The 288,358-nt window shown below is 41.6% G+C and overlaps 1 long non-coding RNA gene across 1 annotated transcript; it reads left to right on the plus strand.

Moving 5' to 3' along the window:
* The first annotated feature begins 367 nt into the window (after positions 1–367).
* LOC143844732 (uncharacterized) lies at positions 368–109,890 on the plus strand. Its single transcript, XR_013234124.1, has 3 exons — positions 368–592; positions 86,744–86,846; positions 109,729–109,890. It is a non-coding gene; the product is annotated as an uncharacterized LOC143844732 (long non-coding RNA).
* Positions 109,891–288,358: the final 178,468 nt, after the last annotated feature.

The following is a 288,358-nucleotide window of genomic DNA, read 5'->3' on the forward strand; positions in this document are numbered from 1 at the left end:
GGGGGGAATGTTCCTGCTGGTGCTGCAGAAGTCCTCTTTCAGCCTGGGATGTGAGCTGGGTGGGGGTGGGCATTCTGTCCTTGTTTGGCAAACAATGGGCAGCTGGAAGGCTGAGGGAATGAATAGGCAAGCTGCAGGCTGCATGCGGGTCAGTGCTCGGGGTCTCTGTCCTAAAGCCCTCCTTCTCAGCTTGCCACAATAAAGTAGCGCTGAGGTTTAAAGCTTTGCTGGGTCACCGGCCATCTTCTATTATTCAGCACTTCACAACCACAAAAAAAGAAAACACAACCCCACCCCCCTCCTCCCCTGCTTATTAATCAGCACTGACCAAAGGGCCCCTTTGGAAACAAGAGAAGCAGAAAGAGAGAGAGAGAGAGATACACAGAGAGAAATCCCCCCTCCTAAAGCCAGATCACCCAATGGCACTCTGGACCAAAGTTTTCTGCCCCCTCCCTCTCTTCTTCCCTCCCTTTATCATTACAAAGGTTCCAAAGCAGGCCACAGGGAGCCAGGACTTTCCTCTCCTAGGTTCAGGCCTGCTCAGTCTTTCTCTCTCTTCCTGCCTCTGAAGATGATGGAGACTTGGTTGCAAGTAAGGATGACTTGAGCCCAACTGGCCTAGGCCCAGCTGGAGGCTCTGACTGGGCCAGGGCGGGAAAGCTGGACTCCCAGTCTGCCCTTAGGCTTGGGGGGCTCAGTGGGGCTTGCTGGGGTGGGGTGCACCTTCTGACGGATGAGGTATCAGGCCTGGAGCTAACTGGGGATTTCTTTGCCAGGGGCTTGAGTGGTAGTCAAAAGTGTTGGGTATTGCTTGGGATCCAGGAGTCCGTCTCACAACAGGGCCTGGCATTGTGTGTTTGTTGCTACCTGGAAAGTACTCTATGACTTTTCCTTTGTGGGCATTAAAGGGTGAAGAAATATCTTTGGAATGCACAAAGAACAAAAATCGGGGCATTTTGATGGATGCTTTATAGTACAATTGAGTGGCTGCTCACATGTTTGAGGTTCTTGCTTTCAGATCAAGTGTTAGGATTTATTGATTCTCATAAAAGCTTGGGTTTGGGACCTATAGGGGTGTGTTATGCCTTGATATTGTCTTTTTTGCAAGGTTATATTAACTTGTGAGTGTTCTGTGTTTGTAATATCCACAAAATAAACATTAACTTCGTGACACTGGTTTCCTTCCCTTAACACAGCTACTTAGAAGTAATCCCCTTTGCTTTGCATAAAATTTACTTCCCAGTGAGCAGCTGAGACAGCAGTGTGAGGGCATTCTTGCTTGGGGAAAAGCTCCATACCACAGAGGGTCTTTTTCCTGCTCCCCAGCTACAGACCTACACACACTTACCAGTGGGATTTACATCTGCACATTTACTGCACATTTTGTTCAGTAGGATTCAAGCAAATTGTTGTTGTTGTTGTTAAAAGAGAAACACTTTTCTTCTGTTCCCCTGCCAGATCTATATTATCCAGGTTGTGTAGCTGTAGTTAAAGAGCATAAGAACATATACACCTAGGTGAAAGATGAGATTGGCACCATTTTGTCAGTTACAAGTAGAAAGAAACTAAGAACTGAGTAGAAGGAATCCCTTGTGTATCTGCTGTGGAGCCCCTGCCCCCACACCAAGGGAGTCTTGGAGTATCTTAACTTGTTAAGGCATAAGCATTTGTGATCTGCAAATTACTTCATAAGATGCATTAATAGCTCAATACTATGGAGGTTTACTTAAAAGTGAGTTACATAAGGTCTAAAATGGGCTATATAAGTGTGCTTTGGATGTGATAAAGTAGGTGTTAATCTAACAATGTTTGTGCTACAAAAAATCTCTTAGTCCCCCCTCTTTTTTTTTTTTTTTTGGTGCAGCAAAACCATCCTTCTGGAAGGGGGTGGGTGGGTGGAAGACGTTTTGTGAAAAAATAAAGTCAACTGAAAGGAAGAGAAGACTTTAGTATCTTTTAACAAATGATTGTGCATCTTGTTGATGTTGCCTAATGAGTACAGGAAAATATTGAGGAAAAGTGCCTGATAGATTCTCTGAGTATAATGCATTGTAACGTGGACGGTAAAACGTTTTGGATTGTGGGGAATCCCCTGCTAAAAGCTTAGCCGAGGGAGATGTGGCTGATCTTCCATGCCACCACAGAAGAATTTTGTAGCTGGCCTAGGATGTTAAGTGTGTGCCCCATTTATAAGACATCTTTTTATTCCCAGTGCTCACAGTATTTTTATTCCTCCCCCCCCATGTATTTTTTTTGGTGCTTTCAGGATAGTGTTCCTTAGATTTTGCAAAACCTGACATTTCAGAAAAGGCGTAATCAAGTGTGATCTAAATTATTTAGAGCAGGGGATTAAAGGCCCTCTATCTGAGTGCTGACAAGCTTTCAAATGTAGCCTGGGAAAAAAAAACAGTTCTGTTTTCTTTCCTCTTGGTATACACTTTGAAAATAATTTGGAAATGTACTGCGAATTGTTTTCAGAATTAATGCACAGAGAAGATGAATAATTCTTTTGCAAGTCATTCTCCAAAGGAATTAATGAAATGATTCCAAATACAGCCAGACCTATAGCATTGTGGCACCTGCAATGTTATTCTTTTAGAAGATTTGTTGCTTTCACAGGTACTTGTTAAAAATAGTCCTGCTCTTTGAAACGCCATTTTGGCTCGGGTACATTAATTCAGTGTGCATTAATTCAGCACATCGTCATATTTTCAGTGTTAATCTTCTGTACTTGGAGGCTTTGATCCTGCTTCCCTGGTCTACCCAAACTCCCACTGACTTCCTTATCATGTGTACCACAAGGCGACGGCTATGGTTAATCACAACATTTAACCTTCTCATTGAATGTTGATAAATGCCAGACTCTGTCTTAGCACATAGCTTTGGCTTGGTTATCTGAATATGTGTTTGTTTAACTGGGATAATCTTTAAAAAAAAATTAAATCACAAGTTACATGATTGGTGAATTCTACTTTAATAGCATACATGATTGCCCATTCTTTCTCCAATGTTGTAGTACAAGAACAGATTGCAATATATTTAAATGGGGTGTATCCTGGTGTGAATTTAATGCACGGCAGTGGAATGATATTCTTCAACATACTGTTTAAAGGTAATATTATCTTAGATAATGGGCAACTTTTCTGAGATTTGCTGACAGAAAAGGAAAATGTCAAGGTTAGGTTTTGCAGCGTGTTATATTTGAATAATGTGGCTCTGTTCTCCTAATTTAGTAAGATTGTTCTCTTATATTAATATGCTATTTTATAAGGTCAGATTCTGCAACATTTCCCTGTGATATGCAATACTGTATTTAATCAGTAGGCTCATCAGACCCACGGTGCACACATCCCTTTGAGGGTGGAAGGAGTGGCTCTATCTGTCCCATAAGGGTGAGTGGGAGTTCTTGTAGTACAAAGGGAGGCAAAGTCCTCATCTATTACAGTATCCTTATGCAATTCTCTAATAACATAATTGATCAGTTTCTTATTCAAGGATGATGCCATTAATTCGGCAGTACTGAAATAAAGACCTACGCAAAGTCGTGACTAGGTGACAGGTGCCGAGACTTCCAGGGTTTTCTCTTCTACATGGAAGAGGTGGAATACCTCTTCTAGGACAAAATACTTCTCCTAGGACACCATTTTTGGAAAGCATTTTGCTGTGCACTTTTCTACAAATCCATCCAGCTTCTTAAACACTGAAAGGATGGATTTTACAACTGCAAGCTCATTCTCCAGTTATCACAAGGGCCTTGGCCAAGACAGTTTGGTTAGGTATGGAAGCTTGCTGGGAATTGGTAATGGGGAGGACACAGTGGTTACAGACAGAATCAGTTCCTAAAGGATGTAAGAAACAGGGGGAGACAATACAGCAGCAGCAGCAGCAGCAGCTGCCAATGTCCCCTTCACCTTGGCCTGCCGTGGGTGGAGTCTGTAGCCAGGGTGGAGTAGTAGCTTGAAATGTCAGGCTAGGGTATGGGAAACCCACGTTCATGCGCCAACCCTGCCGTGAAGCTCATTGGGTGACCTTGGGGGCAATCACTTTCTCTCAACCTAACCAAAACTCCAGTTAAAACCCCGTGCTGGGAGAAAGGGAAAAATAAAAATGCATTGTTAGAGAGGAAGCAGTATTTGAGCCTTTACCAACATGGACCATGTTCATTCCACTATAACTCTAGGGGGAGATGTAATGTATGCATCGTACTGCTCAGAGGTCATGGAATGCGTATCTTTTCCGGCCTTGAATCATGTTTCTTTCTACCTGGAAGTTAGCCATGCAGGCTGAAGGCCTCTCTATTGCTAGAAGGTCTACCATTAGCTTTTCACAATTCTGTTGTTGCAGGTTTATTTCCCCAACTCTGCTGACATCACTATATGGTCCTTTTGTTATTGTGAGCATCAGAAAAGGTTAGGTAAAGGGATAAGGGACAGGAGAACAGCAGGAAGCATTGCTGCACAGTTTATTGAGAGTCAGTGTGGCGTGGTGGTAAGAACAGGGTTTCCCAATCATAGTACTGAAGTACCACACTGAAGGCTCCTCAATGGTACCATGACATGGAGTTTTTCAAAATGGCGGCTGTCCGTTTAATCTTTGGTGGCTCCTCTCACTTATGAGGGTGTGGAAAGGAGGTGTGGTCAGCTGACATCACTTCTTGAAGTCTGAACAATATTTCAGCAGTCAGAAAGCTAAGAAAGGCTGGGTTAGAGTATGAGACTGCCATTCGGGATACTAAGGTTGAGATTCCCATTCTGTCATGACAACTTGCGGGGTGACTCTGGGCCAGTCTCAGCCTACTTCACAGGGTTGTTGTGATGATAATACCAGGGAGAGGAGCATGATGTCATCATGTCAGCTGTTTTGGGTTCCTGCTGGGGCAAAACTAGAGCTTCACAAACAAAATAAATAAGCAAACAACTATCTCTGCTTCTAGCCTCTGAAAATAAGAGGCAGAGTCTCTACTTTGAAATGTGGCCACCTAATTTATTATCATTGCCTGAAAAGTGTCTTTTCCAAAGTTCAGATTTTCAAAGGCCAACCTGAAATCCCAGAAATATGAAGGAGGATATGACTGATTCAGTGCTGAAAGGAGGACCATCTATCTACATCCTGGAACCTTTAACTATAACTGGAAATGTTTCCAGGCTGGAATCTCCTAAGTACGGTTTGGAGCCATGCCCTGAGAATCCCTCCTGGATCGAATGAATGATGCCTGGACCATTACTCCTTGTGCTAATCCATGAAAGCAGAGCCAGCTGCAGGCTTGGGGATGGGGTCTGGGCCCGTCCTCTGTCTGCAACCAGGTCTCCTGCTAATGCTTTCCTCCTCTGCTGGTGTGTTCTCCAGATGTCTTCTCCAGAGCCCTTCCACCTCCTTTTCTCACAGCAGCCTTTCTTGTGTTGCACTAGACAGTGTGTGCAGCAGGGAATATGGGCAGTGGGCCCTGCCAGAAACTCTGGGCCTTGGCAGTTGGCTCTCCTCGGAGTATAGAAACCCCTGACTCTGAACTCTCCTGCTTTTGTGAACCAGAAAACACAAACCTGGCAAACAATGCCACCATCTTTTCAGAGGTTCTCAAATAAAACCTTTGTTAGAAACTGGGTTGTTTTGATAGTTTCATATAATATCTTTTGCCCATGTCTTTCATCCGAATCTCAGAGCAGTGTTAAACTTCCCAGCAAGCCTATGGAAGAATTTAGCCTGAGCAACAGCTCTTCACCAAAGGCCATTCAATAAACTTCACCCACTTGCATAGAGATCTGGACTGTATATTATAGACACCCTGCAAGTGTGAATCTGTTTTATTCCAATTCCACTCAATGGTTTTCTTAAAGAGCAATGGGAATTGCAGAGATTCATATCCCCTCTCATAAAACTCTGGAGGGGGAGAGGGGGAGGATTTTCCAAATAGTTTGTGTCTGCAATGTAGAGATGTACTTGGTCTTGTCTCCTGAGTCCTTACCAGCAGGGAGTCATCTTTGAAAGAGGCCTGGAGTGCTAGCAAGGCAAAAGTCCTTCCTGGTTGGTTTTGTAGTACCCCACTTTTGATCAAGTGGGGAAGCTACCTCAGCAAAATGACCACATGTGTTTGGCCTACCTGGTAGCCTGGACATTTGTTGGGGCTCAGACTCTTATGGTCTGGATTGGTCATATAAGGGAAGACCTCAGAGGATCTCATACTTGGTGGGGGGAGATTTGGGGGTAGTCCAAAACACAGTATTTTCAGATTTTCTTCTATCTTGACTTTGCCCCAAATGAGTTTGGAAGGTATATAATAGGAATGGCTGATCATCTCTCTACTTAGGAGGGAAATTGTGAGAAGAACCTTTGAACAAATGAAAAAATGCATTCATTGTTTGCCAAGTATTAAAGCCTAGATGACTAAGACTCATACACATTTCCACATTGCTTTTCCAGTCCCCATTCAGCTGCCATCTTTGTTATATGTAAAAAAAACCCTGACTAACGTGTTGTTCAACTATTGAAGCGGAGGGGAAAGTCACGACTTCTCTCTTTTCTAGCTTTCTTCATTTTCCCTAGCTTAGCTACACATTGACTCCTGGAAATGATCAGGACTGGATTACAAATAGAGACCCGTGTAAAGAATCACATTTTTTCTGTGCTCAGCCCCTCCCCCTGTTCTATACTCAGCCCCATTCTCCCATGCACCTGACAGAGAAAAAAATATTAAGGCCCCGAAGAAGTGCTTATTTTGGCTGTCTTGATCCTGCTTGTGTGTGGGCTCACATCTGGAGAGGGAAAACTGTATGGACGATCTCTTCAGTCTTCCAGAGTTTCCTATTTTGTCTCCTCATCAGACTCCCACAACTGTATCTTTTTGCATCTAGAGGACCACAGATTCATTACACATTCTCACATAGTTCCTGGGGACAGTAGTATGGACAAGTAAACGCTGAATGTAAACCAGCAGAATGAATTACACCAACTGCAGAGGAATAAAAGAGCACGCATGTTCCAAGTGTACTGGACTTTAACCTGATTTAGATCCTGAGGCTTACAGAATCCAAGCAGGACATAGTCAGTGGAGGGTGCACCTGCACTGGTTCTGTAGACAGCTCCTGGCTGAATGCTGCCAGTGTGCAGATGCCAAAGTGCTCAAAATATGAATGGTTTGGATGGTGAATAAATCACCCATGCAAGCGTATGAGGGCTTGCCTGGACGGAAAATAGGCTCCTCTGTAACCAAGTTACGTTCAATTCCTGAATGCCTGTTTTGTGGCCATCCAATTGTCCCTGGTGCTTAAATTTCTCAGTGCATCCATGCCAAGAGGTAGTAACAGAAATAGAAAGCCAGCAATTTCTTAACAGCTGCTGTGTTGACGCTGTTTTTTTTTTTAATTTGGCATGACATTGGGAAACACATGTGAAAACATCCAGCATAAACTGCTGTAAGCAAACTACTGCAAACTAAAGCTCAACGGCCAGCTCCTGTTTGATTCTTTTTCGTTTCTATCTTTGGGTGGAAGTTGAAGAACTGGAATGCCAAGGCCCATTTATCTGAAAGTGACGGGACCTTTGGAGAAACAGAGTGTGTTCCAGACACATTTTGCTTCAGAGCCCAGAGCAGCTACAAGCCGTTCAGAGGCCCCCTGCTGAGGCTTTAGAGAGAGGCCCCCAGGGCCAGCTCAGACAAAAAGCCAAGCCAACAGCAGGGGACCAAGGTCAGGGGAAGAATGCCTCCAGCAATAGTCTAATGTGAAAACCACACACACAAAAAATGTTTAGGGAGAATTGTGCAATTGTGCCCCGATGTGTTAATTTCCCCCTCAACATTCCATGTTAATTCTTACTAATGTGAGTTCTAGATATATGTCATGGGCATCTATATCTATATCTATATCTGGGATCTTAAGAAACGTTAATCTTGGTTCCAGCTGCCTTTGGCTTGGGAAATGTGAAAGTGATCTCTGCCTTTTCAAAAAGGGATCTGTTCTGCAATGCTTGCTCTAATGTCCATGAAAATATACCTAAACTAGGAAGTATGCCTATATTGGAATACCTTTTCCTCCCAAGAGCAGCATCTTTTCTATATTTATTTCTGACTTGCTTTATTTTTGGTCAACTTAGCATTGCTTTATTAGTTAGGCTGGGGTGAATGTTTGGGTACACACACACACAACACACACATGTTCATTTTCATCCCCTGGGAAACAAACAGTTCTTCACACCCAACTCAACAGGGCACTTCTCCAGAGCTGCTGAGAGACACCGTGGCACTTTGGACAAAGATGCCAGCTGGGTATCCCTCCCACTACCCAAATCCAACCCAAACTTCCTAGCAAAGCAAGTTACATGACCAACTCAAATGATGAGAGTTCCACTGGCAAAAGATTCTCTTGTAGAAGGGAACAGCTCCTTGGACCAGATGAAGGGACCACCCTTTCCTGCCACTGTTTAAGATAGGAGATGGAGATGGAGAGAACAGAACCTGGCCAATACCACCACAGACAAAGTCAATTCACATCTGAATATCATTATTTACGCACTGCAGCATCAAACTGTGAACTGCACCTATGGAACGACTATCACAGGACAGAGCTGCCTGACACATCTCAAGTGTAATCCTTTTCCATCATACATGAAAGCTCACACCTTGAATAAAACTTTGTTGGTTTCAAAAGTGCCGTTGGACTCAAACAAGAGGGATTCTAGAATGAAAGGTGGTGTGGGGGGGGGGGAAGGTGACAGGCTGATCTGATCAGCAAGGGAACAGGAACCATAAAAAGGACAGAGAAGACAAGTGGAGCTGGATGGCCCGTGTTGCATTGCCTTAGAAGTATATTGATCTGGGATTGTTGTTGGGTGTCAAATGTCTCCGAGAAATGAGCCTTTTGGGGATTTGCTGGGTATTCAAAATTAGAATATGATTAGTACCATTTATAAAATAGGAATTATAGCAGCAAGTTATTTTTCTTTAATGAGTTGTTTCAGACTTGTCAAGTAAAGTTCAAAGCGTTATCTTCTACAGTGAGAAAATTAAGGACAATTGAAAATTATATAAACTATATAAGTTACGTTAAATTTCTTGCGCCTTACTGAAACCAGGGCTGTGAGTACAATGACAATCACCCCTTCCACAAGATTGGGGCTGCGTTCATTCATTTATTTAGGACTAGTAAATAAGCCCGCTGCAGGCTTAATGCAGCGGGTGGTAGTGGGGCTGGTGAGGTGCGCTGGGGCAGCTCGGGCTGGGCGGCGCGGTCCTGCAGCGCGGCCTACCTTTCGTGGGCGAGGTCCTCAGTGGCCGGGGGGGTCGGCGGTGAGGTGCTCGGCGGTGTCACTGGGTGTCACGGTGCAAGTGTGGCCGGAGGGTGGGAGGCCGGGCGGGCCGAACAAGGGCGGGACAGGGACTGGCTCTGCAGCCGCGGGCGCGGCAGCGGGCAGGCACTGCTGTGGTGGGTGGCGTTGCGGGGCACTCTCGGCCGTGTTGGCAAGTTTCAGGCATTCCGGAGGCAGAGGTGGCGGCAGGGCTGTGGCAGCTGGCCGTCGCGGGGCGCAACGTGAGGCAGCAGGCGTCCGGGCGGCATGGCAGTAGGCAAGCTGGAAGGAGGGCGGATCGGAAGGCACCTCACGCCTCCCGATTAGTCAGTCCGGCGGCAAGGGACCTATGGGCACCCTTCCTCATCACGGACAGGGCCCACCCTCGGGGCATTTACCAAATTATTTAATCCGCTCCACTAGGAGCGGGTTAAAGATATTATATCTTGCCAGTTTCAACAAAATTCTCGTCTGTTTCCAAAATAAAAACACGATTAGAAATATAATCAAGATGGGAATATCAATAATAATGTAAGATGCTTATTGTCAAAAGTAAAACTGAAGACTCAAAATGATAGCAGATATAATAGCATTGATAGCTGCTGCCCCATGAATGAGAGCAAAAACAACCTCCTGAACCTCAGCTAAGCTATTACTGATGACCGAAGACTTGTCAGTCAGACTCTGAAAAAGTAGATACCTGGCTGACAGAAGTAGGGAAGGAATGCCACACATTATTTGTGGTTTCATTCAAAATCTGAACCCAAAACAGATTTCAGTCTTTTGTTGCTGAACTTGCAATTTTCCCACCGCAAAGAACCAGCCATATTCCAGACAAGCCATTAAACTGCACTGAGCCTCAACCTCCTGGTCTGTCCCATTTTATGTATTTATTTCTTCCTAATCATAACACGTTACAACAGATTCACTTATCAGCATAGCCTACCCTATGAGGTTGTTGTTGTAAGGATAAAACAGAGGAGGGGAGTATCATGAGAAAATCACTTTTGAGTCCTGACCTGTGAAAAAAACTGGGATAGAATTTTTTTTTTTTAATAAGTATAAATAAGCACCAAAACTCTTCCAACCTGCCCTTGAGGCAAAGGCTCGGGTACAAGAGTTTGTTCAGCAAGTCCTGCTTGAGCAGCAAGGGCTGCCTGGCATTCCTCAAAGAAGACTTTCCGAGGTCAATGTGGTTAAAGAATGTCTTTGAAAAATGCTGGCTCTTGATGCTCACCTGGACACTATCCAGGCCCGAGGTGTTCATGCAGCAAAGCATACCATATCTATTCGTCCCAGTTTTTTTCAGGATTCTACCTCCAAAGTTTCCCCCCTTCTACACTTGTCTGTTGACTTACCAAAGTCTGTTAACACTCCTTGGCAGTTATGATGTGCAGATCTGTCCATTTGCCTTCTTCGTAATGAATCTGCCCCTGTACCTTAGGTAAGATTGACACAATAGTGCATCGCCTTCTGGAGTGCTCTTTGTACACTAATCCTAGGAAACATTAGATTTTGCTGTGTTTGCAAGCTCATCCCTGTGACTTAGTTACCTTTTCTAACTTTCTGACAGGGATCAAACAAAAACTCTAGCAGTTGTCATTTTTCTTCTTCTTTTGTCTCTTGAGGGATCAGCGATTAACAGCAACTACCCACTGCTCAAGATCGATGGATCATAGAGCTTTTATTCGAGGAGAGGAAACGAAAAGGAAAGATAAATACACATGTTCCTGTCCAAATTTATAAATCACAACATTTAACTTTCCCTGTTTACCATCAATAACAGCAGCAAGAAGGCCTCTTAAATGAGAAGGCATCACGGGGGAACATTTCCCTCAGGGAAGATGGCTGTCTTCACTAAATACCTGGCAGGGGTGTGTGCGTGTGCGGAAAGAAGTGTTGTTATTTTAAAAACTTAGGGGAAGGTGAGACCTGGCTAGAGTTGCTTTGCAGGAAGCTGCTAGAGTTGTCAACTGCCAGCTGGGGCCTGGAGAAGCCCTGACATTACAGCTGATCTCCAGACTACAGAAATAGGTTTCCCTGGAGAAAAAATGGCTGCTTTGGAAGGTGAACTGTATGGAATTGTGCCCCTCTGGGGTCTCCCCCCCCCCCCCCCGCAGGCCTTACCCTTCCTTGGCTCTGTCGTCTGATCTTCAGAAATTCCCCAGCCCAGAGTTGGCAGTCCCAGAAGCCACTGAAAGCAGTAATGTTTTCTGTTTTTCCTGTGATGAAATCTGCATAGGCCTCTCAGCTGGTGAATCCATACCATCTTCTTCCTGGTGCTTGTATATGCGATAGGGATAGAGAGGCCTGAGTCACCTACAAAGCCATGTAGAGAAACAATCACTGGATCATTGCAAGGTTTTAAAAATGCTTCATCTTGGTATTTTTTTAAAAGCCCTGGTCCATGAACTACCCATCCTGTGTTAACAAGGCCAAAGCCATCTCAGTGGCGGCCTGTGTCCTATGGACATCCATGCCTTGGAGCCTTCTGAAGGTGCGCAGGACATACAGGGCTGCTCTTTTTGGGGTGGCTTTTAGGTGACTGCAATCCAAGAAACAGTTGATATGCTTCAGCATCCATGCATTCTAGGCTGCTTGGTAGTAGATAGATTTCATTGGGGATAGATTTTGAATTGTTTTGTAGTTTAAAAGTTAATTTATTATATCTTCTGTATTGTTCTTATTGGGTGTATTTTATGTGCTGTTAGCCACCCTGAGTCCTGTTTTGAGGGAGAGGGAGTAGGATATCAATTTTGATTAACAATAACAATAACAACACCCATTATAAGGAGTGATTTGAATCAGGGCTGTGTGACAGAGGATGAGAAAGAAGGACATTATGATTTCACTTTCTAGGCATTTGGGCAATCAAAACTTGACCCCACCACTGTTGTTAGTATTCTTCAAAAAAGAGGCAATTTTTCTCCTTTCTCCTTTGGCTGGCTAATAGCCCAGAGCTTCTGTGTTGTTACTGTGACAGCAGATAGGAGGGAAAGAGTTAAAACTCCCCCCTTCCTGGGCCCCAGTCTGAACTGGGCTCCTGAATGGCTTCTATTAGCATTTTAAAAAATACTGGGAGGAGCTGATCACAGATCTCCCAGCATCTCATCTGTTTTCATTCAGAAGCGAGTAATTCTCCCCAACCTTGAGAGAGAGGCTTCCCCCAAATGCCCTCGCCACACAATTCTTCCCAGGGTTCACGCCAGTAAAGTTGCCAGAGGCATTTACAAAAGGCAAATTTCACATGTGCAACCTCAGCCTGGGCTCTTCTGTCCTGGCCACAAAGCTCCACACGTGGCACTAGAGTTCCAAAATGCTCCCTTTAAAATAGGGTTCTGATGAAAACCATTTTAATGCAGTGGTTCTTAAGCTGGGGAGGGGGGGGGGTTGCAGGCTACTTGGAGAGTCTCATCAGATGTGTCTCCTTGCCAGAAAAAAATGCACATAAATACATACATGCAAAATTTCCAGTACAATTCAATTTTCTTCAATGACTCCTTCTTGAAACATGTGCAAATAAAAATAAGGAAACTTTTCACTCTGCTCCAAGTAAATGTCAGCGGGAAGAGTGCTGCTGTTTGGCTTGAATAAGAATTTGAAATTGTGGCATGGCCTTTGACATGGTGATGTGCATGTCATCTTTGGCATCCAATTAATTTTGACTTTCCATTTTGATGGGAACAAGGGCTGAAAGCCCTGACTCACAAGAGTGTGTAGTAGCAAATGGAATCAGAGCTCCCATAGCTCACTTTACCAGATGAGGGGAGACTTGTGTCAAGGAACACCAGAATTTGCCCAGACTTGAGTTGAATTCATCTTGCATCATTTCTTTTGTCTTTGAGTCAATGGGGTCATCTTTAGTACAGCCTGCATTATTGACACTGCTGACGCCGGTCAAGAAAGGCTCACAAAACTACATTTTGATGGTAAGGTCTTCTGGACAGAAGTAACCTTCAAAAGAGTTCTGCCAGGCTTCCCGGTGTGTGCAGATTTCTGCTTGCAGAGAAAATGGCAAGGCTTTGTCACTCTCAACAGACATTTCCTCCATCACTCTCAACAGACATTTCCTCTAGCACGTGAAAGTTCTACTTCCTGCGGCTTTTGTGGGAAGCTTTTGTTTGAAAAGCTATAAGGAGCTAAAAGTAGTGTTAAAAGGTATGAGAGCTATTTAACCCCTCATTTCTGTTCCTGACTCACAAGAGTATGTAGTAGCAAATGGTGGGGAGCTGAAAGCAGTGAACCATTTAAACCAAGCTCCCAGCTGCTCAGCTGTTTCTTACAACTGGATCAGTACAACCTACTACAAATAGCACCAAAATTTATAGTAGTTCAAATTCAGTTCATGAACTGATTTGCAAACCCCAAAAGGCCCAAAGTTGTTAAGAACTTTGGTTTGTCTGATGATTTATGCTCAGTTTTGCTTAATTCCTTTCAATGGGAAATTATTCTAGACATCATAACATGGCAACAATGATGACTATATCTGACCACGCACATTAGTATCCCATGCCACCCTACAAAGTAACATGAAGAAACCAAAAGGGGGGGGATAATTTGTGGTACCCAGTTCACAGACTCCTGAAGCATATCTAGGTCCATGGGCTACCCCTGCTTTAATGTCCTTTGACCTGTCCATCTATACAGTCCAGACTGGGTAAAGTGTGTTGCTAGACTAGATAGATCCTTAGGTGGTCCAGCTTAGCTGCTGTGCTGTTCTTACAATAGTAAAAAGCTCTGCTAAATAAGCAAGGGTGTTTAGCCTTGCTGACTTTATAATAATGATCATCATAAACTGAAACAGATTTAATTGAATTATGATGGGTTAGATAAATCACTTTTTGGGATAAAACACATTTTAAAATGTTTTTAAAAATGAGCATTTTTATTACTACAGAAAAATACAATCAAAGTATAGACTATACCAATAAATAAACATTAAATAATTAAGAATGTAACAAGGAGAGCTCTGCTGTTCAGACCAGTGGTCCATCTAGTCCAGGATTTGATCTCACAGAGTGGCCAACTCTGAAGGGCACAGGAGCCAACACAGGAGCCAACGTCCTTTCCTGACGTTGCCTCCTAGCACTGGGTTCCAGAGTTTTCCTTTTGTCATCACGGCTACTAGCAATCATGGCTACTATCCTTTAAGAATCTGTCTAATCTTCTTTTAAAGCCACCACTATATTCATTGACACAATTCCATGATTTTACTAAATCACTTAGTATAGAACTTTTTCCTGTCTTCCATCCTGAATTTATTGCCATAAGCTTCTTTGCCTGTTTCTAGGATTATGCGAGAGGGAAAAATATCTCCCTTTATCAACTTTCTCCACATCATGAATAATTCTATAAACATATATAATATGCCCCCTTACTGAATTATCTCACACTCTTTAGCTTTTCTTCAGCTTAATTATTATTAGGGATGTGCATGAACTGGCTGATGAACTAAACTTCATCCTGAATTCTGGCTGGTTTGTGGTTCATGAGGTGATGATCACAAACAGAAGAACCACCATGAACTTCCCCAAATTTTGATGCAGTTGGTAGTGGCTCATAGAGATTCATGAGGAACAGAAAGTAGAGGCTCAGCTGTTTGGTTTCAGTGGCTCAGGGCCATTTAAACTTGCTGCTCCCCATGAACAGGCACAAGGAGAAGAAAGCAGGGGTTTAAACTTTAAATGGTTCACAAACTGATACAAACCAACCTCCCAATTTGTACAGGTTCATGGTTTAGTTTGTGGTTCAGCCATGAAACATGAATCAAAATTTAAACATGTGGCTTATGCCAATCCCTAATTACCATGCTTGTAGTCTTCTTTACATATTCAGGTTCTGCGCTATCATTTTTGAGACACAGTGATCAACACTATATGGAGTATTGCAAATGTGGACGAACCATTCTCTATAATGGCATACAGCAATGGCTGTTTTAATCATGTCCCTTTCTTAAAAATCCTCAGCTTGGAATTTGCCTTTTTTCATTGCTATCTTGTACTGAGTTGACATTTTCATTGAGCTGTCCTCTAAAACCCCAAGATCTCTTTCAGTCTTGGTCTCAGCCAGTTCAGAACCCATCAACATATATCTGAAGCTAGTCCCAGTATATGTCACTTTACACTTATCAACATGGAACTTTATATTCCACATTCTTGAATACTTGCCATAGTCATGTAGCTGTTCACAATCCACCTTGGTTCCACTATCCTGAATAATTTGATATCATCCACAAAATTGATATTTACACAGTTTTCCCCAGTTTCAAGTCATTTATGAACAAATTAAATAGCACTGGTCTCAATATGGATCTTTCTGGGAACCTGCTTTGGTTGCTAGCCTCCTGTAGATCTCTCAGAATTACAACTAGATTACAGAGGTCAGTTTACTTGAGGAAATGGCTGTGTTGAAGGGTAAAGTCTATGCCAGTGGTTCTTAACCTGGGGGTCGGAACTCCTTTGGGGGTCAAACAACCCTTTCACAGGGATCACGGCAGGACAAGCAGCTTGGCTGGGGGAGCGCCATCCACACAGCAGCCTTGTGGGGCAGATTGAGATAGAGCGTTCATTTGTTTGCAGCAGCGGAAAAGAGTGAGATCGGCATGGTGGGACAAGAGGCAGAACTGAACTGAGAAACCCCGGGGAAAAAAAACATTTATATACAATCATGAACAATGGCTCTTCATGCCATTGGTCAGTTTCAGTTTAATTTCTGTGAAAGAACATTTGCATAATTTTATAGTTGGGGGTCACCACAACATGAGGAACTGTATTAAAGGGTCACGGCATTAGGAAGGTTGAGAACCACTTATGCTATCACAGTCATGTTTAGTTCCATCCCCCAAAGCTTGAGGAATTTTCCATACTGGAGTTGGTAACCATAAACCCCATGATTACGATCAAACATATTATTTAATAGTATAGAAAGCAATTCAGTTATTCTGCTCTATAAATTATCCAGATTTAAAAAAAATTCAGTGGTGCCTAAAATTTATAATGAAATGTGCATATGTGGAAAACTAGTGGTACATTTGCTCCATCCGTACTTTGCAGTGAACCTCCCTGGTTGGCTTTGGATAACTAACTAGCTCTCAGCTTCATCTACGTTGCAAGGTTGTTGTGTGGGTAAATGCACCTCAGTTCCCTGGAGGGTTTGCCTAAAATGTAACATATTAATATTTAAAATTATCCTATAACAGATGCTAAACTGTACCTGATGAAACCCCTGCAAACATGTCCTCTATCTAGTAAATCTAGCAGGATTTCTGAAACCATGCTTTAATAAGTAATGAACCTCTTGAAAATCTTTCCTGGAGGCATTTTTAGGTTAAATCCCCCTTGGGAATCTAAACAGCTGAAGACATCTAGTAGTGGTAAAATGGCTAAACTGCTTTATTCTGTTGCTTTCTCAAACTCTGGTTCAGGCCTGTAACTACAAGCAGGCCTTAAAGTGATCTTTTGTAAAAGTATGTGCCCCAGAATGTTGTTGCACCATAAGCTGGCAGGCCAGGAGTGGTGGCCTAGAAATGGAATTAATAAATACATTGGTTATTGTCCTTGGGACTCTCACACCTGCAGCCCTGGAGCTCAGTAGCTAGCTCAGTGTTGAATGGTTAAAGATAAAATGTTCTCTTCCCAGCCTTCTCCAATTAACACTACGAGAACCTAACCTGGTGCTGGTGCAGCTCACAATGATGTCAGCTTTTGCAGCTATAGCTCTGATTGGTGGCTTCCCCTAACTTGCTACCTTGACACCAAGGATGCCATTGGCCTATGAATTGATTGGCTTTGTGTATGAAGGCCCACTTTGGATTATTCCACAGTATCCATCTTTGCTTACATCAATTGTCTCACCCCTTTGTCAACCCCTACCTTGTATCATGGGACTTCAGTTCCCATGGATCCCTCTGGACTTGACCAACTCTGGAACTTTGGAACGCTGCTTATGCTCTTTGAAGCTGGACTCTGAAACTCAACCTTGTGACATCTTGCTTGTGAGTATAAGTGTTTAGATAGAGATATTAAATAATGTTATTATTTTCTTCACTGCTAGTATTAATTTTGTGTATTTGTGCACTTTAAATTAATATTAGTTTTTATAACCTTTTGTTTCTTGGAAGTGCTATAAGGGAGAATCCCTCAGCGCCTTCTCAGTCAAGGCATTTGGGTTGGGTTTGAGGCACTTTGCTTAATTCCCTGACGGCCTTGAGGTCCCTCTAGGTCCCTGAGACTAGGAATCAGAGGTGGTGGCAGCCCTACCATGCAGGGAGGGTGGTCTGTCCTCACTCCCTGCTGTGTAATTGTGCCTTTCCAGAAGTGGTTACCCAGAGGGGTGTCTGAAGATTTGGCTTTCCTTGGGGGTAACCATAACACATCCATATGATGATAGTTACATTTTAGGGGATCTGGATTAACAGACTTTAAGTTCCCTCTCTGAAAAGAAACAGATGGCTTTGTACAGGCTGAGGAGCAGGTGAAGTTGTACTATTATTTTCTGCTCTCCCCTGAATATGTCTTGTTTAACGTTTGCTCATTATTCAAATGAGACAGGGCATTTGTACTTACCTTATGAATGAGATGGGACAGTTCTAGGGCAGCAGTGAACCAGTGCTATAAGCCACAGAAGTTATTCTGTCAAACGGACAGCTAGGTTAGCTAGCCCGGACCCTGAACACGCCAAGACACAATCAATCTTCAGATAAATGGTTTTGGTTCCTATCACTGGATCTGTTACCATCTAGCAACATTTAAATGCTGTGAGAAACACACATCCTGAGGATAATTTAACCCAGCCTTATGCACACTAAGGACTGCTGCTCTGATGCAAGGGACCATAGAACAGTCATTCCTAATTCCAGTTACTCCCTGTGGTGGTTGATCCTCCTTGCAAGTGAATGCAGTGGCTCAGTGCAAACTACCCCAAACCGCCTGGCTTGTGGGAATTAGAATATAGGTAGAAATACTAGAAGAGCAGATGCTCCTTGGTTTCCAGTTTGATCTGGGAAGTCCATCAGTCTCTGCCTGTTGGATGGGACAGGTTCTGCAGCAAAAACAGAAAGACTGGTACTCAGTGGTGGGCAGAGTCAGTCATGATGGATGGTGCATACTGTTAGTATGATAATGCATCAATGACACAATGCCTATGCATTGAATGTGGTCTCTGAGTGACCACTGGTTCATCTTGTTGGTCTTTTAGGGTGCTACTGGGTTCGAATCTATTTTGGCTTGTTCCTGTGCATTGACTCAACATGGGTGTCAGTGGGGTAAATTCACTGTTGGTTGAGCATCATAGTAGTGAACTAGAAGTGTGGGGAGAACTACCAAGTGGAAAAGGAGGTGCAGTGGGTGGGATTTGCAGCACCCATACTGATCCCATGGTTCTTTCTATCTGCTGGGTATATGAAGCCATCTAGAATCTTGCAAGGATCAGTTGCCTTCAGTCTTTGATAAAAAAAAATACCCAAACATCTCAAACATCCATTTAACCTGGTTCTCACTTATATAAAATGTGATGATAGCCACATCTGATTTTAACATGTAGTTTAAGAGCTTAGAACATTATTCAAATGTCTCTTCTGTATTTGGCTTGCGTTCTTTAAGTAAGGTAATTGCATATCCTTAAATTGCTCCTATTATGCAGCCTACCTGGAGATAACTTTCATGTAGGATGAAAGCCATACATACTGTCATTTATGAAAATGTAATGTTTTCCAAGTAAAATAATATGCATGGATGGTTCTAATTTCCTGGGAGATCTTTTGGTCACTTTCTATGAGAACCTGGAAAAAAAATCATGCTAAATCATTTCAGAGCTTCCATTGTAGATGGCATTTGGAGCTTTCCAAGTCAATATACATTTCGACATCATGTTTGACCAGTGGTAGACCTGTGCTTGCATTATTCCAGACAGATGAAGCATATAGGTACAAAGCTACTCTTTGATTCTTAGTAGAGAAAGCTGTTCAACTTATTAAGAGACATTTCTTTTACATTAAAACTGAGTTTGGGAGCAAAATTCTTTCATATGTAAAAACAGGGCTTTGTTTTGAAATGACAGAGTAAGCATCTAAAAGAGAAATTATCTAGTAACCTTACAGTAAGAAGTATTTGTGCATAAAGACACATGTCTCCAGAGAGGATGAAAGGAAAAGATGTCTTAAAAATTATGGTGATTTAATTTTATTTTGCCCAAGAATGACATTCTCCCGAGTATTTGTGAAAATGAAGATGAATATGCAGGGATCCATTTGGCTGATTTTGCGCCAGATGGCCAGTTGCAGAAGCTGAACTGATTGATTCATTTTTGCCATCTTGCATGCTGGCATTCACCAGAGTTCACATCCTTCAAGCAAAAGCATTTGGGTGGTTCTTCACTTTTCAAGGCTGACCTCTGCTTTCCTAATTAGCCCCTTTCTCTCAATCCTCCAGGAAATAACTCATTTCCTAAACAAACTGTCCCCACCTTGTCATAACAGAGATTTAATAAGAGAGATAGTGAGCAATCCTAAGCAGATCTACTCTGGTCTGTGAGACTTACTCTCAGGAAAGTGTTCTTGGAATGGCATTAGTGCTACTGACATTCACCAAGGGATAGAATATAAGAGACACAATCCAAGGAGTTCTACTCAGAAATAAGTTATTTCTTTATCCAAGTGGAGCTTAGTCCCAGGACAGTCAGGACTGCAGATATATTGCACGTGGCTGCTGAAACTTTTGTTGAGTAAGTTTAGCTAAGTGTCAATTATATCTTTGAACATACCTACCAAGTTCTTAACAATTGTTAAACGAACAATTTAAAATCTTTCAGGCAACAGATGGACAACCCAGCAGGCAATGCTTTTGCACTACCTTCTTTCATTGTGCGGAAGGCCACTGATATATGTGAAGAATAAGGTGACCAGATTTTAATATTGGTAAAGCGGAACACCATTGACCGGGGGGGGGGGTCTTGATTTAAAATTTGGTCTATATGGAGCAACAAAAAGTTTCATAGAATGCAAATTGTACATAAGTACAATTTGCCAGCTACCCCCAGATGTCCCTCCAAAAGTGGGACAATCTGGTCACCTTAGTGAAGAATCTGTAGTGGCAGTTCATGTTCTACCTTAAGGCACAGGAAAAGGTTTAGGGACCTTAGCAAAGACTATAGAAAACTGAGGCTGAAAAACAATACTCATGGTACTATAGAAAATATCCATACACATTTGAAAATCATAGTAAGAATGCTTTTAAGTTATGTTTTTGAATTTGGATCACATGCATGCTCTGTGGATGTGAATACTATTTACATAAATAGTAGCCATGCCTTGTTTTGCTGAAATTCAACAATCTTATAGACACTTGCAGCTTAAAGTATCCTTGGGAAGTTTGTTGGGTTCCGTTGCTCAAGAGAAAATTTCTGGAAAATCCTGGATGTCTTTGTAGATTTGCTATATGAGCAGATGTGGCTTGTAGCCAAGTCCTGACTCTTCATGAAACAAAGGGCAATGTGCACATTGCATGCCTACCTTTTTATCATTACATATTCAGTGGCATAGATAGTGCTTTACCTAGTACAGTTCAAAACATCTGTCTTTGTCCCTTGGCAAAAGGGGGGGAGGAGAGAAAGTCTGTTACAGAATAGGGATGGGCACAAACTGGAAAAGTGTAAAGGGCATGAAGAAGATAGATGAGTGGAAGGGAAAGTCTCCTTGCTGCTTAGCTGTTTTTGTGGCTTTTGCAGGGAACAGAAACCAGGGAATTACAAAGACTTGGTCCGTTTAAACTCTCCCCCCCCCCCAACCCACTTTCTGCTCCATCCATTAACCTCCATGAGCTGCACGAACTGCTCTGAAAGTTTATGATAGTGAACGTTTGTTTGTGAACCACGAACAGGCAAAGTCATCATGAATTTTGTCACTTTTTACAAGTAGAGAAGGTAAGATATGGCTGGCAATCATAAACTCTAAACATTAAAAGTACCAGCATTTGGATTGTGTTCACAGAGTTCTGAAGTGTTGCCTCTAGATCTTTGGGCTGGAGGAGAAGTTCCCATAAAGTTGCCACAAATAGAACTTGTTTGCTATTATGACATTATCCATTATAGACAGTTGAATCTTTGGGGAGGCAACCTGGTTGGCCAGGTGAGCTGAGTCTTTAGACAGCCTTCCTGTCAGTTGCTGCAGCATTGCTGTGGGCACAAGGATCTCCTCCCACAGAATATGACTTTCATGCCATTTCCCTTCCTCATGTAGGAATATTACATGGGGACTGGAGTTCTCCCAGAATTGCAGTGGTAGCATTGGAAGGCAGATTCTATAGCATCACATTCCTACTGAGTTCTCTCCCCTTCCCAATCTCTGGGCACTGTCACCAAATATCTAGGACTTTCTCAACCTACATTTGCAAGGGGAGCAAATGTGAAGCTGGAGTTAACAACCCATAGCAGTCTGAAATGGCCCTCAAATCCTGTTTCCAAGAACAGCTTTCCCAATATCTATAATACTTAGCTTCAGAAAACATAGTTTCAGGTCATTTCATACTTACAAGCATGTTGGGTAGCATTTAATTGCTGAAAAGAAAGGTACTGTATCACAAATTTGTATGGGAATACTACAGTTTACCCTAGATTGAACCCTAATAATAATGTCTGCAGTTGTTGATGAAAGTACATTTCTATAGGTTGATTATATTATTGTGGGGTTCTACTCTGATGTCCATTCTGACCCATAAGGGGGTAATTGTTGGCCAGGAATGATGGGTTCAATAAAAACAGGGAAGAAGGAGGTCCTCAAGAAGAAGCAGGGCAGAGTACTGGGCATCATGAGGATAATACAGCCATGTCAGGAGGAGCCCCTTGAGGTAGGTGGTGAAGGTAACATCTCAGGTGATTTCAAGGAAGAACCACTGAGACACTCCATACCTAGAGAAATCATGATTCAGATGTTGGACTTGTCTATGGAAATGATAGGGCATTTAAAATCAGGACTTTCACTGGCTACCCGACCCTAATGCAAAGGAAAATGGCTGTGGCCCCTGGGGCCACGGGCTGGTCTCCTCCAATAGGGGAGCAAATGTGAATGTTGGGGAGGGGCCAAGAAAGGGCAGGGTGAAAGAGGCAGAAGTAGGGCTGGCTCTTAAATGGGCAAGAGAGATTAAAGGGGGTGGAGAGGGAAAAGCCCAAGTTATAGAGGGTGTTGACAAGTAGCCAAGACATTGAACTGTGGTAACTTGATACTGGCAAAACTATATCTGTTCCCCAAAGAAAGTAGTGAGTGACTTCCTGGCTGTTGTGGCCTTATTGCCTGATGAAGAGAAGGTTGAACACATCTTTGGCTTGGGCCCCTTACAAGAATATGTTCCAGTGCTTTAAAGATGAGCAATGGCCAGATGTTGTTTATTAGTTGAGCTAAGGACAAAGGGTTAGGGGTATATGACAAGCTCAATAATACCAGGCTTCAAGGAACTCTAGAAGGATGTCACTGGAAGTGGCTTCATCACGTACGCCCAGCACCTTCCATTCACTCTGTTCTACTATGGTGGCTTCACCTTTTATAGTCTGGAAAGAAGGGCCGGCACTAAGAAGACCACTCAGATGCCCCCATAACATGCCACAACCAACTCTCCATTTTGATTTTTTCACCCATGGCCTCCCACCAGCACTGCCTTGAGTAGGCCAGCATGTCCCAGCTCCCTCCCTCCCTGGCATTGTGCCCTAACGGAGGCTGTGCTTTGTTTGCCACAAGGCTGAGCTGCATATGATGCTGAGGGAAAGGGGGGAGGGGAGAAAAGGAGATGGAAGGGCCCTGTCAGTGTGTCCATTATGGGCCAATTTCATTCTAAGGGCTGCTGCCACTTTCTCTCTCTCCCCCCTTCCCTTCCTGCCTGTGGGAACACACTGACTTTTAAGGCAGGAAAGGAACATCCTCCAAGGAATACTGAGGAGGACTAATGTGTAGGGAGAGAGAAGGTGTTTTAAGGCAGGTGTAAGTATGCAGGCTGCACTCCTACCAGGTGCAGAAACCATGAGAAAACTCACTCAGGAGGGATGACAGGAGCAATAGAAGCAGCTGGTTCCCTAATTTGTGGCTGAATCCATTAAAGCAGGAAGGAAAAGGTCATGGACCCCCCTCCCTTGGTTTGGAATCCCTGAATTAGAGGATGGTCTTGCTGTTCTGGCTCTCCCCTTCACAGCTTGCTTTTCAGAGCACAGGCTAGCAGGCTCCCTCTCTGCAAAAGTTGACCTGCCCACACACAGATCTCTTATAGAAACAGTCCTGGGGGGACTTGCTTATGTGTATGTTTACCTTTTTTGTTCCACTCCTAGAAACTGTTGACAAAGTTGTCCCTCTTCAACCTCTCCTGCCCTTGTGGTTGAACCTGGCCCTGTGGTTTACCATGGAGCTGCATGACCTGAAGAGACTCTGGAGATGTCTTGAGCAACACTGGCTAAAAATCCTTCATGAATCAGAGACTATTTGCTCTGGACCATTTCAGTTTGGTATCAGGCTATAGAACAGAGGTGGACCTGACTGTTTTAGTTGATGTTCTCTGCCTGAATGTAGGCAAATGTTGCTCTTGGTAGATTTCTCTACTGCCTTGAATACAGTGGACAATCTCATTTTATTGAAACTGGAGGCTGAATCATATATGGAACTGGGTCTAATTGCTTTGGACTGGGTTTAATTGCTCTTTATCCACCATTCTATTCAACCTCTATGCAAATCCTTTGTAATTTTGGAACTCGATTTTTGTTAGCTTGGCATCTGTGTTCTTTGTTTTAAATCTTTATCGTTAACATACAATCATCAGGGTCTTTTTACCATGTCCAGCCTATCACAAATCTACCCAAACATAAAGACAGACCATTATACAAAGAATACCGAAAAATGATCTAAGGAAATGTTTTATTGTTGTGGCTTGATCCCAAAGCAATGGGGAACTGTATTTTTTTTACATTAATTTTGGGACTTGGAGGGGATGGAAGTTTGAATGCCCAAAATGACCACTGTGAAGGGATTGGTGGCTTGCGTTGATTGACAACCTGTGGAGTTGCGGGGGGGAAACTTTGGGATGTCCACGTTTCCTGCTTCTTCACTTCCTTCTCAGGAGGAAAAAGCCGTGACAAGACGGCGGGATAATGCAGGAGGGGTCTCCCGTCAGGAAGCGTGCAAACACGCGGTTTAATATTGCTCATCTGCAAGCAGGAGGCGGCACAAGTCTTACGCCTTCATGCAGAATTGATCCAAGACTAGACTACTGTAATGCACTCTAAGTTCTCCCCTCAAAGTCACAGCTGCAAGGGACAGGGGAATAATAATATCAACATTTTAAGTTCATATTTAATCAGTCAATCTTTATTTGTTTCCATCATAGATCAGCCAAGATTGACAGAGAAAGAGACATCAGTACATCAACAGGCAATAAAATTTCAGAGCCCTATAATAAGCTGATCAAGTTTATGGTCTTATAAGGTACTGGACTGGCAATTAAGGTCCACTTGGCAGGCATACAGACATAGGCTATCATTCAGAGTGCTCAAAGTTGGCATGCTCAATCATTGTTCTGACTGGATCACAATTTGTTTGCAGATTTCTACTAGGATCCTTGGGGGGGGTGAAGTCTGAATATTTGTGAATATTTGAAAAAAGGCTTGTGTTATCTGCTTTCCCAAACTGCTTTCCCCAGCATAGTTCTTCTTTGCTCTGGGTTAAAAGTAAAATCTATAAAGGTCTTTCAGCTCTGCTAGGCTCAGGGAAGAGACTCCTTGTCTTTGTGTTCACTGTCACTGGTTCTGGATTGGAGATACTTTGCATATGCATATTGGCTATCCCAACTTGTATTGGGCTCTGCTACCAACATTTTGGCAAGACTCCCTCGCCCATTTCTTCAGCCATGGCATGCAACTAAAAAGCAAAACAACACAGCCAACAAAAGAGAACTTTCACAAAACCAAGGTACACATTACCTATTCCAAGCTTGTACAGCTCCAAAATGTATCAAATAAATTCTCCTGAGGCTGTTTTGGTTTGGGAAGATGGCAGGGGGAAGGTAAGAACCCCTGTGGAGTCCCAAGCAGAGCTGAAACGACCCTGAGAGGACTTTTAAAATGCCATTCCCTACAGTTTTGGTGTGGCTTTACTTTAAACCAGTCAGATCTGGGCAGCTGACCTGTGGAGACCTCATAGGGTTTGCAGTGCAAAAGACGTCCAGAGGTGCTCTGCCAATGCCTGCGCCAGCTGATGCACAGGGGATATACCTGCCATTGCAGAGGTTTCACATGCTGCTTTCCCAGAGGCAGCTGGAGCCTCTAAGTGGTAGACAGGTAGACATTTTGGCAGGTGGTAGTAGAAGCTGTATCTCCAGTTGCGACTCAGGGCAAAGACATCAGCATAATTGGGCAAATGAGAACAAGATGCAATTTAATAAAGATAAGTGTAAAGTTCTGGGTCAGAAAAATGAAAAGCATGCCTACTGGATGGGGGATATGCTTCTAGGTAACACTGTGTGTGAACGAGACCTTGGGGTACTTGTGGATTGTAAACTAAACATGAGCAGGCAGTGTGATGCAGCGGTAAAAAAGGCAAATGCCATTTTGGGCTGTATCAACAGGGGCATCACATCAAAATCACAAGATGTCATAGTCCCATTGTATACGGCACTGGTCAGACCACACCTGGAGTACTGTGTGCAGTTCTGGAGGCCTCATTTCAAGAAGGACGTGGATAAAATTGAAAGGGTACAGAGGAGAGCGACGACGACGATCTGGGGCCAAGGGACCAAGCCCTATGAAGATAGGTTGAGGGACTTGGGAATGTTCAGCCTGGAGAAAAGGAGGTGGAGAGGGGACATGATAGGTATCTTTAAGTATTTGAAAGGTTGTCACTTGGAGGAGGGCAGGATGCTGTTTCTGTTGGCCGCAGAGAAAAGGACGCGCAGAGGAAAGGACGTGCAGTAATGGGTTTAAACTACAAGTTTTATAGGCTAGATATCAGAAAAAAATTTTCACAGTCAGAGTAGTTCAGCAGTGGAATAGGCTGCCTAAGGAGGTGGTGAGCTCCCCCTCACTGGCAGTCTTCAAGCAAAGGTTGGATACACACTTTTCTTGGATGCTTTAGGATGCTTTGGGCTGATCCTGCGTTGAGCAGGGGGTTGGACTAGATGGCCTGTGTGGCCCCTTCCAACTCTATGATTCTATGATTCTATAAAGAGCAACCTCTGCATATAGTAATGAAGGGGAAAGCTGCAGGGCTATTTTCTCCTCCATTACCTAAGATACCTATGTCCCTCAGAAATTAGCATGATTTACTTCTCATGCATACTCTCTCCGCAACCCGGTCTTTTGTAGCCAGTCTGTTTTTCTACTGTCATATATGAAAGATGGCCTTGCTTGTGGATCCCACCCCACCCCCTGCTGGCATGATAATTGCCATAGAATTCCTATTGTTGGTGGATCTCTGTCTGAAAAAAATGCATGGTTTTGTTTCCTTGCATTAACCCTTCACCTCCCTCAGACACTCTGCCTCCTCTCCTCAGCTGCAGCCGTGTCTCCCTGTATCTATGCAGGCTGAATGCGCAAGCTGGGAAGAGAAAGGCATGATGAATGTTTTGAATTCACCATGGCAAGTCCTCACTGATATACTGGCCTAGTGCTCAACCCCATTTGGGCTAGAAAAGCAGCCTCAGGGGGCTGGTATTTCTCAAGTGATGGAAGTTTTCAGGTTTAAGCAGCATTCAGTGAGGATGGCAGGATCCAAGTAAGATTGCAGCTTCATGTTTGGAAATACTTTGGGATTTGGGGGATGGGTCCTGAGGAGGGTGGGGGGCTTGGGGACAGGAGGGATTTCAGTGGGGGTTTAATACCATAGTCTTCCTTCCAATGCAGCCATTTCCTCCAGGTGTAATAATCTCTATTGTCTGGAGAGCAGGTGCAATCCGAGATCCCCAGCCACCATCCGGATGTTGTCAACCTTAGGTCCAAGGGAGCATCATTCAGTTCCTTAGTGCAGGGGTAGTCAACCTGTGGTCCTCCAGATGTCCATGGACTACATTTCCCATGAGCCCCTGCCAGCGTTTGCTGACATTAACCTGATCTGATCGCATCATTCCTATGAACAGAACAGGGTTTACAGTTGTCCTTAATAGCACCCCAAGCCTTTTGTTCTATAAAGAGCTTTTCTCTTCTGGTGTGTTGCTTCCCTGGCACTCTAGGAGAAAAAGCTAACTAATATGGTGTCTAGTATGCTTATATATGAATAAGGCAAAAAATAACTTCAAAAGTAAATCTTAGTTTATGATAAAGAAGCAATTTAAAAGGCCAATGAGAATTAAAACATTTTAGAATAGAACTGACTTCCTGTGTTTCTTCTTAGTTTGATGTAGAAAAATTAATTTTTAATATAACCTGCCTTTGTTTTTCTGTATGGTTTCTAGAATTTCTGCATGGAATTCCAACCTCATCAGAAGAACATATAGATGATATGACCAGATATGTGAATGATGCATACCACTGTCATTAATAACTGGGGTTTTCTCCGAATTCTATAATACCACTGCAGCCTACTGATAAGGTCCTTTAGGAGAAGAAAGCTGGGAGGGAGCATTAATAATTATAATTTAGTATGATTGAGAACAGGTTACACAATCACGTGATCCTTTAAAATGAGCTGAAGAAGAGAAGTAGTAGTGGAGAAATGATTTATTCTAGGGTAGGATTTAATCCTGGCCTGTCCTTGGTTTCCAATTCACAGCTAATGCTTGTCTTCACCATGGAAAATCTTGGGGGGAGGGGGGAGGGGGGAGATTCCTGTTATGAACGTGCAGCATAAAATTAATGTCTTTGTGTAATTTTTATTTTCTCTCAACCAAAGTTTAATTACAAATGTATTTATGGTTCTACGTGCAGTTTTGTTTCATTTAGTGTGGCGATTGAGTAGATAAAGTACATAATTTACTTAGATGGTTCTCGTATTTTTTTTTATAAACCCGACTTTTCTTCAAAGGCTAGGAAGATGCTGCTATCGCTCCACTTCCGTTCCTTCCAATTACACCACTTGTACCATATTGAGCAATCTGCAATGATGGTTATATTTAAAGGGGGAGACGATAAAACATTACAAAACATCATTGACGAGAATATAGCTATGTTCCGCATGCAAACTCTACTGAGCAGGGTGAATTTGCACAACTCAGCAGACTGTAGTATTCAGTGCAACTGTAAGCAGAGTAACATGCTGTTGTATCAGCTGAAGCCAGTGGATTTAGAAGGGTATAATTCCTTTTATGATTGCACTGCAAAATACAGTCTCGGATCCTACCCATTCATCTGTGATTACACATTTCATTAAAAAATCTTATTTTAGATGAGGTACCCAGCCATACCAGTTTGAGAGTCTGAAAATTCATTGTATACAATCTTTTAATACATATTTACTATGACTTCTATAGCACCACTGTTACATTTGTAGTGCAGTCTTAAAACCATATTTACTGCATGTAAAATTATGCAGTCTATTTTTTCCTCATCCTCTCTCTCTTACCACTACAATTACAAGTTGGTGGGATGTCACTGGGCAGCTGAATACAAGAATGATGGATATCAAGCGCCATGAATATAGAGCCGAGAGAGAGCCATGGGCTTCCTGTAATGGCTCGGCTACAGCCTGCCATTGGCAATTGGTGTTGACTCCATGTCCTGCTAAGTTTCCTCCCAGCTTGTGTATATTATTGCTTCTATCTTTTCAGAGAAGATTGCATTTAAAAATGGGATGTAAAAGAATTGTATCTTTAAAATATTTCACGGCATCTCTCTGGGGTCTCTGAGGGAAGAAAGAAGTCGCTGGCTGGGTCTGAGGGTTGTGCTTCCTCTCCTCATGGGCCTTTCAGCCTTTGATTCCTCATCACAACTGTTACAGTATACGTTACATTTTTTCCCCTCCCATTTAACACGGTTTCCTATAAAAGGCCTTAAAAGCTGCCTGCCATCTGATTAAAGCTTCTGCTATACACATTTTGATGGGACAGGGTCAGTGTCCCGCCAGTATCTCTCCTTCTGACTTAATTTGACTAGACTGTATAGTTAGGGACATTTACATGAATAAGAGAGAGAGCATTGTGGTCATTAAGCCTACAAAGGATTTCATTTGTGTAATCTGAAAGGGCAACAATGACAAGAGTGTGAAACTGTTTTTATGCAGAAAGGCTACTGAGAGGTTAGCCTTCTAATTGGCTACAGCAAGGGGCCTGTCCCTTCCCCCAGCCCAGCTGCTGCAAAGATCGCCTAATGAAGGCTCCATTAAGCATCTGGCTGGCTTGGTCACCAAGCCTTTCAGGTAGCAAGGATGCCTGGAAATGGTGAAGCAGTTAGGGTTGCCAACCTCCAGGTATTGCCTGGTGCTTGCCTGGTGCTCTCCCAGAATTACAAGGGCTCTCCAAGAAACAGAGATTTGTTCCTCTGGAGAAGATGATTGCTTTAGAGGGTGGACTCTATGGCATTACACTCTACAATGTCTATCCCCTCCCCAACACCCCTCCCCCAAATTGCAAGATTTCCCCTACTCATCTAGCATCAACCCTATGTGGCATCCTTAGTCCTTGAAATTGTTGGATTATTATCTCTGTTAGTAGACTGCTTATCTTGCATGTAAATGAGCTAGATGCATAATCTGGAAGTAGGTGAAGGCACAAGAGCTTCCTATAAATAGGGAGGAGGTACCCAAAGTATGCATTAAAAATCCTGGATTGGAAGGGGAATTATAGCTCTGCTCATTCTTAAATTGCAGTTTGGACAGAAGGTTGCTTCCCAAGTAGAAGGGCAGGATCATATTCACGTGTCTGGTGGATTCTGGCAACCCAGTAGCATTCAAATGATCTAGCGTTTGCAAGTGAATCAGCATAGAGTAGCTGGACTACCCTTCAGTATTCAGAGGATACGCATAACATGTTAGAAAGGCCCCTTGCTGATGAAAAACTTTATTTTAAGTCCACCTTTTCCTCAGTGGGAACCCAAAGCAGTTGATTCTCTTCCATTTCATTATCACAACAACCCTGTGAGGTAGGTGAGGCTGATGTGTGTGACTAGCCCAAGATCACCCAGAAAGCTTCCATAGTAGAGTAGGGATTTGAACCTGGCTCTCCCAGATTCTTCTGCTGTCCTCTAACTACTGTGCTCTAGGTGAGAACATTTCCCTTCCATAGATGCTCCCTTCTACAGTTTCTTATTTGCCAGCACTGTTAAGTATTTATTCTTCTGACCATAGTCTTCAGAATCCAGCCACTCTACTTGCCCTTTCAGAGACTGAGAATTGCAGAGGATGAACAGAATGTAGAACTAACAGAATCAAATGGCAAAGCATCTCTTGGACTGCATCACATTGGGCTACATGTGAGGCTTCCTGCTTGGGTGTTCCTCCTGACCCCTGACTTTTGGATCTGGAAAAGTGGCATACTATATCAGACAGAAGGATACACTGAGCCCTTTCCAACCAACATCCTAATTTTTGAAATGCAGGGAAACTTTAGACAGTCCAGGAAAAGCATCATACTTGATTTTGCTGAGTGCCCCCCCCCCCCAGTGACTTGCTCAGAGACACAAAATCTGCAGGAAGTATGAACGGAAATTCGGTCTCTCCAATTCAGTGACCATGATTACTGTGGTGATCCTTATAAGAAGTTGTTCCACAAATTAACAGGGAAGCAGATCGCACTTTTGGTTTATTCTGAAATCATGTGCAATGTACAATAAAAGGATCTGAGGTGGCTTTCAACATTAACCTTATTAAGACTACCACTTTCTAAGACTGCCTGGCTGATGTTTATGCCAAATCATTGCTTCTTTTCAAAATAAAGATGAGTTGGATTTGATACCAGAAGTCATGGCAGCAAACGGAGTACTTCAGAATAAAGATTTGTATAATAATAATAATAATAATAATAATAATAATAATAGTAGTAGTAGTAGTAGTAGTAGTAGTAGTAGTAGTAGTAGTAGTAGTAGTAGTAGTATTTTTTATAACTCATCCTTTCCTGGTCAGTCCGGTTGGGTAACATTAATCAACTCAAAAATAAATTGCTCATAGTAGTTCAACAGTGGAACCGGCTGCCTAAGGCGGTGGTGATATCCCCCTCACCAGTGGTCTTTAAGCAGCGAATGGACAGTTACTAAACATGGATGCTTTAGGCTGATCCTGCATTGAGCAGGGGATTGGACTAGATGGCCTACATGGGCCCTTCCAACTATAATACCATAAAATCAATTCATATTTGGGTCAGTGTTCATCGTTCATGGTCTGAAATGAAGTACATGATGCCACAACTTTGCTGAAGCTAAGTGGCTCTAGTTCTGATAAATCCTAAATGGGAGATTTCCTGGAATCCAGAGGACCCATTCAGCACATGCTGGATAACACACTTTCAATGGAAATCCACCTTGAGTTCTATCATGGGAGAAAAGCAAATATAGTCGAATAGACTTAACCCGCCAGTTCTGTTCTACTGATGCCATTTCCTCTGCCACCTTTGGTCACAAGTGTTCCCTCTATCCATGTGCTTCCAGTATCCTTGCAGTATTCAGCATTGGCCTGCAGGTTTGTGGGTGCTGGCTGGAAGTTATTGGCATCATTTGGACCAATTGTAGTAGTGCTGGTGGATACTGAAGGGTTAAACATTGTAGTAAGGTCAGCACACGGTCTTTACTAGTCATGGGCTTGTAGATTTCTTGTGTGTTCAAAGATGTTAATGTGAGTACAGTGGATTTTTGGGCTATACTCTTTACCAGTGTTCAATAGCTAGACTTTTTGCCTGATATTCTTCATTCTTGTTAGATTAGACTTCAGAAACCACAGTTATTGAAACTGTGCTCACAAAATTTTGAGAGAAACCCACATTTGAAAAATTATTGCCATTTTGTTGTGTGATAGAAATTCTTAAAATATGATTGGAATGGATTTAGTTGGGTGATGACTTTTATGCTTTTAATATTTGTTTAAGTGCTAAAACTGTTAGAATCAACAGGAAAATATTCATGGGGGTACTTTCAGTTATTTAAAACTCATAGTTCTCAGATAAAACCTTGCATTTCTGAACTCTAAGAAGATATTCCCTCTCAGAATTTCTGACCTTCCCGTTTCCAGTAATGGAATGTTACATTTGTAAATGCAACTAAATAAATGTTGCAGGCTGATAGATGAGAGCGAAAGAAAGTGAAGCCTATATTTGTTCATACTTGAAGTTGCTATTCTTTTTTTAGGCTGTGGTCTTAAAATGTTCAGGAGCGAGTATAATTTCTGAATAATCCTAGAGAAGACTGTGACCTAGTTTAACTAGGAACAAGACATAATCATAGAGAGAAGGAGAAGAAAACAAGGATCTTGGACAGGGTTTCATCTTCCCAGTGTTTGCAAGATGATGGTTGGGAAAAGCTTTCTGAGTATCGCGATGTGTGTTGTATGCAGAAATCTCCCCTCCCTGCTCTGGCTGTCCAGGCTGTGGAGCAAGGGCAAAATGATATGTGGAAATGGGGACGGGAGAATGGCAGGTGAATCATTCCTTGCTGGTTTCAGAGCCCTTGCATAAAAGGGCTACAAAAAGAGACTGGAAAACAGCTGGAAAAAATAAGCCTTAGGCTTCATTAAGGAAGTGACAAGATACAAAACAGGGAGAAAAGAGGGGCAGATTTCAAAATATTAAAATATATTAATATAATAATTGTAAATGTAGCCTTGGTTGGAGGATTAGTCCAAATCTCCCTGGAAAACATTCTGCAGGCTTAAAAGGGGGGGGGGGGGTAGGAGTCAATTTCTTCTACATTTGTAAATAAGAGTAAGTTGTTAAGACCTTTATTTCTTTTATACTGCTGAAATATTCTTTCTCATAAAAAAGCATCATTCCTATAGAAATTATATTTAAAATATTTTAATTGCTGCATCTGATTTCTATGTTTGTGTTGCTATTGTTATTGTTTAGGGACCACTGAATTCAGACAGACTATTAATATCTGGGTCAAAAAAGATGGTTTTTTCTGTATCCCTGTACAAAATCACAATGAACACAATGAAGAAATAAATGTTGTGATTTATATCTGATTGTTTTGTCTGTGCAAATTTGTAATATATTAAAGTTGTAATATATTAAAAAGCATGACTTTGCTTCTGAATCCCTCATATTGGCTATATTAAACTATTGTGTTTATTCAATATTAAGATTAAAGAATTTTCTGTGTTGCAAATTCCTCCCTTCCCCCTAGACACTAAGGTACTGCCTAAAATATTAATGGAGACTACACATTTTCTTGAGTGACCAATACTATGCTAAAAAATTTGGCATTCTCCCCTTAGTAGGGATTCCTCCCTCCCACACTTTTATTGCTATAAAAATAAGTTGCTAATTGAAAATAAGCAGCAAAATAATTTAAAATATACTTCTGTTAATGCGGATTGTTTAAAAATGACAGTCTTTTTAATTGGAACATTGCATTTGTTGTCAACCCATGGTTAATATCCTGGTTAAAAAGCAAAAAAACAGTAGCAACTGTTCATTGTAGCTGAGATGAAACTTGCCTGTGTAAGATATTTGACTTACAAGAAGATTTCCAGGCAAAGTTCAGGTCTTTAGAAGATGTTTAGTTGTACTGTTTCAATCTATACTTTGTATTTGAAAACTTCCATTGAATACAGAGAAGATTTTGGGCTGACTATAGGCTGCTCATTTGTTGCATATAGATTTTCCTGATTTGCTTCCTTATTGAGATCTAAGATGCTCGTCTACATACATAGTGCCTTGTGGCAGTTGATGCAATTCTTGCCTCTGTGTTTTCAAAGTCAGCGTATATGAGTGACAGTCATTTTTTCGCTATGATTTGGCTGTTAGAATGTAGTACAATAGTTTAAAATTCCAGTTTAAAATTCATGGGCCATTTGCAAAACAGTTCTCTATAGCCTGTGAAACCTGCCATGATGTTTTCATCCTAAAATTACACTTTATAAAAAGGCTGAAATACTATGAACATTAACATGGGAGCATTATCTGCTGCACTTGTCTTACTGTAGAATAAATGCACAACACTGGTTGCACATGTAGCCAGGATCTATTTTTAAAAGGAGAGGAATGTTCTTTCAGAGCGTTCCTTCCTTCCTTCCTTCCTTCCTTCCCTCCCTTCCTTCCTTCCTTCCTTCCTTCCTTCCTTCCTTCCTTCCTTCCTTCCTTCCTTCCTTCCTTCCTTAAGTTTGGGCTAGATAAAAACAATCATTTAGTATCATTTACTACATTATTACGTTGCTGGGTTTCCATTCAAAATTTCAAAGGACAATGGATGTCTGACAGATATATCAGTAATCAAGAACCTCAGAGATGACCAGTCCTTGAACTCAAGTCTTTCAAACATGTGTCTGATAATCAACTAATGCTTCCCATCTGCCCAGGGTATTGTATTAGAAACATTCTTAAGTCATATACTTATTATATAATATGATGTGAACTAAACATTACTACTTAGAAGCAACACCCTGTGTAAATTATTGATGCTAAATCGAGGGAACCAGTTGGTTCCATTTTGGCTAAGAAAGGCTTTAGTCCAGCATTTATATCCTATATGTAGTACTATTTTTGGGCACTACATACCATGCTGAACCATGTCAAATTGCCTGCACACCTATTGGAAAATGTAACAATCCACATAGGTAATATCTGTAAGCTACCATAGTAATACCATACGTCATGCAGTTAACCTAAATTATAAAACTAGGACTTAGCAGAAAGACTGGGGTATGATAATCTAGAACAGAATCTGATGATTTCACGAAGTGATGTGCTGCTACTTTACCCGTATAGATACAGCTTTCTGTGAGTGCTCTTTAAATGTAGATAGAAGGAGCTACCATTTGTACTAGGATAAGTTCAATGAATATTCAGATTGTATTGAAAAGCCAGTGGATTTTAGCCACTAAATTCAGTAAAACCACAAGATCTACGTAAGTGCATTTGTGATGCTGATGGGTCTGAAGGCTGAAGAGTGATGCATTTGCCTAAGCATATCTTCTCAAAGCCTGCTGGTGAATATATTGTACTGACTGTTGGGATTCTTTGGAAAACAACATTCTATACTCGAAATATTTTTGGGGTTTACTCTTGTTTCCATTTCCTCCTCCTTCTTGGGGTTTAGTTGTGTGTTTCAATTTCTTCTTTATTATGGGCATTGGGGATGGATCCTGTATTCTGATAACAGTGACCTTTCCTTCCTTCACAAAAAAGCTTCCTCTGATGCATGAAGCTCAGGGGCATCTCTTGCAGTGAGGGGAGGTTTCTTGTTCCACAGAAAAATGCCAGCACTAGTGGAATGGATCCATGACACCCACCTCCACTCCACTGATTAGAAAAGTTCAATATATCTAAATACTAAGACATTTATCCCACTGGAAATCTCTTGGAACAACAAGCATACAGGTGGTGATCAAAATATGTTTGAAATGTGTTCATGAAGCTGAAATAGGTGACTTATTCTAATCTGGAATCACAATTTAGAAACACTCTGGGTTAAGGTTGGGCATAGCTCCTTCCCCAGACAATATATCTGAATTTCTCATGCTGTGCAAGGAAGTATTATAAACATTTCACCCAACCAAAGCCAAAAAATCAGAAATCCTCAAGTGACTATAAAAAATTGAAAATAACTTCATATTACAAGGAGAAGGAAGGAAGAATAAAATGTTCAAATTTTACACTAAAATATGTCATTTTCTTCTCTTTTGGTTATCCGATAACCAATTGGAACAGACATATTAAAATATTAATTTTGTTTCTGAAGGATCATAAGATTAAGGACTACACCAACTATGGAGTCAATTATAAAAACAGTAATAATAATAAATTGTTTTTCTAAATGTACATCCACTGATATCTGTTGCGATAATGGGACACATACTACTTTTGCATTTCTCACAAAAGGAAAAAGGCTGAATAATTAAAATGCAATGTAGATAGATTAGTGGGAAATATCAACATTTTTACTCCAGAAATTTCACATTTTTTATTTTATTATTCTTCCATGGCAACTTTTTAAAATTCTGCTCACTAATTTTAAGATAATTTTCACTTCAGAAAAAAAAATGTATTTGAGATATATTAATCATTAAGCAGTCAAACATAAAGCCTATTTAATTTTGTTCAAATATATTTTTAAAATCTATTCCAAAATTGCAAATATTTTTTCATCTAAAACTATTTCATACTTTTTCAAAAATTGGAGTGTAATGTTATGCATATGGAGAAATTTTAGATATCACTAGCATTAGTCTGTCCTTGGTTTTTTTGCTGAGAGGATTTGCATTTGATCAAAAGTGCTATCACTGTAAAGCTTGTTCTAGACCAACTTGGCCAAAGCAGTTGAGAAGCCAAACTACTATTGTCCATTTTCCATACAACAATTTCTTTAAAAAGCATTTACAGTTTATTAGGAAGTGGCATCAGTGTCTTTTCTTGAAGCACTGCGAAAAATCCAATTATTTCAGAACTTTGCTCATGGGAAGATTTTCAATAGAAATCAGGGGTGTTTCTCAGGAAAACTGAAGGTAAACAACTTGCTAAGCAAGAATCAAATGAAAAAAACAAACCCTCTCTTAAAATAAAGGAAAGGTGAATTCACCTTAAGTCTCTCTTAATGGTCACCAGGAAATGGATGTAGCAGTCAGGCTAGCGTTATCAGGCAAACCTTTTGTGTTCTCCTAGGGCTGGGGGTTATCTGAGCACAGCTTAATGCTGCTGTGGGGTACCAGGAAGGCCTGACTTCAGGCGAAACGCAGCATAACAACCAAACAGCATATTTTAAATGGCCCAGGTACTCCAGACTGCACGATATGCCGGGAAGGGTTTTGTTTTTTCATTGTCAGGAATCCATTACAAGGAGCCAGAGCAGGAAAAACAAACAAGCCAAACCAAAGCTAGTCACAGATTTCACTGCTGTAAGAGGGGCCCAAGATACAATTGGTGTTGCTTGTTTGCCCCGGAGGTAGGCATAAAACATTGTCTTCGCTATGAGCATCATTGCTGATGTGACGGTTGCCTGACAAGATGCTACAAAAGCAAGGAGGCAAAAATTTCTATTCCTTGATGTCATTTTCCTTGGCCTGGTTAGAAAATAGGTCACTTGACATGATGCGGATTTGTTTATTATAGCAGCACCTGCCAGCATGACTATAGTTAAAGGTCTGTCTCCGCTCTCACTATTAACCCCTATCTTCAGAGGTTTATAGACTGTAGCGTGTCCACAGGAATAAGATCTTCTCTAAATGGCGGCACAAAAGGCGTTTCCCAAGGAACCCATTTTCTGAAAGCAACCATCTTTCAACAGAAATCAGTCTGGCCATTTTGACAAGGAAGCGAGGGTGTAAACATCATTCCCAGTTTGGTTTGAATATGGATGATAAACTTTTCATTGTGTCAAAAGACTGTCAGGCTGTGTTTGTATCTGTTAATTAAAAAGACATCCTAACAGGCTATTTTTTTAAATGTAAGTTTTAATAAGGATCTGAATAGACAGAATGTATGAAAATTGGTTATTGTGAGTGTGCATTCTAATTATGCTAATCTGCCTTAACACACTGCCTTTATATTAGAAGCTGTTTTGAGTCAGTAAGCTCTGCCTATGAGTCAGTGAGGTCTGTATATTTAAAAATAATGGACTCTTTCGTAAGGTACATAAATATGGAGGTCCACAATGCATTCTACTAACAAAAGGAATATATATTTTCTAAATTCACAGCTGTTTGGGTCAATTTTTAGTATAGTGAATTGGGTTTTTTAAAAAAATCCAGCCATCATGGTCTATGACTTCCTATATGAAACCTGGCAGCATGAAACATGCCTGTGTTCTTCTCCATGTGATGATCTCACTGAAATCAGTGCGACATACCAGGGATGCCAGTGCAATTCGAACATGATCTTTGATTTGCAAATGGTTGTACATTTTAAAAAATTCTGCGCTTCTGTTAATCAAATCCAAGGAACAATGGTGACCTCTGACAGAAAAAAACAAGGTTTGCAAACCGTAGTCCACAGAAAGAATTTATAGCCTGCAGAGGGATGATCGGGCCTGTATTGATTGGAAATGTGCACAATTACTACTTATTTACTTATTTTGTTTTGCAAAATGTATATTCTAGCCTTCAGCCCTCAGAAGGGCCACCAAGGTGGCTTAAATGCTGGGATCCTAACAAATCAGAAATGGCATTAATGTGTGTGGTCATAGCTCCATGAAACTGTGTCTTCCTTGTCAAGGTAGCTTGGGAAATAAACCTCACAAATATGTTCAGCAACACTCAGAGACTTTTATACATTTGTGTGTGGCTTGCTGATTTCTCCTATATTAAAAAAAAGTTCTAACCAAAGTAATTTCAGCGATATAATTGAAAATATGGTCACAGAAACTGATAAGAGACAGAAAGCAAGCAAGAATGTAAGAATTCTTTGCCTGAACAATTTTAATTTCTGCCCATACAACAAGAGTTTGGGGCAGTAATAAATCAGATTTTTTTACATCATATGTGTGGTGGGAACAATGCTTTCCAGGAATAATACAACAGGAAAATTGCAACCTTCTCCCAACTGTTTAGAAAAAGAGAGATGTAAATTATGTTAATGATGTGCAAGCACAAAATGCAAATTACTTATGGCCCTTTGGCTTGTGCTGCAATTCTTATAGCACAGAACAAACTGTATACTCTGTATACCAACAAATGTTGGTATACAACAAAAGTTGACTCAAAATTGTGACTGTAACGGAATGTGAAATCAGTGTGATGCAGTTACCTCATTTTGAAGTTCGTCCCATTTATGCCTGTTTATTATAGGCATCTTGGAACACATAGCGATCATACAGAAGCCATAACATATTGGTAAGCCTGGCACATGGTGGGAGTGAGCTAGGGATGGAATTTTAAAACGTTTGGACAGAGGTGCCTTGCTCTTCCAGAGTCCTAGTGTCAGCATTAGGAAAGGTTGTCATGAAATTCAATCCAGCAAGAAATAGATTGAACTGAAGTGACTGACGACCTTGGAGATGGCTTGTGCACAGTAAGTTGAGTTTCTACTTTGGCCCCATCTTCTGCCACAGAATGCTTCCTGCTGGTCTCATTATTTTCACCCTGCCGGTGGCACAAGTGGGCAGCCCTCTGCCCACAAAAGTCAGTGTTGTGCCGTTCCCAAATGGGGTTGGTCCGCAGTCAAACACAATGAAACACAGTCAATAGAGGCAAATTAAAACCATATAATTTTGCAATCTTAGTTTAGCTCTAATTGCCGCAATAAAACAGCAGAAAGAATAATTGTGGAGCATATGTTTGTGAGTGACATTATCTAGGTGAGTTCCCCTTTACAGCAGAGCGCTGTCCTATTTGTCTCTCTCTTCCCATGTATTGGAATGACAAACCTGCAAGCCCAGAGTTAATTCTGATTGCAGCAGCTGCTTACACATGGAGTCTCCATAGCAACCGTGGAGGTTGCCATGCAACCATATTCTTTTAGGGACAGTGAAAATGCCCAAAGGCTTACTAAAAATATGTGTGTGTGTGTGTGTGTGTGTGGGGGGGGGATCTCAATTTTTTTTTTCTTACTACTTTTAATGGTTATAAAGAACCGGGCTGCCTGTTTGAAAGCGGAGGTCAAACAAATAAAACCCCAACTCCGACCTTTCCGAAATTGCCTGCTCTTTCTGGAGATCTCGTGCTTTATTCACAAAGATGACTTCTGATCGATTGTAAAATGGGTAGCTTACGCTAGGTGGTCCTTGCAGACCGAACGATGCAGTGCTGGACTATTGGTATTCTTGTAGGGTTAAAGGTCATGTGAGAATCATCAATGCCATATTGATTCGTGGAGCTGGAAAATGCCCATGCTCACACCCTTGCGTCGCTTTAGGCTGCATCCCTGAGTGGCGCAGCCTCGGCGTGCGCCTGCCATTCGATCAGCATATGTGACATCACTTCAGCTCAGCTCAGCTCAGCTGTTTTTGCCATTTTCTATAAATAGCCTGATAAAACCCATCGTCTGATCACAGGCACGCAAAACAGGCTTTAAAAAACACACACACACACACACAACCCTACTAACATAGTGCTGCAAATCTGTGCTTGGGGAATGCATGGAAGACAATGTCAGAGATACTTCTATTATCACCCATCTACTTACTATCCATCTATATGCAGTGCAAATCGTGAGCCGTACCATATTTGGCACGCTGCATTGCCGGTGAATTTAGCTTCAGTCTTAATGGGTTTGTTGGAGTCATCATCCTTTCAAGCTAGGGCACAACTCTGCCCCAGGGCTATTTGCGAATGATACCGAATGTTGGTTAAAATCAGACCATAGCAATGACAAGTATTATTTTCTTTTTTCCCACCTGTTTTTGCATAACTAACAGGAGAAGCCACAGGATGAAATACATTCCACGGGATTCACAGAATAACAAAATCTGTTTCGGAAGACGTTGGGAAACTAGGCTTGGTCGGAAGAATTTGATAAATGCAAATGAGTGCATTCTGGGTATTATTGATAGGCAGAAGATAGTTGTCTGTAGGAAGGAAAACCTTTCATTAGGGGGAATATGGAACTGATACGATGTCAAAAATGCAGAGGCTGCAAGGCTTGGAGACACATGCGCATAGCTTACTGCTTGCTTTTCTCATGATACGCAGAGAAGGCAGATGAAAGAAGGACATGATCGATGAGAGCAGCCAGCCATTTTTCCTGCTTTCATTCTTAGAATGCAACACTGCCTTTTGGGTTTATTTTGGGTCACGCTGAGCAGGTAATGAATTTCCAAAGCCATTAGTTTCAATTTTGGGTTTTTCAGCAATTTTTTGGTTTTCTTTTTTAAAAGAACTCTCTCTTTTGTTATGTAAAAACAAATTCTCAAACATAGGAGCCAGGAGATAAATGAAAGGTAATGGTTACCTTTTTAATGGCTGCAGGACTAGGGTCTTACTGACCAGGTGAACATTCACACAACAATATGCATTGCTTTTTGCAGCATTCTGCAATCTGATTTCTTTTGGGCATGGTGCTGCTGCTGATCTTATTATAGTGCTACATGCCCTAGTCTATTAAAATGCCTCCCTAAGCAGTGGTACTCAGAACCCACCTATTCAATGGGGTGTGCTTACTCCCAGAAAAATGTTCTTAGGATTTCACTTTAAAATTATCCTTTTGACAGACATAACACAATAGAAGTGGACTTTATTGCATGACACAGACCATGTTTAGCCTTTTCATGATGTGAATAATAAACTGGACTAGATGATCAGGAAATCTTATCGCTAGTGAAAGAAGAGTGTATTTCAGGATCAGGTTCAAATTCAATGGCATGGTTTGGTAGATGATGTTCCATTGCAGGTGGTTCAGTTGAGCTTCTACAGGATACAACATTCTATTTGTTGCCCTGGATGAGCTCCCGAGACTTCATTAGTGAAGGCAGGTTGCAATTGGTTAAAACTTGAACTAGATTTATGTCTCTATGTTCTGAACAAATCTTATATTCCAAAGAGGGTGAAGGTTTATATGTATCTGGGCAATCATGTCAAACATACACCAGTGTTCAATAACCTCCCTGATGCTGCAGTTTGCAGCAGTGACTGGACTTCACGTGGTGGATGGGCTCCAGTGTTTTTTGTCTGATGAGGTCATGCATTGGTTATTCATGCCTTCCTAAATTGTACTGCTGCAGTGTATTTTATGGGATCTGTTTGATGACTGTTTGGAAGTTCCTTTTGTTGGCAGAGTTTATATATGCACAAGAGGGTATGGCACTAGGCTGCTGAAAAGAATAAAACAGCTTTATTTAGAAGCAAAACAGCTTTGTACAGAAAAGGAGAGGAGAGTCATAGCAATCTAAATAGCTAATTGTTCTGATTTTTTTTAAAACAGAGAGGAAGAGTGTTTAAAGGGTCAGGAAGTCTCCAGGTGAATCAGGATTCAAAGGAGATTATTTGAAAAATATCAGGAAGTTCTTATTCAAACTATGCTAAGTACACATCTCCTCTGATGCCCCCTGTAGAATAGCTTTCATATCCCTTTGAATAATGCACACTATAACATATTCTGACACTTTTATATATCAAATTCCTTTTACTTTGCTACAAGAAGATTACTAAAAGTGATCCCCCCCTTCTGTGGCTCTTCCATAGTTTTGCTACTCCCTTCTACTGGAATTGTGACAGGTACAATGGCAGTTTTCTTTTTGGATGGGAGTGAAATCTCACTCTTTCTTACTATGTCTTCAGCAACTTGATCAAGCTCATTAGTTTTGATACTGTTTGCTTCTTTCACTTGTTCTAGCACTGCTGTGTTTGGAACTATTTAGTTCACATTTATACCCAATATGAATGGTCTTCATTCTAGATTGTTTCATAATTTTGCTTGGAACGATGTAGGCCATTATAGTTGAAAGGAAATCTATACATATATTAAATAAATAAAGCCAAGCTTCAGCCTCTGTACGGAGTTCTTCCTCTGTTCAGTCTTTTCCAACACTTAACACAGCTTTGGCCATGCATTAACACCCTACCCCAATTCTGTGACCCATCATTGCCGACTAAGGGAAATCCATTCACAGAGGTTTTATAGTCTAGCAGATGCAAAAAAATGGGGCAGATGCAGATTAAATTGTTGCGATATGATTTAAACTGAATATATTTAAAACATTTCTAATGTTGTACCTTTCTTTTGTCTTAGCAAGCTTGGATGGAATTGATTAAAATTTTAAAAAATGATCAATAACCTTATATTCTCTGTGCTGAATTGTTAGAGTTTCCTATTAGAAATGTGAAGAGGAAGTTTCTACCATTTTTCACAAATAGAAATAAGACCTAGGAAGGTCACTACCACAAACATCTTCTAAACTTTTAAAGTAACTTGATGATATCATTAGGCCTTGATTTGATCACTTGATCCTTATCTGATTTACACAGTTCAGATTTCCAGTGCTAACCAATTAGAAATAAGTTTAACTAGACTTGGAATTGACTCATATGTGACCCCCAATCCCAATGAGGAGTGATGAATTTAAGAAACTAAGATATATGATTTGGCAAAAGACATTAACTGATATAGACACTGGCACTTTTAGGGTACCCTGTTTTGTTTTTATATGGGCGGTATAGAAATCTAAATAAATAAATAAATATGTTGTATTTTTTCTTTATTTTTATTATGGGAAGGGACCTCAAGGGAGGCAAGGCAACATGGTATAGCCCAGGGGTGGCTAAACTGTAGCTCTCCAGATGTCCATGGACTACAATTACCATTATCCACTGGCAGGGGCTCATGGGAATTGTAGTCCATGGATATCTGGAGAGCCCAATCTTGTCAGCTCTTGGAACCTAAGCAGGAACAGTACTTGGAAGAGACCACCATGGAAGCTCTGCAAAGGAAGGCAGTAGCCAGTCATATCTGCTTCTTGCCTGTCTTGGAAACCCCTTGCTGGCTTTGCCATAAATTGGTTGTGACTCAGTGGCACTTATGTATGCTTGTAGGGAATCTCAAAAACTGTCCCAACAGCAATCCAATGCAATAACCCTGACACTTAATGTCCAGTGTAAATGTTGACAGTTTAACTGAAATCCTATGCATGTGAAGCATGTGCTTTGTAATTCGACTATGGCCACCCACCATAACATAAACTTTGGGGCTGATAAAGAATAGGCTTTCCTTAACTCCTCAACCATGGCACAAGGTGAGATTATAGATTATTTCCAAAGAACAACTGCATTAGATATCTTGAGAGAATGAAGGACCAGAAGAAATTGGCATATTTTTTTTTCAGGAAGTGTCAAGCATCACTTCTCAGGTCTGCATCACTGGCCAGTCCAAACTGATCCACTGTGGTGTTTTCAGCAGCTTAGGCTCAGCTAGCAATGGCATGGGAGGAAATAAGGAATGTACCTTGCTTCAGGGACAGGGGAGAAAAAAATATGATGTCAGCTGTCCCTGAATAGCCTGATTGACAAATAACTGTGCAGAAAACTTGATGGCATCCTTCTCCCTAACAGGAGAGCATCTGATATAATGCTGAGTATAATGTAATATTGAATATGCATATTCAGTATGAGTCATAGCCTTAATGTTCAAAGGTTTTTTAAAGGTTAAGAGTTTCTCCTTTCCTGTCCATGAATGGAACTATTTAAAATGGATATGCAGCTATGTGATTTTTTTTGCCAATATGCCTTATAGCATAGAGTAGAAAATACTTACAGTAGAATATAGCATAAAATATTTTTTGTGAATTCTGCCATCACAGTGAACAATTGCAAATCTCACGAGTAATGCCCGAGAGAGCTGGATCAGGCATAGATTGCTCCTCACCAAAGACTGGATGCGCTGAATAAGCAGACCCACCTGCTAGCTAGCTGATAACACTCCGGGGTCATTTCATTGAAGAAACTGTCAGCCAGTAAGTATTTATATAATGCCACTGATGAATTCATGACCTGTGCGGCTGTTACTAATAAAGGTGTAAAAGGAGAACGGGAATGTAGATAAATGTACATTCCTTTGTATCATAACAAAACTTTGACATGTAAATCAGCTGAATGAGGGAGAATAGGCAAGGAATGCATCTCCCTGTACAGTAAAACAAGGGCGATTGTTCAGCTGCACACTTGGCTCTTGGCCAGAGCAGTCGTGTGCCATGCTTGTTTGCCTACTAGTGCTGCTTAGATTGGCAAATGCCCATGCAGCTTGAAGGCGGAGGACTGGATGCCTGCCAGGAAGTGTGTGGGCCTGATGCCACTGCTGGACTCCATAGCCTGGTAGGAAGGAAGAATACAAAGGCATTCAATAATCCGAATGTCCCTCTGCTTCAAGAGAGTGGTGCCAAGCAGCATTTAATGAGAGATTGCTTTGTTGCAAAGTCCTCAACATCAAGTGGGCTGGTGAGCTCATTAACCTGACTGCAGCAAATAAAAAAGGCACACTCAGAAGACTCCCATGATAGCATACTCAATTGTGTAAGAGCCCTTTTGCTTCCTTTATGGTGATCCATTAGCAAGCAGCAGTGTAAACACCACAAAGCAAGCCAGTTTTCTGATTGTTCAACTAAAGTCTCCTTGCCCCTTGGGGTTTAGGGCCTTTCCAGATGATAGGTTTAGTGTGCAATAAGTGTGCAGTTGTTACTTAGGAGGCATTGGGGATGCTAAGCTCTCTTTTGCCTCAGCTAGTGAGTTTGCTGCAAGGCAAGCTGTATTTTCCCAGCACTCAAAATGCAAAAATCTTGGACTAAAAAAATGTGTTAAATTCTTTAGCTGGAATATGGATTGCAGTCCAGAGTACTGTCCTATGTCTCACTCTTCTGGTCAGTGAAGTCTAACATGTGGCTCTTCCACTGGAGCAAGAACCAGTGATATTAGAGGGGTGGTTCTCAACCTGGGGGTTGGGACTCCTTTGGGAGTCGAACAACACTTTCACAGGGGTCGCGGCAGAGCAAGCAGCTTGGCCGGGGGGGTGGGGGAGTGCCATCTACACAACAGCCTTGCGGGGTAGATTGAGATAGAGCATTCATCTGTCTGGAGTGTCGGAAAAGAGCGAGATTGGCATGGTGGGACAAGAGGCAGAACTGAACTGAGAAACTGGTTTAACTTCTGTGAAAGAACTCTTGCATAATTTTATGGTTGGGAGTCACCATAACATGAGGAACTGTATTAAAGGTTTGCAGCATTAGGAAGGTTAAAAACCACTGTATTAGAGGAAGGATCTTAGACTGGAGGAGGGTTTTGGTCAGCAGACTGGAAGGATACAGGTCACAATGTGAATGTGATTTCACAGGTGTCATGATAAGCATCTATTGGTCAGCCCCTGTAATGGGGCCTAAGAAGTATGAGGTGACACAGATCTCTTCTTCCAATAAGACCAAGGCATTCTCTCCTGTCTGCATTTCGGGAAATGTTAAGCTTGGGTTTTTAAAAATCCTTTTAATTTGATTTTTGGAGGGTCTATTTCCTGTCTTCAGTGGGGAGCACCTATTCATACCACCAGATTACTGTCAGCTCAGGGTGGTTAGCAACATTTTAAAGTGATGCATAGTAACAATAAACCAATTAAACAACAGATCCTTCATAAAACCACCTCCTACTATTTTTTTTTAAAGGAAAGCATCAGAAAGAACAATTCTGCTGCTGCAGGAACGATGCATTCAATGTGTTTTGTGAAGATGGTACAATATGATGCCATCTATCATGCCACTTGTACTCAGCTGGGGTTAGCCTTTGTGTAAAAAAAACCATTTATTACTTATTTATTCCTTTTTTATTCTAGCCATCTTACAAAGAGCTTAGGGTGACAGACAATGATCCTCCTTCCTCCACAAATAAAGACATTTGTACCATCAAGAAATTTCCCATAGATGCAGGTGTTGTGGTACTTATTTACCACTCTGACATTATTATCTATGAATCAACAGAGAGATTTCAGAGCTCATTTTTATAGCATATCTGCAGAAAACAACTGCAGGGATTAAGGTTGGGGGAGGGAAGCAATAATACATAGTGAAATGCAAATAAGTGCAAATGCATGTATCCCAAAGGAACTGGAAATACAATTAGATTCCTCAATATATGTGTGTGTGTTCATATCATGATAGTTGCCCATTTCTCCCATTCATCGTTTACTCGGTATATGTGAGTTTTGTACTGATATAGCAGACAGTCTCTGCTGCAGTTACATAACATGATTTTTTTGTATTTTTCAATGAATGCATGGCTTGCCCTCAGGAAACTGTATTAGAGAACTGTGCTTCCAGAACAAGTGCCTGTTATATCTCCATTTCAAACATATTAGTCTGTTGATCTGATAACCAACAAGGAAAATTGAAACAAATCTCCACTTACGTTTACAATTTAAAACATTTACTGTGGGCACAATTCTATCGACTTCTGTAGAGCTCAAGTGGTGAAGAATTTGACTTATTAGATTATGTCCAAGGGTAAAATTAATACAAACATCATATTTTGGGGCTATCTGCACAGAGGAACATATGTAGCTTTGCATGTACATATTAAGAAGACATTTCTTTAAAACAATAAAATGCTTATTTCTGCTGCAATTCCAATATGAGTCCAGGTGTTTGATGACTTCTCTGTTCTTTACTGAGGTTATCCATGTCTGTTACAGAGGTCCTGTTTTGAAACAACAACAGGAGTGAAGAGAACTAAATGCTTGCACACAGCATTCACTTAAGCATGTGATTGTCAAGTGTCTTTCTGACTTAAATTTCTTCCTGGGGTCTACTGAAAAGTCAGTGGGCTTGCCTGGAGAAACCGGTAGACCTGTGTGTCATTAAGTTCTTTTAAGGCTGTTTTTAGATGAGGAGAGAGATCTGATCCATCTCTCATCTTATCTTGCTTCTAGTATTAGAAAGTTATAGGGAGAAGGGACATGAACTTACCTCTAGCTATTTGGCTTCCTCCCTCCCAGCCCATTCAGCCTTACAAAGAAACAAAGGTTCTGCTTCTTCCTCTGATGGATCCAGGCATGTGGTGGGTATCTATGAGTGGCAACAGAATGCTATATAAAAATGCTTCTGCTTCTGCCTTCCAGGATTATTTTTTTGCCATGTTGCTATCAGTTATAGGCTCATGCCCAAGGGCGGCCAACCTTCTTGCAGGGGTTAGAATTATCCTAGGATTACACCTCATCCCAGACTACAGAAATCAATTCCCCTGGAGAAAATGGCAGCTTTGGGGTGTGGACTAAGGCATTATAAACCTGCTGAGCTTTTTGGCCTTCCCCAATTCTACCCATTTCAGGCACTGCCTCCAAATCTTCCGGAATTTCTCATGCTGAAGTTCGCAACTGTATGGGCCATTCATGGAATGACTCTGGCAAGGTTTATCTTTTCCTGTGGTTGATCCCTCACCCACCCAATGAGTAGGCAATGTGCCAGGGGAAACTGTATACACAGAAACACCAATCAGGAATGCTGGCAGGCATCATGGACATGGGTTAAATGTTCAGGTTTATTGGTCTGCTTTCATGCTTGTATAGGATTATCTGAGTTATTGATTCTCTTCATTGGCCTACTCCTGGTCACCCCAGAGAAATAGATGAAAGCATGGGGAAACAGGCACAGAAAACAGAATACAGCTCCAGACAATAGTGCTTCCCCAAATAAGATTTCACTGTGGCTTTATTTCCATACTGAAAGTTGGAAGTATTTGGATTGATTAGCCTTCTGGAGTAAACAAAGAAGGCTTACATGCTCCATTTTGATAGTTATTATCTGAGGACAAGGGTATCCAACATTGCTTTAGCAAGTGCCAAGAGATTTTGAGGGCAGTGTAAGGAGAGGATGGAGTTTGGGAAGATGTAACATCACTTCTTGGTGATGATCTAGTAATTTCCTTGATCTCTGATCTCACAGAGGCATGGTGAAAATCCAAGAATGAATGCACTTTTCTGGCCATTTTCTCCTCCTAGTCCTCAATTTCTTGGGGACTGGCAACTGAGGTTGAAGGCAAGGATTTACCAGCAACAGATCAGAAAACAGCAAGACTAAGTCTTACCAGAACAGGGACAACTTGATATAAATCTGGAAAGTGCAGGATATAAATATCATAGATAAATATTCATAAGTTGGGTTTAAATAATTTAGTTTGAAAGAAAATAATTCTTAAAACATTATTTAAAAAAAAACAAGGGAAAATCTGCTGTACCCAGGAAGATAACAGAAACTAGCCACACACAGAGAGACACACTGTATGAAGGCAGGGAGAGGGCACCACACACATACATACACAAACACACATATAGATGGGCACTAGATGGGATGGCCAGCTGGCTCAGGAGCAGGAGCCTAGAGGAAAGCTGAGAGGGCATGGATAGGAGGCTGCAGCCTGTGGCCGGGCCTCAGAAGTGACTTGTTTCTCCCCCCAAACAGTGGTCCTCCCCATGCCATAAGAGATAGCTGGCGCCCCCTTCAAAGCACAGTAGGAAGGCAGCAGAGCACTGCAAGGGCATGAGGAGGTGGCTGCAGGATTTCCGGTGGGGGCTCACCTCCAACCCAGTACCAGCTTACTGGGAGCTGGGAGTCATCAGCAGGTTTTCCCATGGGGGCTCCCCCTCCTCCCTCCAGCTTCCTGGGAGCCAGGGGAGCAGGTGAGAGGCACGGTCATCTCTTGGCACACCTGACTCTGAGTGAAGGCAGCCTCTGTGTCACTTGGTTCCTCTGGCACACAGGAAGCAACATGGAGGGTCAGGCATCCTGGAGAAGAGGCTACAGATGTTCATCTATCTCCTTTCTCTCAGGCATCCCAGAACCAGAGAACTTGCTTTAATCCTCTGAATATGATGAAGTTCTAAGTGAATCTTTGTAGATGGAATTTGGAGGAAAGTTCCCAGCAGTACTGAGGGGAAAATACTGTGTTAGAATCATAGAATCATAGAGTTGGAAGGGGCCATACAGGCAGGATCAGCTTAAAGCATCCAGGATAAATATCTATCCAGTCACTCCTTGAAGACTGCCAGTGATGGGAACTCACCGCCTTCTTCGGAAGCTGTTTCCACTGCTCAGCTACTCTGACTATGAAAATCTTTTCCTGATATCTAGCCAGTAGGATTCTACATGTAATTTAAACCCATTACTGCAGGTTCTATCCTTTGCCAACTGGAACTGCTCCCTGCTCTCCTTTAAGCAACAACCTTTCTTTCCAACAACTTTAAAGACGGCAATCATATCCCCTCAGCCTCCTCTTCTCCGGGTTGAACATTCCTAACTAAACATTAACAACGAATGTTTGTTATCATGAGACAGCAGGTCTGGGAGTGGTGGCATATAAGTATAAATAAATAAATAAATAAATAAATAAATAAATAAATAATCATCAGTTTAGTTTATGCCCAATGTTATTTGTTTCTTCTGATTTTTAGAAGGAGATGAATTTGTTCAAAGGGAATGAGCCCATGACATTAAATATTTGACTTTCTGACTGGAAAGAGACACAAGGACAAGACAAATAGCACCACTTGTCACACAAATGGCCCACTGTCTGAGTCACATATGCACAACCACTAAATGGACTGGAAATAGCCATTCTACACGAGACACAACTTTCTTGGCCTTGAAGGGTATAATAATATCAGCATGCTTTATTCTCTGACAAACTATGATCTAGAGTTAAGCAGCATGAGCAGTGCTAAGAACTGTGTTAGAATTGCCTAAGAATTGCTAAGCATCTCTGAGGCTACAGTCTGAGACTAGGAATTCTTTTGTCATTAAGGACCAGATTAGTCTGTATTTCTCATTAATTTTGACTCCTCTTTGGAAATAATCTTTGTATGGCAAGCAATTATCCAACTAAGTTAAAAATGCAAAGAAATATAATAACTAGTAGTGATGAGAAGATTCTTCCTGCTCTGTCTTTTCAAAAGTTCAATTTCTGTCTATTTCTGGGGCCTTCCTCCAACAATTTCCTGACAGATTTCAAGGAACCCTATGGGCTTGACTGGTTACCTGTATTGCTATAATGTACTCTTTTTTCCCCCTGCCTTGAATATGGTGATGTGGTAAGGCTTCCCTCATTCCCTACAAATGGGAACCCACAAGGACTTGTGAGAAGCATCTCACTTCCCTTCCCCTATTATTTCCTTTTCCTGAAAGCCCCATAGCCTGTCCCCTTCCTGCTTCCTTCTCTTCTTCTAGATTTACCAATTTGGAGGTCTCCTGGAATCAAAACAGATCTACCATCTCCAGAGGTTAATTCCGCCATTAAGATTGCCAACTCGAGGTTGGGAAATTTCCAGAGATTTGGGGATGAAGCTTTTGAAGGTGGAGGTCTAGAGAGGGAAACAGCCTTCACAGGGTAGAGGTCTAGAGAGGGAAACAGGGCCTTCACTCTGGAAAACAGCCATTTTTCTCCAGGGGAATTGATTACTATCATCTGAAGGACAGTTGCAATTCCGGGTAATTTCCAGCTCCCACCTGGAGGTTGGGAACCCTTATTCATTGCTGGAAACGGGTGTTTTGGAGGCCCCAAGAGCCAGCTTGGTGTAGTGGTCAGGAGTCCGGACTTCTAATCTGGTGAGCTGGGTTTCAATCTGCGTTCCCCAACATGCAACCAGCTGGGTGACCTTGGGTTCGCCATGGTGCTGATAAAACTGTTCTGACCAAGCAGAGATATCAGGGCTCTCTCAGCCTCACCCACCTCACAGGGTGTCTGTTGTGGGGAGAGGAAAGGGAAGGCAATTGTAAGCCGCTTTGAGACTCCTTTGGGTAGAGAAAAGTGGCACATAAGAACCAACTCTTCTTATTCTGAGGTCCCTTACCTCCTTCTCTAGGAATTTCCTTGCCTGGAGCTGGCAACCTTATCTTCTTCCAAGCATACTAATTCTGTCTCTCAGCAGCCTCTGCCTAGGAAAACTATGGTCAGCAGCTGGGTCAGGACCTTCAAGGATCTGTGTGGCACCATGTCACTTTCCCCCGTATCTTCTTCCCTACACTATTTAAAGAAAAGGAGTTGGTTTTTATACTCTGCTTTTCACTGCCCAAAGGAGTCTCAAAGGGACTTTCAATCGCCTTCCCTTCCTCTCCCCACAATAGATACCCTGTGAGGTAGGTGAGGCTGAGAGAGCTCAAAACAGCGGTATCTGGGCTGTAAGAAGCCCAGGGTCACCCAGATAACTGCATGTGACTGGCTCGCCAGATTAAGAGCCACTGCTCTTAACCACTACGTCATGGTGTCTCCTCTTCTCCTCCTGGCTGCCCTGCCCTGCCTTTACTCAGAGAAACCCAGGCTGGAATACGATGGTTGCCTAGACATAGACACTGAGGGAATCTGTTTGGTCAAGCTAAGTGTTCCTTTTTATCATTTTTGACTTTATCAAACTCTCTAATGCATTTTATTTTTAGATTTCACATTTTTATACATATCTGGAGCCTTTTTTCAGGTTTGTAGAAAGATATGTCTTGCCCATTCACAGTTCTAGTCACCAGAGTTAAGTATTCAAAGATTTGGCTGACTTTGCTATTTGAATATCAGATGGTTATTCCTCTACTCAGTATGGTTTCAGGCCAAAGTCTACTTTGGTTTTTCCTCCATGGTTGCACAAGTGTTATTTATTTATTTTGCAACATTGATATGGCTGTCCTCATATGTTCCTTTCTTTTTAGCACTTATGTACTAGTTTAAAGTGATATCTTTTTAAAAATTCAGATCCATACAAGGCATCACTAAAGTTATATTTGTAAGTGTGGGTGGAGTGGAATGTATGCATATACACTTAATTTCAGTTTTGTTATTTAAAATGAACCATTGGAGGCATTTTACCTTCATTTTTCATTTTGAGAGATAATACATGTGCACATGTACAAGACAATCAGCATTAAAAATAGGAAAAATCTGCCTGCATAGAAAACACATATAAGATAGCATGCATGGTTAATTTATATTATTCACAGTACTGGTTTATGGTAATTTCCAGTATAACCAATTTCTATCTGTTAATAAAAACCTAGGAAGCAAAGCACCGAAAGACAGGTAGTCTCTACTTCACAGAATGAGTTTGTAATAAAATAGATTCAAGGGGTTCCACGTGTTCTGTAGCAAAATGCTGCGCGAGAGCAACTATGAACTTTTGCAAAACCAGAAATAGTTGTTTGGCTTGCAGAAGCAAGCAAACTTCTTGCTGTCTTTCTACGCTGGACATAAACTACAAAACATTTTCAATAGTCTTCCTTTTTTTCTAAATCTGCTTGGGGAGAAGCAGGAAAGAAAATAGAAAAAATTGGGATACAAAAAGCAGTGCAGCAGAGCCTATCTTAGCATAGCTGTTAAGTTGAAACCACATTAGATGACAAGTCTTACAGTATGCATTTCTGCCTGTGTCATTACAACAAAGCTGGTGTGAGGTTCTTTTATTGTGATATAAAATCAGTTTCAAAGTGAGGTCAATAGAATTTAAGGACTCTTCAGACACAAAGAATCTTCCCTTTAAGGATGTCATAAGGCTTTATTACATTAAAGCATTAAAAATAATTTTCACTGCCAATACAATAATAAAAAACACAACCCAATTCTCATGAATTCAATATAGTCTTGGAACTGGTTTTAGGTATGTGTGTTTTACTCTGTATTTCATACTAAAAAGGGGAAGTGATTTTGGAATAGTTCTAGAGGAGTGAAACAACAGCTGGGTCCAGACAAAGTACTCAGGGGTGTGGGGGGGGGGGGTTACAAGTAAAGGAAATAACAGTCCTGATGCCAGAGGTGGGCTATGTTGAGGCAAAAGATATAAAAAGGAGAGGAGAAGGAAAAAAGGAAAGAAAGATGGGGAGGGGAAGGATTTATTGTAAAAGCTTTGGTTCCAGGAAGATCAAAAAAGGTTATTGCTTTTACAAAAAATAAAGCAGAGCAGTTATTCTTAACCAGAACAATTCATACGCACACGCAGGGTGACCTTGGGCTCGCTATGGCACTGATAAAGCTGTTCTGACCGAGCAGTGATATCAGGGCTCTCTCAGCCTCACTCACCTTAAAGGATGTCTGTTGTGGGGAGAGGAAAGGGAAGGTGACTGTAAGCCGCTTTGAGACTCCTTTGGGTAGAAAAAAGCGGCATATAAGAACCAACTCTTCTTCTTCTTCCAGGGCAATCTACTTAGTTTTTAAATTTGACATATTTATTTAGATTATTTATATTTCACTTTTTTCACCGGGACTCAAGGCAGATTACACAAAATGGATCAATACAGTCAACACAGCAGGACGTTCAGTAGCCAATACTTGGGGTTTTAGAAACTTGGATAAGCCCAAAAGAATGGAAGCCTAGCAGAAATAATAAGGGATCCCCAGCAGTCCTCATCATTTTTCCAAGTATACTTGCGAGCCCATTTGTGCAATACAACCCCGTTCTCTGCACAGAGAAAACCTCTCATTCAGTTTTGCATGATGTATGGCAAGCCAGAAGAGTGGGAGCTTTTCTGACCTGCTTGAGCAAGCCATTCCAAAACACAGGAGCCACCATGGACAAAGCACAAGTTCAGTAGCTGGGAGGAATTCAGGATGTGGGGGATCCAATGAGGGGTCAAATGAGATTTCAGGCACTCAGGGGAGAGGACCTGGTTCTCCCTTGTCTTCATCTGTCATAAAGAGATCTGTACAAATTGGTCTGGTGTGCTGCTTTTATGTCTAATGTTTTAACTTGTGGTTTTGGGGTCATTCAATGATAATTTTGCATGTCTGCCAGGCAATAGTTGATTAAAAGTTAAGAACCACCAAACCAGATAATTTATCCAGTCCTTCTTCAGGAGGATAAAGCTGTTCATAACCCAGTCACAGCCTCTTTAAGCCTATGATAGTTAAAGTGTCCAATTATAGGTTTCTTAGGATCACTTTGACTCAGTATTGTAGTGTCCCCCACAGGTAGGGTTGCAAGGTCCTCCCTGGCTACCAGCAGGGAATGTAGGGTTGCCAGATCCAGCTCGGAAATTCCTGGAGATTTTGGGACGGATGCTGAGGAGGAGACTTTAGTGGGGTGCAGAGCCAGACAGACTCCAAAGCATCCATTTTCTCCAGGAGAACTGATCTCTGTAGTCTGGAGATGAGCTTCATTCTGGGGGGTTCCAGAGCCCTACTCAGGAGGCTAGCCTCTCTAACTATAAGGTTGTCTGTGCATTTCAAGGTCCGTCTTCATTTGGAGGATGGTACAAATGTATTACATTTAATTAAACATGGTTTGTTTATGTTGTGCAAAGTTTTCTTTCACATTAATTACATACTGTTATTTCTTTCCCAGTCATTATGCCTAGTGCAAAATCCCTTATAATAAAAGGCAAATCTCTTCCCCAAGAGATTTGTGAAATTGTGGAGACAAAAAGAAGACAGGGGACTAGCAAAATGAAGAGAGAGAATGTTAAATATGTTGCAGTGAAAGATATTTTCAAGGAGGAAAAATGGCTAGAAAGTATGAAGCAAATAAATGATGTTCTCTGCTGTGATAGGTAGGAGAACAGGCAGGTAAGGGACTAGTCCAGGGTGTAGAAGTTGCATGACTAATTTTCTTGGTGGATACAACTCTGTGTCTAAATCATGTTTAACATAAAATAGACTCTCTAATCTATCACTGTTGTGCTCAGAGCAATAGAAATCGCAATTGTAGCCCATTAATTCTCCTGCAATGACTGCAGGAAAAGCAACAACCTTTAAGATGCATTAGTGGTATTGATTGATCCGTCTGTATGCATTACTTGGGTATAGTGTCCTCCCCCCAAAATACAACTTTTTATCTGTGCTATTTCATTGTTTGTGCCTCTCCAGTTAAGGTTAATAAATGGTTTCAATAGCTTACTGTTGAATAGCTTTTTTAATGTCTTAAAAAAAAAAAAACTGTTGGGGTTGACATTTCTTTTACTTGGTGTTAGCCAAAAGGTGAACATTTAGGAAATTTTCAGGGAAATTATGCTTGTTCTTAAAGTTATACAATGCTAGAAAAAAATGCTTTCAACTGTGCAAAATAGCTGCCAGGCACTAGCTTAAAAACCTTGATTATGTCTGAATTCTGAAGCATGCTTGAAGCATATTCTGACGTCAGTTCTGCACATTGAAAAAATAGTATTACACCAGCAAAATGGTGTAACGCTAAAAAATTAACATGCCTCCAGCCATTCTTCATCTTCTGGGTCTCTTGCTTTCGTCTACTGCCTTCTTGTGCTCCTTGCACTCTGCATGCCTGCTTGCAACAGTGGAAGAGAGCAACACGCTTTACATGCGTCTCTCCTCCGCCTGTCAATCAAGTCAGGCAGCCAATCCCCTTTCTCCATTGAAACACCTATGCATCTAATCATAGATGCATAGTGCTTTTTATAATGCCACCCCTTATGGCATAATGAGCTTTGAATCCTTTAATAATTAATCTTATTCCTGATTTTGAGGGGGGGGGACTTTACAGAGGCATGCTTTGTGTTTTAACGGGGGGGGGGGTTGCGTTGCCTGCACAATTTAACGCCTATTTGTTGCTCCAGGCATTTTGCTTTAAAAAAATGTCCTCGAGATGAAGGGAGAGGGAGGCAGGTGTGAGGGAGGTGGAGAGAGCGCTTCTTTGCTTCCGTACATTTCCTTAGCATGTGGCTTATTTGTTGCTCTCCTCTAGCTTACACTTTTTAGGCTGGGGAATCCACTTTATGCAATTCCCTAGCAAGCACTTTAAAATGGAGGTTTGCTGCCTGGATGCTGGATGTTGGTGACATTGTGCAGAATTCCAAAAATATGGCATCTGCATAAGGTATTTCACTATATTTATCGAGTGTGGAATGGCCCTGAATTTTGGCATTTTCAGAATGTTTAACAATCTATCAGATTCTAGTGGATGCAAATCAGCCTAGAACTGCAAAATATCATTGGAGATGTATAGCTACTCATGACATCTGATCCATTTATACTGTAAATAATTGAGTGCTTGTTTATAGTTTTAGTTGTTTTAGGCAGCAACTTCTTACATATAATCATAAGCAAACCATATATTTTCCAAAAGGACGTCACTTGCTACCTGATCAGCCCTCCCTGGGGGTGTGTTACAAATAGATACAGAGCACTCTGCCAACGAGGGCCAATCAGCTCAAATTGTACTCTGCCAATGAGGGCCAATCAGCTCAAATTGCATGCAGATGATTCACTCTTGACCTGATGCCTCCCCCCCCCCGGAAATATCCCCCCATTAGGAAATGGAATCACCCATCCTGGTAGTTTAGTCGCAATCAGGAGAGAGCCTTCAGCCAGAAAGGGCTAATAAATAGTCAGCTCTCCACTTCCAACTTTCTGCCCGTTTCAGAAGTTTGCTGGGAAGTAGCATCAGAGCATGCCCTTTTTGCCATGGGAACTGTTCTGTATGGTCTGCACAATTCCAGGTGATCTCCAGGCCCCACCTGGAGGTTAGTGACCCCTGGGGTGGGAATATTCCAGGAGGCTTGGAGCTGGGACTTCAAGATGGCACAATGACTCACAGTCTCCCCTCCACAGCAGCCCTTTCCCCCCTGCAGAACTGATTTTTATACTCTGCAGATGAGCACTTTGAGATGACATGCATGTTTGTGTGTGTGAAATTCCCCTGGCAAGACCTAAACCAGGCCACAGATTAACAACTGCTGGCTGTGCTTTTCCCAGATGGGAAGGAGGCGCACACTCAGATGCAACAGTTTTCTCCATGGGGACTGCTGCCTGGAGACCAGTTGTAATTCCTGAAGATCTCCAGGCCTCCCCATGAGGTTCAAAAACAAAAAAACCCACGAAGCAGAAGCCAAGAAACAAATTGTTAATTAGATTTCTGATAAAGTCTATTTATTCATAATGCACTTTATTGCACAGCCAATTTATTGATTCTTTCTCTCAGCTCCCCTGGAGGTTGGCAACCCAGCTGTCTTCAAATGGAGGATAAGAAGAAGAAGAGTTGGTTCTTATATGCCGCTTTCCCCTACCCGAAGGAGGCTCAAAGCGGCTTACAGTCGCCTTCCCATTCCTCTCCCCACAACAGACGCCCTGTGAGGTGGGTGAGGCTGAGAGAGTGCTGATATCACTGCTCAGTCAGAACAGTTTTATCAGTGCCCTGACGAGCCCAAGGTCACCCAGCTGGTTGCATGTGGGGGAGTGCAGAATCAAACCCGGCATGCCAGATTAGAAGTCCACACTCCTAACCACTACACCAAACTGGAGGTATCAAATCCAGTTCTTGAGATTAGAGTCTGCCACTCTTTAACCACTACAGCACCACTGAATCTTAAGATCAGGTGGGAAAGGAGGAGGTTGTCAAAACTATGATTTATGCTTTTGCCATGTGGCCAGCATCCAGGAAGTCCACAATCCAGGCATGCCTCCTCATGCTCGGTGCTTTCCTGGGTGCACCAGGCTTTGCCTCTAGTGTTTGAATATTCCAGGGATAAATTGGAGGGAAGAAAAAGAGCCCCTTTCAAAACAGGCTCTTGGCTCATCATTTTAATGCATGCCAAAAATGATCCTGTAAACCCAGGATGGTTACTTTTGTCATTTGGGGTGGGGGGGGGGAGGTTACACTATTTTCCAGAATGTGGCCCAGTTGTTGAAAGTTACCAACTCCATATATAAGTAGGTACTGTAAATAGCTCATAACTATAAATGACATCTGATTATGTATACTAAGGATACACATCTAGAATTTTTCTTTTGAGCAACTTGAAAATGTATCAGGAAGGGTCCCAGGAGCCTGATTATCTCAGGGATCATGTTTGGGCCATCCCTGATGCAAATACCATAGCAGTACTCATTTCTCATATACAGAATTTCCTGTGACTATACTAAAGCATGTGTATTACGTAAACGTATGAAAAAAAAGAAGTAAACAATGGTGGGTACTCAGTGCAACATGACCTAGAGCTGAATTACATGAGCAATAACTTTGTCACTACCCTCTCCTGTCATAGTCACTTACATCACCCAGTACTATGCCCCTTGGTCACTGGAGCCTCAGGAACACTATCAGACAAAGAAGTGTGCTGCGATGATAGGGGGAATGTCCCCCTCTTGCCTAAACTGAAGGGTTTCTGTAAGCAAACAGCCAGTTTAGCAATGAAGTCTATCACATCTATATTATATAGAGAAGAATAGTTAATTTTTTTCTGATAACTTTGTCCCCATAACTTCTGAAACAAAATCAAGGTTTCCTAAATATGCTGAAAAAATCGATATACATAAAGGTCAAGAAGGCAGAACTTTCCCTTTCCCATTCTTTTGTTATGGCCTGGGTCCTGCTTATCTGTGGGACCCCATATCTTTGCTCTGTGGGTATGAATCTGTCCCCGGGACATCTACCTCGCCTTGGCCTCAATCTGGAATGAGCTCCCAGAAGAGCTAAGGACCCTGCCAGAGTTGTCAGCTTTCCACAGGGCCTGTAAGATGGACCTCTTCCGCCAGGTCAGTGATTGAGGCCAGCATGGAGTCCCAGAGTTACCATTGGTGGATCCGTAATGTATGTGTTAGGTCACAGCCCTCGTTCCTAGGGGAAGAGCTTTGACCAACATGCTGAATGGTGGTGGTGGTGGTAGTGTGTGTGTGTGTGTGTGTGTGTAGTTTTGGAATTCCTATAAACTGCCATCTTGTTAATTGTTAATTGTATTAAGGGGTGTTTTTTGGGATTTAACTATGTTTTTATCATCTTATTGTAAACCGCTGTGAGTCATCCAAGAGCGCCAGTATAGACATTTAAAAAAAAAAAAAAAATTAATTAATTAAATAAGTTAAGTTACCAAAGCACTAGGTTTCTAGCATTTTGAAGTGTTCAAATTATTTTTCATTTTCAAAAAATTCATCAATTGTGTTAATTTGTTAATATATTCATTCATTTTTGTTTATATTTTTTCTATGGGTTTGAAAGGAAATTCATTCCAATTTGTTACACATGCAATTAGAATGTAACTTTTATGATAACAAATTTGGATGACATTTTGGAGAGTATACCACTGACTGAAAGAAACATGCCAGCCAAATTTCAAACAGATAGAAGAAAATGTTTCAGGTTTATAGGCAATAAAGGCAAACACATTTCTAACTATAGTATCCAATTTGGATAAAACACCGAGGGACTGAATTTGTCACACAAGGGATCCTGGCTGCCAAATTCCAGGCAGTTAGGAAACATGAATCCAGTTTTATAAGCAATTTAAGCCAAAACACATGCTAGAAACAAAATGTTTTGCTGATTGATTTAACGCTTCCTATATGTCAGCTTCATATCTCTTGATCTCTGCTGACTTTCTCCCTTCTTCCATGACCACCCATACCAGAAATAAAAGATGTTTTTCCTCAGTAATTCATTGAATGGTTCCTGCATATTTTTATTATTGATTTATACATATTGCTTCCTGTTTATTTTGATGGCAACGCTTCCTGTTTATTGAAGAAACTTCTTGGGGTACAAATGTCTCCCCATATTTTCTAGTAACTGGGTAAGAAGTATTTCTACTGGTAGTTAACCAATTGTTTTAGACTAGCTTCAAAGCCTGTTCCTAAGAACGGGCCTTGAAAGGGTCCCCTCCCCTGGTCCCCAGCCAGGCAGCTTAAGGTGGCTTTGGGCTGTGGATTGCAGGTGCAGGCCCGGTACAGAGCTCCTTAGCAGGCAGTCAGCAGGCAGGGAGGCCCTCGTTAGCAGGCCCAGCCTAGCAGGCCAAGAGGCCCTCGTTAGCAGGCCCTGCTTAGTAGGCCAAGAGGCCCTTGGTAGCAGACCCAGTCTAGCAGGCCAAGAGGCCCTGCTTAGAAGGCCTTCCACCATGACCAGGGCCCTCTCCCCTTACCTGCTGCTGACTCCAGGCACTGAGCCACGTCTGAGAGCAAAGAGGCTAGAGTCCAGGGATGGAGGCCGGGAGCTGCAGGGGCAGGGCCAATCTGGTCCTATTCCAACTTGGACAGCTGGACACATTCCACCCCCAGGCTGTTTCACAAATATATAGAGGAACCATGGATAAGGATTAACATGCCTTCTAGGTTCACTGAAACTCTTTCTTCCATCTCTCTAAAATTTGATGAGGATACCTGTAGTGAGGGAGATGACTCTTGAGAATATAATCATAAATATATGTGAAACAAAGACCTACAATCATAATCTAGACCCTCCCAAGTCACCTGCAGGTTCTTTTTGCAGCCCCAAACTGGCAGCAGTTGGCTAGGTGTGGCAAGGAGGATTGGCCATGGGGAGATGGGAGGACAGCGGGTGGAAAATGGTATGACAAGCAGGCCCATCCCTTCCCATGTTGGCCTATGATTGTGATAGGACTTGGGGCCATGGGGAGGAGAAAGGGGGGAAAGGAGGGGCCTGCAGGGGCAAAGCATGCTATACTGCCTGACCAGCTCCCCTGGCTGAGTGGGACCGTTTGTAATTTGATTTTTGTAATTTGATTTTAATTGTCTGTAAAGTAAAGGCCCTTATTTTCTATCTGTTTCATATTTAGTAGGCAAGATCTCCTGGTGAAGTAAGTGACTAGAAAAAAACAGAAATAAAGGGGAAAAGTTAGAATTGGAAACTAATAGAATTTTTTTTTTGTTCATTTTGATTCCTATACATTTCTGTATGAAAAATAAAACAAATTGGACTTCTCTTCTGGTTCATTGTTTCTTTTGTATTTCACTTATTTTGGCATGAAAGCACATCCCTACTAAAATTGTAAATATATTTTCTTCTCATATTATTCCATGTCATGTATCCGAATGGCCACCTCTGCCTGTGAGACCATCCCTCCCTGCCGCCTGACAGCATGTGCCTCAACGCTGCCTCCCACCAACACTGAAGCCCGCCTGTGCAGGATGCCAAGGCTCTCCCGCCCTGCCGCCTGCTGCTCGATGGAGCCCTGACTTCCACACCCTCACCCTGTGGGGCCGTGCTCACCCCTTCTGCTACCCCCCATGCCTCTTGCCTGCCTGGCCCCTCCCACCTGCCTACTCCCCACCCACCTCACCCCCACTGGCAATGCACTAGCGACCACTGGTCCTTGCTGCCCAGCAGTGGGGACGAGGCCATCCCACCTTCTCCTCCGCTCCCACATGGCCTGTGTCTGGCAACGCCACCTGCAAGCCAGACCCTGCCAGGCATGGCACGCCCCCACCTCCAAACGGTCTGAACAATGCCTTTCACTTGCCGGCGGGGGGGCTGCTGCCCATCCACATGCCTGCCCTCTGCCGACAGGCCCCTGGCCCCAGCTGCTCTGTCTACCCCTGGGCCTGAACAGAGAATGCTGCTCCCACATTCAGACTGCATTGTCACAAGAAACATAATCTACTGTGATATTATCTTCTAAACTATGCAGAGAACAACTATGCCACACTTAACAAAGGTAATTTCTCTCCCACACTCTACTAACCTTCTGATCAATACAGTCTTGCCACCAATCTCTGCACTCCCATGCCCTCATTTGCCACCAAGCTACCACACACAACACCCCTTCACCCCCATGCCCTTGCAGAATGGACCCCATTCCCCGTCCTCTTCCCACCCCCAAGCTCTAGCACCTGTTGTAGTCACGACTACAATGGGTTTTACCCCTAGTTAATCTCAATATAAGAAAGTCAGGAGGACTTATTCTACATGGCAAGTTTTCTCTGCTTCATGCATTTCCCACACAATGTCATCCTCCATTCTTGCACAAATCATGAACAGCCATTGAAGACTTTACTTTTTTATGGAAAAATACCTTTCTAGCTGAATGACAAGAAACATCCACTTCTTGCTCTTCCTTTACATATTTACAGTGAATGCCCTGTTGCTGATACCAACAAAACTGGGTCTTGGAATGCCAAAGGTATACAGTCCCTGGGATATAAAGACTTAGCTAGAAAAAATAATGTTACAATAGCAAGCCAAGTATGCGCCCCCCAGTAAAGGACAATTCCCCACAGGAGGCTTGAGTGGTCACTCTCCCTGTTCAAACAGGCAAGGCCAGATTTTCCTGCTCCTCCACCTCAGTCAGTACTCCATAAGCTTACTGATGAAAAATGCCCTGAGTGGCCTGGCAGCTTCCTGCCAGTCAGTGTGAATTGAACAACTGCACCAGGGACAAGACCACCAAGGCAAAACCCCTCACGTGGAATCAACCAAGGCCAAGCTGATCAGTGGTATCTCTGCAGCTAGAAAAATCAGGTGCAGTAGATCTTCCAGGCCGTATTCCAGCAAGCTGTGGCAGCAAAAGACCTGCATGTTCACCTGCAATAATTAGCACATTTCAGTTAATAAGGTAATGGCTTAATGGCCTAAATGAAATCATGATCAAACTATTCTGGTCTGGATTATAGTACTTGACTTCATTCAATTTCAAATATTGCCAACAGATGTTTCACAGTTTGCAGTGTCATTGCAGATCCACAAGCTGACAATAATTTGCCAAGTGCCAAATGCGTATGACGGGTCCTAAACTACTTCCACTATAGGGATGTATATAAAAAATGATTTGATTCATCTTAACTTTAAATTATTGTGTTTTTTTCTACACTATCATTGTTAACAACTGTTTGGTTACTTTCTTCATCTCTGTTTGTTTAAATGGGGAAACATTTCTTCGTATATCCTTTGTCCCCAACCAACTGGAATGAAGGTCTCATGGATTGTACCCCGCCTGCGTTGTCTCTATTGCGAAATTTCTAGCAGACTTGAGGAAGAGTTTGGTAAAGGTAAAGGTAAAGGTATCCCCTGTGCAAGCACCGGGTCATGTCTGACCCTTGGGGTGACGCCCACTAGCGTTTTCATGGCAGACTCAATACGGGGTGGTTTGCTAGTGCCTTCCCCAGTCATTACCGTTTACCCCCCAGCAAGCTGTGTACTCATTTTACTGACCTCGGAAGAATGGAAGGCTGAGTCAACCTTGAGCCTGCTGCTGGGATCAAACTCCCAGCCTCATGGGCCGAGCTTCAGACTGCATGTCTGCTGCCTTACCACTCTGCACCACAAGAGGCTCTAAGAGTTTGTTAGCAGAGTTTAAATACGCAGAGAGGGTAAAGCACCAAGTGCTTACACAAGTAAAAGAGTTTGTTAGCAGAGTTTAAATACGTAGAGAGGGTAAAGCACCAAGTGCTTACACAAGTAAAATAGTTTTATTAAGAAGAGAAACAAACTTTGTATAGAAAGAGGAAAGACCTAATTGTCCAACTGTCCTGTTATCTTTATTCAGTCTGATTGGAGGCAAGCAGGGCGTAATGTGATCAAAGGAGCAGGAAGTCTCTAACTATAATTAGTGGTGTGTGGAGTATACTCCTTTAAAAGACTTGGAGAGGAATCTGTATCAGAACAGGTGCAGTTTATTAAACAATGTACCTATGAGTAATAGTGAAATGATATGTGTTCCCAGTCTAACTAATTAAACAATGTACCTAATGAGTGTGATCTGCAATGATTTGATCTACTGTTTTATAAATATAGTGGATATCTAGAGGCTTTTGGGTCATTTATATGATAGTTACCTTCATGGACCTTTGATTTTAATAGACCCAAGTCTATTAATGCAAGGTATGTATATTGCTTAAAATGCAAGGTATGTATATCTGACATATGTTCTTTAATAATTCCATTTTTTGTGTAAGATTTTTAAATATAAAATGTATATATTTGTTTCCATATTAGGTAGTGTGTTAAAGATTCTGTTAGCGTCCTTGAAAAAACCAATTAAGTAATAAGGTAGAAAACTATTTTAGTTATATATATATATGGATGCTAACAAAATCTTTCAAAATCTTTCATAGCTACCTATCCCTTAGGATCCAGCATGGGCCTCAAGGCTGGAAAAAACAGGAAAAAAACCCAGCAAACTGAGAACTCTCCCAATGGTTTCTATCTTTTAAATTCCAACACCCAATCATACTTTCTGAACCAATGCCTGCCCAGTTGTTTTCTCATCAATGAATCAAACACATGCCCTACAGAGCTGGTCTCATATACCTTCCCCAGTTTGCAAGGAAAGTCCCCAAAGCTATATAGGGCACTTGTCCATATTTGGTCAAATTCCCTTCCTTGTGGCTGCTTACCCATTGACCTAAACCACAAAAGTCCCTGAGAGTTCAGTTCGTTGCTCTCACACATCTGGCATACCACCAAGTTTCGGTTCAACTTCTCTGGTTCTGCAAATAGACCTTCCATACCTGTATATACATGAGTAAATAAATATAAATATGTGAATAAATGAAGATTATAAACCTCTAACTGAATATATATTTCTATAATCTTCATAAAAGTTTCCTAGGAACTTCTCTTGACCAGAGAGGGCAGAGAGAGGGCAGAGAGGGCAGAACTTCTCTTGACCAGAGAGGACCACTGTGGGCAGACAGTGGGCAGACAAGACAAGTTGACACTGTCTAGTTAATTGATGGTGGGCGGACACAACAAGTTGACACTGTCCAGCTAACTGATGGTCCATTCCCCCCTCAATTTCCTTCCAAGCATCTTGTACCAATTATAGGGACACCACAATGTCCCTGCCATTGTCTTCCCATAATCTAAGCTGTCCACACCAATCTCCAGGGAACCATCCATCCTCCACCAAGAGGTCAGAATGACATTTCCCTGTGAAAAACTTTTAAAGCCAATCAAGTGATAGATACGGACTTTTGGTCCACTGAGAACCCGGGGCTCTTGTTAGAACTGACAAAAGCTAACTCTGGCCCCAAAGGAGATCCAGGCATTTCAGTCAGAACCAACAACAAGCCTTAGCAAATAATGCCCATTACACATGCTTACCTAAACACCTCAAGCCTAATCTACATCTTGATTTAGAAGGTCTTAGAGGGGTCAGAAAGTATCACCTGATTTGGCCTTTTCATGCAAAGAGGTCTCCTTGAAGATATGAGGATTTTTCATTGCAGTTATTTCTTGGGCCATACCTAAATGGTGGCACAAGGTTTATCTGATATCATTCAGGCTACTCACTCAAAATTCACTGTGGAATCAGGTTCTGATAGTACACCACTAGAAATCTGTCAAGATGAATTGAGTAACGCCAAAGTAAATTTTGGGTTGAATGGAAAATGGTGCTCATTGTAAGCAATGCAGTTGAGTTCTTACAGTATTGGTTTGGTCATGAAATTTGGCCTTTGGTTCAGTACTTTCTACTATATCCATAAGGATATCATGGCCTATTTTTATAATGATCTGGTATGTGTGTGCGTTTATATAAGGGAGAAGGTTTTTAAATTACCTATGTCTTTAGATATCTTAACAGCACAAATGTATATATCAAGAACAACCATAATAGTGCCATGCAATTTGCCATTATATATAATTTTGCATGTCATTTGACTCTGAACAGCAGAGTTCAAGGTTTGAGAGAGGCAATAATAATGGGTGATGATTATTTATCATGCTAAGAACTCACTGCAATGTATTTCTGAGCTGAGCAATTTCTACACTTTGCAACATTTTGGTGGCTAGTTGGGCTGCTGAATCACTGAAGTTTCTTAAGCTAATAGCCATAACATCTACCCAAAATAAACAAGGTACATTTTCTCAAAATCTTAGCAAGAGATAATTGTAATGATAAAATATAGTATTTGTACATAGATTTTATTTATTTACTTTTACACATACCGTGTCCTTCCTTAGAGCAGCTTACCCCAAATTTAAGATTGTTGTTGTTAGGTGCGAAGTTGTGTCCAATCTATCGCGACCCCATGGACAATGATCCTCCAGGCCTTCCTGTCCTCTACCATTCCCTGGAGTTCATTTAAGTTGGCACCAACTGCTTGAGTGACTCCATCCAGCCACCTCATTCTCTGTCGTCCCCTTCTTTTGCCCTCAACTGCTCCCAGCATTAGGCTTTTCTCCAGGGAGTCCTTCCTTCTCATGAGGTGACCAAACTATTTGAGTTTCATCTTCAGGATCTGGCCTTCTAAGGAGCAGTCAGGGCTGATCTCCTCTAGGACTGACCGGTTTGTTCGCCTTGCAGTCCAAGGGACTCACAAGAGTCTTCTCCAGCACCAGAGTTCCCAAGCCTCAATTCTTTGACTCTCGGCCTTCCTTATGGTCCAACTTTCGCAGCCATACATTGCAACTGGGAATACCATTGCCTTGACTAAACGCACTTTTGTCGGCAGGGTGATGCCTCTGCTTTTTAGGATGCTGTCTAGATTTGCCATAGCTTTCCTTCCCCAGGAGCAAGCGTCTTTTAATTTCTTTGCTGCAGTCCCCATCTTCAGTGATCTTGGAGCCCAGGAAAATAAAATCTATCACTACCTCCATTTCTTCCCCACCTATTTGCCAGGAATAGAGAGGGCTGGATGCCATGATCTTTGTTTTCTTGATGTTGAGTTTCAAGTTTTGCACTCTCCTCCTTCTGCATCAACAGGCTCTTTAGTTCCTCTTAACTTTCTGCCATTAGAGTGGTATCATCTGCATATCTGAGGTTGTTGATATTTCTCCCTGCAATCTTGATCCCAATTTGTGACTCCTCTAATCCCGCCTTTCTCATGGTGTGCTCCACATACAAGTTAAATAGGCAAGGCCTTGCCAAACTCCTTTCTCAATTTTGAACCAATCAGTAATTCCATGTTCAGTTCTCACTGTTGCTTCTTGACCTGCATATAAGTTTCTCAAGAGACAAATAAGATGCTCTGGTATTCCCATCTCTTTAAGAACTTGCCACAATTTGTTGTGCTCCACACAGTCAAAAGCTTTAGCATAGTCAATGAAGCAGAAGTAGATGTTCTTCTGGAACTCCCTAGCTTTTTCCATGATCCATTTAATTTAAGATATACAACTGTAATTAAATTAGGTTTAAAAATGGTAACATTCATAGTTAAAATCAATCCCATTTATTCAGCCTACAGGCTACCTCCTCTTTGTGAAGAATTTAGAAGGTTGTAGAACGGGGCAGGGGATATAAGAGAATTTGCTTAGAAGTGGACTTTCAAGCAGGGAGGCCAGCTTCTCAGTATTCTTTCTGGGCCTCAGTCATAGGCCTGGCAGAACAGCTCCATTTCGCAGGCCCTGTGAAACTGATTAAGGTCCCGTTGGGCCCTGATTTCTTCAAGCAGAGCGTTCTGCCAGATCAGGGCCACTATAGCCAATATGATATTCCTGTTCCATTAAATCATTTAAATTATTTTTTGACTTCTATTCCACTGGTAGTAATTTCATTCTATTGTTCAGTGTTAGTGACATTTACTTTAGGGGAAAGAGCTTGAAACTTGAGAGCATTCAACAGTTTAATGATTCTCACTAAACGGAAGTTCTCTTCACCAATGCAAGATTTGCACTCAAATCACCTCATTTCCTGAACAGTGTTCTATATGCATATAAGTTGCTAGGACTAGGGATGCCAGTGCCCAGGAGGGAATCCCTTGGAATTACAAGTCAGCTCCAGACTAAAGAGAGAGTTCCCTTGGAAAAAATGGCTGCTTTGGAAGGTGGACTCCATAGTATTATACAACACTGAAGTCCCTCCTCACCCCAAATCTCACTGACTCCCAGCTTTATCCCCAAAGTCTCCAGGTATTTCCAAACCCAGTACTGGTGACCCTAGTTAGGACGTCCTACTGAAATACTATTGTTCAGGATATTATTGTTTAAATTCTTATGAATATAAATGTATGCAAAAATATATAAATAATTTCAATGTAATAGCACCATGAAATTCAATAGTTACAATAAATTGCTTGTAAATACAAGTTTTTTGAAAAAGGCAAATTATTTTCATACTATGTACCAAATCAATTTACATTCTTCCCACATCAAAGGATATTTCATAAAGTATTCCCAGTAATGTATGGATGTGCAAGATCGGGTATTGGCATTTCTAATTCATGATTAAAACTGCCTTTCTTTTAAAAAATGAAACTGAATTCAGGAATATCTCTCAAGCTCTTTACATGGACCACTGTTTGTATTTAATACTTGTGAAAATAAAGCACACCCATGTGTCTAGAAAAAAAATCATAATTGCAGTGTACATAAAGCCTGTCAAAGCTCTAATTTTCAATATTCTAATGAATATCAAAAGAGTCCAGCACTCCTGACTTTGACAAATTGCAGATGAGATTTTATTCATTAAGAGGACTGCTAATGTTTATTTAAATGCAATTTACTGTTGCATTATTGATTAGCTCCCACAAAATTATCTTACAAGGAGCACGTGTAGCAAAAAGATTTCAGGTTGAGAAAGGATTTATCTAGGGAAGGCCCGTAGGCTTGATTTAGGCCCCAGGACATGAGAATTTTAATTTATCTGGAAAGAAAGGCCTGGTGGAAGGTTTGCTTTGTTTGCATTTAGACAGCAGATGAAAGGGGTTTTGATGTTGAGCTGGGAGAAAATGGCTGCCATTCTTGTTATTCATACAGAGAACTGAGCAGAAGGGGGGGAAATCTATTACAGGGGGCAAGATAAAAAAAATTTTCCCCCTCCTCAAATCATTTTCTGAATCAGGCTGTGTGCTGTTAGCCTATTATCTTCCAAAGGGAAACTAATAAAGAGTATAAAGAGCATGTTGCTCTTTATCTAAAATCTCAATATTAGAGAAAAAATCTTGTTGCATTTATTATTGAGTCTTTATATAGGTGAAATATATTTGGGCACAACCATCATGAAGTTAATCTTTCCATAACATATAAATTAATATACTGTTTTGCCTCAGCATGGCAAAGGCGACCAGTACCCTTAAAAAGACTTATGTATATGTATAGCTTTGTACATTTAGGGATGCACATTGATTATACAACCTGATACCATTTTGTGGTTGCCAACTCCAGCTTGGAAACTTCTGGGAGATTTGGGGGTGGAGCTTGAGGAGCAAAGGGGGAGAGCTCATAAGGGATGCAATATCAGCATTGATGTCCAAAGCCCTCAAATTTTGAAACTGAGGGGCTTTCCGCACCGGGATCCTTGTAGCAAATTGTTTGCTGAACGAAAAATCGCCATTTAAAATAGTGCAATTCGTCATTATGCATACCTGACTTTGTAGTGGAATCCAGTTGCGTTTCTATTGTTTCCCACAAGCTTCCGGTCTCAGCAAAAATCGCTAGAAAGGAAGCGCTATTGCCGAGCTCGTCCCGCCCCTGGCCGTCAAGCAGCCAATGGGCAGCCGTTAGCATGCTCCCAAACAGCCCCTTTCCCTTTAAGAAAGGTTTTTTTAAAAATAAAAACACACCCATTGCAACGAATATGTGTTGATTCGTTGCAACGGAGAGACCCATCAGCTGGCAGGTGTGTTTGAGCTGTCGTTTTATCGTTGCCACGCTCCCCCCAAGTGAAAAAAAATCCCCCCCCCTCACGGGTCCGATTTTCGGCCGAAAACAGTGTAAAAAATAAAGGGAAAATACATCAGCAAACGGGCTTCTCTGTTGTTTGTGCTTAGTGACTAAACAGCTCTGGGGAGGGACTGAAGCCAGGGAAGCCTCTAAACAGGCTTGCTGGTGGGTTGAACTCCGCTCGCTCGGAGAAAAAAAAATGGCGATCGCTTCGCCGGAAGATCAGAGGAGAGAGCCAGGGGGAGGGACTTTGTAGAAACCACAACAATGGTAACGCACAGAACTTTCCCGCTAGTGTTGCAGATTGGTTGCAGGAGTGTAGCGCTTTCCGGAGGGTGAATCCACTTTTGGGGATTTCCCTGAAAGCGCTACAAGGAAGCGCTTTTTGCGGATCGGTTTCAGGTGTGTGGCAGATTGTCAACGACGTTGTGCATAATGGCAAATCAGTAGCGTTTTCAATTGGCAACCATTGTGCGATTTTGAAGGCGTGCGAAAAGCCCCTGAATATTCTGACCTACTGCAAACTGAAAAAGAACTAATTTAAATCAAGAAATAGTATGGAAAATCGGAGCATTCAATTCCAAGCCAATTCCAAAACTTGGAGACTGACCACACAGAAAATCAGGAGTAAGGTGTAGAATAGACCTCAGTCGAAATTACTGATGGGTATAAAACATTTTATTGGAAGCTGTTTTCCAGCACGTATTTCCATTTTTCATCCTTCTTGTATGAAACTAGTTGAGATAGATTAAAATATGACACAATGCAGTTGAGAATTTATGATCAATAAGTAATCAGCTAAGTCAGAACAAAGTCAACATGATGTAGGAATCACACCAGTATCTAGTACATGCAGGTCTGAATCTCCACTTGGCTGTAAAAGCTTGTGGGGTGACCATGGGCCAGTGACACAAAGATTGCCAACAAAGGATTAGAAAATTTATGGAGACTTTGGGAGAAGCCTACGGAGGGCAGAGTATGGAGAACGGAGGGATCTTATCAAGGATTTCATACTATACAATCTATCTTCGAAAGCTGCTGTTTTCTCCGGAAGAATTGATTCCTGTGACCTGGATATCAGTTGTAATTCCCGTCCCTACCTAGAAGTGGATAGCTCTGTGAAAAACTTTCAGTGTAACCTGCTTCACATGTTTGTGATAAGGGTAATACAGGTGTGGCAAGAACAACGGAATCTGTTTTGGGTGCCCACTGGCATATATGTGTGGTACATAAATAAGTATTTTAAAACTCTCATTGCTGTATTCTGGGAATGAGTGTATACAGTGGATGGATCCAGAGGAGTGTTTTCATGGTAGTAACAGGTTTGCTAATTCTTATTTAGGAAATTCCTGGAGATTTTTTTGAGGGAAGTACAGAGTTTCATGAGGGGGAACTCCGTGGGGATAGAGTCTACCCTCTGATGCTGCAGTTTTTTTGCAGGGAAGCCAATTTCTGTAGTTTGGAGACCTGTGGTAATTCTGGGAGAACTCCAGGCTACATCTGGAGGTTGGTAAATATTTCTGTCCACAGACCTTCCCCTTGTCATGGACACTTGGAGTTATGAGGAAGAAGACATACCTCATGGAATCTGTAGTTAGGATTTATGGGCCTGGAATTCTCCTGGAACTATAACTGATCTCCAGACTACAGAGAGTAGTTCCCCTGGAGAAAATGACATCTAGGAAGGGCATCACATTCCATTGCATCACATTCCCATGGAGCATCCTGTCATCCCCAAGCCTTATCCCAAATCCCCACAATTTTCCTGACCTGTAGCTGGCAACCCAGAAGTTACACATATACTTCTACTGTTTAGGAATTCTGGATCTCAACTAGCAAGATTCTGAAACAAAACTTGTGTGTATTAGGAACATGAGCTGAGCTAGCATCAGTTGCTGGTAGTATTAGCTGGTTGAGAGCTCCAATGAGACTGTCAATCTGTTGGTCTTTCAGGAGATGTGGTGGAGAAGGGAAAGCAAGCAAACAGTCACTTTTAAGTGTATGTGCTGTATGTACTCTTTTTACAAAAGAGTAAAAAGTCCTTCCCTTGTCTGATTTTACTTGTTCTTACTATATTTCATTTAGTAAACAGAGCATAGAACAAACCCAAAGTCTGAAACTACGATTACATTTTTACTGACTACAGACTCAGATGGTTAGCAGTATTGGTCTGAAACAGCAGAACAAAGTTTAAGTCCAGTGGTACTTTTAAGACCAACAAACTTATTCAAGATATACGTTTCCGACTACCTGCATGCATCTTCAGATATTTTATATCTGAATATTTTATGGAGATATTTCCCTGGATATTTCCCTGATATTTTAAGGAGAATGTTCAGCCTGGAGAAAAAGAGGTTGAGAGGGGACATGATAGCCCTCTTTAAGTATTTGAAAGGTTGTCACTTGGAGGAAGGCAGGATGCTGTTTCTGTTGGCCGCAGAGGAAAGGACGCGCAGAGGAAAGGACGTGCAGTAATGGGTTTAAACTACAAGTACGATATAGGCTAGATATCAGGAAAAAAAATTCACAGTCAGAGTAGTTCAGCAGTGGAATAGGCTGCCTAAGGAGGTAGTGAGTTCCCCCTCACTGGCAGTCTTCAAACAAAGGTTGGATACACACTTTTCTTGGATGGTTTAGGATGCTTTGGGTTGATCCTGCGTTGAGCAGGGGGTTAGACTAGATGGCCTGTATGGCTCCTTCCAGCTCTATGATTCTATGTTTCTATGATTCTATGATTCTATTGACTGTGTTGTTGTTGTTAGGTGCTAAGTCGTGTCTGACCTATCGCAACCCCATGGACAATGATCCCCCAGTCCTTCCTTTCCTCTACCATTCTTCGGAGTCCATTTAAGTTAACACCTACTGCTTCAGTGACTGCCACCTCATTCTCTGTCATCCCCTTCTTTTGCCCTCAATCGCTCCCAGCATTAGGCTCTTCTCCAGGGAGTCTTTCTTTCCCATGAGATGGCCAAAGTATTTGAGTTTCATCTTCAGGATCTGGCCTTCTAAAGAGGTCAGGGTTGATCTCCTCTAGGACTGACTGGTTTGTTCACCTTGCAGTCCAAGGGACTCACAAGAGTCTTCTCCAGCACCAGAGTTCCAAAGCCTCAATCCTTTGATGCTCGGCCTTCTTTATGGTCCAACTTTTGCAGCCATACATTGCAACTGGGAAGACCATAGCCTTGACTAGACGCACTTTTGTTGGCAAGGTGATGTCTCTGCTTTTTAGGATGTTGTCTAGATTTGCCATAGCTTTCCTCCCTAGGAGCAAGCGTCTTTTAATTTCTTTGCTGCAGTCCCCATCTTCAGTGATCTTGGAGCCCAGGAAAATAAAATCAGTCACTACCTCAATTTCTTCCTCATCTATCTGCCAGGAATTGAGAGGGCTGGATGCCATGATCTTCGTTTTCTTGATGTTGAGTTTCAAGCCAACTTTTGCACTCTCCTACTTCACCCGCATCAAAAGGCTCTTTAGTTCCTCTTAACTTTCTGCCATTAGAGTGGTATCATCTGCATATCTGAGATTGTTGATATTTCTCCCTGCAATCTTGATCCCAATTTGTGACTCATCTAACCCCGCCTTTCTCATGATGTGCTCCGCATACAAGTTAAATAGGCAAGGTGACAGTATACAGCTTTGCTGAACTCCTTTCTCAATTTTGAACCAATCAATGATTCCATGCCTGGTTCTCACTGTTGCTTCTTGACCTGCATATAGGTTTCTCAAGAGACAAATAAGAAACTCTGGTATTCCCATCTCTTTAAGAACTTGCCATAATTTGTTGTGCTCCACACAGTTAAAAGCTTTAGCATAGTCAATGAAGCAGAAGTAGATGTTCTTCTGGAACTTCCTAGCTTTCTCCATGATCCAGCGTATTTGATCTCTAGTTCTCTGCCTCATCGAAATCCTGCCTGTACTTCTGGAAGTTCACAGTCCACATATTGCTGGATCCTAGCTTGTAGGATTTTGAGCATAACTTTGCTAGCATGAGAAATGAATGCAATGGTGCGGTAGTTTGAACATTCTTTGGCATTGCCCTTCTTTGGGATTGGCCTTTTCCAATCCTGTGGTCATTGTTGAGTTTTCTATTGACTGTATGAATGCCTTTGAGGGAAAACATCTGATCGTTCAAACACTGAAGCCTAGTGCTGTTTAAAGGGGGGGGGCTCCATGTATCAGGCTTTAAGAAACTAGTCTTTTTTAAAAGTGCCAAATTCTCTGCAAGAAGTATGAGTATTCTTTGTAAAAGGACCATGGTTGGGTCCAGCATCAGAGCTGGACATCCTCCCAATGTTCTGTTTGCATGATAGCATGTAATGCCATCTTCACTAACCCAGTGGGACATTATTTTGCTATAGTAATAAGAAGATTAAATGCCATATATCAGATTTTCTTCAAAATATGTCCCTTTAAAAATTCAAGTGTCTTACAGAATGTAGAGCCCGTGTTTGAGATTACATGTTTTTGAATTAAAGGTAAAAACAGTTATTGGAGTTTGTGCTTTTTCATTAGCAGTTTTCCTTAGTGGAAGATAGATGCATTATTTCCATTTTTATGAAAAGGCATTCTATAAATCATTCGCATGCCCATTTCTTTGGCTCGAAATGGCCTCCCATGAAAATGCCGCCTTTAATGTCAAATCAAGGAGTAGCAAAGCTTAGCTGGAGCCTCTGTTCCAAATTCTGGTGTAAGTCCAGTGAGTTCAATGGAATTATACAGAGGATAAATCAGGCCCTTCATGTCTAGCAGGTATACTATAAATTTAATTTCATGGCAAACTGAAGTCTATTACAGAAAATCACAGAGAACAGCCATCTCAGCAAGGCCATCTTTCTTTTTTATGGAGTCTTTTTGTGTGTGTTTCTAGCTTTTGCAAGCTTTGTCTGCACCTGCCAATAAAAAGATGCTTTTTGTTTGAGTACAATGCCAACAAATTAACCAGCGAACACATTTCCAGTAGATGGTCACAGCAGTAACTCAGGGAACAATCTGATGGGTCTGTTTTACCTTTAGGGTAGTGAGCAGCTTTATGCTTGCTGGCAAATTCTGCTAAGTCAACCAGCTCTGCCGTGAATTTCCAGCTCTCTCATTTAAAGATGCTGGGGGAAAAAATACACACAAAAGTATGGAGCATAACTCAGAATTTGCTTACCTTGCCCTAATTTCAAGGCATTAAGTTCTGATGTTCTGAATACCCTATGGAGAAACGTGGAGATTCCTGCCAAGTAACTTAATAGCTGACATTTTGCCAGTATGACCTCTGAGTGCCCCAAGGATTGACACAGTGTCCCTTACTGTCTTTGCAGAACTAATTGCTTATTGAAATGAAATTAGAGCTGAAAATCAGCACCCTGTCATGATTAGAATCTGTTGGAACTGGATCTCACTGTAATGCTGTGAAATTCAGCCTTTTCTTAAAACTGCTAAATTCCTGTTTAATCTATCACATGCACAAATCCCCATACAGGTTTTATATCATTTGCCCTTAAAATAGCTTCTGCAAAGAGCTAGCATGAAAATAGCAGTGCTTGTTCAATAGGCATGTTTATCCTTTTGTTTATATAAGGCTGACCACCTTGCAAATGCACTGTATGGGACTCAATGGCATATTATACTATGTTGCATCACCATGCTGGAAATAATGTGCTTTTGGCTATGCTTATGTTATAAATATTCACACTGAAGTAATGTAGGGGGCTCATATAGGTCTTCATTGGTTCATATTGAATGACTATGCCATTTTGGTAATGTATGCTGACTTTCTTTGTTATGATCATTGTTTGTAAATCAGTGATGCACCTGAAGTGTTAGGTAGAGTAGAGGGCCAGTTTTTGTGGTACATTGTCAATCACATCTTTGGTTTACAGGGGGATTTAAATTATCAGCTAATGGGGAATCCATCAAGGGTGGATGCATTACATGGAAGAACAGTTATTGAACTCAGACTATCTGTGCTGCATTCCCCACATTACTGGGGAATCTACAGCCATATACGTTTCGTTTGCAGCACAACAGCCCTTGTGTGATGGATGGATGGATGGATGGATGGATGGATGGATGGATGGATGGATGGATGGATGGATAGATGGATAGATGGATCGATTATAGGATTGGGCACCCATGACTAATTCAAGAAGCATAAAACTGGCTGAAATGTACATGCTGTTACAAATACATGAGCAGAGATATCCTCATGGGGTCATGTATTGCACACTATGGATTTTTCCAATGGGTCACACAGTATTGTGCTGACATCACCTGTGTGGAGGTGAAGAGAGAGAGCAAGAGAGAATTCACAAAGTTGTTTTGTTCCAGTAGAAAGAGGGGATTTTTAGTTAATTACCTTCCAGTGCAGATCTCTGACTTAGTCTGTTTTACCCTCTTCCTGAACCTATCTTGTTTCCTAGGGGTAGTGTTTTGAAGAGCTCAGTAGACCACAGAGGGAAGGACAGGCAGTTTCCATCCTGCTAGCAGAATTGCCTTGTTTCAGTAGAAAACAATCTCTGGATCCATAGTTTTTTACAGACATATAATGCCAGGGGGTTTGGGTGTCAGGTCACTGCTGGTTCCTGCATGGAATCAAAGGGAATGTTAATCTATTCTGTAGCAATGAAGCACTCCATGAGTTGGAACAGAACGATGAAAATGTATTCTGTGCTGGACACAGAATCTCACATTAATTTCACATTATAGGTGAAATTATAATACTTAGGTCAGCATACCTCAAGAACTGGACTCCCATATGCACCTACCTGACCACTATAGTAATCATCATAGTCTCTGCTTCAGGAGACCCCTTTACCAGAGATTAAATGGGTGGCATTCTCAGTTGTGCTACTGAACTTAAATCCAGCTAAAATGGAGGTCCTCTGGCTAGGTTGGCATGCTGAAGTTGAGGAAGTGCAACTCCTGCCACTTGATGGGTCCAACTGACATCTTTGACCACAGTCAAGAACCTGGGAGTGATCCTGGATGCCTCCTTTTCCATAGAGACCAGGTCACAAATGCTGCCCACTTGGTGTTTCACCATCTCCCCCAAACACGACAGCTGGCAACTTGCCTATTGGAACCCAACCTAGCCACTATGATCCATGCAATGACCACCTCCAGGCTATATGTAGTGTAACTATGCAGGACTGACCCTGATCCTGCTCTGGAAACTCCAACTCGTCCAAATGCAGCAGCTGAAGTTCTTACTGGGACCCAGTGGAAAGTACATATTGTACTGGTGCTCTCCTAGTTGCATTGGCTCCAGATTGGAGACCGTATCAAGTTCAAGGTACTTCTGACTCTCATCTTCAAAGCTCTATGCTGTCTGAGACTCTTGTGCCTACAGGGCCACCTCTTCTGCTATGTCCCCCAGAGAGCATTAAGGTTGAGCGATCAGTATTTGTTCACAGTTCACAGTCCCCACCCTGAAAAAAGTAAAACTGGTCGTAACCAGACCTGGGGAAATACTCTACCTAATGAGATCAGGGCCCTGAGGAATTTAAAACAGTTCTGCAGGGCTGATAAGCTGAGCGGTTCCTCCACACCTATGGCTGAGGCCAGGAAAATAACACTGAAAATACTGGCCTCTCTTCCTGAGAATCCACTCAACCTTCTAAACTCCACAAATCCGGGTAGCTCCTTTGTAAGAGTATACTGAAAGTGGGGTATTTGTTTAATTTATAATTTATTATAAATGCTTTTATAATTTATTATAAATGTATTAATGGATTGTTTTAAACTTGTTGTTAGCTGCCCTGAGCCAGACATGGGCAGAGTCTGCACTTACTTTCTTTATTCCATTGTCAATTCTGTTGAATTCAGATCTCTTTGAACTCGGGTCTTCCTCTCCCCCACCCCTCCCCATTGAAACAGGAAAGTCTACTGCAAGTGGTTAGGGAGGCTCAGAAGGTGGGGGGGGCAAGCCTCTTTCTTTTCTTGAAGGGGGGAGGGGAGCCAGACAGGGAACCTCTTTCTTTTCTTGGAGGGGTAGAGGAGAGGATCGAAAAAGGCAGAGGAGGGAGGAAAAATCCAGGACCAACAGAAGTTGAGAGAAATTAGGGGCTTCTCCTTTAAGGCAAGCGTGTCACATGACCAGATGTAGCCTATCAGAGGTTCTCTACCAAGGAGCTTTCTTTCCCAAATGGATATTGAGGATTAACAGCACTCTGAGATATCGCACAATAAAGGTAGGGTCACTCCGGATCAATCCTTCTTGCCGCAGAAGGAAAATTTAAATCGCCCCAAATCCAAACGGAAATCGCATTCTGTGTACAGGGCAGGGACTGAATCGATCTGGGATTGGAATAAAAGCTCCGTGCAGTTTACACCATGGAAAGGCAGCATTAATAATAATAATAATAATAATAATAATAATAATAATAATAATAATAATAATAATAATAATAATAATAATAATAATAATAATAATTTTAAAACATCCATAGGGAAGTGACTTTGTCTTCCTCTATCACTGGGCCAGATTTTACAGCCGAAAGTAGCCATTTAAAATTGCTGTGAGTGCCCCATCCTATTTTTGTACTTTAAAAAGTGTAGAGGATGAGAATAATATTGTTCCATGGACTCAGCAATTTGGGTAAAGTCTCTTTTTAAATGGTGTTTGTGGCCCATGGTGAAGACTTATGGCTGCCTTCAAATCTAGTTTGGCTCTCTGTCTTCTGACGGCAGGTGAATAGTTTTCTGTTTTGTTTAACATTCCCTCATTGACCTTCAGTGACCCTCCTTCCAGTTTATGTGTTTTTGTCTAGATTACTGTTTTTGTGTTTTACTGAATTACCTTTATTGTTTGATCTATATGCATTTTAAAATTTATTTTGTTCACTTCCTTGATGGCCTTGATCGGTGGAGAAGGCAGGGTATAAATTTTGTAATTAAATATAAACAAACAGACTTTATTGGCACAAATATATACTGGGAGTATCACCTGGTCCTGATGTAGCTGAAAGTCAGCATTTGCTTTTGAGCAGTTCTATAGTGTGGCACTTCAGTAACTTTTGTGCTTCAAACTTAGTTTAATCAGCCAAAGGCTGTTGCTAAACTGAGTATTTTTTTGTGTGTGCAGAGATTAATGTCTCCTAACCTATTCTATAGCCCAGCTATTATGACATAAACAGTCATATACCCTCAGATCTGTGCTGATGAATGTTGCTGTGGAACAGAGGAGAAGCAATTACTTCAGTGGCTTGTAATTAGAGAGGCACTTAATTCCCTAATAAATAACATATTTGTGGGTAGGGTTGCTCACTACACCAAACTTATGACAGAACTTATGAATAAGAGAAAAAGTTCCTTCTTCTATCCAAACATTTATTTGATCAACAAAGGTACATCAAAAGTTATCTTTATATGGTGGTGACGCACTACCTGTCAATTGATCGTGGCTGCATTATTTCTATGAGTGAATTTGATTCCTTTAAACCTTTCATTATATTTTAAATTATACATTAGATTTTAAATCCTCTTACAGCCTCTTTTTTCTAGTCAGCTAGCCATTCCAGGCTAGGACCCCCAAATGACCCCATTTGTTCCCTGGGATTTGATGAGACTTTCAGACTTTAAAACATTCCCTTTGGATTTGCTGATGTCTTCTAGGACTAAACTATGCTTACAGGGAAGGTTCTGATCTGGTGAGATGCTGTTTCCTTTATGGCGGACTTTGGGAGAAGTGAGGCCCACAAAATAAAAGCATTCTTTGTAGCGGTGGTTCTCAAAAACTATATTGATGGCTTTTTTGTGCCTTCATCATTCTATTATTTTTATTTTTTATAATTGTTTCACCTTGTATACACATAACATACAATACACCATTTAAAATGAACATATTAACCTATAAACCACTATAGTTACTGTTCTTAAGAATCCAAATCATTGACAAATTAGGTATTGTGAAGAAACAACTACAGCCCAGGATGGCTATGCACAAACTGTGAACTTCTGCCTAGGCTGACTTTCTAGTTAATGTCTTTTGTTTCTGTGCTTGTTGTTCCTCAAAGCACAAACTCCAAGGGAGGGCATATGCCATGCCATTTTTGCAAAGGAGAGAGTACTTTCAGTTTCTATCTATCTATCTATCTATCTATCTATCTATCTATCTATCTATCTATCTATCTATCTATCTATCTATCTATCTATCTATCTATCTATCTATCTATCTATCTATCTATCTATCTATCTATCTATCATCTACCAGCCTTCCCAAAGGCTCGGGGTGGTTCACAATAAAACAGAACAATACAGATAACAATACAGATGCCTTTTTGCATTTCATAGCCTAGGGTAGCCTGGTCTCATCAGATCAAAGGAGATGTAGGGCTGGCCCTCATTACTACTTGGAATAGATGGGGCCATAGATAGGTAGATGGATAAATGCTCATTTTGGTCCCAACTAAATGAATTCCACCAATTAACCTGGTATTGAGTTTAGACTGACTGGCCTATAATTTCTCATCTGGAATCTTTTCCTTAAAAAAAAAAAAAAAACAGATGGCTACATTAGCTACCTGCCAGTCCTCAGGAATGGAGGCAGAGTTTAGTGATAAATTGTATCTATTTGTTAGAAGATCTACAAGTTCACCTCTGAGGTCTTTTAGAACGGTTGGATATATGCCATCTGGCCCTGGTGATCTGTCAGCTTTTAATTGGTCCATCTGTTATAGGATCTCCCATCTCATCACCTCAGTCTGACTCAGTCTTTGACACCCCTCATGAAATGGGCAGTTCTGGAGTGGGCAAGCACCCCCCACCTTCCACAAGGAACAGTGAGGTAAAAAATGTATTCAGCTTCTCTGCCATTTCTCTATTGATCTTTAGTAATCCATTTTCATCATTAAATATAGTGCAGTTAGCTGCTCAGGGAAGGTGCAAGTCATTGGGAAGTATAGTTGGGGACCCAGGACTTTCCACTTGGTGTTTTAAGATACTCTGGGACTGACAAAGGAATAAATGTTGACTGTTTCAGCTCCTGGGCCCTGGATGAGAGGTAATGACAGAGGTGAAGTCAGAGAAGGCCGAGGGTGTCTCACTCCTACACTTGGCACCTTAGGCACAGCAGCATCCTTTTGTTTCATTATGGAACCAGAGCAGAGAGATCCTTCTCTGTCTTCCAGAGATTAAATAAGTGGCTGGTATAGAGAGGGACTTTTGTGGGATGGTATCTCATTTGCGTGAATCCCATTTCTAGCCATGTTCACTGTTCTTGGAGCCAGGTAATGACTGTCTTTTATCCACACTCTTAAAAATATCATTTTAAGATTTTAAGTTTTGTTTTACATCTGGATTTGCGTTTGCCTAGAGTATTTTTACAAGGTGCTCAGAGAAAAATAGCTCAATACAGTAACAAATCAGAAGCACAAAGCTAACTGAAGGCTCACTGGAGAAAAAGTCCTTAGTCTGCTCTAGAAAAAGAAACAAAAGGAATGATCCTTAGTGGGACTGTTCAAAAGTAAATTACATTTTATTCAATGGTTCTTGGGATTGGAGCCACGATTCCTTCAGTACCTCAAAGATTAAGGCCACAATCCTATGTACTCTTATACACTAAAGTCATACTGAAATTAATATGACTTAACTCTTAAAAAATCTACATAAGGTTGGGCTGTAAAACATTCATTCTGCCATAAGCCTTTGTAGGCAGCTTTCTGCCAGAAAGCATTTCATTTCTGATGTTCAGAACTGCCTTGCTTATAATTTCAGCTGTGCTGCTAACTAGGTCATCGTATCTTTTCGTATTGCCTTTTGGCTTTGTCTGATGGTCATTGTAATTTTTGCCAGATCCCTAGGGGCTCCTGAGGTCCCCGTACAATGGAAGAGTTCACCATCTCTAGTATCAGTTCACTGAGCCTGTATTAATTATGTTTGAAATGGTATTTCATGGAAGGAACTCTAAGGCACAAAACAAAGCAGAATAATCAACACCAACCATGAAAAGGTGTTAAAATATTTACCATTTTAATGTAATATCTTAATCCTGTAGAACTGAAAGATTTTTTTTAATGTTAATGGCAATTGTTTAGTCTGGAGTTGTTTTGAACACAGGGAAACAGCAAGTCAAAGAATCTGTCAAATTTAGATATAAAAGGAAGAAATTAACCAAGGGATTTCACACTGGGTTTGAAAGGAGGGTGGATCTCAGCCTTGTTGACAAAGGGTGGGGGAAAGCATGTAAGGATTATTTTTAAAAAAATACAGATAAATACAGTCCCTGAGTAAGACACCACTCTTCAAAAATGTTCATAGTGCAAAGTCCCTGAAACTGAACGTGTTAATCCTACATTTACACCCCATGTTCAGCTCGGGAGACACAACACAACAGGACATCCATTAGGAGCATTTGCCATGTTCAAGGGTTCTTGCATTGTGTTGTAAGGGGGAAAACTATTGCTGTGTTTTCACTAGCTAATCCCTTCTAAGTGTTTATTCCAATTGCAATATATTTCCATTTCTGGAACCAGGTGAGGGGATCGCTGCCAGAATTAGCCAGTTTTACTTAGCTTGTATAATACTTATACCCCATACTCTCAGTAAAAAATGTTAATCTGGGAACGGGGTCAACTTTTAACTTATTTATTTTTAAATAATTATTTTATGCCTTTCCCATACTTAAAGGCACCTTACAGATCCAATTTTTCTTGGGAGGGGGGAAGAAAATACAATAAAACATAACTACTCCCCCAGAAAATGCTGGCAGCCTGAACACCATTAAAAGTTCTAGTAAACAGTAGCCTTTACCATGACTCTACAGATCACCTTTGTTCTCCCCTCAGAGAGCCCATTCCATAGGGAAGAACCTATGATGGAAGAGGCATCAGCCAGGAGTGGGTACCCCAGCCTTTCTCAACATTTTTACCATTGAGAAACCCTTGCGGTGTACATGACCACCTGGGGCACCTCCTCTTCCCACCCCCACTGGGCCTGTCATTGGCCATTTTGGGAAGGGGCAATATCTTTCAGGGCCATCAAGAAACCTCAGAGCTTTACAAAACCCTGCTTGAGAAAGCCTGGGGTATGCCAAGCACATAGGGGTGAGAGGGACAAGTATCCCTGTCCCGGTCCTATATAAAGCAGGGTTTTATTGGTATCAAGACGTGGACCCATGAAACTCTCAGGGGAGGGAAATTCTGCCCCTTCACACTGGCCCCTACCTTCTTTGTCTTTGTAGAATTCTGCCTCTCCTTTTCCTCTTTTCCCTTTTTCCAGGCTTTTCTTTCTTCCATTTTCCATGCTTCCTCTTACTGCAAGCTTTTCTCCACTTACAACCTCTTTTCTCTTGCAGTGGTTGATCCGTTCGCATTTTTGGCTCTTTCTCTTTGCAGTCTTTTCTCCATACTGTCCGCCTCAAGTTCCTCCTCTTATCTTTCTTTTCCAGTACCCCCAATTTATATACTGTCAGTCTTCCAACTATTTCCCGAACCCAGGGAAGAGCACCTAGTGTCAACCAGGGCCAGGGCCTTTTCAGTCCTGGCCCCGACCTGGTGGAATGGGCTCCCAGGTGAGCTGCGGGTCCTGCGGGAACTTTTGGCAGAGCTCTTTTATCAGGTCTATGGTAGAGGCTGGGGACGGCAAGGAAGATCGATGCCACCCCCCCAGGTGTGGATAGTAAATTGAATCATCTTGACCTTCTTCCTTGCCCCTCCAGTAGTGAGGATGGGTGGGTGGGGTGGTTCTGCCATGTTCTGTGATTTTATGTCTTTTAATGGGGGTTTTAATGGGTTTTATTGGATACTGTAACCTGCCATGAGCCGGCTTCGGAAGTGGTGGGAAATAAATCTAATGATGATGATGATGATGATGATGATGATGATGATGATGATGATGATGATGGTGCTAATAATAATGATAATGATAATAATAATAATATTTTGTCTACTAGGTTTGCCAACCACCATGTACAAGCTGGAGATCTCCAGGAATTATGTCTGATCTCAAGATAGCACAGATCAATTACCCTAGAGAAAATGACAGCTTTGGATGGTGGTCTCTATGGCATTATATCCCCCTGAGCTCCTCTGAGGCTGTACTTCCCAAATCTCCAGAATTTCCCAGTTGGTATCCCTATACTCCACTAACTACTTGTGCCTGTCCCAGCCACTGCTGCATGAATTGTCTAGGCCCAAGCCCTACTACTTTGGTTGTTAGAAATTCCCACAGTGATCTAAGCTGATGTTCTCAATTTTGAAAACATCCTCAACTTTTAAACTATTTTTTTTATTTTTATAAAAATCTAGATGTTCCTCTAGATCTATTGAAATATGTCTGAGCATAGTCTTGTTATATGGATTTTTAAAATCTGCATGTTGTGGTCATGTTCCAAATTAGATAATGAGCTATTTGACTTGGGTCCAGAAGGTAATCAGCAGTCGGTGAAATATCTTTTAAAAATGACAAGTGACCCATAGAACTCACATCTTAAGTAATTTTACTGCCATGGTTGTGAATTAATGGATGTTTCCTGAATGAATTTAAAAGCCAGTCCCACATAGCGTATATTTCAATAGTTCAATATAGCTGCAATTAGTGCATGAAAGACTGTGGTCATCCACATGCATGCATGATTGAGTATTGTTTCAAAGGACTTGAACCTGGAGGACTAAGGCAAACTTATCAAATGCTAATTTTTAAGGTATGTTTCTCATTTTAACCTGATATTGCACAGTCCTGCCATAGGTTGGATCTCACCAGTCATTTGCATTAATGGAAGAGGGAGATTTTCAAGTTTTCCTCTCCTACCTCCGGCTTCAAAGTAGTTCCTCATGCTGTTCCAGGAGGATCTCCCTCTCCTCCAGGAGCAGCACTTCAGGAAGACCTACAGTGTCTTACACTGGGGAAAGTCTGAGAAGCTTCATTCTGCTAATGAAAGTCCTTCAGTTGACAGTATGGGTGACAGCTCTGGGTTGGGAAATACCTGGAGTCTTTGGAGTGGAGTCAGTAGTGGGCAGGATTTGGGGTGAGGAGGGACATCAGTGTTGTATAATGCTATGGTGTTGACCTTCAAAAACAGCTGTTTTTTCCAGGGGAACTGATCTCTTTAGTCTGGAGATGTCCTGTAATTCCAGGAGAGCCCCAGATCCCACCTGGGGTCTGGCATCCCTAGTTGGCAGAAATAATTGGTAGGCTCCAATCCACAGTTGCTACTTCTCATTGTGTTTGTGTTAAGGTGCTATATTTTATGCATTGTTTCAGGAGGGGAACTGTGTTGGTTTGCAGTAGAAAAATCCAATAGCACCTTCGAGATTTCCTACTTGTACATACCAAAGGGACATTTGATTCTTGAAAGCTTATACCCCCCCCCAAAAAAAAATCTTGTTGGTCTGTCAAGTGCTACGGGAGTCGATATGCATTGAGCTCCTATAATATGCATATTTCCTTTAGAGGTTGCTTTGCAGCAGACAAGATGATGCATGTCTCCTGTCACCGTTAAGCAACCTGCCATCTGACTGATGGCAGGGGCCTAGGGGTAGAGAATAACAAGAAGGATGCATGGTTTGTCCATGCTTATTTGAGGCCTCAAGCAGCCTGAGCAGGTGCAAATAAGATCTGCACAGGCGCACACATTATTGATTTGCACCTGCATGGCAAAGCCTCTAAGCAAGCACGGTGTTTTTACAGTGCAATGAGAACCTCCACCATCACCTTGGCCTTTGCATAAGTTTGTGACTTTAGTGGTACATAGGGGCGATGCAGATCAAATGCATCTGCATGAGTCACACAACAAAGCTTTCAATCAGAGTCCCATCTTCACTCTGGAGGGCGGCCACCCTAATTAAATGATATTCTAGATTAATCCGCAACAGCCTTGGATGGCTGCTGAAAACTATCAAGGTGCCAGTCAAATGCAGAGGACCCTTTGGAGAGATATGGAAGAGTTTTTGCACTTCACACATCTGATTTATAAGCCAAACAAATTGTCGACTTACCTTTGGGAGTTCAAAGTGGTTGGCAACAGAGTTGGACTAATTCAGGAGAACATTCAATAGTCAGTGACCCTTTTGCTGTTAAGGAGTCAAACTTCACACTATTTCTGCTACAAATGTCTATTGTTCAGACCATACCTTAAAATGTTTGCTATAGTATAAAATCTGTGTGGGGAACAGATCAGGAAAGTTTGTCCTTTTTAATTACTGATTGAGTGTTCTTCTATCAGCGTGATTGGTTTAAAATCCACTGTGAATTAGAAGGAAGTTTTGAGATAAATAAAGGTGTAGCATAGTGATAAGGGAAAGGATGGCTTTACTATTAAATGCCATAATCTTCAAATGAGGCAATCTTGGATATCTGATCAAGATTAGGAGACTTAGGAGTCCCTGGAAACTTCAGTGAATGCTAATTCATTAATGCCTAGGAAGGCAAACGTGGTTTAGATGGTGGTGTTTACAAGGCCAATAGGGATTGTTTGTGGTTCTTGTCCGATTGCTGAGTTACAGGCACTTCAACAGGTCATATGGCCAGTAGCTGTCAGCAGGGATGCTAAAGCGTCAACTAATTTTGCTTGCATCCTACTTGCAGGCTGTAATCAGGAAACCTATTATTCATTGAGTTGTTTGGATATGTCCAAATGAATGCAGACATAACAGTTTGCATGATTAGAAGCTGCTTCTCACAGCTGCCATCCCCTCCCTGTCTGCTGCTCCTGCCTCCAATTGTTAAAGGCATACAGTTAGAAGAAGAAGAAGAAAAATCTGGATGAGATTTTTTGAGTGGAGAATGACTACTTGTGTCTCTCTGTGTCTTTGCTATCTGCCCATAAACTTGCTGATGTTGTGATTATTTCTTCTGATCCGTTCAGGATATATGTGGCTGTTCTAGCGCAAAAAGCAAGACATGGATCCTTCCATAAAAGACATACCTGCTTGCAGAAGATAAACAGTGAATGATGGCCTGTTTGACAAGTAGGTGATGCCAGGAAATATGTTTATGTTTTCTTGTTATCAAGAGGAATTAATTCATGGACACACTGCTACAAAATACAGCATCAATTTGTTACTTATTACCAAGGCATGACTTGGTCCTATAGCTCAAGTAGTATTATAGGTTCTAGCTATGGATGGGCATGAACTGGGAAAATGCAATTTATTCCAGTTCATGGTTCCTGGCATGCTCAGTTCTTGGGCCACAAAGTGTCACAGACATTTATGCAGTAAATGAAATGGTTTGGATCATGAGGCTTGTGATGCAGTAGAATGCTCCCTGCCCCAGCATGCTAGAGGCACCAAACCCACAGAGGATCTTTGGCTAACCATCCTTTACCTGCCCTCCAAGTTTGGTGAGGAATGGATTTATGGAATCAATGTTATCCCCTCCCCCGGAAGGCATCACCAAAGAAAATACTTTCTAGGGAGATTATAGGTTCAGGTTCCGCAGGTTCAGGATCACAAGTAAAAACATGGCAAGAATCAATTTGGCTCAGGGAGGGCCATTTTTACAGCAGTTTTTCATCATTACTGTGAGCTAGTGATGTCAGAAACAAATATTGGGAAGGAGAGTTCACTACTGAGCATGCCTGAAGAAGAAGCTTGGTTCATACTAAGGGCAATATGAACTGTTTTAACATGAGATGATGGAACCATAACAAAAAGCAGGACTACAAAAAGGACTAATGAAATCCCCCGCAACCACAACTTCCCCCAGATCAATGGCACACACTTCTAATGCTCTTAAAATGCACCTCCATCCTTAGTCATTGCAGAACCTCTTTTGGCATCTGGCTAAGATCCAGCACATCACTGTTTAATGAAAGCACTTCCACCAAATTTACAATGCCCACAGCTTCCAACCTGTAAAATGGTCACTGTGCAAACTTTCTTCAACTTTCTTATGGCAATTTGTAAAGGGAGAAGAGAATTTCTCCTATGGCAATTTGTGAAGCGGAAAGAAACACCTGGTACCAGATGCGACAAAAGTCCGAAGAGCCCCGTACTAAACCTAGAAAACATGAAAGAAAAACTTCTGGCCAAGTTACTTTCTGTCATTAGAACGTATGGCAATCATTGGGATTTGCAGAGAAGTGGACTCAGAATTGCAGACTTAGATATAAAAGTCAAAGTCTAGTTTCTTTCCTGAGATTGTCTTCTGTTGAGATTGTCATTAGCTGGCTTTCCTTTCCTAACAAGCAATAGCCCTAGGCATATACACCTTGAACTGCATATCACCTGTTAATCATGCTGACTGCAGTGTGGTAACTCAGCTTATTAGGTGAGTTCAGCACTGAAAAAGACTCTCTGGTGTACTTGATGGACTATAACTATTGCAGTACAGCACTTATCTTAACCATGTAACCACAGTGAGCATTTACTTTCAGTTTACTGATTGTAATTCAAGAGGCAGACAGGATTAAATATTGTGGGGCAATATAAAGAATTTGGGTGGGTTCTGCTCTTGGAATTATATGGCCCATCACAGATATTTTTGCTAGTTTTTAAGGTTTATAAAATGGATTTGACCCACCTCCCTATAGGGGTGTTTTCTTGGATGACACAGAAATGGAATTTTGCAACAACTTAAAGGCTAACATTTGCTGTGGGGCATGCTTTTGTGGGATTGACCTATTTGGTAAAACATATGAAAGGAACTACCAATATAACAAGGTACAATTGCCTGAAGTGGGTTGTGTCACACAAAGTCTTTTGACCCAATATGTTTGTTAGCTTTTTATGTGCTACAAGACACTTTGCTATTTGTGCTAGGTTAGTGTGACTAAGCAAAGAATATCTTTCAGTCAAATATATATAGAAAAAGCACAGATCGAGGAGACCCTGATAATGATTTTGCTTTCTTTGGAGGCTTACTCAGTAACTATGTTATACTTCACAAACAATGGTTTCAGTTTCAGGAACAGAAGCTCACATGCTGAATACAGGGGAAATAAACAAGATTTATGAGAGCCAGCTTGGAGTAGTGGTTAACACCGGTGGCTTCTAATCTGGAGAACCAGGTTTGACTCCACGCTTCTCAACATGTAGCCAGTTGGGTGACCTTCAGCTAGTCACAGTCCTGTTAGAGCTGTTCTCACAGAGTAGTTCTGTCAGAGCTCTCTCAGACGCACCTACCTCATAGGATGTCTGTTGTGGGGAGAAGAAGGGAAGGCGATTGTAAGCCACTTTGAGACTCCTTTGGTTAGTGAGAAGCAGGATATAAAAATCAATGCTTCTGTTAAAAAAAATCTGCCCAATCCACCTGTACCTGAAAGCTTAATAACACTGAGGTTTACAAGACTGTATTCCCCATACCCCCTTGTAAACTAGTCCTCAAGGAAACCAAGCTGATAATGTTTAGATGACCCTGCCCCCATAAACATACATGCCATGATATATTATATTGCAGAAGTATAAGTTGACCAGATTGTCCCACTTTTGGCAAATTGTACTTATGTTGAAATTAAATATATATATATATATATATATATATATATATATATATATATATATATATATATATATATATATATATATATATATATATATATATATATATATAACAATACTATTTTTGCATTCTATGCATTCTGTAGAGCTTTCCCATCAACTTTAATGTCAACGGCATCTAAAGGGAAGTGTATTCTAGCAGTCTGAAATTTGGCAGTGTGGGGAATGCTTCAGCCCTGCTGAGCTTTGTTCAGTTTGGTTGGGAAACTATGAAGGGACAGACCTGAGAAAGGGTGTGTGTTGATTCCATTGAAAACAATGGGAAATAATAGTGAAATAGAATTATGAAAATAAAAACCATAATATCAAAACAAGAGCCAAACAACACCACACCGAAACAATCCCAAACAAAAGAAGTGAAACAAATTCCCACGCCAAAGTCTGCTTCTCAGATGAGCGTGCTTCATTTTAAATCTGTTTTTCTCTGCCACAAATATCAGCTAGGATAGGGTTTTCCACTTCCTACTATTGAATTACAAGTGAGGGCAGTAATTTGGAAAATACATTCATGATTATGAGCCCATTCCTTTTGTTACAGTCCCCATTGTGCAAGTACTCTTGAGTGAGTAACGATAGGAAACTAGTTTCTGCAAAAAGGCATTTAATTTTGTGATGAGTTTTTTTTTAATATGTCTACTGAGACAACAAAAAGAAAATGAAGGCAAATAACCAAGGAAAGAAATAAAGAAGGGAGGAAGGGTCTTATATTGGAAAAGTTTTGAAACAAATACTTTAGAAAGTGAAATGAGATTATAGCAACCCTCCATATAAAGTAATTAAAATATGTCCGGTGGTTCAGACAGTAAGAAATAGTTCACAAAACCATAACTGGCATGGCAGGATAGAATAGCTGGAAGGGTGGTTGTTGCAAACCGTTTTCTATGATGATTGAATAAAAGTAGATCATGAAGTGTCATTCTATCCTTAAGGAGCTTGAGGATGCCATTAATGAGTAAATACGGGGCAGGGTAAAAGCCGGTATGACCTGGAACAAGCCAGAATGGGCATTAAACAAACAAGGTAAAGGTAAAGATATCCCCTGTGCAAGCACCGGGTCATGTCTGACCCTTGGGGTGACGCCCTCCAGCGTTTTCATGGCAGACTTAATACAGGGTGGTTTGCCAGTGCCTTCCCCAGTCATTACCGTTTACCCCCCAGCAAGCTGGGCACTCATTTTACTGACCTTGGAAGGATGGAAGGCTGAGTCAACCTTGAGCCTGCTGCTCCCAGCCTCATGGGCAGAGCTTTCAGACTGCATGTCTGCTGCGCCACAAGACCAACCTACTCTGTTACAATTTGCACTATATTTGCCATATGTGGGTTCACCTGAAAACATTGCTGTTCACCTGAAAACAATAATATCACATAAGCAGGCCAAAATGTACTATAACCCTCAACAGTGAAGTGGGAACCATCTTTCCTGTATAGGTATGATGAAATATGGAGAAGAGCATATATTGATTCTAGATAACTCAGTGCAATATAAATAATGCAGTTCATATATAAGTTATATACATAACTCAGAGTATTGGACTAGATTTTGAAGATCCAGGTTCAAATTCTTACTCTACCACAGAAGCTTGCTGGGTGACCGGTGTCCTGTCACACTTTTATAAACCCTGCCTCACAGTGTTGTTTTGAGGATAAAATGGAAAATTGTAAGTCACTATGGATCTAAGGAGAAAGGTGGGGTATAAATGATATAAATAAATAAGCAGGTAAAAAACATTCTGGGTGGTACAACTCGAGAAATGTCCGCGAAGCTAAACTAAAGGTGTGTGTGCTTAAAAACAGACTTTAAAAAAAAGCATTTCAGTGGAACTTAATATCAAGTGATGTATTCAGGATCAAGACACCAGAATATTATAGATAGTGGCTGAGTGTCTATGATGGACACTACTAAATGCCAGGCTCCAGGTGCTAAAATAACAGCAGCAGATAGTGAAAGGTTGGAAATCCTTACTAGGCAGAGAGGACAGGAAGGACAAGCTGCCCCAAGCATTCTGATTGGCCACCAACATCTGAGAGGGAACTAATATTCTAGCTGTGTGCTGAGAGAGGGGGTCAGTCTGATTTGAGTCTATTCTGATAGAATCTGTGGGTCTGTGCTTAGTTGACCATCCACTCTGAGGTGTTTGAGAACTGAGTTTTCTACTGACATCTAATCCACACAGTGTCAGGATTACTGTAGCATATATTTGGCAGTGGGAATTTGGGTACTGAGGTATAAACTGGACTGAGACTGTTTTCTGTTTTCACACTGGGAACTTCACTGCCTTGATTCCCATGTGGGAGCACAAATCTGGAGTAGATGAGATGCACCGGGTCAAATGCTCTCTCGTGCAAGAGCAGGAAGAGGTGGGGCAACCTTCCCTGCCTCAATCTCCAGCCTGCAGCCTGGTGTGGAGCCTCCAGTGTGAAAGTGGTCAGAATGGGGAAGTGTGTAGTGCCTCTCCATTCTCAGACCTTCACTGGTCCTTTAATATGGTATTGTTTGCTTTCTACCCTATTAGTTAGAATAACTGATAGTATATTGTCAACATGTTAGATCTCCCATTTTGAAAAGTTGTTTTTCATCTCCCAAGCACAACCATTTTGTTAGTTTTTCCCTGTAATAGAGGCAACTTGACTGCAACAGTAATAAACTCTCATCTTCTGAAATTAAATATAAAATGTCTGCCTTTAATGAGTTGTAAACAATAAATAGAGATTTTTTTTGTTTCAGCTGAAATTTCAAACCAATGGGCTTCTAAGAAATGTAGTCTGATTCTTGTTTTTCTATTTCATATCTACTTTCTGTACAGTTTTCAGAACAGTTTTAAGATCCTGATTTTCTAATTTTTTTTAAATAGAGCAATGAAAAAGAAGGCAGACTTGATGGGGCTACATTAGCTCATTAAATACTAAAATACCATTTCTATTTTACATAATTTAACATGGCAAACTATAAAAAGGTGAAAACTACAACCCCTAGGCATACATTTAAAACATCCTCATTTAGATGCTAATTTTTATTCCTGGTGTATGGCATGTTTTTTTTTTTAAACCATTAACAAAGAGGCAGATTACTTAAAAGGCATTATTAGGCAAATATGTATGAGTTTTCTGATACCAAGTGGCCTTTTATGACTGAATAGAGCTTCTAAGTAGAATAACATGGAGATATTTGTTTTAAAAGAGAAGGAAAAATACCAGATTTTTAAAAAGGAAAAACAGTAATTAAATATATTGTATATCATTGCAGGGATTTTTTTAACAAAAAAAACAAACCATGCAATACCTACACATCTTATGGTCCATAGGTGATCTGCATTATCAGCTAAATTCAGTGATGCCTCTAACATTTGTGTAGTAATAAAATGAACTGTACCACTGCTTTGTTTAAAGCGAAATAACATGCCTGCTTCCTTGTGCTAATAACATCGCACTGACAGAAGAGTGAGAGAGAGAAGGTAACAGGCAAGTGCCTTGTCTCCAGCTGAGCTCATGGCCAGCAGAAAGGATGATCTTAAAATGAAAACTGCTCAGACAGAAATAAACGTATTCTCTTAGATCAGGTCATTGAGAATTCCAGAGAAGGGACTTCTCTGTCAAAATAGCACACTTTTGTATAAAAAGTGTTTTCCCTATTCACAATTCATGCAAGCTGGTTTTCTGAATGCAGTGGAGTTGAAACATTATGTTGTTCTTTTTCTGTGGGTGCGAGTAGAGTAAGGGAAGGATGGAAATCTCTTTGGTGCCCTGTTAGTATGCTCCTAAGCAGAATTATGCACTTCTAGCCCATCATAGTCAAAGGGATGAGAAAGTGTAACTCTGCTGAGATTGTACTGGAGGTCTATGAGGCTAATATATAACATGACCAGAGAGCTGTGTTGTTTGGACTCATGTGCAGCACTTTATCACCTCGCAAACTACCATCCTATCGTTGTGCTGTTGTGTCCAATGGACACAAGGTTACAGCATTGTTTGTTCTTAAGTTGGCATGCCTCTTTTGCCAAAGTTGTTGGATTTGTATGATCTTCAGGAAAATAATTTTTTTAAATTAGAGATCGCAGAACGCTAACTAGGAGTGACTCCACAAACAGTTGGGTGGGTGCCAGCCCCCAATAAAGGCAAATTAAATGAGATGAGTGAAAATTAAATTTCATCAACACTGTTTGATAAATTCAACAACTGTTTTGTGAATGAGATTACTGTAAAATGGTATATAATTCCGTAGCTGTTTCAGTTCGTCTTTTAGGTAAGGGGCGAACCCTGGTTAGGAGGTCATTAATTTTCCCCCCGTTTGGTCTGCTCTCCCTTAGTGCCTTTAGAATTAATAGGACTGCATATTAATCTGTGGCTCATACTTCTCTTTATAGGAGAAGGTGGTGGGAAGAGAAGAGCCTCTATTTATGCCATTAACTTTCATTGACAAATAAAGACTGTTCTGCCTGCTGGGCTGTCATGTCAGATGCTTGGGTACAGCTGGGCCACTGATACATTTGATATTTTATGTGGTTACAAAGGGATGGAGAGGGGAAGGTAGAATCTGCAGCACACACAATGCAGAATGTAAAACTGCATGCAGTGAATATGTGCCTTGCCTAGAACCAATCTTCAGATGTCAGTTATCCATATTGCACAATAAGCAGCTGTTACAAGAGAGCCTCACAGCTGTAAGCAGGTTTAAGATTAAAACAGTGGGGTGCAAACCATGTTTTTACAGACTGTCAAGCAGTCATATCTTTGAGACCCTTTGATAGCTACCAGAGCACTCTTTGTACATTTCAATGATTAATTTGTTGGTGGTTGGAAAATTGGGGGAGGGGGGAGGGGAGAAGGGAAGCATCAGTAGGACTAAGTGTTTTAATTATTAAGGCTTGCTTATTTCATGAAAAGCAGAACTTTTTGCAGCACACAAGGGGGTGCTTACATAATACTTTGATTAAGTTTAAAACAGATTTTACTACAAGTAACACATAGGAATTTGTTTGCTTCTATTGCTATCTACCCTGTCCATTGAGCCCTTTGCAATCACTTCCCTACAGCTTTTTATTTTTGTTAGAAAAAAAGAGGTGCCTGCATCCATATATAAGCTTGCACCAATTATCCCTCTCAGGGCTTTGGAGAGCACCCTCCCAAAGGTGCTGGGACTCAGTACTGGTGAATGCCGCCCCCCAAATCCTGCTTCCCTCTACATATCTTGTCCTTGTAACAGACTATAAATCTTCTGTATTGCGCCCAGCAGTGTTACTATATTTGTAGCTAATTGCTAGTGACAAATAGTGTATTTGGTGGTTGGGATATTAAATATAGATCTCTGACAACTTCACACTATTGATCCATTGAAATAATAGTTAATTAATGGCTATTGCACTAGTTTTCAACCTTGAGGCTGCGAACCCATTTGGGATTGCTTGGCCCCTTCTCCAGGGTTGCCAGGTTGCTTGCCACCCTGCCGCAGTGGGTGGCAGCAGGTAGGCAGCGGTGCGTGGAGGTGGGTGGTGGTGGTGGCGGGTGGAGGCAGGTAGTGGTGGTGGCAGCGGCGGCGGGTGGTGGGCGGAGGTAGGTGGTGGTGGAGGCAGCGGCCAGTGGCTGGCAGAGGTGGGCGGAGGTGTCAGAGATATGGCACTGGCCGCCTCCACGCTGTCTCGAATGTTGTGTACCTGAATGCATACCCGCGCACCCACGCATGCTGCCCGCCCGCACACGCACCAGCGCCCACCGCCTGCATGCATGCCACCTGCATGTGTGCATGCCACTGCAAAAGTTGAGGTTGTGACACCAGTAAGGTAGATAACTGCTGGGCTATTGTGAAACTGCAATTTCGGGTTTAATTACCCCAACCCAAAATATGCAAAAATAATATATGTTGTTAACATAAAGGTGGGCCATAATGGAAGGGTGCCTCACACAGAGACACCTTCATGCACTGAAGCCCATGATTTGTCTCTGAACAGATTGGTGCATATAGAAACCAAAGACTGATTATGGAGTCAGTAGGGCCCCTCAACAAACCTAGGAAGCCAGGCCAGGTCTCCATCTTGTTTTGGGTTCAGTAGATTTTTTCTCTTGCCCAGAGAAGCCAGGCCAGATTTCCATCTGGTCTGAGCTGGACTTGAACCTTGTCTTCTACTTCCTGCTTGCCCAACTGACTGAGCTAAATGTGCACATTATGGAAAACCATCCCCTCACAACCAAAGACCATTAGACTATCAACAGGAAAGGAATATCCCTTCCAGGTACTAACTGCAACTTCTTATGTCTCTTTTGGACAGTGTAATTTCTTCCCAGCAGCATCTCTTACCCCTAAATGTCTCCCATTGTACTCCCCCCAGAGTCCTTCCTGATTAAACAATACAGGGCCATCGGCAACACATCATACCTAGCCAAGATATTGTTCCACTTGATGAGTTTATTCAATACCTTCTATTCTAATGATCTCATATGCTACACACCCTATCAGATTCATCCATAACTCACAACCAATCATAAATCACCTACCTCCTAGTGGGCAGTCACTGGGCTGGCCTGGGAATTTCAAATTCTATATCAAGCCTTGTACACCCCCAATGTGGGTGAGTTGTGTTGATCTCTCCACAACTGGCATCCTTTTTTTGCTGCTCGGACCCAAGACAGGTGCAGTATGTCTCTTAGCCTTTCCCCCTGTAGAACTTAGTGTGTGCATGTTTTTGCTTGTGTATGTTTTGAATGTACCCCAGTATTTTCCCCAAATAAATTTCCTTGAGCATAAGCTTAATTGTTGTCTTCATGTAAGAAGGGTTTTTCTCAGGGAACGGATCTCGTAAAAATCGGTAGAAAAAAGATCCTGCATTACCCAGCCTCTTGCTATATTCATGATTCCCCAAAATGAGGGATCTAGTTTGGGTAACAAAGTCATAGGAAGAATTTTGCTGTGGCAAGAGCCATTGAGGGATGGAAGGCATCATAGTTGGAGTTCAGAGGCTAAGCAGGGCAGTGACTTGAGTGGGAGACTACCAAGCTTTTGCTGGTGTTGCCATAAGTTAGTTGTAACTTGACAGCACTTATGTAGAGCTCATTGACTACATCAAAATTGACTGGTTTGTTCATGCTTTTAAAAAATGATTGGTTTCCAATTGGGACACAGCAATACCAAGGCTGAGGGAAACTATGACACCGGTACACTGTGTGCATGAAATGCTGTCAGTTTCACAGAAAGTAACCCACTGAACTAGAGCTCGTAACAAGCAGCCAGTCTGCTTGATGAAAAATTGGCTCCCTGATCATGACTAATAAGGAAAATGTAAAGTGAACCAATGGGTGTTTAAGCCTTTGTCAGCATGGAACTCCAGTGTAATATACTGAGATAAAGGGCCAACATTCATGTCACACGGGAGTTCCATGACTAGACATCCCATAGCTTTTGTTCTCCATGTGGGACTCTGAGTTTGATCAGAGTAGCAGAACTGAGGGAGGAAGGCTAATTCTTCCTTTGCATAGCTTCCTTAATCAAAAGGAATTCTTCCGATCTGCTGCTAGTTCCTATAAAAATAAACCTCAAGTTCCTGATGATAAAAGCATTGTTCTTTAAGGTGTCACAAATAATTTAAAAAACATTAGGATATTCAGGACATAACTGACCTCTCATGTATCCTATAGATTTGCACTGAAGAGTGGAGACGGGAATTCGGCCAGGTGGTGCAGATTCCAACAGGTATATGGTTTGGGGATTGTTGTTGTTTTTTCTTTCTGGGCCATAGCTTTGTATGTATGTCCAAACCACTTCCAACACATTTCCACTCCACCACACATGGTCATGTTAGCCAGCAGTTTCCATGAAGTAGGTTTCTAAAAGCTGTAAAATGAGAACTGGCTGTAGACAGAGACAAAGTAGTACGAGAAAGCCATGATTAATGCAATTGCATTAAAAGAATCTTTATATGTGCAATCTGTCACAAGAATATTGTCTCTGGGTACTATCATTTAATTCTAATAAATTATTGTGAGAAGGTATGTATGAAATTGAAAGGTAGTGATTGTAGTATTTGGGAATAGGAATAGGTAATGTGTCACCTGGGTTTCATCTTGAAACAGAAGTTCATAGTAAGTTAGCAGGTAAGTGCATTTCAGTACTGCCTTTCTAAGTTAGCAGGTAAGTGCATTTCAGTACTGCCTTTCAGTACTGCCTTTCCACATTTCATTGGCCAGGACAGACTTAAAAATCAATTCCATAACTGTATTTTACATATCTAATGTTGACATGGCCTTCTATATGAATTGTATAGCTGTGGCCTCAGAAACAACACATTCTTTTTGGTGAAACATAAGGATGCTTTTCAAGATTTAACCCTGCTTGTCAAACAATTAGTATTCTCATTATTGCAGCACAAGAATAGTGAAGTTTGATCTGTTTAGATAATGGCAGGCATTTTTAGGCTTCGGCAAAAAGACTACCCCCCCCCAGGCCTCAGTAAAATTGTCAAGCGTTGACCGGTCCCCAGTGATAAAAAGGTTGGGGACCACTGCACTAGATAACTAATAATTATATTTTATTCTAATGTTCAATTGGCTCAACCATTAGGTTCCTAGCTTTCTGAAAGATGACTTTCACAGGTACATCACAAGCAGCAGCAGTGCTTAGAATCCATGCCCAAATCTGCATCCAGAATATTTAAACCTGTTGGAACATAGCAATGAATTATTATTGGTCAACTGGTTCACATTTTCATACCAGGAAGAAAAATCTCAATTCATTATGAAAACAAAAGGTTGTTTCATAGGATATTCCTGTAGTGCAAAAGCGGCAAAAAAAAATCAAAATCAAAAGCCGAAAGTAATAAAGCCATGTGTGTGTGTATGTGTTCAGAGCAAGTGGAAAGCAAGTGTCTGGAGAGCAGAAAATATCTGTGCTTATCCCAAAAGATTCGTATGTAAGTTGACCCCAGCATGAGCGCTGAATTTATATTAATAGCCTGCTGGTTTTGTCAGGTTTCAGGTATGCCCTTGAAGGGATTTGTCTTCATTGTCCTTTTTTTCCATTTCACACTGAGAGTGATTTTAAGTGGAAATGTCCACAGGATCTAAACATTTAATTATGTCCCTCTCCTCTCCAAATTTCATTTTGTGTACATCTGATTCCTGTTGCTGTCAGATTCCACAGGCATAGGATCCCAGCAGAATCAGCATACACACTGGCACAGTGAATCTGTGCTGATACCCTAGCACTGGCAGAAACTGTCAATGATGGCATCTTCACACTAATGGGTTACCAGCTGCTCAAGGGAAGAGGAGTGTGTAGATAGGGTGTGTAGTTGAGCAAGAAGTAGTGCTGGGGACTAATCCTGTGTTCTTTCTCTTCTCCTAAATCCCATCATGGCTTGGTGTTATTGCAACTACCGAGGAAATCTGAAATGCTGACATTAAATACACCTGCCTCCCCTGTCCTAGTCTTTTTCTTCCATCACCATAGTTATGGAAGGCAGGATTTCACATGACCAGAAAAATAGAATGGTTATTAGGGTTCCAAATGCTACCCGATGGAAGGCATTGGTTCCAAGACTTGACTTCTATGCACTGAGTAGATTATTAGGGTCCCAGGACAGCCTTGCTCAACTTTCTACCATTGAGAACCCCCTAAAACATTCTTCGGGTTTTTAGAAACTCCAGAAGTGGTGCAATCAGACAAAATAGGGTTGGGAAATATAGTACACAGCAGCCATTTTCTCTAAAACATAGTGAGCAATTGCTCAAAAACATTATATTTTTGGAACACTGCCACCTAGAACATAAGTAAACAGTATACCCAAAGTTTATTTATCACTTACAGTTTATCACTTAAAGCATAAGAGCAATTGAGGCATAACAACTTAATTAACAGGGACTCCATACATAATTCTTCTGCCTTCCAATGAATCCTTACAACATCCTAGTAATGTACGTTAGGTTAGACCAAGAATTTGTGACTGGCCCAAGACCACCTGGGGAGATTCCATGGTAGAGCAAGCATTTGACCCTGGGTCTCCCAGATCCTAGGTCAATATTTGATGACTGGCTTCCTGTGTTGGCGTAGGGGTACTTTTAAAATACCACCAAGTATATTTTACTGGGAAAAAGGGTACCATTTTGGAAAGCTGGACCAGGGAAGTACTGAAGTATTATGGGGGTTGGTAAGTTAGTCCTTTCACGATCGTTTACCTCACTGTAGCATAGTGCAGGGGGTTGGACTGGATGACCCATGAGGTCCCTTCCAACTCTATTATTCTATGATTCAATGAAATGTCGGCTAGGATGTTGAAAAATAACCACCTTATACCAACAATGCAAGAGATTTATAATGATAATAATCTTTTCCTTTACAATTTATTTTAGTTTTCTAACATCCTGGGTTTTAAGTGTCAGTACTGTGCAATCCTCATGACGCAATTCATGTGTAAACATGAATTTTGTTGATGGCAGTTAAAATTTGGAATTGAGTGTAGGATAGCCAATAATTTTAAATATTTTACTGTTATCCAAATTGGTACCTGTGCCAGGTTTGCCACATTCAGAGCACTCATTTAGAGCAAAATGAATCTTCATATTTAGGACCATTTATGTCTGTTGGATACATGAATTTCTTTCTAGAACTATGCCCTAAGAAAGATGGGACAAAGAGAAAAGATCTCAAATAAAATCTTGATCCCACTAACAAGGTCTAAAGCTAGAAAACGTGTGCAAGGGAAAACAAAAGAATAAAACAGCATTGTAGCCCAGCAGAACAGTTCTGTCAATACTGCCTTTGCTTGGTGATTCACTGGGGAATCAAAAGGGAAATAAATATGTTGCCTGTCCTGGCCTAGAATGGAAATTCCTGAACCAGAAAAAAAGTCTAAAACTGAAACTGTGGAGGTGGGGACCCAGCTGAACAAAGAAGCTCAGGAGCAGGAGAGAGGGAGGGATTCGTTGATTCAGCAAGTTTCAGTGAAGGTCCATGAAATAAACCAACTGCAAAGTAGTATGGTGAATCATGTGGCTTTTTGTAGCCTTTGCCTACCCTGTTCTTTTTCAAAAGGATTGGTGCACATGTCAGAACACTGAGCTTCCAGAGTGATTCAGGACTATCAATAAGGAAAAAACTTTGTGTCAAAATTATGTGCCATTCCCAAATGCAAACTACGTACACTGCAGGGAAACATATGTATAATATCTCTACACACACTTTGATTTGAACAAATGTACCTGTGATACTCTATGATTCTGGAGATTGTGGTGTGTCACAAACCTTTCATTAATGTTAATCAGTATCATGTAACAGGAAAAATAGTTCTGGGAAGCATGCTACTCCTAAAAGTGAAGGATGACAACCCCTGCGTATCATGGATTGCTGCAAAGACAACACTGCTGCTTTTGAATCATAGATAGCTGAAGTTTTCACATAATTTTTGTGTAGCCAGACCAGAAGGTTGCAATTCATTATTGGAAAATAACAGTGTAGTCCTGACCAGAGTTATTCATTTCTAAGACCATGGACTTCAAGGGATTCTTCTCAAAGCCTATTGACTAACAGGTTAACTCTGTTTAGGATTGCACCTCCTGTTGTTCTACCAATTTTCCTTTGAGTTTTCCCTCCTCCTGAGTTTTTTGGGCCACTTTTGTGGCAGTTGAGAGAACAACAACCAGTACTCAACTGCCACAAAAGTGGTCTGAATAACTCGGGGGGGGGGAACTCAAAGGAAAATTGGTAGAACAACAGGACGGGGAGATGACTGAGGGAAGAAGCACATCCATGATTGAAATGTACAATCACATTGTTTGATAGTGGTAGCCTTTGAATGGGATTAATCTACCCAGATGTTCTAACTAGACATTAATAAAAGTGAGCGGTTCATCTTTTGTTATTAGGGTTGGGTGTTTCGGTGCCCGAAGCGGCCATTTGTTCCCAACGCAGCCAGCGCCACGCCACAGGGGGTGGAAGGGGAGGGACGGGTGTCAGCACACCGGCGGTTGCCCATGCCTCCCCTCCCCCATGGTGCGGCACGGCACTGGCTGCCTCGGGAACTAACGGCCACTGTGGGTGCCAAAGCGCCCACTTGTGATTACTATATGGCTATTTGTCCACAATTCATAGGCCCAAACCGTTATGCCTTTGAAAATTCCCTCATTTCCCAACAGAAGATGTTTCAGTTCCATAAGCTGTCTTTGGTAAACCTGTAATGCAGATCATTGCAGTAGCATATATACATCAAGAGGCGAAGAGGCGTGGATTTCTGCTCTTCCAAGTATCTCCATGGAATTAAACATACAAGACAGAAGCCAGAGAGAGACCCTTGTGGATGACTGACTTATTCTTGAGATGAGGTACACAGCTGAGAGCAAAGCATGGTCCTAAGGGATTTATTTACCATGCCTTATATATGTAATTCCCCCTCTCATCATGAGTATTTGTGCATACTGAGGGAAGAATTGACCCTGAGGTCATTTCTAACCTTTGTTTATTAGCAGAAAAAAATGATAGATTAGGGTGAAAAAAATTTCTCTCAATGTGAAGGGGTTTCATTTGTTTCTGACAGTGGCTGGCCATCTGCTAATAATTGAATGCTTAGAATGAAGGACATGTGTTTTATTAGTCCTTCATTTTCCAAGCCCCAAAGAACAGAAAACGTTTTCTATTATTTAACTTTCTGGGGGAGAAACTCATGTAAGCACTGAACTAGCAGAATACGATTGTTTTATGAATGAATACCATAGAGCTTTATTGTATCACAGGGGTGAGCCAGCAACAATGTTTGGCACCTGGAGAAGAGCTGGTGGTTTTTGACTTAAATTCTATGTTACACGGACATCATTGTTAGAGTGACGATACCTCTTAAGTGATCATATTATTGTATAATAAATGCATAATGCTTAGCTGATAGGGAGAACCCTATAATCTTGGATCTGTAGCTAAAAGTATCACTTCTACCATCTAAACCAGGGGTAGTCAAACTTCAGTCCTCCAGATGTCCATGGACTACAATTCCCATGAGCCCCTGCCAGTGAAGGCTGGCAGGGGCTCATGGGAATTGTAGTCCATGGACATATGGAGGGCCACAGTTTGACTACCCCTGATCTAAACTACAGTTTAAAAGTGTCCCTGATAATGCAGTTAGTTCCTTCCAACTTGTGCATTGTGTTTATATGACTATAATGGTTGCCTGTTGGCTAGTGCCTGTAAACAATGGGGAGGTGAACTGCTCCTCCACAACTGTATGTTCCTTTGCAAAACTTTGAAATAGATACAGATATATTTCAAAGTTTTGCAAATGAATGCAAGGTACATATATAGCATGTCTGCCTGAGAATTCCCTCCTTATACCAGTGGTCCCCAACCCCCGGTCCGGGGACCGGTACCGGTCCGTAGATCAGTCAGTACCGGGCCGCAGCTCCTTCTCATCTTCCTCATCCTCCCCCCTGGCTGTTGCCTTGGGGGCTGCCCTGCCACTCTGCTGCTGGCTCACCTTTGGTGGTCTCCGACGGCCACCATGGCTGGGGCTCCCCCTCAGCGTGGTACTGCACAGCTGCTGCTGGCAGCACCCTCCCATGGGCAGCGGGAAGTCAGGGGTACCAGCAGGAAAGCAAGTGGAGCAGGGGCTCAGCTGGTGGTGGCGACGTCCCTCGGCAAAAGACTACCCCCCTGGCCTCAGTAAAATTGCCAAGCATTGACCGGTCCCCAGTGATAAAAAGGTTGGGGACCACTGCCTTATACGACAGTGATAGGGATGATTAAGTAGTCTTACATTTGGGAGGAAGGGAACTTGGTGAATATCGGCAAGGCTGGTCTTGGGCTATATTCACCTCACTATTTCTGTGATCTATTCCTTTCTGCTACCCAGGGTTTTTTGTACCGAATGCCACCTTCTGCAAGCCAGAATGTATATCTCTTGCTGTCACTTTTCAGGTTTCTGCACTCTTCCCTGTCCTCCTTTGTTTGAGTAAAGAATACCGCATGATTTGATCCCAGCACTGAGAAGAAAACCTGATGCAAGGGATGCATCCGGAAGCACTGTGTAATTGTTTTGTTTTTGTATTTTAAATACCAAATATATTATTTTGAAAGGACATAAAAATGCCTAGGCAAGCAGTAATCTTGAAATCCCTGACTTCCACTGAAGCAAATGGGTCTTTGGATTTTAATTTAGTAGCCAAGTGATATACATTAAATACTGTAGTTGAACTAAACTGGCTTCTCTGCACTCCTGTGAAAATAGACAAAACTGTTGACTTATGGAATATTATTACATAATCAATTCTGAATCAAATTTCTTCATTGCTAATCCAGATAAGGCAGTGTATAGTTGCTTGCTTGCTGCATTGCTCCCTTTCAAAAATCTCTTCTTTTAAGGATTATCTGTCCAAAACCAAACAGAAGGGAAGCTGAAGTGCAAGGTCTTTGTTATGCGTGAGGCCCACTGACCATCTCTCATCAGCCCTCAAAGCCATGAAACCCAGCTGATGACAGATGGTGAGATTGTCCTTGCAAATTTTTCACCTTAACATGTCAGGCTATATGGAAATACCCTATAGTCACTGGGGACACTCCTCATATCTCTTGATAACTACCACAAGATTAAATACTTAAAAAAATGCACTACTTCAAAAAGTAGTTTAGCCCTTCTTTTATATTTGTAAATCTGGAGAATATACTTCTTGGTACTTCTGATGCACAATGGATAATGCAGGAAAGAATGCAATGTTTCTTTACTTGAGTAGGGATCTGTAATATATTTGCTGGGTTGCAACATCACACAAAAACAACCAGAAAGTGGTGCTAATAGATTTCATTGCCAGGTATTCAGACCACAATATTCCCACCAACCCTGTCAAACTACCACTCTCCTTCCACTGGAAAAAAGTAGTCCTTTATTTTCAGTCAGCTTAGTAAAGTTTTGTGTGGCTCTGTGGCCTTAATGCTCCTTGACTGAAGGCTGTTTTGCATGTGTGCCACTTTCTGCTTAGCAAACCATGCTTGGGTGGTAATATGTTGCAATGTGCATAAGTCTCTTTAGAAAGCAAGGAAGCACCAGGCAGAGAAGAAAAACAGGAGCTAACCCATAGTGGTATAACATTGTGGTATAACAACAACATTGTGGTTTGTTGCTACACAAAAAAGCCCTATGAATCTTTTCCCCCTCTGATTGTTCCTCCCTCCCTTTGTGCTCTCAGAGACAGCTGACGACATCTGAATTAGCACAGCATATAGCTTACTATAGCAGGCAAATGGGGAAGTGTCTTCATGGGTTGGCTGTAGCCAGGAGTTTTGCTGATGAAAAAGAAAAGAAAGCAGGGATTCTCTTTGACCACCAAAAAAGGCTATACTGGAGATCACAGGATCTGTTCACATCCAAATCAGATTAAATAATTTTATCTACACAGAGGGGGGTGGGGGGTGCTTTGAAAGCACTTCAGAATTCTAGAATGTAGCAGCCAGGCTATGATTAGGGGCAGCACATAGAACTCCTATCGCCCTTATATCTAAAGATTTACACTGGGTGCCCATTTGTTTCTGGGCAGAATTCAGACTTTTCCATAATGCCCTAAATGGTTTGGGGCCATAGCACCTAAAGGATTACCTCCTCTCATATTGTCTGACCCACCAGTTGTGATCATCTTAACCCTGAACTCCCGTCTACAGAGGTATGGTGGACAGCAATCAAGACAGGGCTTTTTTGGTGGTGTCACCTCACCTTTGAAATGTCCTCCCCATTCTAGGCTTTTGGTGACTACCACTGTCTTCTTTAGGCTCCAGATCAAACTATTTCTCTTTATCTGGGCTTTTCACTAAGCAGTTTGATATTTTATTTTATAATTTGCTCTTGGACTGAGGACTGATTTATCCATACTACTTTAAGCTCTTCAGCTTTATTTACTGGATTGTTTTTATTGGTTGTATTTATTGGCATAATATTTACTGATGGGTTGTTTTATTGATGGTTTTTGTCCTTGTTTCTATTTTTACTTTGTTTGGTTCTGTTTTGTTGTTGTGAACTGCATCAGGCAGACATGGAGAGGCAGCATATACATTTTAAAAATAATAAATGTACAAAACCCATGTGGGACAGGGCCTGTGGTAACAAGGAGAACTGGATAAGATTCAGTGGAAAAAACCTGCCCAGACCCAAAGCCATGGTTAAGATCTGAGTTAGGATCCTGACTTAGAGAGGGAGTGCAGACCACAGTTTGATGGTATACACTGAACGTTCTGTGCTACATAAGAAGTCGAAAAGAATAACTAATAGAATGAAGAAGAAGAAGAAGAAGAAGAAGAAGAGTTGGTTCTTATATGCCACTTTTCTCAACCCGAAGGAATCTCAAAGCGGCTTACAATAGCTTTCCCTTTCCTTCCCCACAACAGACACCCTGTGAGGTAGGTGAAGCTGAGGGAGCCATGATATCACTGCTCGGTCAGAACAGTTTCATCAGTGCTGCAGCAAGCCCAAGGTCACCCAGCTGGTTGCACGTGGGGGAGTAGGGAATCAAGCCCAGCTTGCCAGATTAGGAGTCCGCACTCCTAACCAGTACCCCAAGCTGGCTCTCATACTGATCTGTCATAATAACCTGCACTGGAAGCATGGTGGCACAAAATTATTAGCCTCATTTGGGTAACCATACCAACTGAGTGCTGTATCAATAAAAGGACTGGGAGGATCCATTCACCAGGTCTCCAGTGTTTCATCTTGTCTGGGTAATGCCAATTGTCCTATTGGCTACTATGCAACTAACACAAATCCTTTGTTGAGTCTTCAAGCTCTAATCCCAGAGAAATGCTGTTTGCTCATCAACATTTTGTCTCTAGGCATTTTTGTTTTCCTATTAAAAAGCGGCAAAGACTTAGCAGCAGCCACCATTGACGCAGCGTAGGAGCAGGCAGCAAGAAGACACACGGATGGGGAGGTCGTATGGTGGCAGGAAGGGTGGGCACTGTGCAAGAGTGTCATGCCCGCAGCGTTGGCCCCTGGGCATGGGCTTGTGTCTCCTTAAAAGGCGCCATGTGCAGGAGCCCTGCCTCTTGATCCAGGATCACCGTCCGAGCAGCTTCCCTCCCACCTAACCTGATGTGTGGGCTATTGAGCTTATTACTGTATGGCCATTGGATGTCTATATCTTGCATTTTGTCACAGCTGGCAGTTTTGGCATGGGATGGAGCCTGTTTGGGGGGAGTTCGGTCTGCGCATCAGACTTCCCCGTTTGGGGACCTCCATACAAGGAGGCAGGTCTGTGAGCAGGACCAGCCCGGCTCAGAAGGCTTGGGGCTCGCAGTGCCAGGTAGCCTGGGGTGGGACCAAGAAGAAGGTGGACGCCTCTCCTTGACATCCCAGGGCTTACAGTGCCGGGTGGCCTGGGGTGGGTCCATGGGAAGTGTGCGCTTCCCCTTGGCACCCCAGGTGGACACTTCTCTATGGTGGGAATCCAGCGGCAAGGGGACCTGCATTCCCAGCGGAGGAACTGGGTGGGCCCCAGGGCACCACTGGCCCTTCCCATGGGCGGGATCCCAGGGAGACCTGTGTTCCCAGCGTGGATCTGGATGGGCTCCAAGTTGCTGCTGCCCCCAGGTTCTTGTGGTCCTCTGACTGCAAGTCATACTCCATCTCTCATGCTGTGCCAACACTCCTGGGGAGTAATAATAAAGCTGTGGCCTTGTTTAAGCCAATGGAAATGTGTGTGTGTCTTCCTTGAGCCCAAAATGCCCTACTGCAAGTCAACATGCTTTAAAATAGTTCATGGTGTGATCTTTTTGGACTGCTTCACATCAGATAAGAGTAAGGTGATGGTTTGGTGAGAGGGGAAGAGAAGGCTGGGGATTTAGTTTCATTCCACCCCCCCCCCATTATGGATTTTAATGAGAATTTTTTTGCTGTCATTTCTTCACTGTCAGCACCAGGTACCATAATTTCTTCATGTAATACACTATGGCCTAAAGGTATTTTGCCACCCAGCAGAATGATCTCATAACAAAAGAATCAATAGCTCATTATTTGCAGGCCTAGAATATTTTGCATGTTGCTTTAGAGATTAGGTTACATTGAAGAGATTATTTGCAAATTAAAACAATCTTTGGTGCAATCCATTAAATTGTCAGTTAATCTTCTTAAAATAGACTTTGTTTTACGCTCCATGTAAAAGGACTTTTTCAAAATAAAGGTAGCAAGAGTTTTGACTCATTTAACAAAGAGCACAAGCAATATGATCTTGTGAGCAGATGTTAATATGGTTTCCTTTACTATATGTCCCTAGCAGGCTGGAGTTATATATGGAGAAACATCATGAATTCTGTCATTTCATGAGCATATTGTTCTGTCATTGATTTATTTAAATATTCGTTCATTTAGATGGGTTTGTGACACTTTTCTGCTTATAGTGAGAAATAAGAGGTTCAGGCATAGTAAAATGTAAGAAGAGATCATTTTAATAAAACTATAAAAACCAAAACAGTCAACCACCAAATGGCAAAACTAGATTAAAAAATGAGCTAAAGGTTTTCTAACAATATTAAGCATACTAGCAGGAATTGTCCCCTAAAGGTATTCCTAAAAAGAAAGGTGCTTGCTTTGTATGTGGAAATAAGGGGGAAGAGGCTTTATTCAGGTGTCCCTGAAGAAGAAGGTTCCACAGTAGAGTGTGCCACTGGTGACTAAGGATGGGTCATTCGAGTGGATAAGCCTAAAAGTACCAAAATCAATCCTGATTTAGGTACTTTTGGGCTCTATCTGAGCCAACTCACCCCAGTACTTTAATCAGTGGTATAAGAATCGCAGTTCAGCCACAATTCAGTCAGTTTAAAGGAAGAATTTTTTTGGGGGGGGGATGCCAAGCATCTGATCTGTCATGATTAGTGAGCCCTTTAAATGGAGACGTTCTCTGCTACCGGGGGGGGGGGGGCATGTGCACAGAAATAAATGCAGACCATTTGGAATTCAGACAAATCCAACCCAGTGAAGGGATATTCAGGGTGCTTTGGACCCAGCCAAATTGATTCTGGCCAAATTCAAAACAGTCCAATTTTTTCCCCTGTGTGCATGCCTCCTGATGATTGACAAAGCACCATCTCTAGTGACTATCCATCTCATCCAAATTATCCAAATTGAATGTGGGTACATCAAAAACAAGGGTCTCTGATGACGATCTGACCATCCAGCCAGGCTCCCAAGGACTTTCAAATTAAAACTACCATGTTCAGCAGGGTCCTCAGCCCAACTGAGGACATGGAACATTTTCACCAGTGCACTGGCAACAAAGTTTGATCTTCATTGGGTTTCAGAACTGAAGTGTTGCCACTGGTTGCTTTGTGGTACACAAGTTCTGAAAAACAGGCTGGGCAGGCTTCCATTAGGCTGTGTAGCAAAGGACTGCTATGTTGTTCAATTTGAGTTGTAGTTTTTAAACCCTGCAGTTTAGCGTTCCTTGCATTTTATGCAAGTTAAAAGGGGTGGAGATTAATTTTTTCAGATGAAGAAATCCTGTAGGTCTTTGAGTTTAACGCGGGCACTTGAAGGGATCAAAATCCTACTTATGGATTCTTCCTTTCTCAGCTCCTATTGCTGCTTGACCCTTCTCATATTTGCAGTATTTGTGGCCTTGATTATCAATGCCATTTCTACTGAGGTGAGTGACAGGGGCTGTGGGATGCCATTTCCGCCTGCCACTCAGAACGAACGACTCTTCTGCTTATTTTATACCATTCCTTTCTCTTGGGAGCCCAGAAGATGAAGTCCTGCAACCTATAAACTTCTCTTTAACCTCCCTGCACTATTACATTTGGTTGAGGCATACAAAATCCATTTACAATTGAAGGGGACTGTAGACTGTGCAACTATTTAGTAGTGTCCTTTAAGAATAATGAAAGCAGTAATGCTAAGAGATGTAGAACAGTTTTGCTACAGTATTAATGTATGCAGTTGTCAACAGTGCCCATTAGAAGGCAATTATATGCTGAGGCAGTAGTCTTTCTATTTCCCTCATCTCATTTTCCCCATGTGGGCATATAGAAATTCATGCTGGACACAGAAGGAACTCTTTAGGAATAAGGTCATAGTTTATATATTAAGCATAGAACAGAAAACATTTGTGGCCAGGAGATTGTGCTGTGAATTAAGCATGTTGTACACCAGTGGTCTTCAGCCTGTCGATCAGGACCTTCAAGTGGGCTATGAAACTGTAGACATAAAGCTACCTTTGAGGGGAGAGTGCATTTTGAAAAACAAAACAAAGCTGGAACTAGTTAGTATATGTAAAGAGTCTCCTTCCTCACTTAGTACACTTGCTGAAAGGAACTACAAGTGAGGCTGTTCAGTTTTCTTCCATGGCTCTGACTCTTGACTTGCTCCTCACTAAGCTATACATCCTTAGCTTGTGCTTTTGTTGTTGTTGTTAGGTGCGAAGTCATGTCCGACTCATCGCGACCCCATCGACAATGATCCTCCATGCCTTCCTGTCCTCTACCATTCCCCGGAGTCCACTGGAGAAGGAAATGGCAAACCACTCCAGTATCTTTGCCATGAAAACCCAATGGACAAGCTTGTGCTTAAGCCTCTACCTATGGGTATGTTGTCCATAATTTCATGAGTGAAATCATAATCATGCCCCTCCTCTTCCTGTCATGGGGTTCAAATGTCTCTTGATTTGCTATTAATAAGGAATTTGTTTATTCTTGATGTCCTTCATTTGGATGTCATATTTGACCCTGAGACTGTTTCCAACCTCGGCTAAAAATGGCTCAGTGGATGGTTTAATGTTCCACGGAATCACAAGCATTTCACACTGAAATCTCATTATTCAGATATGAATTCACTCCTTGTTTGCTATGTGGTTTGAGAATGCTGTTAAAAACAGATTCATCCCCCTCCCCTGAGAAGGAATTCGTGTTTACCCAATGAGGAAGTTCAGGTGTCAGTTTGGCTTCTTTCTCCATTTCCCACTGTAATGATGACATATCAACTCTGATCAATAGTCTGCATCTGCTCCTGCCCTCCCCCTCCTCTCCATATTTTTTTCTCTTTTGAACATGATTGCGTTACAATGCTAACCCTCAGTAGGATAAGTACCAGCTTATTTCTTTTATTCATTCATTCATTCATTCATTCATTTATTTATTTACTGGCCTCCCAGGGGCTCAGGGTGGTTTACATAAGAACATAAGAACAATACATGGAACAGTCTATAAAACATTTGAATAACCGTACAATAATAACTGATAATTGTAAACATATAACAGTATAGTAGTATAACCAATAAACAATACAACAGTGCAACAATACAAACAAGTCCAGAGTATACAGGTGGTGTTCTGAGAGGGGGCAGGGGGGAGCCCTTTGGTCGCTGTTGGTTATGTCTGGTCTCAACCAAATGCCTGGCGGAAAAGCTTCTCCTTGCAGGCTCTGCGGAACTGTTTAAGCTCCATCAGGGCCCTGATCTCCTCCGGGAGCTCGTTCCACCAGGTGGGGGCCAGAACAGAGAATGCTCTGGCCCTGGTCGAGACCAGACGAACTTCTTTAGGGCCAGGGACCCTTAGCTGGTTGGTAGCGGTGGAGCGCAGGGCTCTTTTGGGGGCGTAGGCAGGGAGGCGATCCCTCAGGTACACTGGGTACAAGAACCTTTAGTCTGATCTGGAATTCAACTGGCAACCATTGCAGTTGATGGAAAATGGGCCGGAATGGGCTTCCTGGGAATGCTCCAAAAAGTGGAAAATTGACTCCGCATCCCCCTGCCTGTGGCTCTTACTAGACTACAATTCAAGCAAGGAGTCCAACAGGACATACAGGCTTTTGGCATGTCACAGAGTGCAGTGACTTCATCAAAGGTAATACATTAAATGTATCAATGCATGATGAGTTTTAGGGTCTTCCCTCTACATATACTGATTCTGCACAGCTGATGATAATTGATGGAACCTCAAGACTGATTGAGATGGAAAACAATAGTCCAGTTGACAAATTTTCAAGACTAAAACATGGTGGCAAAAATGATCAGGTTCCCCAATTCAGGAGACCTGATAAGCCTAAGAGATTTTAGCTGAAACCACTTTTAGTTCTCCCCGCTTCAAATATTATTAAAAAACATATTTCTACAGGAAGAAAAATGTATCTACAAAAATAAAGGCCAGGCAATTCCAGTATAACTTGCCCTTTCCTTCTTTGCCCTCTGGATGTTTATGATAAATTGAGTGCATCTTGTCTGTGACTTGCTTACATAATGAGGTCAGGCTTTATTATCACATCACTGATTTCTTTCTCTAGGAAGGAAAAAATGTGAGCTTTAGTGATAGATCTTTTGTAATTACAAAAAAAGCACATTAAAGTCATATGTCTTCCTAGGAATCTTTATTTTTTATCATTCTCATTTGATCATTCTTACTATTATAAAAATGTTTACATATCCATATTTGCATTAGCCTGAAGCTTTATTAATAGAGTGTGAAACTAGGCTGTCTATAGCAGTGCAGTTTATCTTACCTGTGGTAGTTGAAAAATATTTTTTCTGAAGGGACAGAGAACTTGTCATGTTGGTTTTTGATTCCACTAAATGGCAGTTGAAGGGCTTGGAACTTAATCAGGTCTTCATGATCAGTTAGGTTCCCAGTAAATTCCTTTTCCTCTAGTTTCAAAATGAATTAAAATGGTATATTAGGTTTGCCAACTCCAAGTGGGGTCTGCAGATCTATTGGAATCACAACTCTTCTCACAACTGCAGAGATCAGTTCCTCTGGAGAAAATGGCTGCCCTGGAGGACAGACTCTATGGCATTATACCACCTCCTCTCCCCAAACTTCACCCTCCCCAGACCCCACCCTTAAAATCTCCATGTATTTCCCAACCAGGAATTGATGTGGAGTCCCACATTCAAATCCCACCATTGCAATGGAGCTCACTGGATACTTTGGACAAGTCAATGTACCCACTTCACAAAGTTCTTATGTGGATAAAATGGGGAAGAAAGAACTATGTAAGATGTTTTGATGAAATAGATAGGTGAAAGTTTACTGAAAATGTGTGAATTAGCTGCAGCCCACACTTTCTTGAGATTAAGCTCACTGAATAAAATTAGATTTACTTCCACTTAGATCTGCTTAGAATTGTTCACCTAGGACCTCAATGTTAACTTAGGTGCAGGAAGGAATCTCCAGCTCTTACACAGCCTGGAGAGTGAGAAGAGTTATTGTGATCCATTTCTCAGATAATTTTTTCCTCCTTGCTCTGATGTTCGTCACAACTTACCATAGGCAAGATGGATAGAAGTAAGTAGCCAGGGGGAGCTGTAGACTGTCCCTATTAATGTTACTTGTCTTCCAAAGCAACTACTAATTCTGAGGTCTGATCCTGCAAGTCAATTTTGTATTCTGATGCCAAGTTAACAGCTTGAAGAACATTAATACGATTCTAGTCTAGGAAGCTTTCCACATTGTTTTATTAATTCAGATCTAGCCCCTGGTTTTTGGGTTGATCATGATCACATATTTACCCAGACTTCTGAATCTGTTCACAATATAGTTTGAAACCACAAAATTCAATTTTACTGTGATTTGTAAGAGAAGATTTTGTCTACGGACAATTAGATGATATCTCCAAAATAGATGAGAACCAAAGAGGAACTGATGAAATCAAAAAGAATTTGGTTAATTAATCTTTGCATTTTGGATACTGTCATTTTCTCTGTATTTCAGAATTGTAAAATTAGTTTCTGCATGTAATGAAAAAAACTTCTATTTCAAATCATTTTTTTACTATTTGCATGTCAGTGAGATATTGAATTGGCCAGGGATTTTAAAAAATTTCTTGGAATTATTTAATCCAGTATCAGCATAACAACCTGCAGGAAAAGACCTGAAGTGCAGAGGCATATTCAACTATCATTCTGAAGTAGAAAGCTTTTCTCTTTCTCACAGGCATTACATAAACAGAATGCTGTCCTATGTTGTTATGATCAAGTCTGTGCCTATGGCTTCTGGAAAACTAATAGTTACCTTAGCTGCGCTGTCTTATTTTGCCCTGTTACTAATTCAAGAGTCAATTCTATTGTAGCCCAGTGCCTACAGAGATAATGAAGGACAAAACAGAAGAAGTGCATTAATCCATTAGTTGTGTCTCCCTCTTGATATGTTTATTTCTTTATGTTTAAATCTAAACCCTACTCAGTAGGTTGTGTTTTATTATAAGAATAGCCCACTTTGAATTCAAAAGACAAAATACATTCCTTATCACAAGCTCTAAGTTATGGTGGCACAGTATTTTTTTTAACTGTCTAGGGTTTTTGGAAAAAGAAATTACTCAGTCCTTGCTTAGTGATGCAGTTAGAAGCCTGAGGTCCCAGTTGCTTCACTTCATTTAACATGGGGAAGTATAGAACTGACATATAAAAATCCCCTGAAGAGATTGCTCATAATTGTTAAAAAAGAAAATAAAAGGGAGAAAGAGGCCTGGACAGGAGACAAAAAAGAAGAAAAAAAGGGGGAAAAAAGATCTAATCTCTAAAACTGATCAAATAAAAAGCATTTCCAACCCCAGGATCATATTTTTAGCTCTTGGAAATAAATTGAACACTCCCTCAAAGTGGGATAATATGGAAGTGAGGTGGACTCAGCCTCCCCTTCTCCAGGTATACATATAACTTAATTCCTATGTGAGTTGACACAGTTTCTAGGATCTGAACATCTCAACAAAAGGGTAAAGAAATTTGCGAGCAAACTCTACTTACAGATGGAATGAGATTTATAGTACCACCCTAAGCAGACCTCTACCTCTCTAAGCCCGTTGATTTAATGGATTTTAAAGGCTATATGATTTGGATGGCACTATCAGATTCAGAGGCCCTGATTAATGTTTTGATGCCTAATGAGAATAAGCAAAAGACCCTCCTTGCCCATCTGGAGGGGCATTAATTGCGCGTAAATGGTATAAGAAGTAGGGGGAAAACCATAGGAACACTGCAACAAGAATGGATGAAAACCACAATGGCAAAAACAAAATGAGACAGGATATATTCATTCATCCCTAGCTGCTGTATCATGTTTGTATATAATTAATCCAAATAAAATCAAGCAGTGTCTGGATGTTTCCATTCTGAATATTTCCCCTTTTGCTTAAAAGGTGGTGTACACACTAAAGTTTGTTGATCCTCAAAGTGCCAGTTGGCTCAAACTTTGTTGTTCTGTCTCAAATAGTTAGCCTAGGCTAGGGTCCTCCATTTGGACACCATCAGGGGGCTGGGTTTGTCAGCTCCAGAGTGGGAATCTCCTGGGGATTTTGGGGTGGAGTTTGAGGAGGGCAAGGACCTCAGTGAGTACAGTGCTGTAGAGTCCCTCCTCCAAAGCATCCATTTCTTCCAGGGTAATTGATCTCCGCAGTCTGGATATGAACTGCTATGGATCCCCAGGCTCCACCTGGAGGCTGACATCCCTAGCATGGGGTATAGCCAGAAACAGGGGTCTTTGGTAGGAACCCCTAGTGTGTTTCCGGTAGTCCTAAGTGTATTTTTTTATTTTGTACATTCTTTAAGTCTCTTTGGGTCCGTAATGGGGAAAAAATTGAATTTGTCAATAGCCAGTATTTTGTTGGTAGTGACTGATTTTTTTGTGTGGCTTCTCTGGTATGGAGAAGTGTGAATGTTCTGGCATTATAAGTTAGCTGGAAGATTTTACTTTAAAAAATTCAGTTGTGTGCCACTATACAACTCATCACTGTGTTCTTTTCCTTCAGTGGGGCCAAAGTCTTAAAATGTTTAATTTCCTCCAGTATGCTACCATTACAAGAAAGGATAATGCTTCATGCACTTGTAATAAGTACTGCCCTGAGCCCTCAGGAAGGGCGGTATATAAATACAATAATAAATAAATAAATAATAAATATTCCCCGATAAAGTATTTGGAGCAATTACAAATATGCATAACAAATGTGCTAGTAGGAATGATTTGTGTCAGTCTTTAGGACCGATCTGAATGCCTTCCTGACTGTGGGAAGCACCTCAAAACTGTGACATCCATGAATGAGGGAAAAGACAGTACTAGAAAGAGTTGGGCAGAGGAAAGTTTGGAATGGCTTGATTCATTCTGAATTGCAAAGAGAACCAGGGCAGAGCCACATTTTGTTTTATTTTTTTGTTTTGCCCACACACATTACATGTATGGGCATAAAATAATCTGTGAAGCTGTAATTCAATACTCAGCAGCAGACATGATTGCTGAATTGATCTGGCAGTCATTGATCTGCCCATGGTTAAATCCATACGCTCCTTTAGAGATGTATTTATTTCTACCATGTATCTGATGTGTATGCTGCCTCTGCAAAAAAACAACAAATAACCCAAAACAAAACTATGCAAATATGGGATTCTAAAATAAATCTTGTGATATGATCCTCTGCAAAAAGGAAAAGAGAAAAAAACTCTATACCCAACAGTGCAATATTAAGCAGAGTTTTGCCTTCATGAACCCAGTGTCTTCAGTGGTCTTAGAAGAGCATAAGCCGGCTCAGGATTGTACAGTAACTATAGGGTCCCACAATACATCTAATATTCATGATTGTACAGAAAAAAGGTGGTACTTCCACATATACATCATAGCTCATTATAGTTAATAGTCACAATTGGTTATATAATCATCCCAGTAGTGAATCTATGTTGATTATTTCCTGTCATTATTGTTATTAGAATGTGAAGTAAGGTCTAGGGATAACTACCTCATTCCAGCAACATTTATGCATAAAAACAGATTTGTGCATAGATGCCTTGGCTGGATTACGTACTATGAATAGAAGGGCTTTGCCAGAGTGCCTGGCTGCATGCAACAATAATGTTTGCATGTGCTGCTCCTGTTAATGGATCAGGAACCAGACACGTACGTGCAAAACTGTTGTGAATCAGATGCAGAGGTACATTTGGATGCACCGAATACATTACCTGACTACATTGCACAGTCTGAATACAAATGTGCCTTGTGCAGGTAGGCATGTTTATCTCTAGAGAGCATCTGGTCTTCTTATGTATGGTTCTGATCACTTTGATACACCTGTATTGGATTAGAGACCGCAACTGATTCAAAACAATAGGTCTGTTGGTGAGGAAAGATTATTTCTCTCATTTTCAAGATGCAATTCAAAAAATAAACTTCTGAAATTTCAGCCATTTAAGGGAGTCATCAGAGGTGAGGGCTGCAGATGGGGAAATATCAGAGGTTGCATGAAATTGATATGATATAGACTGTGAAATTGATTGATTGATATAGACTATGGATTAGGCTGTCTTCCCATGTTGTGTTTATGGAATCATCTATGCAAATCATAGCACACTGTGCCTTCTAATTCCTGCAGTGAAGACAACCCTTTTCAAGAGATTTTCACTGACCTTTGCTTTAGACCACATATGTGTTGAAATGTTACTGAATTTCCGAGATAAAATTACAAGTAACTTGTGTGCATGCTGTTTACCATCAGGTTGATATATTTGATTCCTAAATAAAATACATTGTGGTGTAATATTTTGGTAAAATGTGTAGGCAGGACTGATGAATAGTCTCAGCTATGTTCTCTGAATTTTGACAGCATATGCAGAGCAACTGAGGTCACACTACACAGCACAGACAGTACACTTGATAAATCAGCAGCTAAATTTAAAGGATTAGGGAGAAGAAAAGCTGCTTCTGAAAAAACAAACCTATATCTATCCAGCTCCAGTCAAAACTGAATAAATTGCTTGAAGCATATGTTAGAAATGTAGCCCATTTTGAAACAGCTGCACTGACAAATTCATATGATGTTCCAGGAAGTTGAACCATCATATTTGGCTAACTATGCTGAAAATTATTAAATTGTTTCCCACATTTTATAATTATTTCTTATTATATATATATATATATATATATATATATATATATATATATATATATATATATATATATATATATATATATATATATATATATATATATTCTTGTAATTTTGTGTGCGCATAGTCCCAGACATCCACATTTTAATGATAGAACAGTTTCCTTTTATGTGTGAATTAATTATATATATTTTAAAAATCAAACTTTTGTACCTACTTATCCTTAAGAGCAGGGGTAGTCAAACTGCGGCCCTCCAGAAGTCCACGGACTACAATTCCCACAAGCCCCTGCCAACATGCCCCTGCTTAAGAGTCTCAAGAAAGTAGTAGCCTATTTCATTGGGATACAATCTTCCAGTCACCATTTCTTTTTGAGGGTTCTGTTTCTAGAGGATGGAACCAAAGCAAATTCTCCGATGAGTATCAAATAGCATTCCTTGTTTTTTTCTTTATAATGATTAATTACATCCTCAAGACTCTGGGGAAATTTTTTATTGTGGGCACGTCCCTCTATTCTACAGCATTGCTTCATCGGCTGCAATGAAATCCATGCATGGTATTCCAGGGACAGGAGGGCTGTAAAGAGTGAATCACAAAGACTAGAAAATGGATCTGCTCTCCCCACTTACCATGTCTGATGAAGTGTGCCTGCACATGAAAGCTCATGCCTTGAATAAATCGTTGTTAGTCTTAAAGGTGCCATTGGACTCAAATCATATCTGGCAGTGTAATTCTATGTAGAAGTCAGTGAGTTTTGAATGGAATACCTTCCACTTGGATCTCACAGCACAAAGTAATTGGTTGTTGTTTCAGAAAATATTCTTTATCTATGAGATCCTACAAGATCATAAGCATTTTAACATGCTGTGGGGAACCCTCTCCCTTTTTAGTTTTTACTAAGCTGATCCTCTGTATTACTTATTGTTAATCTATAGCTCCTGGCATTGAGCATTGTCCCTCGGGGGCCGAGCTGTCGTTGACTGTGCCCCCTGCTATTGAACAGTGTTAGCAGCAGGGAGCACCCAGCAGAAGCTAAAGCTGTTTCAAGCTGTATTAACCGTTGATCAGATTTCCATGTGAAAATCTGCTGGGTCATCTAGGGACAATTCTGTAAGGAGAAACCGTGCCTTTCTTTCCCTTCATTCCCAAAGTCACTTTCAAATATTCAATAACACCTCAGCCACAACTGAACATTTTCATCCCTTTTTTTGACATCAGCCCAGTAAAATTAGCTTCTTCCAGTTCAGCCTGCCAGGTCTCTACACTACAAAAGGCAACTCATGTACCAGTGGCCATAGGGAGATGTGGCTGACAAGCTTAAGATGAAGGAAGGACAAAGTGAGTGGATCAGCCAAGGCAGCTTTTCAAAAGAAGACCGAAGTGGCTTAAAATACCCTTTATCTCAACGTTAAACCATTACAAATATAACTGATGGGCAACAAAGCAATCGGAAAAGACAGCAGCTAGTCCTGCCAGGGTATTTGTGATTCACGGAACAAGCGTTGAACATCTAAGTCAAATTCAAATTTGGCTGTGCATTAGAAGAAACTAAAGGTTACCTCTTAGTGTGCTTTCCGTAGTAAAAATTTCTGAGAGGTAGCCATGTTAGGCAATTACTGCAAAAATACATAGGAGTCTTTTGGCACCTTAAAGACCAATATAATTTTTCTGGCAAAGATGCTCCAAAGGGAACAGGGAGGTCTACATAACTAGTGAGCTTAAACCAGTCATTTGAATGGGATGGCCATTGAGTTTATTCAGTATTAGGTTATGGCCTGGAGGTTATGTGTCTAGCTTGTTCTTATGGAGGACTGAACAAATGTTAAAGGTCAGTTTTTAATGTTTGCAGCCTTTTCAGGAGTTTTGCATTCAGAATCAGTTATACATTAATGGTTTTATCTATACTCTTGTTTCCTATACATGATATTTAGCAAGAGAAATTACCAGGCAGCTGGAGACTGCATTTCCCCTCCCCCACACTGCTCCTGAGTGTGACAGGTTACTGTCTTACAAATATAGGTTGTGATCCACAAACCATTAATTCTACACTTCTGAAATTAATCTGCCAAAAAAAGCTATGTTAAACCCAGTTACGGCTTTAGGTACATTTCAAGGTCTGCTATTTGGAATCTGTGATAACCAAAGAAAAAAGAGGTAGTTGGGCTTCTTTTATCTTTACTTTGAAAACTCATTATTTTCTGGGACATGCTGTTTTTGACAGGTAGTTGAAATGTTGTGCAAATGTGACAATAGCAGCCCAAGGTTTTTCCAAACCAGAAATCCCAGAATAGGCAAAACATGACAAAAATTAAGTCCAGCTAGAAAATAGCTGTATTTCAATAGCAGGAGGCAGGAAAATATGATTAAAGGTTGAAAATAAATAAAATATAGTGGCAGCATTAGAATAAAAATGTTTTCACATAATTTTAGAGAACACCAATGACATCTTGCTCCCCTTCTCCATCCTTTGCTTGTAGAAACTCTGTGTGTGTGTGTGTGTGTGTGTGTGTGTGTGCATTAAGCGCCCTCAAGTCGCTCTCAAATTATGGTGACCCTACAAATTAATGGTCTCCAAAATAATCTACCATTAACAGCCTTGCTCGGGTCTTGCAAGCCAAGGGCCCTGGCTTCCTTTATTCACTTCATCTCACATGGGTCTTCCAAGCTAGATGACATCAAATGATGACCTCAAATGAAAATCCTACTAGCAGAAACCTCCTAGGGCTCATCTAGATGTGACAGCATCTCCCAAGTGGGGATGCTTCTCCCATTTAAGGAATGAAATTCTTTCATTCATAAAAAGAGCAGAAACCCAGTCATGAACAGGACTACAGTGTGGGGTGAGGAAGAGCTTCTCTCTCTCCTTTCTGTAGTGCCTAACCTCCTGGCATTTGGGCTTTTCAAATCAGTGTTCAGGGGTCTTTTGCACAATTTGTGAAGGACATCTTCTCTACTAAACACCAAGAACTTTATTTCCACAGATCAGAATGCAGAACAGACAAATGAAAATGATAGATCAAAGCAAATGTGTTGGCTAATTTAAAGGGTACTGACAATTGACAGGTATCACATCATCTGAGCGTCTTTGAGCATGAGACTGTGGCTATCCTTCTAAGCCCAGTTAAGCCCTTAAATTCTGAGCCCTTAAATTCAACTCCAGGCCAAACTATATGATATGCCAGCTCCTGTGGGGAACATCATTCTTAAAGCCTGAGGGAGCCCAGATGAGTTTAGCATTGCAGCATGGAGGGACTCCTGCTCCCTACTGCACCTAGTAAGTTAGATCTCCTCCCCACCCTCCCTGCCGCTCTGATAGCAGGGGACAGGGATAATGAGAGCTTCTGCCATGTTGGGCTTGTTTTTAAAGTCTTTTAATGGGTATTTTAATGGGGATAAGACTATTGTGACCCGCCACGAGCCTACGGGGAGTGGCGGGAAATAAATATAAATAATAACAACAATAATAACAATAATAATAATAACAATAATTTTCCTGAACCAAAATGGCCCCAGTGGGGAGTAATTTGTATAACTTGGAGAGCGGCATGTGCTCAGAATGTTTTATATACAGCTCCAAAGTTCCAAAGGTAAATGATGTGGAGGGAGAGGGGGAGAATCCCCACTTCCCTCCCATGCCACACTCCTGGGCTGGGCTGTATCATGCTTCTGCAGGCTTTTAAAATGACATTTCCTCAGCTGCCATGTGGCTCTGGGATGAGTGAGTCAGATTCAGGTTTCCCAGGCCCAAGTCATTAAAAAATGTATTGTGTAGTTTGGCCCTTTGTCGTTCTGCTTCGCATGTCACGGTGAGGCAGTTAGCAGCCCAAGCTGTTCTCATTAAGATGCTGCCGTGTGATGGTGGGCTGGGGCCTGGCTAGTTCTCATGCTTTTCTCTTAATCTAGATCTTAGGCCTCATCATCACATGGGAACATTTTCCTAATAAATGCTCATTAGTAAAACTGAAGAGGTAAAAATAATTCCAGGAGGATTTTTCCACATCAAAAGTGAATGTGGTAAGTTAGCCAGAGTCCCAGTAGCTCTTTGACGTGGTTGCCAGGTTCCCGCTAATTCTCCCATTCATCCGCATCTCTCAAGTCTCGTCTGCTCTGATCCTCCTCTCTCTCTCTCTCTCTCTCTCTCTCTCTCTCTCTCTCTCAGGTTTTATTGATATTGATTGTACTGCATTTACAATAATCTGGCACAGCAGATGCCATGGATAAGCGAAAAGATGGGTTAGCAAGCCTATATGACCATCACAACTATCAAATGACTATGTAACAGATTCTTCCTGTTCCTGAGCTGCGATGCAGATAAGCCCATAGGGTTTCTATCCCGTTGAAGAAGTGGGGTGAACATTATTATTTCCTTCCTCAGCAAAAGAGAGATGGAGGTAGGGGCTGCAGAGTATTCTTTCCCTTGTAACAAGAGTAGAAAAAAACTCTCCATGGGGGGGGGGGAATCCATTACAGGTTTTCTTTCTCACAGCTATTCTGTTATAGGCTTTCTAACTGGCAGTGGTTGTTTCTTGAATGTTTCACTGGTTTGCTCTTCCAATAGAGCAGTGGTCCCCAACTTTTTTTTACCGGGGACAAGTCAAAGCTTGACAATTTTACTGAGGCCCGGGGGGGGGAGTCTTTTGCCGAGGGACATCACCACCGCCTGAGCTCCTGCTCCACTTGCTTTCCCACCAGCGCCCCTGACGTCCCGCCACCCACTGGAGGGTGCTGCCAGTAGCAGCTGTGCAGTGCCACACTGAGGGGGAGCCCCAGCCATGGCAGCCACTGGCGAGCACCAAAGGTGAGCTGGCAGCAGAGTGGCAGGGCAGCCCCTGAGGCAGCATCCAGGGAGGAGGATGAGGAGGAGCTGCGGCCCGGTAACGAATGATCCATGTACCGGTCCCGGTACACGGACCGGGGGTTGGGGACCATTGCAATAGAGGCTTCCCTTGGATCCATTTTGAAGGAATTCTGTTGCTTGATGCAGCCTCTAACAGATAAACCAGCACCAAATAAACGTTCCTTAATGGATCACCTGGAGAAAAAAAAGGATTCTAAACCCTTAACAAGAGACTAACGTTATTTACCTGGTGACATTTATGTTTATGATATGAAAAGCTTTGGCTGCACTTTCCACTGTTAATGCCACTGTTAAAGGGACAGGACATTTTTCTCAGGCCTGTTGGCAGCCCTAATCCCTCCCTCCAGAGGAACCTTTTTGGCCCTGGTCCCAGCCTGGTGGAATGCACTCTCAAGGGAGATCTTGGTCCTGCAGGACCTCAATCAGTTCCCAAGGGCCAGTAAGACGGAGCTATTCCACCAGGCTTATGTTCGGGACTGATGCTAACCCCCTGCCTGGGAGATTAGTTGGGGGCATTCAGATATGTAATGTTTTAGATCAATAATGCTTTTAATTTACTGTATATAATGTTGTCACGAATCATATACCCATCTTGAACACAATCAGGTGGACTAAATTTATATATATTAGTAATTAAGCCCGCTGTATGGATAATACAGCGGGCGCTAGGTACTTACCTTCTTTACCTTCTTGTGGGTGCTCCGTGGAAGCGGGCTGTCGGCGAGGGCTCCCTCGGGCGGCAGGGCCTCTCCTGGGTGGCGGTGTTTCGTTGTTTCGTGCGGCGGCCTGATGCGGCGAGAGGCGCTTTGCGCCTCTCGCCGTGTCAGGCCGCTGGGGAGGGAGCCCCGGCAGCCGTGCTCCGTGCGACTGCTGGGGGCTCCCTCAGGCGGCGGCCTGACGCGGCGAGAGGCGCTTCGCACCTCTTGCCACTTCAGGCCGCCGGGCAGGGAGCCCCCGGCAGCCGCACTCTGTGGGGCTGCCGGGGGCTCCCTTGCAGCCGGCCTGACACGTCGGAGGCGCTTTGCGCCTCCGACGCGTCAGGCCACGATCAAAGGAGCAACTGCGAGCCGCATTGCGCGCAGCTCGCAGTTGCTGGGGCTGGGAATCAGAGGGACCAATCGGCAGGCGGTCCCTCCGATTGTCTGTCCGGAGGAAGGGTCCAGTCCAGACCCTTCCTCATCCCGGACACATCCCGCCCCAGAACGCCTTACTGGATTATTTAGTCCGCGGCGCCCGCAGCACCGCGGGCTTTTGTTAATATATATATATATATATATATATATATATATATATATATATATATATATATATACATACACACATACTATTAATTACTAGTATATATATATGACACTTTCTATACATCAATAAGCCTGTACAACTCTACAACTATAAACATAGTGGTGGTCATCTAAAAACTCAAGGAAAATCAGCACACACTACCCATGCAACACTTTTAAAACACTTCTGAATTTGGCACTGTTATTTTCACCTCTGCTGTTTTGTAAATGTTCCTCTCACTCGAATAGATATACACAGAGATTGTGTATCTTTATTTATACACACAGAGAGCTTTTTCTAACACACACATAGAAAGCACACATTTATATGCACATAAATATATACACATGTTTTCAAAGACAACAAAACTACCTTTAAAAAATCTTAAAGGGAAATAATAAAACCAATATCTAACAATTATTCCCTCTTTTATTCCTGCAAATTAAAAATTGCGCTTTTTCTGTTTGCTAATGATAATTGATCACAGGCATATTAGAATGCATATTAAATTAGAAGCACTACTGAGCTTTTGAAATTAATTTGCATAATCCTGACAATAATTGTTAAAGGGCAACAATACTGCTGTGGACTTAAAATCCGGTGTTGTGAACTGCATTAATATAAAGAGGGTCTAATTCACAATGGAAAATAAATCGGTGTTCTTTGTCACATTTCTTATGAGTAAAGGTCCCCTTTGGAAAAATATATTTTTCTAACCAGCATTCTTTTGAGAGAGATCAAGATGGGTAGCCGTGTTAGTCTGTCAGTAGCATCAGAAAAAAAATAATAAAAGTCCAGTATAATAGGTCCTTAAATTCTAACAGATTCTGTGCTCCCCCACATGCAACCAGCTGGGTGACTTTGGGCTCGCCACAGCACTGAGAAAACTGTTCTGACCGGGCAGTGATATCAGGGCTCTCTCAGCCTCACCCACCCCACAGGGTGTCTGTTGTGGGGAGAGGAATGGGAAGGTGACTGTAAGCCGCTTTGAGCCTCCTTCGGGTAGGGAAAAGCGGCATATAAGAACCAACTCTTCTTCTTCTTCTTCTTCTTCTTCTTCAAAATGTGTGGCAAGTTATGAGCTTTTGTGAATCACTGCTCACTTCTTCAGATACAGCTATACCTGAAAAAGTAAGCAGTGACTATTGAAAGCTTATAGCCTTGTCTTGGCAGTAGTATGTGCGAAAATGTTCTCTGAGTCTTACTAGACTGTACACTGAACATGAGTCAGCAGTGTGATTCGGTGCTGTAACAAAATAAGTATAGTGTCCATGTCACAGAAGGTGATGGTACTACTTTAATTTGCTCTGGTTAGACCTCGCATAGAGTACTGTGTTTAGTTTTGGACACCACAATTAAAGAAGGATGTAGCCAAGAGAGGGCAACAAAGATGGTTGGGGTTTGGAAACCAACTCGTATGATGTCTGGTTGACGGAGCTTGGTCTGTTTAGCCTGGAGATAAGACAACTAAGAGGTAATACGATGGCCATCTTCAAGTACCTGAAAGACTGGCATATAGAAGATGGAGCAGACTTGTTTTCTGTTGCCACAGAGGGTCATACCAGAACCAATGGGTTAAAATTAATTCAAAATGATTTTTGACTAAACATCAGGAAGAAATTCTTGACAGACCATTTCCTCAGTTGAACACGCTTCCTCGGAAGTTGGTGTGTTCTTCTTTGGAAGTTTTAAAACAGAGGCTAAATACTCATCTCACAGAAATGCTGATTCTGTGAAATCAGGCAGATTGTGAATGGATGGGCAGGAAGGGTTGTGTCAGTGCATGACCCTTTCTTGCATGCCCAGAAAAATGCTGATTGCCATATGGGGTCAGGAGCTGAATTTCTTCCAGGGATTCTGGGTTTGAAGGGGCATCATCTCGGTATGGAATTGGGATCACTGTGAGTGGGCAAGTAGTTGTGAGTTTCCTAGATGACCCTGGAGGTCCCTTCCAACTCTATGATTCTAAGAGTTATTGCTAGGGTTGCAAGGTTATACAAGCAGCTGGCATGGGAAGTGAGGTGCACTTAGTGGAAGCAGGGAGGAATGCCTAGCATTTTCACAGTGTGCCTACCTGACCCACAAGTCACGTAGGCACATTGGGAATGTTACTCTGGGTTTGAGGCACAAACTCTATGGGTAAAGCTAATGGTAGAATCTAATTCTACCCCCAAACGTCACCCTTTGTTTTGTCCCCAAACGTCACCCTCTGACATCCCTGACATGCCTGTTGCTACAGACTATCATGGCTACCTATTTAACTTCTTACAGATCTATTGATCATATAAGGAGGCAGAGTCCAGGCTTTGCCCACCTCCAACTGGCAGTGTAACACTTATACCATTGCAGGCAACTGCCGTGGAGGGGAATGTCCAAACCAGACAAGACTTAAGAGATTAGTGGAAGGATCAGACATCTCTAGATGAGAGACACTATTGGAGAGCTTGAGAAGTTTCAATGCCTTGAATTTTGTTTAAGATGTGGTAAAGGGAGTTACGGCCTGCACTATTCTATCCTGTGCTCTAAATATGATGCTGGTAGGCAAGGATAAAATAACTGAGTTTTTGCATGTCTGATCCCTGATCTTAACCATGTTGTGAAGAAGAAGAAAAAGAAGAATTGGTTTTTATACCCCACTTTTCCCTGTGTGAAGGAATCTCAAAGCAGCTTACAATCGCCTTCCCTTCCGCTCCCCACAACAGACACCCTGTGAAGAGTTGAGAGAGCTCTGACTCTGTGAGAACAGCTTTATCAAAATTCTGAATGGCCCTAGGTCACCCAGCTGGCTGCATGTGGAGGAGCAGGGAATCAAATCTGGTGAGCCAGATGAAAAGGCACCACTCATAACTGCTGCACCAAGCTGCCTGAATTTGCTGCTGAATTTGCAACATCAGAACACAAGACAACATTTCCCCCAGTTACAGATGTTTGTTATGATAATGTTGTGTGTGTAGACCCTAAGGCACAGTTGAAATGAGATGCTTGACTTGTGCAAAGTTGGACAGGTCGGTTATTCAGTCCAGCCATCATTAGGCAGGCTTTCACAAAACCACTATTGTCAGGTGAACTTGCTTAGCTGAAACAACCTCAGGTACATGAAGGAAGCTCAGAAGCAGGTTTGTCTCAGTTTCCCCGCATAGTAGCTGCTTCTGCCACAGACCAGGTTGTGGAGCAGCAGGCAGCTTTTTCTGCCCAGTCCTCAAATTAAATAATTTACTGGAGAAAAGGCAGTACCCTGCAGCACCATGATCAAGTCAATAAATTAACCAACTTGTATTGCAAAGCATGAAATATGTGGTGTTTTTTTGTATGTGCCCAGTCAGGAGCAAAAAACCAACTGATCAGGAGTCCTTTTAATGACTGACCCTGGACAGATTGCATTGCTTCCTTTTTGCATCCGTGGCATCTATATGAGATAATGGTATAGTTATTGGACCATGGGGCACATTTTGGGACATTCCAGTACTGTAAAAAGAAAAAGGAGAGGGGTGTGCTCCACTTGAACCAGAATGGATCCAGACTGCTGGATCATAAGTTAAAAATGGTGGCAGAGGAACTTTAAAACTACACCTAGGCAAAAAGCTAACAGGAGCTGAGAAAAATCCCATTTGGACAGATTTTTCCCAAAGGGACAAAGGAGAAAAAGCATGCCATTGCACAAATGGGGATTAGGTAGACAAGGAAAGTAAGAATGAAGAAAACAGGATAGCCAAGAGGCTGGAGTGGAAAATATGTATGCCAGAGATTTCTAGAGAGAAATACAGTGTTGAGGTGCCAGAAGCTGCTAATCCAAAATGGGAGTGCAGGAGTGCTTGGGTTTACGGGAAACCATAGATGTCATGAGAATAATAAAAACATGGTGAAAAGGAAAGAACCAATGGGATGCAATTATTCCTGAATACAAAATCTCTAGAAAAGGGCCTACTGGAGGAAGCATTGCTAAGTACATAAAGGAGAGCATAGTGTCTAATAAACTAGAAACCTTAAAAATGGTGAACTCCTTCACAACTGTGAGGCTAAAATGGCTGGCAGCCATTTCAGTTCCTCATTTCACTTCTGAGCTGGCAATGGGAAAGGGAACTTGGAGGTAGTGGATAGCTCTACAAAAAGTTGGCCCAGTGTGTGTCTGCCATGAAAAAGTCATATTCCACGCTAGTTATAATTAGAACAAGAATAGAATAAACCGGCTGCTATCATACCACCCTTATACAAATGCATGATGAGACCACACTTGGAATATTGTGCACAGTTCTGGTCACTGCACCAGAGAAAGGATATGTTAAGAGCTTGAAAAGATGCAGAAAAGAGCAACCAGAGTGATCAGCGAATTAGAGCTGCTGCCCTATAAGGACTGATTACAACACTTAGGGCTGATTAGCCTAGAAAAAAGCCAAGGAAGGGGCTTATAGTAGTTTATAAAAATGATAGAGGCCCATAATACTAGTAAAACCCAGGTCATCCACGGATGGGTGAGAGATTCAGGACGGGGGGGGGGGGGGAGGGGAGTATTTTTTCACCCAATATTGTTAATTTGTGGAACTTGTTGCCATAGGATATGGTTATGGTCAAAGGATTGGTCAAATTCGTGGAGGAATGGACTATTAATGGCTGCTAATCATGATGAATAGTTACTTCCTCCAGTACAAGGGGTAGTATGCCTCTCTAAATCTGTTGCTGGGAAGCACAGGTAGGACCTCTTTAAGGACTGGAGATGTCCCAGAGGACTGGAAGAGAGCAAACGTTATTCCGATCTTCAAAAAAGGGAGGAAGGATGACCCAGGAAACTACAGACCAGTGAGTCTGACCTCTGTTTTGGGGAAGATAATGGAGCAGATATTAAAGGGAGCGATCTGCAAACATCTGGAGGACAATTTGGTGATCCAAGGAAGTCAGCATGGATTTGTCTCCAACAGGTCCTGTCAGACCAACCTGGTTTCCTTTTTTGATCAAGTAACAGGTTTGCTGGATCGGGGAAATTCGGTTGATGTCGTTTACTTGGATTTTAGTAAAGCTTTTGATAAGGTTCCCCATGATGTTCTGATGGATAAATTGAAGGACTGCAATCTGGATTTTCAGATAGATCCGTGGATAGGGAATTGGTTAGAGAACCGCACTCAAAGAGTTGTTGTTAATGGTGTTTTATCAGACTGGTGAGTAGTGGGGTACCTCAGGGCTCGGTGCTCGGCCCGGTACTTTTTAACATATTTATTAATGATCTAGATGAGGGGGTGGAGGGACTACTCATCAAGTTTGCAGATGACATCAATGAGATCTGAACACAATGGAAAAATGGGCAAATGAGAACAAGATGCAATTTAATAAAGATAAGTGTAAAGTTCTGCATCTGGATCAGAAAAATGAAAAGCATGCCTACTGGCTGGGGGATACACTTCTAGATAACACTGTGTGTGAACGAGACCTTGGGGTACTTGTGGATTGTACACTAAACATGAGCAGGTAGTGTGATGCAGCGGTAAAAAAGGCAAATGCCATTTTGGGCTGTATCAACAGGGGCATCACATCAAAATCACAAGATGTCATAGTCCCATTGTATACGGCACTGGTCAGACCACACCTGGAGAACTGTGTGCAGTTCTGGAGGCCTCACTTCAAGAAGGACGTACATAAAATTGAAAGGGTACAGAGGAGAGCGACGAAGATGATCTGGGGCCAAGGGACCGAGCCCTTTGAAGATAGGTTGAGGGACTTGGGAATGTTCAGCCTGGAGAAAAGAAGGTTGAGAGGGGACATGATAGCCCTCTTTAAGTATTTGAAAGGGTGTCACTTGGAGGAGGGCAGGATGCTGTTTCCGTTGGCTGCAGAGGAGAGGACACGCAGTAATGGGTTTAAACTACAAGTACAACGATATAGGCTAGATATCAGGAAAAAAAATTCACAATCAGATTAGTTCAGCAGTGGAATAGGCTGCCTAAGGAGGTGGTGAGCTCCCCCTCACTGGCAGTCTTCAAGCAAAGGTTGGATACACACTTTTCTTGGATGCTTTAGGATGCTTAGGGCTTATCCTGCATAGAGCAGGGGGTTGGACTAGATGGCCTGTATGGCCCCTTCCAACTCTATGATTCTATGATGCAGTTGTGGTCTTCCTGTTTATTGGCGATTGGCCACCATGTTAAGTGCAGCATGACTTTTTCGTTCTTATGATGTTAAGCACTGAAAGTCCATTGTCTTCAATAGATGACATAGGAAGGTAGTTCTGGAAGGTTACAGTGGGAACAACAGTCTTTTCCTTGACTGGAGGAAACCTTGACTAGAAAAACAATCCAACATACTACTTAATGTGAATTAGTAGTAATTGGAACCAGGCTGGGATGAGCAGTTGGATGATACTAAACAACACTTAACCACATGTTACAGTAGGAACTTAAAATGGGTGTTAAACAATGTAAGATTTTCTCTCTGCTTTGCATTGTGCGAAGCTGAATAAATTATCAGCATTTGTTATCAGTGAGCTAATACGCTGTATTCTGGTGCTTATTAATACTATATTTTCATTTTTGAAGGAAACAATAGACAAGTTATTGATAAAGAGGTTATTAGGGCCATTCCGCACAAGGACCAATGTTGCCAATTGCTTTCACAAAGCGGAAACGCTATTTTAAATAGTGGAATCTCAGCGTTCCGCATACCTTCATTTGTAGTGGAATCCAGTAGTGTTTCATTCGTTCCGCACAGGTTTCCAGTCTCACAGAAAGGAAGCTATTCTTTTCTGTGCTTGTTCCCGCTCCTGGCCGTCAATCAAACAGAACAGCCAATGGGCGGTTGTTATCATGCTCCCAAAAAGCCCCTTTCCCTTTAAGCACATGTTTATAAAAAACACACACACACACACGTTGCAACGAATATGCGTTGATTCGTTGCAATGGAGAGACCCATCTAGCTGGCATGCGAGCTGGCGATTCATTGTTACCATGTTCCCCCGAGTGGAACCCCCCCCCCCGCACGGGCGCGATTTTTGGCCGAAATTAAAGGGAACTGGCGAACAGGGGCTGTGTTGTGCTTGGGGACTTAGGGGAGCTTTAAAGCACTTCTGTGGAGGGACTGTAGCCGGAGAAGCCTCGTTGGGTGAATGAAGCCTCGCTGGTTCGTTGCTTTCCCCGCTCTGAGGGGAAAAAATTGTGATCGCTTTGCCGGAAGTTTGGAGGAGAGAGCCAGGGGGAGGGACTTTGTTGCAACCGCTACATTGAGAATGCACATGTCTTTTCCACAAGTGTTGCAGGTTGTTGGCAAGAGTGTAGCGATTTTCTGAGGATGAATCCACTTTTCCCGAATCCCCGAAAATCGCTACAATGAAGTGATTTTGGCGCTAGTGTTGCAGGAGTGTTGCAGATTGCTCAGGACGTCATGCGGAACGCAGTTTTAGTGGCGACTAGTGCTATATTAAAGTCGTGTGCTAGTGCTATATTAAAGACTATATTAAGACTCGTACTATATTAAAGTCGTGCGGAATGGCCCTTAGTGTGCTAGAACTACTGCAGTTGGATATATCTATTGCCACTGCATATATTTAATGGAAGTGTTCAGAATAAATTTGGCTCTCTGAATCAGCCATAACAAATACCTGCAAGTTCTCATAGCAAAATTAGGGAAACAACTAGCTTAACCAGACAAACTGGTTGGGATTATTTTCAAGTAATGGTTTGGTTTCTGTTCAAGTTTTGGAAAAAGAACAGTTCAATCCTCTGAAGGTCTAGGGTGCGGGATTAATTCAACTTCTTGATGTCACTCCTCCCTAAATCTGGGAGTCAGTTAGGATGTCAACCAGAGTCATGAGAAAACCAATCAGTTTATATATAAGCCATGAAATGTATCCTGTGTATATTCCATATCTATATACTTCTTTTGCATCTATGTTCAATAATTAAAGCTGCTCAAAATGATGGTGACAGTGGTGGGTAAAGATGGTAATTCCTTATGGACTCTTATGGCTTAGTTAGCTCCTTCTACCAGAGGTGCAAAGGAAGGACAGCAAATGTTGCGCGCATCTTCACTAAGGGATCTACAAATGTTTTCATATATAAAACACTTTCCAATGAAAACCACAGACTACCACAATTAGTCATTCCACATTCATCCAATTTCGCCATTACATATCTATACTCCAAATGAGTCTGTTAATTGTGATAATGGGATACCGTTCATTGAATTGACAATATTACTGCACAGCATGTGGCCTCAGGCTATTTTAAGTGCCACCTCTTTCTGTATAAACTGCTGCACACATTAAGATCTTCACAGGCCTTTCTTTAAATGTCTTCATCATCAGTTATCTGGTAGATGGCACATAAGACAAGGACCTCATTTCCTATTTTGCCAAGACTGAAGAGCTCTCTCTCTTAGAAAGTTTACCTGCTTCTAGCACTTTGGGTTTTTACAAAGGAGGCTCTTTCGTAAGAGAGGCTTTCAGACAGTTGTCATGTTAACTTTTTATCCTATCTTTCCTCCAAGGAATTCAAAGTGTTGTACTGGAGTTTTACCCTTCCAGCAACTCAAGGAGGTAGGTTAGGCTGAAAGAGAATTGCTGACCCAATTCACCCAGTGAACTTCATAGATAAGTATCCAGATCTTCTAGTCCAATATTTCTTACTACTTAGACACCTGCGGTTATTTGGTCTTAAGCTGTTTACGGAAGAAGCTATCATTTCCTGCTGTATTGATGGTTTCTACCTGACTTGTATTGATTTTGCAAATTTTTAGAACTTATATATATTTACATGCTTTCTGATATACAGTTCAAAGAAACTTACTTAGAGGTATGAGGAGTTTGCCCATCAGGGCACTGGCTGGACTTGTACATGCATAACTTCAGGAACATATCATCTGCCTTCCATGCCCTGGAATTTTTAAAAATGTGCTGCCATTTTGAGACAGAGTATGAATGTTTTATTAAGTAAATAAAATACAATACATTGGACATAAATATCCCATGTGTGAGTACAGCACTTCTGTTCATGAAAGAGTGGGATGTCGATCATCTATGTACATTTCATTTAAAACTGCTGCTATCCTAACCTGTTTTTGAGGGTCCCTTGACCTCAGGTGCAGCTTCTAGAACAGCAGAAAAGTTGAACGAGGATGAAGACTATAGGGAAACATATTCTGGGAACAGGTTTGTGTGTTTGTCAAGATCTAACATCTTAAGCAATTTTTCCATTATTTGCTTCATAAAAATTCAAGAGCTTTAGCAAGGTGGCTGTGATAGCAATAAGAGGCTTGTAAAAGTATTTAATATTTCAAACAGATTCATCCTCAAAAATTCCCAGGAATAGCATGTTAACCATTGTATTTTTACCATTTTTGAAACCCATTCGGGCAGTCTGAAGCTGTTTCTTACTTGCCATGAAAGCTCATTGCTTGGGTCACCATAAGTTAGCTGCAACTAGATAGCACTTTATACACATATCAGATCTCCTAGTGGCACTAATCATACATTGCCTTTGCAAATAAATATATATGAGTAGGTGACATGCTTTTCATTATGGTGTTATCTGTATTAATTTGTGAATGAACTCTTACTACAGAAATAGAATTTGGATTCAGACTTTGGTGAGCCTAGATAAAGGCCTCATGAAGCAATTTAGGAGAGGACCTCACTTAGAACAGTGTCAGCTGACCTTAAGTATCATTACAGAACAAAGCAGTTTATAGACCAAAACTCAACTTTGACATCTACCTTAGCCAGTAACATATACTTGGTCCTCAAGCATATATATTATGTGTGTCTCTCTGATTACATCATTAGCACTGTAGCACTTGGATCATTCTGCCTACAAATGGAAATTAATAGTAAATAAATAAAATGATTAGTAATCTGTAATACCATAATGATTTTCATGCAATACAGCAGCCTATTGTATATAGAAAATTAGCTTTCACTTAATGGCATATATATAGACTGCTCCTATAACTGTAGCATGATCTTCTTATAATAATAAATAAAAATATTGTTATCTCTGAATACAATGTGATTAGGATTTCATCTTCAGTGGACTTTAGAAAGCTCATAACCTAAAGTGACTATTGATAAAATAATCTACAAATACTTCTTAATAAAGATCAAAGTGGGTATATTTATGTGGAAGAGGAACCTTTATGTCAGAATTGCAATTTTTCCTGGCTAAGTTCTTCATTTGATCCCAAAGTATTTATTTTATTTTGACCTTTACTATCATTTTTTTCAATTTGCTGTTTAGAAGCAACCTTTAACATATTTCAGATAAAGCTGTTTAATATAGTCCATTGTAATTCTCCAGTTTCATCATAATCTATTTTTCTAAGGAGGTCACCTTTAGCGCAGGATGAGATTAATGTATTTTATTAACAATCCATCCTTTTTATGAGGTTGTCTAATTTGAAACAGAGATGAGACAAATTCAGGTGGCCTTTTTTAATCCTTAAGAAATACCTTTTCAAAATTCAGTGTGGCATAAAAATGCAAAGTTAGTTGGCTTTTAAAATTGCAAAATTTTAAAAGACAAACTGTCCTTTGTTCTGAATAATATTTTGACATTTCCACTAGCAATTTTCCTGTAAACTACATCTAATCTGTCCTGAAATTCTGGTCTGTAGCTGCAGTCAACTCATTATCAGCTGTTTCATAAAATAACATCCTTATAGAGTATTGTAAAATTAAAATGTAGTTTATAAAAGTCGTTTTAGGAAAAGAAGTAATTCAAGATTCCAGTGCAGGAGCTTTCTGTTAATCTCTCTCCATTGCTTTGTTTACACTCTTCTATGAAATCCCAATGTGATTATATTTGTTTGGATGAAGTGCTTGGATTCCAAAGCACAGGAGTGGGCTTTGCTTCTCACATACAAATGCATCACAAACAATGTTTATTCAATTGCAGGTTTAATCTTTTAGGCAGCCATAAGAATATAAAAAGCTGATCCATAGGACTTTTTGTTTAAGCCAAACTCTTATAATGTATATTTTTAAAATCTGGAAGAAGGTTTATTTCTGGTCTGCTTAGGAAGCAGGGTGATGGGTTTCTATCTCAAAGTCCAATTAATACCTTTAATCTTTTTAATGGTGAAACTGTCTCCCTTTGGTTGCAGGGCAGGCTAGAGATAAAGGCACAGAAGACTAGAGGTTAATCCCTGCATCTTTACTTCTTAATTTCTGCCATAGGGATTCCCTTTCTTCTTGCTTGCTGTTGTCTGTTTACTTTTGGACTCTCTTTAAATGCTGAGAAGGGGGGGAAATTCCAAAAAGTTCACTTGGGCCTGATATTCAAAATTAGGCCAGCATGAAATTTGGGAAGATGGAATAAATGTTATCTGAAAGAATTGAAGGCTTTCCTTTATCTATTTAAAAGGGGTGTGTGGGTTTTTTTTAAAGTAAACAAGTCCTTCTTTTGTAAGAGCTACTTTCTGTTGCAGAGTGCTTTGATTGGGATTGTTCTTCTCAGATAATAACCAAAAGAACAATCATTGAAAAATAAACAAACAGACCTACAGCCCACAATTTGTTTTCAAGATTAGGAAATAATGTAATCAGCTCACTGAGGTTCTAGCAATACAGAACACTCTTTTGACTCATCCTACTCACAGACAAAACATCCTTCTGAGCATTGTGGAAAGTGGGAGGGAAAACTGGTGGAAGAAAGCATCCCACACAGCCCAAAGCAAAGAGTTCTTTTAAAAGAACAATTTTATTTTCTGAAATTAAAAAAAAAGATAGTGATGCTTATCACTAAAACGGTTCAGTGAGACTATTCGTGTCTCTATGTTCTCACTTCTTATTAGGACTGTCATATGAAGTGATAAGAGCCTCTTGTGGCGCAGAGTGGTAAGGCAGCAGAAATGCAGTCTGAAAGCTCTGCCCATGAGGCTGGGAGTTCAATCCCAGCAGCTGGCTCAGGGTTGACTCAGCCTTCCATCCTTCCGAGGTCGGTAAAATGAGTACCCAGCTTGCTGGGGGGTAAACGGTCATGACTGGGGAAGGCACTGGCAAACCACCCCATATTGAGTCTGCCATGAAACCACTAGAGGGCATCACCCCAAGGGTCAGACATGACTCGGTGCTTGCACAGGGGATACCTTTACCTTTACCTTATGAAGTGATAAGGTTATAGGCACTTGGTGAACAACCCTATAAAATCTGATGCAAATGGAATTGAAAAATCAGAAAAGCATATATTTAAAAATAGTTTGTAAGGAATCATCTGAGGGAGATGAATTGGAATATTGTTAGGATGTACTATGTATCAATAACATATTCGATTATAATCTTTTGGATTTGAAATAGTTCACAGAGTGGATTCCTTTTCCTCGGGGTGAGCCCAAGTGTTTTTGGTAAGCTGGACATCCCAGCTATGTGCCCCCCCCCATGGCATGGGCATGCACCTGAGCACATGTGAATCCGGGCAGGGAAGAAGGAGCTGCAGACCTGCAAACGGGATGGACAGGGAGCCCATCAGTGGTAGTGCTGATTGTTGCTTGCTCTTCCTCCCTCCATTCCTCCTTTCATCAGGAGTGGGGGCAGGGTAGGATAAAGCAGGACTCCAGGTAGCAGTCCTAGGGCTGGGGGCACCAATGCCAGGGTTGCTTGATACTTGCCACCTCCAGCACTCCTGCTCCTCTGGCACCTATGTCTGCTTGGGAAGGGGGGGGGGAGTTATCCAAGCAACAGCTGGCAAGCCTAATAATTACCCGAACAAATTCTGAGCCCAATGGCACCTTTAAGACCAATAAAGTTTTATTCAACACATGAGCTTTTGTGTGCATGCACAGTTCTTTAGATACAATGTCTGTCTTGCACACATGCTGTATATTATTCAATTTAGTTACTTTTCCTATTCTCATTGTAGGTGGATAGGTTTGGTTTCTTAATTTTCCCAAAATGTTTTAATTGTTGTTGCTTGATTTCGATTTGATGCTGTTCTTTTAGTCTGCTTGTTTTAATAATGTTTTCATGGCTTATTTTTAGTCTAAATTTGCAAGCTGCTTTTTAGTTGAGTGCACAGGAATAAAATGTTTCAGCTCAATAAGTAAATACCTGCAAAGAAGTTTGAACACATGCCTGCAGCTCAACCCCTTTATACAGTACTCAAGAATCATCATTACCCTACCCAAGTCTACAGTAATCAATTGGGTCTTTCCCTTGATCTTAGGTACCAAACATCTCTTACAACACACACAAAGCCACAATTAGATTTCTTTTGTCAAATACTAGTGAGACGACTGTCAGAAACCCACAAAATTACTGAAGATGTATCACTCCCCACCCCGTTGCCATGCAGTTCATTTACAAGGGACTGTGGACTAAATTAGTGAATTAAAACAAACATGTTGATGTGATTAATGAGGCATGAAGAGCAGAAAGGACCACAAATATGAGAGGCAAATTGATTGTATTGATTGATAGGCATAAGCTATAAATATCTCAGCAAAATGAAAGGCGATTGAGTAGAAAGTAGCCATTCTCAACAACCCAGCCAATTTTTTAGTATGCTGTCTGTATGTATTTTGAAGGCTATAAATTTACGTTTATATTACAACACTTAAGTTATATGAAGTACTGGCTGAGACAAGTTTCACACAGTAATGCAGTGTCAAAAATATTAGTCAGTAAAGACTCAAATTGCAAAGAGAATAATATTTCTTCTCCAGAGATGGATTTCAAAACAATAAGTTTATTTCAGCCAGCCTGACCTTTTTAGTATTAATTTCCCCTCATTTCTCCCAGTGTCATATTTGGAAAGGAGCTGGCATGCAAGGGCACCTGGTTTCCCCACCACCTCTTCACTAGTGGAGGTGGATCCTGGAGACGGGCAGGGTGTGAACTTAAAATGTCCCTGCCCTCATCAAAGGATCCACTGGCTTGACACAAAGCCAATACAGGGATGACTATGAACCAACTAAAAGAAGCAGTCAGAGACAGGGGCGCATGGTGAAGACTTTCCTATAGAATCACCGAGGGTTGGGCATGACTGAACGGATGACATCATCATCATGGCTAACACTGTTCCTGTTTTGTGATCATTTGTTGTTCATTGTTAATATTTTTTATTATTTTGTTTTATTGCTTTCTTTTCTGAGCCATCTTAATACAGTTATCTGTATTGTTTCTCTGTTTTATGTAAACCACCCTGAGCCTCAGGAGAAGGTGGTATATAAATACAATAAATAAATAAATCTTGAGCAGGAGTGGTGCCATATACATTTTCTAGATAGATTATCTATCTTTCATATATGACTGCATTCCCTTTGGGCCATAAATCCATGCTCAGTCCCCAGAATATGGAATTATAATTTTTCTTGTACAATAAATTGACCTGACTGGGTCCAGTCAAACCTGATAAGATACTAGGAGTTCTGTATTGGGGGACCACTGTCTGTTATTTGTATTTTTTCCCTAATGTGTAGAATATGTTTTATTTCAGATGCTATTTATACAGGAGAATCACATGGGAATTCCAAACATAGAACCCCAAGCATCTACTTTGATTGATGTTGAGCCACATCCCAAGGCAGCATAGATATATACACGTTTCCCTAGATCAAACTCAATCAATAAACGTTTAATGGTATAGTCTGTAAAAGGAGTAACTGTGAACAGAATAAAATAGTATATTAATACAAAGGAATAAAAGTAAAGAAAATAGATAAACAGGGGTCATCCAGTTTGGTGACAGCAAAGGGCTTTGTATAAAAATTGAGCTACAGCTGCTGAAATAGCTGGATCTCTGTCTTCTAGAAGATAGTGCACCTATGATTTGTCAATGCGGGCCAGACAACTGCATGGATGGGACAGTAGAGCAGTAAATGTGCTGTGGGTTGCCGATTGATTCATTTGACAAAAACAGGAGTGCTCAGAATAGAGAATGTTTCAATACCTTCTTCTCAACCAGGCTGTTGGGAGAGAATTTAGGCATGCTAGCATGAAGTAGTGCCGAATATGTGAGTTTATTAGTGTGGAGAAATAGAAAGGCAGGGACCTGTATGTAGGTTGAATACCGTGATACAGAGGTAGGCAGGATCTTTGGGCATACACAATCAATTCTTGGTGGTCCATGTCTAGATTTAAACTTCATGGAATACTGAATTCTTCAAGGGTCAGTCCAATAGAGTAAATAATTAAATAATTAACAGCTTTCTCATACCAAGTAGAGATGTAGTGGTATGCTAGCATATAGGATATTAGGTTATCGGGGTGTGCTCCAAAGTGGAGATAAATCCAGAATTTTAGAGCATTTAGCCAGACTCAAGTGGTTAGTAGAGAAAGACTGGTTTCAAGACATAAAACAAAGTCAGCCAGGCATCTGAGTGCACCAAGTAGTCAGTGGAGAAAAGATTATTGAAGCGACTCTATATTGGAGACATAATCAAGATTCCAGATAGGGATGCCATAGCAAAGCAGCTGAAGATGTTTGGTGGAATATAATCTGATGGCTGCTGGGATGTATTGGCTACTGTTTGTAAAGAAAAACTTGGTTACAGATCCAGCCTTGCATCTGAACGAGTTAGCAGCTGCACAAGCCCTCACTAAGTGACCTTGGAGGGCTCATTTCCAGCCTTTGCTGAGACAGCTACATTGGTCTGCTACCGGATCAAGTTCAAAGTATTGGTCTTGACCTTATACACAGCTTAGGCCCTATTTACTTATGAGATGGCTTATCTCCTTATGCCCCCCCCCACAGGACCCTCTGCTCTGTGGGTACAAATCTGCTGATGGTCCCGGGGCCCTGGGAAGCACATGTGACCCCGACCAGGGCCAGGGCTTTTTCTGGCCACTAACTGGTAGAATGAGCTACCAGAAGAGCTGTGGGCCCTGACAGAGCTTTCAAGGTTCCACAGGGCCTGCAAAACCAGGTGTTTGGTTGAGGCCAGGTTGAAGCCTCAGGGTATTTGATTGGGTCTTTCCTCCCTTTGGTTTCCTGGGCTGGGTGCTAGACCACATCCATATGATAACAACTTACCCAACCTACATCCAGAGCATTGCTAACCATACCAGAGACCACAGTTATGAGTCATTGGGAAAAGGGTTTCATATCTTATTATCACCAGCTTAATGATAATTGTAATTTTGGGGGATTTTATTATTGTTTTATGGGGTATTTTAAACTGTTATGATGTTTTATTGTTAACCTCCATCAGCTAGCTTGCTGGAGAGGAGGTCTATACATCAAATAAATAAATAAATAAAATTAATACAGTTTATATATATATATATATATATATATATATATATATATTTATCAGTCTTTCCTCCAGGCCTTCCTGTAGAGGACAGGAAGGCCTGGAGGATCATTGTCCATGGGGTTACGATGGGTCAGACACAACTTCACACCTAACAACAACAACAGTATTTCCAGAATGGGATCAAAGTTTGTAAAATGATGAGGTCCTCAGGTGATCAAAATTATGCTGGAAGTCCAGAAGTTGTCTTTATGTGATGAGTTTAATTCCCGTATCCTACCATCAATTTTTCTTTTCCTAGATCTGTATTGACTTTGTAAAGTGATCAAAGAATATGTAATTCCTTTCTTTAGTCAGCTCATACCTGAATTATATTTGCTCTAGAACTTGTTCATTAATTCATTTCAAAAACTAAGGAATATACTTCTATTTAAGATTTTAAACACATGAAACTGCCTCATATAATTGTAGTTAATTAAAAATGCTCTCTAAAATTACTAATGTTAAGTAGGATTCAAAAGTACCCCATGTTCACCATTCCATTTAAATGCTATAACTGAATAAATTTCCAGTGTGTATCATTGAAGATTTTGATGCAGTTTGCCATATTTTCATATAGAAAGATATTACATTCACAGTGGTGGTGTGAAAACACACATATAACATATATGGGATCTGGGGATCTGCACATGTGCTTTTCTAGACAAAGCAAATCTAATAATGTACATGTAGGAATCGCAGTGGTTACAATGCCTCCTCCATCAGTCATCACATCACTTCCTCACATGCAGATTACATGAGTGATAGGACTTTTGTTTCACATTAGGATGTTGTGGTGTGACTTTGGTTGTTGCTAGCAGGACCTCCTAGTTTTCTTTATTGTATGGTAAATCAGTTGACAGAGAAGGCTTTTTGTTGAGTGAAACCCAAGCTTGTAGAGGGCTCTTGAGTAAGCTGACCAGGCATCCTGATTCTGACGGGACTATCACGCTTTTGATCCAAATGTCCCACGTCCCACCACGGTCTATAAAAGTCCTGCTCCCGTGATGGCGCCAAGCCTCCTCCTCCCCCCTCCCCCATGGCCAGGCAATGCGGAGCTGGGAGGAAGTGGACACCCCATTGCAAGTGGCCAAGGTGGACCCGGTGGAGCTGCTGCTGACCGTGCAGTGCCTCAGCTTCAGTGCCCAAGCGGATGCCGCCGACTGCTACATTTTGCAGCTGGAGCTGTAATATTGCACCGAGTTGGAGACAGGGCAGAGGTGCATGTGCCCCCTGGCAGTCGGGAGGGAGGGAAATGCTGGCTGGCTGGCTGGCCTTGGAGTGGTTCTTCCTAGGGTGGTGAGCCCAGTTGGAGGGAAGAAGGGAGGGCCGCCGCCCCCACCCCCACGACCTTTGGGCCAGGCTGGCCCGCTTCCGGGATGATGTCCCACTTTGCCTCCATTAAAATCTGGTCACCTTACTCTTGAAAGAACATTCAACATCAAGTTAGAACATTCTCATGTTATGATGATTATGGGATTATCATCAAGGAAATGCTCCCAATGAAAGCCAGCTGGGGGAGGGAATAAAAAGATGCTATGCTCTGTGGTCACTAGAAGTTTGAAATTCACGTTTATTGACTAGATTTTTTATTTGACTATTCATGACTTAAAAATAGCAACTGTTTTGAACATATAGTTTCCTAATCACAAAATGGTCGTGCCATATATATGCAGAACGCTACACTGGTTTTCTCAGCTATTAAAAAATAACTATTTTAATTCTCTTATTTAGTTATTTGTAATGAAAATGAAAATATTTACTACTTCTCATTAAACTTAGACTCTTCTGTCTTCTTATCTCTCCAAATTACAATTTCAGTTAAAATAGAAATCTAAGCATAAATCCTTTCCTTTTGTTTACGTGACTATTTTACATGCCTGGAACAAATGTGGCAATAAATATATTCTAATTTTAAAGAATGTAATAAATGTATAATCTGCTTTACAAGAAGAGATTAGATTTTGTCATATTAAAATTAAGCAGCAGGACAACAGAGAGTACTCAACTCAGGGTACTTTCATTTAGCAAAATGAATAAAATCCTGGTGGTTGGGTTTTTAAAAAGTTAATTCAAAAGTGTTTGTACATCAGCATTTAAAATGCATTGTGTATGGCTGATATTGAAAAGATATCAGAAGCTTTAATATATTAACTGAAAACTACTTAAGATAGCAGCCATACTGCCGATTTAGGAGAAAGCTGCCTTTTGATATTTAGTAGGAGACGAAGAAATGGATTAAAGGGCCAAATGTCTACTACTACAGTAAATTAAACTCTAGCTCACCTTGGACACAATATGTGTAGCAATGCAGAGCATTGTTAGTAAAAAGATTGTCTCATTATTAATACAAGTTTCTCTTCAATTTTTGTCTAATTATAACACAATCTAACACTTTCCCCAGTTTATTTATTGTTACATTTATGCCAACTTTTTTTGTATCAAGCATTCCAAGTTTCCAAGGATATCTCTTTGTTTAGGTCTTCAGGAAGGCTGCTTCATTACATACCTATCTTGGGATAATGTTTAATTTCTCATCCATGCTGTTTTAATACATTGTTCCCATTATGTGCCAATAACACTGGGCAGCAGTTGTGCTTCAGGGCCTAATTCAAAGTGTTTCTAGCCTTTAAGACTTTAAATGGCTTAGAATCATAGAATCATAGAATCATAGAGTTGGAAGGGGCCATACAGGCCATCTAGTCAAACCCCCTGCTCAACGCAGGATTAGCCCTAAGCATCCTAAAGCATCCAAGAAAAGTGTGTATCCAACCTTTGCTTGAAGACTTCCAGTGAGGGGGAGCTCACCACCTCCTTAGGCAGCCTATTCCACTGCTGAACTACTCTGACTGTGAAAAACTTTTTCCTGATATCTCTCCTATATTGTTGTACTTGAAGTTTAAACACATTACTGCGTGTCCTCTCCTCTGCAGCCAACAGAAACAGCATCCTGCCCTCCTCCAAGTGACAGCCTTTCAAATACTTAAAGAGGGCTATCATGTCCCCTCTCAACCTCCTTTTCTCCAGGCTGAACATTCCCAAGTCCCTCAACCTATCTTCATAGGGCTTGGTCCCTTGGCCCCAGATCATCTTCATCGCTCTCCTCTGTACCCTTTCAATTTTATGTACGTCCTTCTTGAAGTGAGGCCTCCAGAACTGCACAGAGTACTCCAGGTGTGGTCTGACCAGTGCCGTATACAATGGGACTATGACATCTTGTGATTTTGATGTGATGCCCCTGTTGATACAGCCCAAAATGGCATTTGCCTTTTTTACCGCTGCATCACACTGCCTGCTCATGTTTAGTTTACAATCCACAAGTACCCCAAGGTCTCGTTCACACACAGTGCTACCTAGAAGCGTATCCCCCATCCAGTAGGCATGCTTTTCATTTTTCTCTAGAAACATAAAAAAAAGAAGAGCATAATACACTGCAGCTGGGAACTCACCATGATGTTGAGAATAGCCTGGGAGATATGGTATGTGAAGTGTGAGTCATTAGTGGGCCCAACCACGCATACCAAGCATTTAAATTGTATATACAAGGGAACTGAAAGTAATGGCAATTTAAGCTCCTCTTGTATGCCTTTGAAAGACTTATGATCACAAATTGTAGCATGCCAAACCACTCATTTTAGGGTTCCTCAAACATGTTGGAATATGCACAAGTTGCAGTGTAGTAGTTTTACTGTATTGGCCAAAGGCATTCACAATGAAATGATATACATACTAGAGGCCCATTGTATGTCAAAATACAATGGGCGCTAGCCTTTCCCCGCAGGTAGCCGCGCGGCTGGTGGGGGCTCCCTTGGCCGGTGGCCTGACGCGACGAGAGGTGCTTCGCGCCTCCCGATGCATCGGGCTGCCGGCAAGGGAGCAACTGCGAACCGCACGTGCTTCCTTGTCGGCAGGGCGGGAATCGGCCGGGCCAATCTGCCGCGTGGCTGCTGGGGGCTCCCTTGGCCTGCAGCCTGACGCGGCGAGAGGCGCTTCATGCTTCCCGACACGTCAGGCCGCCAGCAAGGGAGCAACTGCGAGCCGCGCTCCGCGCGGCTCGCAGTTGCTTCCTTGTCGGCAGGACGAGAATCGGCCGGGCCAATCAGAAGGCACTTCGCGCCTGCCTATTGGCCCGGCCAATGGTCTGTCCGGAGGAAGGGGCCAATTGGCACCCTTCCTCATCCCGGACAGAGCCCACCCTAACTCCTCCCACTAAGCCCTTATGGCTTTATTTAGTCCGCGGTGCCCGCGGCCCCGCGGGCTGTGTTAAGACTAGAAAATAAGCCTGCTGTAGCCCAAATACAGCGGGCACTAGCGGGGCTCGGGTGTTTGGTGGGGCGGCTCTCCGTGTTAGCAGGGTGAGGCCCTGGACCCGAGGCCGGGCGTAGGGCGGCGTGCAAGGCGGCACTGGGCCCCCTCTGGGCTGCAGCTTACCTGTCTCTGTGGGTGGGCGAGGGAGTGAATGCCGGCGGCCTGGAGGCGAGGAGACAGTCAATGGGCCAGGTGTTAAGGAGCGGGCTGGGGCGGCATCTCGGTTGGTCAGCTTCGCGCCTCCCGATTGGTCAGTCCGGGGGAAGGGGCCTATCGGCACCCTTCCTCATCCCGGACAGGGACCGCCCTCGGGGCCCTTACTGCTTTATTTAATCCACTCCGCTAGGAATGGTTAAAGATTATATATGTGACTCATACACAATTTTATCTATATATACATACACAAAATTCAGCTAAAAAGTTAGTAAAGGATAAAATTCCATTAGCAATTTAGGTACAATATTTAGGATTTAGAAGTCTTAGGATAATTTTTTTTACCATGGTCATTATGGCTCTAATTGTGGCTCTAATTGGTGCAGCCAGCAGGCAGCTGGCTAATGTTTCTGGGAGAGAGTCAGGGCAGTCATCCATCAGAAGGAAGAGCTGGGCAGTCATCTGCATATTGGTGGCAGCCCAGCCCAAACCTCCACACCAGCAGAGCAAGAGGGTGCATGAAGATATTAAATAGGGTAGGAGAGAGAACTGCTCCTTGTGGGACTCCACATGTGAGCTGGTGACGATTATATATTCTCTCTCCTATTGCTACTCTCTGTCGGTGATCTCGGATGAAGGAGATCAGCGATTTGAGGGCTGCCCTCTGTATCCTGGCATCGGAAAGGCAGTGAGCTAAGAGCTCCTGATTGACTGTGTCAAATGCTGCTGACAGGTTTAATAGTACTAGCAGCGCTAACCTACCTTGATCGTGCTAATGACAGAGGGCAATGAGCGCGGTCTCTATCCCATGGCCAGGCCGGAAACCTGACTGAAATGGATCAAGGGCTGAAGTTACCAGGAATGCTGATCTTTGGCCTGCAGCAGACTCTTTCCTATTTCTCCGTTGTCCAGACAGAGATCACAACATTCCACAATGCTTTTCTTAAAATCAAGAAATGTGTTGGCAATGGAGATTTGTTTAGAATAAAGAGCCTTTCAGAGAAAAGAGAGAGGCTATAGGGACTTTCAAGGAAAGGAAAGAGGAAATAGTATGGGGGGGAGAGGGGAAGAAAATAAGACTTACCCCACCAATCAAGTTGGTTTCTGCTTGTTCATCCATATTGTCCTCTTTTACTCTTTAAACATGGATAATTTAAATGTTCAGAAATTAGCAGATAATGGGCTTTGTGAATCTTGCAGAACTTCTAAAAAGTTTTTTGTAAACATTAGTTATACTCGTATCTGGCAGATTTTGAAATACTTCACAATATTCTAAAAAAAATCTTTTCAGCAGCCCTGTGCCTTATTAATCTCATGTTGCAAGAGTGTGCCCGTGTGTGTATTGAGGGGGGGGGGAGTTGAAGCTGAGGGACCTAGTTAGTCCCTGGCTGTTTGACCACCAACCTTCAAAGCACATCTCAGTCTTCTGACCAGTGTTCTATACCAATCCCTAATAGAACATCTATTGTAGTATGATATAATGCGGTTACCACCGGAATCACATGCAGCTCTTTTCAAAATCTTGGGCTGTATCTAGTCTAAATTTTCAACTAACATAAGGGTTGGGGTAATGCAATGGGGAGGAAGAGAAGGCAATTATAAGCCTTCTTCTAATTTCTGCTAATTCCCTTTTCCTGCTGCTGCCCCTCACTCCCCAGTTGGCTTCTCGTTCTATCCCTAAGTTGCAGCCTTTGGGGGAATCAGTGGGTTGCCTCCAGAGAAGGGAGGCTAGACTGTGTGTTCCACTGTCAGAAGTGCCTTGCATAAAAGAAGTTAGTCTGGATTCAACCCTTAGGCCTTATTCTTGGGAAAATATTTTTAGGGAGAGCCAAATGTTTACAGGAGAAGCCAAATGTATGCCGCCTCTGCTATGAAGTATATACAAATATTGATTCAAATATATTTTTGGGCCCAAAAAACGAAGGAGAATGCTTTAAATAACAAATATATTTTGGATTCCAATATGAATGACATACCTTTGGGGACAAGATCATTATAAATCTGTCCATCAAATGCAAGTATTTTTTGTGCAAGATACTGCTTTCAAAAAACTACCATGGGCATTGCCATGGGCATTGCACACTAGCTATTAGTTCTTCCTGAGTTATGCGTTTGCTATGAATTTAAATTATTTGATCTATCTGAAGTCACAGAAAAGAAAAATAGTCTTTCTTATGATAATAAATAGTGACAATTTTCTCGAATATATCTAGTTAGGTGAAACAAATAATTTTAAAAACACAAAATTAATAAGTGTCCATTTCCATGTTCTCCTTTCTTGTTGAATGAATGAATGAATGAATGAATGAATGAATGAATGAATGAATGAATGAATGAATGAATGAATGAATTTTAATCCAGGACTTGCAGTCACTGTTCTGTTTTACATATTATTTCCTATTTTTGTTTGGTATACTGTGATAAACAAGTTAGATGAAGCAGTTGGCAGATCTCTGTACGTTGTATACAAAATGGAGGCTACAACTATATTTCTATAATCGGGCAACATATAACTCTAAAAGTCATTTTGGATCATTGAGCATTTGACATGAGATATGACTTTCTTTCCTGTCACTGTCATCATGTTTTACTTTAAAAATCTCTTTTGGAAAAGGTAATAACATTAATCTGCACTTGTAATGAAGCAATACTATCAATAAGGGGGATCCCCAAAGTTATGTTGGAATATTTAGATTATGGAAGCTTTACTAGACCTTGCAAATTATAAATCCTTTGAAGTCATGATGCTTATCATTCTGAAGTCCCACCGGTTTCACCTGAACCAATAGGGTAAACTAAAGCTGCTAGGTTAGGGGGCCTTTTATTGTGTCATACCTTCTTTGGGTGATATTGCTTTAAATACCTTCTTTGGGTGATATTGCTTTAAAGGTTGCAGTACAGTCTGTTGTCACATGAAGCTGAAATGTACATGCTGTCCCATCAGTACACTTAATGATGCATTAATGGATACAGTAATATCCATGTCTTAACTGAAATCACAGCACAGACCAGAAAGAATAAGGCAAGCAATCTGGCCTTTTCAAGCAGAGACCATGGGCATTCTTGTTTGTTTAGCTGTCACTAAGAACAGTTAATTAGAAAACCCTTTCATTGACTGTAAGCTGTTACAAATCCATCAAAGGAGGCAACTTTTGTTTTATGTTTTCTGTGAGCTGCACAATCTCTCCAAAATATAGTCTAACTAGATAAAATCTGCTGAAATCTTATGTAAACTGCATAATAGCACTTCCAAAGGCTCCTTCCTGTCATCCACCGTAACCATCACACCCCCATTTCTGCTGCAGTCAGGTGAACTGTCAAAGAGCTATTATGGTTGGCTGCCTAGAATTCTGAGGGAAGACAAATCTGGACCATTTTCTTCTTGGACAATAAATGGTTCTTTTGTTGCTTTAGGTTTTCCTAAACAATTTTGCTACAGAAATAACGAGGGTATTTATTACAGTTTTTTAAAAAAATCCTCACCCCAAAACAGAGAGCTTTTGTTTGAGGCTGAAACCTTTACTATGAATATATAGCTCTTTGATGGATACACATTAGCATTACCATGTCTGGGTAAGCTTTTATTTATATAATATATATATATATATATTTTCCCTTCTATATGTCATCTTATGTGGTTTAGAAACATATGAGTGGCATGTAGCATTTTGGTTCATGTTTAACTGCTATTAATAGTACCAGGTGTATGTGATATGGAGCTACTGAATGTATATATACAACTGCAAGATCATCAGTTTATGATTCAGTGCTCAGACCCAACAAATGTTACAAATGCTGTCTTCTATTGCTGTTTAAAATATTGCATGCTTGAAAATGAAAACATTATTGTAACGTGTAACAGTGCATCTTCTGAAGCCTTGTCTCATAAATAAAGAGATAAATAAATGAGGTATATGGGTAAATATTTTCTGGAGAGACAAGTATTTTTATGTATTCTGAGATACAACTGTATATTAAATGCTTATTATGCTTTTTAAAGTAGTTAACAAGCATATGGTTGTAGAAGCCTCTGACTGTTGCCTTTTTCTATGTTTAATCAGTATTTGTAGCCTTTTGCTTATTTCTCAGTTTCTATATTTTTGTCTGCCTGCATTATCATTTACTTGCGGGAATTTTGCTGATAAGCAGCAGAAGATGGATTTCATACGCTCAAAGTAGCAGTTCAGTGATTGCCTACTCTGGTGTAATTCCATTAATTTCACTGGCCTTTTCTAGTACGAATGGTCACAGAAACATTCCCGGCAGATTAGTTCAGATGTCACAAAAATGGCATAAAAGGAAACGATTCTTAAGAGATATCTCATGCTGTTGGAAACATCACCGATGCAACAAATGCAAATGGAGCTTTAAATCCTGTGTATTTGAATGTGTATTATGAATTTTGCTCGCAAACAGAAACTAAAAGTATCTTACATTATTCACAAAAGGGGGGAAAGTGCATTTAGTGCATTTAACTATTTGTTTTCTGTAGTTATATAATATATATATTTAAAAGGTTTGATTTTTTTTAAATTAAAGAAGTAACTTAAATTTTTTAATGTGTTAGTGATAGTATTTTAGATAGTAAATACTTTGAAAAATGCTACTTATTGACAGCATAATGCATGTAGTGTATATTGTCTTGAAATATTTCAGTGCCCTAAATTATCCAGGGCTTTGGGATTAGGAGCACATAAATAGGATTCTATACAGGGACCTTCAGATCAGTTCTCTACACATAAAGGAATTCTGCCTAGTACAAATACACACAACATGTACAGTACTTGATGTTAGTGAATTGTGTGAACATTGCTCCTGTACTGTACATGCACTGCCAAATCATTATCATCATCTTTATATTTCTACCCTGCCCTTCCTGCAAGGCTCAGGGCAGGTAATATTATTTATAAATAAATAAAAAATGCATTAAGATCATAAAAACATTATTTACAGTAAAACAATACCAGTAGCCCCTCTGGCACAAATTAAATATTATATATTAATGAAACATTAAATATCAGATGTTAAAATATTAAGGGGGTACCAATATATGGGGAGACATATCTTCCCAAGATGTCGTGATGGATATTTGAGTTCTTCCAGGTTCTTCAAAGTGAGCCAGCCGATAGATGTTATGGGTGTTCTCTTCTTTGCCTCAACCATAGGCCTGGTGGAATAGCTCTGATCTGCTTTGACAGTCCTGCAGAACTGGCCCCATAGGACCCTGATCTCAACTGGCAGAGCATTCCACCAGGCTGGGGCCAGAGTCAAAAAAGCCCATGTCCTAGTTGAGGCCAGTTTTAACTCTCTGGGCACAGGGATCCTAATCATATCTTGGTTGCTAGAATGTAGTGTTCTTTGAGAGGCGGGAAAAGGTGATGGTCCCAGACTGGTGATGGTCCCAGGCATGATGGTCCCAGACTGTTTAGGGTTTTGAAGGTCAGTACCTAAACCTTGAATATAGTCTCATCTCTAATTTGGAGCCAATGCAGCTGGGCAAGCAATGGATTCATGTGTGCCCTCCACGGGGTCCCTGTCAGGATCCATGCCACTGCATTTCATTATGTATGTATGTATGAATGTATGAATGTATGTTTCAATTTATATCTCACCACTTCCACAATGTTGGATCAGTTGCTGTCTCTGGATCAGTCTAAAGGGAAGCCCTGTGAAGAACGAGTTGCAGAAGTCTATCTTAGGGTTAACTCTTGCAACCTGGCTAGGTCAGGAGCCAAAAGTTGCCATGTCTGGCGTAAATGGTTGAATACCAGGCACATGACTCTTGCAATTTGGGCCTCCAGTGACAAGGAGGAGTCTGAAATCTTGCCCAGGCTCTTGGTGGAGGTCACAGATGTCAGCTGGACCCATCAAGAGCTAAGATCTTCAGCAATAGCTATTTAACATTGTCAGTTCTGACTTGAGGATTGTGGAAGGGGATCAATTCCAGGCACAACTTTTTTCTTGCTGCCAATAGATAATCTATTTTGTCAAAGGTGACAATAACAACCTCGTGTTTAGTGAGATATCATTTGTGAGCAGCAGTGTATGCCTGGCCTTCAGCTATGCACAATAATCTTCCACATGGGAGCAAACCATAAGCATTCTATCATTCACAACACACAGCATTGGAAGAGGCAGACAACAAAATCTCTGCCTGGTAAAGGTTTGTATTGTGCCCTTGTGCAACAATTTGTGCAAATCAGTAATGTGAAAGGTGGGGGCAGGGGGAGAGACATCATCTGAAAGCCTGGTAATAAATGCATAATCCTGTGTACATCCCAATGCATGTGCAAAAGGCTCAGAACTAATCTTGTGCTGCTCTCACAGTTCTCCTGTTTGTTGGCGTGGTTCTGTGCTCCAAAGAGATGCTGGCTGGGACAGAAATGCAATAATCTTCATCAAAGATGAAGCATAGTTCAGATGGTTCTCCTCTCAGTCTCAGAGTTTGTTAGTTAATATCTACAATATTCATCACTACAGAGGAGTGTCTCTTCGGATCTGAGAATTTGCAGAGCCTTTCTTTCCCTGTCGAGCTCTGCGGCACATCGCATCTATACGACTGCTTGATGTTTCTCAGATAGCATAATTTGGAAAACGTCTGCAAGCTGATTGGCTTCTCTGTTGTGTTCAGGAGTGGGAGAATATAATTCATTTCTGCATATCTGCAAGCCTGGACAAATCAAGGTGACAATCCGTAGTGAGCCCTGTCAGGCCCTTTGTCCTGCTGCTGCTCTGAATTGAAATACAATGGAGGCAAAGTGGTATATATAACCGTCCAGCTGCTCTGCTTTGACAGGAGAGTCCCCCATATTTCAGTGTGTCAGATTGTGTTTGTATACTGGGCGGAGGCCATTCCACACAATGACAATGCAAATTGTAAAAACTCGTCTGCAAAGTCATAACAGGGTGATAGGATTCTGATGGGATGGAGGATTGCCTTGCAATAAGGATCCTGCTTTAAAGATATACCATTTGGCGCAGTGCTTATGTATTTCTATGCCCACGTTTTAACAGTGGCATGAGACATGGGTACGCTCTTAAATATGCCAGAGACTGCCTTTTTCAGGACTCTGTACTGATGTTACTTTTAAGGCAATTTTATATTTCACTTAAGTATGCCATTAATCATCTTTAGTGTTGAGATGACTGGTGTCAGTAGTGTGATTTAATTAAATTTGAAATTATTGTACAGTACATATAGGCATCCAACTAGCCTGGCCAAATTAAATGCTGTAGACTATTTCTTACCCATGGTGTTTCCAATTTAAGTATTCATCCAAAAGGTTACCCTTCACAGAAGGAAGTCATTATTTTAAATGTGTAAGTGTTCCAAAAGTAAAATAGAAGTATGTATAGTAGACCTTCATAGTATCTGTTATGGCTTGCTACATTTGTATAAGTAATGATATTTTTCATATTACCTTTTCATATTTAAACTAATTTGATGGATAATAATAAAAAATATAGGTAGCTGTGTTGATACTACTTACACAGCCTCTGCTGTGTCAGCACTCAGCTGGTTGAGGGTGGAAAACACGAGCCACCATTTTGTTTCAGTCTAGTAATCAAGCAATTACCCTAGAAAATGGAGGTTTTCAGCGGAGGGGGAAAGTTGAACATCAGTTATTTGGGCGGCTTACCTGTTTAAGAGCAGCGAACAGAATGATGCAGGATACATCATGTTAAAACAGGTTCTGAAGGAAATTCTCATATCATAAAGGAATGCTAGTACCATGAAAAATACAAGCGAAGACCTTTATAGTTTTTGCCTACTTTATTTTGTGTGTAATATATATTTGCATTCAAATTATTCCTCTAAAATATTTGCAATTAACTGAAAATATGCAGTAAGTAGAAAATTGAATTAAAACAAAAAGATTTATTTTATTTTTCATGTTCCACATATAATTCATAAGATGTCAGGCAAGAAGCCTGGTCAGAAATGCACGTTCATTTGTGTGTGTGTGTATTTCTCTCTCTCTCTCTCTGAGTGTGTATGTTTGTGTGCATGTATGTAATACTCAAAAGGATGCAGCATAGATATGTGTGTATGTGTACAGATAGATATTAAAGCTGCTTGAATACTGGGAAATGTGTCATCCGCTAAGTGCAGTTCAGGTCTTGTGTGTGAAAAGCACAACCTTTTTTTCCCTGTTTGACGTGCTGCGGTGTCTGCACTTTTTGAAATTGCATATTTATCAGGCAATGAATTATTTATGAGCTTTGAAGGGGGGAGAAGTGGGGAGGATACAAAGAGTGCAAAACATATGCTTAGAAAGAGGAGTATTTTCTACGCATAGAGTACAAAGTCTTTTCAAGGATGACACTACGTAATTGCCATTGCTACCCCTCTTGTACTTTTTCACTGAGTTGACGAGTCTTGTGATTTCTTTCTTTCTTTTTGGAAAAGCAGCAGTGACTAAAGATGACACAGATATTTGGTGCTGATAGCAAATGTGGCTGCAATGACCAAAGAAGAGGGTCGTTAATAAATATTAATCCTTCAGCTATCAGGGTGCATTATTGTAAGGAAGGTTTTGACAAACTGTGGATTAAGGACATGCTTCATGAATTAGAAATTATCCTCTCTGTCACATGACTGTGGTGGACCAAGCCAGTGCCTTGAATTGGTTGAACCATCCAGTCTGTGTCCAGCCTGAATCGAGTCTTGTGGGAGAAAATAAGTCTCCTCCATCATGATCACTGGTGACTAGAACATGCATGCACACCAATACCACATGCCTCATTCTTACATAAAGGGAGGGCATATTTCTTTACATTGCCTTTAACAACTTTTAGAGAAATGGTAAAAAAATAATTTCTGCTGAAGCATTTTCAGAACTGTAGGGAGAATTATCTGATAAAGCATAAGTGGAGGCATAGCATTACAGTGCATTAGCACTCCTTTTTATGAATAAGGTTTTCCTAAATAATGGACTAATGAAAGTTCATACTTAAAATGAATAACAAGAGCATAAGAGATGACAAGTTATTAGTGTGGGTTAATATGCAGTCAAAATTATTCAAGACCGCAAGATTGAATCAAAATTTCAAACTCTGAATGGTATTCATAGCTATTGTTATGACTTTGGGCTATATTAGTACTTTAGTATTATTTATACAGTGCCTGCGATATACCTGATGCTTTACAAAATGCTAACCTTCCCTAATACCTTTCCAAGTGGCTTGAAATGGGCTTGACATATGTCAAAGCGGAACCCGACACGCTTTCTGTAAAGCTAGAAGGAAAATACAATGAAGTTGTACAAGGGCCAAAGTTTTGCTTCAGAATCCTAGATGCAAACAAACAATCCTCGTTGTCCACTGTGGTGTTTCTGATTGTACTGATACACACTCTGAAAACTGGGCTAGAGAGTGAATAAAAATGTTTTGCCTAATCATTCCCTAATGACAGTGACTTATGTCCTTAGTGCAGCTGATTTGTTTCCTGGGTTTTAAAAGTAGATTATTTCCATGGTGCAGGCTTAGCATAAGCTGCTGAGAAACCACAAGCACTGCACTTCAGTCTGAGCTTGGGACATTCGCCAAGGGTAATCTGATTAAAAGCGCTTTTTTCTTTTTCTTTTTCTTTTTTTTTAACAACATTCTGCTGCTTTGAACATTCTGGGCAGTCAGATAGAATGGGGCCAAAAAAATGTGGTGTTTTTTTTTCTTCAGGCATACCATTTTGCCTGAGCAGAATTAAAAGTGCGATAAGCAGCATCACAGGAATGATTCTTTTTGACAGACTCGCAACTGAATAAACAAAGCATCTGTTACAGATCCACAAGTAAATCCATGATCTATTTAATGCCGGTTTTGCTTATTTGTTCTGCCTTTAATCATGTTTGATTGCTACATAGATGTGAGCTTCTGAGGCCTCCCTTTATTTGGAAGATTCAAAATGTGTCCTTAAAAAGAACAAAAAAAGAAAGAAAAAGAAAGCAAGACACTCACAGATACCCACGACAGGGTCCCCCCCCCTTCCATCTTCTGTTGGTTGACATTTACAAATGTTCTGCTATAAACGCATTTGTTTGTGATGTACACGGGGTACCATTTACCTGAGAAATTTAGCAGCTGTACATTGTTCAAAGGTAATTATCCAATCTCAAATCTTGGGCGACTTAGAAAAAGAGAGTGTAATATTAATTAAGTATGTCATGTTTGCATACACTATCACACACTGTTGTTGGATCTGTTGCCTTATTGAACTACGTTTCTGTTCTTTTGTCATTGAAATGACAAAGGGAAATCCTGTGCTGCTTTCCTTAACATTCCTGGAGTTCTGAGAATGGACTTTCATATTAATCTTCATTCTCACGAAAAGCGGAGAGTTTGAGTTACAGACACATTTTGATGTAATCTCCTGTTTCCATGTCACCCTGTTCGTTCAACCTTCAGAGAAGTGGCTCTCCATTGTGCTAGGCCCTGCGTGGGGGAGCAGAAAATGTCATTTGTTGTCTACAAAACTGCCATATTGCTTTTGCTGTTTCAACCAGCATGGAAGGAGAGAATTACAGATTACTATGTGTTCTATTGCTTTGTGAGACAAAAACGACTCAGAGATAGCAATGCATTTTACACTCCTACCATTTTGATTCAAAATCTGGGTTTGTTTTCTCTTAACTCATGTCATTCTTCCCTCGCCCTTTTTAAAAAATGCCTTCAAGTTATGTTTACACTTCTTTTTGGCATCAATGGAATCATAAATAATGCACAAAAAAGACAAAAGAAACAAATCTGAACACCAGCAATGAATGTGGATGAAAAAACAAGGCTTAAAATGACAACATGCATACATCATTAATGTATAATGAATAGAAATATAAGGTGTTCCCTCCAGTATTTTTAACAATCACAAATAAAACGTCAGAATAGTGCAGATTGTAGTACAGCACAAACTGTAATGTTCTGAAATCTGCAAATTTGCACCCAGATATTGGTATGTGTCTTTTATTTCTAGCCCTGCCCTCATGCATTAAGTCCTTCTAGTTCTTGTAAAAAGATCCATCTTTATGCCTTCAAGAAATATTGTTATAATGTTTCTAAAAACAGACTCCTGTAATTGAGTCATCTCTCCACCACCTGCATCATGCACCTTTTACATATTCCCAGCATCTATAAAGTTGTTTCAACAGCATGAGTCTGAATGGGGTTATAGGTTGCATTAATAAATATATAAATGCTTATTTATAGATGTACCCCACCTTTCCTGAAGTCTAAGGGTTGGGTAATATAACAAACTGAAATAAACACATGCACAAAGATAATATTACTAATGATTTACAACTTTTACCATAATGAATGAATAGCCATGCCTGACTACATAGGGCTGGACTATCTCTGTTTTGTCTTGTCAGGATATTTAGCTTTTCACCTCTGAGGTTTGAAGCAACAGCCTGAAATGTATATAATAGTTTATATTCTATATAATCTAGACCAGCCATTCTCAGCCTTTTTTTGGCCACAGACCTTTTAGGAGCTCTTCTCGGGTTCCAGGGTCCCCTGTCAAACAAGGATACAATAGATTTGACCAAGAGAAGTATGTGTGTTCAATTTTTTCTTGAATGCATTAAGTCAAGCACACACAAAGAAAGGGATAACATGATTTCTTTTTCTTTCCCTTGGCAGAGGTTGAATTTCTAGCAATTAATGATGTCATATGTGATTTAAAAGGGTATTTAATTGGTTCAGTTACCAGGGTCCCCCATAAACCCTTTGAGCTCCCCTTCTCACATTTTTCAGTCTGTGGTCCCCTACAAGTGTGCCAAGACCCTCAGGCCCCCATTGGGGCCCATTGATATAGACAGCCTACATAGTGCACCCCATTGTTTAGAATCATAGAATCATAGAGTTGGAAGGGACCATACAGGCCATCTAGTCCAACCCCCTGCTCAACACAGGATCAGCCCTAGGCATCCTAAAGTTTAAAATCATTTACATACAATGAGGGAACATAAAAAGATTGGATTAAACAAAGGACTAAAACAGGGGCAGTCAAACTGCGGCCCTCCAGATGTCCATGGACTACAATTCCCAGAAGCCCCTGCCAGGAAGTAGAACCTGAGCAGGCAAGATTTCAGAGAGTGAAAAAGGCCACAAAGCAGCTGATTTCACACCTAGTTCCTGAACTAGTCAATCTTGGAAAATAATATCAAGCTGTGATCCAGTGATGGAGATCCCATGCCTTTTGCATGGCTGAAGAACTCACAGAAATACCCATAAAGGGCTTCTTTGCATTCTGACAACTGCAAAAGGTGACCAATAAAAGGTAAAGGTAAAGGTATCCCCTGTGCAAGCACCGAGTCATGTCTGATCCTTGGGGTGACACCCTCTAGCGTTTTCATGGCAGACTCAATACGGGGTGGTTTGCCAGTGCCTTCCCCAGTCATTACCTTTTACCCCCCAGCAAGCTGGGTACTCATTTTACCGACCTCAGAAGGATGGAAGGCTGAGTCAACCTTGAGCCGGCTGCTGGGATCGAACTCCCAGCCTCATGGGCAAAGCTTTCAGACGGCTGCCTTACCACTCTGCGCCACAAGAGGCTCTAAGGTGACCAATAATTTTACCAAAAATATAAACATATTTATATGAATACTCTAAGAAAAACCAGAGCAATTGACCACATATTTTATAAAAAGGTTGAGAGACTGACTTACCAGAGGATGAAGTTTGTGACCAGGGCCAGGAGAGAAATAAGGAAGAAGTATGTCAGTTGATGGAGCCACATGGGTGAGCTGGCTGGATGCTATGCCTGGTGGCATTCTTGGGAGTGCCAGCTGCATAAGTGTTTCCACTTCTAGACACAAGGGTGGCCCTGGGAGCCATGATGATGCATTTGCTGGCAGGGGCTTCTCGGAATTGTAGTCCATGGACATCTGGATGGCCGCAGTTTGACTACCCCTGGACTAAAACATGGTTAATGTAAAGGATCCACAGCAAGAACAAACATGAACCTATTTAATTATGTAACTTGCATCGTTGGTGTAGGATGAGACAGTGCAGGATTTGACTGGGAAGTAAAACTGGAATTAGAGCAAGTCATGCTGAGCAACCTCTGTGGTGTTACAAGCTAGTGCAGCCAGGCCTCTCAGCTGGATGATGACAACAGCGAACATTAGATCACACATTGTTCCTCACGCAAACTGATGACAGTGCAGGAGGAGACATTTGGTGAGCTGACACCAATCCATGTTGCCACTGAAGAATCCAAGGCAGTGACCCTGAGGCACTGGCAAAATTGCTGGCACTTGACTACGTGGCACTGGACATCAGTGACCCTATAAGACAGTGGCACAATGGAAAGTTTCTCTATTAGTTAACTTGAGAAGTCTACCCCTGAGATAGTGTCAGATCATTATTTACCCATTCCTTTTTCCATGTTTGGGTAACTCCATCCAAAGCATTCATAGGCATTAACCTTGATTCTGCACAGTTCACCACAAATGTATCAAAGGATGTTTTGGAAGATAACCCCTGCCACACCCACACCCACACCCACACCCACACACACACACACACCCATACACACACGTGAAGTAAACAGATATTTCAAGTGACTTCCTAGTCTTGTGGTGTTTATTTTTCTGAGACAGATGTAAGACAGGTCAGGAAAGCGCTCTGTCCTTCAAACAGATATCTTAATCTCTTTGGCCATGCACGAGGAAGATGCTAGCATTACTTTGTACAGGTAAGCCACCTACAATAATCCAAGAAGGAAGTCCACCAGGAAAATGTCATATTTTTATCAGAAAGAGACATCCAAAATTGTTATGGTCCCAGATATTTGATGATTGAATAGGGAATCAGAATCCTCTGCCTCCCATCTCCACATCAAGTCTCTGTTCATATTTCTTCAAGAGCTATTACTATATTTAGGATTCACTGTACCTATCCCACTGTTTGATCACCACGGGCAAACATTCAACAATCTGATCACTTCTTTGAGCAAGCTGTATCAAGGAACAACACAGTACCTACACAATTACATATTTCTTCACCACAGCAATATTTTCTTTATATTCCACCCCTGACCAACATGTCTCCATTCAATGTTTGCCACATTAAACTCCTTAAATTTCACAGTTAGCAGAGGAACTGCCATGTGTCCCTTGTGTACGCAATGTTCGGTGTTCAAAAATGGTTGGCAAACTACAACTCCAGATCTTGATCTGTCTAATGAGAACTGTTTTTTTTTTTGCTGATTTCTTCATCTGTACCAGTTTAAGACATGCCATTGACTGCACAGGTACAAGAAGAGTCAGGTAAGCACACAGGGCATTCAGAGAACATGAGCTGCAAGTTAAGTCTTTGGGCAAAAGTAGGTCATTTTAATGAGTCAACAGCATAGCTGTGTACATGCCCACCTGGGGCCTCTCCTCTTCCCAACACCTCCATGGTGATTATTGGCTAGACCAAATGGTCACCTAGATGTAACTTGTTTCAGGTTTCCCTGTGTCTGCTATTGCAGAACATCACCAAATTACAAAAGCAATTCAATAGAACCTGAGCAGGCAAGATTTCAGAGAGTGAAAAAGGCCACAAAGCAGCTGATTTCACACCTAGTTCCTGAACTAGTCAATCTTGGAAAATAATATCAAGCTGTGATCCAGTGATGGAGATCCCATGCCTTTTGCATGGCTGAAGAACTCACAGAAATACCCATAAAGGGCTTCTTTGCATTTTGACAACTGCAAAAGTTGACCAATAACTTTACCAAAAATATAAACATGACTATATTTATATGAATACTCTAACAAAAACCAGAGCAATTGACCACATATTTTATGAAAAGGTTGAGAACCTGACTTACCAGAGGATGAAGTTTGTGACCAGGGCCAGGAGAGAAATAAGGAAGAAGTATGTCAGTTGTTGGAGCCACATGGGCGAGCTGGCTGGATGCTATGCCTGGTGGCATTCTTGGGAGTGCCAGATGCATAAGTGTTTCCACTTCTAGACACAAGGGTGGCCCTGGGAGCCATGATGATGTAGGCTTTGGCAGGTTCCCCCAGGACATTTAAACCACTGTGGCAGAAAAACATGCCTGCTTCTTGAATCTTCTGGTTCTGTGAATGTTTTCCATGACTTCCACAGGGTGGATACTCCTTTTAAACAGATGTAATTGACATTTGGGATGGAGCAGAATTGGTTTTACAATCTTTATTACTTTAATACATAGCTGGTAGCTTAGGCTGAAATGTTTATTTCTTTGACAAAATATAGAGAGAGTCAGGGTTTTGGAGAAACCTTCTTCTGTATAGCTACATCGGCTGTACTTTACTAGCTAGATAAATTTAGTTAAGCTAAAAAATGGTCAAGTGTTAAGATTTTTTTAAAGGCAAGATCCTAGCAGCATATAATATCTCATGAGCTTGACACAAACAAAATAAAAAGTTCTGTAGGTTCTAAGCCAGGGCTCCCAGGAGCAGTGCAGCCATTCTCCAGTGAAGTACAAGATCCATCATTCCTAAATCATCTAAAAAACCTTTGCGGGGTACCCTATCCAAAAGTCCAGCTGAAGCCAAGAGTGCAGCTCTTTGGCCCAAAGCCATACAGGCAGCAGTTAACAACAATTTGGTGTCCACCTTGGCTTCAGCCCCAGATCATTCTGTCTTGAGGATTGTCCAGACATTGGAACATCCACGTGAGCATTTCTACAGAGTCAGGAGACCATGATCCCCAGCAGGGTCAGGAGACCATACTCCTGAGCAGAATCTAGTTCATCCTGCAATTCCCAGGAAAGCATTTCTCAAACCCAGCCACCATGGAAGAGGAGATAAATAAAGCATTGTGTTACCTGGCTAGGTGCCGGAGCTGAGCTGCCGCATCCTTATCAGGCCAACAAGTGAACAGAGTCAGGAGAGATTCCAGAAAGTGAGATCATTTAAAATCTGTAGTCCATATATCCATCAAAACCCATATCCAGTTCAAAAGATCAGAATTTCAAGGTGAGCGTCAGTTTTTGAATACATTTGCTTCCAAAAATGTGTATAACTTTTCGTTTTCAGCAAAATATATTACAAGTTTCAGGAGCACAAATTCATTTTCAGGAGCACAGATTCTGGTTTATGGCACCCAAAGCACAGCAACGCTCAGACCAGTTTCCAGAAGAGCTGTGGAACCCTGGGAACAAGGTATCTTACAGGAGATATTTTATTCCCTTCCCCATCCACTTATGACTCTGTTTTCTCTTTTGCTTTTTTCTGGCATACTTGATTTAACACAACTTTCTCAATACTTGATGTACTTATTTTCCATTATATTGCTCACCTAAAAGAACAAGGACCCTACATCTCATGGCAATCACCTTTTATAACAAATCTTTGAGCTTTTTTAACCCCTTTACATCTTTTATGGCTCATTGTACAAATGAAGGGTAGAAGAGGAGAGGACACCCAGTAATGGGTTTAAACTTCAAGTACAACGATATAGGCTAGATATCAGGAAATTTTTTTCACAGTCAGAGTAGTTCAGCAGTGGAATAGGCTGCCTAAGGAGGTGGTGAGCTCCCCCTCACTGGCAGTCTTCAAGCAAAGGTTGGATACACACTTTTCTTGGATGCTTTAGGATGCTTAGGGCTGATCCTGCGTTGAGCAGGGGGTTGGACTAGATGGCCTGTATGGCCCCTTCCAACTCTATGATTCTGTGATTCTATGATTCTTCTAAGAGTGCTTCTCCTGCAATTCCTGATTGTCATAAGCCCATCACTATACAGATGCTGCAGAGCCTCATACGGTTTTTGCCTTAGGTTTTGTTTGGGTTCCCTGGCCTTCAGCTTTTCCTCTTTGCTTGATTCCAAAAAGCCATAGCTACCTAAGTCCCAGGAGTATACTGGAGGCCCACAAACTTACCTAACAGGATGGGACAAGGGCCAGCATCAGAATTGGGGCCCTGAAATGGCTGGAAGCTAGGCCAGTAACACTCAGGAACATGAAGGTTGAACAAAAATTATTAAAATGTCAATTCAAATATTGAGTATTTAATGCACATTAAGATTAAAAGCAGCATTAAAATATAAAAATCAGAATATGCAATATTGCACGTACAATCTCAATCTTTGCACATGCCGTACACTAAACACATTTTGACCCAAAGGGTGTTCATCAGTGGTCAACTAAGTTACAATATATGCACACGTATAATTATATTATTACAATATTGGTTGGTGGCATTAGAAGCCTGAAATAAATATTGGTTTGCCTTATATATTATCTCATATGTGATATAGTGGTTCTTGTCTCTATTTGCCGAGAAAGAGTGGTCAGTCTGCTTCTAAAGTGACAGCTACTACATATTTTATTGTGAACCGCCGTGAGACCTTTTGGTGAACGGCGGTATATAAATCCAACTATAAATAAAAATAAATAAATATTTCAAATTTTCAGATGTTTGAGAAGCTAAACTTCTGTTTTTTAAGCCCTTTTCATATTTCAGTAAGGGCCCATGCTGTCATGCATATTTGTGTACAAGGAAGAGTACTGAGAGAAAGATAAAGCTACATTTTGGCTGCACAGGGGTTGGACTAGGACTGCTTATCCTCTACTGGGGGTAGGAGATCCCCCAATCACTGCCCCCCCTTGATTAGCTGGCCTGTTGGGAGTTTTAACCATGGCAGGGGAGGTCTAGATTGGTGATGTGATGATGTCTCTTTTGGTAGTGAGTGACATCATCACATCACCAGTAATACAGGACACTCAGGTATTAGGGTAAAACTTCTTGGTAAAAAAAGGAGTCAACTAGAGTTTTTGCCCAAATACCAGAACAACCCATGTCACCTGCATTCCAATGATGTAACTTTTTGTGCACATCAGAAGTGACATTGCCATATCACCAGCAATTATGCTTCATCTCCAACCAAGGCTCCCCCACTGTTAATAAGTGTATTGATTAAGAGTGGTGGCTTCCAATCTTCTGAGCCTGGTTTGATTCCCCGCCCCTCCTCCACATGCAGCCAGCTGGGTGACCTTGGGCTTGTCACAGCACTGATATAGCTGTTCTAACTGAGTAGTAATATCAGGGCTCTCTCAGCCACACCTACCTTGCAGGGTGCCTGTGGTAGGGATAGGAAAGGGGATTGTAAGCTGCTTTGAGACTCCTGATAGAGAAAAGCAGCATATAAAAAACAACTATAACTACTACTACTCTTCTCCCTCTTCCTCTCTTCAGACAGTAGTAATTTCCATGACTGTAACTCCTGGTAAAGAGTCTCTTGTGGTGCAGAGTGGTAAGGCAGCAGTCATGCTGTCTGAAGCTGTCTGCCCATGAGGCTGGGAGTTCAATCCCAGCAGCCGGCTCAAGGTTGACTCAGCCTTCCATCCTTCCAAGGTTGGTAAAATGAGTAATGACTGGAGAACGCACTGGCAAACCACCCCGTATTGAGTCTGCCAAGAAAACGCTAGAGGGCATCACCCCAAGGGTCAGACATGACTCGGTGCTTGCACAGGGGATACCTTTACCTTTACCTTTAACTCCTGGTAAGGGTGCCACCATGTACATGAAAATGGGCATCCTTAAAGAGGAATGGCATGGAGAAATTACATTAAGAATGTGTGGACCAACCATATGACTAGTTATCTATAGAAAATGCAGTAGTCAACCTGGTACAAGTCACCCAGATGTTATAGTTCAAATATATAATCAGTTCAGTGTAGAGTATATATAGCATTAAATGTTATGTGTCAAGTCTCAAGACTTCTTGGAAATATAAGAATCAGGGTAATTTGATCTCATTGGCCAAATATCCTGAGACAGGAAATCTAATTCTTCTAGGTTGCTATTTTTTAACATATTTTCTTACTTGATTTCCAAAATACTCTGTAATTCAGGTATAATAGACAGATTTAGGCGGCTTTGAACAAATCAATTCCTGTGTAATATACCTTATACGTATGTTAAGAGAGAATAAAATATGGTAACCTCATGTGTGTCGCACTAAGCTTGGGAAAAGACAAACCGACAGGCAGATCAAAAGATTAGGCAATGTTCCTATGGTGAAATTACACCTTATTCCTGATCATCATAGGAAAAAGATCTCAAGAACAACATCTACAAAATATATCTTTGGGAACCAGTTGGTTAGAAGTCACTTTTAAGATCACTAGAGTATTCTACCCTAATTTTTAATTTTAGCCTTAAAAATTCAATTGCATGACCTTTGAATTTTTCTCTGTACTTCTGCATTCTTTAAAGACACAGTGTTGTACCTCTAAAAATGAAATGTTCATGTCAGGAAGATGACCTGCTGTTTGGGGAGAGGAAAAGAAGAAATCATTAAAAGAGATTTCTCAATAACCAAGGACATCTGTGATCCTGTATTGCTTGCAAAAGCACAAAGGCCTACAGGGCTGCTCTCCCTCCTAAAGTAAAATGCCTGTGATCCCTCACCCTAAAGGAAGAAAGGAGAGGAGAAAATTACGTGACAGCAGATCAGCTGCTCTCTGCTTCATCTTCTTTTTTGAAAAGCCGAGGTTGTTGCTATTTAACATATAACCCTGTGACCTTACTGCTGCGGCTGCTTTGAAACACCAAGCTATTTAATTATGCAAATTACAAACAGAGAAAAACATCAGAAGAATCTGCCTGAAAATTACCTTGTTTGACTAGAAATTAGTTGGTTTATTTGAACTTACAGGATGTTGCTTTTCAGCACTGGATCCTAGTTTGATGCTTTGGTCCATTTATACTATCCTACATCTCTGTGGGGCACCTGAATGTGTTAAGAATTAATGGGGGAAGTAATAACTCATCTATCATCCTTATACCTAATTATTTTAAAAGATATAGTTTGCATTAGGCACTAATGAATGGAATCCTTCTCAAATCTCAGAGCAAATACAAATGAAAATTTTTCATTTATTGGGAAATTCAATAATGTTATTATGTTGATGTAAATGCCAATAATCTCCAAGCCAATGCAAGTTTTTGTCTTCTTTTGAAAATTGCTATTGTTCATTTGAAACTGACAAAGTGGCTCCCAAAGCTTAAGCCATTTGACAGTATTTTCTTTGTTTTTGCTGGATGAATGGATGAATTGGAAAGAGATATATGTAGTTCCTGAGTTAAGCTTCAAATGTTCGTGCTTCAGAGCCATCAAGTCATCTTGTACTTACGGCAATCCTATGAATTAATGACCACCAAAATGTCCTATTGTCCACTTTCATACCCATACATGGTAATGGGGAATACTATAGTATAAGTTATTTGGAACTTGGTTGGCAAGAACACATCCTTATACAAGGATCTTTTCTAGTTCCTTCATGAGTCTCAATCTCCTTCTGATTTCTCAGATGCATTCACCTTTTTGGAACAGAAAATCTTGAACAATTTCCATTTCTTCATTGTCATCCTTCCACTTGTGTTATTTCCCCATAGCCATTCCTTTTGTCTTCTTGATGCTCAAGTTGTAATTCTGCTTTTGCACTTTCTCCTTTTACCATCATCAGTAGTTGTTTCAAGTATTCACTATTTTCTGTTAGTAATAGGGTTATCTGCATATCTCAAATCTTTCATCCCTTCTGTATAATTAATGGATGTATTTTTCCCAACTTTTCTTTACTTTGTTTTATTCAGTTAATATATGTCTGTAGTAGTAGTGTCCACATCGCATATTTAATGAGCTAATTTGCATAACCACACCTTCTATCTTGCATACTAATTAACCAATTAGCATAACCATTCCCCCTGATATAACTGGAAATAGTTCCACCATTATGCCACACATAACATCACCATAACATCACCAGAAGCAACATCATCATGCTCCCTGACCCATGGCCCCATCCCAGAAGTGCCATCATTATGCAACACACACACACAAACACAAATCCCTGGAAGTGATGGTGTCATGCCCCACCCTCTGCCTCTTGCACAGGAAGCAATTCCCGCAGACTATGCCCCCACTAAAAATGCAACCATCTCTTCATGCCCATTGTGACACAGTTGGAAGTGACATGCATATACCAACCTTCCCTCCTGCATCACCCCCAATGTGAATTGCCAGATATCACCATATGTCCCTTCCAGCAACATGCCCTGACAACCCTGACTAATAGCAAAGGGGCTGGGACTGCCCCTAATGAAGTGATTTTAGTAAAGAAGCCATTTGTGCTAGCAGACATGTGCTACAGCTTTTGTTGAAAACATGGAGACTCCTATCAGGCCCCTGACACTTGCCATCCCACCAGCCATGCTGAGGCCTAATGCTACCATGAGGGTCCTTGTATTTAACTTCCCTACAGCAACTGTGGAATGCTTTGGCAGGGATGTTCCCACTCATTGTGCTTACTGGGACTCCAGTGAGGTGGCTGAGATGTCCAAATGCCCCATGACTACAGAAGTAAATGGCCTTGCAAACATAGAAACTACCATGCTGCCATATTGGGGAGGCCATCATGTTGCCGGCAACCCTGCAGATGAGGTGGATTGGGAACACCAAACCCTCTGAAGTGCATGTACCAGAATCCTGTTTAGGAGTCTGAAGATGAGGAAACTCCAGGGGACCCAGAAAACAAACAGACTTTTAATGAATCCATGAAAGTATAAGATAAAACATTCAACTCTCACGTAATCAGGTAAAAGCATGTTTTTGTATGTGGGTGTATAATGAAGCTGGGAAGGCTATTGAAGAGGCCTACTTAACTTAACAGTTGTTTCTTATTATTCTGTTTGGATAGCTTGGTGAGTTCTTTATCCAGGCTCTTGGCAATCTGCATATTGGTAACCCTGTTGACATGAATCTTTCTTGCACATTATGTTTTTGTACTTGTGTGACCCCATGTGAGAAGAAGAAAAAGGAGAAACTGAAGAGGAAGAGATAGTTTTGCTATGATAAAAGTGTTTTTTAACCTTGTGTGGTCATTCTGGTGCTAAGGAGTGATGAAGGAGATACATGACAAAGAGGGAGCCTTAAGGCATACATATTATTTAGTTTTCCAAATATAGTGATGGCTATAAGTACATTTTAACAGTGGTTGACATAGTATCAAAATTTGCATGGGGCACCCCCCCCCCAAAGGACAAGACAGGGGAGCGGGTGTCCAAAGCCTTTAAGGTTATATTCAGGAAAAGTAATAGAATTCCTGCCAAGTTCCAGACAGAGCATGGGGAAGAGTTTTTAAACCAGGCTGAAAGCAGTTTGCTTAAACACCATGAAGTTCACTATTTTTTCACCCATAATAAAGTCAAAGCTGCCACTGTGGAGCGCTTCAGTCAGACCTTAAAAACAAAAATATGGTGGTATTTTACTGCCAGCAATACATTCAGATACGTTAGTGTTTTGTCACTACTCATACAAAGTTACACCCACAATTTTCATAGGATAATCAGGGCCCACCCTGTAGATGTAAACTCCACCAATACACAGACAGTGTGGAAAACAGTTTATGGAGACTATGTGGTGACAAATGAAAAGGAGGGAGAGAGGGTTCACTTTACAAAAGGAGACCATGTTCAAGTGTTTAAAAGCAAATGACTTTTTGCAAAGGGATATTACATGGGTGAAATATTCATAGTGGAACAGGTAATTCCTAGAGGCAGCAGACCTGTGTACCAGTTAAAATATTATGCTGGAGACCTTGTCCTAGGGTCATTCTATCCTGAAGAATTACAGAAAGTTAAAACTAAGGCAGAATATATCGAATTGAAGAAAATCTAGCCTGAAAGAGATGAGGCAACAGAAAATACAGCTAGTGAAGTGGTTAGGGTATCCTGATAAATTTAACAACGTGGTTTCTGCTTCTCAACTTTGGATGAAAGTGGGTTTTACATCACCCTCCATAGCAATGCATGCACCACTGTTTTCCACAGAACACTGCTTCTGCCTTTACCATCCATCTGGCTCAGCCGTTGGGCCTAACAGGAGCCTGGAATGTAGATTTAGTGGTACAGCTGGTACACTCTCAATGAAGATGCCTCCTTTGCAATTATTGATAGGGAGAAGTGCTGGAATTTCAAATTCCCCAGTGGCTGTTACTCAAGCATTCCTGACCTGGTTGAGAAAATAGGCTCATACAGTCTCACTAGTGAACCGTCTGAATTGAGCCTGGACTATGACAGAGTGCTTAGGAGGGTCATTCTAGTGTCAGTTCCACATCAGCCTGTCCCAAAAATATGCTTCACAGCGGACATCACAGAGGGGTTCAACACTTTGTAAATTTACACAGACTTTGTGGAACACAAAATTGTAGGTGTTGCATATATACCATTACTGCATTGTATACCTGTACATGGGGAGACCAGCGACTGTATCAACGGCATCTATGACAAGCCTCAATATATCCCTGTGAATAAGCATACCATAATTTTGTTGTTGTTATGTGCGAAGTCGTGTCCGACCCATCGCGACCCCATGGACAATGATCCTCCAGGCCTTCCTGTCCTCTACCATTCCCCGGAGTCCATTTAAGTTTGCAACCATAATTACCATCACTATTGAAATTTCTTTACACTGTTCATTATAATAGTTTTCTCTGTCTCTACATGCAGCTGGAAGGTACCCCAACGTAAATGATTGTTTCAATGCAAACACCTTCCATCATTGAAACATTTCTATACTGGGATACAGATTTTTAAGACCCCCCAAACCTGCTTGCCCCTTTCTTGGTGAGTGGGTTGTGCCAGAAGTCACCAAAAGCTTTGTTGAAAATACATTTTGCTTTGAAAAAGTGCAGGAAAAATCAGTTTTAAATTACATAAATGGATAAGAGAATAAGAAAAATCAGTTTTATTAGGGGGGAAATGAGGAAGATATGAGACAACCATGGGAGTTGCCTAAACACAAGAAAAAAACACACAAGCATTGGCCAATGCAAGTGGATTTTTAAGGCAATGTAAAAGATACCATAGAAAGATGTCTTCAAACTCTTCATTTGTATTTTGACACTATGAATATTTTGATGCTTGTCTTCAGCTTTATTGTTTTTTGATATTAACAATTCATGGACTGTACCACAATCAGTTCCATGTCTTGTTTTAGCAGCAAGAGTAGAATGTCTTCATCTTCTGCTTCCAATTTTGTAATCTATTTATTTTCTACATTGGATATCCAATGATGACCACATATACAATTGACTGTTTGGTTACCTGAACAATGAATAAATTGTTGTCTTCAAGGATTCTATGAGTCACTCTCCTACTTCATTTTATGCTCCTCGCCTGGCTCTTTCAACAATATTTGATTCTGCTTGGTCTCCTACTTTTGTGTTACAGTCACCTATGATAAGCACATCTTGTTTATATGTACGGTAAAATTCTTCACGGACACCTGCATTAAAGTGTTCAGTTTCTTCTTCATCAGCAACTGTAGTTGGGGCGCATAAACTTGGTATTGTGGTTATGAGTGGTGGCCTCTAATATGGAAACCTGGGTTAGATTCTCCACTCTTCTTCATGCAACCAGCTGGCTGACCTTGGCCTCTGACAGTTCTCCCAGAGCAATCTTGGCCTCACCTACCTCACAGAATGTCTTTTGTGGGAGAGGAAGGGTAGATGATTGAGAGTGCTTTGAGACTCCTTTGGGTAATAAAAAGCAGGGACCAAAAACCCAGTTCTTCTTTTGTCAATAGGCTTTCCATGAAGTCTGATCTTATCTTGTCAGACTTTGCAGGACTGCTTATGCTAAAACTCACCTCACTGGTAGCGCAACTCCATTTTATCTGTGTTTGTCATTTCTAAAGCAAAATGCTTCATAATTTTCTGCCTGAAAATTTCCTGATCCAGTCCACTTTAGTTCACTCAATCGCAGATATCCAGTCTTTAAATGTTTAAATCTTGTTTTACTATCTGAACTTACTTTCATTCATATTTCTCTTGTTCCATGTTCCTATTATATGTGTCAAATACCTTTGGACAGTCCTTTTGCATCCATTCACATCAACAACAAAATGTCCTTTTGACTTTAGTCAAAAGAATAGTGCTATTCATACTTGTCCTAAGTTGTTCCCCAGTAGCTGATTTAGTGCTATCTGACCTGGGGGTTCCATCTTCCAGCACTGTATCTTTTAGTTGTTGTTTTGGGCTGTCCCATCAAATCAAATTAAGAAGGTTAGTGTATAGTTGTGAGCATTCATGCCAAAGAGGAACCAGTCCTTTACCCACTACTGTGTCCACGATAATCCCACACTGAATTCACAGTTCTTCTTTACAAAGGAAGCCAGAAGCTCTGCTTTCAGCGATATGTAGCCCTATGCCAACAGTTAAAGAGGGTTCTATTTAAAACAGAGAATCCAGTTCACCAAATTGGCCATTGTAACTCTCAGTCTCCTACTATCTGGAGAGTACATAGAAGCAGTAATTATGGCACCTCAGATGCAAAGAACCCTGCAAAAGGTAACTCTCTAGTCCTCCTGAGTCAATCTATCCATGTAGTCTATCCGTGTAACCCAGGAGTCTGCTGAATTATACTTCTCCCACTTAAAGAAGAAGAAGAAGAAGAGTTGGTTCTTATATGACACTTTTCTCTACCCAAAGGAGGCTCAAAGCAGCTTACAGTTGCCTTCCCATTCTTCTCCCCACAATAGACACCCTGTGAGGTGAGTGAGATTAGAGCCCTGATATCACTGCTTATTTAGAGCGGTTTTATCAGCGCCGTGGCAAGCCCAAGACCACTCAGCTGGCTGCATGTGGGGGAGTGCAGAATCGAACCCAGCTTGCCAGATCGAAGTCTGCACTCTTAACCACTACACCAAACTGGCTCTCACACTAAACTGGTGCTACCGCAGCATTCTAGGCACCCCAAAAGAAGGAGGGAGACCTTGTTGTTAATTCTACTATAATTTCCCTGTCCTCTGAGGTATGCCACTTCAGATTACCCTTTGGTCCTGCACTGCAGCCAGAATACAGGAGACTTCTAGTTTCAATGACCAAATATGACCTATTCAGAGCATCTCTTTGTTGGAAAGTGCCCATATACTTCTAGATGATCCTAGAAATAATCTCTCAGTATTTTCCCTTCTTTTTATTAAAATAGGATTTCTGAGAAGAATTGCACATTTCAGATGCTTTTTCATATTTTAGTTCTCGTCACAAGGAATACTAGGAGGAATTGACAGGGAATGGTTATTAAGGGCTTGTTCACACATGCTGAATAATGCACATTCAATCCATTTACAATGCACTTCAGTGATCATTTTGAAGGTGGATTTTGCTGTTTCACACAGTAACATCCAGTTACAAGGTGTGTTGATTTTTAAAAAATTGTACCTTAAAATTGCACCATGGGTACAGAATGTTTATTATTATTATTATTATTATTATTATTATTATTATTATTATCATCATCATCATCATCATCATCATCATCATCATCATCATCATCATCATCATCATCATATTCATACTAATTGTCATCAGGACCAAGAAAGCAATACCTGATAGCAGCTCCCCATATATTAATGTGGGGGTTGAAGGATCCCCATTAAATAAAGCATAAGATGTGAAACTAAGATTGTGACATGGTGCCATAGCATCCGTATGGACTGTGGTTCACGCAGATTATACTGATGAAATGACTATACAGGACAAATTTAGTAGGTCAAGTGCACATTTTAAATGGTTGAAACAGTTAATATTCTACCTGCCCTGAAGGCCCTGTTCTTATACCACTGTTGAGGCTATGAAGATATAAACTTTATCAGTTGTGTAGATGGAAACACCACTGGAACCCCATGTAAATCTATCCCAACATCAAAAAGGAAGTGCAAGATCAGACAGGTACATAAGGCAAATTCCTCCTCTTGTGCATATTTGGCAGGATCAGGGGTAGTCAAACTGCGCCCCTTCAGATGTCCATGGACTACAATTGTAGTCCATGGACATCTGGAGGGCTGCAGTTTGACTACCCCTGAAAAAGATTACCAATAAATTAAAAAAAAGAAAATGGGGGAAAAAAAGGATTCTGCTTGTTCTTTCTTTGGCATGTTTTAAAAATGTCTATTCCCACAGCACCTACATAATGGTCTCTAGGCCCTCTTTCTAACAAGTGGAAAGCTGCTAAAAACACTTCGGTTGTCTTCGTTGCATTTGCTGGGCAAAGATCATCATGCTCTGATTTAGTGTTTTCAAATAAGGGTGCCCTCTGGTGCAGCATTCTATTGAGAGACGACGCAGCCCAGGCAGGAGAGTTCAGCATGGCTACTAATAAAACACAAGTGCTGCTTTGTCAGGACATGAGCAATTACTTGAACAAGTGCCAACCAACAAACCAAACATTAGAGCACAGCTCTTCAGACCCTCAAGACAAAGGGCCAATTGACTTTCCTCATTAGTTTGTGTGCCAAACATGCAAACACAGTTTCTTTTCTTTCTTTGATGCTCAAACCATGCCAGCTTGTTAACATCTTGGGTGGCACCATGGCTTACAAGCTTGTAAAGTTTATTATAGTGCTAATTGTTTGGTCCTAATTGAAATTATAGACATATCCTGTGCATTGTTCCAGAATGCCATTTGCTTACAATTTATAAATACTAATAATGTCATTCTTATAGACTGGGATTGAATGACATGCAAGAATTCCTTTTGTCCCCCTTGATTTAATCTTTAAAGTTCCAGCTTGTGAATACTGCATAACATGAAGCTTTTGCTCAAATTAGCAGCCTTTGCTGAATCGTATAGGAATTCAAATATAAATACTGACTCTTTAAAGGAAAACTTTGAAGTTGCTCCATCCTTTATCTTAACCTTTCATATAAATTGTGAGAGAAGTTAGACAATAGAAAATATTTTCAGACACACTGAAAGGTTTATGAGTGCTACTGAATTTTACTTTGTTTTAGCTCTGTTGTTTCTTTTGTGTTCATCAAGTTGCTGAAGTGAAATCATAAGTTAATAGCTGTATTTACTAGTATTCCATAATGAGATTGTTGTACAAAATTTAAATTGTATAATTAGTTAAAACTGTATAGGTTGTATACTTTTTTTGCTATTCCCTGAATCCACATAGTTACAAAATGCAATGTTTTCCCTCCTCAAATATTTGAAACACAAAATGATACATTCAGACCCAGCTCCGTAGAAACTCACATGCACAGCTGAAACTCCTTTGCCCGTTTCACTTCAGAAGACTGAGTACTGTTGTATACACATATCTTTGCAGGTATGAATAGATGTAGTAAAATGTGGTCTTGGACAATCACTCTCAGATTCAGTTTCCCACCTGGGGGAAAAATGAAATAAACAGTAATCTAACTCATTGTCAGGAAAACAAATTGAAGATATGAAAGCTGTTTGGATATTGAAAGTGATACATTCATATGAATAAAACAAGAACCAATATTTATTTTTACTCATTTATACTGTACTTTCAATGTGCAAATGGCTTTCTAATTTTCTAAAAAACATTATACAACACATATAGGAAGATATAAAACAAAATTGTTTAAGGTATTCATAAATCAGTTAAATTAAGTGAAAGCCAAAAGCTAAGAGCTTACACTTTTGAAATTAAACAGCACATTTCTCTTTTTAAAAAATCCTACAGATTCTTCTCTTCATTCCATCTCTAGACAGACAAACTGTATGTACAAATCCCTGCCAGTTCTGGCATTAGATAATAAAACATGTATTTAAAAGCCTACCACCATTGGATTAGGTTATCAGCTTGCAGGTAAAATAAATTTTGGTGTTACAAAATGTTAGTTTTGTCATTTGATCCCAGCTAAATTATTAATGTGAGATTTTAGCAAATTAGCTAACCACCTGATATATATGCTCTCCATGTTGTTGATCAGGTGCTGTCTTTGTAAACAGTGCCAGGCAAATGAGCATTTTCACTAGGACATATTTTGTTGTTGCTGGAGAGAATTCATACTGTTGCGTATGAGAGTTTCTTTTGAGAGATTCTTCTTTGCAGTTGGCTGAATTCTTATTTTGTGGTGGACACTGGAGTGGCATGAGCAGAGATTTGTGCTTGAGCTGTGAATGAGAAGTTGTACAGAACGGTTAATCTGAGACATAACAAGAATCCAGCTACCTGATCTGAACCATTCCTATTACTTGGCAGCCACTACAGACCTACATCAAAATAATCTTAAGGGACTTCTTGAATGACATCTTGGTCTGCCATCCCATATCTTAAAAATGAAAGAGTACACTTCCTGTCCAGCTAATACTTTTGGAGTACATTTCCTTTTGGACAATACCACCCAAAGTTTTGGAACCATATCTCATGGTCTGACATGTTTTCATTATTTATTTACTTATTACCAAGACATGTCATTTAGTCAAATTCATTTAAAGTATCCAATGACATTTTAAACAGCCCACTATCAAGAAAAAGCTTAACTTACACATACTATATGAAATCTGCGTATCCGAAATTGAAACATTTATAACCTCTAATAGACGACAATCTTTTAAGAGAAAAGTGTCATCACAGGGGGTTGGAATCCTTTGTTGTGCTTCTATATTCTGCATTGGGCAAGAGGGAGGAACATATAATAATGCCTGCTAGTTAGATCTCAGCTGGTGCAGAGGTTGATGCACAGTGAGATCGGTGTACATGAAGGTGTATGTGCCCTGGCATAGTGCAGGCTGAAGCATGTAAGCTTTCATTACAGAAAAGTATATTTTCTTATTGTAATTATTTGAATGTTTTCTTCTGCACTGTAAATCCCCTTCATACTTAGAAAGAGCATTTTATGCACACAGGCCCTGTATGCTTCGCTATGTTCAGCAGTTTTTCTACACAGTAGTGCAAAGAAAGGGGACATCATTTCCTAGGTCCACTGTTCATTAAATTACAGGGAATCTAGTGTAATCAGACCTGAACTGTGTCATTGTTGGCGATTTCTGCTGTTGTGATGCAATTTATGGTGGATTTTGCCCACTGAGTTACTGACCTGTATGCCATGGCTCTAATGCAAAGGAATAGCTAAATTAATCTTATAGCAAGTATACTCATGTACCATTGATTGGAAAAGAAACAGGTGACAGATTCATAGGGAAGCAATGAATGAACCAAATGAAACAGAAGGGAAGCAACCCAAAAAGAAATACGTGCAGGAAAGCAACTGTAAATTAAGTGTGAGGAAGAAATGGACAAAAGATCCGCTTGCCTTTGCTGCCATCCTAAATTATAGTGACACTCTCAGCACTGTAAATTACTACTGGATCTTTATCTAGCTTATTGAGGAACTTTCTGCTTCTTGTGCCTAGAACCAACAATTGTGGTAGAATACGGAAACAGGCCGTTGTTATTTTTCATTATAAATACAATGTATGTTTACTGTCTACCGAATATGCTGAAGATGACCCAGAAAGTATCACAATGCACCCAAAAAGTCATACAAAATGTTTTTATTATTGTACATACTTGTAACCTGAATGTACATTTAACAGGAGTCCCTGTTTTTCTTAATGCTGCTCCTGCAGGAGAATAAAACTAGTCTCAAAAAATAGGTTGAATAGTGTTTCCAAGTCCTTTGTATGCTGAATTGTGAGTCAAAACAAACAGAAATACTTTAATTAACCATTGACAGTACAAGGGTACACTTCCTCCCATGACACTTCCTTGTTTCAGAATCACAATAACAGGGCCCTAGCTTGACTAGGAATTCACAGTTCATCTGCATTGAAGCATAAGCTCTTGCCTGCCTTCTGAGATCATCTGATGGAGCTGTTGAGGGAACCTGCATTATCATCTGCGCCTGGCAGAAGCTGCCTTTTTGACTGTCAAATGAAAGCTTTGAAAACATTACCCATATGAACCTTGTACAGGTCGTTATAGCACTTGAGGCATACCTTGTTTTAGCCTCATTTTGGATTTTTATTTGATGCTGTGAGTCGATGCATCTGGACATCCCTCCTCCATTTCCCAGGCTCTAATTTGCCATGTTTTCCACATTCGATTCAAAAGGAGGCAGCTTCCCATTAGGCTTTGCTCCTGTTCCCCTTTTCTGAGGATTCCCCCCCCCCTTTACTCTGACATGGTGCCTGATTGCACCTTCCTTTGCAATACATCAGAGGCACATACCGTTTTTTCTGGTGTTATTTTTATGTTCAAAACCACCCTGTGTGATAGTTTAGATTGTGGTCTATCAAGTGAGCATCTTGTCTGACAAGGATTTTAACCTTGGTCTCCTCATTTTTAGTCCAACAAAATATGAATTATGCTACATTGGCAGAGCATCAAAAGATTGTGCCAAGAAGAATAAGAAAGAGATCCATGAGTGTTAGGGTTGTCAGATCTCCCCTGGAAACTGGTGGAGGGCGGGGAGATCCAGAATGGGACACTCCTGGAGATTTGTGGATGAAGTCTGGGGAGAATAAAGACCTCAGTGGGGTACAATGTCCTAGAGTCCACCCTCCGAAATATCAATTTCCTCCAGAGTAACTGATCTGCGTAAGCTGGAAATGAGTTGTTATTCCTGGGTCACACCCATAGCTAACATCTCTAGTTAGTGTCCACTTCGCACAAAAGGCACATGTAGTACATCTAGAAGTGAGTGATGGGTGTCCCTCCCTTGAAAGGACCCCCTGTATAAATGGTAATGTATGTACAGATGTAACAAAAAGTGTTGGACTGGTCAATTGATGCTATTGTTACTTTTTTAAAAAACTTGCAATGATGGTTAATGTGGTATATAATGCAGGATGCAGCCATTTTTAAATTCAAATAATGGTCCCAGGAAATGAAGCTATTTAATTTGAATTATCTTTTCAGTTGGAAGCATGCTTTTCTGTTCCAACAATGCATTTTCAGGCATGGATAACAATAATTTTGTTGCTTGCAAGATACATAGCCATCTGGAGTTCCCTTCTCCACACTAGAAAGGTGTCTTTCACTATAGTAGTGATATTTCTGAGAACAAAAACCGTGCATAATGAGAATCAATGCGTCATCACTGTACAACTGTTGGAAATTTTAGAAAATTAGATTTTTCCAGTTTGTAAATTCACAGGCAGTGAGCATTGCATTTTGTGCACTCAATCAACAATGATTATCCTGCATACTGTATTTTTAATGATTTAAATTCTTTCCAAGCATTAGACATGTTGTTCAGCACCTTTATTCAAACATGAACATAATGGGGTTTCCTGCTGTTCAACTCTTACAGATGCCATGTTGTTGAAAATCATGAAGTTACTTTGTTACCAAATATGAAACATGCATTATTAAAACCTACAATTGGTAAGTTACACAAAAGTTAAAATAACATTTTTCTAGAACTCTCCATTTAGCCATTTTGAAGATGTTAGATATTGTAACAAACAGTGCCTATTAATTAAAAAAATATGTTCAGCTGGTTTTTGAGAAGAATCACATTCTCCTGTGAAATCCTAGTTGTATATTTTGCCTCATACAAAATTTCCATTTTATTGGTAGAATCAAGGTATATGTAGTCAAGAAAAAGTAATCTCTCCCCCCCCCCAACAGTCACCACATCACTAGTGCCTGGAAAACCACAAGAGGTCAACAAGCACTATGCCCATCACCCACTGCCCCCTGTTCAAACCCCCACTACTGCTAGTGCCTAGCAGGCAATATAAACCCTGGGTTGTACACAGAAAAGCCCAATTCCAAGTTGCATGTTACAGGACTACATTGATTGTCCCTGCAACTGTAAAACCTGTCATTTTGCACCCCAGTGATAGCTCACACATACATGGGTGCCGCATGTGGGATCATATCTCAGTGAGAGGTGGGGAATCAGCCACAGACAGGCAACAGGTCACTGTGGACCTGGTTCCATTTGCAGAGAGTGCTCCTTTGCCACCCCAACATACCCTCCCTGCAAGCATCCTGAGAGAAGAGGCAGGAAATTCAATTGTGCTGGTGGAAACTTTGGTGGTTATGCAACCCCATATGTTTATAGTAGAATTACAATGCCATCTAAAGCAGACGTAAACTGTCTAACCTATTGATGTCAATGGATATAGAAGGACTGAACTGCATTTATTACATTTGTTGCATGGCATCCAGACACATTTCCTCAGTTTAGCATTCTGGCACATAGATACGGGGACATTGCATATTTCCACCATTCAAATACCATTCAGCTAGTAGAAGATTGTAATTCTTCTCCCTAATCAATGTTTCCATTCCATTACACAAACAGCTATTGAATAATGCCTGCGGACTTCATGTGGCCTCACCTTTGTCCCTTATTGTAGCCCATTAACTCACTGGGGAAAACCACTGACGGCTGAGCCTGTCTCATCGGCAGAGAACAGGCCATTCACCTGCAGAGGCCCATCTTGGGTTCTTATTCTTGGTCATGCTAGACATATGTCATGGCATCAGGAGGCAGATACCCTAGGACTGACATTCATTCATGTGATCACAAAAATATAGTATGGTCAATTATTATAATTTTGTGGGACGCTTTGCAGGATAGGTTGCAGGATAGGTTGAGAGGAATGGGAAGGTGACTGTAAGCCACTTTGAGCCTCCTTAGGGTAGAGAAAAGCGGCATATAAGAACCAACTCTTCTTCTTCTTCTTCTTCCTTTTTAAAATTTTAAGCTGAAATAAACAGACCTTTTCAATGTCATCTTAGATTACAATTCTTAGTTATTCCAGTGTCTAATACAAAAATACAGATTGGCAGAACCCATTACCCCCAGTCCAGAACTGTTCTTGTGCCTGGCAGCATCATGAGGGATTTGCCCCTCAGCCCTTGCCCAAAATCCCTTGGTCAGTGATGGCGGCTCTGACAGTGATGATCATCAGTTGCCAGTGAGGGAGGCGGAGAGCTTGCAGACAGTCTTCTCAAAGAGGTTATTGCTTCTTTCAGATTTGACAAACTCTGCCATCTGTTCAGCAGGTGCATCCACCTGGTACTGCCTGCAGGGTTTTCCCTCTACTCATGCAGCCATGTGCTTTGATGAATGACAGATTTCTGAGGACACCTAAAAATAATCAAATTCCAGTGAAATAGCCATTTTAGTTCACTATCACATATTAAGACTTAAAACTATTGTTGAATGTTAAAGCAGTGCCTAGCATTAAAGAAGTTAGAGGCCTATTTGTGTTGTATGTTTAGTGTGTATATCTTTAAATTACAACTCAAGACCAATTAAAAGTATACCTGGACGAAACTTCAGCATTGGACCCATTCCAATCCAGCTTCCAGCCTAACTACAGAGTAGAAACAGCATTGATTGCTCCGACAGATGACCCCCAAAGACAACTGGACCAAGGCAGATTGATGCTGCTGGTATTGCTAGATCTTACCACAACATTCAGTGTAGTTGATAATGAACTGTTAGCTCACAGCCTTGCTCATGTGGGGATGCCAGTAGGCTTGGGAGAGGCAGCCTAAAATTACAATTATAAATGTAAAAAAATAGATATAGGGGGTCAGCCCTACAATGGCTGGTCTCCTTTCCCCAAGGTTGGGGACAAAGGGTTGCTGTTGGGGGGGGGGACAGTTGCTATGCTGCAAACTCTTCTGTGGGGTTCTACGAGGAACAATCCTCTCCCTGGTACTTTTCAACATCTTCTTCAACATCCTTTAGGCCAGCTTGTCAGGAGGTATAGGCTGGGATGTCACCAATATGTGGGCAACATCCATCTCTACCTGTTAATGAGCAGCCAGACAAACTCCACCCCCCGCCCGCTCCAAATCTCTGGCCAGGTGTCTCAGAGCCATGGTGGAGTAATTCCAACAAAGTTGACTGAATCTTAATCCCCAAAAGATGGATGTCCTTTGGCTGGGTAGGGAAGAACCAAATGAGGAAGAATATCTCTCATGTCTTCAGCAAGCACAGCTTCAGGCTGCACAGACTGTCAAGAATCTGGGAGTGATTCTTGATGCCACCTTGAATGCCTTGCCAGGCACTTTTTCATCTACACCAAGCAAAGTTACTAGCAGCCAATCTGGCCCCCCGGCTAGATTACTGTAACTCGCTGTACTCAGGCCTTCCCTTATCCTTGACCCAGAAATTAAAATAGGTACGGAACGCAGTCACCATGGACCTTACAAGGAGCCCATGGAGAATACATATTTTACCTCTTCTCCAGCAGCTGCACTTGTTGCCAATTGACTTCCAGATCAGGTTTAAGTTGTTGGTTCTAACCTTTAAGGCCTTATGTGGTCTGGGACCTACTCACCTGAGGGGCCACCTCTTCATATATGCCCCCCAAAGAAAGTTAGCTGGATTCTCCTTTTTTTTCCTTCTTGAAGATGGGGACAACAAGAGAAGAAAAGACTGTGGAGTAGGAATTGAACAGTTCAGCGCTCTCTTCATCATCTGTTATGATGTCACTTTCTTGTCCCTGCAATGGTCCTACCATGTCCCTATTCTTTTCTTACTTTGAATATAACTAAGAAACCTTTTCTTGTTGTTTCTAGCATTCTTGCTAGCCTAAGCTCATACTGTGATTTAACTTTTCTAACAGTCTCCTGACATGCATTGGCTACTTGTTTATATTTCTCCTTGGTTATAAGGTCCTCCTTCCATTTCCTAAATGAGTCTTTTTTATAACTCAAGTCTTTTGAAAGCTGCTTATGGAGCCACCCTGGTTTCTTTAGGTTCTTCTCAGTTTTTCTTTTCAAAGGGTATTAGGTCTATGATTGTGCCTTCAGTATTTCACTTCTGAGAAACTCCTAACATTCTTGGACTTCCATCTCCTTAAGTTTTTCTGACCACAGTATTCTACACAGCATAACATTACGTTTATTAAAATTTGCTTTCTTGAAGTTCAGCCTGTATTAGTGACTACGTACAGCTTTTCTCTTCCCGAAGATCATAAAGTACAAAATCACATGGTCACTGCTACCAAGCACACCCACAACTTTTACCTCATCAACCAGTTCTTCCCTATTGGTGAGAATCAAGTCTAAAACAGCAGACCCCCTAGTTGCCCCTTCCGCTCTCTGGGAAATGACGTTGTCAGCAAGACAAGTCAAGAATTTATTAGACTTTTCAGTTTTAGTAGGGCTGGTCGTCCAAAAGATAGCTGGGTAATTGAAATCTCCCATGACCACTAGGTCCCATCTCTCTGAGAAATTTGTAATCTGGTCTAGGAGCATCTGTTCCAAGTCCTCTGCCTGGCCTGGTGGTCTATAGCAGACCTCTATCTGTTATTTCCCAATCGTTTATTTTTACCCAAAGACTCTCATCTGAACTCTCATGCTCAGCCACATGTATTTCCTCACAAGTAAAGGTAAAGATATCCCCTGTGCAAGCACCGGGTCATGTCTGACTCTTGGGGTGACGCCCTCTAGAGTTTTCTTGGCAGACTCAATACGGGATGGTTTGCCATTCCCTTCCCCAGTCATTACCATTTTACCCCCCAGCAAGCTGGGTACTCATTTTTCCGAACTCGGAAGGCTGAGTCAACCTTGAGCCGGCTGCTGGGATCGAACTCCCAGCCTCATGTTCAGAGCTTCAAACAGCATGTCGGCTGCCTTACCACTCTGCGCCACAAGAGGCTCTGTGCATTAGTGTAGAGACATCTTAATCCTTCATACAAGTACCTCAGGCTTTTAGGTTTTAACTTGTAAGTTAATAGTTCCCTACATATGTGCCATTCCCTTTAAATCTGCAGTGTTTCCATCTCCAGTTATCCTCATCGAACTAGGCTTTGACTGTACGTCTCACTCTTCCGATTTGATTGTCATTTTATGAAAATGGTGTAGGCTGTCCCTCTTTAGAATGGTCAGATCAGATTATGATGATTATTTAGTTCTATTTCACCCTCTATGCCTATATGGGAGGGGCCTCACTTAGGAATTGTTCATGCGTATAGATTGCAGTCTTGTGCCGTGTGTATGAGTGTTCTCCATCTGTAAGGGTTCTATCTCAATTGGAAACTATTAAGCAATGATGTATCCTCAGTGGCTTAGAGGCCACATGTGGCTGTCTGACATGCCACCTATAGTTTTTCTGAGTATATTTCCCCAATATGATACTCACTACAAGCTTCAGGAACTGGGTAAGACTATTTTTGGTGGGGCTTGCTGTTAGCAGCTGGTTCAAGCCCTGAAGTCATGGCCACTGTGGGGACTGAAGGAAGGAGACGATGTGGGCTTCCCTAAGGCTAAGACGTGGACTTCATACCAGAGATGGAAGTAAAGGGCCTCTCCTCTCCAACAACTGTCTACCCTTTTCTGGACTGTTTGTGCCTTCATCACAGCACTTGAGCAGTTTTTAACATGGGTGTGTATAATATGCCATCAAGTTATAGCTGTCTTATGGTGACCCCAATAGGGATTTCAAGGCAAATGATGAAGCAAAGGTGGTTCATCATTGCTTGCCTTTGCAGAGTCTGCCTTGAGGTAATCTGACAAGGTTAGGGTACACCAGGGGTAGTCAAACTGCGGCCCTCCAGATGTCCATGGACTACAATTCCCATGAGTCATTGCCAACAAATGCTGGCAGGGGTTCATGGGAATTGTAGTCCACGGACATAGAATCATAGAATCATAGAGTTGGACGGGGCCATACAGGCCATCTAGTCCAACCCCCTGCTCAACACAGGATCAGCCCAAAGCATCCTAAAGCATCCAAAAAAAGTGTGTATCCAAGCTTTGCTTGAAGACTGCCAGTGAGGGGCAGTGACATCTGGAGGGCCGCAGTTTGACTACCCCTGGGGTACACTATACGATTCCACAGCCCAGATTCTAACATAGGGAAGGATATTTTAAACATCCAGACTATTAAAAAAGGTTCAACAGTGGTAAAGAGAGAGAACCCTGCTGGCTCAGAGGTACTCAGGTTATTTAAAGGGTCATTGCTATCTTTTCCATATTAATAGTTTTATCTTGCATTATTGCATGTTTGTGTGTGTATAATAAGGTGGCACTCAGGGCATGTAGTAGTACTCTTTTGATTGCTGGTAATTGCCAGTGTGGTTCTCTGGAATCCACGGAATGAGAACCACTGCAGTAAAGAGACCTTGGCACATTTTGCACATGTTGGATAATGTACTTTCACTATGCTTTTGCAACTGGATTTTCCTGTGCGGAACAGGAAAATCTACTTCTGAAGTACATGGAAAGTGCATTATTGCAATAATTCATAACTAGATTATTTTGTCTGCACCAGGAGAATCCAGTTGCAAATGACTGCTGGAGTGCAACTATATCGACAATATCCATTGCGTATTTAGCCATGCAGTTGTAGCTGCCAGAGTCTCCTGTGCGGCTGCTACAGAGCAGGACTAAAAAGTGAACTGAAGCAACATATGCAAGCTTACCCCATCCATCAGGGGATACAAAACCACTGGTGCAACCTACTGGCAGTCTCCTCTCCTCTGCTCCCATTTCCTTTTAACACGTCTCTTGGTATATTTAAAAAACACGATATTTCTTTAATTCAGAGCAACCCTTTAATTTGAAAAACAACACATAAGCACACAGTGTTCTATTGGCAGTCTTATGCTGGTTACACAAAAGACAGAAATTGCTATAAGATTCACTTTTTTGCCCTCTTTAGCAATGTAATAGATTTTAATAGAATTTTAAGCAAGAAATGAAATGCTGATCAATTTATAGTAACCGAGATAATGATATTTTGCTTTCAATGGTAAACTAATCGAATCTATAAAACAGAAGATCCATTACAAGTATATATTTTTTAAAATTACATAAATGCACCAGTGAGTATAATATTTAAAGGGCATACAAGGAGCTGAATGACTAAAATAGCCATTTCTCATTAAAAAGATCATATATGCTGTGCAATTTCCTTAGCTGAATACATTGTAGATTTATAAATGTAAGCAGGAGAAAATGCCATAGCCCTTAATGATCATTCTGTGCCATGCAATTTTCAACCATAGCTGCATTTTCTATACTAATCAACGCTATTTAAAATAGCAAAAATAAATAGGCAGGAGTCAAGTAATGTGGCCAGGAAATATCTCAAAATAGAAGCCAAGTACTTTTTAAGTATGAGAAAGACAGAGGTGAAACTATTTTATTTACTGAATGTTTAATCACTTTTATATAAAATACTGGAAACCGTTTACAACAAAAAGGGGGAAAATCATAATAAAACCCTAAAAACAATCAGTATCAATCAATAATAGTTTAGCAACAGTATCAAAAAATCAGGCTCCCTAAAATCATGGCTCCAGGCAACAAGTTAAGAGCTATCAAAAGGATCAGCAGATTGCAAAGGTTAAAATTATATTTTAAAACAACCCTAAGGAGTTAATATAAAACCTTTTGGAGAAAAGTTGTCTTCACTTGTCTCTCGGAAACCTCCAGAGAAAGGAGTTTCACAACACTGGGGTGGTGCTGTGCCATGCCTGGCCAGCCTACTGCTAGAGTATGCTGTATGTGAATGTGGTAATTATGATATAGGTAAAGACCTTTTCTGCATGAGGACTTCAGCCCAGTGCTCATCTGGCTGTGGGGCTAACATGTGCTTCCAGATAGTGTCAACACCAGTCCGGGGCCAGCCTGGGTCTGCCCAAACTTAGCCCTTCCATCACCCCATGGCAAGCGAGTGCGAATTCTTCCACATTCCCTTCCTTGCTGCAGGCACCATCAGGGCCTCTGTCAGGGCAGGCTCATGAGGCAGGGAAGAGTTGCACTATCACTATCCAGGCCTGGCTCCTCCCTTGAGTATGGTATCCTGGAAAGGACAAAAATACCCCAGGCGGTTCTGGGGTGCTGCACAGCCTGAGGCATTTCTTTTTTTAAAGAATGGGGCATTGCAATTGAAATTCTGCTGCAGTGCAACGGAACCTTGCCACGCTGGCTGTCTCAACTGGAGGCACTAATCTGGGGCAGACCAGGGCCCATTCCGCACACACAGGCTCTTTCAAAGTGCTTTTGCAGCTCGATTTTCCTGTGCGTAACAGGATAATCTATTTCTAAAGTACATTTTCCAATGTGGGCCCAGGTCTGGCAGGGAAAATGCTCCCCTGTACAGACACAGAAAGAGGTGAGGCAACCTGCCCCATCTCAGTAACATGGGAATTAACTATGTGTTAAACATGAAAAGACAAAACATCTGAGGCAATTTAGCAAACTTAGCCACTGAAAAGGATCTGTTCCTGATTAATAACGTTCTAGCCTCTTTAGTATAAAGGTTGACTCAGCCTTCCATCCTTCCGAGGTCAGTAAAATGAGGACCCAGCTTGCTGGGGGGTAAACGGTAATGACTGGGGAGGGCACTGGCAAACCACCCCGTATTGAGTCTGCCATGAAAACGCTGGAGGGCGTCACCCCAAGGGTCAGACATGACTCGGTGCTTGCACAGGAGATACCTTTACCTTTACCTTTACCTTAGCCTCTTTCTGCTTGGCATCTATAGCCCTGCATATGAGAAACAAGGTGACAAAGATAGCAAAGGGTTAAATATAACCATATAGCATGGGGACAAAGTGGTTAGACATAACAGAAAGATAACTGCTATTGAATGTTGTACATCTGTCCATTTTTTCCATCTTCCATAAGGTTGTTTTCTTTAATTGTCCTTAGGTAATTATTGTGAGAAAATGTAGACTCTGGGCCTCAGGTTTTCCTCTTAACATATACATGTTTGAGGAAATGTTCGCCTTTCCCTTCTTTCCTCAGGTAAAAGGAGACAGTTCTTCACAGCAGTCCATTAACGATAGCCTTTTAGTGTAATAACCCCAATTGTTCACCAACTCAGGCTGAAAGCAAAGAGAAAGCAGCAGTTCAGGAGCAGAAAGATAATTTGGCTTGGACCATCCTGAACACATTCCATGAAAGCAAATATATTTATTAGAATATTCTTCAAAATAATGTGGTTGGTAGTGGGATAGTATATATTTTGTAAACAAAAAAAATAAATGTTTTTTCTTATATGAGAAAATAATGTTGTTGTGATTGTTCTGTAACCGAATTAACATAACAGCTCCCATGTATCCCTCAGTTCTTCAAATGCAATGATATGTCCCAAGCTACTGGAAGGAAATTTAGGGTGCCAGTCTAAAGTAGAAACATAAAAATCTGTTTTTGCAGGTATACCCATTTTTTCTCAAAAATTTTCTTCCACCCCTCTATATTAAAAGATCTGTGGAGATTGTTCCCTTAAAGTGCTAGGAGTTTACTAAGCAAACCTTTGTACTCCTGAAGCCCGCAAGAGTTTTCCATGCTAACAGTCAACACCAGGAGTAGTCAAACTGCAGCCCTCCAGATGTCCATGGACTCATGGGAATTGTAGTCAATGGACAACTGGAGGGCCGCAGTTTGACTCCCCCCGGTCCACACCACTAAGCATATTTATGTATATTCAGGTATAGACATTTAAGTCATATAAGCAATTGTACCCTTATGACTGCCCCTACATACAGAATGACTTGCCAGAGTTTCTTCAACCTGCTTCCCTTCATCCTGCTTCCATGTTTAGCTGGCTGCCTGCCAATTCCTGCCTAGGCATTCTTGTTATGGATTCATTCCTTTTGTGCAGATGAAATTAGTTTGATTGTTCACAGTTACTGAACACACTGGCCACGTGCCATAGGCATTCTTTCCCCTAAGGTCCTGAGTCTCCTAGGTGGTGGAGTTGCGTTCCCTACAAAAGCCACCTAAGTGCCTGGTGGTTTGTCCCTCAGCTCAGATAAGAGGAAATGCATGGGCTAAAATGAGTGAACAGTATATTGCTTTTTTTGGTGAGTTGGACAAGCAGCCCAATCCTTAAAACCAATTCTGATATAAAAGAAGAGAGCTCCATTGAAGACAAGGACACCAAACTACAACAGATGATGTAGGGATTTGTGATTTGATCTGTCAATTAGGAGTGTGCTCCAAGAAAAAAAAATAATAGTTTCAGATTCAGGATTCAGGGAGGATACCTTTAGTATTATTATTAATTTTCAGGTAAGGCAGTCATTTGGATTTATTACCTATTTGTGGATAGGTTCAGGATTCAAAGTCATGTGTAATTCTTCCAGGTTCAAGAATTTGGGAACATAATTTTCAATGGGGGAACACACTAGAGGGGCTAGTGAAACTGTTTTTAAATAGAATAGCATCAAATTTGTACATGACACTGTCTATCCTCTAATCTAAAGGTAAAGGTAAAGGCACTGAGTCATGTCTGACCCTTTGGGTGATGCCCTCTAGTGTTTTCTTGGCAGACTCAATGCAGGGTGGTTTGCCATTCCCTTCCCCAGTCATTACCGTTTTACTGCCCAGCACGCAAGCTGGGTACTCATTTTACCGACCACGGAAGGATGGAAGGCTGAGTCAACCTTGAGCCAGCTGCTGGGATCGAACTCCCAGCCTCATGGTCAGAGCTTCAGACAGCATGTCGGCTGCCTTACCACCCTGCGCTACAAGTGGTTCTTGACCCTGTAATCTGAAGACCCCTTAAGTTTCAAGCAGAAGGGACATTTTTTTCCCTAGATATGCAGATTAAGTATCCCTTGGCACACTCTCCTGGGGGAAGGAAATCAGAGAATTTGGCAGGACAGTGCTGACCACCCACATTGTTTAAAAAATCATGGTTGCATTCTGGTTCTTGATGTACTTTTAGCCTTACTGATTATCGGGTTACCATATTTTGGAAAGCAAAAAAGAGGACATATTTCCTGACTGACTACTTCAAACAAGTGATATGAGAAATGTTATTTTAAATACCCCTACTTTTTAAGCTGTGATAATTGCTGCTAATTAGGGATACTGCTAACATTCCAACCCCAAAAGAGGACATTTTCAATTTTTTTTTAAGAGCTCAAAAGAGGATTGAAACGAAAAAAGAGGACATGTTCTATAAACAGAAGGTATTCGGTAACCCTGACAGGCATTTTTTAAATGCTGAAATGCTTTCTGCTGAAATCATTTGCCACCTTTCTTTGGTGTGGTCCATTGTCTTCTTTCACAACCACTGGAAGGCTTCCTTTACAAACAACCAGCACTATCCCCAGTCCATCATGACAATCTTTGAAAATAGTCATTTTTAAAAGAAAAATGGAGCAATGTGTGTGCAAATGCCTAGGATGGGTCAATCATCCAAGTGATATAAGACAAATCTTCATGCTGAGTGTCCACTGTACAGATACCTTAATTATTTACTAGCACCGTTTAAGGAGTTCCTGGTAGATGGGATATCTGAAAATGTCATCTGGCTCCTTAAAAATCTTCTCTGGAGCTTATCTTCAATGGTGATTGGCTGGGTGATTTGGTGATTTGGCACCCAAATACAAAAACCATGTTTTTTTTTTCAGGAGGGGTATTTTTTGTAATGCCCAAGAATCCCAGGTTTTTGTGTACTGCTGCAGAAGTTACAGTAACAACCCTAAACAACAATTTTCCTCTACTCTCAGTACTTTAGATTTCATTTTATTTACACAGCCATGGACAACCTTTCATTTAGTTTGAAGCAGCAAAGCTCAGGGAAGATAACATTTTCTTCATACAATGTTCCTATTCAAAATTATTCCCTAAATTTGCTTTATAATCCTATGGCAGGGTTTTCCACTTTCAGGGCATTAGTGTGTGTGTGTGAGGCACCATGGTTTAGGATTTAAATCAAGACGACAGTATGGAGCAGGGGTAGTCAAACTGCGGCCCTCCAGATGTCCGTGGACTACAATTCCCAGGAGCCCCTGCCAGCATTCGCTGACAGGGGCTCCTGGGAATTGTAGTCCACGGACATCTGGAGGGCCGCAGTTTGACTACCCCTGGTATGGAGAGAAGTGGTCTCCTCTTTTCTCATTGCACTACTCTGTTCCAAATTGTAGTTCGCCCCCTGCAATTGTTGCAAAATGCTTGTTTTTTTTTAAAGAGCTCGGTTATCTATTTATCTCAGAATCTTAGTTCATGGACCAGTTTAATAGTTTATGGACCGTTCAACAGTTTAAATCTAAATATTTAAGAAATTGTGTGCCTTTTCTAGATATGTGTAGATTGATACAAGTAGCTTTGATTCACTGAACTGCATGAACATAGAATTTCCTTTGGGAACTTTAGAAAAGCAAAGAGCTGTGTTTTCACAAAAGTACAAGCGATTATTCTGCTTGTGCAAGAGCTTTTCCGTGAGTAGAAATAATTTATTGGATCTAACCCATCATGCTTTAACTGCATTCACCAAGCAGCAGACTTGTTGGCTGGAAGGCTGAATACAGGCTTTCCATTGCTTATTGGATTAGAATTGTGAGAACAGTATACTGAGTTCCTGTTTAAAGGTAAAGGTAAAGGTATCCCCTGTGCAAGCACCGAGTCATGTCTGACCCTTGGGGTGACGCCCTCTAGCGTTTTCATGGCAGACTCAATACGGGGTGGTTTGCCAGTGCCTTCCCCAGTCATGACCGTTTACCCCCCAGCAAGCTGGGTACTCATTTTACCGACCTCGGAAGGATGGAAGGCTGAGTCAACCTTGAGCCAGCTGCTGGGATCGAACTCCCAACCTCATGGGCAAAGCTTTCAGGCGGCTGCCTTACCACTCTGCGCCACAAGAGGTTCTGAGTTCCTGTTTAGAGACAGGTAAACACAAATAGCAGATATGGGGCTATGCTGCATGTGTAGATCTGTGGATCAAGGCCATAAGATTAAACATAAAGATTAAAAGTAAAAATTAAACTATTTTATTTATATAGCCTATTGTTTGTTACCCTGAACTGCAAAACACATAATAAATACTGATATTTCAATGTTCTAAAAGAGGTATTTCGGAATAAAGAAATGGCAATAGCTGATTTTAAATGGCATAACCAAATTACTGTATTCTTAAAAGGTAGTGGGAATTGATTTGAATTTATAGTAGGAAACTCTTCAAAAACTACACTATCATCTTTTACTAATAAGGTTTATTTTAGTAGCCAAAAGTTTGAAAATTATATATACGCTATATTTTTAAAGTATTTGCATCATGATTTTTAAATAGTTTTACAGTGCAATTGTAAGTAGAGGTAATTTCTAAGATAATTGAATGGTTTTGGAGGGCGTAACTCTGTTTAGGATTGCACTGTTAATGTGTGTGGGAGGTAAGCTTAAATTCCACCCTTTTGAAATACAGTTCTGAAACTCAGCATTGATTTGATTATGCCTAATGGGTACATTAAGGTTAAGTTGAAACGATAAATAATAATTGACACTATATTAAGGAGCATGAGTGTACACTTTCTCTATGCCATTGAGGATACATTGTTAGGGTTTTCTTTAAATTAAACACTCTCCAAGACCGGCCTTTTCAGTATCCCATTTCTGCCTTCTACATAGGAAAGCTCACACTGTCTCTTTCTTCTTGTAAAATGAAGTTAAATAAAGTGTCCATCAACACTAGAAAGCAAATGGAAGAAATTACTGATACAGACAAAACCATGCATGTCAACCACAGTGTTAAAACCAAATGTATTTAATTAAAAGAGTGAAGTCAATTAAAATCAAAATAGTGCAGCCTGTGCAAATGCGGCAGGAATCATTAGGCCTTGCTGAATAATGGAGGAGTATAGAATTTTTTTAAAAAGAGAAACAGCAGGGTGATACATTACACAAAGCAACAATCTACACCAATATGACAATTGAATTACTTCAGCCCCATTAGGCAGGTGCAGAAGAATAATTATCACACATTTCTCCAGTGGAAGAGAAAAAGAGCAAACTTTTTTGTTCGAAACAAACTGCCAGGGTTACCCCCCCCCCCAAAAAAAAATCATGAGACGATAAAATAGAGTGAAGAGCAGCAGTAGGATCAGTGATTTTTATCTTTTTGAGGGCTGGGGAATAGTGAGATAAAATATTCAGGCAATGGATTCTAAGACTCTGACATTGTTAAAATAAGCCATCGTTGTATAAATGTCACTTTAAATGTATTATGGAAGAGAAATTGATTAGGGTTGAAAACTGAATCTAAAGAATGTTCTATCGTCAGACAATATGCTAACTAAAAGGACATTCCAGCTTCTGTCCTGGGTTGTGAGGTCTAGGGGGAAGTATTTGTTTCCCCATTTCAGACTCAAGCAAATGGTGACCTCTTCTTTTAGAACCCAGTATGGGAATGTTTCCTGAAATGCAAGAAAGAGTAAAGGAATATTGATTTGTGAAAAGTGAGGAAGTTTGAAATCTGCCACTGTTGCCCAAAAATAGATTTCTACTTTTAAAGTTCTTCTATTAAGAAGTTATCTCTATTCCAGAAGGCTACCAAAAAAAAAAAAAAAAAAAGGATCAGAAGAGGAAGTGAAGAAGATTTCATGAATGCTTGTCCTGGGCAAGAGCCAGATGTACTACTGCAGCCCCACCATGCGAGTAAGTGAGGCAAGAACCGTAGTGTTTAAAAGTCACTGGTGGCTTTGGAAGGCAAAGTATTTTAATATGTATTGTAAAACTACTAGAACAAAAGCCGTGGATTTTGCAGCACTGCAATCTGGTAGAAATCCTACCATTTGTTGTTCAAGTGTATTGTTCTTTGTTTATATTTCTAAGATCAGAGGTTTGAGATAGTCACTGACTACAGATGGATAAAAGTGGGTTTCCCACCTGAACACCTCAAAAACCTTGGAATTCAGGTAGTTGGAAAATATACTGTGACCAAGGATCCTTGGACTGTTTGTCTGCTTAGGCATAAACCAGCCATGGCTAGTTGTAGACCTGTGCTCAATATAATAGCCTCAGTATAGTCTCCCCTCCTTACCCTACCTTCTTTATGCCAGGACAATGGTACAGTGAATTAATTGGCTGAAGAATGTGTACTCCAGTTCTCCCATATGTTTCTTGTGCTGATATGCACATATTCTTGTGTACCTGCTCAGGAAGCAGGAAAGAAACCAGGGAATTCTCTGTGCGTAAGAATCACTTCCACAGTGAACTAGATTTTTTAACTTTTATTTTGCCTCATTTATAGCCTACCTTCTCTCTGAGACTATAGGCAAGTTACAAAATATAGGAAACAATTCAGTCAAACAGAACAAGACATCACTGGGAACTTCACTGTCCCAGCTACCATGCGGGAGTACAAATCCCAGGCAGATGAGGTGCGCTGGGCCAAATGCTCCCCCCATGAGGGAGCAGGAAGAGGCAGGCAACCTGCCCCAACTCAAACTCCAGCCTGCAGCCTGCTGCAAAGCCTCCAGTGCAGAACCAGTCACCTAAGATGACAAAAATTAGGATGACAGAAATTAGGAAATGATGCAAATAGAAAACTGTCTAAGGCAGGAGTAGTCAAACTGCGGCCCTCCAGATGTCCATGGACATCTTGTAGTCCATGGACATCTGGAGGGCCGCAGTTTGACTACCCCTGGTCTAAGGCATTCCATAAAGCAGAAAGTGGGCTACAAAGGTAGAAAGCAGTACAGTAAAAACAAGTCTGAGGAAGAGTGCTTGCACTCAAAAGCTCACACCCTGAATAAATCTCTGTTGGTCTTAAAGGTGCTACTGGACTCTAATTTCATAGTAAAAACAAGGTGAGACATATAAATAACATGGCAATAAACTACAATATGTTCCCTTATAAAAGGAACTTCTTGAGCTGTTCTGTCATACTGCACATTTGACCTCTTTATAAAATGCCCTCCATCTTAGTCTTGATATATTCAGTATTATATGTCTATCCTTTCACAGTTAAAGACCCTATTTCTAGATTCATTTATTTTTTATCATGTTCAAAATAAGGCACTGGTGACAATCTTGGTTGATGGTGAGTTACATTACATGTGTTGTTAAAAACTACTGCTTTGTTATAAAAAGGCCCAGGGAGACTTTAATACATGCAAACAATTGACTTAGGAAATTACTTGATGGGAACTCAAGGAACATGAAAGCCTTGTCTGCGATTATTTCTGAGGTGATAGCTGCTTTACACATGCAAAGCATATCAATATGGAGATGCTACAAGCAAGCAAACCTGTCATAAACAATGTAGTCAGAGATTTATTTTTCACTTAATAAGTCAAGTTTAATCAAATATCTTTCACTAAAAATAAATAAATGAAAATGTGATGTTGAGTGAAACAACCTATTTTTTGTGAGGTATCCAGTGAGGAGTTTTAATAGGCAGGCATCCAAGTAACTATGTAGTATTAAGGGAAAGCCAGTAACCCTGACCATTGCCAGACAGAGACCAAAATTCTGTCTTTCAATTGTTTGACTGTTCTAAAATTAGTTTGGCTTATACTTCTTTAAAATGATAAGTGCCCAATTTGCATCTGATTGGAAGGATTGTGCTGATGAAATCCTATGCAGGTAACAATCAACATCATCTGGGATGAGAGGCAACATATTTTAAGAAGGACCTGCCAAAGAAGCATTACAGTAATTAACTCTGATTGACAGAATGATGCACACTTCTACATCTCTTAGCAGCTAAAAACATCAAAATAAAGAAAGAAAAGAGAGCTTGAAATGCTTCGTTGCTTTGGAACTGTTAATCTGTAGCCAACTTTCTCAGTCCATAAAGATAATGAGATGTTCACAAACAAGGTAAAAAGGAAGGAATCTCATGAAACTCTTACAAAGATGGCCAGCCAAAAACAGCAACAAGATGATTTACAATGCATTGCTAAGCAACACCATACCTTTTTAAACCTATTGATTTCAATTGACTTTAGAAGAATCATAGAATCATAGAATCATAGAGGTACCCCACTACTCACCTCCCTCCAGTCTGATGAAACACCATTGACAACAACTCTTTGAGTGCGGTTCTCTAACCAATTCCCTATCTACCTAACTATCTGAAAATCCAGATTGCAGTCCAGAGTATAACTCTGCTTATGATTGCTCTGTTGGTGTGAAGAATGGCTAATATAATAACTAAGGCGTTTTCAGTGCACATGATGCCTGCCTCTGCACCATGACTTTTGCTTTCCTTAAGGACAGATTTAAATGGGTAGCCATGTTGGTCTGAAGTTGCACAACAATATCAGAGTCCAGTGGCACCTTTAAGACCAACAAAGATTTAATCAAAGCATAAGCTTTCGAGTGCAAGCACTCTTTGTCAGACTATTCCCACTGTCAAGATGGTAGTTCATAGTCTGAGGAAGAGTTCTTGCACTTGAAAGCTAACCACAAGGGACAAGATGTAAAGATTTTAAAAATTACTGTGGTTTCAGAATGCAGTCAGGTGGGCGAGAATGAGTCAAGGTAGTTGAGAGAGAGAGAGAGAGAGAGAGAGAGAGAGAGAGAGAGAGAGAGAGAGAGAGAGAGAGAGAGCTGACAGGGTTTAGACCTACAGAGAACTTTTTCCATCTGCTTTGGCAGAGTGCCCAACTTTTTAATTCTAAATATTTGGACACTGTGTTGGAATGAGAAAATGTCATTCTGTGTATTTTCAGGACTTCTTTTGTTAAAAAGCAAACGTGGCTAAATAAGGCAGGGTGGTATTAAGTGGAAGTAGCTAAAAAGAAAGCTCCAAGACTAGGGTTGACAAGCTCCAGAAGAGACTGGAAACCTTCTGGAATTACCATTGATCTCTGTACTACACCCCATGATGTTCCATGAATTCCCCAACCCACAGCTGGCAGCCCTGTCCAAGTCCAAGATGTATTGCAGGAGATTTATTTTCCAAATTCTCTCTAACTGCTAAAATCTGTTTTTTATACCATGTCCTTTACTAGGAGTGGAAAACTGGTGATACTTGGAACATATAGAGCATCCAATTGCTCAGCGTCTTCAGCTGCTGACAAACAGCAACTCTGCTGAATTGCTGCTGTATTCTACCCTCAACAGGGCCAGGCAGCTCCCTTAGCATCTCCATGGAAACTCTTGATTTTCCTCTATTCCCTTGGAATTTGCACTCTGGCTGAGCTTGGAGCGCTCACATTTGGAGCAGAAACATCTGATCCAACTCTTCCAAGAATCTTGCAATTTTGTCCTTCAACAGACTGGAGACTGCTATAAGTGGCAACTCCCCATGCTTTGTTCACACTGGGGCCTCTTTTACCCTTACTGCCAACCAGTTCTCCAATGAGCAATAAATCTATTTCATCACATTCATAATTTATGGTAGCCAATGCAATAAAGCAATCATCAAAAATGCACCAGAGGCAGGTGGCTAAAGTATTGGTTGAGAAGTGGCCTACAGAAGGAAAGCATGGTGCCAGAAGTAATTGATGTAGTCATCAAATCATTACCAAGTGATGCAAACATCCTAGGAATTCAACCTCTTTTCATAAGTTACAGAAGATCTGGTTTAACCACTTGTCATTTATTCATAGGTCTTGTGCCCAGTGTGCCTAGTTCACTGATCTATGGACACCAGCTCAGTTCTGAATTATTATTGTTATTTATTTGTAGCATACATTTGATTGGGACATACAAAATATGTGCCTTATATGCATTATCAATCAATTCAGGCAACCAATCCCCTCTCTCCATATTTTGATGCAGTTTAAAGGTCCCACGATGCCCACTATTTTTTTTAAATTCATACTTCTCCATTGCAATGCATATGTATATAATCATAGATAGTGCTTTTTGGATGCTACCCCTTATGGGTTTACAAGTCCTTTGATAAATTAAAAAAATATCATTCCTGATTTTTGGGGAGGAGGAGAAAACTTTGTTGAATAAAATATTCTTGTATTTCTGGCATCACGTACATGCATGTCTGCCAATTCATTGTTCCAGGCACATCACCATTTAAAAAAAGAAATTCCCATCCCCAGGAACAAGGGAGAGGGAGACGGGTGCGAGGGCGGGACGCTGCAGGCAACTTTAGCACATGTGAGCCTCCATACCTTCCTTCTGCTGGTTGCCTGCTGGTTGCTTTCCGGTAGCTAGTACTTTTTGGGGTGGTGAATCCACTTTTTGCGATTCACAAAGAAGCACTTTAAAATGGAGGATGTAGCAAGCTGTCAACTGGATGTGGGTGACGTCATGTGTAGGGGACGGAATATTCCGCTTGTAATCAACTGGCATGATGCTACATTTAATGGGTGCGGAAATGCCCCCAAAATTTGGAAGATGGCCTTTCAACATCAGTTGAGTAAATTTTAGGTATCTTCTATTGTGCCTAAGAAGTATACCAAGAAATGTGGGAGTTGTTGCGTCCTCATCTTACTCTGGTGCTATAAAAGTGAAGGGACTTTATATTCCTGCTGCTTCAATAGTGAGAAAACATTGCTTCTCAAAATATCAGTGTAAGTACATAATGTTAGAGAGGCATGTGAAAAAAGCTACATCACTGGTCAGTAATCCCTTTTATAATCTTGGTGTTGCAATCATATTTAGAGCCCATTTGCAAGGGAGGGGTATAACTTAGAACTGGACATCAATTATATTTTAATCCACCTTTCCTACAAGGAGATCTAGCTGGTATATATTGTTCTCCCCTTTTGTAGTCAAAATAATTCTTCAAGGTAGGTTATGCCGAGACAGATGCAATCCATCACTTGATTCCTATGTTCCCTTCTCCCAGAAGAAGTTACTGACTCCTAGAAAATTTTATCCCTGGGCCTATGTGACTTGAGCTGGGGAGCTTCAGTGGGAAGGGGGCAAAATTATCTTCATATCTCTTGTTCAGGAACTTTGCTGAGAGATTTTGTCCCTTTCCCCCACGCCCCTGCAGACTCCCAAATCTCAAGGCCCCATAATCTCAGGAATACACATCTCCAGGGTCAGATAGGACTACAGATAGGACAGGAATATGATAGGACAGGACTGTGATGATCAGTACCTTCTGATGTTGGACTGCAGAATCCATCCAGGACTGACTGGTCCAAGACCACTCAGTAAACTTCATGACTTTCTGAGGAATGAAGCATCTCCATCTTCCCAGTCCCAATCAATTTATCACATGACTAACAACCACATGAGGTAGATAGATATTTTATTAGAAAAGAAAAGTTGTGTTTTTATGTCCCACTTTTCAATGCCCAAAGCAGTTTACAAACACCTTTCCCTTCCTCTCCTCACAACAGACATCCTGTGAGGTAGGTGGGGAAGAGAGAGCTCTAAGAGAACTGATCTGTAAGAACAACTCTAAGAGAACTGTGACTAGCCCAAGGTCACCCAGCTGGCTGTATGTGAAAGAGTGGGAATCAAACCCAGTACTCCAGATTAGAGGCTGCTAGTCTTTAACCACCACAACAAACTGACTCTTAAATGAAGATACTCATAAGATACTCAGGTTTCACGAGTTGTACATTCAGGTGGCCATATGGATAATAGAACTGTTTCCAAGGGCTATATCCCATCTATGGCAGTTCCTAATTTCCAGGCTACTCTTCACAGATTGCCCTGTGTTTCTTCCAGTGTTGCTGAGCTGATCCAGTAAGTGAAATGAAAAAAAAATACAAAAATATTTAAAGGCTTTTAATAAATCATTTAATTAGTTTTCATTTCTCATACCTGTTCCCTATAAATGAACACATTAAACTGTGAAGACTTGGGATGTCCAGAAGTCTTTGATGAATATTAGAATAATCTAACAAATTAACCTCAGGATTCACAAGCATGACGGAGTTAGGCAAAATGAATTGGTATTTATGATGAACAAAATTCTGTATCAGCTGGCCCCAAGGTATAGAGTTGGCTTTTAATCCCTCTCAGCAGAGCAATGGACAGCTCCCCTTGATCTGCCTTTTGCTACAATTTATTCTTGGCAAGAGAGTAATTTCGTACACTTTTTAAAATTAGTTTCCTACATAGTTTCTTTAAAACGGAATAGGATGCGTTGATTTTCTTTCTTGCAACTCATGTAACTTATTATGATGAGCACAGGTCTACAATTCTTGCCCTGTCTGCCTATTTGTGATTTTTAAAAAAACTTGGATCAAAGTAGTTATTAAAAGGATCGTGTTAATGCTACCACTGGGTCTAATTGTTAGGACCCTCGGTATCCTCTATACAGGGTATAAAACAAATGAAAGCAGAAAAATGAGGAAGGAGGAAGAGACCTCACATAATGCCACAATTATTTTAACTGTTCTGGTCTGATATCTGAACAAGAGGAGTGCAATGATTGGGCGCGGCAGCTGATGCTGAATAACTCCTTTATTAAAGCCAAACTCTCCAACACAACCATCCAGTAACCAGCAACAACAGAACTTGCAGCAGCCATTATAGAGGCCGGGTTTCCACCCAAACTCCCCTCACTTGGGGAAACAGAACCAATTCTACTTAAGTGTGAAATGAAACTCATAACTATTGACCTTCCCAAATATACTTCAAGGAGGGTCCAAAGCCAAACTCTGTAGTAAATCATGTTGTTCCCTGGTATTTTGAGTTTAAAGGATCTCAGGTAGAAAGCAGGTTGTTGTTGTTTTTTTCTGGAAAGCTGCTAAGAATACTTTCCTGGGAACATTATTAAATACACCTGAATACATATCTAAGTAGATATGCTTAGGATTTCTCCCTTCCTGTATTTGTTATTTTTTGTGTCTGAGTCTTCAAAGATAACTAAAAATATTGTTCAAAGATAACTAAAAATATTGTTATTGCTTATGCCTTGCATTGCTTAAACTACTTTGATCTTTTTGATTTTATTGTATTTATAAGTTTGCAATTGTAAATGTTTGGACTGTATTTCTAATTTTTTTTAACCCACCTTGAGCCTTCCAGGAAGGGTGAACTAAACTGAAAAGAAATATATATATATTTAATCAGGATATTTTTTATTTGGCCTGAATTGATTTGAGTATACCTGAATCACTAGCTCAGTATAGCAATTCAGGTTCCATAGTTTTGGTTTACCAAAATCTATTCAGCTCCAATGGAGACTGACAAAAAAAATTGATGCTGAAGAGAGCCTCAGATGGGGCCTGCTGGGGGAAAAGACCCCATCAAATAGCTGTTTAAATGTTTCTCTGCAGCCTCAGATGGGGGCTAGGGTTGTGTGCGGCAGCATCCGAATTGGCCTTTCCAGGCTGGCGCAGGGGGAGAGGGGAGACATGGGTGCTGAGTTATGCACTGGTGCCCCTGCCTCCCCTGCCCCCCCCCCACAGTGCGGCACTAGTTGTGTCAGCCTGGAATGGCCGATTCGGATACCACCCTGCACAACCCTATTGGGGCCTTCTGTGAGGAAATCTGCCAAACCGCTACTCCTAAGGTTCCTTTTCTCCTGGCATTTTAAAGGATCTCAGGTAAAAAGCAGGTTTTTCATTTTTCTGGAAAGCTGCTTCAAGTCAGAATAGGCTGATGTAGTCTAGATGGTCAGCTAGGACAGGGGTCCCCAACCCCTGGGCCATGGACCGGTATCGGTCCATGGAACCCTCAGTACCGGGCTGCAGCAGGGGTGGAGGAGGCTCTTTCCGTCTCGTCCACCTCCTGCAGCATGGTGCTCGCTATGCCGGGAGCGATTGGTCGACAAAGCGGACGATTCACTCAAGCCTCGACCCGCAAGGGCAATTAATCTGTACAATGCATTATGAGAAAACTGGGCTTATTAACAACCACTATACAGTGTAAGAATGCAGCATTCCTTATCAGCCCAATTTTTGCTTTTTTGGGCCACCAATAGCATAAGAAAAAAAAAATAAGGCCTTAGAAATAAATCCACAAATTATCCTGAAAAGTTTGGGACATGGATTACAATGAGTGATTTCTAGCACTAAGAACATGTAAGCGGGGGGGGGGGGAGGCAGAGAGTAATTATGATTCAGCATCAGCCTGAAAAAGAACTACCAGGAGAAAGATTACCACTGTTACCCATTAGGTTGTTCATTAGCATCTTGGATAAAGGCATCATAGTTTTTAACTTTATACTGGTACAAAACAGGGAAGTATAACCAGACCTACAAAGGATGATGTAAAAATTAAAATTATTTGAATATATGCTGCTAAGGTGGAGTGGTTAAAATGACATTTAATACAGACATATGTGGATGGTAAACAAACCTACCAATTTAAAATGAGAGATAATAGTCCAAGCAAGCTTTAGCTGATATAAGAGGTATTTACAATCATAACTATTCATACTAAAAGTCCGGGGTAAAGGTTCAAGGAATAATAGTACCACTTACCAGCAAGACTTTATATGGAATAATGTATTAGGTATACTTTATTGTATTGTGTGTTACATTACTGGAAATTCACTGGAATAGATTTCAGAAAAGAAGTAGGAAGACATGGAAAACCTATAAAGCTCAGCCCACTCTGATTTACCCAGCTGAAATTCAGGGTGGATTTTCTTTAAGACTACAATCACTCTTTTTAAAATCCTCTTTTAGCTATTATAAATGGGAGCATGGCATACTATCTAAAGCAATTTAGGGTCCTCTTATTAAATGATGATGATTTTTAATTTTGTTTACCACAGGACCTGGTGGTGGGTCTCCTGTAGCCTGTCTGGGGATAGAATCTATTGAGCCTTGAGTAAAATAGTAAAAGAAGAAGCAGCTTGCTTTCTACTGAATTGATCTTAGTATGCACAAAGTGCACACATAATTTCCTCCTGCGCTTGGTAGACTCTCCAAGTAGACATGCAGATATACTCTCCCCTTTCTTTGGAAACCTCCAAGTGGCACCTCTTTTCCACAATAAAGATTTTAGCTTTCCTCTACTTCTGCTGCTTCAGAAGAGCCCAGAAGAGTATTGCCTTTGTGTCTATTGTGAGTATCTGTTCAAATCTTGCTGTTTCAGTTATAGAAGGATGCTTGACTTGGAACCTTTCATTATTTTGTGATTGGCTCTGTCCCAATGGCAGCCATATTGTTATTAGAAGTCTAACTTCGTGGCAGCAATTTAATGGTGGTGCACAGTACACTTTCTCAGCATTCCAGAATGATCTATAGTCGCATAAGATACCTAACTGAACCACCACTTGTCTATGTTCAAAACAACTCAGCAGCTAAAAGGTGATTTCCCCCCTAAGAAAGATGATAGAATCATAGAATCATAAAGTTGGAAGGGGCCACACAGGCCATCTAGTCCAACCCCCTGCTCAATGCAGGATCAGCCCTAAGCATCCTACAGCATCCAAGAAAAATGTGTATCCAACCTTTGCTTGAAAACTGCCCGTGATGGGGAGCTCACCACCTCCTTAGGCAGCCTATCCCACTGCTGAACTACTCTGACTGTGAAAAAAAATTCCTGATATCTAGCCTATATCGTTGTACTTGTAGTTTAAACCCATTACTGCGTGTCCTTTCCTCTGCAGCCAATGGAAACAGCATCCTGCCCTCCTCTAAGTGACAACATTTCAGATACTTAAAGAAGGCTATCATGTCCCCTCTCAACATCCTTTTCTCCAGGCTGAACATTCCCAAGTCCCTCAACCTATCTTCATAGGGCTTGGTCCCTTGGCCCCAGATCATCCTCGTCGCTCTCCTCTGTACACTTTCAATTTTATCCACGTCCTTCTTGAAGTGAGGCTTCCAGAACTGCACACAGTACTCCAGGTGTGGTCTGACTAGTGCCATATAACAATGGGACTATGACATCTTGTGATTTTGATGTGATGCCCCTGTTGATACAGCCCAAGATGGCATTCGCCTTTTTTACCACTGTATCACACTGCCTGCTCATGTTTAGCTTACAATCCACAAGTACCCCAAGGTCTCGTTCACACACAGTGTTATCTAGAAGGGTATCCCCCATCCAGTAGGCATGTTTTACACTTATTTTACACTTATCTTTATTAAATTGCATCTTGTTCCATTTGCCCATTTTCCATTTTCCATCTCGTTGAACTCTGTCTCTGTCTTCTGGAGAATTTGCCAGTCCTCCCAATTTGGTGTCATCTGCAAACTTAATGAGTAGTCTCTCCACCCTCTCATCTAGATCATTAATGAGTATGTAGTACCGGACCGAGCACCGAGCCCTGAGGTACCCTGCTACTCACCGAGCCCTGAGGTACCCTGTTTGATGAAACACCATTGACAACAACTCTTTGAGTGCGGTTCTCTAACCAATTCCCTATCCACCTAACTACCTGAAAATCCAAATTGCAGACCTTCAATTTATCCATCAGAACATCCTGAGGAACCTTATCAAAAGCGTTACTAAAATCCAAGTAAACTACATCAACCGAATTTCCACGATCCAGCAAACCTGTTACTTGGTCAAAGAAAGAAACCAGGTTGGTCTGACAGGACCTGTTGGAGACAAATCCATGCTGACTTCCCTGGATCACGAAATTGTCCTCCAGATGTTTGCAGATCGCTCCCTTTAATATATAGATGATATACATAAAACCCTGCAAAATAGTATCTTGCTGTAGGCAAGTACAAAGATACAACAGCAGCAGTAAAAGCAGCTTTGCCTTTTACTTCTTCTCTTTCTTTCCTATCCCACCCCATGTACTGGAAAGAGTGATGGAATTCTAAGGAGAGGAAGAATGCCCATAAGACAAATACAATAAACACCCTCACTTTGCTGAGGGATGTGAACATCCTAGCTGTGTATCACCTTCCTCATCATATTTCACCATGCATGCACATAGTATGGTTGCTAGGCAAAGATGACTCAATTCATTTCTTGAGAAAAATCAGACCTATGTCAGCAGCACCACTTACTATTTTAAAAGAACCAGACCTGAAATGCTGGTTAGATTGTGCCCATATTTTGTTTTTGATTTTTTTATGTATTATGTTTATATACTGCCCTCCCCTGAGGCTCAGCATGGTTTACATAAAACTTAGTGGAACAAGGAACAGTACAGATAACTCAGTAGTTATAAATGGTAACAGTACAATAAATAACAATAGAACCATATGATAGAACAGTAATTCAAGCTACAGCATACTGAAGGCCCTGTGGATTGGACAAATCCTTTTGTCTTGGCATGTGAAATCAGAAGTCTAAACACGAATTTGGAGTTCAGAAGACTCTTTAGTGTACAAATTATTTTATTTGGACCTTTTGACACCCCTTGCTTATCAATATTCTTGATTCCCCAGAAGCAATGACCAAAAAAAAAAAAATTCTGAATGTGCAAGTCATTTCCCATTAAATTCAATATTCGTAGAGTCTGCATAGACCTATCCATAAATCTACCCTTTTTACAGACATTATTGTAAAGAATGTGTTCATGAAGAATCTATAACTAGTAAATAATTATTTGTATTTAATGTATACATTTCATAAACAAACAATTCATAGGTGTATTAAAATACATACTAATACAAGCTAGGTCTTGATGAGTGATTTAGAAGCTTTTGTCAGCTATGAAGAAATCTCTGCTTAATTATTAATTTCTTCAAAGCCCCACCTAATGGAAGCCACACATGATGGAGACTCATAAGATCACCTAAATGCTTCTTACTGAAAAGATATATAGGGATGCCCTCCATTGCCATCCTTCATGCCGGGATGTGATGCAAAATAAAGAAGTGCAAGAACTGCAGACAGAGCTGCTGAAACTTGATGCATCTGTTGAAACCAAGATAGAACTACACATTGTGAAGCTAATTAGTATACTTTCATTTAAAACAGGTGACTACAATTCAAGATCCTTTGTTAGGGATAAACATCAGAACTTATTGAAATGCTATCACTTTGAACAACATAAATTTTGAATGGCTTTTATATACCTATTGAGACAAAATGGGAGCTGGACTGTTATGAATGAAATATGATTCAAACACACTATTACAATTCTGGTTTTCTCTTTCTTTTCAGGCTTACTTTAAATTTAAAAGCAACAACTAGGATAGTCCTGACTTTCCAGCTACTGAATATTCTCTTCTAAAATGAGAGTGAAGAAACCCCCTCTTCCCAATGACGAAATGTAACAGGACTCATGTTGAACACTATTTTCCTCCTTGGACCATATGTATGTTTGAGACATGTTGTTGGGTCCCTTCCCCCTTTTTTGTTGGCAGTTCCTTGAAGGCAGAAGGTTTTAAGGGCATCTGGAGCTGATGGAAAATGTATGAGCAGCATGTCATCTACAGATTCCAGCCATGGCCTAGGGGACTGAGCCCTGACACAGAAGGCATGGACTTGATTCAAGAAAAAAATTAGGATGGAAACGAGGTGGAAGCACCTAAGGCAGTAAAGAATTTGGCAAAGAAAGTGAGAGAGTAACAAAGAAAGCCTGAAGAAGATAATAGAGATCTTGATGAAATATCATTAAGGGAGTTCTGAGCATTTTTCAATGTGTTACTATTAATATTTATTTTAAATTATTTTTATTTTATGCTCAGTAGGAAAACAACTCTTAAAATGGTTTACAAAAAGGTAGACTACAACAGTACAAAAAGCAGCAAAAATATAATAAAAGCAAGAATTTTAAAAAGTACTAATGTGTACAAATAATCTAGTCGATTTACAGTACAATCCTACAAACATATTCCTGGGGATAAACTCCACTGAAGAGACCTGATTAGGATTCTGAGTAGATATTTCTTGGGATTGTTCCCTTACGACAACCTAAGCAAGATCAGAGGGAGTTGTTTCATTGATGAGTGCCTCCACAGAGGAGATCACTGCACATCCATCAAACTCATACCAGAGAATGGTGGCAAACAGAACTGGCCCCTTAAGAAGAAGAAGAAGAAGAAGAGTTGGTTCTTATGTGCTGCTTCTCCCTACCCGAAGGAGGCTCAAAGCAGCTTACCGTCGCCTTCCTATTCCTCCCTGCCTTAAGGCAAGTCTTAGCCACATTCATAATGGAGAAAATTATGGAGAAAATACCATGGTTCTTATTCATTCAGGGCTTTAAAGGTGAACACTGGCACTTAGGGCGGTGCACAGAAATGAAGCGGCAACCAATTTCTTATTAAAATGGAGATTCTCGGGCAGGTGCAGCAGTTAGCAGTTTTACAGCAGCATTCTGTCCAGAAGCAACTGAACGTGACCTCTTAATTTTATTCACCTGAAAAGTGTCTAGTCTAAATGTAAACATCACAGATAAAAATGGAAGGGGAGGGAAGACCTGAGAGAACCAAGGTGAAGAAGGAATGCATGCAAACAAATGTATATAGACCTACAATTCATGGGCACAAAGTTTTCAAATTTTGAATTTTGAATACAGATCATGAATGTCTCCTTTGCCCTCTAATGCATTTGTCTATCACTTTTACATACTGTTTTTCCTGAACAAAGCTCAATTAATTTTATTCTTACAATAGTTCTGAATGTGGCTTCATCACAGATAAAAATCACAGATAAAAATGGAAGGGGAGGGAAGACCTGAGAGAACCAAGGTGAAGAAGGAATGCATGCAAACAAATGTATATAGACCTACAATTCATGGGCACAAAGTTTTCAAATTTTGAATTTTGAATACAGATCATGAATGTCTCCTTTGCCCTCTAATGCATTTGTCTATCACTTTTACATACTGTTTTTCCTGAACAAAGCTCAATTAATTTTATTCTTACAATAGTTCTGAATGTGGCTTGAACGTAGAAGGTCTGGCTGGGCCATGATCATTCAGTGAATGTTATGGCTAGTGGGGAAACAGGCTTCCCTGTTAAAAATTCAACAAGTCTAACCACTACACAAAACTGGCTTTCAGTATCTTGGCTTTCCCATACTGGACATACCACAACCTTGTACCTCAGTCTCTCAGAATCCTGAACATCCATTTAGAAATCAGAATTAAGGGGTTAAGCCACACATTTCAAGGTTTTTCTATGTGAAGGTAGTTGAAGAAAGGGACAAAAGACCCTCCATAAAAATTTCAGGAGGATACAGCAAACCTGTGCAGTTTTTCTAGGATCCCACATTTCAGACTGCTAAATGCCTGTTGGAATCTACTAAGGAACAGCCAATTACTATTCCGTAGTATATTTCCTTTCAATGCTTCCTTGTAGTTGGGTCACATGCTTCCCTTCAAACAGTGGAAGTGTTCCAAACATGTCAGCTTGTTGGAAGCAACCCTGAATTTGAGTAATGCTTAAGAATTCCTTCCCAGTTATAGAATAAAAAGATGTTTCTCAATCATTTAGCCAGTATGGGAAGAGTTTAAATGTCCTTTATGCAAGGAGAAGCTGCTTATCTTCAATACACTGGAGAATTGTTCCTATGATGTTATCTAAAGTGCATCACTTTACCTACATGGGGAAAAAATATCTTTTCCCTTTAATCAGTAATTTCAAAGGAATGAAAGAAGCCTACACAAGATGGAGCTGAACACAACATGGGTTATCTATCTGCAGTCCCCTTCCTTCTTAATAATTTAGGGTGGGGACAAAAAAATCCCAACTCTCTTTCTGAATAGATGAGTTTCTTTAATAAATAACTATCAGATAAAGCTGTATCTTCGTCCTCAGCTAAAAACTGTTTTGTGGTGCATGAAAAAAAGATTATCAAATTATTCTTTAACCTAGTACTTCTTCCCAGAATCAAAACTTTTTTGAAGTTATAGTACATCCTCTACATTTTATGCTTGTATTAAAGTAAGGACACTGCATCTTTTAATTTCCATCTCCAAAGCAGCTCACAGAGATCAAACACATCTTAAATTGGGGGGAAAACAACTCAGCAGATAAAGCATTTGATTGCTAAAATTAAGGACAGCATGATAATTCCAGATGACGTTGAGTTAGTCTGCAGCAGAGAAATATCTGCAGAGTCCAATGGCACCTTGAAGACTAACAAAATTTATTTCAGAATAAGCTTTAGCTTGTAAACATGTCCTGGTGTAACTACCATAGACTTTAAGAAGCCACTGGACTTTAATTTAAATAGTAGCAGTACAATGTGTTTTCACAGTGGTCAAAACTTCTTCAATTTCCAAAGGAAAGAACTACCTAACCTTGGTATTTAAACATTATCAGAGAGGAGGTCACAGGGAGCTTCAATGCTAGGACAGTTGGTGGAATCCATTATTAAAGACAAAATTAGTAGGTACACTAATGAACAAAAGGTTCAGCAAAAGATTCTAAGTCAACTCAGCTGTCATGGGATAATAGGACAAGTCTTCTTGTGGATTAAAACTGGTTAATTAACAGGAAACAGACTGAATATGAATGGACAGTTTTCACAGTGAAAGGTGGTAAGCAGTGGGATATTGCTGGGCTTTGTACTAGGTCTGTTGTTTTTTAATTTGTTCATTAATGATTTGTTGTTGGGAGTAATCTGTGAAGTGAACACAAGCAATGAAGTAAGCACAGAATTGTTCAGGATACTGTGAGGTGCTCCAGAAGGATCTGTTGAGGATGGGCAACTGAACATCAACATGGCAAAAAACAATCAGCTTGGGCAAGTGTGAAATACTTAGTATGGATACCAAGAAAATATAAAAAATATTTATACCTCAAAAATGAAAAAAAAATTTATATCTAAGCCTAATCCTCCCTAACTCTAATCCATCTTTAACCCTAATACTTGCATTAACCCTAACCCCTCCCAGATCCTAACCATCCCAAAACTAACCCTAAACCTCAAATAATCTAATCCTATTCCTAAATTTCTCCTACTGCTTAGTGTTTACTACAGGCAAAATGCAGCTACTCTGCAAATATATTCTCGCACAATGTTACCAACAACAGTGACATCTGTATAACAAAAATACTCTGGGCCATTCCACACAGAAAAATAGCAGTGCTAGGTGAGCGCAATGGCTTAATGCTAAAAAAAAAAAAAAAAAACACGTCTCCCACAATTCCCCACCTGCTGGCTCCTCTGCTGCTGTGTAGCGCTTCCTTGAAATGCCAGACGAGGGGAATGCACTAGACACGCTCTTCTCTTCTGCTTGTCAATCAAGACAGGTAGCCAATCACCTTCCTCGCACTTTTAAAGGGACCACAATACCCACTATTTTTCTTTTTTAACCTATTAGTTTAAACGAATATGCATTAATTCTTGGATGAATTGGGATCCTTCTACCGTAATCCCTCTTGAAATAGCCTTGATGCTTTAAAAAAATGCGGGAGGGGAATTTTCCTTTTTTTGGATGGAGACCAGGCATGCTTACTGGGCAAACTGGTGTGGAATAGTTTATTTTTTGCTTTGCCTGGGCGATTGTGCATGTATTCGTTGGTCCAGGCGTTTTTTTTTTTTAAAGAAAGCCCCATTCTGGGTGAAGAGAGAGGGAGGCAAGCTCAAGGGCAGGCATTGGGGCTGGAAATCTCACTACTTCAGCCAATTTAGTAACGTATGTGTCTTGTGTGAGTGTATTGCTAGCACTACTTTGCAGGGGTAATCCACTTTTGTGGATTTCCCTGCAAGCGCTATAAAATGTAGGATGTTGCAGATGGTTTGCAGATGTCACACTGGATGTTCATGATGTCGTGCAAAATGCCAAAAAAATGGTTTTTACAAATGGTAAGCCTCTCACTTTTTAAATCGGGTGCAGAATGGCCCTCTATATTTGAACATTCACTGCTGGACAAGCCAGCAGTCAATGCTGAGTTTCGAGTTGCTCTTCTTCAGCTATGATTATTTCCAAATACAAATATGCACTTCTTCAGCAATAGTCTAAAACAACAAATATACATTCCAAAAGTCATAAACACACTTGTTCTACAGCTTAACAAAACATCCGTCACCTTCCCCTATATACTTACTATTTCAAAATACAAAAACAGAGCTCTTCATGGAGTAAAATTTCAAATGTCTCCAAAATTTATCTAAAATTATAACATAAATCCTAACATCTCTTGAATACAACTATTTGTAACATCATGTATTATAAGCTACTCAAATATAGATATACTTGTCTATGCAGCCAAAATCTCTAAAGTGCAGCCTACAGGCTTGCAACATTGTGGGTTCAACAGTTCAACAGGGGTGTACACTGATCTTTAACTATAAGGCTACAAAGGTACATGAACCAATTATGAAGTTACTTACAACCTGAAGAATTCTGATACATGCTATCCTATAAAACAGTGGTCCCCAACCTTTTTTAGGCTGGGGACCGGCAGGGCATTGGGCCGCGCCCGCAGGGACCGCGCCCGCGCGGGCCACGCCCACGCTTCGGCCGCGCCCGCGGCCACGCCCGCGGATCGGGCCGCGCCCGGCCGCGCCCGCCGGCCGCACCCGCGAGCCGCGCCCGACCGCGCCCGCGGATTGGGCCACACCCGCGGGCCGCGCCCGTGGATCGGGCCGAGAGGGCGCGGCCTGCACGGGCGCGGCCCGGCCCTGATTCCTTCTCCCCTCCCTCCCGCAGTAAGTAGCTTCCCGGGCCGCAGGCTTGCGGCCCGGGAAGTTTTTTACTGCGGGGGTGGGGGGGGGCGGGGAGAGGGAGCCGCGGCCCGGCGCCATGGCCTTTGCGGCCCGGCGCCGGGCTGCGGCCCGCAGGTTGGGGACCACTATAAAACATCCCAATTCTAAACCGGAATTCATGCCTCCCGCAGCCAGCATCTCTAGCCTATGAATAAATAATTTCCTTCTCTCAGTAGAATTTGTTCTAATTCTGATGGTGGAATGGCTTTCTCACCACTTTAAGGACCAAACATTGGAGATCTTCTTCACTGTGTCCAGCACATAAAAAATGTCACTGGAGCTTCAATGGTTTCATTTCTGATTCTTGATTTACACTCAAAAATTCTGACACGGATGTGATGAGTTGGTTTCCCTACATACCATGATAACCCCTTATATGTTTACTATTTACCTGTAATTCCTTTAAATCTGATGACACTGGCACCCCTTAATCACATCATTTGGTGCCCTTGATCACCTCCCCCATTTTCCCAAAGTGTCCTGAATGTATTTTTTTTAAACCTGTTATACATTATAACGCAACTGTATAAGACTGTAATATTGCTTTATTGTAACATGATCATCCCATTTTTTTAAAAAGTTTGTGACTTGGATTATAAAAATGTCTGAAGAATGAATGTATGCGCCATTCATCTAATGTCGTCAGGTCAGACATAAAAGCTTACGCCAAAATAAAATATAATTTTTGCCACAAGACTCCTGTATATTTTTACTGCCACAGAGTAACACAGATATCCCTTTGGGATTATTCTCAAAATTTCCTTTAGGGATCTGAATAAATCCAATGGCTTGTATCTCATCCTCCACCTTAGCAAAAGGACAAACTGAGGAAATTCTATCCCTTACCTAACCCTACATTTTTGGGATGTGTGAGCTCATATCTCTGTTTCCTGTGAGTGGACCTACAGAGATAGCAATAAGAAATAAGAAAAGCAAAACCATTCACACATTACAATAATTTAGGTATCGCATCCATATTAAAGTATGAAAGTTGCTCAACTTCGTGGGACAAAATAAAGTATGTGATTGACCTGTGCACTTTTCTTCATGTGTGATCAATACAGAGAGCCTGCTTATGCTGCCTTGCCCACTTACTTTGCATGGGGGGAGTCATCTAACTTACCCTGTTGTCTCTCTTTTAGCCAAAGACTTGAGATTCAAATGTTGCATTTTCATCTTTCCTGCATCCTGCCATCTATATGTAGTACAAAAAGGGTACAAAAAGTACCCTTTCCTTTTTGCAGTAAAATTTTATGCATCTTGTATAATCTGTTGTATATATTTTATACCTCTAAGTTGTCTAATATAAGGAATCTGTAGAATTATTTATGAAGTGATGGCTGTTGTACTATATTAAGTGCCCATTAGAACATTAAAAAGCCAAGTGATGCTAAGTGAAGACACTCAGCACAGGATCTGGCCCACCATAGAAACTACATCAGAAATAATTATTATGCAGCATATAAATATGCAGTGCTTAAAGCTTGCCAGCGCAGACCTTGCTAATGGACAAGTCTTTCCCGGATGGATCAATATGCTTCAGATTCTGAAATGTAATTCCAATTCCCTCTGCCCTTTTATTTGTCTCTTTCAACAGTCATGTCATTACACTTCACCGAGGGCTGGCCCAGACATTATTACCTCCCTGACAGTGCTACCCCAAAGCATTTTTCATATCAGCCTCTTGGGCCCAGAACACTGGCATGCAAAGGGAACAGTACTGGAGCAGTTGCCTGAAGTAAGCAGCTTTTAGAGATTAGGCCTCTGTGTGGAGCACCACCACAGGGAAGAACTTTGGAGCAAAGCTTACCTGGGGGCAGTAATGTTGGAACTGGCTCTGTACCAGGCTGGGGTCGGGACAATGCAGCTGCTAGAGCCACCAGTCTCCAAAGCCGCTTCTTGGAACTCTTTGATTCCACAGGAGGACTGAAGCGGCAACAACAGCAACAGCACAAGGGGAGGCAAGGCCTGGATCCAAAATCTATTCAGCTCCCATGAAGAGAACTCCTTTCATACTTGGCTTTGTATATACCTCATTCCCCTTACAATGGAAATCTGTAGATTTCAGTCAGCGCAGTCCTACTGCCTTACCTTGACTAAACCCATATATTGGCTTAAATCCACCAGCAGGTTGTCACAAACGGAAGGCATTTCCGTCATATGGTGGAGCAAACGTTTCTCACTTCCCTTCTTCTGCTTCAGCCTAGAAATGACATTCAGGAAGAGAAGGAAGGGGGAATCTGCACTGAACAGGAGGAATCACTGAAAACAGCCATTTTGCTTTAAGTGAATCATGGGCTCTTAGTAAGATGTATTTAACAATGTACATCACTCACAGCCAACAGATTTTTCTGAGTTGCATTTTTAAAAAATCACACAAATATGATTAATGTTCTTTTCCACATTTCCATTAGAGATTGTTTAGCAACCATTTACAAATCAGGAAAACAGAACAGAATTCTGGACCACCTTGAATTTGTAAACTGGGATTGAATCGAAGTGCTGAATACCATTTCGAGGGGAGGAAACAAACTTCAGCGCATGATGTCACGGCAAACTGGAACTTGAACAAAGAAAAAGAAGAAGAGTTGGTTCTTATATGCCGCTTTTCCCTACCCGAAGGAGGCTCAAAGTGGCTTACAGTCGCCTTCCCATTCCTCACCCCACAACAGACACCCTGTGGGTGGGTGAGGCTGAGAGAGCCCTGATATCACTGCTTGGTCAGAACAGCTTTATCAGTGCCGTGGCGAGCCCAAGGTCACCCAGCTGGCTGCATGTGGGGGAGCGCAGAATCAAACCCGGCATGCCAGATGGCTTCCCAAACCAAAAAGGCTTCCCAAACCAAAAAGCTTTCAATTCCATTCCATGTTCACAGGAAGAAGGGAAGGTTAGGAAGCAAAGGAAATACAAACACAAGAACCAACTGCATTTGTGCCTATTCCAGACAGACAAATAGATTGACCTTAAACATAAGAACTTAAGAAAAGCTGTGTTAGATCAGACCAGTGATCCATCTAGTTCAACATCCAGTCATGCACAGTGTCCAACCAGCTATACCTCTCTGTCCTACCTATAGAGCTTATACCTTGGGATGACAGCGTTTCACTGATTTTCACATGAGTTTCCTATATATTTCACTTAGAATATCAGGCTGCACATTCATATTTCTTAAACCTTTTTCTGAGTTTCTTGTTTAAAATGTTGGGGTTAAGTTTTTTTCCTTTTATTTTATTTATTTATTATTAATTTATTATTCTTATACGCCCCCCCCCATGTTGATTACAAGGACTCAGAAGTATTCTTATATAGAAAATCCATCCATCCATCCATCCATTCATTCATTTATAGCCCGCCATACTCTGTAGATTCAAGGTGGGTTACAGACCATATAAAAAAAACCAAGTAAAACATATAAAGGGGAATCAACTCAGTTGTTTCTTAGTTCTGTAAACTGAGGCATATTGTAAATCGATGGGCAGAAGGATTGTGTCGGAGCTTGGCTCTTGTGGCCCTTTCTTGCATGCCCTGGGAAATGTCAGTTGCCACTTTGGGGTCGTGAGGCAAATTTCCTCTGGACCAGACTGACCAGGGATCTGGTTTTGGGAGATGGCATCATCTGGGCACGGAATTGGGGTCACTATGCATGAGCAGGTAGTTGTGAATTTCCTGCATTGTGCCTTCCAACTCCATGATTCTGTAAGTGAGGTTACAATCATTTATCTTGGGAAGAAAAAGGTTAAAGTGATTTCTACCTCTGCCCGACCTTCACAGGAGTAACCTATTAAGCAGAGGAGCCTCTTGTGGCGCAGAGTGGTAAGGCAGCCGCCTGAAAGCTTTGCCCATGAGGTTGGGAGTTCGATCCCAGCAGCCGGCTCAAGGTTGACTCAGCCTTCCATCCTTCCGAGGTCGGTAAAATGAGTACCCAGCTTGCTGCTGGGGGGTAAACGGTCATGACTGGGGAAGGCACTGGCAAACCACCCCGTATTGAGTCTGCCATGAAAACGCTAGAGGGCGTCACCCCAAGGGTCAGACATGACTCGGTGCTTGCACAGGGGATACCTTTACCTTTACCTTTACCATTCCTGATTCTCCTGCAGTTTTTGTTTAATTTAGATAATAGTTTAGTTAAAACAGCTGCTTAACTTGTGCGTAGAATAGTATGACTAAAAGATAACTTAGAGTGAGAATCATGGAAACCACCTACTGGTTCAAAATTAATGTAGAGCTGCCATGGAGAGCAATGCTGCCATGCCTCTTGCCTCTCCTTGAACATGCAGTGAGATGATTCTCTGCAGTGCCCCATCATGCACGGGGGGGATAGCACACATTCGGGGTGGAATGGTGGCAACTAAAATCACCGATAATGCATGGAGCCGGCTGCAACCAGCTGCAGATTCGGTGCATGCTGCCGAAAAAGCCGCGTTAGCGAAACACGTTAGCGAAGCGCAGCTTCCGGGTGACCGGGGCGCAACCAGAAGCGGCGCCGGGGTCACCGCGTACATAATCGGTTTGCCGCCATTGCATCCCATCCCGTGCATAAGCGGTTTGCTTTGCTTCTTCCCTCTCCATGGTTTCCATGTGACCCGAAATCACCATTTTGGCTTCTTGCTAGAGTTTAAGGTGGCTTCCAAGTATGAAAAGATTGAAGGTTACTGGTCTCAGCTAATAGCTACAGGGGTACAACAATTCAAGCAGGAAAATCCAAGTATAAATCCCTTGTAACTAGCCACCAATTCTCAGTCTAACTTATCTCATAGAGCTGTTGTAAGGGAGTAAAGAAAATCATGTGTGCATTCATGTGCTGCTGATAAGAAAATTGTGACAAAAAAGTGCTACATCAATGTGTATCCCAAGTCAAGAAAGGGGCAGAGACTGTTGAAAATTTTACTCAGTGCTTAGAGTTAAGTTCTTTGGACACCCAGATCATTTTAATACTGCTAGTGTTAAGCACACCTGTGTCCTTAGGACAGTTACCAAGTGAGTTTGCTACTGTGCAATCATTTCTCAGTTGACTTTTCTTGGATTGAAGCCAATTCACCTGCTCTTCTTCTCAACTTCAGTGTTTTGTTTACATGTCTGAAAACTCTGAAAGATAATGATATTTAGGAAACAAATACAATGACGCTTGTGTTCAAATGCATTTTTATAAAATTATCCTCTAATTAAAATAAGTACAGATTGTGGGTATAAACTATGTCTTTATTTATATCTTTAGGGGATTTATATCTTTAGGGGATGTAACTCTGCATTTCAAATGAAAAGCGCACACACAACATTTCAGAAATCATATCATATTGAGAAGAACATAATTTTAACATGAATAAAATATCCAAATTTGTACATTTTCTTTGGAAACAAAGTGACATGTTTGTTGCTGAATTCATTTGGAATTTATTTTTCCAGGTTTAAATCTTTTTATTTTATGTCATTTAAATGATGATGTCACTCCTAATAACAGCAATTTTTAGTACATTGCTATTATTATTGTTATACTAATGCAATATAGCATGAATTTATATTGATAGCATGGGTATTTTGATCAATATGGATAGATTGTATTGACTATGTTATAGCATGCAAGTTTGGGACAAGGTCCAAGGCAGCAAGCAGCAAAGTGAGAAGACATTGAAGTATCTGATCAATTCAGTCAATTCACAGTAACCAGCTGTTTGATTGTGAAAGCTTTGGTAAGGAAACTTTCCCTTGTTCAAAGCAGTAGATAGTTATGATTCCTATATGCACATTTGCTAGTGATGCCCCATCAGGGCCCGTTGGCTAAAGGCATGTACCTGGGCTATGGGTACATGACAAAAGGTCACTATCCCCACCAAGAAGTAGATTAGTCAGGGCCAAAGAACATTACTGGAAAAGTAAATAAAAACTTAAGCATAGCATAACAACTGACTCATTCCCGACAGTATCCCCCTGGATTTCTCCCAACTTTGCCTCAGGATTGGGAAATCAACATGAAGTTACCAACTGTCTATATTTTGAATGAATTTTCTTTCCAGCAAAAAGACCCATGAAGTCATCCACCCACATGAGGGGAGGGATCATACAGTGATATGCAAGATCTTGGAGAACTGCTGATAGCTCAGTGCTCTGGCTTCATGTGCTTATGTGTAGAAGCACATTAAGGTAGCTTCATGTGCTTATGTGTGTCCTATGATGGACAATTTCCCCTCTCTCTTCTGATCCTCTGCAAGGTAGAAGAACTCTTTACTGCTTTACACATCAAGTGATTAAATTGTGGAATTCACTGCCAGAGGTAGGATAGCCATAGGAATAAACAACTTTAGACGGGGGTTAGATAGATTCATGGAGGGTGTCTATCAGTGGCCCTGGTGACTGAGGAGAACCTCCTTATACAGAGGCACTAAACTTCTGAATCCCAGAGCCAGGAGGCAACATCAGGGGAAGGCCTTGGCCTCTATGTCCTGTTGTTTGCTGTCCAGAGGACACTGTGTGAGACAAGATACTGGACTAGATAGACTACTGGTTTGATTTTTTACTCAGTCTATAATCTTTTTATCAATAAAGTAATTGCCATATAATATTTAACATCTTCATGCCTTCATGGACTCTTCTTCTAATGCTGAAACAAAAGTTCAATGATCCTTTTCTCAGCCCAATTGTTTTGCATTGGCAAGAAAAGAAAAATGAAAAAAATAAAATGACTGCAGCTTCTGCCAAGTAAGACATATCATGCTAAAGACCAGCTTAACCACTGCTGGAGCTCAAACAAATCCACAAAACAGGGTGTGTGTGTGTGTGTCTATGTCTGTGTCTGTGAGAGTGAGTATACAGCAAGGGTATCAGTGGGATGGTGAGATAACTCAACCTGGAAATAGTTTCACATGATAAATTGTGTTAATCTGAGTTAACAGGAAAAAAATAGTTCATTAACACCTGAGGGACCAACAAAGTTTCCCAGGATATAAGCTTCCATGAGTGAGGCTCACTTGGTAAAACAAGAGCTTTGACTTTTAAATGCTTATTCCCTGGAAAAGGTGTTACTGGACTAGAATAGACCATGGTCCTAGTTAACTTCCTTGGACATGCTTCACTAGAAACCAAAAACACTTAACTGGGCCATACACATGACACTTCTGGAAGGTATTGACCAAGAGGCATTGACCAGGAGGCTGTTATAGTGAATGGGACCATTTTCAATTGCTAATGTTTTTACTTGAGCGTTTGGAACCCATATTACACGTTCCAGAAGTATACCGTATTTATTTCATTAGTCTGTATGTCAATTAGATGGTTAAAATACCAACTCGTATCAAGTATTTATTTTTGCTTGAAAAGGGGACTTTAGGGATATACCTAAAAATATTAGACATCATATGATGGCAACAGCCTCCCAAGTGCATAAGGTAATATACACATTTGACACTATCTTTACAGGTTCATACGAGTCAAAATCTACCGTATTTGCCGGTGTATAAGACGACCCCCCAACATTTCCACTCAAAATATAGAGTTTGTTACATTACATTACAGTACTATGGGCCACTATGGGCAGCTATGTCTATCCCAACTGAAGTGCACCCGGCATATAGGACGACCCCCCCCCACTTGGAGGCATGTTTTTCAGGGGGTGAAAGTAGTCTTATACGCCAGCAAATACTGTACTTGCCCTGGAATCTGAGAATACATCACTTGGACCATTTATGCACTGGCTGCAGCCTGGAGACTGAGCTGGGGGCAGGTTGCCCTACCTCTTCTTGGACCCACACAGGGGAGCATTTGGCCCGGTACACCTCATCTACCCCTGATTTGTACTCCTGCATGGGAACTCGGGCAGTGAAGTTCCCAGTGCATAAATAGTCTTGGAGAGAGGGGTTCTTTCAATGAAACTCATGGTTAAGCACTGTGTCTCATACAGGCAGCTGTCAGGTTCTCTGCAAAAGGATTTAGTAACTTTGTATTTTGACACATTTCTTTTGTTCCCATTTTTAATTCAAGGGTATAATCATGACAAACGGGGGGAAGTTGAAGTTATGCTCTCCTCACTTACTTGTTTTTCTGTTGTTACCTAAAATTTTTGAAAATAGTAGCTTTTTAGACACCAGGCTTCATCTTAAGTGAAGGTTAAATTGGTTAAGTGAATATTTTCAAATGATAAAGAGAGTCTTGTGACTCTCAAGTGCCCCTCAAGGGGAGTTACATTAATTTATTTAGATTTACAACCTGTCTTATACACAAGGGTTCGCAGTGGGTAACAGCCTTTAAAAAGAAATGTTTTACCATACAAAATGTGATATATTGAAAAGAAAATAGAATAAAATGTAACATTGTTCCATGAAAAGAAATCCTCAGTATCCCCAGACACTAAAGAAATGCTCAAACTGAAGATTTTTATATTGTTTCTGGAAGGCATCATGATTGGACACAAAACTGGAATTTCCAGCACAGCTGAGTAAATTTTGAATACAGGGGAATGGGTTTTTGATCTTGTTAGTTAAATCTAGTATAAATATGGTATTATTTAAAATAATGTTCCTGGTTGATTGTGACAAGGCTAAGGAAACCAGGTTCCTACAACCAACCTTGGCTTAGGGTTTTGTTTTTTTTAACCTACTGACTTCTTTTATAGTCCATCCTCTGTTTAGCAGCCAGACATTAAGGCAGAGGAGACTTCAGCAGTTGGCTGCAGTTATGCTGAGCTTGTGCTGACTCTTAGTACAGATATCAGCAGTTGGGGCCTTTGATGCAAAGAACAGTCTGGGACTAAGTACGAACATGATGAGGGAGATATTGAACCAGTAAAAGCAGAACTCAACTGAAGGCTCATATAAGGAATCTGACTGTTCTGCCCTTTCATGCAGCCAGGCCTTAATGAGTGACCTGGTAGTCCTACCCTTCCATGAAGCCAGACCTGGATCCTGCAGAGTTCTAGGAAATAGTACTGTTCTCCTGCATTAGAGTGTGGGAGTGTGAGAGCTCTGGCTCTCCACCTTCTTCATTCCTGGGCTCCTGGGATTGACTGGGGGTGCTGGAGGTGGATGGGTCCACTCAGGGGGGGGGGCTGGAATGCTTGTTCCATTGACTCTTGAACAGGAGGCTGATGTGGTAGAGATGGCAAGGAGCCTTGAGTATAGAGACTATAAATGATTCCTTTAGCTTCAAAAATGAGGGAAGGGAAAGGAGAAGGAGCAGAGGGAAGGTAGACGTTTGTATGCACATGGAACTGCAACGTCTACAACTATCTCTGTTTCTAGGCAACAACAGTTGCTTCAAATAAAATTTATTGGCCTTTTCTTAGGATCCCTAGAATCTTACTTTCTTTGCATAACTTTTCAAAGAGGATCTTTTGTTTGTATCATCATCTGTATTTCTCTGTTTACTGTACAATGGGGCCAATATTTTATTGAGAAACCTAGTTATTTTAAGGCTCATTAAATTTAAAAGGCAACCAAACTCATTTTAAAATAAATTCATCGTAATAACCACTTCTGAGTTTCTGTATCAGAAAAAAAGGTTGTAGATACATCAGTGAAAGAATACATATATTTTAGGGAAAGGAAAAAAGTCAGCTAAAGCTAGCTTTTGAGAAAACAGTCCTAGCAGCTCCAAGCTTCCAATGGCTGCCATAGTATGTAAAGTCAGTCACATTTAGTGTAGCTAGCCATTGGCCATGACAAGTAAGACAATAAAACAGGAAGTCTATAAATAAATATAAACACATTTTAAACATATTAATAATTAAATTAAATAGTTAATTACTTCAGTGTTAAAAGCTGAGTGGCACTTAAGCCATGAGACCAGCTCCTTCTCCAGTCCCTTACCAGAAATATATAGTGGAACACATATGCCAACAAGACATACCAACAACAGATGGTATGATAATGAATGTAAAAAGTCTTTAAAATCCATTAGTACTTATGAGGAAAGTGAGATGCAATAAAGAGGAAATGTCCTACCTCACAAAACTTTGACCTTGGTAAAAAGTCTGGTTAAACAAAAGAAAACTGAACACACCCAGTCTCTCTGGAACGAACTAACATGGGCACTGGCTGAAAACAATGAATCATGCTTTTGGAATGGATCTCATGCAATGTAAACAGCCCCCCTTGCAAATAGGCATCATAAATTTTCAGCAGAGATTGGTTTGTCCATTTTTCTGAAGTCTTTGGATACTATTCTTCATATACTCAGGTAACACCAATACATCATCAGCATCACCCCGATAATAATGTGGGTCTGCATTACAGGAATCTTAGAAATTGAATTGATACTTTAGCTCCTGGGAAATCCTGGGAAGATTTGATTCTTCCAGATCTTAGTCTCACTGGTGGTCTCCAGTCCTAACAAGAGTTTTTACAAAAATAAATGAAACTCTTAATTCCAACTGGTTGGAAAACCGGCATAGTTGTTCCCATCGTATATATATTCTTGAATATAATTTTAACTTTTTCTGTTTCCTTGCTACCTTTCTAGTTCATGCACAGGTTTTCATCTGAATGATCAATATTTCATGGATTCAGTTTATATATTGAAGATTAAAAAAAAACCTTTTGCCCAATTTGTATTAATTTGCTGTTACCAGTTCTAGGCCTGGTTGTTCTTTTTGCCAGTTTTTCATTTTGCCATTCTTACAATGATGTGTCCTTAAGCAGGTTACCCCATGGTTGTGATGTACAGGGTTTTCTGTTTAAAAAATGCTGTGGCCTGGACATCTGTTCCACTTAATATTTCTGGTAAGGCCTAGGAGGAGGAGTGGGTCTCAAGGCTTTGGCCCCTCAGCACTTAACACCCGCTCAGGGCAACTGTCCCATCCCTGAGTGCCTCCTCCTCCTCCTCCTCCTCCTCCAACTAGCTTGCCTGATTGTCCAGTAGCCAGCCAACTGCCCTCCATCCCCACTCCTTCTACTTCCCTCCAAGACTAAGATGCTGCAGATCCCTGCTGGTGAGAGCTGCTCCTGCTGGTGAGTTCCCTGCCTGGGGACCTCCAGCCTGCAGCCTTTCTAGGTCTTGGGGGAAAGGACAGGCCATCCAGAGTTTTCCACCCCCACCCTCAATATGGCACCCGTTGTATTCCTGAATGCAGCGGGCTTTGTCCCTAGTAGTAAGATAATAAACCTTTCTTACAAACTGGACATTTAGCAAGTCACATGGAGTTGAAACAGCCAGTGTTTCCTCTCAGTCACCTCATTCTCCTTATTACAGACACAGGCTTTTGTTCATACAAGTCCCATGATCTTCAGTACTGTTTTTTTGGTGATTCCAAGTGACTCTTTTCTTTGCTTCTCACCAGCAGAAATCTTCATTGGACCCAACCCACTGTTCATTTTTCATTTGTTGTCAACTTTCCAAATGTAAGTTTTGACAACACAATTTCTAATGGAAACTTTTATTTATTTCATATGTAGCATACCTTTTTTGTGGAGATGCAAGGAAGATTCCATCATATAAAAAGGCAGTTTTATCAGACAGTATAAGACATCTATGAAACAATATAATAGGTCTGTGCTTGTAAAATTAGAAAACAAACAAGCAAAAACCTCTCTGGGGCATGATATATTATAATGCAGAAAATGGGCATGGATCTTGCGCTTAAGTAATGAAAATGAAAATAGTAAAAGGTTCAGCTAGTTGTGGAAAGCACTCTGATTAATTATCAGGGGTCCTTGATTAATTATCTTAATGTCGGGCACTGTGAGAGGTAAGGTTTTTCAGGTGACTCAATTATGTGTGGTCCTGTTTCTTCTGCCAGCTTACTGCTGTTTGTTCTAGTGCAGAATATGAAGGCAAGGAGGTTTCAGCACCACAATAAAAGTTGTCCAGTTAAGTTAATAGACATAGAGGGGTATTTCAGCAGGTGGAACTCATCAGTTGTTCATACAGGAATACCTTTTCATTCACCTGCCCTAACGGTCATGCCAATTTGCAAAGATTTTTTAAAAGAAATATGACGATGATTTTTGGGAGGAATTCAAGCATATAACATCTACTGGATCACTCTTATCCACATGTTTATTCATACAAACCAAAAAATTCAACAAAGCTGATGAGAGCTTTTTTTTCCAGAAGCCATGCTGATTTCTGCTCTATAGGGTTTGTTCCTCTATATGCTCTGTCGCTCCATGGTTGGCAATGGTTTCAGTCTGAAAGACTAGCTTGCCTGTAATTTCTTAGATCTCCCTAGATTCCTTTTAAAAATAAGCATTACATTTGCTACTTTCCAAGCCTCTAGTAGGGAGATCAGTTTTAGTAAAAAGTTGCCTTTTACAGATTAACATCTTTCACATTTAAAGACACTTGAATGTAGGTAATTCAGATTTTTAATTTGTCCATTAGTTCTAGATCCCTTGCCACCTCTACGTGACTTAGTTCTCTAGAGGCATCTTCCTGAAAATAAAGATAGTGAGGCATTTCACTGCCCCAATTCAATCACATTAGAGAATTTTGCAAATAATTGTATTAGGGGAGCACTAGGAGCTTAGTTTGATTGGAACAGATAATATTTTTAACTGCTTAAAAGTTTATGGGTAAAAGAGGCACAAAAAAGGAAAGTCACGGACTCCTAAGTAAACATTAGTATAAAATACCCACATTGATGGCAAAGTTCTACAAAACTGTATGTGTTTTACAGTAATTGTAAAGTGTCCTGGGCCCAGCACTGTAAGCCTCTTTGAAGAGTAGGGCATCTAATACAGCAGCAGCACTTATTCCCCCATTTAATGTGACATACTCAAGATAGAAGAGTGGACATTTTGAAGATAGTTTTATTCTGAACCTGCCACTAAAAGACTGTCCCCAAAACTAGCATCTTCAACAACCAGAGTATTTTGTGTGTATATTTTAAATGCATCCTTGTTCTGGTTTCTACAATATTTTCAAATGCATCCAAGCACTAATCATGCAAGCATTCCTCACAATATGATTCCACATTCCAAACTGAAATATTGCCATAGCTATCCCTGATCAGAGTTTGGTGACTTCTCTTTTCATTCAAGGAAGCTGTGAAGGTGAAAAGGTCAGTCTCATTAGTGCTGAAATCTGGCCTTGCACTGGTGAATGACCAACTACACACCTTTTAAAGTAGGTATTAAGAAATGTTTGGGGAACATGTCAAAACAGCAGCCTTTTCAGGATTAAATGTAACATATTCTATTTCTGACACCCCACTAAAATGTACTAGAACTTTGCCTTACAATCTTCTATGATTCTCCATGTTTAATAAAGATATCATTGATGTTGTATCAAGATTGTAAATGAAAGGAATATATTGTTGGCCAGTTATATTTATACCAATATTGATGCGTTCATGTTTTAATTAAATTTGAAATTTCATTTTTTATTTTATTTATTTAGATATATATTTTTATACTGCCCCGCATGACAAATAGTCTCTGGGCAAGTCATAATATAAAATCCATAAAATACAATATAAAACCCATAAAAACCCTTATTCATACAAATAGAGATAGTAATAAAAGCCAAAAATCAGATAGCAGCATAATCTCTCCAAACCAATAACTGTTCTAGTCAGACCAGCACAGATCCATCAATCCTGTCTGTCCAGGGGTGGATTGTACACATAGGGCAGGATCCACAGATGTTAGCTCTAGGCCCCACCCTGGCCTCAACCAAACATCTGGTGGAAGAGCTATGTCTTACAGGCCCTGCGGAACCCAATAACCTCTATCAGGTCCATTCTGAGAGCTCATTCCACCAGGTTGGGGCAAGGGCTGAAAAGGCCCTGGCCCTAGTCAAGGCCAGGTGAGTGTCCCAGGGGCCTAGGACAGCCAGAAAATTCATACCCACAGAGTGAAGAGCTCTGCGGCGGGCATAAGCAGATAAGCGGTCCCTCAGAAAAGCGGTCCCCCAGGCCACGTATAGCCTTAAAGGTCAAAAACAGAACAGGTAGAGCGCAAGTAACTGTACTTAGTGAAGGCGGAAAAAGGCTGTCTGGGCTACTTTCATGATCTGAGCTTCCATTGAAATGGAGGCATCAAAGATCACTCCCAGAATTCCTGGTGACTGGTACAGCTGTTAATTGTACCCCATCCAGGCATGGGAGGTGCTTCCTGATCTCGCCCCCTTCTGCCCAGCCACAGGACTTCCATCTTGGAGGGGTTGGGTTTCAGACAGCTCTGTCTGAGCCACCCAGCCACTGCTTCCAAACAACTGGCAAATGTATCCAGGGGGGGGGCACCGGCCAGCCATCCATCGGTAGGTAGAGCTGGGTGTTATCTGCATATTGGTGACAACCTAGCCCAAAGCCCTGAACCAGCTAGGCTAGAGGGCACATGTAGACATTGAAAAGTGTAGGGGAGAGTATCACCCCTTGAGCTACTCCACAATGGATTACAAAGGGGTCAGATAACTCCTCCCCCACTGCAACCCTCTGAGTCCAATTCTGGAAAAAGGAGACCAGCCATTCTGTGCAGTCCCCCTAATTCCAGTCCTGGCAAGGAGGTGGGCCAACAGCTCATGTTCGACCACATCAAATGCAGCTGACGGATCTAAAAGTATGAGGATGGCCGAACCACCTCAATCTAGCTTGCATTGGATATCATCCATCAGGCTGACCAATGCAGTCTCCATCCCATGGCCAGGATGGCAGTCAGACTGGCATGGATCTAGGGCCAAATTTTCCTCCAAAAATGTTAGGAGCTGATCTGCCACAGCCTGCTCAACCACCTTTTCCAGGAATGCAAGATGCGAAACCAGGTGATAGTTGGCGGGGTCCCACAGGTCAAGTGGTGGGTTTTTTTAGAAAAGGGAATACCGCTGCCTCCTTGACCCCCTTGGGGAACTCACCTGAAGTCAAGGAGAAATTTGTAATTTTTTAATTACACAATTTGGGAAGGGCTGATATTTTTTAACAATATTAAATATTAATATTTCAAGCATTTTCCCCTTGGAAATGGTAATCATGCCCTTCCCAGTTTTCTGATACAGAATTAAAAGAATAATTTTTAAGTGCACACTATTACAATGAATATATTTTGAGTTGAATTTTCAATACCCGTATGAATGTAGCAAAGCCATGGTTCAAACAGTCAGGTTTCCAGCTGTGGGGCATTTCTTTCTCAGCAGCATCAGCTCTCCTTTACACAATGCACTAGAGGTAGTTTACAATAAAATCAAATGATAAAACACATGATAAGAACATAAGAAGAGGCCAAACCCCAAACTGAACCAGGTTTTTTAGGTTGGTGCCCATCCCTAATTCTATTTGAGCTTCAATCAGTGTAGCTTCAAATAGTTTCCAGGCATCCTCTAGTGATATGACTCTCTTATGGTTTCCTTTTAACTATTCCCATCATTGTTGTAAAGTTCCCTCTTTTGAAATCAAATGTTATAGTTTTGTACATTAGGGGTAACTGTCCATGAACATGATTTCTGAACTTATTAACACTGTAGTCACTGTTCCATCCAGAAAAAAAACTACCATCAGCAGCACGAAGCACTAATTACAAAAGCAATCTAAAAACTAAGCAGAATACTCAAACAAACGCTGGAGAAATGTTTTCAGTTGCCATCAAAAAGATGCTAGGGAGGGGAACACATATATTTCTGATGGGAGGGCATTCCAGAGAGAGGGAGCCCCAGCAGGAAAGGTTATTTTCATTCAGAGGAAGGACATGGATGTGTGCCCACAATAATGATCTCAGTGTCCAGGCAGTATAAGATGGGCAGTCTTTAAAGTACCACAGTCCCCCATTGTTGAGGGCTTTATGATCACACTCAATTTTTTTAAATTGATCCCAGAAAAAAAATAGTGATCATGGTAGATGTTTAAAACCAGGACGATGTCTTTGCTATAGTTAAACTTAGCCATTAAGCAGCTGTTTTCAGAACCCACTGAACTATCCAGTGTCAATGTCCCCCTGTGCACCAGTATGCATTATATGCTCTGCTCAGAGCTGTGGTTACAAAGATGTCATTCAATAACCCACCAAAGATTGTCTCACGACTTTACACAGCCTGTTGGGGGCTGGCGGGTCATGTGCTTCCAGTACCACTCTTTGCTTCCAGCAGCTAAATCTCATTAAAAAGGGCTAAAAAATACATTAAATGCTCCACTAAAATGACTTTTCCATGAAAGCAGTTCTGAGAGTGAAGATTATTTCTGCCTCTGAAGCTGCTCCCTTCCAGAAGCTAAATAAATAATAATTAATAACTTATTTATAAAGCTCTGCCATTACCAGCAAGGAGCTTACAGCACTGTACAACATCATCAAAACATGATCAAAACCTAATGAACAAAAGTTCACCTTCATTGAAATTCAAGCAACAAGACAATTACAGATGTGAAGACATGTTTTTCAACCACTGTCTCTGTTCACACAACTGGACTTAATGCGGTGCTGCTACTGGAAAAGAAATTATTCCAGATCTCCTGCATTAAAGCATGTGTAAAAGACCTAGCCACACTTTTTCCTCCACCTTAAATAATAAATAGTAATAATAACATTTATTTTTATCCCACCCTTCCATGTTGTTCAGCACTATAAAACACCATAAAAACCTCATTATTGTTAAAAACATTATAAATTAAATGAAACTGATGCCCCCAACTAAAATTCCAGGAGAGAGGGTCATGATCTGATATTTCCATCTGTCTCCTCTCCAGCAATGAGGCCAGCATGTTTCAGTGGACATTATTATATGCCCTGACCATAAGGCTATTTGAATAACTCTACCTTGCAGGCCCTGGGGAACCAGCTAAGGTCTCATAGGGTCTGATATCCTTCAGGAGTTTATTCCACCAGGTTAAAGCCAGGGTAGAAAAGGCCCTGGCCCAAGTCAAAGTCACTTTCCCCTCCTTTGGTCCAGGGATCCCAAGAAGGTATTGATATAAAGATCTTAGTGCTCTCAGGGGAATATAAGGAAAAATACGGTCTTGTAAGTATGCTGGTCCAAGACTGTTTAGGGCTTTAAAGGTTAGTACCAGCACCTTGAACCTGATTTGGACTCCAATCTGTAGCCAATGCAGTTGGGAGAGCAATAGTGTTATATCTTCCTTTATGAATACTTACAGACAATGCAATCCAAAACAAAGTTATACCCTTCTCAGTCTACTCAACACAATGGGCTTAGAGTGGTGTAATTCTGTTTAGGACTGCTGTGTTGGTTTTATTGAGATGAACTACCCACACCTCTTTTTCATTGGATCGCAAAGTGCAGTTCATGCTGGGAAAAATTCTGCGGCCAAGTTAGAATCAGAACTGGGCAGCATGAAATAGATGTATTTGAAATTTGTATTCATTTCTTGTTGCTGCATCCCACTGGGATTCTGCTTTAGCTTCAAGAGCACAAGTTACTGTTTGTGCTGAAGCAGCCAAAACTGATTCATAAACAGATTATGGGATGAGATCCATAGATGCTGAAGATAAAAAATTAAGCAACACATTAGCAACAATGAACAGTTCATCTATCACTCTACCTACAGCTGGACATACCGCTGTTCTTTATTTCCCCAAACATGATCAAAGGGGAAAGGATGCAAGCTTGTTTCACTGACTACAAAAGTTAATGATTCAGGAGATTACCTGACAACACTGCTTACTCCTCCAAGAAGTATGTATGCTTTCCCACATGGAAAATAATAGGAGTTCTGGAGGGGATGTAATTTGCCTGGGGGGTTGGCATGGAGATAAACTATTTAAACAGTGATGTGACTCAAATCTGAATTGGCACCCTTTCAGCTTTTCTCAGCCAGGACTAGAGGATGCATCAATATAAGATGTTGGGCCTCTGTTCCATCCCTCTCTTGGTCCCCCCCCCACACACACACACACACACATTTTTCCCTCCAACTTGCTCCTGGAGGTCACTGATTCACTGCAGCAGTTGGACAGCACAGTCTGAGAGGAGTGGTCTAGAGATCTCTACATTGATTGATTAAATAAATAAATAAACACTACATGCTCTTGAAACGTATTGTCGGTTTGCAACCAGTACGCTTCGAACTGCACCCTTGTTAAACCACTGTACAGTTCTCTTGGTTCCAAAGCATGATAGTGATTATGGCCTGGGTTTCTTCATGCCTTACACTTTTGGCCAGGGTTAGTCAAACTGCGGCCCTCCAGATGTCCATGGACCACAATTCCCAGAAGCCCCTGCCAGCGAATGCTGGCAGGGGCTTCTGGGAATTGTAGTCCATGGACATCTGGAGGGCTGCAGTTTGACTACCCCTGCTTTTGGCACAAACGTATTAAAGTGTCCCAATCTGAATATCAAAAATTGGCCATACTGACCTAACTTCTATGGGAGTTAGGTCAAAAAAGTGTGTGTAAGATTACATCCAGGTTTGATTTTTTTCCCCCTTGCCACCCTATTATGTTCAACAGTTCTTAATTCCATTGAGTTATGCTTATGTTTGCAGCCACAATGAATTGCAGTGAAATGGGGAAGTGTCCATTTCATTATGTATATACTCCAGAATTCAAGTGGTGCATAATGGTTCATACCAAAACAGTAACATTCATGTGACTTGAAATATCTGTGAGTTTATAACAACTAGGGAGTTTAATATTTACTCCAAGATTTTAGCAATTATTCAAACCCTACATGATGCACTGTGAGTATGCGTTCACAACCAGACATTACCACTGCAGTGAAAGCTGTTAAACTTCAAAGGACAGCAAACAAAACAAATGAGAATGGTAAGACCCACCCCATCCCTCCTCCTCTGAACAACATCAAAACCATCACCTCTTACAAACAGATTAGATAAGTGAAAAAAAGAAAAATGCAGTGAGAAAATAATGGAAATCATATAGCAAACGTTAGGCTGCTATTAACAGCCGGTGCTGCCGATAAGGTTCAGCTCTTGAACTACTGAAATGGGGAAAAACAGATTAAAGCCATTGCTTTGATGCCTTAGTACACTATCTATTTAATTTAAGATTACATAGTTCACAAGGTGTAAATCCCCAAATATTTCACAAAATCCTTTAACAACTTTCCAAAACATTACAGAATAACATGGAAAATTCTCTCATGCAGTCCAATATTTTACACATGCACAAATACCCAGTCCAGCAGATATAAGCAAAATGCTGCTTGGGATTGTAGCTTGAGGAGTATTTTTTAACAAAAGCTTCCCATAGCCCTTGTTTCATAAAAACAGAGGTGCAAAACCAGCACCTAAACAATACAGCACACGAATTTTATACCAAAAGTTTTATTCCTCTTACAGACTGTGGCACCTATGCACATTCCTGTGGTTTTCTATGCTTTCGCATGTTGAACCGCTGACTACATGAAGAGTCTTCATGCGAGCAACAGAGAATTCAAATGTGGAGACTTTGGCCATGAGACGGATTATCGCACACAAATCTGTACACTACATAGGAATGCACTCTGATACAGAAGGGATTTTTTGCAGTATCTGCCCAGGAACAGAATGTTGATCCTCTGTTGGACAACTGATGCACCATAAAAATAAAGTTCTATTACCAGATCAATAGGCTCAAATTGCATTACCACACTTTGCTGAAGACCGGACCACATATTACTTTGAGCTCCTTCTCAGATATCATCTTGAGCAACAGTGTAAAGGGTTCTCAGCTACAGCATTTGCTGGCAGGGGCTCCATGGACATCTGGAGGGCTGCAGTTTGACTACCCCTGCCTTACAGGAATAACAAGCTAAATTTATAATCATTTGTTTAGGTTCAGCTCTGGGGAGGGAAATATCATGAAGAAAATAAGGACAGTTCATTACTCCCAGGTGTTCCACAATTGGGGATGTATCTGTCCATTAGTCTCCAATCTTGACATATTTATTTCCTACATGATATTCGGGAGCAGTGGGCATACTTACAACAGTGAAACTGGGATGTAATCACCCTGACTTTGTGCTTAGAATTTCCACTCAGGGTTGAGGGAGGTCCTCAGCATTTCAAAGCCTGAGATTATTGAAGAGAAGTCAGAAAATGTCACAAAGCAGAGGCTTGTGATAATCATAGAATCACAGAGTTGGAAGGTACCATAGAGACCATCTAGTCCAACCCCCTACTTAATGTAAGATCAGCCAAAGCACCCAAAATAAGTATCTGTCCTGGTGACATCATATCAAATAGCAGTACTAATGGTGATAAGTCTCCCCCACACTATCCAGTTAGGGGACATTCTTGATTATAGTGTTAGCAAGTCCTCAACATAGATTGAAAGACAGTCCTGAACAAAGTTTCAGCCACAATATTCCTGAAATTCCAGGAGATGACCTTCCCCAACCTATCTGTTTCAATTTCCTAAGTATTAAACAGGGTCAGAGGATCTACTCTATTAAGGGGTATTCTCATGTTTCTATCTTTTCCCAAAACAATGCACAGAAAATGTATTCATATCCAATTGACACCAAGGACAGAAGAGCTGTTGTGTTACTTCAGTTACCACTGTGGCACCATTCTCTTCAATGGCTTGGGCTGTTCCAAAGTGTGCTGTGATGGTCTCTTTCCAGATTATTATGACCTCAGAAGATGCTGAATGTTTAGAACTTCAAAACAGTTGTGCCCACTCTGATATAAGCCATGAAGCTGCATGAATTGTGATTGATGGCATGGAATCTCAACAAATAAAAATCATTATTCTCTGCATTCCTCTTGTTAGTAGAGAAGAAAATTATACTACGAATTACACAGCAGGCATCTTAGCATGAACTCAAGGGAACTAAATTTCAGCTCAGTAGTCCTTATACTTTTTAATTATTTTTGTCCATTGTACAACAGAATAAGTTTATAATGGATTCACTGAACAATATAGGGGACACTAGGGGATGATTTAAATACCTGCAATTCCCATTGTTATTAATCAAAGGCTTTTTAGATTTCTAAACATTTTTCCTTATGTTTAGAGGACTGAACATAAGAATTGAAGCAAAAATCTTTCTGCTTTAAGACACACACAAGCAACACAATTTCACAATTAAATATTTAGGGATCTGAATTATTTTGCACTGGCCATATAAACATGTTTTTGAAAATTATTTTGTTGCATCATTTCATGATTGTTTAGATGCCACTAATTAGATGTTAAGAGCCTCTTGTGGCGCAGAGTGGTAAGGCAGCCGTTTGAAAGCTTTGCCCATGAGGCTGGGAGTTCAATCCCAGCAGCTGGCTCAAGGTTGACTCAGCCTTCCATCCATCTGAGGTCGGTAAAATGAGTACCCAGCTTGCTGGGGGTTAAATGGTAATGACTGGGGAAAGTACTGGCAAACCACTCTGTATTGAGTCTGCCATGAAAATGCTAGTGGGCATCACCCCAAGGGTCAGGCATGAATTGATGCTTGCACAGGGGATACCTTTACCTTTACCTTTATTTAGATGTCATGATTTGGCCATTTTTGACTTGCAATTTCAGGAATTGAGAAAACTGGATTTATCACTCTAAATTGCATGTCCCATTGATGAGCAAGCAGTGAGCAACCACGGATAAGACCGCATGGAGGGGGAAATGCATGATACTCTCAGCAGCTTTGTCCCACCCTCGCATTCACCTTTCCCTCTCAATTTCCTGCTCCAAATAATTTTTTTTTTAAATGGCGCTGTTGATGTTGCAGCACGACCACAAACCTTCATTGTCAAAAGTGAAATAAAATCTTCTTTAAAGTGTCCACAGTCTTTTTGGGATCAGGCAGGCAGAACACAGCCCCTTTTCTGTTTTCTGGAGGTGGGGAATGAGCAAGGAAAAAGGGGGGTGGGTGATTGGGCTGCTCTCTCCTGATCATACAGGGGTCTGAGCACCGTGTTCTAAAGTCAGCCATTAGCACAAAAGGTCTTTTTGGGCTCCAGGGACCATATTCAGTGTCTCAAAAATCCACCCAGATAGAATTCCGAAAAAAGGGGGGGATTGCTGTATAGTTCTGGTATTTCTCCATAGCAACGTGACAGTGTTTATTTCTATTAAAAAATGTATCTGCATTGTGGCATTACCATATAGCAATGTGCAAGTACTTTTTTAAAATGAATTTTGGGGCTGGGGGTGCAGAAAGTTTCAGTCCACGAGAGAACTGCTGTGCTATGATTGGTTTCTTGCTGTGATTGACAAGCCAAGGAGTGGAGAGAGACAAGTCCATGTTGCTTTCCCTTGCAGCCTCATCACCTAACCATAGGACCTCCATCTTTGAAGGGTTGAATCTCAGGTAACTCAGCTTGAGCCATCCCATCACTGCTTCCAGACATCTGGCAAAGTTCTTTGGGAGTGTATCCAGGTGGCTGGCTATCACGAGCTAGAAATGGGTATCATCTGCATATTGATGGCACCCAAGCCCAAACCTCCAGACCAGCTGGACAAGAGGGCACATAAAAATGTTAAATCTAGCCATATGTACACTTCAGTAATCCTATAGCCTTGTTTTGTTATAATATACAATACTAGTAAGAATCATTGCTTGCATTCTAAGCTTTTTATTAAAGCATTATTGTATTCCTAACATAGACTAAATCCACAAAGCATCATACTATCCATCCATCTTTGTTAGAAAGGTAATTATAAGAGAGTAATTACATATGTCCATATAAGTTCCTAAAACCAAAAGTGAGCAGATCACAGGCAAGGAGCCACTTCTGAGAAGATGGTCTCAATCAATACAACATCATCTCCTTACAATAGCTAACTGTCCCACTCGATAAGAGTGCACATTGTTGGCTAACTCGTTATCTTAATAACTTCAGACACTATACAAGGTTATCTATACCTGAAATATCTTCTTGGAATGTATAAAAAAGTTAGTTCATTCTTGCTACTTTTTATCTTAACAAAGACCAAAAACAGAGATTACAGATTTTTCTTGCATACAAATATCTTTTGACCTTCAGCCAATACTCCCATTCTTGAACCAAATCTTTACTTTCATGAAGCTGAACAGTCTTGCATTTCTCAGATGTTTCTGCACATAGGCCTCAACAAATTGCATTTATTGATAATGGATTAGATGGCTTCTAACGTACATATGGCCATATACCGTATATACGCGCATATAAGCTGAGTTTTTTCAGCCCTTTTTTAAAGCTGAAAAAGTTCCTCTCGGCTTATATGCGGGTATAAAGAAATGCCAGACAAAAGGGCAAGGGTGGGAGACAAGTATACTTAACTGAAGAAGCAGATGCAGGAAAAGACGCAGCAAGCCCAGGAGGGACAGTGGGAGGGGAGGGAAGAGCAGTATCTGCCTCCCCCCCTCACTGCGTAATGAGGTTAGCACAAGGCTAGTATGTGCTGCTGCTGCAGGCAGCTCTGAAGCCCCTGTCTCAGAGGGAGAGCAGAGAGCAGAAGGAGGAAACTCCCCTAGAGGAAGGAAGGGAAAGTCAAGGGAACAGAACACCGAGAGAAGAAGAAGGGAATTGGATAAGAAGAAGGATTGGATATAAAAAGGCAAAAAGGGTCAGAGGGAAAGAGGGAGGAGGAGGAGAAAGAGGGGGGAGGAGGGTGGGAAGAAAAGGGGGAAAAAGAGCCTGCCCAAAAGGAAAGGAAGGGGAGGGGAGGGGGAAAAGCCACTATCCAAACACCATCCTCAGCTTATGTGCGAGTCAATACGGTTTTCCAGCATTTTGTAGTGAAATTAGGTGCCTCGGCTTATATGCGGGTCAGCTTATATGAAAGTATATATGGTAATTATGCTACTACTTTGTCTTCTTCTTACTGTTCTTCAAGTCAGTTCTACTCTGGGTCTCTAGAATCCCCTCTAGACTCAATGTTTATGTGTGCTGCGACATCATCTACAATTTTTTGTCATGTCCAGCAACTGTTCCCCTATATTTCTGTAACAAAATGTTTTGCTTTCCAAGGCTTTTAAAATTGACTATTTTTTTCTTATTCATCTGTACCGTAAGAGAAAAGATTTCATATGTTAGTGTCACGGTTCATAAGGCTCACATGTCAACAGGATCAATGGATCATGTTGGTCAATGGATCGTGTCCATTGACAGGGCTGATTGTATTTCACCAGGAACAATCTTTTATTTTAGGAAGTATCGCAACACATTTTGCCTTTTGGGCAATATAATGCAAGTTGCAATGAATTGTTCGTGAGCATTTTGTTATGCTTCCAACCTGTAATTAGCTGGAACAATGCAGAATTGAAAAGACAAGAAGACCAATCAACAGCAGCTATTTATTGCAAGAATGCAAAGAATTTTTTTTTTTTGCTGAAGTCAGATGCCATGTAGTAACATCACTACTGGTATTTCATAAGGCAGCATTTTAGACAGTTTGAATAATGAATCAAATGCTAAAGCAACACCAATTAAAATATATGGTAATTGGAATTGGTTTTGATTTGTCCTTATTTCTGTTACATGACGGAAAGAACTGAGAAATGCCAGGAGATATATTGTTTGCCTCGTCCACAATTAATAAAAACAGTAGATCTAAAGCTTAACAATCCTAAAACAGTGGTTTGGACAGTTTAGTAAAAGGGGATTAGAGTACATTTTTGTTACAATTATAATTTTATAGTATGCCATCAAGGGCTGTACATAGTACATTTCTATTTTCTGGCCAAATGTTCATGCCAAACTTTGCAATTCTTTAATTTATGTCATAACTTTTAGACCTATAGTTCACATAAGGTGTCTCACAAGCAATAATTTGAAAGCAGTCTTTAACAGTTAAATTATCAAATAACAGTAATAAAACTACACATCAGAAGTGAATACTAAAAAAAAGCACCATGGAAATTAGCCACCAGCAGCCTTATGAAACAAAGTTTTTGGCATTTCCTGAAGGTCATCCAGGAGCTCCACAAAGAGAGAACAACCACTGAATGCATTTTGATCATTAACAAATAGGCTTGCCAACTCCAGGTGGGGAAATATTTGGAGATAGGGGGTGTCTGAGGACAGAGGGGTTTCGGAAGGGAGGAACTCAGTGGTATATAACCCAAAAAAGTCCACCATCCATAGTAGCCATTGTCTCTTGGGGAACCACCTCTGTTTAGAGATCAGATGTAAATTCAGAAGATCTTCAGGTCCCACCTGAACAATGGGAATGCTATTAACAAACTGTGTGCTATGCAGAGATTATAAAAAATTAGTTGCATGTTTATAGTTAAACAATAATTTCCTACATTGCAGGAAAATAGTTTCATGTGAAACAGTATTGACTTGTTCCTTGAATTCTTGAAAAGAGGTGGTGGGGGGGTCCAAGAATGTGTTATCTTGGATTATATGCAACAATCCTAATGCAATCGTACACATAGAAATCATGTCCCACACGGGACACATTTTAGCAGGATACCTGGTCCAGCGCTGAAATGTGGCCCCCTTGGGGTACACAGCCATGGAAGTCAGGTTCCGCTGTGGAGGGGATTTTATTTTGCAGGAAGGTGGGATTACATGAGAATGCAATCCCACTTTCCTGCAAAAAATTTTTAAAACCCAGTCATCCCCACAGCACTGCAAAGTGTTGCAAAGTGACCAGGGCATTTTTTGCCCCCTCCCGGCTTCTTTCTGTCTACATGGGACTGCCATGGATCGGGCCCTCAGTAGTCCTGTGACAAATTCTTCTGTGTTCCCTTAGCATGGAACTCCTGAAGGCCCAATCAGTAGCAGGCCCTGGAGGGTACTGGTCTGGAAGTAACATCATGACAAATTGGCCCCACGTCCATATGAGCACTCTGTCAGCCTTTTCTGCCTGTGCAGAATTGGCCTAGGTGACACATTCTCAGCCAGACCTACCTCACAGTATTGCTGTGAGGATAAAATGGAGAAGATGAGCACAATGCAATGTTGAGCCCCAGTTTGGGTATGACATTTGTTAAAAATCTAATGTTTGTCATTAAAACATTACATCATTTATCATATAGCAAAGAAGCCTTTACAAAGGACTATTAGATATTCCACCAGCACCTGAACTGGGAGTTCTAACTACTGTTCCACACAGATAACCATTAAAACAGATTAACATTCCCTTACCATGCATGTAAAGGGTAGACATTGTTAGATCATGGGGAAAGATTACCTCCCTCTCTTTCTGTTCATATAAAAGTGAGTTACTTAAGTATGTAAGTAAGTAACTTAAGAGTTACTTAAGTACTTAAGTATATAGATAAACAGATGGACAGACAGGCTGAAAAAACTGGACAATGCAGACAAAATGAATATGATGCTGGCTGCGAATAGTAATAGTAGTATATCATTTTATACTACATAATAGTACTATACTACTATTACATAAGTTTTGTTGGCAAGCAGGATAGGCATGAGAGAGAGTGGTTGTCAGGTCCCCCATTGCTACTGGCAGGGGATGGGGGGGCAGGACTGCCAGATCCAGTTTGAGAAGCTCCTGGAGATTTGGGGGTGAGGCCTGGGGAAGACAGGAACCTTGTTGGGTACAATGCCATAGTCACCATCAAAGCATCTATTTTCTCCCAGGGAACGTAGCCAAAAATTGAAGATAAATGGAAAATAATGTAGAGGGAGAAAGAAAAGGAATAAGAAAGTAATGGAAAATTAGGTGGATGGAGAGAGAAATCAATGAGAAAGGAGTGGAAAGGAAGGAGAGAAATTACTGTCAAGCAAGGCCCATGCGCTTAGGTAACAACAATTAATACTCTTTACTGGGACCCCAGGCATTCATGATGGGGATCCAAGGCTTGTGCTCTATGCCGGTTTCTATCATGACATGAACAAGATGACCAATTACAAACATGGCCAGATGGCTTATTAGGAATAAAGCTTGGGCCACTCTGCACTCTACATTTGTGAGATGGGAACAGGGAAGGGAAGGTTTGGACTGGATTGAGATACTGTGAACTAGAGGCACTATTATTCCAATTTCTTCGCATTTGAATTTTCACCCATCCCTTACATGGGATGTGTTTTGCTGTTCCTGAAAAACCACATGTAAATTGAGGTAATGGAAATTATAAAGACTGGCAGTTATCATATGCAGGTACCACGTACCTCACGCACATGAAACTATCATGTGCAGAGAACCTGGAATCAGTATGCAAAGCATCATTTCCATATGTGGTTCTACTCAATGGCATTTTACTGAAATCATTGCAAGCGTGTGTAAGACATTCTACTGAGCTTGAGGTTTCTGGGTGGTTTCTTGCCCATTCAAGATTATTCTAAGCCAAAAATTATAACCATTAACCAGACTTCTGGGGCCATATGATAAACTGCTGGATTGCTCTGCAATAATTTTTTAAAGAATACCAGAATACTGACTGCCTTTAAGGCTATCAAACTTGTAGCTAAACTAGGAATTAAAAATCTTTTACTAAAAGCAAGGCAATAGAAACACATTTCCCCCTCAAAATAAATCATTTGAAGCCCACCAGTTCATTTGATCTCACATGTAGGCTGGCAAATTTACTGTGGTACCTTATTGCATCAAAATTAACAATCACTTGGGCCCCCGCCCTTTAAAAATTGTTATTATTGTGAGCACTAACACTAACAAAACACAGTTTTCTACTCTTCCCAACCACATAGCATACCTATTAATGCAATCTGGGAAATTAGTCTGAGATAAACTGTACAGCAATTTTATTCATAGCCTCCCTGTATCTCACACTGTTAATTTGCATCACAGCTCACTAAATAGTGCCTAATGTTTATTGCATTTAACTGAATGTATACGATTTTGAGGGTACGCCAGGGACCGATTATCATAATTATACATGTTTCTATGGAAACCCACAAGTCTATCAGTTTTGATTCATTATATTGTTATACCTTCTAGCACTTTCTAATTATTAGGTGCCCATTAAAAAAAAGTCCTAGTCTTGTGGTTACTATAGAAATACGCTATAGACAGGCCTCAGTTTTTAACCCTTAGAGTACTCTGTTTCTTTTTTTTAAATAGCCAGACAATAAAAATGGAAATTTGTTTAACCAGGGATCCCTTCAGATAAGTGGAATCACACTTTTCTTTAGCTATTTAAGTGGAGGCGACTTTAAATGTTTTCAAGAACTTGTTTGGTTCACAATATATTTTGGCAGAAGAGCCAATAGATTTAATGGAGCAATTTGCAAAACTCTTTCAGGATATAGCAGTGTGTATGCATCTATGCCATATGGACAACTCTTCGCAACAATTATAACAGACATATTAATAGGTGTGATCAGAGCAGTCAACACATTTGTACACTTCTGTTACCATTTATTTATACAGTCTTGACAATGTGCACAGTTTTGCATAGTAAAGCAAGCCATTTCAAATATTACTCAACAGCATCTTTGTCTACTTAAATTGTGTTAGCTCCATGATAACCCTGACTATATATTATAATAGAACACTATGATCAGGTAAGAGCAGAGAAATTTTATTTTCTCCTAATCCTTCCACAATTATGATTTTTAATTAGAAATGCCTTTTAATTTAGATCAATAAATTTATCCTAAAGTGACAGTTCATCCTTCACACCGCATGTCTATTTATTTTGGAAGTTAACACATCATTCAGTAACTCGAGAACAGTTCTGACTGCTATGCTAATAATATTCAAAAATATGTTGACACTAATAAAAACTAGTAAACTAGGGCTAATTCATAAAACGAATAATAAAAGGCATGGGGGAAGCATTCAGGTTCCTGTTTCTTCAGCTACAACCTCAGCAAAATTACTTAATTCCTGTGGGAAATGCATCTTGTACAACAGCCACAGTGAAATTAGGTTTGACTTGACAGTACAAGCTGTGTATGTATATGTGCGCTTATATCTCTTTTTTTAATTCTCTAAATCTGTCATTCCAAAAACAGTGACCCTGTACAATGCCTTCTTCATAATCTGGCATACTGCTTCTGTAATATTAAATCATTGCCTTAGAGTGTAATATAATCACAAGAAGATTTTGAAATAGTCTTGTAGAATGAACTAGAAACTGAGTGATTTGATTTGCAAATTTCTGCATATACACCTCTCCCTCAAAATCCCTCAAGATTAAATTTACAAAAGAATAGGGAAATATACACATAGGCTGGATATGAGCATGGAATGGAACTTTCTCATCTATCAACTCTTCCAACATCCCTGATATACACCTGAAATTCAACTGACTCCTCAAGTACAGCTTGGAACATTATGTGAGGATCTATGGTGAGATCCTTTCTCCACCATCAGAATTGCTTTTGCATCTGCAGAATTCCAACCCAATACAGCTTGCATCAAGGTGGGATCCCATGACTAACCATTTTTTTGCAGCTCAAATTCATTAGATGATAAACAGACATGAATGCAATTTCCCCATATTTATGTATTTAGAAAAGTTGCATGTTCCCAGAACTGTATGAGGTAACTCATAACAATAAAACAAAACAGAAACACTAAAAAAGAATAAAAACAACTTATATCAATGAAAAACAATCAGAGTCAAAACCAATATCAGCCCAGCAGATCTTAAAATGGAGTAGTCTCAGTATGCAAGATGCACAACATTCTGTGTTTGAAGATGCTCCACTGATGATCTTTGTCCCTTCCTCCCTCAAAACCAATTTCTTATTTCTAGATATTGAAAGATATGCAATTTCAAATTGCTGTTCTGAATTATTACACATCTTTAACCATTTTGATATTAGTATGGTGAAGCAGAGTTAATTTAATCAGATAACATGCAAAATGTCTCTAATGAGTATATGAATATTCAAGGTAAATTGGAATGCACATATGTTTATATTAAATAGACACAATTAGATTTAAAGGGGGGAGGGGAGAATCCTAGTTACCCTCAAATTCTCCAGACCACAAAATAAGCAAAAAAAAATGCTTGTTTTACTGTCTCAGTTTTGTCCTCAGTCAACAGCCAGTCTAAGTTTTCTAGCCATAGCTTCACCTTGTGCTTCACCTTACCAGAAGTCACCTTATCAGAAGTCAGCTATAGTGCCATGAATTCATAATACAGCACACAGAGCAAGATGTTTGAATCAATGGGTTTAGATTCACCTTGGGCCACTCACAGTTCTCTCTGAGCTCTCTCAGCCTCACTCTCAGCCATCACAGTGTGTCTGTTGTGAGGAGAGGAAGGAAAATGTGTTTGTAAACTCCTTCAGGTAGTTAAAAAGTGGGGTACAAAAACAGCTGTTCTTCTTCACCAGCCAATTGAAGTTGCTTGGCAAGACAGCTGCAGTGGCTGAGTGTAGAGCCCTTTGGGGGATGTACTCAGACAGGCGATCTGTAAGATACGCTGGACCAGGACCATGTATAGCCTGAAAGGTTAACACCAAAACTTTAAACTCAAATGAACAGCTTAACATTGTATTAAATCATTTTACATTACTTTTCTCAGCCATGAAGAAAGACCTGGTATCTTGAAATACACACACACAGAGTTGTCTGATATAAAAACTTGGAATTGCATGGTGGGAAGGAATTCCTCCACTGAGGGAAATAGCGTTCAATGTTGCAAAAATGTATCACAACAGGGGGGATAGGAATGGTGGCCTAGGATCACTGTGGGAGCAGTCCATAAACACCTAGTTTCTTTAAATGAAACAAAGTCTTCTGGGCCAGAGGAATCGCATCCAAGTGTACTAAAAGAACTTGCAGATGTAATCTCTGAACCACCGTACATTATTTTTTAAACTTCTTGGAGAACAATTGAGGTGCCAGATGATTGGAGGCAGGCAAATGTTGTTCCCATCTTCAAGAAAGTAGAAAAGAAGAATATCCGGGTAACTACCAACCCGTCAGCTTGACATCTGTAGCTGGAAAAATTTTGGAACAAATCATCAAATAGTCAGTCCTTGAGCAGCTGGAACAGAGAGCTGTGATTTCTAAGACTCAGCACGGGTTTCGCAAGAACAAGTCATGTTAGACCAACATTATCTCTTTTTTCAAGAAAATGACTACCTTGCTGGATCAGGAGAATGCTGTGGACATCGTTTATCTGGATTTCAGTAAAACGTTTGATAAGGTTCCACATGATATTCTTGTTGGCAAGTTGGTAAAATGCGGCATGGATCCTAATTCTGTCAGGTGATTGATAACTGATTGATAGATTATACCCAAAGGGTACTCATAAATAGTTCAGCATCCTCTTGGAGAAGAGTGATAAGTAGAGTGCCCCAGGGATCTGTCCTGGGGCCTGTATTGTTCAACATATTGATAAATGATTGGGATGAGGGATTAGAGGGGGGACTTATTAAATTTGCAGACGATACTAAACTGGGAGAGGTAACAAACACAACAGAATGCAAAAGAAATTCTGTCTAAGCATCTGGAAAATGTTTCTGACAGTTAGAGCAGTTTCTCATTCCATATTTCTCAGAAGCACAAGGGGTGATGACATTCAGGAAGACCTTGTCTGTGGTGGCCTCCAGATTTTGGAACAGTCTCCCTCTGGAGATTCACCAGACACCTACATTATGTGGTTTTCAGCACCTGGTGCAGACACACCTCTTCACCCAGGCCTTTGACGTCTAGTTTCCTTTGGGTGTTGTCATGCCAGGGAAGGAGGATAGGGGTTATATTTTGAACGTATTTTAGATTAGACTTTTCCTGGGGTAGGAAATGATACAGGGTTAATAGGGCCAGGTTTTTCTTTTCCAACTCAATCTCATTCATTTTTGGAGGCGAGGGGGGCCTTCTTTTTTTTTCAGCAGTAGGAAAGCTAGCTAGATTCAAACTATAGTTCAGTCTAACTTAAGAGGAGGTAGAGCAGAGATGGGAAAGTAGGTAAGAACTTGCTTTTTCAATAGAACAATTTCCTCTGGATGGGAGAATGTATGTACAGGCAGAAAGTGGAATGGGGAGAAGACTTGAATTTCTCCACCAACTAAATTAGCTGGCCCTTTAGTAATTTATGCTCTGTTGCTTCACTGACATCTGGTTTTTGCTCTCTGTTTAATTCTGGATAATTTTATACCTTTTTGACAAGAAATAGAAATAGAATTGATATCTAACTCCTATGTATTATGCATCTCAGCATTTTATATTCAAATGCAGATACTAGGTTCTGATTTCCCACTTTCTCTGAATAATTGGGTCATCAGGTTTTCCCATTAATAACGCTTAACAGAACATTACGATTAAAGTCTGAATCTATTACATTTAGTCAGAGTATGATTCAACCCTTCCTATTTTTGGAACCGCTGCAACAACATTTCTTTATATAAAGGATGAAATTAAAATCATTAAACATTTAAAATATCAGAAACATTGAAAATATTAAAGTATTCTCTATATAGAAACATGCTCATATAATTTCAACTAGAGGCAAAGCCCATTGCACCCAGGAATACAATGGGTGCTAGCATATACACCTGCACTATGACCTTCCTGGGTTCTGGCCCTGAAGAAAACAGCTGCTATGGAGGGACACAGGCCCTCCTACCCTACCTCCATACAATAGTGTCTACATAGGTCACCACTGTGCTCACCTTCCTATCAAACCCTACATCTTCCAAGGCCCAGGCAGGCGGGCTGTGGAGGGATGAGATGCAACATTTCCCACCCCCCACATCTTCCAAATGCTGGGCTGGAAAGGTTGCAGGCCACCTTCCTGCCCCCCTCATCTCCTAAAGGTTGGACTAGGCAGGGAAGGACATAAGGGGGATTTCTCCTTCCCACCCCTTTTTCAGGCCAGGCTGGGTGGGGAAGACCATATGGGATGGACTTCCTCCTACCCACCCACCCCCTTCTCCCAAAGGGCAGGCCAGACAGGGAATGCTGTGCAGGGAACTGCCTCCTTCCCACCCACTCCCCCCACATCTTCAAAAGCCCAAGCTTGGTGGGGAAAGCCACATGGGGTAGGCTACTTCTTTTCCACCCACCTTTACATCTCCCAAAGGTTAGGCTGGGCAGTAACTACCATGGGGGAGTGGGCTGCCTCCTTCTCCCCCCCCCCACACACCTCCCAAAGGCCAGGCCAGGCAGGGAAGGTTGTGGGCAGATGCCTCCTTCCCACCCCCACATCTTCCAAAGCAGGGGTAGTCAACCTGTGGTCCTCCAGATGTTCATTGACATCTGGAGGAACACAGGTTGACTACCCCTGTTCCAAAGGACTGGCTAGACAGGTAAGGCTGTGGGGAGGGGGGCTACCTCCTTCCCACCCACCCCCACATCTCCCAAGGACCAAGCTGGACTGGGAAGGCTGCTGGATCCCCCCAGCTCCTCTGAGAGAAGGGAGGATGGTGAAAGCAAAGAGTGCTCTGCTGGCCAGCTGCACGGCTATGGGTAGGTGTTGTGAGCCCAGTCCTGTTAAGGAGAACTCCTTGAAGGAAAAGCTTTGCCAGGAGCTCCCAGCTTCACCCACATTTCAGCTGGATGAGAGCTTATCCCAGCCAGATGTTCAACAGGCAGAAAGCTCTAACCAGCAAGAGGGAATGGAGCTGCAGACAAACCAGAGTTTAGATTCCAAAGTTGCTGCAAGAACTCCTCATTCCTCTGCCCATTCTCCAGCTGCAGCTCTCTGCCTTGTCAGCATACCTTGTTCACCAGAGCCAATTGGGTCTGGCGACTAACTAGTAACCAGTGCAGTTGCCTCAGAATTGGAGGACTATTAGCTATGTTCCAATCAGCAAACTGGCAGCTGCATTCTAGGCCAACTGAGCCTTTCAAAGCATTTTCAGAGTTGACATTCTGATCTGGCATGCACAGAATTCATCCTGTCAGAGATCCAAGCCTCTGAGCCACAGCTCCTTGATCCTTGACCCAGCCCTGTGCATCCTTGAGCTTAAATCTACATGAAGCAGACCTTTTAAAGTATATAAAGGTTTATTTAAAGATTTTAAAAGATATCACTCTACAGTGCAGTCTCTAGCAACAAAGAACTTAAAAAACTAACTGGGAGTGAGCTGAGACTGGCCAGGGAAGCCCACTATAACAAGAAGAAAAGCTTCTTCTGATATGTGAGGAGCAAATGTAAGACAAATGAGGCAATTAGGCCCACTATTGAGTGAAGATGGAGAGATTATGGCAGAGGACAGAGAGAAAGCAGAAAGGCTCAGTATCTATTTTGCTTTACAGAAATTTTCCCAGAAGAATATGGACACATCTAGGGATGGTAATAGGCAAGGTATAGTGTCTGGGTGATGGGCTGACAAGGACAAAGAGGTTGTCGAGAGGCATCTAGCTGTACTTGATGAATTCAAATCCCTTTTTCTGGATGGTGTGTACCCAAGAGTGCTCAAAGAACTTTATGGAGCTCTTTGACCATCATCATTGTCCATCATCTTTAGGACCTCTTGGATGACTGGAGAGATACCAGAATAGTGGAGGAGAGCAAATGTTATACTGATCTTCAAAAAAGAGAAAAGAGATGATCCGGGAAACTACAGGCCAGTGAATCTGACCTCAGTTGCAGGTAATGGAGCAGATGTTAATGGGGGCAATCTCCAAACATCTGAAGGACAATTTGTTGATCTGGGGAACTTAGCACAAATTTGTCTTGTAGGCCCATATTATTGGTATTTAACTCTGTTTTGGAGTCCATTGCTGAATCTTTAGATTTTTTTCCTGAAAAACTTTTCTAAAAATACTACCTTCTACATACATGATACAAAGGATTTTGTAATACAAGCTTAAAAATGTAGGGTCTCTGAGGGAGCTCTCTTGATGTCTTGTGATGTGTCATCACTTTATACATCCATTCTTCTTGATTAGATGAGGCAAATCCTTGTGGATGTTTTGGACTCTCAAGATGATCCTTTTCCACCCACTTCTTTTTAATTAGAATTTGTGGACATTATATTTGGAAAAAAAATATTACTGGAAGATTTTTATTTGCAGATTAGAGGTGTAGGGTGTGCCCATGATTTCCGCTATATTCATGATTCAATTTGAGAATTATTTTATTTTTAATGAGAGGAATTCAGCATTTAAAGTCATGTTGTGGTTCAAGTGCTACATAGAAAAAAAACCTGTATACTGAATTGAATGCTGGCCCCAGCATGTGTGTCACAAGAACAAGAATTTGTGAGCATCAATCCAAAACCTGAAATAGACAGCTCCTTTAGTTAGCCACTATACAGAAGCTGGCCACAATGAAAATGACATCTAATTTGCTGTGCTTTGTGTATATAAACAGCACCTCTTTAACAGACTTGATGTCAAGACTACTGCAAAAAGAAGCGTTCTTTATACACAAATTGAAGACATTATTGTCCATGGTTTAAATTCAGCTGGGACCTTGGATGTTTCCTGTAAAATGGTTATTTTTACTGACTTGTTTATCCTTATCCATGATTCCTCTATATATTTGTGAAACAGCCTGGGGGGTGGAACGTGTCTGGGTGTCCAGCAGCAGGTAAGGGGAGAGGGCCCTGAGCGAAGGGTCGTGGTGGAGGGCCTGCTAATGCGGGTCTCCTGGCTTGCTGACTGCCTCCTGAGGAGCTCTGTCCTGGCCCTGCTAACAAGCTGGCCAACCTCCACCTGCCCCAAAGCCACCTTAAGCTGCCTGGCTAGGGGCCATGGAAGGGGACCCTTTCAAGGCCCCTTCTTAGGAATGGGCTTTGAAGCTAGTCTTTTTATAAATATATTTTTGTAAGCAATTTTCTTTAAGTAATAAAGAATATCCTACTATCTATGCACTTGACTGTCCCTTTAAAAGCTCTGCGTAAGCATTGTGCTTTAGGAAACTGGGATCTTCTTGCACTGTACACACATGACTTCATGTTTGCAATCCATGTATGCAATTGTAACATGGTGATTTTAAGTTTGGACAGCATGAACAATTGGCACTATACATTCCTTGAGATGGAAAGAACACAAAGTGTTTGCCAGCATCTCATTTCATCCACAGGTAAGATTAGAAACCTCTGTTGTGGAGGAATTTAGTGTTATTAGAGATAGTTTCATTTTCATGACTACCATAGACCCATTATGCATAGCAGCAGCCATGCCGGGCTGCTGCCGGGAACTGCTTCACGTGTACTCATGGGAGAAGGAATCACCTGGAGTATGGGCTGCCTTGGTGTAGCACATGAGCAAGCACAAATGCAAAACACTGGGGTTGGAAAGCCCAACATGCTGCCTAGAGGCAGCAACAGCAAGGGGGAAGCAGAGGGGGGACAGAATGGCGGGGGGACTCCCCAGTCGGCTCTGTGGCTCCATGGAGCTGACAGGGGCATGCAGTGTCCCTCTAGCGACACCGTAGGCTGAAGGAAGGACAGGTCCAAAAGGCCCAGCCCTTCCTTTTATTACATCAAAGTGATGTAATGTTCATTATTTTAATTTGTTTTGATACAGATTGTTATATTATGCACTGATGAAGCTTTACTGAAACAAGGGGAAGTAAACAGGACTTGTTTGTTATCCTGATTGAAATTGGAACATTCCTGCTAAGAGGTTACTTCATTAAACTGTTTATTGAGACTGTACAATTTCATTTGGTGTTTACTTGCTACATCCCATGTACTCCATTTGTTGGCTGCATCCAACAGGACCTGCCAGACCAAACTGGTTTCTTTCTTTGTTCAAGTGATGGATCAGGGAAGCTCAGTTGTGGTTGTTTACCTGGGTTTCAGTAAGACTTTTGACAGGGTTATCATGATGTTCTGGTAGGTAAACTGGAGGACTACAGACTGGATTCTCAGATGGTTAAGTGGAATGGGAACTAGCTAGAAAACCATACCCAGTGGTGGTCAATGGTATTTCATCAGCTTGGAGCAATGGGGTACCACAGGGCTTGGTACTTGGTCCATTAATTTTCAACATTTTTATCAATGATCTGGAGGATCGATTCATTAAATTTGAAGATGACACCAAACTGGGAAGAGTAGAGACTGAGATAGAGTTCAATGAGATCTGAACATGCTGGAAAAGTGGACAAATGAGAACAAGATGTTGTTCAATAAGAAGTATAGAGTTCTACATCTGGGTCATAAAAACAAGAAGCATGCATACTGGGAGATACGATTCTGGGTAGCAGCATGTGTGAACACATTGGACTGGATGTCCTGTATAGCCCCTTCCACCTCTATGATCCTATTCTATGTAGGCTGGTCATTCCTCCCAGTCATCCTACCAACTACCTGCCAGGAGAGTCCTGGTTTACCACCATCATAATAATTCTGCATTTTTACTTATTAATCCTGTTTGCTAAGCATTTAGGCCACACTCTCTTTTCCAAACAATAAACTGGGCTAGAAGACACAACATCCATGTCACTTTGTCTCACCCATCTCTTGTTTATTCCAAAACCACTCTGACCTTCAGCTATAGTGTCATGTGTTTCTCTAATGGCTCTCACTGCTTGTTTCTTCTCCTCCAGCAGCCCTTTGATCCCTAGAGATTATCTGGATGGGAAGATAACTTAGTCTCTTGGGCTCAGCTTTCCAATGGCTCCTGAACTGCCTCAAAACAGCACCCCAAATCCATTTATTCAAATCCAGCGCACTTGTTGTCCTTTAGTTAAGAAAAAAATGCTGTGGGGGGGGGAGCCTATCTGCAAAGCTGCAGCCTAATTACTGCCTGCTGAGAAGCATGCTTAAACACAGCCAGTCAGGGAGCCTTAAAGACACAATATCCTCTCTGGTCCACTGTCTGCTTGTCAATTCAGAGTCACCCTCCTGCTTTAAATCAACCAACCACAGAGCTGTTATGAACAGCAACTGATTTTCCAAGCAGTGCTGCAAAACAAAAATCACACTGTCTCCTGTTTTTAATAGTCACAGTTTTTCAACTGCATAATAAGAGGGAGATAGCACTGCTGAGTAGAGCCATATCAGGAAAAGAAATGGGCTCAAGTAGAAAGCACCTGGAACCCTTGAAGTATACAAGTAGCAACCCAATTATACATGACTTGTGAAGCTTAGTACCAATTACAGCCAAATAAGAGTCTAGTGTGTTTTCCCTTTCAAAGTTATTTGTCGACAATGGTAGCCTTTCTTATTCCCCCCTCCCTTTTTACTAGACAATATGGTAAATAGTATGAGTTTCAAATACTATTCTATTAATGCAATGTATGTTTATTCACCAAAGGAGTTACAGGACAGGATCCCTTGCCACGCTAGCACCAGGATGTGATAAAAATGACAAAATACCTTATTTAGACCTCCTGTTTCCCCATATTGTAGTTATTGCAAGCATGCCAATAGGACCTATTGAATAGGTGTGTGTTGATGCATACTACACCCTGCATGACTAAATACAGGGTGAGGTGATTTTTAGTGTTTCCACATAAAGCAGGTTTAGATCGAAGGGAGACACTTCTATGATGGACTCCATTCCAGTGTCGATTCAGATTAAAAAGCACTGAAATAGGGTAATCAAGAGACATGGACAACTCAGGCTGTAGTATTACAGCAATATCTGCATAATATTTTATAATTATTTGCATTAAGGAAGTGTTTAAAAAATTGACACCTTTAATTTAAGAGATCTAAGGAATGAGATTCATCCACATTCCCCAAGATTTTATTTTAAATTACACTCTACCATAAGCCATTGTTTTGTGAGCTTCAGACAAGCCAACCATTCTCAAATTTTAAAAAAGAGACTTTACCAGATTGCATTAGCCCAATGATATAACTAAAGGGCTATCTTCTGCAGGGTAATACCTCTCCAAGCTATGGAATCAATGGGCTTAGAAAATTCTGAATTGCATTGCATTTAAGAAAATAATAATAGGAGACACTGCTGGCTTTAGAAACTTTTAAACACAAATCAGCCTTCCCAATTACGATGGGGGTATATTCACAGAAGGAATGGCAATAAGGTTATATTTCTATTCTCATATTTCACACTCAAAGCATGACAATACTGATATGTCTATCAAGGCCGTTATTTTCTGGCCCCTTGTACAAGTGGCCAGTAGTGTCAAAATAAAAAAAAGACTCTCAAACTAATGTATTGATCTTTCTATGCAAACCACAATCTCCTTTTATCTCTCCCGATGTCCATATTTAAGTTATCTTGATTCTGTATCATACTAGGCAATAGGAAGTGTTTCCAGGAGATGCTGTCCCCATGGAAGCAAAGACAGGATTTGTAGGGTAGTGTAAGTATGTCAGGAACAGCAAAATAGATCATAAATCACAAATACAAAGAGTATAAAAGTGCCCCCAGTGATCCTCTATTTCCAGCCAGGTCTCAGTGCAGGAAATAATATACTTAAGTTGTACCAAAACATCTAATGATAGAGATTTCACAGTGTCCCTAGACAATTCATTGTTACAAGCTGATGCATTTTCTAAATGTAACAGAACATGACTATGCTGTGGCTAATCATGTAAGACTAAAACTCAGAAATCACCTGGTTCAAATCACATTTCTGCCACTTTTCAAGCAAATTACAGTCCCAAGTCCCCATCTGTAAAATGGGGATAATAATAATACTGATCCATCTTATAAGGCTGTTGTAAAGTTTAAAAGAAAATAACGTATGTCAAGAACTTTGATTATTCTAAAATGTTAAATATATTATTACTAGCCTTCAAGCCCATTGCTTTCAGGGATGCAATGGACAGTAGTGGGGTAGAAGGGGTGTGGAGAATAGGTGGCCAGTCCACCCTCCCTCCCCCCCCCCACCTCTCAACATGAGCTCCCAGAGTTCCGGCAAGGGCCGTTGCAGGACTTGAGGGGGCAGGTGGAGGTGGTGGGCAGTCCATGCATTCTTGTCGCGAAACACAAGAGAGCTTTGGCCAGGTAGAGCATCTGGAGGTTAGTCCAATGGTCTGTGCCAGGCTTACTGTGTCTCTCACCCTGTTGTTCCTGATTTTCCCTTCCCTGAATTCTCCCCCTTTCCTTACTTGTCTCGTGTATTCTGTCTCTCCTCGGAGCAGGCTGGACCCCTCTGTTCTCCCTCCTACCCCATTTGTATCTCCCCCATTTCTTCCCTCTTTTCTGCTGGGGATGGCGCTTCCTGTCTTCCAGTAGCATTTCTCAACATGGCAACACTCCTGGGCATCACAGGTGGCCCTGCCTTCCTTGGAGGCATCTCAGTGATGTTTGGCTAGTCTGAGGCGCTGATGGAGTTCCCAGGGAGGTCTCGTCATGCTGCAGTGCTTCTCAGGGCTGCAGGTGGCAGCATGTTTCCTGGAGGTGACTTGACGGTGTGCGGCAAAGCCACGTGGCTAGCAGATCTCTCCATTAAGTCTCAATGTTTCCTGCAGGCTCTCTGACCCCCAGGACATCTGGCGGGAGGATGGGATCCATGGGGACACCCCCAGCATAGAGTGCATCTGCCCGGAGATCATTTGGGGGTGCGCAGGAGTGTCCTGACAGCCACCTACCACCATCTGTGTCAACAGGTAGGGGCACACTGACACCTATCTCACCAGAGTGCTTGCCACCAGGTTTTTGGGGTCGGGTGCAACCGGTCCACAGTCCAATCAGGATGTGCTGTGTGCATCCTGATTGGGCTGCAGATCAGAAGTAAAGCCTGGGCAGGGCAAGACAGGCCCAGACAGGCACCACCTGTTCCAGCCTTTCTCTTTTAAGAGCTTCAGTGGTTAAGGATTCTGGATTATTTTACATATCTGTTTCATTAAAACACACACACATATATGTGTGTATGTGTGTATATATGTGTGTGTGTACATATATAAATTGAAAGTCACAAGTTGTTTATAAAAGGGATTCTAAGGCTAGAGTTGTGTTAGAATTCACTTATTTATATCACTTTTCAATGAGGACCCAAAGTTGTTCACATAGTTCCCCTCTTCTCCATTTTATCCTCACAATAACCTTGTGGTTATTAGGCTTAGTGTGTGTGACTGGCTGAAGGTCACCCAAAGAACTTCCATTGCACAGTTGGGATTTCAACCTGAGTGCACTAGATCAAATGGCATGGCTAAGAGAAACAATAAAGTGGGAGACCAACAATAGGGGTAGGGTACACAAGTTGCTTATGAGTTCATTTTTTGTGAAGGATCTAGATTGAATTACTTGATATACCACAATTAAATTCTGATATATTACAATTAAACTTGATTAATTTTTGGCCTAAAGAACATCACATTGTACCCAAAGTTTCATTTTGCTAATGGTGCAATGTAAGTAACCAGTGGAAAAAATAATAACAAGCATAATGAGTTGAATTTGGAAACAGACAAAAAATCAATGTAGATGTTTCAAAATGTTTCACGTGTTCCTGGAGGCTAGTTGGGTTGTCACATTCTGGACCAGTTGTAGTTTCCAGGTTGTCTTCAAGAGCATTTTGACCACATGGGGACAGCTCATGATGTCCACAGCCTTTGCACAAAAAAGTCACACAATTAGAGTGGGATTGTTGAGATATGGCTTGCACACTGGAATTGAGTTCTCCAAACTCTCTGCTTATATCCCAATAGAAGATTATCATGATAAGATTATGAGAAGCAAAAGTGATATTTTAACCTACGGTAATACGTTAAATGCTCAGGGGAAATTCAAATCATAGCAAGATGTTAGAGATGAAGGAATTAATACCCAATGGTTATTGTATTATCACTTTCAAGATTTAAAAAAATTAATATAGAATATGGAGCCCTAAGAGAGAAGATCGAGTTCAGTTGATTACAAAGCAAAAAGATAATTTATTATCATGGACATATAAGTTATTACTTCATGGTGAAACAGAAAAGGAACAAGTCAAGAAATTTATGATATAATGGAGAGCTATGCACCAGTGGGAACGGTTGTTGCAGGGGATTAAATTTACAGCCAATCAGAAGTTTAGACAAAATTAATATGAAATGTTTTTCATATGGTACATTTCTCCAATGGAAAATAGATTAAAACTGTAAAAGAAAATGTTCGAAATTTCAAGAAATGGAATCTTTTGTCGTATGTGGTGGACCTGTAAAAAAACAAAAATGTCATTCGATGGAAATACATGGAGAAATACAAGACATATTAAAATTAACATTTCCTGTGGAAGCCAAGAGTATGCTATTGGGAATATTGCCTGACAAATTACCAAGAGTTTTGGAAGAGATATTCCAAAGTGGGAGGTTTTGGCATTCTGCAGAGCCTGCAAAGCAGAGCTCTACCACTAGGTCTATGGTTGAGGCCAGTGTGCCAAGGATAATCTTGATGGCCCCCCATTCAGCATAGAGCAATGTGTATGGCAGCCACGGATTCCATCTGCCTCCTCTTCCCTCCTTCCTCTACGAGATTGATAATGGGGGAATGGGATTTGTTGTTCTAAAACTGGAGTTTTTTTCCCACCATATCTTATCTTTTCTTAATGTACAATTATGGATTTCTGTCTTTTATGTCTGGGGTTTTAAGAGGAGTTTTATTGGGAATTCTAATCCATACTATTGTAACCTGCTACAATCAGCTTGGGAGTGGTGGGTAATAAACTGAAATAAATTAACAACAACAACAGCAGCAGCAGCAGCAGCAGCAGCAATAATAATAATAATAATAATAATAATAATAATAATAATAATAATAATAATAATGCAACAACAGCTAGAATATTCTATGCAGCAAAATGGAAATCTGATGTCTATCCAAACTTAGGAATGGAATACTAAACTGGCTATTTATTAAATAATAAATAAGTAAATTATACAGTTATAGCAGAATTAACATCATATCTTAAAAATAAATCAATTTCTAAATTTGAAGAGAGGTGGAGAGTTTATTATGAACAGAAGATAAATTTTAATGAGAAGCCATTTAAAGTAGTATATAAATATATAGCAAATGTATTATAATGTTAAAGCAGAATCAGAATAACATTTGAATAAAATATATAAAGAATGTTTTTCTTTTTTATTGTGAGATATATAATGGACTTGGGAGGATTTGATATATTAATGGTCATACTTGTTTTGGTTTTTTTTGGAAGTCTATTATTTGCTTTTAAACTGGCAATATTTTAAGTCAAACTCTGCAACATCCGTTCTTGAATAGTTGTAGTTCTGCAATGACTTTGTATACTTGCCTGGCTGTATTGATTAATTCTGGTAAATCCAAATTAGTTCCTTTGGAAGCTCAGTTTGATGCTGCATACCAGCAATAGATACTTGAGAATCTGGTCTCAAGACAAAATTCAGACCCAAAACATATTTATACTGTTATCTTCAAATAATCATAGATTTGATACATTGCCATCCTTTATTTTAAAATTATTAAAATAAATATCATACCTTGTTGGAGATATTTAATTAGAAGCCTTTATTTATTTGTTTGTTAGTTTGTTTATTGTATTTATTCAACATCACTTCCGAAGCCAGTCCGGCTCATGGTGGTTTACAATAAAAGAATAAAACCCCATAAAATAGAAATGACAAAAGTCCTCCATGGTGGGTAAAATAATCTATATCCCTCCCACTACCCCAGCCACAGCCTACAATGCCAGGGCACACCAGTCCCCAATATCTACCATCGTCCTCAGGATAGGCACCTTTGCCCATGCCTCTACAGGGCTCTACAGAGGGCTTATATAGGGTGGGACCTGATCTTCCTAGCCCGGCCTCAACCAAATGCCTGGCAGAAGAGCTTTGTCTTACAGACCCTACAGAACATTGGCAGCTCCGACAGGGCCCTCGTCTCTTCTGGGAGCTCATTCCACCAGATTGGGGCCAGGACTGAGAAAGCCCTGGCCAGGCATGCCTCCCAGGGATTCCAGTTCCCAGATTCATGCCCACAGCGTGAAGAGCCCTGCAGGGAGCATGAGACAAGCATTCCCTCAGATATAAAGGGCCCAGGCCGTAGATGGCCTTAAAGATAAGAACCAAAACCTTGAACCTGATCCAGAAGCTAATTGGTAACCAGTGCAGCTGCCTCAGCAGAGGCTGGGCATGAGCCCTCCAAGGTGATCTTGTATGGGCCCTAGCAGCCACATTCTGCACCAACTGCAATTTCCGGGTCAGAGGCAGGGGAAGGCCTGCATAGAGTGAGTTACAGAAGTCAAATCTGGAAGTGACCAGATCCCTGTAGGGACAGGTAGGACTCTAGTAGCCTAGCTTGGCATAGATGATAAAATATCGTGTGGGCTACCTTCATGATAGCCTTCATATGATAGCCTTCATAGATAAGGTGGCATCAAAGATCATCCCCATAAGCTGTACCCCATCCAGGCAGGGGGGGCATGCTTCCTGATCCTACCTCCTTCTATCAAGCCACGGGGTCTCCGTCTTAGTTGAGTTTCAGGCAACTCTGCCTGAGCCGTCCAGACACTGTTTCAAAATAACTGGCAAATGTTTCCGAGGAGGAGTACGGCCATCCATCCATTAGGAGAGAGAGCTGGGTGTCATCAGTGTACTGATGACAGCCCAGCCCAAAACCCTGGACCAGCTGGGCCAGAGGGTGCATATAGATGTTGAAAAGCATGGGAGAGAGTACCACCCCCTGCGGCATCCCACAGGGGAGCAGAAAGGGGGCAGACAACTCTTCCCCCACTGCCACCCTCTGTGTCCGGGGCTGGAGGAAAGAGACCAACCACTGTAAGGCTTTCCCCCTAATCCCAGGTCCAACAGGATTACTTATTTTTATAAAATAAATCCTGTATTTAGAAATTTTAAATGGGATGAAAGATATCTCCTTGTTAAACTTGCAGTTTCCAGTTAAGCAGAGAGATTTCCACTTTTCTAACCTTCCAGTTATTATACAAGCTCTTTACTTTCACAAGCTTTTAGGTGGCAGCCCAATGCCTCTTGGAAGCAAGTAAAATGGATTAGCCTGGAAATCATCTGTCTACAATGAATGCAGAGCATTACAGTGTGGGAAGTTTTGTCGCTTCTTGCTTAGAATTAATTCTGCAAGAGTGATGTGAAGGAAATTGGCCAACAAGCTGCAATTTGAACTTTTCATACACCCAAAATGGCCAATCTGGTTTAACCCCAATTTGAAATTAGTGTGGAAAATATTTTATTGAAAATCCAGGGAAGTAAAAGTCGCATGGTTTTCCGTCTCATATACTGAACTATTACCTTTTCAAGAATGCAGTTGTAACATGATCTTCCCTGCTAAATTTACTCACACTATTAAGAAAGAAAAAAAACACCTTTGGATTTAGCCAGTTTCGCCTGAGCCAACTATTACTGATTTTAGAAGATGCTAAGAATCTTATGCAGGATGACAATTCCTCAATTTTGTTATTTAATGAAAGAGGAAACACGAAATTTAGATCATTTAAAGTGTAAATGAATCTGATCATACAATCTTATCTGCACATTAGAACCAAGTTATGAGAGAAATACCTACAATTATCATTCATTGATGCCTAAACTTGATAAAAAATATGTATCCATTATTTTACTCCACTGTTCCTGTCAAGCTAAATTTTTCTACCCTTTCAAATTGCTAAAGTTAGAGTACAATGATGTCCCTTTCCTTTATATGTTACCGCCTTAGAAGGCTGCTGGAAACGTTCAGTCAGCAGCAGCTAAGTAAATTAATTTCCTCATGAATTCTTCCTATTCCCTGGGATTAACAAATTTAGTAATTGGCTATATTCCAAGAGGATGGGCATTTATGGGTTCTGAACAACCTTGACTCTGGAGCATTTATTGCCAAATAGCTGGTGCAGCAAGCTTGGAAATCCAGACATGAACAGACCTGAAATGATACATTTAGCTTAAAAGGACTGAGTCACCTTCCAAAAAAAAAAAAAAACGTTATGAACTTCTGAAAATTCTGAAATGAATTTTAAAATGCTTGATGAAAACTTTTGCTGCCAATGCACTTACTCACTAGATGGATGTCTCCCTTTCTTTGTACTGCCTCATTTACTTTGATTCTCTTATGACAGCATTCTTACAACACAAAATATCCCCCAATCTGTGACACAAACAAGACTCAGTTCATGAGCTATGAGAACATTGATTACTTTTAGGTCCAAAAGATTCTGATATACTTTATTATAGTATCAGATTTTGGGTTCTTGAACAATTGTGGTTGGTCTCCTGCCCACAAACAGTAATGCTTTAGCATCCGAAATTTGTTAAAGAACACAACTGTGGATATAACAGCAAACTGCATAAACTGAAGAAGACATTTTAAAGTAGGAAGATATCAGTCTTGGTGTGGACTGGAAGGGAAGGAAAAGATGCAGTGATGAGATGGATCCAAAAGTCTGGAGATCATTCATGTCACAAACTGGTTTCTTCTTTAAGCCTGAAAATAGACTGGATGTTCTTCCCTCCTCCTTTATACCTATGTTATTTTACATGTAAGTGCTGCAATAATGCTGCTGCTGTATAAAGAAATATTTAAAGATGAATGAGATCAGTTATGTGAAAGTCTCTATTTTAGTGAGTAGTGACAGATTTTATTTTCCTGGGCTCCAAGATCACTGCAGATGGGGACTGAGCAAAGAAATTAAAAGACGCTTGCTCTTGGGGAGGAAAGCTATAGCAAATCTAGACAGCATCCTAAAAAGCAGGGACATCATCCTGCCAACAAAAGTGTGTTTAGTCAAGGCTATGGTATTCCAAGTTGCAATGTATGGCTGCGAAAGTTGGACCATAAGGAAGGTCGAACGTCAAAGAATTGAGGCTTTTGAACTCTGGTGCTGGAGAAGACCTTGGACTGCAAGGCGAACAAACCCGTCAGTCCTGGAGGAGATCAGCCCTGACGGCTCCTTAGAAGGCCAGATCCTGAAGATGAAACTCAAATACTTTGGACACCTCATGAGAAGGAAGGGCTCCCTGGAGAAGAGCCTAATGCTGGGAGCGATCGAGGGCAAAAGAAGAAAGGGACGACAGAGAATGAGGTGGCTGGATGGAGTCACTGAAGCAGTAGGTGCAAACTTAAATGGACTCTGGGGAATGGTAGAGGACAGGAAGGCCTGGAGGATCATTGTCCATGGGGTTGCGATGGGTCGGACAAGACTTCGCACCTAACAACAACAACAACAACAACAACAACAATTTTGTTGTATGGTTGTATTGCATGAGATGCAATACAATGGTTGCATTTGCATGAGAGTAGACCATGCAGATTAGCCTAAATTTCTAGCTTTTTGATATCCTATCTTATTGAATGCCATAAAATAATTAAGAACAAAAGTACAGCAATACTCAAAAATATAAGGTAGCATTAATAATGACATACGATATAAATCTAGAGGACTTACCCTGCAACATCGTTAAGAATACATACCAATAGCAAAGAGTAGTGCATGGAACTCTGTACTAGGTGTGAGGCTGTGTTTTTCTTTTAAATTTTCATTTTGTGTAGAACAGATCAATCATATCACCTCATCTCTTTTAGAAGACTGCTTATTTATCTCATTATGAGCAGATACGCCTAATCGCTCTTATCACCTTGAAAGTAGGCAGGAAGAAGGGAATTCTGATATGAGAAAAATGGGCTTTTACAAATGGAAGTCTTTTATGCAATTAAAATTGATCAGAAGGAGATTTTCTAAGGTCATTGCTATCTGATGTCATGAGACTCAATGAAATGAGTTAGTGATTTGGGTGTAGTTCATAACGGTCAGGTAAACGTCTGGGGACTAACTATATATTACAAACAGACACATGTTAGTAAAAACCCAGCAGCTTTGGGAGAGGGTGATTGGCTGTGAATTTTCCTAAATGCATTCAAAACTCCCTAACGCCTAATATTCATGCGGGAAACACACACACATTTCAAATCTATGTGTATGTACCAGCATTTGTTTAAATTTATTTTATTCATTTACTTTGGAGATATGCATGCAACCTCGAGCAGGTCAGGAGAGGGGTTCCCCAGGTCCCTCACGGTAACCAGTGGGGGGACTTATCGGCAGCAGCAGGAGGCTTGGGCTGGTGTCACAGAAATGTTGTCAATGTCACTTCCAGTATACACCAGAAGTGATATCATTGTGATGCCAGCAACTCAGGGATGCTCTAATAGTTAAGCCAATACAAGAGCATCCCACATGGCCAGGGATACAATGATGATTCTACCAGTGTGCATCAGAAGCCATTGCTGGAGACTCCACTGCAATGCCAGGACAGGCCTTCCCTACCCCCCACCGTACTAATAAATTGCCCTGCCAGACGGCTAATCAGTGGTGGGGCCTGGCAGCAGGGGATGCCCCCATCCCTGGCAGGAGCCTGGCAGCTCTAACCATATACTTCCCTTTTAATAAATGAATAAAATAAATTTAAACAACTCTTACATCAACAAAATCATTCAATACAACAATTTAGTAATAAAACCAGTCAATAACTCAAAGATCTCTTTAGAATAACTACACAAGTGTAGCTGATCTTTTTTAATGCCAATGAAAATATATCAATCCATTTAAAAGAGCCGGGACACAGAAGCACATAATACAGAGCAGTCTAAAATGGCAATAATAGACAAGGCCTCAAGCTAGGGGTAGACCATAAAAACCTCACAAGAAGGTTTTAGTTAAAAGCCTGGGAGAGTTCTTTCCTCCTCCCTCTGCTCCCAGGGACCAATGCTACCTGCCATAGCCATCTGGCAGGTAAACTACAATGGTATGAATGTGCGGGGAATAGTTAGATTTTTAACTGTTAGTGTGTTGCTGCTATTTTTAATAATATTTAATCTTAATTTAATTTATAAACTAATTGTTTTATGTATTTTAACTCATATGAATTTCCTGAGCCCTTATGGGAGTAAGGACGGATAAAAACCAAATAAATAAATAAATAAGGCAGGTACTAGGTTAGCATCTAGGGCATTCTAACGGCAATGCCCAAGAAGCCATCTTTGGATACAATATGACTTACATCTCCAAATAAGGACAGAGTTTGAGAAGGGGATCTTAAAATGGGCTGGTGCAATGTTAGCATGCTTGAGATCTGTCTTCAGCCTTGATGTGGCACAGGGGAATAGGAAGGAAGCTGGTATCTCTGGGGTATTGGTTATCATGGTCTTGGACTCTAAAGCAGATATTTTCTGCAACACTTCTGCTAGGTCTACATCCTCTTATGGTTGATTGGCAACTGGCAGCAGGATTGTGGGCAGGGGCAATGTTGTGGCAGAATTTATTTTAAATGAAGCCTTGTGTACTTACTGGAAGTGACAAAGAGTAGCTCTAGGAATTGCCTGAAACTCTTCAATTTCCACCAATGAATACAGAGAGCGGCTGCGGCTAGACGCGGCCGCAGTTGGCGGGCGGGGGAGGAAGGAGTAGGAACGGGAGCGGCAGAGCGCAGGCGCGCTCGGAACGTCGGTCGGCGCAAGGGGCGGGGGCAAGGCGCTTATAAGCGCCACGTGCTCGGCCCCTCGTCCTCTTGCGCCGCGAGCTCCGAGGAGGACGGACGGAGCTGCTGCGAGCTGGGGGCTTGGGCCTACCTGGGGCCTGTTTGGAGCCGGGAGCGGGCTGGAGCGGCGTGGGAGCGGCGGCGGACGAGAGTGGCCGCGGGGCAGCGGCGCGGCGGCGAAGCGGCGTTCGGCGGTTGGAGGCTCTCAGCGGCGGGGGACGCTCGGCGGTCGGAGGCTCTCGGCGGCGGGACGGAGGACAATGGCCGGGTCGCGGTCACGGGCCCGGCGCAGCGCGGCGGCGGCGAGCGGCTCAAAAGCTACGCAGCAGGCCGCGGAAGAGGCTGGGGGAAGAGGGAGGAGCCGGGCGAGCGCTCTGAGAGCGCGGGAGGCTTGGGCCGCGGCAGTGCCCGGGGCCAGGGGGAGCAGCGGAGCAGCGGCCGGGGGCAGGGGCGGTCCCGAAGTGCAGGCCCTACCCCGGGGGCGGGCCCTTCCCGGTCTCGTTCCCCGGTTCGGAGGGGAGCCCAAAGAGCTTCGCTGCGGGGATCTGAGGGCCGCAGGGTTCTCAGGGGTGCCCGGGCGGGGCTCAGGCAGACTACGCCGGGCCCGCTGTCCCCCGCCTCTCTGCATGGTAATAGCCCTCCACGGGCAGAGGGGGGCTCTCGGCCTGAGCGCAAGGGGCGTCGCTCTGCTGGCCGGAAGGGGGGAGGCGTTCGGGGGGCATCCTCCCCGGCCCCCACTGGGGGGCGCCGGAGGTCCCTCGTGGCCGTTAGCAGGGGCCGGTCGAGGGCACCTGGGGGGAGGGGTGCCCGGGCCAAGGCCACCAAAAGGGCGCCTCGCTCCCTGACGCAGGATACGGCCGCCTTTCCTCCCGAGGACGCAGCCTACTGGCGCGGGTACTCCGCTGCCCTAGCGCAAATGGCGGGCAGCAGTCCCAGCGAGGCTTCTGGAGCCAGCCTGCTGTCGCGGGGTTCGGGCTCGGGGGACGTTTCTGTGTCCAGTCTTTCCTCAGGTGACAGTGGAGACCGGGGGAGACGGAGTGGACGAGACCGGCGCCGCAAGGCGGACAGGAAGGCCTGGCGGAAGCCCACCCCCTCGTCGGGTGAGTCATCTTCCTGGGAGGGGGACGAAGATCTACGGGGCGGCTGGTATTGGCTCGAAGGGGCCTATATACCTGCACTGCCCCGTTGGCTGATAAAGAGGCGACAGGACGCAGTTCGGCTTCTGGACGAGGAGGGAGTAGCTGAGGGGGACCGGGCTCCTCCTGTATGGTGCACGGCGGATGATTCGCCCCCGGGCATTCACCTGTCATCGAAGGTTCGGGAGCGGGCCCTTGAAGGATTCTTCATGGATATTTTCTCCATGCTCAGGGGGCAGGGAAAAGGGGGCGATACTGGGAAGCGAAAGGAGCCCCGCAAGCGGGAGAAGGCCGCTGAGCGGACTTTTGACAATTGGTTGCGGGGCCTTGCGGAGTATATGGCCTTGGTGACAGCAGCCTACCCTGAGCGGGGGTGGCATACCTGGAAGTACTTGGCTCATGTTTTGGAGGCCCGGGACCTGGCCGGGGACGAGGCTGCCCTTGAGTATGATAGGGAGTTCAGGGAATTGGCCTCTCACAACCCACTGGCCCGCTGGGACTTGAAGCACCACGACACGTGGATAGTCCAGGTGGGTCCCAGCGTGCGGCACCACAAGGACAAGGGACGGGCCCCGGGGTCTAGCAACAGGAAGCTTGCGGGTTTTGTGTGCTGGGACTTTAACCGTACGGGGTGCAAGCGACGGCGATGCCGTTTTGAGCATAAATGTGAGGGTTGTGGGGGGGCTCATGCCTTGCCAGCGTGCTCGCACGCGGCGGGGGGGCCTCCCTTTCGAGGAACCCGGCTCTCCGGTAAGAAGGACGGAGGGTCGGGTGTTGCCGGATCCTCAGCACCTGGAAAAACCGCCTGAATCTCTCCGGCGGGTGGCCCGCACACCCATCAAGTTGGGCCCTCTGATTGATTGTCTCTTGTTGTACCCCAAGAAGGGGGAGGCCCTTTATTTGGCCAAAGGTTTCACTGAGGGGTTTCGGATCCCTTTCACGGGGGACCGGGTCCCGACGTCGTGCAGGAATCTTCGCTCGGCCAGGGACTACCCCGAGGTGGTGGCAGACAAGCTTCGGAAGGAGTGCCTGGCGGGGCGCATGGCTGGTCCCTTTGATAGCCCGCCGTTGCCTAATCTTAGGGTGTCCCCGTTGGGCGTTGTGCCCAAGAAGGCGGCTGGTCAATTCCGCTTGATCCACCACCTCTCTTATCCACGGGGTGGGTCGGTTAATGACGCCATCCCGCCGGACCTGTGTTCCGTCCGCTACGCTTCCTTTGATGGGGCCGTTACCATGATTCGAGCCTGCGGTCCAGGGGCCCTCCTAGCAAAAGCCGACATCCAGTCTGCGTTCCGGCTGCTTCCCATTCATCCAGAGGATTTCGATCTGCTGGGGATCGAGTTTGGAGGCCGCTGGTACGTAGACAAGTGCATGCCTATGGGGTGCTCCATAACATGTGCGGCCTTCGAGGCTTTTAGCTCGTTCTTGGAATGGGCGGTACGGCGCAAAGGGCGGTTTCGGGAGATCACGCACTACCTTGATGATTTCCTGATTGTCGGGCGTAGGGGGACTGATTCTTGCGCCAGGCGGCTGGGGGTCTTCCAGGCCGTGGCGGCGGAGTTGGGCGTCCCCTTGGCCCTGGATAAGACAGAGGGCCCGGCCACACAGCTCACTTACCTGGGGATTCAGCTAGACTCGGTGGCTGGGACTTCCAGCCTTCCTTTGGAGAAAGTTAGGACCCTAAGTGGGTTACTGGGGGAAATGTCCGAACGGAAGAAATGCACTTTGCAGGACATGCAAGTGCTCCTGGGCCACCTGAACTTTGCGTGCAAGGTGGTGGCCCCGGGGAGGGCCTTTTGTGCCCGATTAGCTCATGCCACCAGGGGACTGAGTAAGCCGCACCATCACATGCGTATCTCTCACGGGATTCGTGAGGATCTGCGAACGTGGCTAGAATTTATCGGTCACTTCAATGGGGTGTCCTTGTGGCAGGAGGACATGCGCCTCCGAGGGGACCTCCAGGTGCATTCTGATGCGGCTGGAGGAGCCGGATTTGGGGTCCTGTACAGGGATCGCTGGTGCGCCAAACAGTGGCCGGCTTGGTGGGGGGCGGAGCTGCTGCGGGATCTTACCTTTTTGGAATTTTTCCCGCTGGTAGTGGCGGTGGTCCTCTGGCGGGAGGAATTCCGGAATAAGAGGGTGCTGTTCTGGTGTGACAACCAGGCGGCGGTCCGGATCTTGAACAAGCAAACGGCTAAGTCTGCAAGGGTCATGCGTTTAGTACGCCGCCTGGTCCTGATTTGCCTGGAGGCCAATATTACTTTTCGGGCCAGGCATGTCGCGGGCGTAAATAATGTGCTTGCTGACAGTTTGTCTCGCCTGCAGGTCGGAAAGTTTCACATGCTTGCTCCTCAGGCTCGGCGAGACCCGGACGACTTCCCGGATGCCCTCTGGGACCTTGGAGCGGACTGATTTGGGAAGGCGTGCTGGGGTCCGTCGCCGCCTCCACACGGAAGAGCTATGAAGGGGCGGCGAGGGACTTTTTATCTTTTGCACGTGCCTTGGGATGGCCGGGCCCTTGGCCGTTGAGCGAACGGACCCTTCTATGCTACCTGGCACATTTAAAGGGCAGGGGTTTGGCACACAGGACGCTGCGGGTGGCGTTTTCAGGATTGGCATTTTTCAGCAGGGCTTTTGGGAAGTGGGATCCTAGTTCCTCCCACCTGGCAAGAGCGGCCGTTAAGGGCTGGGGGAGGCTCGGGAGCACGGCCCCTGACACCAGGCGCCCGATCACCAGGGAAGTGCTCGCTCAGTTAGTGGTTCAATTACGATCTGTCTGCTCTTCAAGGTACGAGGCAGCCATGTTCCGGGCGGTATTTTTGGTGGCCTATCACGGGGCTTTCCGGTGTGGAGAACTGGTGGCCCAGTCTAGGCTGGCTTGCACCTCCCCAGCCCTGCGGGTTGAGGACATCCAGTTTTTGGCGGATGGGGTGCAGATCTGGATACGCCGCTCAAAAACTGATCAGAGGGGGTGCCCGTTTTCCTCCGGGGGTCCGAGGAGTGAAGGAGGTGCCCGGTTTTGGCACTGCGCCGTTTCTTGGACTTGCGGCCAGGAAAGCCGGGGGTCCTATTCGTTCACAGGGATGGGACGTGTTTGTCCCGTTTCCAATTTGCAGCAGTTTTGAAGTTGTGCTTGGAGAGGGCCGGATTGCCCCGAGAGTGGTATGGCACCCATTCGTTCCGGATTGGGGCGGCGACCCAGGCCTTCCGTGATGGGATGGGGCCCTCGGAAATCATGCGGCTTGGACGGTGGAGTTCCTCAGTGTTCAAGTTTTACGTTCGTACTGGTTGCCCAATTTAATTTGTCGCTTGTTTCAGGATTGGACTGTGCAGGGCCATTTGCCTTGATCGTGGGCCACAGCATCGTGTACTGGGCGGCCCGGTATGCGGAGGAGTCCGGATGGGAAGCTCAGTTGGGCCTGGAAGGTCGCCTCCAGCTGCGGTGGGCCGGCGTTCGGGGACTGAAGTGGTCGGCTCTCATGGCTGTGATATCCAGGGAAGTCTTTGCGATTGGATCGCCGGCAGTCCTGGTGGTTCAACTGGGCGAGAACGATCTTCCCGATGTTTCGGGTTTGCAACTGCGGAACATGGTGTTTGATGACCTCCGGGTGTTGCGGAACAAACTCCCAAATACCTACCTGGTTTGGTCCGAGTTGCTGGACCGGAGGAACTGGAGGCGGGCATGTCGGCCTGAGAAGGTCCACCTGGCCAAGGAGAAGGTCAACCGCGGAGTACGGAAGCTGATGGCGCAGTTGGGAGGTGCTGTAATACGGCACCCCGGGATACGGCATCGCAATGCTTCCCTGTTTCGGAGTGATGGGGTGCACCTTTCCAGTTTGGGGATGGATGTTTGGTTAAGAGGTTTGGGTTCGGCTCTGCGTCTATGGGCTCAGGGGAGTTTTGGGGTTGGCGGGAACTAGGCCGGCAGGCCTTGTTCAGTGGCAGAATGGGGGGCACGAGGTGGAGCTTTGGTCCAGGGACCAGTTTGCGACTGGGACCTGAGGTGGGGGTCTCAATAAGAGACCAGCAGATACCGAGCGCGACCTTACCCGGCTGGGAAGGCCAGGGGCTCGGAGCCAGGAGGTAAGGGTGGTTGTATGAGGCGGACGCCCAACAGCCATGAATTACCTCCTCCCAGGGGAGGGCATCAAGGAGCAAGGGATCCTTCCTCCCGGCTGGGAGGAACGGGGAACCCAGGGCGCTCCTTGAGCCCATGTCAGCAGCTGGACGGCTGCGCGGGGAGGGCTCCACACCTCGTGCCAGGCCAACCCCTAGTTGTTGTTATTCAATAAAAGCTGTGGCCTTGTTCATGCCAAAGCCGGCTCGCGTATTATTATGACTGAGTTCCCCATGCCAGTCAAAGAGCGGCTGCGGCTAGACGCGGCCGCAGTTGGCGGGCGGGGGAGGAAGGAGTAGGAACGGGAGCGGCAGAGCGCAGGCGCGCTCGGAACGTCGGTCGGCGCAAGGGGCGGGGGCAAGGCGCTTATAAGCGCCACGTGCTCGGCCCCTCGTCCTCTTGCGCCGCGAGCTCCGAGGAGGACGCCCTCCCACCCTCCCTATGTTTCGGTTGTACTTTTCGTCACAGCTGCGGAATGGGGGGCACGAGGTGGAGCTTTGGTCCAGGGACCAGTTTGCGACTGGGACCTGAGGTGGGGGTCTCAATAAGAGACCGGCAGATACCGAGCGCGACCTTACCCGGCTGGGAAGGCCAGGGGCTCGGAGCCAGGAGGTAAGGGTGGTTGTATGAGGCGGACGCCCAACAGCCATGAATTACCTCCTCCCAGGGGAGGGCATCAAGGAGCAAGGGATCCTTCCTCCCGGCTGGGAGGAACGGGGAACCCAGGGCGCTCCTTGAGCCCATGTCAGCAGCTGGACGGCTGCGCGGGGAGGGCTCCACACCTTGTGCCAGGCCAACCCCTAGTTGTTGTTATTCAATAAAAGCTGTGGCCTTGTTCATGCCAAAGCCGGCTCGCGTATTATTATGACTGAGTTCCCCATGCCAGTCAACTGCCTTTTATGACTTCTAGTAAGAACTATTGATAAGTACACAAGGCTGTGTGTTGTTTTTTTTAAGCTTCCACTTGTTTTCTGAATGGTGGCGGATAACAGAATCTGGGGAAACCATTTCCACACTGGAACTTTGCTGCCCCAATCTCCTGTGCAGCAGCACAAATCTGGAGTGGATGTGGTGAACAGAGCCAAATACTCCCCTGTGCAGGAGCAGAAAGTGCTGTTTCTATTGCTCAGTATGCCTGTCTTTGAATTGCCAAAAATAAATTGTTTATATTTGCATGAAGAAATTAAAGTATGGGTCTTGTGGTTATGGCACACCAGAGCCCCACTACCCTTTTACCCAACACTGGAGCCACTGGGGAGCAGTTCATCTCCATCCCAAAGGCCTACCCAAATACAACATTTATTTTCTCTCCATGGCAAAATTATAGATAACACTGGAGTCTTGAGTTATTATATATGAAAGCTTCATGTGATCCCAAATTACAGACAAACCCTGTTCAGGACAGCATGTCCACAGTGAGTGAATGCAAGTAGGAAGGCAGTCAGGCAAGCAGTCATGCAAGTGCTGTGCAGCGTTCTTTCTCCAGCAGTCAGGATCTCTGGTTTTCCTGAATTGTGCATAAAAATTGGATCCTACATAATTTCCATAATTGCCAGAAGATTATTTTTATTGATTAATTTTCTATTACCTAATATTTGTTTACAAATTTTATCTGGCCACAGTGCTGTACAGAATTATCTATCTATCTATCTATCTATCTATCTATCTATCTATCTATCTATCTATCTATCTATCTATCTATCTATCTATCTATCTATCTATCTATCTATCTATCTATCTATCACTGATTCATCCATTGGCAGACCTCTGTCACCAGATGTTCCCCTAAATCCCAGGAACGTGGGGGCATTGGGGGCTACTGTGGGAGAAAGGAGGTGAGGAGGTCATGGATGGAAATCGTGACAATAGAAATTTAAGTCAAGAATCATGTCATAGTCTCCATGGAAGATATTCAGTTGAATGTACAAATATGCTGGTGTGATCCTGCTACTCCCATTCCAAGCATACAGTTATGACATCTGAACAGGACTTTAACAGCATACTGGGGAGACTGATCTTGATCCTACAAAGAATGTATTCCTCTTTGCATGAGCTACTGAATGTCCAGCTTTGGTATTTGTGTGGCTGCTAGAAATGAATCAATATGTTAAAAATAGAAATTACATAGATTCGCACTTTCTAATGAAGTGGCAATGTGCTTTTCTCACAAAATTTGAACTCCATCACAGTGAAGAAAATTAATATAATGTTTGTCTGGGGTCCAAGGAATACTCGTTGCCAAAAGCATTCTGGCTTCTTGGTGAAAATTAAATCACAGTAAGCACAATTCACAAAGAAATTCCCTTGTGTCAATCTCCTAATTTCAATGGACTCATAAACAAGAACTTTGCAACAGACTGTGCCCATTGCCAGGATTGGAATTAAAAGACACATCACACCAATGACACTTTGATGCACTGGTACTTGGAATGGCACCATTCAGAACATATAGCTTGAATACAACTATTGAATTTAACATATAGAGATAAAACATTAGAATTTAAAAAAATCTGTAGCACAGTTTCCACTTGACATTAATTTTGTGACTGATTCTGGGCAAAAAATTTCAAATTAAGGCAAAATACTTATTTATATGCAGTAAGTTACAGACAGTAGGTAAAGAGTGATTCATAAGGTATTAATAGAAGAATGCCTTGGGGAAAACTAGTCAACCTGTCCAAATCCATTCAGTGACTCATATTCTGGTCTCGAATTTTGTGTTTTCATATACAGTAAACCCTTACATAACAAAATCTAAAATGCTATATACCTTAATAAGAATCAAAATAAAGAAGTACCATAAATGCAGGTGTATAGATGCTTTTCAGTTTATGGGTTGTCAAAATTGATGTTAATGTCCATTTTTTCCTCTTCAGGATTATTCAAACTCAAAATTTAAGGGCTACACTGTTGGGAGGCCGATTCCTTTATATTAAGCAACAGGACTTTTTTATTTATTAAAATCCATCAAAACTGGCTTTCCTCATAAAAATCTGGGATTCAAGCCATTTGCAATATATCTAAAATGCAAACCATAACATCCTATCATAAAAAGCAGGTCCATATATACTAATTCATAACAACATTGCATTCCAAAGTCAGTTCTCAAAAAGAGTATCAGCCAGCAAAACACAACTTTGAAACAAAACTTCACAAATCTTAACCAAAGGCCCATCTAAAGTGAATTATAGTAGATAAGTTAAACTCTGTATTCTTCCAACACCATTTCTAAAAGCCTACTAAATCCAGTAAATACAAGAAGGAGAATTTCTTTTTCCTGGTGTAGTGATTAGGAGTGCAGACTTCTAATCTGGCAAGCCAGGTATGATTCCGCACTCCCCCAAAAGCAAACGGCTGGGTGACCTTGGGCTCACCACAGCACTGATAAAGCTGTTCTGACCAAGCAGTAATATCAGTGCTCTCTCAGCCCTACCCCCCTCACAGGGTGTCTGTTGTGGGGAGAGGAAAGGAAAGGTTATTGTAAACTACTTTGAGACTCCTTTGGATAGAGAAAAACTGCATATAAGAACTCTTCATCTTCTTCTTCTTCCTCTTCTTCCTCTTCTTCCTCTTCTTCTTCTTCATCCAAGGATGCCACAGAGATCATTTGGATTGCCAGACCATATCAGTTTTTCAAAGAGCATCTTTTTCAAAAAGCCAATTCTGTATATGGTTGAGTACCAAGAATTTACAGCCTCTAAAGAAGGCAAGGAGATAATTGCAAAATGGGAGACAGCAAGTTGGACAACTGATTTCCCACTCTCTACTCCCCAAAATAATATTTTACCAAAAGTTTTTTGGAAGTACAATCAAGTTTCTGTAGTATTTCAATAGTTTTAACTGGATTCTTGTTGTAATAAGAGGGTAGACTGACTTTTAATCTTAAGTGTGCAGCAGAGGTTCCCTGAGGGAGACCCAAGATGTTCCTTAAAAAGTTATTCTGAATAATTTCCAACTGGCATAATTCAACCCCATACAAAAGCTACATGATAATTTTGCCCAGGACTACTTTAAGGGCCAGAGCTATTTGCTAGCCACCCTTTGAAAAGAAAAGTATTATGATAAGATCTGTGTAAAGCAGGCAGTTGATACCATCAAAATAGCCACTTTGAACTTTTTCTCAATAAATATAAGAAATGAGTACCCGCTAATTTTGCAAGAACTTTAGCTAAATTGTAACTTTATATTGTTTTACTCCGTTGCATTTATTTCTTACTACTTTAGCTTTAAACCACTAAGTTTTACTCTGTTATGAAAGGAAACTCTTTTGTTATGGTGGGTGCATATGCTGGGATGTTATTGTCAGGGGCTACAACAACATTACACGGTCACCTTTGTGCTTTCTACTTGGAGGACTGTAAAGTTTTTTCAAAGCTCTTACCTGCAGAAGAAAGGCACATTTCATAGAATCATGGAATCATAGAATATTATGATTTGGAAGGGGCCTCATGGGTCATCTAGTCCAACCCACTGCACTATGCAGGACACTCACAACCCTATCGCTCATCCACTGTAACCTGCCACCCCCTTAAGCCTTCACAGAAGCAGCCTCTCCGTCAGATGGCTATCCAGCCTCCGTTTTAAAATTTCCAAATATAGAGAACCCACCACCTCCCGAGGAAGCCTGTTCCACTGAGAAACTGCTCTAACTGTCAGGAACTTCTTCCGGATGTTGAGACGGAATTTCTTTTGAATTAATTTCATCCCATTGGTTCTGGTCCGTCCTTCTGGGGAAAAAGAGAACAAATCTGCTCTATATCAGGGGTAGTCAACCTGTGGTCCTCCAGATGTCCATGGACTACAATTCCCATGAGCTCATGGGAATTGTAGTCCATGAACATCTGGAGGACCACAGGTTGACTACCCCTGCTCTATATGGCAAGCTTTTAAATACTTGACTATGGTTATCAAAACCCCTCTTAGACCCATTATGCACGGGGGTTTTAGCGCACATTCGGGGTGGAATGGCGGCGACTAAAATCACGGATAACGCACGGAGCCGGCTGCAACCGGCTGCAGCTTCGGTGCATGCCGCCGAAAAAGCCGCGTCAGTGAAACGCGGAAGAAAGCGCAGCTTCCGGGTGAGCGGGGCGCAACCAGAAGCGGCGCCCGGATCGGCGCGTGCATAATCGGTTACTCTGGGTTTTGCCGCCGTCGCGCCCCGCCCCGTGTATAACCGGTATGCGTCGCGTCTTCCCCCTCCGCGTTTTCCACGTGACCCGAAATCGCCGTTTCGGCGGCCGTGCATAATGGGCCTTAGTCATCTCCTCTCCAGGCTAAACAGACCAAGCTCCTCCAACCTTTCTTCATATATCTTGGTCTCCAAACCCCTCACCATCTTTGTTGCCCTCCTCTGGACACACTCTAGTTTGTCTACATCCCTCTTCAACTAGGGTGCCCAAAACTGAACAGAGTACTCCAAGTGAGGCCGAACCAGAGCAGAGTAAAGCGGTACCATCACCTCCCGTGATCTGGACATGATACTCCATGTGATATAGGCCAAAATCCCATTTGCCTTTTTAGCCACCGAGCCACACTGTTGACTCATGTTTAATGTGTGGTCTACTAAGACTCTTAGACCCTTTTCGCACATGCTACATTTGGACTGAACATAACGATGGTACTTCCAAAAAAAGGCATATGTGTCAAACAGGTTTTTTTGTGACTTTTACCATTAAAAAAATTCAGGAACATCTTTGCATCGCACTTAACCAGCATCTTGACTTGAACAAATGAAATTTCACTTATTTATTGTCATTTGGTATTTCCACCTGAAATAAGCAATTGCCTTGTATCACATTTACCTTTTCCCTTCTAACTAGTCATTTGGCAAGAAGATGCCACTCCTTGCCCTTTCAAAATTACATATCTTTTTGCCCCTGGCAATATTCCCTTAGAGATGAATTTCTTATTCTGAAATAAAGGTCTTTAGAAGGATAGTCATTCCTCCTAATGCTGCTCTAAGTGGCTTCAGTATTGGAGTCTTGATGAGAAGTCATATTACAATGTTGTAATTATGGAAGCTTAGATGGGCTTCTGATAGAGAGGACCATACTTGGACTGCCACTTTAAGAGACTCACCCCGAAGACGTCAGTGCAAGCAGGCTTTGTGTAAGAGAAGAAAAAGAAGAGTTGGTTTTTATAACCTGCTTTTCTCTACCTGGAGGAGTCTCAAAGTGATTTACAATCGCCTTCCATTCCTCTCATTACAACGGACACTGTGTAAGGTGTGTGGGACTGAGGGAGTTCTCAGAACTGTGACTAGCCCAAGGTCACTTAGCTGAATGCATGGGGAGGAGTGTAGAATCAAACCCAGTAATCCAGATTAGAGACAGCCACCCATTAAGTACACCAAGAAGGGTTACCAACACTGCCTCAGAAAATCCTTGGAGATTTTGGGGTCAGTATCTAGTGGGGTGAAATTTGGGGAGACGGAGCTCATTGTGTGGTATCATGTGGGTAGCCATGTTTGTCTGAAGCAGCAGAACATATTTCATGTCCAGTGGCATCTTTAAGACCAACAAAGTTTGATTCAAGGTATGAGCTTTCCTCAGATACAATGACATTGTATCTGAAGAAGTGTGATGTCACTTTTAGTTCTAACTAGGTAATAATAAAACGTTAAAAACTACATGGGTGCCCTCGGCCCAGTCACTTTCTTTCAGCCTAGCCTTCCTCTTAGGGTTAGAAGGAAAACAGAAGGGGAAGAGACAACATATTCCACCATATGCTTCTTGAAGGAAGGGATAATAATAATTATTGCTAGTGTGACTATAATAGGCAGAGTGGAAAGCTGCAGATACAGCCAACCATTTTTGTACTTCTATTCTTTTTTGCTATCCACCAGCTATTCTTTGAAAGAAATCTGGAGGAAATCTAATGTATAGACATCAACAACACATTTGTTACTGGAATTTATCCTGGGGGAGATATATTTTAAGAATAAAGGCTGGAGCCTCTTGTTATTTTACCAAGTTATACTTGGATCAGGTTTTGGGGGTGTTTTTTAATTCAATAGAATTCAGCTGTTCATAGCTATATGCAGAGTTGAATCAGTCTATAGCACTGTAAATCATCAGCATTGTAGGTTTTTTCCCCTAAAAACCAAACCTTCAGTTCTGATGGAGGGAAATTAGAGTTTTTACACAGCTCTCCTGAGCAGTCCCAGGAAAATTAAGCTTTGGGGTCTACCTCTAAAGACAGACTGATGTTCTGAGAGTCTTCAGTAAAGCCTCAGGCATTACAGACCATCAAAGTACAGATTGTCAGCTCAATACGGAGGGTGACTGGATTCAACTGGACACCTCTTCCTCATGCTCCAGAAGGTGCTCCACATTGACCGTTTATGCACTGGAGGTTTCATGCTGGGCTGCAGGCTGGAGTTTTAGTCGTGGCAGGTTGCCCCACCTCTTCCTGCACCCACACAGGGAAGCATTTGGCCTAGTGCACCTCATCTGCCCCTGTTTTGTACTCCTGCATGAGAGCTGGGGCAGTGAAGTTCCCAGTGCATAAACAGTCATTCAGAGGCTTCAGAGTAAGGGAGGAGAGGCCATAACAAGGTTACATATTTTCAAAGTCAGAGTACCTTCATTTTTGTTAAAAGACCAACATTTTCACATTGCGACCTACCCAGCTTCTTTCAGTTTTCCTTGCACATCTTTTTTTTTCTCATGAAATAAAATTAATTTTTGTTACATAACACTTTTATGTAACCAGCCCCTCAAATTCTTTTTTTTTTGCTTGCCTTATCAGTGCTTGCTTGCCAAGAGGATTGTTCTTTTTAACAAACCGAATTAATTAATTAATTAATTAATTTATACTTCTGTGTTAGTATCCTCTTCATCATGTCATCTGCTTTTTGAGAGAATTTGACCTCTGGGAGTACAGTAGCATTCATGTTCTTTTCTAATCTACTCATGATTCCCTGTATCAGGATGCCTACATAAGATTCAAACGGATATCAAAGAGTTAAGTATCCTTTTTCAATATATCTGTGGTTCCACATATTCATATTATGTCTCCCATTACATTTCAGAGCAAATATTGCTGAATACTAAGTGTGATTTTAAAAATATGTATGTGGTCACACAGAGGTTGTTATATACACAAAAAAGAGCCCTTTTGCTGGCTCATGATCCTATAACGTTGCAGAAAGCATGTATGACTGCATGTGACAATTTTTTCCATTTTACTTTTCTGCCAATAGCAATAACTCTCTTAAGCTCAAAGCCATACCATGATGTGGCATATGAGCTCCATTTGATAAAATTACTACTATTTGTTTCATTATTAAAATCATTAAGTGTTGGAGACAGAGAGAGCACAAAAAAAGAATTAATTATAAAACCCCAGCGCATATCAAGCATGTTGCCTCATAGTCACAGTCTTACTCTTTAACAAACCAAATATTAACCACTTGGCATGTAAAGATTACTTGAAGGCTAGTTCACCTTCAGCTATATTAAGACAGGATTACTTTTGTCAGAGATCCCTAACTGTCACTTAAAGAACACCATACTTTGCTATTCATAGCATTTTCAGAATGGTGCAAGGCTTGAAATTAAATTACACCATATTCCTTCGTCTTATTCTGCATTCGCTTCCCTTTTATTTACTGTCACCCGGCCAGTGTAATATCATCCTGGCTGTAGAGGGATGGCAGTGCTATTTATACTGTACTGCACTGTCCTTTAATTGACCTTGTTTGTGCAGTGGAATGGCGGCTTTTCTCAAGCTGCCGGCCTCTTTTTATGGCTGCATTTTGACCATGCACTAGTGATTCTTTGTGCTGCTGTGGAGTTCAGGAATCAATACTGCATTCCCCGCAGCCAATAAAGGATAGCTGACAGCATGAATTAACTGAATGTCCTCAGTTGCATGGAGGGCCATTGTCTTTAAGGGAAATTGGGACGATTACCAGCTTCCATCACTTAGTGGAGGTTTTAATGCAAAGCGCGGGGTTGCTGTAATTTAATTTTGGCCTGCTGCTCCGGCACACTCCCCTTTGCTACCACTTCACGGAGGCTAAGCTATTAATGGCTGTAAACCAAAACACATAAGAGACAAAGGCACAGGGAGACAGTGGCACAGAGGCAGCAGTTACTTCTGATTTAACAGGAGCTTTCTTGTAGTGTTTACAGAAATTGGCAGGCACCCTCGTTTCCCCAAAGACTACTCACCACTGAACTAATCCATAGGAAATGAGCCAAAACTACAAACAACTTTGCCGCAGCCCTTCCAGGGGACTGCCGGGGAGAAAGAAGGAAATGGATTGAAAAAAAGAGAGAGAAATCCTGGAAACCTGTTGCTCTTTATCTTATAGGCCTTTTGGTTTGGTTGAGATGTGGTGGCTGGATGGATGCAGCAAAGTTCACCTAGTCTGTGGCTAATTAAATACAAACCTCCTAGCTGCTGAGAGGATGAATGAAATGGCATTTTTGCAAAAAGTAATGGGCTTTACTCCAGGTGCAATGAAATTGAAAGCTGTAGTTCTATCTGACAGGTAATATTGCTCATTCAAATGGATTTAAGCTCAGTTATTTAAAGGGGCAGTGTATTAGTCACAACCCATTTAACACAAGCTTTTAGCTTGTTTTCACATTTGACAGTGGTAGGTAAGTCTGTCTGGGAAGGAACGTTTTGAAAGCAATCTCTCTAAAGTTTTATCTTCTCATTGTTTGGTGTAAAGTAGTAAGTAAGGTGATGTTGGAGGAGATGAAGTATTGCCCCCTCACTCTGTTCCAAAGAGTTCAGGATGATGCGTGATCCCACCTTTCTTTCACAATAGATAGGTTAGGCTGAAAGATAAGGACCATCCCAGGTTGCTAAACTTCATGCATGACTACAAATTGGAATCCAGACTTCCTTGGTCCAAATGTAGCATATACACATGAAGCTGCTTTATACCATGTCAGACCATTGGTCCATCAAGTTCAGTCTCGTCTACTTAGACTGCGGCTCTCCAAGATTTTGGAGACACAAGACACCGAGCATGGGTCCAACTAGTTTACTTAACTAGCTAATTTATGTCACTGCTTATTTCAATTGGAAATATCCCTTGCCAGTGGATAAGGAAGGAAACAGGATCTTGTATGAATGTTTCTGCCTGTGCTTGTTTATGTCAGCAGATAATGCCAAGAAATCTCTCCCAAGATTTAAAACTTTGTCTGAATAAAAAAAGCAAATAAACCAGTGATTGTAAGCTGTGTCTTCTTTGGGTAGTGGCAAATTATTTGTGGCAAATTATCTGGTGTTTATTTTTATACAAAGTTACCTCATTCTTGTTGCCTGTTCACCTCCTAAATCCTAAATCTAATTCCTACTTGAACACTTCCCCTCATAGTAAAATAAATAAGTTTGTCAGTTTTGATTTACCATCAGCTTCTCATTATCAAACCAAGACAAAAGAAGTATTTTAATCTCTCCCTCAGTTCTCTAGGCTGGGTCAACATTTACTAATATACATTTAAATGACTGGGTGGAACAGTCAAAGAAAAACAAAGAAGAAAAAGAAAAAAGGGCTGCTCACCCAAGAAAATTGTGAAAAGGAGGGCAAAATAATTAGAACAGCCTTCTGGATAGATCCATCCCAGCACCAAACTCAGTTGGTGTTTAGCACTGGCGTTTATCACTGGCATTTATCACTGCACATCACTAATCAAAAGGTCAATTTTCTAGAAGTTTTAGCTTAGGGTTGCCAATGGCCTGGAGAAAATGTCTGTCTCTTTAATGGAAACTTAATATATGAAATTAGGCAGATGAAACTGTTAACAGAATACAGGGAAGCAACATAACCTGGTAAATAGCATTGGGATACTCTTAAAGGGACAGAGCAGTTTTTTTAAGAGCAGTTTTTTTAAGGCAGTTGGCAATCTTAGCCAAAAGTTAGCAAACACTAATGTGTCTGGGAAAGGGTTGGGGGAATGCCTTTCCACAGCTGGAGTTCCACATCTAATAAAATGCTATCCTTTGTGCCATTCACCTCCTCCACAAATCAGAACCTGTAATAAAGAACATATGAGCCTCTTGTGATGCAGGGTGGTAAGGCAGCAGACATGCAGTCTGAAAGCTCTGCCCATGAGGCTGGGAGTTCAATCCCAACAACCGGCTCAAGGTTGACTCAGCCTTCCATCCTTCCGAGGTCAGTAAAATGCGTACCCAGCTTGCTACTGGGGGGTAAATGGTAAACGGTAATGACTGGGAAAAGCACTGGCAAACCACCCCGTATTGAGTCTGCCAAGAAAACGCTAGAGGGCATCATCCCAGGGGTCAGACATGACCCAGTGCTTGCACAGGGGATACCTTTGCCTTTAATAAAGAACATGAGAGGCAGGATTACACAGAAACAGGTAGTCCTTAAAATACCCAGTTGCTAAATGGTTTGGAGGAGGCTCAACTTGAAGTATGCATCCTCAAGAAGTGAGGAGAAGCCAGTGAAGCCCTTTAAGCACTGGTCCAGTATATTATCTGTAGCAGTAATCTCTAACTAAAATTTACAAATTATTTTGTGTATTCCCACAATCTTGAAGTGATTTAAGCATGAGACTCTGAGGCCAGATTTACCTTGTTGAGGAAAGTTTGCAGTGGGCAAAGCAGATATATCTTTTTAAAGGCACTATGCCAGACTTACAGGCATCCTACAACACCCCCAAATTATGAAACTGTACTTTCAGGGAGCAGAATCCCAATTCCACAAGCCGCGCTTCTACCAGTCAACAGTACCTCGGTCTTAGATAAATTAAGCATCAGTGAACTCTCCTTCATCCATCTTGTTACCACATTAGATAAGACCTTGCATTAAATGATACAAATAAAATTACCAAAAATTATATAATTGAAATATAATACAATTCATACCACCTCAAAAAGCTGACAGTTTAAAATGTTGGCATTGTTAAGACAACCCACTTTTAGAAAGTCAGCAAACATTTAGTTTTGTTTTAAGAGAAATACATTATCTCAGTGGTCCCCAACCTGCGGGCCGCGGCCCGGCGCCGGGCCGCAAAGGCCATGGCGCCGGGCCGCGGCTCCCTCTCCCCGCCCCCCCACCCCCGCAGTAAAAAACTTCCCAGGCCGCAAGCCTGCGGCCCGGGAAGCTACTTACTGCGGGAGGGCGGGGAGAAGGAATCAGGTCCGGGCCACGCCCGTGCAGGCCGCGCCGGCGCGGCCCGATCCACGGGCGCGGCCCGCGAGTGCGGCCCGATCAGCGGGCGCGGCCGGGCGCGGCTCGCGGGTGCGGCCGGCGGGCGCGGCCGGGCGCGGCTCGCGGGTGCGGCCCGCGGGCGCGGCCGGGCGCGGCCCGATCCGCGGGCGCGGCCGCGGGCGCGGCCCGAAGCGTGGGCGTGGCCCGCGCGGGCGCGGTCCCTGCGGCCGCGGCCCAATGCCCTGCCGGTCCCCAGCCTAAAAAAGGTTGGGGACCACTGCGTTATCTGATTAAAAAAAAACCTAATGCTGAGAGAAAGAAATTTCCATTCTTCAGTCCAATAGAAATACTGATTTGATGCTAGAGATGTACAGTATTTGCTGGCGTACAAGACTACTTTTTCCCCCTGAAAAACATGCCTCCAAGTGGGGGGGTCGTCCTATACGCCGGGTGCACTTCAGTTGGGATAGACATAGCTGCCCATAGTGGCCCATAGTACTGTAATGTAATGTAACAAACTCTGTATTTTGATTGGAAATGTTGGGGGAAACTCTGTATTTTGATTGGAAATGTTGGGGGATCGTCTTATACTCCCAGTCATCTTATACGCCGGCAAATACGGTATATTTACAATATACACAAGTCTCCTTGGAGACGAATATTTATGGAAAATCAATTCCCAACTTTCATTACCTTTATTATTTCCCACCCCCAATGTTCAGTGACAAAGGCAGGGTACTCCACGCGTTGCTTGTCATGATCACCCTGATCCTTAATACACAATATGAAAGTTTAAAATCTATTCTACAGGCCATTCATGTGGTGGGTCTTGCTTAATTGTTCAATGGAAGATTATGCTGGTGTGCATCTAGGATTTGAGCAGCATGGCATTTATACTGCTTTCATCTTTAGAAGCAGAAAAGATTAACCCTTTCTTTATTGCTAGTGCACCTTAGCCAAATGAAAGTATATAATAAAACTTACACTATGAACTCCCTGAATATATTTAATTTAACTTTCATTTGATAAAAAGTCAGAGGGGATGTTACATTTTAAACATATATTTTTTTATGTTCATCTCTCGTGGCGCAGAGTGGTAAGGCAGCAGTCATGCAGTCTGAAAGCTCTGCCCATGAGACTGGGAGTTCGATCCCAGCAGCCGGCTCAAGGTTGACTCAGTCTTCCATCCTTCCGAGGTTGGTAAAATGAGTACCCAGCTCGCTGGGGGGTAAACGGTAATGACTGGGCAAAGCACTGGCAAACCACCCCGTATTGAGTCTGCCATGAAAACGCTAGAGGGCGTCACCCCAAGGGTCAGACATGACTCAGTGCTTGCACAGGGGATACCTTTACCTTTACCTTTTTATTTTTCTTCAGAAGGATAAAAAGGATAAAAAGATAGCACACAACTATTCATGCAAACATTTTCATGAGTAAACATCTATGGTCAATTTTAACATATTTTCTATCATCCACTTGCCGTGTGACATGTGATTTTTAAAAATGTCATTTAAGATCAGACAAGATGATACAGACTAAATTTCATTTAGACTAAATGCATATCATATTTCATATTTGTTTCACATTTTAGATATATAGCAAATTATCTGATAGATTCAACAGTCACAAATGTCTACATGTGCCTTGTTTCACGAACTTCTCTAACATCAGACTGGAAACAACAATATGCAATAGTCCTTGAAGAATAAGTATATTAAAAGAATCCTGCAAAAGGGAACATTCATTAATTCATTTTAATAGGGAGGATTATTCTGAAACAATTCTACAGCATCTTAATTCATGCAACATGACCTAATTATTTCCAAAGGAAACCCTAGTAGCACATGAAAAGGATAAGATTCAGCTATAGTTAAATTTTAATGCCGATGCTTATTCATATTTGAATTTATGGTAATGTTGTGGCTGACTTTTCTATCTTGTTTCATAACTGTAATCAGCTAAAAAGGCAATGTTTTAGTAAAATTATTTGAATCTATCATTTAAAATAAGAAAGTGTCTAGTATTGTCTTCCCTGGAGAAGAGCCTAATGCTGGAAGCGATCGAGGGCAAAAGAAGAAGGGGACGCCAGAGAATGAGGTGGCTGGATGGAGTCACTGAAGCAGTAGGTGCAAACTTAAATGGACTCCGGGGAATGTAGAGGACAGGAAGTCCTGGAGGATCATTGTCCATGGGCTCACGATGAGTCGGACACGACTTCGCACCTAACAACAAGTATTGTCTTGTTTGTGCAATCACTTCTTGGCCTTTTGTACCCTTGTGCAATACCACTTGTTCGTTTTAGAATAATTAAAAACACTGCAAGGCTCAAAAACACACCAAAGTGTCATTTTCAAATATAGGCTTTTCTTTCAGTTACTGTTGTAGATTGCTGCAATTCTTTAATTTTTTTAAAAATCTCCTAGTCTAGCGGCATAATTCAGACCATGGATTACACATAATATTTTATGTAGTTTACAGTGCCATTTTATGCAGAGTTACCTCTTTCTAAATCCACTGAAGTCAATGGGTGTAGAAAAGTGTGACTCAATTTAGGATTGCTTTGTTAATTATGTAGAGCAGCCAATGCAAACAATCCTGAATTGTGGCTAACCAACTCAAAGGAACATCATAAGGCTAAAAATCTCCAAAGATCTATGTAAATATACTAGATCAAAAATTAGCCCAAAACTAGTGACAATTTGCAATTTATATTGAAAGAAAATTACAACACTGTGGAGAGACAGCACTGGATGGACTGAAGAGCAGAAGTTTGGATTGAAGAATAAACTATGATGGCCTTTTGATAGTATAGTTTATGACATTGATATTTACATGCTAACATTACAAGCTTCTGCATTTAAAAATAACTCTGTTCATCAATCAATACATTCCCAATTCTAACTATAATACACTATAACAGTGGTCCCCAACCCCCGGTCTGCGGCCCGGTGCCAGGCCCTGAGAGCATCGGCAGTGGGCCACGGCTCCCTCTCCCCGCTCCCACCCACAGCGAGAAGCTCGCCAGGCCGCGAGTAAATCAGCCACCAAAGTGGCCGATTAGCTTGTGGCCTGGCAAGCTTCTTGCTGCAGGAGGGGGGAGAGGGAACCACAGCCGCCGCATGCCACTGGCGCAAACGCGCATGCGCAGCAGCCCAAAGCATGCAAGCATATGCAAAACTGCCTTGCGTGCGCGTTTGCGCTCCCGCTGGGCACAAATGCACATGTGCGGCAGGTCCACTCATGAGCATTTGCGGGGGGTTGCCGCACATGTGCAGGCCCCGGGTCGCCCTCTCCCCCCACCTCTTGGCAGCGGGCTGCAACGTTAAAAAGGTTGCAGTCCACTGCACTATAACACACTATAATACACAAACCTGACAGGAAACTTATAAAGGTTTTTCTTTGTTATGAGCAGACTGTCATTTCCCATCTCTTATGTTCTACCTGCAAACATATAGTCCAGCAGGGAAATGTATATTCACACACGGGGTTTTATGTGAGCTGCCTCAAGCCTTCGGGGGGAGGCGAGATATAAATAAAATTATTATAATTATAATAATAACACCATGCATACAATTAAAATACTGTAAAGTTGCAGTCAAAGCATAAACTGATAAGAAGACATGGCTCCATAAATAAAAAGAAGGGCTACAAGGCAAGAATCAGTCAAAGGTTTTTATGTGAATCACCACTTTCATCAGAAAAGAGAAGATCATTTAAAGAAAAAACTTGTGAATAGATGCAAATATTAAGAGGGGGAACAAAATTAATAGAAAATATTTCAATTACAAGTAAATACATTATTTTTTTCTTGATTATTCCATTATTATAATATACTTATTTCTTACTCAAGGCAATCTGTTTGGTGTAGTGATTAAGAGCAGCATCTGCTAATCTCACAAGCTGGGTTGTCCTGACCAAACAGTCCTATCAGAATGTCTCTCAGCCCCTACCTCACAGGGTGTCTCTTGTGGGGCGAGGAAGGGAAGGTGATTGTAACCTGCTTTGAGACTCCTTCCTCTACGAGGCTTCCCATCCAGGCATTAACCTGATCAACATCTGCTTCGCATGCTGCATAATGGATCTTCTAACCAAGGCCAAACAAACATTTTCTAGTGAAAGAAAAACTGTCTGCTATGTTGTTTTTAAAAGCTGGCAACTATAATTTCCCTTTCCATTTAAATCAAATCAGTTATCATGGAGCCTTTCTGAAGATTTCACAAGAGATCATCCACTTCTAAGACAGGAGTTTCAAAGGAAAACATTGGTTTCCTATCAACAGCACTGTTCTGTAGCTGCTAATAAAGATCCACAGTTTAAGGGAGTCATTATGCAGGCATTCTTATTTTCTTAATTAGTAAAAAAAAAAAAGAAATCATAGGATTTCCTGGGGTTTCTTCCCACCGAGCAATGATTTGATATCATTTCTGTTGACAAACATGCAAGTCACTATCTTAGTGTCTTTCATTGTTTTGACAAGGCCCATATTGGCTTCTTGATGTCTCGGTTACCGTAAGCAGAACAATGGTGACTAGAATATAACCACTATTCTATTCTGCTTCACTTATGTAAACATTATACTGTTCTCCCCTACTGTGTGTGAGGCCTGAGACTAACAGCAGCTCAGTCATTTCCCATAGTTCATCTCTAACTTTATTGTCTGTGGAAAGTCTGTATCGACAGTTCAGGCAAATGGCTTAATTTAGATCCTGAATATTCTGAATTTAGGTTAGGAATATTCTCAAACTGGCAAAGTGGCCTCTGGATCATTTTACCATAGGAATGTCACACCATGTCTATTCTCACATAGGCAACAAATTAACATTGAAAAGTTATAGTCACAGCATGAGGCGACAGGAACAAAGCATTCTCGAAAGAATGCCCATTACCAGTTTTGGCAAGCTAAATAATATATTGTAAATAAAGATTAAGTAAAATTGGGTTTCAAAGTACACATTGACTATTTTGCTATTTTCCATATTTTTCCTGGCAGATATTAGCAATTGCCCTTCATTAAAAAATTTTAAAGCTATAATTGTTGAGCTTACTTTTACAGGATAATTGGGGGTGTTTATTGGTATGGTATTTTTATTGTCCCATAAAACGTGGTCCAAGTGAAGTGGAGCTCCCCAGAATGTTTATCTGCTCTGCTGAAAACAACAACAATGCAAATAAGCAGAGGTGGCCAGGACGAGAGCAAACTGATTCCTCCAGAATTTGTATTCCTCACAGTCAAACCCACAAAGGGCAATTCCTGTTTTAATCATCTTTGTCAAATCAAAATTATAATTGTAGCACAAATCCCAAAATTCAGTATCTAGTAAGCAGAGCAGCAGTTCCTCATGGCAAAGGTGTTTATCCTTCAGTGTAGTTCCAGGTGAAGGAGTTCTCAGATGGCTCAGGTATTTTTGTCTCTTCTTTTTCAAAATATGTCTATCAAGAGGTTCAGAAAAAGGTAAAAGCTAATGGAGAATTTGCTTTCTTTTATGCTGTCTCTAGCAGCCAGGGCTCCCAGAGAGACTCCTTTCATTGGCTGTTCCCATCCCCTGTTTGCTGGTATGATATAACCCTGCCTCCCTGTGACTACTCTCAACATCACAGATGAAGCTGATGAAATAAGTGGTCTGAATCAGCCGTCAGAACAAGCAGAGGTGTCAGGACATCAAGAGCAGCAAAGAAAACCAGTTGATGGTGTTGTTTCAAAGAAATCTGCCAAGCATCATCTGGGCCCTTTAAATCCTGATTTTGCACATCTGCAGAGACATGAAGAGAGATCACTATGCATGAAAAACACTCTATTTATAACACTCTTGCCCTTTTTCCTATGCAGTGTGAAGCTACACAAGGATCAGATCTCTCACCAAAGGATGCCTTCACCCATTCACTAACTCATGTTTATTGCAGGATAACTTAAGATCCTGACACTGTCAGAAGGGGGGGGGGAAATCCCATTCAAGACTTCATCCAAAACAGTAAAAACATTAATATTACAAAACATATGTAGCTTGACTGAAATGCATTTTTGTACAAGAAATCAAGTGATAACATTCACAAATATTACCCCCAAATGCCCTACTTTATACATTCATTTTCCAGCAACTGTTCAGTAATTTCTATATTTTGTACTGACAGATGCTAAATATATATACAAGGTTTCTGAAATCTTCACTAATCTTTGCTTTTATCTTATATAATGAAATGTGAAATGTGTACAATTTTTAACATACGCATCCCTAAAAAGGCACACTGCAGACACACACAGATGAATGTAGTCACTTTAGCAGAGCTACACAGTTCTTAGTCCATTTGACACATGCATAAGAGAGAATCCATTCTAGGACATATATCATAAGCATGCCATGCCAATTCCCCAGATATAAAAGACAGGATGCTTCCTGTGCACCAGTTTCTTAAATGTATATACTACTGTCACCCAAACTGAATCCCTCAAAGGGAATTCTGGGGAATTCTGGGCAAGAGGCTGGGTAACACAAGATCTTTTCTACCTATTTTTACAGGGTCTGTTCCCTGGGAGAAACCCTTCTTAAATAAAGAAGACAATTAAACACACTCAAGGTGATTTATTTTTGGGAAATATTGGGGTACATTCAAAACACACCATCAAAAACATGTACACACACACACTCTCAATCTCTCTCTCTCACACACAATCAGCTCTCTCTCTCTCTCTCTCTCTCTCTCTCTCTCTCTCTCTCTCTCTCTGAATGTGTAAGGGTTAATTAAATATTTGAAATTTCCGGGCCAGCCCACTAGGAGGTATGATGTGATGTAAGTGATTGATGATTGGTTGTGAGTTGAGGATGAATCTGATAGGGTGGTTAGCATATGAAGTCACTAGAGTGGGAGGTATGGAGTAAACTTATCAAATGGAACAATACTTTGGCTAGGTGTAAAGTCTCGCTAATGACCCCATATTGTTTAATTAGGAAGGACTCTGCTAGTGGATTTTTTTCCGTGGTTCTTTTCCTACTCTGGTCTAGTGAACCTGAAAAAATTGGATTAAAAAAATCAGTTTTTTGGAACCAGGAATTTTCAGGAATCCATCACCACCCCAAAAAATTGGGTCCAATAGACTTGAATCAAAAATAGGAAGAAAAATAAAAGTGCATACTCTAGTTCAGTACCCTGTTTTACAAATTGGTCAACCAGATGCCTGAGATGGCCACCAAACAGGACCTAAGGGCAAAATCCTCCTGGTTACCAGCTTCAAGCACTTTTGTAGTTAGATCATTAGAGAGGTTCTGTTGTTGTTGTTATGTGCGAAGTCGTGTCCGACCCATCGCGACCCCATGGACAATGATCCTCCAGGCCTTCCTGTCCTCTACCATTCCCCGGAGTCCATTTAAGTTTGCACCTACTGCTTCAGTGACTCCATCCATCCACCTCATTCTCTGTCGTCCCCTTCTTCTTTTGCCCTCGATCGCTCCCAGCATTAGGCTCTTCTCCAGGGAGTCCTTCCTTCTCATGAGGTGGCCAAAATATTTGAGTTTCATCTTCAGGATCTGTCCTTCTAAAGAGCAGTCAGGGCTGATCTCCTCTAGGACTGACCGGTTTGTTCGCCTTGCAGTCCAAGGGACTCGCAAGAGTCTTCTCCAGCACCAGAGTTCAAAAGCCTCAATTCTTTGACGCTCGGCCTTCCTTATGGTCCAACTTTCACAGCCATACATTGCAACTGGGAAGACCATAGCCTTGACTAAACGCACTTTTGTTGGCAGGGTGATGTCTCTGCTTTTTAGGATGCTCTCTAGATTTGCCATAGCTTTCCTCCCCATGAGCAAGCGTCTTATAATTTCTTTGCTGCAGTCCCCATCTGCAGTGATCTTGGAGCCCAGGAAAATAAAATCTGTCACTATCTCCATTTCTTCCCCTTCTATTTGCCAAGAATTGAGAGGGCCGGATGCCATGATCTTTGTTTTCTTGATGTTGAGTTTCAAGCCAACATTTGCACTCTCCTCCTTCACCCGCATCAACAGGCTCTTTAGTTCCTCTTCACTTTCTGCCATTAGAGTGGTATCATCTGCATATCTGAGGTTGTTGATATTTCTCCCTGCAATCTTGATCCCAATTTGTGACTCCTCTAATCCTGCATTTCTCATGATGTGCTCTGCATACAAGTTAAATAGGCAAGGCGACAGTATACAGCCTTGCCGAACTCCTTTCTCAATTTTGAACCAGTCAGTGATTCCATGTTCAGTTCTCACTGTTGCTTCTTGACCTGCATATAAATTTCTCAAGAGACAAATAAGATGCTCTGGTATTCCCATCTCTTTAAGAACTTGCCACAATTTGTTGTGCTCCACACAATCAAAGGCTTTAGCATAGTCAATGAAGCAGAAGTAGACGTTCTTCTGGTACTCCCTAGCTTTCTCCATGATCCAGCGTATGTTGGCAATTTGATCTCTAGTTCCTCTGCCTCTTCGAAATCCTGCCTGTACTTCTGGAAGATCTCGGTCCACATATTGCTGGAGCCTAGCTTGTAGGATTTTGAGCATAACTTTGCTAGCATGAGAAATTAGTGCAATGGTGCGGTAGTTTGAACATTCTTTGGCATTGCCCTTCTTTGGGATTGGAATGTAAACTGACCTTTTCCAATCCTGTGGCCATTGTTGAGTTTTCCAAATTTGCTGGCATATTGAGTGTAGCACTTTTACTGCATCGTCCTTCAAGATTTTGAATAGTTCAACTGGAATGCTGTCACCACCACTAGCTTTATTGTTGCTCAGACTTCCTAAGGCCCATTTGACTTCACATTCCAGGATGTCTGGCTCCAGGTCAGTAACTACCCCATTGTGGTCATCAGGGATGTTAAGCTCGCTCTTGTATAGTTCTTCTGTATAATTTTGCCACCTTTGTTTAATCTCTTCTGCTTCTGTGAGGTCCCTACCATTTTGGTCCCTTATCATACCCATCTTTGCATGAAACGTTCTCTTAATATCTCCAATTTTCTTGAAAAGATCTCTGGTCCTCCCGATTCTATTGTTTTCTTCTATTTGTTTGCACTGTTCATTTAAGAAGGCATTCTTATCTCTTCTAGCTTTTCTCTGGAATTCTGCATTCAATTGGGTGTATCTTTCTCTTTCTCCCTTGCCATTCACTTCCCTTCTCTCCTTAGCTATTTGTAAAGCTTCCTCAGACAGCCATTTTGATTTCTTGCATTTCTTTTTCTTTGGGATGGTTTTAGTCGCTACCTCTTGTACAATGTTGCGAACCTCCGTCCATAGTTCTTCAGGCACTCTGTCTATCAGATCTAATTCCTTAAATCTATTTGTCACCTCCACTGTGTATTCGTCGGGGATATGATTTAGTTCATACCTGAGTGGCCTAGTGCTTTTCCCTACTTTCTTCAATTTAAGCCTAAATTTTGCAACAAGAAGCTCATGATCTGAACCACAATCAGCTCCTGGTCTTGTTTTTATTGACTGGATAGAACTTTTCCATCTTTGGCTGCAGAGCACATAGTCAATCTGATTTCTGTGTTGACCGTCTGGTGATGTCCATGTGAAGAGTCGTCTCTTGGGTTGTTGGAAAAGAGTGTTTGCTATGACCATTGTATTCTCTTGACAAAATTCTACCAGCCTGTGCCCTGCTTCATTTTGTACTCCAAGGCCAAACTTGCCTGTTATCCCGGTTATCTTTTGGCTTCCTACTTTAGCATTCCAATCCCCCATGATGATAAGCACATCATTTTTGGGCGTTGCTTCTAGAAGGTGTTGTAGGGCTTCATAGAACTGATCAACTTCATCCTCTTCAGCAGCAGTGGTTGGGGCGTAGACCTGGATCACTGTGATGTTGAATGGTTTGCCTTGGATTCGAACTGAGATCATTCTGTCATTTTGGGGATTGTATCCCAAGACTGCTTTTCTTACTCTCTTATTGATTATGAAGGCTACTCCATTTCTTCTTCGAGATTCTTGTCCACAGTAGTATACCTGATGGTCATCTGAATTAAATTCACCCATTCCTGTCCATTTTAGTTCACTGATTCCTAAAATGTCGATGTTCAGTCTTGTCATTTCTTGTTTAACCACGTCCAGCTTGCCTTGATTCATGGATCTGACGTTCCAGGTTCCTATGGAATAAAAATCTTTACAGCATCGGACTGTCTTTTCGCCACCAGTTACTTCCACAACTGAGCGTCCTTTCGGCTTTGGCCCAGCCGCTTCATTCATTCTGGCGCTACTCGTACTAGCCGTCTGCTCATCCCCAGTAGCATATTGGACACCTTCCGACCTGAGGGGCTCATCTTCCAGCATCATATCGTTATGCCTATTGGAACTGTCCATAGAGTTTTCATGGCAAAGATACTGGAGTGGTTTGCCATTTCCTTCTCCAGTGGATCACCTTTTGTCAGAGCTCTCAGCTATGACCTGTCCGTCTTGGGAGGCCCTGCACGGCATAGCTCATAGCTTCACTGAACTACGCAAGCCCCCTTGCCACAACAAGGCAGCGATCCTTGAAGGGGGAGAGAGGTTCTGTAGGTTGGAGAAACTGCTGAAATTGAATGCTGTATAAGGCTTAGGTCGAGAGCAGTGGTTCCCAAACTTATCTGGCCTAGCAGGGCAAGAGGCCCTCATTAGCAGGCCCTGCTTAGCAGGCCAAGAGGTCCTCCTTAGCAGGCTGTCCATCACAACCCTTTGCCAAGGACCCTCTTTCCTTACCTGCTGCAAGGAGGCTAGAGTCCAGGGATGGAGGGCGGGAGCTAATTGACCCTATTCCAACTTGGACAGCCAGACATGTTCCACCCCCCAGGCTGTTTCACAAATATATAGAGGAACCATGGATAAGGATAGCAGTATCCTGGTCCCCTTAATCTCTTTAAAGTTTTTTAAAGTCCCAGACTCATTAGACCTACCTCTTAGGAAAAGTGATCCAAGCCCTTGGCTCTGGCAATTTCAGAAAATATAGCAGAGTTTTTTCAGTTTTTATCTGGATTTTCTCCAGTTCCAACTAAAGATAGTTGAACAGTTCAGGTCATGCCCTGCTTGCCTCTCATGAACCAGGAGCTGATTGCTGCAAGCAGTTCAAGCTCAAGAGCAACTCAAACCTGTTCATCAGGTTACATTCTGTGCATGGACAGTGTGCACTGAGCTTCTCATTCATTGGCTCTGTTAAGTTTGTAGACCTGCTATGGAGTTCCAAGGCAGGATCGTAATCCCAAGAACACAATTGACCAGTGTGCGACAGATCCCTCTGCAGGATCCAGTCAGTTTAAAGTGAAACTGAGTAGAAACTGACTTCCTCACACTTGTGGGAAGATCTTTTTATTCTGCTATATATATAAGACTCATGCTAGCAAAGTTATGCTCAAAATTTTACAAGCTAGGCTCCAGCAATATGTTCCAGAAGTTCAGGCAGGATTTCAAAGAGGCAGAGGAACTAGAGATCAAATTGCCAACATATGCTGGATCATGGAGAAAGCTAGGGAGGAGCAGAAGAACATCTACTTCTGCTTCATTTATGCTAAAGCCTTTGACTGTGTGGAGCACAACAAATTGTGGCAAGTTCTTAAAGAGATGGGAATACCAGAGCATCTTATTTGTCTCTTGAGAAACTTATATGCAGGTCAAGAAGCAACAGTGAGAACGGAACAAAATTGAGAAAGGAGCTCGGCAAGGCTGTATACTGTTGCATTGCCTATTTAACTTGTATGCGGAGCACATCATGAGAAAGGTGGGATTAGAGGAGTCACAAATTGGGATCAAGATTGCAGGGAGAAATATCAACCTCAGATATGCAGATGATACCACTCTAATGGCAGAAAGTGAAGAGGAACTAAAGAGCCTGTTGATGTGGGTGAAGGAGGAGAGTACAAAAGTTGGCTTGAAACTCAACATCAAGAAAACAAAGATCATGGTATCCGGCCCTCTCAATTCCTGGCAAATAGATGGGGAAGAAATGGAGATAGTGACAGATTTTATTTTCCTGGGCTCCAAGATCACTGCAGATGGGGACTGAAGCAAAGAAATTAAAAGACGCTTGCTCTTGGGGAGGAAAGCTATGGCAAATCTAGAGAGCATCCTAAAAAGCAGAGACATCACCCTGCCAACAAAAGTGCATCTAGTCAAAGCTATGGTATTCCCAGTTGCAATGTATGGCTGCGAAAGTTGGACCATAAGGAAGGCCGAGCGTCAAAGAATTGAGGCTTTTGAACTTTGGTGCTGGAGAAGACTCTTGCGAGTCCCTTGGACTGCAAGGCCAACAAACCGGTCAGTCCTAGAGGAGATCAGCCCTGACTGCTCCTTAGAAGGCCAGATCCTGAAGATGAAACTCAAATACTTTGGCCACCTCATGAGAAGGAAGGACTCCCTGGAGAAAAGCCTAACGCTGGGAGTGATCGAAGGCAAAAGAAGAAGGGGATGACAGAGAATGAGGTGGCTGGATGGAGTCACTGAAGCAGTAGGTGCAAATTTAAATGGACTCCGGGGAATGGTAGAGGACAGGAAGGCCTGGAGGATCATTGTCCATGGGGTCGCAATGGGTCGAACACGACTTCGCACCTAACAACAACAACATATATAAGACTGAGGTTTATGTGGGTTTTCTAGTTCAGTCTTAGTTCAGTTTTGCCCCTTGTACCTTAGAACTGGAGTCACAATAAAGAGCTGGAATGAACTCCCAGTGTCCTGGTTTCTGAACCCACAGATCTAACAGCCACCACCTTGCTGTGCTCTGCTACCAATTGTTTAAATGAAGAATTAACAGAACAGCCAGTCATATATAGACATTTTAAAAAATCTTATATTTGGTTATCATCTCTCTCATCATGCCTACCCATCAGTTGCATATGCGGCAGTTCAACCATGCATATTTTCACACAGTTCAATAGCAATTGTAGTTTTCCATGCTCAGCATCATTTAATTATCTGATCCTCCATGACCTTGGAGGGAAATTGATTTCACCTACTGCATAGGTGCAAAGGTTGCCACAAGGAAGAAGGAAAGCCCCTAGCCCTACACCTATTGCAGTGCTACAAAGCTGTTTGACATGCAGCTCAAGCTAGACAAGCTGTAAGATGAGGAGATCTGAGGTTCAGCTCCCAAATGACTGCAGCTGTCAAAAGCAGTACATTTGCTGCAGAGTTTTCAGCATCCCTCATTTAAATACTTTTCACACAAATTTTCCTCAAGTTTCTTATGACTCTGCAATAGGTTCAAAATTCTATTGTCAGTAACAGAATCCCAGCAGTTTGTATTGCTAATACAAAAAATTATGGAGGTGTCTATGAACAAGATGTATGCTGTTCAAAGCACATTTGATATGCTCAGTACAATGAACTAGTTATCTAATGCAATCTGGTGAGCAGGGATATATTCATGTTACTTAGGATCTGGATTTAACAAGAATTATGCCAAAATATGATCTAACAGTTCTCCTTTTCCCAAATTTCTTTTTTCTATTTCTTTGCCTGAGTGGTCCTTTTTCTTGTTCTTTGTTTTGCCGTTTGTCCCACCAAATTGTTTAAATTTGTATAGATATAAATTGGCCCAGCCGGGAACTGAGAAACTAACTGAAATCCCTCTTTTTTCTTGGTCTGATCATGGTACATGAGCAGCTGGTGATAATTCAGTACTAACAAATTGCTTTATTTCAGTTTTGAGGGGAAATGATGAAGTAGGTATCACGTTTAGGATCTGAAGGTGAATAGGCTACAGGAATCAGGTAACTTTGTCACAATCAAATAGCTGTTTCAATATATGGAGAGGACTTTAAAACTGTGTAGAGAGATATCTGGGCAATCACTAAATAAATAAGCATAAGCTTCTTTATCTTAAAATTACTTAAGTTTTTGAAGACAGGAATATTAACACAAGTTCCAATTTTCCTTTTTAGCCACTTGATAGGGATCACTCATGACTACTCCGAGCTATTATCCTCAGGAGAGGGCTACTCATCCTATTTCCCTAATTCAAGATCCTCCTTGATCATCTCACTCTGTTTAACTCTCCGTCACTGTTCTCACTTCACTCTAAACTGTCATCCTTAACTGCCACTCACAGTGGTAGAATTCAATTTGAATTCTGGGTATAAGCTTTTGTGTGCATTAAACTTTGTTAGTCTTAAAGGTGTCACTGGCCTCAAACTTTGTTCTGTTGCTTCAGAACAACACAGCTGCCCACCTGAACAATTTGAATCTTCTGTCACTCAAGGTTCTAAGACTGGGTTAAA

Source organism: Paroedura picta, chromosome 9, assembly GCF_049243985.1.
Source record: "Paroedura picta isolate Pp20150507F chromosome 9, Ppicta_v3.0, whole genome shotgun sequence".
Classification (NCBI taxonomy): Eukaryota; Metazoa; Chordata; class Lepidosauria; order Squamata; family Gekkonidae; genus Paroedura; species Paroedura picta.